General features: G+C 39.1%; 3 protein-coding genes across 6 annotated transcripts; 2 read left to right on the top strand and 1 right to left on the bottom strand.

The window, feature by feature from the left end:
- Positions 1-12,166: 12,166 nt before the first annotated feature.
- On the bottom strand, positions 12,167-29,238 carry STX2 (syntaxin 2). 3 transcript variants are annotated; one of them, XM_086473982.1, is made up of 11 exons: positions 29,189-29,238; positions 22,232-22,303; positions 21,637-21,736; positions 20,121-20,195; positions 19,091-19,164; positions 18,782-18,890; positions 16,977-17,050; positions 16,729-16,866; positions 15,222-15,332; positions 13,735-13,862; positions 12,308-12,339 (listed from the first exon to the last, which is right to left on the bottom strand). In XM_086473982.1, the coding sequence occupies exons 1-10, from the start codon at positions 29,216-29,218 to the stop codon at positions 13,779-13,781; spliced, it is 867 nt and encodes a 288-aa protein (XP_086330108.1). In that variant the 5' UTR covers positions 29,219-29,238; the 3' UTR covers positions 12,308-12,339; positions 13,735-13,778. The 3 variants fall into 3 exon arrangements, 2 of the variants coding, with proteins under 2 accessions (XP_086330109.1, XP_086330108.1); XM_086473983.1 differs by lacking the exon at positions 13,735-13,862 and having other exon boundaries at positions 12,167-12,339; XR_015183922.1 differs by lacking the exon at positions 12,308-12,339 and having other exon boundaries at positions 13,848-13,862; positions 14,235-15,332.
- A 3,906-nt stretch (positions 29,239-33,144) lies between these two features.
- Positions 33,145-38,656, top strand: RAN (RAN, member RAS oncogene family). The gene is made up of 7 exons (XM_086474029.1): positions 33,145-33,235; positions 34,186-34,228; positions 35,816-35,900; positions 35,992-36,117; positions 37,163-37,350; positions 37,936-38,106; positions 38,215-38,656. The coding sequence occupies exons 2-7, from the start codon at positions 34,193-34,195 to the stop codon at positions 38,257-38,259; spliced, it is 651 nt and encodes a 216-aa protein (XP_086330155.1). The 5' UTR covers positions 33,145-33,235; positions 34,186-34,192; the 3' UTR covers positions 38,260-38,656.
- A 17,944-nt stretch (positions 38,657-56,600) lies between these two features.
- Positions 56,601-213,878, top strand: ADGRD1 (adhesion G protein-coupled receptor D1). Of its 2 annotated transcripts, XM_086474247.1 has the most exons (26): positions 56,601-56,726; positions 56,823-56,859; positions 60,999-61,082; positions 64,318-64,413; positions 67,380-67,502; positions 71,663-71,842; positions 73,049-73,303; positions 76,779-76,843; positions 77,584-77,739; positions 81,004-81,063; positions 82,325-82,442; positions 83,351-83,461; positions 85,212-85,287; positions 88,654-88,795; positions 143,561-143,634; positions 145,559-145,682; positions 160,742-160,845; positions 163,646-163,757; positions 170,174-170,327; positions 177,410-177,476; positions 178,493-178,559; positions 187,023-187,114; positions 208,907-209,033; positions 210,248-210,289; positions 212,997-213,089; positions 213,783-213,878. In XM_086474247.1, exons 1-26 carry the CDS (start codon positions 56,658-56,660, stop codon positions 213,876-213,878), a joined length of 2,724 nt encoding a protein of 907 aa, XP_086330373.1. In that variant the 5' UTR covers positions 56,601-56,657. The 2 variants fall into 2 exon arrangements, with proteins under 2 accessions (XP_086330373.1, XP_086330374.1); XM_086474248.1 differs by lacking the exon at positions 64,318-64,413.
- The last annotated feature ends 74,480 nt before the right edge of the window (positions 213,879-288,358 follow it).

Raw genomic sequence — 288,358 nt, 5'->3', positions numbered from 1 at the left:
GTTTCGTTCTGAACTGCAGGCACAGTGACCCAATTTGAGACGAAAAAGCCTAGAAGAGATTTCAGGAAAAATCTCTGTACAGACAGAACATCACGTTTCTCCTCAATTAAGAAAGCGCTCAAGAGTGAAAAAGAGTACGATACGCAGCTCGCAATCAGTTGAGATGCCTTTATATGCTAAGAAGCTAGTATCTAGCTTTTGCTGAAGTGAATTCAGCAACTAGAATAGACTTAGAATATTGTCTATTATTGTCTGTTAGAATAGACAATAGACTGCTTAGTTTCAACAGCATTTTGCAAAAGACTATTTAAAAATCCATCAAAAAGTGATTGAAAGGAAAGTATATCTGCAAACATGCAAAACATACAAAACCCATTGGGTTTTGAATTTCACTGCTCTCTTATTGCAAAAACATATCCAAAATAAAATGGAAAGTGCAGTGGGAAATTGAAAGTTGAGAAAGAAGAAAGGAACAAGGTCTTTTTCTTGAGGAAAAAAAAAATGGCTACACATTCCAGCAATTCAGTACAGAATCAATGATTCAGTTCCAAAAGAAGATTCACTTCTCTTATCTAAAATCATGGGTCAGGCACCAAGCCACTGAGCCATGTACATCCAGTTAGGACCCTTGTATTTAAGTAACAGCTAAAACCCTCATTAAGAGAAGTTATTCTTGCCACGTCTGTACAGAGGAATTCAATCTAAGCTTCCTGCCTCAGCTGAAAAGAGAAAGCAATCAGAAGCATGACTGCTCGTACCGAGTGCCACACAGAGCTTTCTCTGTAATGTATTCCGGGTTGTCCCGCTGGGACTGAAAAGCGGGTGTCTACGGGATGCAAACTAGACAATTCATACTGAAGACACAAGTTTGCTAACGCCTGTATTGCTTGTTTAATGATGGTGTGAATACCCTTACTGGCACTGATCTGCAGTCTGTACTTGTATTACACACTTCAGAAGGGCAAAAGATGTGCTTTCTGTGGTTAGCAGAAGGAAAATGTTTGGAGGGAATTAGGAGACAAATTAGCATTCTGCTTACTGGCACAATAGATTAATGCACAAATTTTTCATCTCAGGAATCAGAGGTTTAAGTCTTCTTCGCATGTAAGCCTGAACCAAGTACCTTTGAAGCTAACAGGAGTATTGCTGTGAATTTCAATAAGAGATACTGTAGAAGTCCTTCCTTCAGCACACAAAGAGTCCAACAGAGAAACTAGATTGAAGCAGCTCATTTGTACACGTACAGGTATTCCAGAAGCTCACTTAGCTGTCTCTTTATTCATAATTACTTGTAGGCTCCCCCACTATTTAAATGCTTTATTTTTAGATTTTATTTCATAGCAACCATATGAAACCCAAGGCTATATTGCTTAATAAGCCATTTGAACTTTTAGCTTCTGACATATTCTAGAATGGTCCTCTGTTATATATTTTAAATATACTCTGGTAAAATTTGAATATACTCCTCCTCATGCTGTCTGCTTGACTCAAAGGAACAGAAGGTAGGTAGGAGACCAGCCGCCCTTTGCAGCATCTCCTGAAGCCAGTGGAAAGATTCCTATAGGAATTCATTTTATTCTAAATAAACAGCCAGCCATACTGGAACAGAACCTCCAAGCCTTCTGACCCTCTCCGAGATTAAGGTTGTTCTTATCGATTTCTAATCATGGAGGACTACATCATCAGCCATTGTAACCTGGCGCAGCATCGCTGCAGTCAGTGAAGCAATGTCGCAGCACGGTGCCGAATGGAGATCTAGCCTGTGACAAAAGATGCATCTCCTCGGGGACTATATACTATTTAGGCATTGCTAATGATGTGATTAAGTAGAATTGTCCATTTTAGCAGCAAGATCACAGATGTTTATGAAAATACTGGTGAAATTTTTATTGGCTACTAAAATGCCAATGATACTCTAAATTACTCAAAGAGAAACTAGTATGGCCCTTTTAAACAAAACAACAACTTACATTTGAAACAAAATGACCACAATTCCTAAAATGAAAATATACTGCGAGTCAAACTTCACCTCCAATAAGATAAACGCTAACAGAAACATTCCTAGACTGATGCATGTACGTTAATGCCATAGTAGTGCTCCTACGAAGCCATAACAGACTTTAATAGGCTCAGCTTTATTTCACCCATAATTTATTTTGTTCCACATGACATCAAAGAAGCCTGAATCTAAAAACCTCTTACTCTAACCTAAGTGAGCAGGTGATTCTTATGTGACAAATGATATCCAGAATGAGGGCCCATATTGGTGCATTACAGACAGCTGTGACATTTTTCTGAACAAAAATGTGCAAAGTAAATATAGAGGAAATTGTATGGCAATACCCTGAATTATTGAAAGGCTAGCTATGCAGAACAAACATAATTAAAGGGTCTCATTATCTTGTAAATAATCATTGTAAATAATGCTTTAGATAATTACTTCATTAGTTCTCAAAACACTGGCTTTTATTCTCCTCTGAGATTCCATCCACTAACTCTACTCTGAATAAATTGCCAAAAGGGAAAATCAAAAGCAGAGCAAGCATGTGAGCTGGAAACACAAGTACTAGTATGTGTACTAGTATGAACTGATCTAAACCCAGGGTGTTTTGAAATATTTTTTGCAAATTTTCAGGAAGTTAAAAGTGGGGGGTTTGGTTGTTTGGGGTTTTTTCAGGTTTGGGTTTTTTTTTTAATGTATGTTTCTCTTCAGATTGCTTTCTGATGCAGTTGGATTCATTTGCCAGCAGCTATATTTATCCATTTAAAGATGGTTGACAGCAGTGTGGATACAACCAAGATCAGTCTACACCATGGATGACTGTCCTTCTTAATTAAACACACATATTGCTATTTTTCTTCCCTTCAAATACCATGAGGTAGATTCAATAATAGAGGAGTCTTTGCCTCTAAAAGCAACAGCCTAAACAAAAGAAAAGCTGAAGACCAAAAGAATTAATTGACAGAAAATCTCAGACCTGCAATTAGATGGCTCAATAGCTGAGAAAGTTTGCATTTGGAAAACTGAAGAGCTTTTTTCCAACAGCATTTTGTGAGTACTGCCAGTAATTAAAGCAATGGCACGAAAAAGAGGTAAATATTTTCCTGGTCAGGTCCCAAGTCAGTCTGTAGCACTGCAGAAGGCTGATGCTTACAAGTTACGGTATTTTAAGAGGCCTTTGCCAAAAGTCCATTAAAGAAATTATGTAGCAAGAGGAAAATGGTAAGTCTGCAGAGCAAGTTAGCAATCATCCAATCCTTTAGAGAGAAGAGGCACGGTGGACAAATCAGCAACATGTGAAACTGAGAAAAGAGAACTAACTTTGTCATTACTGAAATTTTGAAAAGGGACATCAGCAGCAACCACAAACCCTAGAGAGAATCGAGACACGTTTTGCAGAGACGCATACGGGGTTTCTGTTTGTTCGTTCTTTTTTAAAATCAGCTCCTGCTGGTGTTCAAAGAAAGAAGCAAGTTTTAGGGCACTGAAGTTCCTCTTCAAAGAGGCAAATTGGAGATACTGAAGTTAATGGGCATTACATAGACATTATCTGAGGTAGAAAGCTAACATTAGGTAAATATGCATGACTAGACTGATATGTGCTCTGACACAATGCTGTGGTGTATAAAGATGGAAGTAATAAGCGTAAAATAGATTGTATTATGACAAAATTCAGAAGGCTGTCCTGAAGATGTTGCTAGGCATAAATCAATCACCACCAAAAAGACTAGAAAAAAAATGCATCCCAGAAATTGGTTTCCAAACCCTAGAGTAATTGGTAATTATTTTTTTAGGGAAAAAAAAAAAGAAGTGAATAGTATATGGGAAAGGAATCTTACTTCTTTCTCCAGTCTTGTCAAAAGCCAAGTAGCGCGAGTACTGCTAGTTAGGCTCCATGAAAAAAAGATGTACTCAAATCCAATGAAGCATTCTTCTACACTGCCCTCCTTCCCTGCCGTGTCGGCATTTACAAGCAGTTTCCACACGGTGGCATGTTCCGGACGGAGCAGTAACCCTGCAGGAGCCCGTCACCGTGGGAAGCTGCTGAACGTCGCCTTGGGTTCCAGCGGTTTCCAGTTCTCTTCCTTTCCCGCTTGATTACGCTATTGACCACCTAATAAGAGACTATGGTACTGCTGCAGTGAGTGCACACGGCCCCAACGTTGTGGACTTCGGCTTTGTTAAACCATATTCTAATGATTGTTTTAAATCTAAACAACGCTATTTCAGCAGTCAAATCCTCCTGTTCTAACTAACACCCCATCAGCTTCCTTGTTTGTATAGAAAAAGCACTTCAACCAAAGCTGTCTACCTGCAGATGGCTCTTCAAGTGGTACCTTCAGCTGTCAGTACTTCACCGCTTGAAATGTAATACACCAGGACAATTAACCTCTTTTTTGCCCCCTTGCGTTTAGCTAATCACAAAACTTGAATGCTTCAGTCTGGGCTTCAGCTTTGCTTAGATTGACAGCAACAATAAACTAAATTTCTAAGCAAGTCAGACTATCACTGTAATAAAGACGCATGACAAACTGATACTGAATTCAAATTGGTTTGAATTTTTACTCACCTGTGTGCAAATCAGTCCTTAAACACAAGCAACTCATGTCCATACCAAGGGGAGGCACTAACCTACTACAAAATGAGCCAAGTAGAACTAACCTTGGTCAGTATATATATGGATTTTAAACCTTGAAAATGTTTCCTTGCATCCTGCACCTATGTAGATGACTTAATTTGCTTATTTTTTGAAGAGCTGACCTAGGTAGTTCATATTATTAACCTTAATTTAAAAAAAACAACAATGCTGACTAATACTGCCTTAATTGGTTTGTATCTGTTCCTAAACTTTTCATTCAGAACTAATGAAGAAAACCCCAAACAACCCTTGTACCAAGGTCTGAGTTTCTTTGTGTCTGTGGAGGTTTTGTTTGTTTGCTTTTTTAAATAAAATGGCTATAGTAATAAAGTTATATCTTGTTTCAGCAGATGTCAAAGGTCCTACGATATTTGCAGTAAACGTAGAAAATGCATGGTTTTCTCCTTAGGTTTAAGCTCCTCTCCCTCAAAACTTCCCATTGTTCTCACCGATGCAGATCTGCAAGATCTGCCAACTGACCATTCCCTCTCACGGCTGCAGCAGGGGTGTTTCAGCAATGTACCTGTGCCGCTGCCTGTGACACTTTAGGAGAAAAGGTGGTTTGAAAATATGCACAGTAGGCATCAACCCAAGCAGGCCTGCTGTAGTACCCAACACGGTTTCAAGAGTACCATTCTCCAAACTCATCCAAGTCCCTACTCATCCAAGGTTTACCTTTAACTCAGTAAGTCAGAGCATTGAGGCAAGAGACCTGCTTCTGTCAAGGCAGCTGTTGGGAATGAGATTATTTTTTCAGTCTTCAAGCTGATTTTACAGAGGGTAATGCAGCTTAACTTCTCACACTGAATACAGTCCAGGTACCAGATCTTTTCCCTAGACTCAGGTCCAGATTGCTAGCTGTGCTCAAATCAGAAATCCCAGGAAATGGCCTGGAAGAATAAAGTTGGAATCAATTGTGGTTTCTGAAAGCATTTCTAACTAGCTGAAATTTACAGCGTTAAATATATGAGGTTGTGAGGCAGCTCTAAATGAAATGGTTTTGGCCACCTCATTGACAGCAGCACGCAAAGGATTTGCTTTCCACTTTCCTAATACAAAACCGAGCAATAAATTGAAAACAAAACAGGGTTTAGTCACACTTCTAAAGGATAGCACCTTTCATGACCAGCTCCCTGCTGTTTCGGAACAGCGACAGAACACAAGTCAACCTGCCAACTCAGTCAATGCTCTAGCCAACACACAGCATCTACACTGCGGCCAAGTTCCTGGAGGTGTGTGTGAAGAGTACTATTGGAAAACCCTTGTGAAAAGCTCTGCAGAGAGAAATTCTGATTAAGATGATTAAACCAATGACATAAAATTGTTCAGAATATGAAATATGAGGCAAAATAGCATTCTTCCAGACCACTGAATGAATGGGGGTACTAATAGTAAAGGGTTTTGTCATGCTTGAATGCATCATTGAGGGACAATTACAACTAATGAGAGAAAAAACTCCCTCCCGCCTCCCTATGTTCCCACAGGACAGGGCACATCTTACTCCCAAGCTACTTCAGATGCTGGCGTGCAAGGTTGCAGTGGCAGTTTCTCTTCTGTGGGAATCCTTTGTCGCTTTTAAGAGGAACCAAATTCAGACCTCATTTAGAGCACTGGATGTAAGTCATGACTGCAAAGGGGTATACATGGTCCAAAGTTTTAATATTGGAAGAACAAAATGTGCAGGAAATTTAAAGTGTCAATACTAGTTCTTTCAGTTCAACTTTCTTCCTGAATCAGTTCCCACATCTATAAAGTGCAAGCAATGTTTTCCACAATAGGGTTGTGAATTTCAGTAAAGCACTTTGAAACCTGAGGTTTTAAAGATGTCTTCACCAATTTGGACATCCACTACTTAACCATGCTTTAGATCAGAACTAGGCAATCCAACACCACCAGACAGCTCTGAGAAAAAAAAAAAAAAATAAAAAAAGTCACAGCTGTAGCAGAGCTACTCACAAAACTTAGGAAATCTTACAGGTCATTTCCCTTCCTTCAGCTAAAATAATGTTAAAATATAGATGCCTCTTTCAAAAAAAAAAAAAAGTTTATAAAGTTTTACTGTTTAGGAAGATGGCAAAACATAAGACTCATTTTAAATTCCTGACACGAATAGTAAACATATAGCAAGAACTTTTAAGTTTCCTACAAGTATTTCTTTTAACACTCTCTCATGCACCCAGCAAAGGCAAAGGCAGTCTCGTAAACTGGAATGGGCACCCAAGCACCAACACTGTGCTCTGCCACACAGATCCTGTGTGATCTTGGACAAGTCATTCTGGTGCCTTGGACAAACTCGGTCTTAATCTTCCAATTCTACACATGAGCACAACAGCTCTGTAACAGCTCTGCTGAGGTTCTACAGTGACCTACAGATGGGAGCCCAGTAAAGCCTCGAACAGGCTTCCAAATGGTTGCAATTCCTTCACTTCTACTTAGCAATATCTGACTGGACAAAGATGTATTTCAGGCAGCATGAAACCGCTCAGAGTGAAGAAAGCACTGTGGTTATCTTTGTTGTGAAACGTCATAGCCAGCCACACCCTGCACCTTGTCTACAGCTCATATATTTTACTTTCACTCTAAAGTATACCCTTCAAAATAACCATTCATACCCTTCAGTTAACAGAAATTTGTTTCACAAACAGGCCAAGGAAAAAATTCTTCTCAAGGCCAGATTCTCCTCTTAAGAATTTTAGCAAAACATTTTTAACAGACTTCCTGTAGAAAAACAGTTCCATTAATCCATAGAATATTAAGAGATCCTGTTCTACTATATGAACAGCCACGACAGAAAAAGGCGGTTTGTTTTTTTTTAACATAAACTCATGCTTATATTCAAAAAATTTAGTTAATCAAATCAAAGATGTTTCATTTGGTGATGTAGAACAGTACGAGAATCTAGTCTGATCTCACCAATGACACTGCTCTGAGCAGGAGGTTGCCCTAAATGACCTGCAGAGATGGCTTCCAACCTGAGTAATTCTCTGATTCTGACACACAGATGTTCACCATAGGTTCACGTCACAATTCAGGAAAGAAGGAAGCTTAAAGAAGCCATATATTTCTTTAGAACAATCTGTCAATATTATTATAGACAGATGTATGCCTTCTCACCTACAAGCCTCCACATCTCATTTCAGGAATCTTAGATATAATTCCCTTAACAGACATACCCAATGTTAGAAACATTGATATACTACCAAATAACCTCGTCAAATACGTACTGAAGTCGCCTCTCCATCTTCTGTAAGATTACACAAAAGGACTATGAAGTGAGCTGTTACATAAACACCACCTCTGCTGAGTCCATATTCACGGTGACACATTCTCTAAATGGACTCGCACTCTGTTGTCAATTCACTTTCAACTGACAGTAACTGGCATGGGCTGACCCAATAGTCTCAGGTCTTCTCTAAAGCATGGATATAGGAAATACCATTTGGTGTACAAAATAATCCTCGTTTTCTTCCCAGCCCACAGTCTGCTATATATTGTTAGCTACTTGTATCCTAACTTACCCATTTTCTAAGAACTCCTGAGCACCGAAATCCTTCTTTCCCCCTATTAACAGTAAAATGGATTCAAACGCAGCCAATAAAAGCAATCATTTACAACACACAAACACAATGGTTTTGTAATTACTTACCATTTCTATGTGTTCCCCTTCGTGAAAAACTTTATTGCAGAAGTACTTTTGTTCTCCAGAACCTAGTTAAAAGTGCTTATAAAATGCTCTTTTTATTTCAAAATGCTGATTTGTAACTGCTTTACTACTGGCAGAAGGAAGGACTCAGCATGTTTGAAGGGGGAGCCAGAGGAGGCTGCACAGGGCGCTACGTAACTGAGCAGCCAATTACTGTACATGACAGAAAAGCCTGAGCTGATTCACAGGTGCAAGGGCTGACCCAGTGACTGCAGGACGAGGAAGAATGCCACGGTTATTTTCAGAAGTTGCATACAAGCCACATGAACGCATCAAATCAAATTTAACATTGGGTAACCCAAGTCTTTAAACTCCCTTTCACACACACTCCTAAAAAAACCCAAAAAAAACCCCAAAACCCCCATCCAAACGCTTCTCTCAAAACTACACGAAGTACAACTGTCCAAAAGGTTGTGGGTTTTAAATACCATTTTTATACAGAAAAATATCCTTCCTCATAGGCAGCAGTTCCCTTATTTCCCTTTGTCTTCTAAATTTTATTTATCAGGCTTGTATTCATCAAAACTCACACAGTGCTACGCTGAGCAAATCCTCCATTGCCTAGAAATGCCTATTCCGGGTTTTACACTACAGAGCAAGGAGAAGCAGAATAAGGAGAGGTTAATTTTTGAAACCTACTGAAAGAATAGTTCATTCTATGGAGTACATTTATGTTCAGATTTGATGCTTTTTCCACAGGTGGCACAGCACCACTGTAAAAAGCAGCAGAGGTACCTGCACTCGCAGATAATCTGAGTGTTTCAGTTGCATAGGGCCTTGTAAGAACAGCCATTTAACATCTTCCCTATACTAGGATTTTACTTTCTTGGTTTGCCTTATTAATTGCTAAGTTCAACATTCCTATTCTTATAAAATTTTCCCTATACCACAAAGAAATATCAAACCTTAGTTCTGCTAAGGTTCTGCTACTGCTCAATTATTTCAGCCATAAGTTGGCCAGTTTCCCAGTGCTTCGGTATCAACTCCGCGTGCATTTCCTCACTGGTGTTAGGCCGTTACAGAAGCCGTAAGGACAATTTATTTCTGTACGAAGAGAGCACCGACTCAAGTGAAACCTGGCGCATTCTTACGCCTAAGTTTCTCCGAAAACGCCCGCACAGAAAGAAGAGCACCACCAGCCTTTCCCCTCACACGGTACCATACCAACCCTTGTCTTGCATGTGCCAGAGCACTGGCGAGAGGAAAGGCCCACGTGTGTGAGGTATGGAGGAGGAAGACGAGGGAGAAGAGGCACCAGAAGGAGATGAGCACCAGTCCCAGTGCTGCCCAGTGCAAGGGGCACCTGTTCCTCCCCACCTCCCAGGCCTCGCAGCCACCACGGCCGCAGCTCCGAGGAGGCTGCTCGCTCCTGCTCAGCACCGCTGCTGGGACCATGGGAGGAGGGGCAGGGCATTGCCACTCGGGGAACGCCGCTCGCTGCCGCGCCAGCAGAGCTGTCAGAGCGGCAACTTAGACATCAGCACCGGGGGAATGACTGCCGGTACCACCTGCACATCAGAACCCCAAATCCATTCCAGGCTTCTCAGTTCCAAATAGGCAGATAAGAGGAAGTTATTTTAACTGTGTGCTGTGAAAGATGCACTTTTATGAGGAATTTTTGAGAATACATGAATAGCTTTATTCAAATAAGTATTCCCCATATTTTTCAAGTTTAATATTAAAGCAAAATTCCATGGGTACAGTTTAAATTAATGGATCCCATTAATGTCTTCGGAATTATCTCTACACCTACTTTGATGATCTCTAACACCTTTTCGGTAAAAAGTGTCAGGAAATACCCTACCTTTACTCCAAGACCTAGACGCTGGCTGCTTGACATACGTTGTTGCAAAAACATACCAGACTTACTCAAACACTTACTGGAAATATTCACAAAGGTCACAACAACATCATGAATATAAAAACAGCCACACAATACTTGCTCAGATAAATTTATTAGTGCATAGGTTAGAGATTTACTCCCCTCCAATATTAACAGAACAAAGAGGTTCATGTGAAAAACAAGTTTTGTTTTAAAACAAACTCACTGAGGCAGCTACACAAGAAGTAAAAAGTATGGAGTGGCCTATTCCAATTTCTGGTCTTGATGGGCAAATTATTGCATTATAAATAAAAAAAAATCAACACAACAGGATTTTGGGGGTCATTTTAAGTAACCAGCTGTTGAACAGCAGAACTCACCCCCCCCCCAATCTGTGTATCTATATAAATAATATTTACTGATAAAAATCTAGAAAAACTATAGAATAAAAATATATTTTACCTAGAATGAGTATTAAGGCAACCAATCTTTCCTTACTTTGCACGTAAACTTCCTCACACCTATTGGCGTGAGTGTTCTGGACTTAGAGGTAAAGAAATTTGTTCATTAATGAAGCCAAAATTTTTCAAGCGACTTCTTTATGGCTGACTTGCAAAGAGACCAGTAACAGCGTTTTTTTTCTTTTTTAAACATGTTTGACATCTGCATAGCTCCAGCACATTCCCATTTGGACAGCAAAGTAGGAATATTCACACGTACAATATAAATTGTAAACTCTGCTGAATTTCATTAAGTCAACAGACTGAATTATAGTTTACTGAGTAACTTTGATCTCAGACACTCTCAACAAAACATAAGTTTAAGGATTCTAACCTTTTAGGACCGAGTTATTGCAGTTAACATTATAGTTGAGTATTTGGAAACTCTGACAAGTGTAGTTTTAGACTGTTTAAAAAGGCACACATTATACTTTCCTCTAATTCTCTTACAGTGTAAATATATCTACATATCTACATGGACATCCTTAAACAATGAGAAGTCAAAAACTCAAGTTACAAATATTTTACACACAAAATACAAAAATAACCTGTAATATTAAATGCAGTTACTTGGTTACATCTGAAGGCTTTCAAGGCTGGCAAGCTAGCACTACAACAGGTATGTACACACTAAAACACCTCATATATGTTATATCACACAAATTTCATAACAAATCAGTGTCTTAGTTTGTATTATGTTTCAGACCTCCAAGGGAGTTTATCCCTACGTGCTACACTCACACATCAACATTGACAAGCTTCTGAATAAGAAATCTTGACTTGGGAAGTAGTATCATTTTTGTCATATTCACATGAACAGTAAGGCTAAACTGATCCGTCAGCTTCCTTTGCACAAGGATTATTCGTAAAATTATCTGCTCAAGTTCAGTTGCTTCAGAAATGTTGCAACTAACTTTGTATTATAAAGGCAAGGAAGTATTTAAAGCAATTAACCTTAGCCACACTGAAAGAAAAAAAAAACAAAACACAACCTGGAAAGTGTAAAAGACCTTTTTTTTTTTCTTCTCAAGTGTGATGCAATAGGCAGACAGTTAAATAACTAGTTTTTTTCAGGATAAAATATTTCAACACTTGTTGGAGAAAAAATTTCTAAGTATAAAGCTTAGATAGGTTAAGGTGACTAAATAATTAATACACTTAAAGACATGGCTATATCTCAAAAATCTTCACAAGAGTGCTAACAAAAGCAGCACTGGTAAAGTACTAAAATTCATTATTAGAATATTAGCAATAGGAAAAAAAGCCAAACAGTCAAAATTCAATAGTCTCTTAACTCCTTATTTAAACTGTTTGTAACACTGAGATACGAAAAAAATCCTAAGACACTTTAGTTCAAAACAATTGAGAGTAAGTTTCAGTCTTAAAAATGCATAGTTTATGATGAAAATTCATACATATCCTAATACATTCTGATCTTCATTTATGAGTAAACATTAAGAGTGATTTTGTTTTTAACCATTAGGGATAAGTCGTCATCATGGAACAGTGTAAGGCATCATTTATTAAAAAAGGTTTGGTTTCACTAAAGATGTGTTTTGTAGTTTCTGAAGGGTCGTAACTCTTGGAATGTGCTTACTATGATAGTGTTGTTGCGAGGGTAATTCCAAGTATCAGAAGCAATACAGTTACACATATAATTATGAACATCAATTTCTGCAAAAAAAGAGAGAAAAGTTTGAGATTGAAATACCTTGTCAGATACAGAACTGTTTAAATACATGCACAGCCACAGAAAGTAATACCGACATCTAATCCAAGTGTTTGGATTTTCTTTCTTACTGCTGTGATTTTCTATTGTTAGTCTTTCTTTTCTAACATCCATGTAACCATAGTTACCAGATAGAGCTGTCTAACATCTCCGTATTTTGCTTCACAAAATAACTGTTATTACTCATATCCAACTTCCATAAATACCATTATGTATGGAAACAGATGCAACAGTGAACACTTCCTTATCAAGGCCAAGGCTAAGTACAGTAACATTGCTTACTGGACCCTCCTTGGATACCTATTTGTAGCCTGCTCAAACTGTTACAGCTGCACACTTAGTGGAATTCAATAAAATGTCAGTAAAAACATTGTGTAGGTAATAGCTCAGAAGAGCTGCAAGGAAAAAAAAAAAAAGATGGGTTCTATGTAAATGCATCAGTGACACTAGGTCAGGTATTTCTGACTATAAACAATGATACAGTAAATCTTGTTATCTGCCCATATACCAAAGCTGAGAAGAAACTGTAACATCAAAACTAAAAACTTAATATTGAAAGAATGTTAATTCAGTTCAGATAACTGAATTCCTGATCAGCTGTCTGAAACAACATCCCACTCACAGTGCTTCACACATAGTTCAAAGATCCTGCATGTAAGAAGTGCAGTTTCTATTGGACTCAGAAGAGTGAACTGCTATTTTCTACCTAGCCTGGCTAGGTGTTATCTTGACAAGAAATGGTAGATTAGTACAGCAAAAATCTGAAGATCGAAAAAATTTTCAAATTTCTCCTAAAATCCCAGTTGGAACCTTTGCAGACTTCCTTTTACAAATACTTTGTTATTCCCCACTGTTTCATTTAGTAATATTAATACACAGCTTCAAAGTAAGAAATTTCAGGATGCTCTGCAAGGCATTAATAGCCAGCTTCATGGACATCTACTTTTACGAAAGCTCTACCTAAACCCATAGTAAACCCCACTTGATAAAGTTCCAAGTGTAACTAATATTCCACATCTTACTGCACACTGTTTGCTGATGTGAACTTTCAGTAGAAAAAAAATTTCAAAGGACTGGGAGACAATAATTGGACTTTTTGGTCTCCTTTCCTTCCGTGTTTACGAGTTCAGCAGCGATCGCACGCTGCCAATTCCGCAGCTTGCCGCTAGATGTCAGCGTGCGGTACGCGCACGCAGCACGCCGGCAGCACGCAGCGACAGCAGATCCACCCCCGCCTCTCCAGCCTATCCCCCCAATACTCACTGCACAGGTACGAAGGGTTAGAACAATACAAGTTACCAGAACGAAAAAGGAAGAAAATTAGTTGATTAGTTACTTACTGCCACACTGGCAGGAAGTCATGCATGCGGAGGTTATTCAAGCATCACCGAATACCAACAGACAAACCAATAATTAGAGCAATTATGGCAATCAACACCAATGACACAACGATAATTATCCACATTTTCTGTCAAAAAACAAGGCATTATTATTTTCATTTTAAGCACATTAAGACTCGCGTTTATTTTCAATTTTTTAAATAGTCAGGTTTTAGATCCACGCTCACTTTTATTAAAGGCTGCATAATTCTCAAATTGAGATCAATTTATCTGTACACTCTTGTATGCATAAGAATAAACATTTTTAAACAGTGTTTACAGGTAAACTAGTGTGATTAATACCTATATAGTTCCCAAAGATGAGAAAACCACCATTTACAAACAAGTGGACTCCTCTGACACCCCTTAATAATTCTTTTCAAATACAACACGCGTGTTATCTACGTGTAGATATCTGTCTATCTATATAAAGATACGTCATTCCCTCAAATCCAGCTTACCACCCAAAGCCTCACAAAATCGCACAGCATCTCAACAGGGGAAGTTATAATGCCAGAGGAACACTTCATTCACTCTGCAACCATACAGTTAGAAAATACAAAAATAAATTACTCAGCCAAATAATCTATTCTGAAACCAAGCTACTTTCTGATGCAAAGAAAGCTATTGAAACACAAAACAAGTTTCCATGCCAATGGAAAATGCCTGAACATTACTTTGAACTCAATTCCTCCACAAAATTTGTTGTCGTAGTTTGATGCCATACCCTTCCCAGAGGGAAGATCTCCCTAATCTAGTACTTTTACAGGAGTACCAAAGCAGTTACCTGTAAAAAGAATAATTACACATGGACTTCTAAAAAAGTAAGCTTGCTTCAGCAAAACCAGTAATTTTATTTTTCCTGCTAACATGGTGATTTTATAACTACAAATCCAGGTAAATTTACCAGTGATAAAGATCCAAAAACCTTTAAGCTTAGTAAGGGTCTGAATAATTTAAAGTATCATGGTAGTTAATAAGAACCTGTGGATTTATCTATTAGCATAACATATCAACTCTTCTTTTGGGGTTTTTACACTCTGTAATGACAGCTTTTTAACTGGAAAATTGTGAACATAGCCTTAGCTGTGCATGGATTGCTCCTTCATTTCTGTAGTACAAGACATTTCTGTCCTCTACTGGCAATATCAACTTTTAGTATTAACTATTGCAAACTAATTCACACTGGAAATGTTCTGATTTCTTCTGGATTATGGGGGTTTTTTTGTTTGTTTGGAAAATCCCTTGGAAAAATCTTCCTCTGTCATATACTAATTTATAACAACGTTTTCTAACCTAATTTAAAATATCACAACTACAAAAAAGTAAAATGCATATACTAATTCCACCTTGAAGGACTGACTGCAACCACCACAAAAATCTGAAGGTCACTTCATAAGGTGCTAAGTTAACATACTGACTAGCACAATTAGAGAAAGACAGCATACCCTTCGTGCTTTACTTTGATATTTAACTGCCTTTTTTGTCTCTTCTTTTGCATGTTCCACGTAATCTGATGCATTCATCACGTTCTTTTCTATGTTGTTGATCATTTCACCCTTAAAATGAAATTTTGAAGAAAAAATTTTATTATTGGAATCCACGGATCCTTGGTTAATGAGCCCAAGAGAAGAAAGGCTACAGAACATCAACAGTTATTTTAAGCAAGTGACTAATGTACATATTAGCGGCTGACAGCTTTTCTGCTTTGATGGGTAAAGGAAAAGGGACTGAGAAGCAAGGGCTCAAAGTTCTAATCAAACAAGGAACATTCATGGGCAGGACAAGCATATTTCTCCCTTTTACAGGAAAACATGCTGAACACCTGAAAAAGGAACATACCTTTGAATCTGAGGTATGTTTTACCAGCCAAAACTAAAACTGACACACTAAAGAGATCAGAAATCCCTGATGTGCCTGGAAGTGGGAAAGGATATTGACTATTTCTCACACAGTTCAACAGTTATCTAAGAAAACGTCACATGTAGTAGCAACTTCAGAAGTTCCTCATTCAGGGTTTAGAATGTCAATACATAAAAAATTCAATTTAATTGTGATGAATGAAATTTGGTAATGAAATGGAGGACTGGTGAAAAATTACAGTAAGTCTATTACCTGTGTTTCTGTCCATCAGAAGAAATAATCAGCAGCAGTAAACAGCAAAGCATTAAAAAATGATGCACAAATAACTTTTGTTCATTTCTAATTCAAAAGAAAACTGCTACCAATTTGACTTGGCTATATATTTAATATAAAAGCATCACTACTTCTAGAACAAAACCCAGTAAACCCAAGAAAATAGTCCTTATCAGGAAAGTTTATCTTCTGAACATTACTCTTTTCACTGTCCTGTGTAAGTCAAAGAATTTTTAAGAACAGAAGTTAAAAATATTTTTGTTAGATAACTGGAATGTAAAGACTACAAATAGAACAAATTTATGTACAGGTCAGGACTAAGAGATAACTTCCATTACTTGTCAACGCCTTTATGTTCATGTGAGTTATAACAGTAATCATACCTTCGCATTACGTGCAAGTTGCAAACATCCTTGCTAACACCCGTTTTATTCTACCATAGAATTCCTTTACCATGTCTGTGAGAATCCTAAATTCCCAAGACGTTAGCCAATGTTCCAGGAGAGAGTTGTTCTTAAACATGCACAAAATGTTCAAGCATATTACAATATAAGCACGTTGAAGAAAATATTAAGTATGCCAACTGAAAAGAAAGTCTACGCTTAGTTACTCATGGCATATGAGTGCATCTAGACTCTATGTTTGTCTAAACAAAACAAAAAACCTGTAGTGAATAACTTTCATATATTCTAATCACAGTCAAAACCCACTGTAAGTCTGCATTATCTGAATATAACCAATTGCTTCTACATATTTCAAAGAGGAAGACGGGGGAAAAAAAACCCGCTTACGTAAATGTGTTTGAATTGCTTCATTTACCTGAGTCTCAACAAACATTGCCATGTCCATAAACATTTCATGTAGTTCTCGTATGCTAGATTCCAGTTTCATAATATCCTTGTGACGTGACTCAATTTCATTCAGAGCTTGCCTAGTTATTTGAGAGTCTGATATAATCTTTGGGAGATACAAAAAAAGATATGGACATAAATAAGTACATGCTGTCACGCTTCTAAACAGCGGAAGCAGCAGAGCAGGAGAGACATAACTAGACCAGAAATACATACATCAGAAGTGAAAATTGAAGGATTACCACTCTCCAACATTTCTTCCAGTTCCTCATCAGTGGTGGTCTTTCCAGCTAGAAGAAAAACAACAGTACTTCACATAACACATATTTAGCGAACATAGAATTTTACCATACCAGAAGGATAACAATTCAAAGACAATTCTTCTATTGAACATTTTTCAGGATAAAACAATGTAGTCTTTAGCCATTACCAAGTGTCATTTTGCATATGAAAAAACCAGAAAATATCAAGAAATAGTCAGAAAACAGTGTAGATTCAAAGCTATGATGAATAATTCCTGGTTGGTGATTTTTTGTTCGTTTGTTTAGGGGTTTGAGGTTTTTTTTCAGTCAAATTGAAGAGTTTAATCAGAAACATTTACAAAGTACATATAAAGGTTGTGAAGTGCTCTTCAGAAAGAACAACTTGAGATATAACATTCAATATTTACCTGTTCAATCATGCCACATTGCCACCTCATTTACTTGCTCCACACCTCTGTGTGGCCAGTAAAATCTGTACATAAATTCCATTTTATCAGAACAGGATTACATTCATAATCCATGTTCAGAAGACAGTTACCTATAGCCGGCATACCTTCATTTCTACTTTGCAGAATACATTTAACAATTGATGTAGTTTATTACTGTGTGTTTAAGCAAACCGAATCCTATTGATCACACTGGTATGACAAATTCAAGTTTTATGAATCAGGCAACACATTCAGGAGTCATTGCAGTTTTAAAAATTACGTATCAAATCCCTGTTCTTCCCATGTAAAACAATTTTAATAACTGTAATAACTTATATAACTCTGTCCTATCAGATGAAAGTTACAGTTTGAATATTACTTTCTGATGTCAACACCCACGAATGCTGCTTTAAAATTTTTAGTGCTGAGGAAAAGCTGAAGGCTCTACCTGGGTCATAACACTAACTTAAGAGCCATGTCCTGAGGTATTAGGGTCCCTCCCCTCAAACGCACAGGTAAAGAAGAATTTACCTTGCCTGATAAACTTTACTGAAATGCTGAATTGAACTATTAGTATGAGAAGCTAATGACAAATTTGAGAAGCTCATGAAAAGCAAAGTCGTCTTATAATTTGCCAACTTTTCTGTTTGCATTTCCTATTTCAGCAATGTATGTATTTGCTTTTACAGGAGGTATTCAAAACGGCTAATTTTAGGTACAAGATGTTACAGATTTTTTTAGACACCTTCCAATGTAGATGCTGTAGTTCGGAGTAGAGTCAGGTACCTTTCTGTATACTCGTCACAATAATCAATTATTTAATAAGTCAAATGTGAGTCAGTCATCAAATGATTAGAGACATAAAATCAGTGCTGCCATTATATGTCATCCGGATTTAACAAGTGTTCTTACTGACAAAAATAGCATAGCATAAAGAGAGATGTTGTCCTGTTTAGCATGTTAATATTGGAATGGCTTTTTATAACACTTGCTATCTTCAGAACACAGGTTTTCTTAATGTTTTGTTTAAAGTTGCAACATTGGAAATAAATGAAACAAAAGAAAAAAGGTATTTTCTTTAATAATTTTCAACATAAAATAAATCATTCAGTGAGCTTCATCTATTTTCTTTACAGCTGTTCTGAAGAGTAGTACCAAAGAGTTAACGCCATACGATAAAACTGTTTGTTTTCACTCACATGCTTCAAGCAGATGTCCAAGATGTATGATGCTTTGTACCATCTTTAAGTAGTAAGAAACAAGGGAGGTACTAACAACACAATTCATCTTTTTTTTTTTTTTTAAAAAAAAGTGTATTCAGGTCACTTACTTATCTCTAATTGTCTCTGTATCCGACCTTTGCTGCGTTCTCGAAAAAGAGTTTGGGTCTCGTTGTATTCCGTCATGACCTCCACAAACTTGTGAGCTAATACAGAGTGCTGTTTTTTGAGGATTTAAAAATGTGGAACAAAAACATTTACTTTTTTTTGATACAGCAAACACTACTGCACAACAACTGAAAGTGGTATTTACATTCCAACAAAACAGAACATGAAGTTCTGAAACTATTTCAGAAAAATTATTTCATCCTTTGATTTACTAGAATCCTTTTATTTTCTTTAAACGTAAGTGATCATACCTGTGTTTTTCTTATCCTGAGGTCCACTGATGTCCGATTAGCATTTTCACCCTGATTAAAACTTTGTTCAATAGCTAAGAACAATACAAGAATATTATGAGTCAACGTTCAGTATGATTATTTAATATCGTAGCTCAGTTACTTTGTAAATACTATTAATAATTACTTTTTTTCATGTACAAGCTCCCCATAGATATGTTTAACATTTCAGGGGGAGAAGGGGGCTGGCAGTTATAGATGTGTATGTAGTATTTAAAATAATTTTGGTAACTGGTACAGATCTTAAAATACAGTAACTACTTCAATACTCTTTCAGAGTCGCACTACCGTCCATTACTCTGAAAAATTTCAAAAAGTATAACAAAGTGGGCTGCTCTTACAGTTTAAACAATAAGCACGATACCCTAGTGTTTATGGAAGGACAGAAGCATTCAGTCATTGTAATGCAGTAACATTAGAACACTTAATAAATTTCAAAACCTATGCTAAGCAATTAAGGCATACTCAGAGGGGAAAGCTTCAGCGAAATTAGCTAGTCTGAAGTTAAAATACAGTAGGTTCTTTAGAGCAATTCCCTATGTATGCATTCATGCCATGGAGACGGTCTTTTGGCAGTTAAAGCCATCTTCCTCCAAAACATCGTGACCAAACAACAGCATTTCAGTTGCAGAATACATTTCTACACAGGAATTACTTTGCATTGTAATTTTCTAGGTTATTTCTGAGAGCAAGCAAGCTCCTTGTCCTGTTCCACAAACCAGACTGTGCTGAGACCTGGTATTTATCAGCAGTGAAGCATGCAGAGGAGGAATAAAGCAGCGGACGATACTGTTACTGACATGCACTGTACTTTAGTTGGTTTCTCTCTCTCTCTTTTTTGATTTTTTTTTTTAAAAAGTTGTACAATTTATGCACACGTAACACAGCTTTTAAAGTTTAGAAGTTCAGCTGCAATGCACTAACTTTGTAACACAGCTACCATCCTGAATCATCACAAGCAACAGTAGTTTTACTTCTCATCACAACTTACCCTTTAACCTGGCTCGAATTTTATTGGCAATCTTCTTTATTTCCTCATTTAATTCTTCAAGTTCTTCCTTTGTCCCTTTAAAAAAGAGATTTTTTTAAGAACTGTTAATGACAGAGTAGTAAGCCAGCAATCTACAACTCTACCTTGCAATCTCATAATTGTATTCAGTTCAACCATGCAGAGATGAAGTTTATTATACTCCTAAGTACTTTAAATACGATTTTTATAACAGCATACTATCAGATTCCTGCTTCTTATGACAAGCCCTTACGCTTGGGAAATGTTATTACCAAACCATCGACTAAACCTAGTGACAAAATATTCCACATTTTTCTTAATGTAACGCTTTCAGGGGAATATTCATTTGGTGATCAAAATGAAAGTTCACTGAAGTCTATCAAGTGAAAATACAGGTTTATCTTCCTTTTTTTAGTTCTGTTGTTTATCACAGGCCATTCCTCTTACCCTTATTAACATAACTATACCACGCACTGCCTATATTTTTGAAGAATACTACACAGTCTTGGCTAGTTCTCTGTTATTCTGTTTACTGAAGACACTAAATTCACAAGAGCACAAAGAACTCACAAGCAATATGGTGTTCCTCCACAAATCAGATGCATTACTGAGCACAATTTTTAGCAAATACAAGCTGATAAATGATGCGACACCACAGATTTTAACCATTCAAATGAATCCTTATTAAACCTGAGATTCATGGACTGTATACTAAAGTTAAGACAAAAAGCAACCTGCAAAATCATTTGTAAGAATACAAAGATATGCCCATCCATAGACAAAGAAAACAGGGGGAAAAGAAAAACTAACACCCAAAGTTTAGTTTTCATCAGCAAGAAGGTAACTGCTAAGCTGACATTACAACATTCCACAAAAATATCTCAGCATCTTTTCTTCCCTTTTCTTTAAATCCTGCCCACAAACCCAGGCAAGCCTTGAATTAAGAAGTGTTGAGAACAGAGAAGGTTCCACATTTCTGGGCGAGTTCCCTAAACTTTCAAGTTCCCTGTTCAGAAAGGACATGTTCACTTTCAGCGTTGGCTTACAGACTCTAAAAATAGGGCTGGAACTGTTACTACCCCTGAAGCAGGTGGCCGTAGCGTTAGTGCTAGACAGGACCTTGCCCCTACCAAGGAACAGAGAGAAGACGATGGCTTTACCAGATGAGCTTCAGTTGACAGCTTCGACATTTTCACAAATTAAAATAAATGCAAGTAGCCTCCACGTTTCTGAAGACACAATCAACTTCAAGATTAAACTGAGTTTTGGTCTAGCAAAGGTTTGGAGGACGCAACAAGTATTTTGAAAATGTATTTCTTCAAATGAGACTTTAAAAAGGTAAAAATAAGCAAATGAAAATATTAATTCAATATTAAATATGGAAATATTTAAATAAATAAATAGTTACATTTTGCATTCTCAACACCTGCAACGAACAAAAATTTATTTCAGAGTATCTAGCTACACATATCTGAAATCCAAAAAAAGGGATACTCACTTCCTTCAGGATTTGGTGCTGACAGGATAATGCTGTGCTGCTTCTTCACTTCTTCCACATTTTGTGCTATTTTTGCTATATTATTTCTAAGTTCCTCAACCTAGAGGAAGAGAAATATGGCAATGAAATCACCTGAATTTAGGGCAAAAATTTTTTAAAAAATAAATGTCTTTGGTAATAAAAATCATAAAGCATTTAATTGCAATATTTGTAAGTATCTGACAGAAATCCCAGCAGAAATGTTGACATTTAAACAGCTTGCACTATTTTTTTTTTAAGAAAAAATGGTATTCTTAATAGCAAATATATTTTATATGACCAAAGACTTAAGTGCCATTATTCTTAATATAAAAGATTTTAAAATTCTGTAAGCAAATTTCTCGTCAACAGGGAGTTAAAAAACATTCCGTGAAGTAAAGACAGGAAATAGCCTGACACAAACAAGCAAAAGTGTTACCAATATTTGATTTTGCATACCATTACAAAGCATCCTGGAGGGTGTGCATGTAGATCAATTGTTAAACCTAATTACAGAAATTAAAAGGCACAGAGAGAAAACTAAGTCTTTAATAGATGGCGAAACCTATAACCTTACCTGTTGGAAGAAGTCATCCATAAAGTGGTCTTTTTCAACAATAACTGTCTCCCCATCTTCATTTCCTTTACACTGTAAAACATAACAAAACAAGTCTATGAAATAAAACTCAGGATACTGTTCTGAAACAACTACGACTTCTTCCGCACTGCTACTGTAAACACAATTTTGTCAACAGTCTGTAAGTCAAAAAAGTTCTCCTTTCCTCAGGACCATAATCTAAAAAGAAATCTGCAGAGAGGTCATAGAAAGTCACCTGACCACCACGAAGTTGTGAATGCCAAGGCACGTACTCCTCTGCAGACAACTTCAGGAAGAACCAGCCTGTAAGTGATGTCAGTTTTCATTACCTGTCATAAAAATTATTAAAATACAATTTGGCATATAAGCGTTCTCTCACAGCATAAAGATATTTCCACAGTGAGTCCCACATGAACTGAAAATAACATTCGGTTTGCACAGACAGTAACTCGAACCCTCTCCAAGAAATACTAAGAGGCGTGCTGATGACTGCCTTGACATGTAATAAGCTAAACACCTAATGAAAGCTAGAATAAAAAGCTATCAACATCTGCTTACTAGTTTTGCCCTCGGGTGTTTTCAAGGCTGCCATTCCACACCGATTTAGACATAATTATGCTACACTAAACTATACATGCATTATGTAACTGACAAACCCTTAGAACAGCAGCCAAGGAGGCAGAAACTCAAGTTGACGGGCTCTCACAGATCTCCAGGGCACACAGCCCAATACATCCCCTGACCCAACATTCACTTCCCTAACCCTTGAGTCAGCCCAGCAGAATAGATGGATCGCGACAGTAAATGAGATTCTCTTTTCCTTCGATAGAATTTGAGAATTAACATGCATCATATAAAGGCAGGGTTACATCTTCCATGCTCTCTAGTTCCCTCTGTAGAGCACAGACTGTTTGAACTGCATTGAATTAAAAATAGAACAAAATATTCTTCTACGATATAGTCAATGGGTTACCTGTTAGAAAAAACCCCATAAGACAGGTATCATCAAGGGATTTTCATGTCCAACACTCCTTTTTTCTTACAAGACCCTCTGCCTTTGATCTTCTAACATCCACTTTCTGCTCCTAAACCCTGACCCTATTACCCAATAAGCCCTTTGTTTCTGGTTTTATTAAACTAGGTGAGATGTGTATTATTTGCATGATAATCCTGCAATTTAATCCAATGTCAAACACTGCTATTATCTAATAGAGAAGGTTATACTCAACAAAGATCAATCAAGGTCAGGTTGGACAGGGCTCTGAGGAACCTGATGTAGCTAAAGATGTCCCTGCTCACTACAGGGGGGTCAGACTGGATGGCCTTTAAAGGTACCTTCCAGCCCAAACTATTCCACGATCCTAAGATTCTAAGATCTCTGCACCAAAATCTAAGAGTGCCCCAAATCTTCAAGGAAAGTTACTATACTTTGTGAGAGTTCCTTTCCTGCCAATTCAGAGAGCGTATAAAGCCCTACAACAGTACATCTGTCAGAAATAATCCAGTTTCTATGCTCAGGGGAAACCATAATGCCCCGACTGAAATACAGGAATTTAAATGTTAATGCTCTCCCGGATCACTCAGCGCTGTGTGTCATTAAAGACTTTTTATAGTTACTCATTTTGGGGAGATGATTGCTAGAACTCAATATTAAAGAATCTGTCGTTAGGGACTGCAATCAATTAACAGTCTTGCTTAATACAAATAAGCCCAAATGAAGTCACCCAACTTTCACCCATTCCAGAGAATGCAGCCCTACAAAGCTACCAGTTTTAAGTTAATATTTAAGAACAAGCTACACTTCAAAGACATTTAATTTCATTATCTATGTAAAAGAACATCTTCTGCTCTTATTTACTGAGTAAAGAATAACTTTTCTGCTCGTTTAGAATCACACGATATATTTAGCTAATTGAACTAAAACCAATGAAAATACTATCAGCTAAGAGATTCAGCATGTCAGCCTTTAGATTGGTCAGAAAATCTTAGTATAACGTTAAACACTTGAGTGAATCTTAAACGAAAGACAAAATTGTTACTCAGAAGTCCCGTTTGTGGAGCTGGGCTGGAAGGAAGCCCTGGTGATTACCCACCCTGAAGTCAGTTCCACCCTCATTTCACTTTCACATTTGGTTGCAATGACACCACTGACAGATCAGTTTGCTGAAGGATTTATGGACAGCCTACTCTGAACATCAGCACTTGAGACATCTGATGACTCATCAACCTCTGTTTTCTATGTTCTTAAATCACCGCTCACCTAAAACACAGCTTATTCGCCAACTCTCTTCAACTTAAGTGATGTATCTTCTTTTGACAAGCACACAAATCTACCAAGAATTCACTTTTATGGTCGAACTTAGCCGAAACATATTGTTTCTCCAAGACCTTACCTCCCCAGTATAAGTAGTAGCACAAAAAAAAACTGATAAAAAGTTTCACGACACCGCCAAGAGCAATCTAACAAAATCCGTCTGCAGCTCATACTTTGAACTTGGGACTAAAGGTCTGCGCCACAGAATCTCATAAACATTCATAGACTTATAAAATATATCAAGTTCCCTCAGAAGTTGGTTCATATGACACAATCCAGATATTCAGACAATATAATTTCTCAGCTCCAAGTAGGAGCTACCCTGACGGTTTATGAAACTTCTGACATTTCCCATAGCTTACAGAATTGCAGGAATATGTCTAGCTTGAGATATCTCACCAAATTAATTACTGACCTTTGAAAGTGAGAACAGCTTTTGACCTAAAAACATAACTATTACTTGCCCTTGAAATCCCATTCAAGGTTAGTTATTTCTCAGTCCAGATCGCATGTATTCCTCCAGCAGGCTGCAAAGATAACTGACCACCATTATCCTCACAAATCAGACCCAAGGAGCAGGTCACAGAGTGTTACAGTTTCTCCACACAGCACCAGGGTTTCCAGAAATTCTTTTCTATCAGAGTGGCCAGGAAGGGCCTACAGAGGGCCAAGGAGATCTGTCAGGCAGCTTTGACAGGTCAATCATTAACATGCATTTAGCAGCACTATTGTACAACCAGGAAGAAATCATACAGTAACCAGCCACAAGAAATTATTTTATGCTGTTACGACACGGAAACATACAGCTCATCTTCAGAAACTCCACGCTTTAACACAGACTAATGTAAGAAGTTAAACTCAGAGGGGAAAAAAAAAAAAAAAAAAAAAGAACTCAGCAACTCAGCAATGTTTCCCTCCTTCTGAAAAGGTTCCTTTTGCATTTTGTTTTCCATACCACCCAATGCTACCAATTTTAGCTTTTGCGACTTTGCAGTTCTTCACTCACTCCTAAACAGTTTTGGGGGCACTAAGTGAATGCCCATGAAATAGCTTACAAAAAAATCAGTGCAGTTCTGTTCAAGTTACAGGTCCTTGGTTTGTTTCTATTTTTTTTTTTTAAAAAAAAAAGCTACAATCAAATATAAATGTACTTTTCAAAGGTTGTGTCTCAGTAACACTCAAGAGTAAAGAAATACAAAAAGCATGTATTTAACATGATTCACCAATCAAGCAAGAAAAATGGATTTCAATAGGTAGCTCTGCGTCCATTTCAGCATCTAACAAGATGGTAATTTTTGAGCCATATGAACAATGCACCCCAAACCTGAGATCTAAGACATCACGCCTATGCAGAGGTTTACATCTTACCTCTTTCTTAAAGGAGTTAACAACAATAACAAAAAAGTCTGAATGACTGTTATTAACAGACCTTTAAAAGGACATCTGGTTTTAACACCTGACACTAGCTACATGTGCTGAAAACAGACCCTACAGCTCTTTTTAAGCCATTTTAAGATGGACTTGTATCCATGAACCATTGAATGCTGGGAGAATATTTTACACAGTCATTGCTAGGTACTTGCCCTGTTTGTTTTGTTGGGTTTTTTTCTTCTTCCCTCAATATCCTACTATCCACCACTGCTGAAAACAGTGCACTGGATCAGAGAGAACCTTTTATTCTTCTTTTAATCTTACACTCATTTGTGCTCAAAATTAACTAAAATCAGTCTGGGATTTGATCAATTGTCCAATTAATTGTATTAAAGGGCAATTCAAACAGCTGACAAGTTCATTTTGGCCTGCTTCAAATAATTCAGAAGTGACATTAAAATAATCCTCTAAAAGTAGACAAATACAATCATGGTTACTGTCTCCTGAAGCAGTGTGTATTTTACAAGACTCTTCCCAGCTAGAAAGTAAGAAGAAGCAACATTATCTGAAGACTATATAATTTGCATGTCTTCAACAATTTCTTTCTCCAGCAACTATTTCAGCACTGTTGAACTGCCTAAATACAGTGTATTACCAAAAGTATCAAGTTATGATTACTTTATGTTAATGGGCCACAAACATTGATATGTAACATTTCTCCCTCTTCTTTATAAGGATAAAGGGAAATCTAGGAACACACAAATGAAGAGATGTAAACTTAAATTAACCTATCTGCTACAGGGAATACTGTGTTTAGTCACAATGGGTCAGTGTAGACTGGCTGAAGTACTCAGATTTCTTAAACTACTTGTGGACCACATTGGGTCTTTGGGGGAAACGGGGTGGACGGAACTTACATGTAAGATACAACCAAAGTAAAACACAATGATATTCTTATATTAAGGGAAAGAGGCAAAGCAGTTTCTGAAGATTTTGCAGGCCCAGGCCTGCTTAAAAGCCACAACATATATACTCCACTCTTCACTTACCCATTTAGCCAAATAAAACTCAATGGAACTAGGACACAATAGGACGAGAGGAAATAGCCTCAAGTTGTACCAGGGGAGGTTTAGATGGGATATCAGAAGAAATTTCTTTACTGAAAGAGTGGTCAAGCATTGGAACAGGCTGCCCAGGGGAGTGGTGGAGTCACCAGCCCTGGAGGTGTTCAAAAAACATGTAGATGTGGCACTTCGGGACATGGTTTAGTGGGCACGGTGGTGTTGGGTTGACATTTGGACTTAATAATCCTAAAGGTCTTTTTCAACCTTAATGATTCTATGATTCTAACCACACTAGTCAAACTGAAACACTCTGGAAAATAGGCAAACACATGTTAATACACTATTTCTTCAGATTATTTATTCCTTTTCAAAGCAATCTTATCCACGTATGACCAGGTATCACCGTTCAAAGCCTTTATATGAATAAAGGAAAAATCACAAAAACATGGATATTTCAGATGAAGATGTAAGATGGAAGTTGTTACTTCCATGAGTTCCCTGAGGAAATCAAGTTTTACAAAAGCCATCTCCCTTGGGTATGCAGCTTTTCAAAACTTCACGTCACCCACACACTTTGAAGGGATAAAGTGTAGACTGGATCTTCAATAACTTCTGCCTTCATTTGATGTTTAAATATTTTCTTCTAGTTAGAAGAAAACTTCAATTTTAAGTCTCCAAGCTATTTGTCAATTCTACAGGCAGTGAAAATCATGTTAATGAATATACGAAGCACTTCAGCAATACTAACCACTATGTTTAAAACAGCAGCTTGCTGCAATAATGTTTCAGTTAGAGAATTAGCTTGCTGCAGTATAGTAATGTTTCAGATGCCAAATATTAAAGCCGGCTTAACCTCCCGCTATGTACAGCTGCTTTTAAAACTTTTAACAATATATATTGGGGGGGAGGGGGGCATGTGTTTTAGGGGTTTTAATTAAAAAAAAAACACCCAAAACATACAAGAGGCCACTGCTGCTTCCACTCAGTCAGAATGAAGTCTAAGTGTCTAGGACTATAAATTAAAAAGCAAATTCAGACCACCATTTGCTGCCTCCGCTTTCTGGGAAGTGTACACCATCACCGAAATTCAGCATGTATTCCTACAACCTGGACATGCTTAGAAATAGGAAAAGAGAAGAAGTATACCTGAAAAAAAATTACACATTTCTTTGGCACGACTCCAAAACATCTTTCCTGGTAAAGATATTGCAATCTAATAATGCAAAAACTTTTCAGATGCCAATTCATCCTTTTGGAGAGGAAGACAAAGAGACTGGCAATTCTGTCACTCAGAGATAGAGCTTCCAAAATGTATTTTGTGTTCCACAAGACACAAACTTAATTTTAAAATGAATGAGCCCCAAACTTGTATGCAGCTCAACGCAGGCCAGCTTCCACTCATATGTGGAGTCTTAGAACTATCACAGGAACTCCTGTGTGTTCTCCATTTCCACTTATTTTCACGGAAAAAAAAAAAAAAAAAGTCAAATATCCTTTTATTTCAATCAAGCCATATCCTGTTGAAGACAGACACGATGGTACCTCCCTTCAACTCTCCTTTTTTTTTTTTGGATACTGTTTTCAAAGCACAAATAAGGGAAAGGAAAAGAGCATATAAACATTACCAGCTACCATTTTATAAACACACGGAAAATAATATCTGCAGACAGCTTTACTGACGCACTACTGGTTAAACACTTCCCGAGCGGATAAATCTACCCCACGGGCAGCTGGAAAACAAAATTACGATGCAGTTTATCGGTCATTCAAAACGTAACGTTTGAAACGCGCTGGAGGTCAGGAGGAAGCGAGGGTGATCTCTAAAAACCGGAGAAGCCTGAACTTGGCTGCCTGATGCCCAGGCCCCGGCGCGCCTCCCCGGCTCTCGGGAGGAAGCCGCCCCCCGCCCCGAGGGGGAGCGGGAAAGGAGCGTGCGGCAGCCGGGGCCCTCCCTGCCCCCAGGGACGCGGCACAGGCGGTGCCTCGGCGGATCCCGCAACGGAACATCAACCCTCCCGCCGCTGCCCGTTGCCCCAGGGCGGCCCGCACGGCCCTCACACACGCACATACCCGCCCCCCCCCCCGCACTCCGCCGCCTTTGTCCCCTCCCGCCCCGCTCCTCGCCTCAGCCCGCCGCTCCGCTTCCCCGGGAGCCTCCCCGCTCTCCGCACTCGCCCCGCCGCTCACCTCTGCCAGGTCGGCCAGCCGGTCCTTCATCCCCGCGGCGGCTCAGCGACTCCCCGAGGCTTCCCCGGCTGCTCCCCGCCGGTTGCTGAGAGCCCCCCGCGCCGGGCCCGCCGTCGCCGGGGCCGCCTCCCTCCCCGCTCCCTCCCGCTCGGCCGGGCGCAGCGGACGGGCCGCGCCACCTCCCCGCTCTCCTTCCGCGGCGCCGGGGGCAGCGGCCACGCCCACACCCCTCGCCCTAAGTCACGGCAACCCCTGGCCGCGCCGCGCATGCGGAGAAAGGGGCGGGGACGAGGATGCGTCGCCGCTCCCCGGCGGCGGGGCGCGGAGCGGGAGGGCGCGGCAACCATCCCCTTGGGGAAAAAACGCCTCGCGTTGTTTGGCGTGACGACAAGGCGAGGCGGGCTGCTCGGGCGGGCGCAGCTGCGCCGGCCCTGAGGTAATTGCCGGGCTGCGCCGGGGCCGCTCCGCTCACCGGGGGCGGGGGTGAGCGAGCGGCCGGGCCCGGCTGAGGTGTGCGGAGCAGCGTGCGGGAGCGGTCGGAAGGTTCGGAAGGTGCGGCTGGGCAGTGCTGGCGGAGAAGCGTTGGAGAACAGAGAGGCGCTCGGTGCGGGAGAAGGGAGGCGGCTGAGCGGGACCGCGGGCCCTGTGGGGGAACGCCCGTCCCGAGGAGGCAGCGCTGCGAGGCGTGTCCCGACCAGCGATGAGAATACACGCAGTATTGGGAGACTACCATGAGAGAAAGAGCAGTAAACAGTTGAATTGTCTTGAACTCTCTTCTGGTGCGTGATGTGGGTAGGCTGCAGTCGGGCTCCGTGTAACTTATACTCATGTTCAGTCCAAAAGGTGCAGGGGCCTCGTCCTCCCTGCGCTGAGGCTTCTGCTCAGCACAGGCCACGGGCACGTCCCTTCGCCGTTTCAGGGTGCTCGGCCGTGGCCTGCAGTCCGCTGTACCCACAGAGCGGCTAAGCGTGACCCCTGTCACGGCTGGAGATGGAGAGCAAGCTGCGCAGTCCCATTGCATGGAGCAGAAGATGACCCATTGACTTAGGTTAAGTCTTCAACTAAAACATGTTGACACACGTTGCCCGTTAGGGATGTCACCAAAACTTTGCCAAAGTCCTAAATCTGTACAATCACAGGTATGTCTGAAAGGCCTGGGAGTTTCTAGGAAATAAAGCATGCAGGTATTATGGAAGGCAGAAAATCCTCAGTGGGATTGTTCTTGGCTGCTTGCTAAAAAGTACTACTTCAGACTATAGGCAGTTACCTCTAATTACTAGTATCTCAGCTCTATCATATATAGACTTTATCTTCTAGACTACATGTTCAGCGACTGTCAATTCTAAAAATGTTACTTTTGGATACTGAGCATAATAATCCAATGCGTAATTTTCTTCACTTGTTTAAAGAATTTTATTCCAGTGCTGGATCAGGAGTTTAAAAATCCTGAATTAGTACTGTAAGCTGCTTTCATGACGGTGCTGAATTTTTGTTTTCTGAAAAAATTTAGATCTACAGCTGCCCTTCATCATTGACCTACTAAATCCTTATCTTCCAAGAGTGTAGCCTCTTAACAAAACCTAGTCACATGTCTGTCTTGGTGAAAAAAAATGAATAAAGTTTGTCTTTTGAATACTTATTTCAATTGGATTTTGCTTTCATATGACCCCTTTTACCTATCCGTGCTGAGAGTGACTAATTTCCTCTTCAGCCTTTCCAGTGTGGTTTCCTGTGTCGCCACAGTGTGCAGCCCTCGGTGCTGCTGGAGCTCCTATTCCAGAGACATTTCCGCAACCATTGCTTGCCCTGGGAAGATTATGTTCTTCTTCGTTCCTTGCCTGCGTATCTTGTTGTCTTCGTTTACAGTTTACAAAATGATTTTTTGTAATAATATCGCCGTTACATTCAAATAGGCTGTCGAGCTCTGTGACTGCTTATCTCCAGGATGAGGTCTCGTACCATTCCTCATTTGTGTCTTCGGACACCGAGGGCTGCCTTCTGCCTCCTGCGTTCCTCTGCAGCAGTGAGGTGCCGACTCTGTTCACAGAGTCAAGATATAGGAAATGTCAAGGTCTTTTAAAAGTAATTATTCTGCTGATTACCTAGCGATATGGTAGGGACTCTAATCTTTTAGATAGTGATCTAACGCTGCAGATGAGTGCTTGGAAGTGGTTTGTTGCCTTTGCTGAATGGGTTTATCTAGAGCAGATGTGTTGTGGATCCTCTGAACTGCACACTTACATGTGATGATAAAACAGATGATAAAAACTAGATGCCACCTAGTTACTTATCTTTGTAACAACAAAATAAATACTTACCAAGAGCTCCAATGCTATGATAGGGGACTTTTTAATTAAATATCTGTTTTAATTATTCCAAATTAAAGCATCAAATAGTATTACCATTTTGTTTGCAGGAAAAAAAAATAGCTTACTAATACATTTTAACAATACTGAGAAGCTTCTAAAGTACACTGACTGTTCTGTACAGTTACAGATTGCTTTTCCCACCCCAGAAGTGTTTATATTCTTAAAAACTGACACTAATGTGGCTTTAGGGGCTCCTATTTATAAGCACATGCCTATTTGTCAAGAAGAGAGGTGGAATTCACAAGGGTTTTATAAAGATAGCATTGTGCTGAGAAATATTTGAGTTACATGTCCTGAAAAATACCCTTCCTGACACCTAGAGGTGATCAGCAAAAATGCTAAAAACCCCACAAACAAAACTCCTCCAAAAAAGGGAAGGCAAATTTAACAAGCCAGTGATTTTTCCAACAAAGAAAATCTTGTGCAACGTTTGGATTGGCATAACACTATCAAATAAGCAAAAATTACAGCACAGTGCAGCACTCTTGTAAAACTTTTCTGTATATGTTGCATCTATGCCTGTAGAAAACAAGAAATAAACTCTGTTTGCATATATCACCTGCCATGAAATACTTTCTATGTTAATTCAATCTAGAGACATTTTTTAAAAAATATTTATTTATTTTACATTATGGAGTGCACCAGCAAACATTGTGCAGACCACATAAAAGTTATGTTATACTGAAGTAAAAAAACAAAAAAACAAAAAACCAAAACAACAGAGACCTTGGAAATCAGTGTGAACTCGTGAACTTGGCATTTATGCACACTTGTGTTCTTTGAAACTCTGTTTTTTAACAACTTTGTTCCACTGAAGTTTGGACCTGTTTGCTTAGAGAACTATTATAGACCCAGGGCTTAGAAAACAACTTTTATTTTCATGAAGGCACTCTCTAGTGAATGCAGATCAGTTTGTATGCAGAACGACAAATAACGGTCCCGTGGTACATTTAGGAAAGTCCCTTTGAACGCAGGCATTGCTGCCTGAAAGCTGTTCGATTAAATTCTCCTGCTGCTTTTAAAGACCACTTTATTAAACCGTGCCGGAGGCAGTTTAATAGGTTTTCTAAGTAACCACATGCCATTTTTAAACTCTGTCTGCAGAAAAAGCGCAGTCACCTGACTAAAACGCTTTCTGATGGGATTTCAATGATTGAACAGGGAGGCGGCCGAGTTCCCCCGCAGCTCTGCCGCAGCCCTCGCTAGCAAACGTCGGCCTTTCCAGCAGAAGCTGCTACTCAAAACCCGGGGCTGGCCCCGTCCCCTCTCCAGCAGCCGGCGGCCGCGCAGGGTGGCGCCGGGCGGAAGGCCCTCCGGCGGGCCGGAACTGCGGCCGGCGGCGGGGCCTGCGCGCCCGCCTGCCCACGCCACAGAGGAACCGCTCCCTTTCCCCCGACGGGCTGGGTCTCGCCGGGCCGCGGAGGGGCAGGGCCGAGCCGCCCGCCCCGCTCGGGCCCGGAGGACGAGCCGCGGCGGCGGAGCCCAGGCCCTTCCCGCCCGAGCAGCGTCCGAGCAGCCGCGCGCTCGGCTCCCGCCCGCCGCTCGCCACGTGACGGCCGGCCCCTCCCCCTCCCTGTGGCCGCGCGGCGTCGCTCTCCGGGTATTTGAACCGCGTTTCCGCCATCTTCGCAGCGCCCAGTCACTGAGGGGAGCGACGCGGAGAGAAGCCTCGGGAGAGGTAACGGGGTCGGGACGTCCTCCTCCGCCTCCTAGGAGCGGGTGGGGGGCGGCGTGTCGGCGCTTTAACGAACGTGAGCGGTGGGGACGGCGGTCACGGCTCGCTGCCGCCTGGGAGCGGCGGTAGGCGGTGGGTTGGGTGGCAGTGAGGCTGGGCCTGGGCGAGGGTGGCAGCTGCCGTGCCTGACTCGTGTGGCGGCCTTTCTCCCCGCGGCCCTCGGAATGGGGGAGGTGGAAGGGTAGGAGCTGCGCTCGGTTCCTTCCCGGGCAAAAGAGCGGGCGAAGTCTCGGAGGAAGGAGCAGAGCGGGGCCGCCAACGGCCCGGGGCCGCGGGGGGAGGGGAGGTGGCGCGCGCTGCTCAGTCATGGTGGCTCATGGCGGGGAAAGCTCTTTAGGCCCCTCGGGGGAGGCTGAGGCCCGGCCGGGGGAAGACTCCGCTTGGGCTCCCCGGAGGACTCGCTCCGGGCTCTCCCGGTCAGAAGGTGGATTCTCGTGAGGGATGGGGTGCTGGTTCCGAGCGAGTTAGGGGGGACTTTCTGTGGAGCGAAGCTGGGGCCGGCCTTGGCTGAGGTGCCCTTCGGAGGCCGCGCCTCAGTCGCTCCTTTTTTGAGCCCGAAAGCCAAAGGGGTGCGGCGGCAGCCTACCGTTACGGGCCGTCGGGGGTGGGCGGGGAGGTGCCGCCGCCATTACTGCGCGCACTCCCGCCGCATGCGGGGAGACGTGGAGGCGCTTCCTGCCCCATGAATGGGCCCGGGACCACGCGGGCCGCGGTGCTGGGGGTGGGCGGTGGCGTGGGCCGAACCTCGGCCTCTTCGGCGGCGGTGCTGGCTGGCCCGCAGAGCACGCGCCCCGGGAGGCGATTTGGGGACCGAAAACGGCGCCCGGCCCTTCCGGCCGGGCCTTGAATCAGCTCGCCTGTTGTGAGCTCACATGCTTCCATTTCCCCTGCAGACCCAGCATGGCTGCCCAAGGAGAGCCCCAAGTGCAGTTTAAGGTAAGGGAGTGGTTTAGGCTTTGGGGCTTTGTTGGTTTTGGTTTTATTTTTTTCTCTCTTCAATAGAAAAGTAGCACGAGCGACTCTCGAGTATCAGCGTGGGTGGTACGTTTGGTTTTGAAGTGCTGGTCTTTAATGGTGTAGTTAGTTTATTCTAGTATTGCATATAGCTGGTAGGGGGCCATATAGAAAATATATTTTATAACCGAAGATATATCGAAAATACTAATAGGGAGCTACATAGGAAAAGCTAAAACTATTAAAACTTGCTTCCCAGAACTAACATGCATGCAAGTAAGCAATTAGTCACTAACCCCTGCAAATTGCTTGAAAAAGAAGCTGATAAGGGAAACAGAAAAGACAGAAACAAAGACATAAAGACATAATTCATGGCTCAAAGGCAGAAGGATATAAGAGCTAACGAAGGCTAGCTAACATCCATCTTTAAACAATAACAAAAAGGAGATAGCCAGATGTGCACACAAGGACAGACCAGGCTGAAACCAGTCTGGTATTGCAAGCTCAGCCAAATTAGAGATTCCAGGGGAGAGGTGAGGAGTACACAGCGAGGAAGACCTATGGCCTTCGTCCCTGAAGACCCCTGCCCACGACCACCGCAAGCGTACCAAGGAGGAGCCTGAGGTGGCGAGGAAGGAACTGCCTTTTCGGGGATAGATCATGAATATGTATAGGCGTTTCTGGAATAAGTGTTGTTTTAGCTGTATAAATACTGGACAAGCAGCCATGGTGGGTATGCACATTTGTGGTGGAGCGATCCCCCGTGCATCTGCGCGCAATAAACGTACCTACTGTATAACCTTTCAGGTTGTAAAGTCTTTTCCACACGTCATAGCTTCTACAAAAAAATTCTGTTGCACTGTGTCAATCTGATGCTATTTGTAGTTTATGTCATAAATTCTAGTGATACTTTGCCTATGGAATGATTTTTAAATTTCAGATGGGAAGTTCACAGCAAAAAGTGCTTAGAGTGAATTAGAATAGTCTGTTGTGTATTAATTGTTTAGGGAAGAAAACTTGAAATGTTTCAGAACGGAATTTTCTGGTGTTTTGTGGGTGGTTTATTTTATGCTCTCTCAACAGCGAGAACTCCTTAAGACTGTCTCATGAAAGGTTTTTACTTGTGTTTCTTACAATACTTGTCTAGAGTATTCCAGTTGTTAGTAGCATGGTGGCTTGGGGTGGGGGTGGGGTTTTTTTAATTGTAAGATTATGGTGGGTTTCACCAATTTGGGTGCATAAGTGAGTTGTTCTCAAGTATGATCACATTCAGGTTGAAAACGCCAACTCTTAACTCAGTCACTTGTAGTTTAGTAGAACCGTATTCACAGTGCCATTGTAGTTTTCGGCTACAGGAACTAGATCAGTTTGACTTAGAGTTATAGCATGATAGGCTCAACAAATTGGGTCCCAGTGCAGCGACTCATTTCATGGGGAGTTCAGTCTTTTATGTACAGCATCTTGTAGGACTAAGGTTTTTGTAGTAGCAATTAGTATTTACACTAAAATGATGAATAAAGCTCTCTATAAGTGTATTGCTCTGACTTTTTTGCCTTTATCTTTCAACAGCTTGTCCTGGTAGGCGATGGTGGCACTGGCAAAACAACATTTGTAAAACGTCATTTGACTGGTGAATTTGAAAAGAAGTATGTAGGTATGTTTGAAGAAACGTTAGATCTGCTGTGTTACAATTGGAAGTGCAGTTCATGACTTGCTAAATGTGCTGCTTTTTCTTATTACTGTAGCAACTCTGGGTGTTGAAGTTCATCCTCTGGTGTTCCATACTAACAGAGGCCCTATTAAATTTAATGTATGGGACACAGCTGGCCAAGAGAAATTTGGTGGCCTGCGAGATGGCTATTACATCCAAGGTAAGCTGCGTGCATATGTGGGGAAATTCTGTTGTTCTTACAGTTCAGTCCTTCCTTCTGTTCTTGTCCAGTCTGAAAATTGTCAGCGTAGCTTGCAGCGATGAGCTGGTTTCGGGATCTTTAGACTCTTCATGCAGGTATGACAATTTCCTTTGCTCAGCAACTTGTGCTGGTGTAGGAATTGTCTAAGATGGTGTTTCAGTATGCTATTGCAGCGTTGGTATTAATGAAGAGTGATGGTGCACCTTAAATGACAAGATGGTGCTGATGAAATTCCGTGGTTAGGAGGTGGAAGTATGTGCTTCAGTTAGTACAAGCTTCTGTCTGTATTAACATAGGGTGCTGAGGCAAGGACTTGGAACACAGAAACTGTAAGATTTTAGGTATGATGATGAAGCTGTACATCTCCACGCCAGTCTAGTTGTCTTTCTAAAGAAGTACTGATAGTGTCCCTTACTTCTGCTTGGCCAGGCTGTGTTCTGTGTGTACTGCAGTCACCAGCACATCTTAAATTTTGCAGGGGGTTATTAGTTTGATGTTGTTGCTTTCCCTGAAAAGTATCAGGATCGAGTCAAGCCACTTTGTTCTTTGAAAAACTGTTCTGGACAAGGGCACCCTGAAATGTGGACTCCAAGCTCTCAACTGACCTGAAGGCCTCAATAGGATGTCTGAGATCAGTGACATAGGTGTTAACTAGTTTCTGTTAAACATTTGTGTAAATCAGGGTTAACTTTGGTAATCTTTGTATGTGCTCATACCATGCAACCCCGTGTTACTCAGTGGGACAGTTGCACTGATAAAACACTAAACTGCTGTTTGAGATTGGGCACTAAAGATGAGATGATGTGGTTGTGGGCCAAGTTTTGTGGACTCATTCACTGAACTTGTTAACAGAATGTGGAGACTCAGAACTGTGAAGTTGAGAGGGAAAAGTTAATGCAGTTGCTTACCCCTAATGTGGGTTTTCTATGGGTACTAACTACTTCTCCCATCTTACAAGCAAGCGCTTACTCTTCTGATGTAACTCTTGGCTATTTTCTTGCAGCTCAGTGTGCCATTATAATGTTTGATGTAACATCAAGAGTTACTTACAAGAATGTACCTAATTGGCACAGAGATCTGGTACGAGTATGTGAAAATATCCCTATAGTGTTGTGTGGCAACAAAGTGGATATTAAGGACAGAAAAGTCAAGGCGAAATCCATTGTCTTCCACAGGAAGAAGAACCTCCAGGTACGTTGGCATGAGTTTGTAGGAGTCAAACTTGCTGGGTCTGACTGTAGTTGGGTTCTGAGCAGTAATTGAGTGCTCTTGCCTCTGTCACTGCAGGCTGTAATACTTCAGCTTTACATCCTGTTGGCTGTTTGAAGCGAACCTCAGGGGAGCGGGAAGTGATGATGATGATGATCATCAGTGGTCCAGAGCAGAAGCTATGATAAATTCTTAAAGCGCTTGTATGCGTTTGGCTTTCACTGATGAGAATCTCATCAGATGACACAGAACTGAGACTAAAGTAGATCAAGTCACAGCAAAAAGATAGATGCACTATTGTCTCCTGAAAGTCCCCTCTTTGATTAGATTTGGTACCTTACTTTTTGGTCATCAATTCCTGCCTATTTGCCTGAAATGCTGTGTTTCTAGACATGTACATCATAACTGTTTCTGAGAGCATAAACAGAATTCATGCAGCCAAAAAGAATATGAAGGTAAAAGTTGAGCTGATTATTAGAGCATGTTAATCTCGGTACGCCCTAAATAGCAGTTAGAGGTGTCTATTTTTTTTTTTTGAAAAAAGTGTAATGTGTACTTTTTTTCCAGTATTACGACATTTCAGCTAAGAGTAACTACAACTTTGAGAAGCCTTTCCTCTGGCTTGCTAGAAAGCTAATTGGAGATCCTAACTTGGAGTTTGTTGCCATGCCTGCTCTTGCACCACCTGAAGTTGTTATGGATCCAGCACTGGCAGCACAGTATGAGCAAGACTTACAGGTGAGTGAGAAAGGGCACGAAGGTGAAATGATTGTCTGACGCCTAGTGTTTGGACTCTTGGGGCACGTGATTGAAGAACAGTTTTTAAGTGTTACTTCTTTGTTCCAGATTGCTCAAACCACTGCACTGCCAGATGAAGATGATGACCTGTGAGGGATGAAGCTGGAGCCCAGCGTCAGAAGTCTAGTTTTATAGGCAACTGTCCTGTGATGTCAGTGGTGCAGCGTGTTTGCCACTTTATTATCTAGCTGAGCAGAACATGTGCTTAATCTTTGGGATGCTGAAAGAGATGAATGGGCTTCGGAGTGAATGTGGCAGTTTTAAAAAAAAAAAAGAAAAAAACCACAAAACAAAATGAAAAAAAAAAAACCAAAACAAAAAACTTCATATTTTGGACCTGCATATTTAGCTGTTTTTTGGACTGCAATTACTTCCCCTTTTGAGTTTCAAATATAAGACTGCTGCAGTCACATCAGAGTGTTAAGTGGTAAATCTTGTTTCTGTCATTCCCATTCTTTTTTGTTTAGGTAATAAAGTTGTATTTCAAGTATCTCTAAGCAAGTGAACTTTCGTGCATTGTTAGGAGAACTCTCCAAAGTGTCTTCTGCTCTTCAGTTGAGGCTAATACTTGGTTGTCTACTGCATTTCTCATTCTCTGTTCTCCTTTTCCCTCCTGCTTCTCATGTTACGCTCCTCTTGCTAAATCAGAGCTAACAGTTAACCTTCCCTTGGTTTCCTGAGGCATATAGTTAAAGCACCTGAGGAAAGCTGAACTAACTGCCAGGTACAGCTGAGGCAGTGAACACTTGACTGGTAAGTGTGACTGGAGCAGCATTCCCATGCAAATGGGAGTGCACGTGGTCTGCAGGGTGTCTTGTGTGTGCTGCCGTTAGCTACAGTCTCTCAATGCTCTGACTCTTACTACGTTCTACAATACGCCTTCACACAGCTCTGTTTTTAGTAGCCAGAAACAAATGGCATCTAGGTCTGTTAGGTGACTTAAAAGCTGTATCTTTGCATGGAACATCATTCAGTAGAGCTATAGCTGATTAAACAAACTCTAAGCATTTTAAAATTCACTAACTAGAAAACAGCTGTGATTTGAGCTAAAAAGTTCTTGGCTACAAAACAGCATATTAACTACGACCACATCTATATAAATATCTAGACTTTACTGTAACTGCACCAAGTTCTTAATTTGAAACTAGCTTATTACAGCACAAATGGTGGAAAATGTCAACTTTAACACTATCTTGTAGAGGTTAATCTTGGTCAATATTAGTACTGCTAGTAAACAAGTTTAAGGTACCATTTTTCAGTAGTGTTTGAGTACATGAAGCCTTGGAACTCTTCAGTTTTGTATTTTTGGTTTCTTAATAAAGTGGAGCATTTCATTTATTCCTTTTAATTTGCATGTTTTTGTACATAACTCCTACTTGAATATTTAACTATTCAACTGCTCTCGTACATGGTAGCAAAAAGCGGATATGATTATTACTTCTGCGATACTGTTGTAAAGGAATAATTTTTAAGTTAGTGCAAGCTGGAGTTCTGTGGGTTTTGGTGTTTTGTTTTTTAGCTAGTGAGAAGCTGAATTGTATTTAGGACCTGAAACTCAATGGAAATGAGGAATGTCATACAATTGGTTCGTGAAAAGACAAACTCCCACTTAACATTACATTGAATCTTCTTGCTGCACCATCTTGCTTTAACTTCACCTTGTAGGTTCTTGCCTGTAGCGTTTACTAATTTACCTGTGCCTATCTTGGTTAATACTGCTGGCTTGGCTGTCTGCTGCTGCTCTACTAGGTGTGGTTGCTTTTTTTGTCTTCAAGCCGTCTCACTTCTGAAAATGCAGTGCTTTAAACAAAAAAAAAAAAACAACCCAAACCAACAACAAAAAACCCCCAAACAAACCACACATGGATTTAGAAAACTTCAGTAGTTCTGCAGTATTAATATGCCTTAAAAAGAAAAACCGGCAGCACTGAAGTTATATTTGTGTAGTTTCAGAGTGTGTGTATAGTGTCGTCATCTTTACAAGTTGCCTGCTGCACACAGGTACTAGCCTTAGTGTGGATTTATACAAACAGCTGAAAAGACTTGCCAAAAGTGAAAGAGCTGTGTAAAGACTAGTCCAATTGCTGTGAGCTTTGCTTTGTGATCTTCGGTGTTACTCCCGAGTCCACAAAAACTCATCTCAAAGTGGGCAGTAATGCAGTCAAGGGATCTCCAACTTGAAATGTTTTGGGAGTGGAATTAAGTCCACTTGTTGCAGTGTCGTACTTGGTTTGTCATACTTAGTCCCTGTTAATTGTTGATTATAAACAATGCAGGTAGCCTTAATGTCTGTGTTGTGATTGCGCAGGGACGGACTGCATACCAACCAATATGGCTTTGAGCAAAAGCCATTTATTGAATGTTTGGCTGCATCTTACGTGCTGTTTTATTTCCGTACATGTCATCATGCATTTTCAGATTGGCAATCCTGCTTTATCCACCCGCCCAGCATGCAGTTACCTTACTTATATCATTGGTTACAAGTTCTATGTGGCAGTGTCTGTTAGTACCTACTATTCACCCCTTATTTCCTTTATGTCCATGTTAGGCATGCCCTCTCTCTGCTAGTCTCCTACAATTCCCCCTTTCCTTTGTAAAGCAAATACAGAAGCTATAGGATGCTTGAGCGTTTCTCCTACACAGATTAAAATCACAGATATTAATTATAATATCAAAAGTACAACGATTAATAAAACAAGCCCTTGCCCTAGTAACCCTTTAAGCCAACCCGGAAGGTTTATTCCCCATTTGCCCCATATTTCGTCCCACCATGTTGATTGTCCGCTGTTTCACAGATATACACTTGGAACTGTTCCCGGTCGCTTCGCCCGTCTTTGGCCAGATCCCTCGCGGGGTTACGGAACCGCGCATCGGGACTCCACAGTCGCTTTGCAGCAGCACTGCGTCTCACTCACTCACACATTCAAGTACAGATAACCGGTGTTCACGCTACCGCGCAAGGAGCTCCTTTGCACCATTCACACAAAGGACGTAAGGGGACACTCGCAGCTATAGCATTGAGCAGACTAAAATCCGGTGTTATACATGTATCAGACAAGTTCCAATTCCCATAGTCAAATACCAATGTCAGTGGTCAAAATACACGTTAACATCAAGGCCGAGCCAGTGCACAGTGCGAGCACTGAGCAAACTACAGAACCAGACCAGAGTACGTTCCAGATCAAGTGCTATGCGCTGTCTTGCCACGTGTATGGTGTCCATCATAGGATGTCTCCTACGTTTTATGGACGCCTTCCAGAGGGTGTACCTGAACCAGAACCAGAAGGAATACCTTTTTCCGTAGATGGTCCTTGTCTGCCCCTGCAGCGAGCCGGATGAGTCAGGGAGTCCCTTCGAGAAAGAGTCCCGGGGCGCGCCTAGGGAGTCCCGGTCCTCAGCGGCTCCTGCGGCCGGACAGAGACTGTCGCATCTGGGTTGTCAGCTGAATCTGAGAAAACTCAGCAACAACCAAGTGTCGCTAAGCAGGTATTCTTTATTGCGGCACCGGGCAGCACGGGGGATAGCCCCTTCTCTACGTGCGCCAACCAGACAAGTACGCCTGGGATTAATCTGATCCCCCCTGTTTAACGGTTGTATATGGTGGCCGTGGTTTTCCCATTTGTGGGACTTGCTTTATCGCGGCCGTGGCCAGAGCTTGTGGCTTTTGCAAAATGGCAGGGTTGAGTTGTGCCTGTATCTGGGGGTCAGCAAACGGACCCTTTCCTAACAGCATAATCCTTTGTGGCCGCAAACAAGGGGTCGTTTGGATTGCAGTCAAGGTTTCGTAATATTGCAAGATCAACTCGAGACTCCCAACCTGCCTGCCGCAACAACCGTTGCGTAGGGGTTAAGAGCATTTCAGTCAGCTTAATACAGTCAAAGGGTGTCAACAACTGGCCCAAAAATATAGAATCAACTATGGCTTGTACGTATGGATTTTGCAAACCCCACTGTTGAATTGACTTTTGTGCCTCACGAACGAGTTTCCAATCCAATGGAGCCCACTGCTGATGTTGAGGGCGAGCGGGATCCGGCAGGATCACCAGGAAAGCATTAGGAACAAATTGGCTCTCAATTATGGCTTCTCTTATTGTCCCTTGCCATCTCTGAGCAGGATCATGGTTCAGGAGGGCCACTCCTGCTTTCCGTTCCCCCCTCCAACCCTCTGGCTGCTCTTTCCCAGGCGGATCAGTTAAGCGGTGCATTCCTGAAAGCTTAGTTGTTTCTAAATCTAAGGGTCTGCTTGTCGCTCCCCCTGCACCTCCTGCTCCCTCCACACCTCCTGCTCCCCCTGCCAATTGTTGCACAATCCGCATTATATGCTTTAGTTGTTCCCTCTGCCATAATAACTCCTTATGTAGCTCATGGTTAGTAGGAGAAGCAGAAGAAGACGATTCAGGCTCCTCTCGTATGGGTTGTGTCTTAAACTCCTCAGGCTCTGTTTCCATCGGTGCATTCTCCAGGGGGGAGTCATCTGGCGGCGGTGTGGACAGTAAAGGTGGTGCAGTAGGAATTACTCTGTAGTCCTCCCCCCCGAAAAATCGTCGGGCATCCACAGGATACGCTCGCAACTCGTTAGGAGCCTTGGCTTCCGGGGTCAAAGCCTGCTGCGCCAAAAGCACTACTCGTTTTTCTGTTTTAATATCCTCCAAAACGGTCTTAATCTGTCTCCAGATGGGAGCGAGATTAGCTGCTTCCTTCGAGCCAGCGCTGACCGAGTCCCACAAGTCCCGACCCATATCGGCCCATATTCCGGATTCAAAGACGGTGTTTGGGGTTTTGAAAAATCCCCGTCTTTGTCCCCAGTGCAACAATTTAGTTACTGTCCTGACTTCCCCTTCCTAAAAGAGGTACGTGGTTGGATTGAAGCCTGTTGTTCTTCTGGCCTGGGTGGGTAGTACTGGTCAGTTCTTTTGGCCTGGGTGGGTAGTACTGGTCACTTCCTCTGGCCTGAGTTTCGGCAACGGTTGCCTGGGCCCTCTTGAACTGAAAAGCTAAATCTGCTGCTGCTTTGATCGGTTTGTTTTCACGTGGGTGCAGTAATTTATAGGCTGGTTTTGTGTGTGTGTCGCATTTTTTGCGCTGAGCTGAAAAGTTTGCCTTTAAGAATCTTCTTTTTCCTATGGCAAGCTGCTCTATGAGCCTCCCATGAGGGAGTCTTTCTTGTGTGAGTTCTGTAACCCTGCTGATCATCTCTGCAAGTGATCAAAATCGGGAAACATTTTCAGCTGAGGACTTGCATTGGGAGAGTATGAATGACTGTGCTGTCCTAAGCCAGTAGCTCTTTCAGACAACACCCAGGTCGTAACACTGGAAACGGCTGTCCTGATTCTGTTTGCATTGCCTCTGGTTTGTTGGGAACTGTCCTCGTGGTGCAAGCTATTGCCTTTCCAGCAAAGAGGGCAAAAAAGAACGGATTACTCTTCCTGATTTAGAGCTCACTCAGCTGCCAGACAAATGATGTAAAGTTAAACTTGGAAGAATTTCGTGCTTGAAAGGAAGGCTTCATATGATAACCTGTTAGTGGGACTTACTAATAAGCAAACCACAGGGTCTTTATGTACGTCTGGTTGTGGGATAATTGTAGGAATGTTCAAACACTGGGCATGTTATTTACACTGAAGCTCTAGCACAGAGCCCAGATCTTCTCAGGGTACAGATTTGAGTGTACAAGGCAAATACTTTTGAGTTGTGTGGGTAATTCTGTTCTAGTTCACAAAGTGAACAGATTGTTCAATGAGTGAATGACAGTTCCCCAAAAATCCAGTGTTCTACAAGCTGCATCACTGGAATGGCCCAGTGTTCCTATTAGGGCACTAGTTCAGTATAGGAATAGGTGGTTTGATTTTTCATTGTGTTCTGGGTAGTCATAGTTGATGTCTGGCTTGCTGTGATCCTGGAATTCTGTGATTAAAGGAATTGATTCCTACATTTCTACTACTTGTTGGGGGGGGGGGAGGGTATTGAAAATATGAGGATGAATTTCCCCAAATAATGTTATAAGCAATTTCCTATTTTATATAACAGCAAAAGTTTAAATGTGTGATGTACTGTCTCTGAAGTCATGGTTTTAATATTCTTAATGCAAGCATTCAAAATTGAATTTTGTCAATATAGTTCCAGGTTACTAGAGGCAATGAGCTTGGTTTACTCAGAGTTGCCTGTTTCCATGTTGACACTATTAATAAGGACTGAAGGGCAGCTAAAACAAAAGGGCAGCTAAACCAAAAACTCTGTCAGTGAAGTAGGCAGTCATAAACAGGAACCTCATAAGGTGGTTGTGATCAATCACATCTAAGCAGAAAACTAACCGGTGTCCTTCCTGTTCCGATGGCTGACACAGTCACTGATTGTACCCTGAAGCATCAGGATCTTTCCTGTTACAGCTATTTGTCTGCTGTACGAAGAGTTAAGCTAAAGATGGCAAATCAAGGGACTAATATAAAAGGTTCTTGTTTGCTTTGAACTCGTTCAGGTAAGAGGTCACATGAGCCGGTACCACAGTCTGGTTTCCCAATTGTAATACTAATCCCCATTGCTGCTACTTCATAAACTTCTCACTGCACAAAGCCGGTGGTAACTTGCTGATGACTTTTCTGCGTCTTGGTGACTTTCAGAAATAGTGCCGGAGGGAAGCAGTGTGTGTTTGGCTTGTGCTGAGAATATAAAAGAAAGTTAACTTTCCCGTCAGGCTTCTTTGATGGATTACCCTATCAAAAAACTGTTAAAACTTCCAGATCTCAGGTTGGGTTTGCAGGGCAAGTATTTAAGGGAAAGAGCTTAAGCCAAAGAGGTTTGTTCCATTTATAAATAAAAAAGTGGGTCATAATAAACAAGAAATCTGTCTGCACTTTTTTTTTGGACATTATTCGTTGCCTTTTCATTCTGGATCTAGTATTCTCATTTCTTATTTGCGTGTGGATGTTTTGTTTTACTTGAGTACCTGAACTGATGTCTAGTTATAAAACCTATTTCAAACTATAGCGGATGAGTACAGTAATTCTTCAAAAACTGTGTATAAAAGAGCTGTTTGAGATACATCCTCTACCAGCCAGAATTGCAGATGTTGTTGCCAGGAACGTGAGGCTTAAACAAGATGAGAGGGTGGCTCTTGGCTCAGCAGCCGAACGAGTCTGATGTAGCTTAAAAAGATTTCTTTGTCAAGGAGATCGAATTCTCCTTAACGATTATTTTTGGTTATTTGCATTCATTTCTCTCGCTAGCGAGTGGACTGTAGCATCTGAGAAGAGACGGTGATTCCCGGCCGGAATGAAGCGCGGGAGACGGGCCGAGGGCGGCCTCTGTGGTACCGGCTGCAGCCGCGCGGGGGCGCCCGGCGCCTGCCCAGCCGCGGGGCTCGGGTGCGGCTGCGCGGGGGAAAGGGACGGGCTGGGGCTGCGCGCGAGCCGCGCGCGCGGGGAGGGGCGGGGCGGGCGCGCGCTGGCGCTGCGGGCCGGGGCGGGCGGCTGGGTGGCTGGGTGCGTGTGCGGTGAGAGATGCGGGTTGATAAAACTTTAAACCAGAGCCTGTAAGGGCTGCTTTTTGTACAGTATTTGTTGCGAAATGAGATAAATATAATGAGACTTTTAGTAGGGATATTTTTTCTTTAAGTTAAATGCACTGAGGCTGTGAAATAGACCATGACAGAGAATTACAGGAGGATTCTGTTAGTATCGCAAAGCCTGCGCGCTGCCATCAGGGACTTTCTCTTTTTTTTTTTCCTCACTCCAGCTTATTTAGGTTAAAAAAAAAAATTAAAAATCAGAGCTCACTGTATGGAACCAGTCCACGACTTGATAAGTGACATTGAATTAAAGTATAACTTTACCTGGAAAAAAAAGAAAAAAATCTGTGTTGAGTGCTGGTGACCTAACCTTGAGGCAAAACAAAAATCTGGTGAGGGATATGCAGCAGCCGAATCTAGCGCTGTACTGTGCCATGTAATTCATGGTTTGATCTTGTAATCGAGTTACAGTATGAATAGCAAAATGAACAGAAAGCTCCAAGGATTGTTGTCCTGAGTATCACAGTTCCCGTTTTGCTGTAAAGAGACTGTAAATAAGGGAGAAAGATGTTCCTCCACTCAGGCTTTCAGCCTTCAAATTAGGATGGCTGGAAGAGCTGCTCTGTGACAGTTTTCTCTGGTTACACTAGAGAACACCATATTTAAAAAGTTCCTAAAATGCACTCTGCATATTTCATAGGTGATAAACTGCATCTATGCTGTCCAGCTGAGGTCCATGGTTCAGCGTGGGGAATGAGCAATTGGCTCACTCTACCCAGGCGAATTCCTAGCTGACCTGGCACTCGTGGAACTAATGGCAGCTATTGCAGAGAAGCAGCCTGGGCCGTGTGGCCCGAAACCAAAGTGCCGGCTTCGGAAGCGTAGCCTAGACTGTTGGTAAGATAAAGCAGCAAGCGAAATGTTGCATTAGGCAGCGAGACGACCCCTCTGTTGTAAAGGGCTGGACCTGTGAGAAGGAACGTGGCAGAACTCGAAAGCAGGAAGAAGAAAGCACGCACACAAGTTGGGCCACCAGAAAAGGAATGGAGAACAGATGAAGAAAGATGTAAATTATGACTAGAGGACAAAATGCTCATATGCTACTAATGTGATAATGATTAATGCAACATTCTGAAGCATAACTAACTAGTAGCGATTGTACTTAATGGAAGTCTGCTATTGGGTATCAAACCAAATAGAAGAAAGCAGGAGGGGGAAAGAAAGATGCAGATCTGAGAGGGAGGGGAAGTGCCAAAACTCTCCTGGCAACTGAGAACTCCACCACAGAGAATTTAAAATAAGACCAGCTTGGTATCCAACAAATTGCAAGAACTCCCTGTACATCCATGAGAGAGGGTGACCATGCCACCCGTGCTTTGCTGGAACACACTGTGCTGACAGGATACCATAGCAAAAAGCTTTAAAGAGAAGAAATGGACCTAACAGCAAATAACTCCGTTTGTTCCGTCACTAGTTTTCGTTGTTCACAGGTCAGCTGACTTTGCTGGAACTTGTGCGATTTAAATGGAAGCTGCCTGAGAAAATCTGCCTTAACACCCTGCAACTTGAAGATTACTTGTCAGGTAGAGTGTTTTGCCGCTTTCTTGTAGATGAGTAACTTGGATTTTTCCAGAGCAGGTGTTACTTTGGTAAACAGCAGGGACCTTTAGTAACGTGTAAAGAATAAATATGATTTCGGGGTGTAACAGGTTCTGTGTTGCAGTTTGAAGGACTTAACACCCTGGGGCAAGCCTTTTTCTATTGCCTGTTTTATTACTGCTTTCAGTTATTTCACTACTTTTCCAAGTGCTCTTCAAGTGCTTTGGTTGCAGGCTTTTAAATGAGTAGGTGCTGTCTTTTGATATGTGTGTATACAGTGCCTTTTACAACTAAGACCATTTCCTGACCTGGAAGCTTCAGTACAACATGTAAAACAATACTTTTATTTTTTGTGTAAATATTATATGTCAGCCTTGTGGAATATATACAAATGAAAACATATAGGTATAAAACCTTTTCTTCTGCCTTTGTAAAACTGATAGAAGAAAATAATACTGTATGTTTGGATTAATTACGCTTACAGAGTTTATTTGTATTCTGGTTGCTGTTGACCTCTGCTGAGTGGATACTTGCTACTAGTGGTTTACTGCTAGCAGAGGACTAGTGCTTTCACTCCCTCTGAGCAACAGGTAACTTCTAAATACATGGCATATATTACTGGCTATTTTAAAATCTGACACGTTAAGTTTTGTAATGCCATTTTCACAGATACTTGCTTGACTACAAAACTGTTTTTCTTACTTATTTCTACAGATGTGCATGCTGATGTAGAAGGTATTCTATGACTCTGTCTCCTGCTCTTCACCCCAGCTGACTTTGCATGTGCTGAAAAAGGCTTAGAGCCCAAGAGAAAGACGGGAAACAATCTCTTGAAAAATCAGTATTTCTAACTAATTAAAAAGGATCTGAAGAATGTCACATCAGTCATCTTGAGCTGCAAGTGACATCTGAAAATGACAGTTATTTAAGGAGCCTGTGAAAAGCACTGAGAGACTGACAAATCCTCCAGAAAAAGAAAAATGATCTTTTTGATCTCCGTATCGTATCAATTTTTATAGTCAAAATCACATTTTGAATGCTTGATTTTATTTTAGTTTGCTTTCTTGCAGTATGCATTAAGAACAGTGGCAGATACACACGGGATTTATTTATCTTTTGTTTATTGTTTTGAAAATATGTTTTTAGCCAGTTCCATGATTCCAGGGTGTGTCTTGTGATTTTAGGATCTTTGGGATGGCTGCTGCAGCCAACAGATGTAAGTGATTTTTCTAGTCAGATAATTAAACATTACAGCAGAGTAAGGAACAAACCAATAGGAGTCACAGCGGTCAAGAGAGCACGTGGAAGAGAATCTATGCTAGGGTTTGGTTTGTGTATGGACCCTCTTCGATCAAAGGAGAGAGAAAACTCCAAGACTCAGTACCTGAAATTGTGGGGCTTAGTCTGGATCTTGATTCTGGAATTCAGTTTTCATGCTTTTAATTCATGGGTTGTGTTTCAGATTTGATGACTCTTCAGGCCTTAGTAAAAGCACAGGTTTGGAAGCTACTGCCATCATTTTAGCCAGGTGTCTGATTTCTGTCTCCACCCTCTCATGGCTTTTGCCACTTAGATCTAATGTAAGAAACTACAAAAGACAGGAACTGTGTTACTCCCCATGGAACGAAAAGTGTTTAATATGTACGACCATAATAGGCTCAGATGCTCTTACTAAGAAGTAATTTGCAGATTGGCTTCTGGGTGTATTCTCCATGTGTGCTGGTAAACTTGTTTCACAAAGCAGTTTGGTGAAACTTTTGTGGAGTTGCTCTTACTCAGAAGAGCAAGGCAGAATGAAGTCTGTAAGAGAAAAATGGGCACAAATTCCAAAGGCGAAACTTTATCATGGTGGAATACTTCTGTAACTAAGAAAATCTTACTACCTGAATGATACCCAAAAGTGTGCAGTTACAGGCAGTGGCTTTTTAGCAACTAAGATTTGGCTTAATCACATAAAGAAGAGTTTGTATAATGTTTTATTTATGCAATTATTCAATTTTATGTAAGCTTGATATTAAGGCTCAGATAATCAAAGATTTGATTAAGTTAAACCTTTGGAATCTGCACAAAAACCTAAGCCATTTTGCAAAAATCAAATGTTTTCAATGTATAGCGTAAGATGTTCAAGGCAGCACCAGCATACAAAAGAAGTCTAATGAACAGGATGATACAGTAAATAGACAATAAAAGAGTAATCTGGTGACTATTAATTAGTAAGTAAGATGTCATCCCATGAAAACTTAAATGTATGATATATTGTATGACGTTATTCGCCTGCTTACTTGGTCTTTGAATCATCAGGCTCTGAATGTGTTCAGAAGTCTATAAATTAAATCAGTTTAACATGACACATATAGCATGGTAAAAGTATTTTGATCTGATTAGGCCTAAATTTTATGGCCAAAAAGCTGAATTTTGTTTTCTGGCATTGACCAGCAACTTCTCATTTTCTTAATTAGAAAAATATTTTTCCATGATAGCGTTAGCCTAGTTGAATTAACTCCAGGATTTTTGTTTGCTTTTTCTTCGGTCTGAACTGTTCAGTTTGTCCTTTTCAGTGTAATCAACTCAAAGAAAATGTCATGCAATATTTTTGAGTGTGATCTGAATAATTTTGCCAAAATATCTTTTACTGCTTGATGTGTCCTGGGGATCAGAGTCGTGTAACGGCCACTGCCACCCTTTGATTGTCTTTTGTTAGATGGCATTGTGCAAATAAGAACGGTAATGCCTGAAATTCTACCTATGGATGTTTTTTTACAGCTTTTGTGGTTCTTTGCTGATCTGTGAAGCATTTGAGTTGCTCATCAGCAGCGATCTTTGTGCAGGTGGATTCCTACCACAGTCGGGGGCCCAGTTAAGAGCTCATGAAGTAGCTTGTTACATCACGTCTGGTAGCTGCTCCTTCAGTGTTACGTTTGTGCTATTGGAGGTCACAACTTTGAGAAGCTGCACTTTATCAAGAGTCATCCTACTGTTAATCACAGTAATATAGAGGCTAATAAAAATATGCATGTATTTATGACTTTCTCATGCTAGTAAAACTTCCATGTCCCTCCCATACCATGCGTTCTTCCAAAGGCAGTACTAGCTTGTATAGCCTGTACAAAATCTTTATATATAAGCCTTTCCCATAACGTCTGGAAAGTCTTGTTTGTTTTTTTTTTTAATTAAAATTGTCCTTTATAATGCCTCAAGGGTTTTTGTTTGGGTATTATTTGCCATGTATTGGAAACTCAAATTTATTATATTTCAGGATTTGCATTGAAAATCTTAGTGTTGATACTAGCCAGAGTTAATATTGTTTGATGAGGAGGAAAACAATAGAGAAGGAGAATATACAAATACATCAATGATCTTGGAAGTCACAGAATCATGGCAAAATTCAGTTGGAATGGACCAAAAGAACTAATTTAGCTCATCCTTATGCTGCAAGGTAAGAGTGACTGTTTTCATCCAATAATAGAGACTGCACAGCCCTTTGTCCTTCACTGCTGCAACATTCTACACCAACACCAAGCCTTTCTGCCTCTTACACCTCTGCAATGAGTGTGAAAGAGAGATATGATTCTTTTCACGTGTTCTTTTCACAAGAGCAAATCCCTCTGTACTTCCTGGTTTGTCACTTTTGATTCCCATTCTGCTGGTGACCCCTGCCTAGACATGCTGAATATTTTTTTTCCTCCCAAGAAAGACCTGCTTAGCAATCTGTTTCTTTGTCTGCATTTATGTAGTGAGTTATTTGTGTGTAACTACAGAACGTGCATTCATTCCTTCATGTTTATTTTGACAGTTGTTGCACCCAGAAGACACTATTATTTGTCTAGGCAGTGTATGAACCTTAGAAATGATGGCTCTTTCCAGGGAACTTCAAGGCCTATGAATTAATTCTTGATTCAAAAAAAAAAAAAAACCCAAACCAGAAAAAAACCACCACCCCCACCCCCACATCTTTCTAATAGATGACTTTAAAAAGGTAGATATGAGGTGAAATTGAATTTTGTGTTAGTTCTGAATGCCGAAATAAGCATTTGAGTTTTGTAGCTCAGTGATGTATTGAGTTTTGCACAAGCAGCAGAAGTGAGAGCTGTGGCAGCCTTTGGGATACTGTAGGAAGCAAAACTGGTTGGATCCTTGGCTGTAATAGATCGTGTTTGCTGGCTTGTGTCACCCACAATATTTTTGTTTCTGCTGCTATAAGGTCCACAGCTGCACTTTTGTTGTTATGAAAATGTATCCTTAATGACAGCTATACAGCCCTCTTTTTCTAATAAAAATGCACTTTCACACATGACTTTTTTCTTTCAAAGTTTCAATGTGAAGAGAAGCAACAAATGCTCCTGGCCAGTTTTTGCACTCCTAGAGAAAACTTACAAACCTAAAAAAGCCTTCTGTTAAATTTGCTAGCTGTTTGGTTTGGAAAGTGCTGAAAGAAAAGGGACGAAATGTTTAATTTTTTTTTTTTTTCTTTTTTAATCTTCTAAGACAATGGGTACAATGAACTCAAATAATTGTTCACTAGCAGGCATCCACGGTTCAGTGATTGTTTACCACTTAAAAGAATGTTACAAGGGTTGTAGAAAATGCTGTCTATGGGGAACTTAGTACGGTAACATGAGATGATGACGTATCCGTGAAAATAAACACTAACAAGCAGTTTTCAAAATAAGGATGAAAAAACCCCTCAGTTGTATATTTTTCTTAGAATTGCAGAGTCTTGAGTTATGAAAGCACAGGAGACTATGGATGTTTTCAGTTTAAATAAAACTTACAGACTAGATTTTCACTGGAATAGCTGTGACATGCATTATGTAAGGAATAACAATGAAAAGAGGTGTGAGTTGTTAAATGCTGGAGAACGGACACCACGTAATTCTTCCAGCACACAGGAAAAGTGCTCTGGTGTGTTACCACGGTTGTATGTGCACACATCCCATGAGGAAAAGAGAGAAACCTTAAGAAAGCAGGACTTGGCCTTTCCTGCCTCATCCCTATCCAATACATCGATACAGATTAATAGAACAATGACACTACTTAATAATTGTTGCTTTTTTTTAAGCAACAGGTGGCAATTTAGGCAACAATCTTCTGTCTGTGAGATTTGTATTTTCCTGCCTTTCTGTAGAACCAAGGGGGCTACAGTGTTGTATTTTTAAAGTGAATCTTCCATGGTTACTTTGCCAATTAGTATTGTCTATCATCGTGATGTTATTGTAATACACCAAGGAAGAATGCAGGGAAGGAAACATTCTTCAATTTCTTTGAAGGCGATGCAGCTAGCAAATAATTATTTATTTATTTATTTATTTTTTTAATGCATGAAGATGTTATGAATTTGTTTTGGGCAGCCTGGAACAACAGCTACCTTTAGATGGTGTTAAATCCTACCTGGAGAAAATTGTCCTGTTGAGGAAGAAGCTGGCAGAATTGCCCTGGATGTTTTCTGTAGCAAAGGACATCTGAATTAGTTTACAAAACTGTGGGTTTTGTCATGTAAATGAATTAAACAAAACCAGTTCTACAACTACTTACCTTGGATGTCCATAACAAGCAGAAAAGTTAGCACTAAAATTGCAAATTTAAGTGAATGGGTGTTGATATATCAGCTGTAACCACCCTGTTAGTAATTTCTGTTACTGACAGAGAAACTATTTACTGACAGAGAAACTGTTTGACCTGGGAGTCATTTTAATCCAGAATGCTTATTGGTGTATTAATAGAGTCTGTGATATTAGAGAAGTCTTACAAAATCTAGATGTTAGATTTATTCTAAGATGTTTGTTAAAACATTTCAATCCTAATTATGCACCAGCTTTCTTGTGGGGAGTTAATGATTCCAATGAAAACAAAGGAAGAAAAACTGTATTACAGATTGTTTGTCTTCTGCAATGTAAAACATTCTTTAGAGGATTATTCTCTCTGCTTGTATTTACATAGTTAGCAATAAAGACTTTTAACTTCTGGTTATTTTTCCTTTCCTGGTAAATGTCAGCTACTGCATTTGCTAATTTTCTGTTTCGATAATACGATCATCCCAAATGAGCATGAGGTGAAACAAAGTTAAGTTTTATTATTGCATGATAGGTCACACTTGCAGTCATTGTTGCAGCTGACATCAACATGTAATGATTGATCTTTCTTCTTTGTTAAACCTTTGTATTTTAAAAGCCCCGCCCCACCCCACAAAAAAAAAAAAAAAAAAAAAAAAAAAAAAAAAAAAAAAAAAAGGAGGGTGGAATCAGGGGTGGGGGGGAAGAGAAACCTGGGGCGTATCATTTCCCAGTGCTGTTCGAAGCCCTCTGACTGTTGCTACAGATCATCAGGTTTTCTGTTCTCTTTAGGAAACTCATTCTGCCTGTCAGCAAACATCTGAGCTGCAGAGCAGCCTCTCCCTGGCCTTTCTGCTGCTCTCTGCTTAAATGGGGCAGAAAATCTAGAGGCCTTTCACGGCCCCCCCCAGTACTGTAACACAGGGGTCATGGCTTTCTCCTTCCTTGCTCCCTGTAGCAGGGCCCCAGGGCAGCAGGGTGGGAGAGCTGTGCTGGGGAGAAGCCCCTCCAGTGGGCTTAGCAGGGGCTGCCCTGTTACCCAGCCCATGCAGACCTTTGTGCTCTTATTGACATGCTAGCACTTTAAATAAACATAATTTAATCTGCAGGTTCTTCAGGAGCAATCCACTGTAAATGTTTGTCTTCCGAGTGCTGGATCAGTTACCCTGGTTCGCACACAGGATGCCCAGTGCTGCCTCTGCCCTGCGGCCGGAGCAGTGTGACTTTTCAGATCAGGTTTCCAGAGGATCACAGGAATAAATCCAGAATTTGTTTCTGCAAATAATCTCCAATGTCTGCTTGCAATTTGCTGTTTCCACAAAAATTTTTGGCAGTGAACATGTTTGCTTGGATTCTCACAATTGTTTTGGTAAGCATATTCTTTCCCTTGACAGGCCCCTTTTGGCAAATATTTCAAATTCCTGACTTTCTCGTTTTATATTTTAGCTTTTTTGACGATTTTTAGCTGCAGCTCTCCACTGTTTGTAAGGGTGGCTCTACTTGTCAGTATGTGATGCAGATTTCCTAGGGTTTACACAGGGCTTCTTCCTTCAGGATATAGAGGAGTTTGTGGCTAACAGTAATAAGGGAAGGGGTCTAAAAAACCTAGAGGGAAATAAGCAAAAGTCAGACTGGTTATAACTAAGTGGCAAGCTAGGTTTTTGTAGGAACTGAAATTCAAAATTTTCAAAATTATTTTGTTGTAGGTCCTAAATCAGGATTACAAACAAAATACACATTTTATTTCAACACTGAACTTTTGTAATATTAAACTTTGGTAGCATTGAAGCATTCATGTAGCATGAATGTCTTCAGGTTTCCAAAATGAATTTTGATCTCTTCAGTCCTTGGACTCTGGAGTCCCATCTACTTGCCAGTCATCTGCATAGAGCTGCATACCACCAGAAGCTTTGGAAGTTCAGTACACATCTGGGGAGCCAGCTGGGTAAATCAGGGCCACAGCTACTACCAAACTTGCTGGGCTTCCAGCTGTATAGTCTCTATATAAAGCATCAGTGGAGAACTGTTTCATCCTAAAAGTTTTTATCAACTGTGGCCGAGTTTGGTGTGAAAGTTGTGATTGAGAAGTAGGCAAGGGATGATATACTGGAAGAACAGAGGTAAGAAAAGGAACGAGGCAAACGTAGGCTGATAAGGTACCTGAAGAGATGGGGCCAAGAGTCATGAAATGGGTGAGTGGGGAGGGAAGGATAACTAAAAATCAGATTAGTCACAGCACGGCAGTGTCACGCATGGAAACAGGAACACACAATCACTATTTATATAGATCAGTATCTTGTGTGTCCATTGATTTTTAGGCAGAGAATGTTTTGCTGCACGAGTACACCTGGGGCTGAAAATAAGATCTAATCTGTCGACATAAATTTCGGCAAAAGGTAAATAAAGTAATTTGAATTTTGCTGAGCTATTAGCATGGTCTGATTCTGATTTTTAGTTTCTAATCTTGCCCACATCATCTTTAGATAGCTTGTGTGAGGGTAAAGAAGGGCTTGATGTGGAAATGCAGAGGAGAGATGAACATGGATGGAAAGCCTATCAAATTTTGTTTAAAATATTACTCTTTCAGATTATTTCACTGAAAATAAAAAAGAACTTGTAGGGAACTGAAAACGAGATTTTACCACAGAGGAGCAGATTAAATTAAGAACCAGTTCTAGCTGTTGTTTTTCTTTTACATGTAAAATAATGGATAATATTTGTGACATAGTTCAGAGTGTAGTTGAGAGGCTCTTCTAAAAATAATTAAATGTATTTTTTTTTTGTTAAAAAAAAGGGAAGTGGTACCTACAGAAGTATTTTCCTAGTTCTTTTACTAATTTTGTTGTGCAGCTTTGAGTAAATCAGTGAAATGGCTAATGCCTCAGTTTCCCCTTCTCAATAGAGGCATAGTAAAATTAATCCCTCAGAGTGCCCCATGATTTAAATCAGTACTTTTTTAAAAGTCGTGCTCCTTTAGTCAGAAATACTATCTGTTATTTTAATAAATAGACCTTAGCTTTCCTTCAAAAATTTCTGTCCAAAACCTGTTTTACTTTTCTTAATTATGAATTACGAGCACTTGTCCTGGCTTGGATTCTTCTTTAAGTGTGCAGATTGCTAAGAGCAGTAATCTCTTTTATCTGTTTGCTGAAGCACATTGACTTGTTTCCACTTGTTCCTAGCTGGCTGGTGTTAGGACCCAGAAAAGAGACAGCAGCAACGTGATATAAATAGAGTACCAGAATGGGACAAAGTTTGAGAAGAAAGCATGACATCACTCAGACTTGCTCTCCACCCAAAAAGATCTGGGATGGAGGTGCAAACGTGAGCTGGACAAGCGAGGAGTTAGCAACTCTTTTCAGCTCAGTTCCTGAGGAAATAGTGAGAGTTATATGCCCTATGCGCTATAAGGAAGTACATTTTCTTGCTAGCAAAACTAAAACTGGCTTTAGATCTCTGACAACGTGAATGTAATTGAAAGGAAAAGAAAACCATAGGAAGAAAGTTGAAAACAAGATCTTTTCTTTTTGGCACTGATTGTAACAGAAATATTTGACTTCTTTCCATGGAACAGTACAACTTTCGGATTTGATGCACATTTCTTTTAATTTTCCTACAGTTGTGGTAATTTATTTATAGTTAAATGAAGAGATCAAAGTGTGAAGCAAACGAATACTACTTAAAGGGTCTGGAAGGATATTTTGCCATCATTGAAGGAACAGACTTTTTGAACCTGCATGGAAAATGTCCCTTTTAATACAAAAAATAGCAAAGGAAAACTTATGATTGAAATCTTACAGGAATTTGATTTCAGTTGTACTTTTAACCTTAAATAGACCATGGAGAATTTATTATCTCTGCTCTGTTGTCATTATTCTTTGCTGATTTTATTTCAGAACAAGTATCAGGTAATGTTCTGAATATGGTCAGTGTTGAGATATATTTGGATTCCTCTTAGCACATTTTGCCTCACTATGTCTCATTATGTAATGTTTTATGTGCAGGTGTATGGAAACTATTCCCAGCTACCTAAACACCCAGGTAAGGAATGTTCTATTTACATTTTATGACAATGTGCTTTGAATATTTATTTGCTTTTTCAGTGTGTTTTTCATTTTCTTAGTGGCTCTGCAGAAACTGTGATCTACGTTTAAGTGTCAGCTATGTATTAAAAATGTAATAAAGTCAAAAATATCAGGCTGTCCCAGTCATTTTAAATTCAGTAACCTACCTACTAAATATTCTGCAAAGAAATATATTTGGAGAAAAATGGCTTGTATTTGATATGTAGAAAAATCCTATATACACTGTTTGTTTCTTATTGCTTTCTTGGGCGTGAATTTCTGAATCAGACCTCTTCATAGAGTATTTTCTTTTTTTTTTTTTCCCCTCCATGTCTTAGTGTTCAGTATTTTCAGTTCAATGATTTATAGGTAGATATGCCTGCTTGTATACTTTGCAGTACTTTGGCCTGGCTTCAAGTCATCTACGCTCCTCCCAGCCTTCATGCTTAAGTTTAAATCCGTTAGAGAGCATATTGAGGATCTCTCATCTGTTTTCAATGTAGAAAAAACTTACTCAAAGCTTATTTGGGGTCTGTGTGTGTAGCTGCAGAATTCTTCTATTTATATAAATAGTTTAACCTCAAGCCTCATGGTGGTGTACAAGTACAATTTTACTGCTTTGCCAATTCATGTGTTGCTTTGTGCTTTTAAGTTTCAGCCTTATGTAATTATTTTCAAATAAAATACAGAGCAATGTGGAAAAGCCGTGTTTGCTATTGCAGTAGCTTCAGCCCAATTAGTTTCTTTTGTTCTGCCTTCTCTCAAAAACAAAGAAATGCAGTCTCATTTCCTATACATGAGGATCACTGGCTTCTAGCTGATGGAACAATAAGGGAGGAAAAAAAGCCTCCTGCAATAAGGGGGCAAGTTACACAACATTTATTGTGTAGTGCAGTCTGTGTGTGTGTAAGCATAACTGTGAGAGATGCTTTCTGGATTTGAACTAGGCTGTAAACAAGTCCTATGATTTTATTCTAGACACAGTGTAGTTACAGATTGAAAGGCTATTGCAAGTACAAGTTGAAATCAAGGCAACAGGTATTTGTTTTCAGCGGTCTTCTCAGGGCTGATTGGCTGGAGGTGGGGTAACAGCATGGCTTTATATAGTTGAGAACTGGAAGCTGGGAAAGTCACTGACATGCTGCGTAGCTCTAGACAATTTGCTTTGCTGTATATCTATTTCCCTTCCCATTTTTTTGCCCTTGTTCTCCCCAGCTTTCAAATGTGAACTCCTTAGAATATAACTTCTCCTTATGAGTTTGATGCCAATCATTGCAGTGCCTCTGTTGTGAAGCTGCTGTTGCTACTACTAAAATACTTGTGCCATGTTTTGATGCAGTTTTTTGGCATCAAGTAATTTTCTCCTGGGATTTTTCTTTTCTCTTTTTCTCTCTCTCTTTTTTTTTTTTTTTTTTTTCTTCTACCAGCTCTCTTAACTTTAATCCTCTTTCTTTCCCTGATACAAAAGGGAGATGTTAATGGGAGCAAGAGATATTTGCATATAAGCACACTGTGAAACAGCAGCGTGTTCTGTGCTCTGCAATATGGAACCGGTAGTTTGATCAAAGTCAAATAAAGGTGCATTAGCACAGGTAGCCTATGTGGATGCTCTTAATACCACTGAAATTTATAACTTTAATTTCTTTTGCAGAAGCCAGAGTACATTTTTTTTAAGACAGAACTAAGCACATAGCCAGATTTAGCTCATGTAAATGCGAAAAACCTTGTGCCTATATCCCATTTCCTCAGTGTGCTCTGCCACACTCGGCTTAATTGAGTTTGGGTTGTCTGGAATTTTCAGATTGGGTTTTGCGTGTGCTTATTCTGTGTCATTAGCCATTAGCAGTTGTGTCTTTTCCTGTATCTTCCACATATTCAGAGGAAATGTATAGCCATAGAATCTCATCCATTTCTCTAAAGACATCCCCGTCTATTTGTGCTCATGCTCCCTCTCTGTGGGAAAACATCTGACAACTGTAAACATTTCTAGTTAGTTAGGCCAATAAGGGATCCTGGTTGTTTGTGAGTTAGATATCCTTTATTCATGTCTAGAATAAAATCATAGGACTTGTTTACAGCCTAGTTCAAATCCAGACAGCATCTCTCACAGTTATGCTTACACACACACAGACTGCACTACAGTTGAGGTTGGGAGCAAGTCTAAGTAGTTCATGTATCCTGACAAGATGCAGCACTTCTTTTGTTCTGTGCTCTCGGATCTACAATTGGTTCTTGTGATGTTTTAGCAATTTCATCAGCTTTGCATTCTTATTAAAAACGTCTTAGGTCCTCCCTGTGTCACAGCTCTGAAACTATACCATGAGGATGGAAGACATTCAACTGATTTCCACTTTGTGGGCTAGGCAAATTAAGGAGGCAAATAAAATTGTTGCACCTTCATATCCACGACAAAGAAATCCTGTTTGTATCCAGGATGTTAAAATGATAGAATAATTATCAAATAGACAAGCTGTTTTGATCTCAAGACTGAAGAAAGCTGTGGGATAGACTGTGAATGTGAAAGGACACTGCTTGTGATTTGTTTTAATTTGCCCATGAGTGTGGGGAGCTTTTGTATGGCGTATGAGAACTGACATGGTTTTTAACAAACTTATCTCTAGCAGCTGCACACCTCAAGTTCTTCAAAGACTACTTGGGCATAAAAAATGATTGTAGGGTGAAGAACTACAGATATGGTGTAATATAAATATATGCTCTCCCTGTCACTGTTGTCCGTTGTGTCATTTCCCCCCTCACACCCCCCAAAGAAAAGATTAACTCAAACTAATAGGATGATATGCCATGATGGTGAACTGAACAGTTTCTCATTTACAGTCACAGTAAAATTTCTACATATCTGTATCAAACTTCTGAAACTTTCTTAGATATGGGAGTTTATAAATTTATTTCTGGTTAAATTAATTATTTTGAGAATAAAGGATTTCTTGATGCTAACGAGGTAATAAGAAGTTACAATTCATGTTTTCTTTCATTATTAGTGCTCTACCCTTAAAATAGAATTGTTATCTTAAGACCAAATTTGATTGTTCTGGGCAGCCTGCTTCTGGTCAGGTTTGAGTAGTCACATTCCCTGAAATCTGTTCAAGCTCATCAATTAGACTGTGCAGATAAATCTGCTGATGGAAACCATCGGATGTTTTGCTTTTGTCAGCTTGTCCACCTGTTGCTAAGGAAGACATTCAGGAAAATAGAATGTTCTCATCAGCCACAAGGAGTTGTTCTGATTTAGGTGTAGCAGAGAAGGTTCTGAAGCATTAGCTATACGGGGAGGAGTGAACTCTTTTCCATATGTTGCTAAATATTCTGGAACCCCTGCTCTTGAGGAACATCAAATTCCTTCTGTTAAAGGAAGTTCTGCTATATAACTGTTAGGATGAGAGTTATCTGGAGAAATCAGGAAGGCTAGACTGCAGCAACAACTGTGCAGGCACCTATCTCTCATCCACTTTGCAGCTCCTTCACCACTGAATAGCTCTTTAATATGTCTGACTAGAGTCTCTCCGTAGAAGACCAAAGGTGAAAAAATGCTTGGATTAATATAATCTAAAGGTGTTGCACTGGTTTTCCAGTGGGTCTTGGAGAGGGGGTAAGATTCCTGAGAACTCCCTAGCATCTTCTCCTACTCCCTTGAACTGCAGAGAGGTGAGCTACCTATGGAGGAGGCAGGAGCAGAAGTACTATGCTACAGAGGCTAAACATTCCCTTGTGCATTCCCCTCCCGGTCCTTTGTACTATGCACCGTGTGTTTAAAATCTTGATAAAATCTTGAAATTACTCTTGAATGACTCTTCAGCTCTTAGTTCAGTGAATGCTGGCTGATACACTAGCAGAGATTTTTATTTTAATTGCACTTAAAATGTGTAACAATCAGTTGAGTTTAAAACCCAAGTTTTCTGCAGCGATCAGTCAGATATATGGTTTTAATCTGCTCTGCCGTTTTGATTTGTGATGTCACTTATGTGCTGTACTTGATTTACGTAAAATATCTTGTTTTACTTAACCTATTGACCTCGTTTATTTTCTCTTCTGCGAAGACTTGTTACACTCCTTGTTGGTCCTTACTTTAATAAGCTTTTCATCTGTGTTTCTTGAAAGGGTTCAAAGTTCTCGCATCAGCTTCCCATTATTGGCCATTGGAAGATGTGGATGGAATTCATGAGTTTCTGGATACGAATGGAGGTAGACAAAGGATTTTTTGGCAATGGCAATAACATAAGTATTTGTGGCAGTCTGTAAGTAGAAAAGGAGCAGGAGAAATGAAAGGGGTTAACTTTTATACCACAGCAGTCAAGAATTTTTTTCAGTTGTTTTTGCAGTGCTCTGATGTCCAAATGATATTGTATTTGTGAACTGATTTTTATAGAGTACTCAGAGGTTTTATGAGCTGTCTATGCATTGTTAAGGTTATAAAGAGAAAAGGTTTATGATCCAAAGAGTCATTGAAATCACATTGTTATTAGTTGGTTTGGTACATGCATAACATGCACTAATACACTCAGTGACCGAGATCTCTGGCAGTGAAGATGCTTGCTTCTTTTTCCTTTTTGTAAGGAGTTAAATGCCCAAATTCTTCACGTGCTTTTGAAATTGCATGTAATATCTATAGAAAGAGAAGTATAAGCTCTTATCTGAATATTTCTCACTCCTTTTTATCCAGTTTTGGGTGTTTCCTGAAAAGCAGTATTGCAGCATTAGTTCAAATTCTTTTTCCAATCGAGCAAAATCAAGAGAGGTTTGGTGAGGCAAAACTCTCACTGATCTGAAAGAGTCAGTTTCCAGGACTGCAAGATCCCAGAGGGAATGGTATTTACAGGCAGTCAGGTTGGATTCAGCAGTTTTCTAGTTCTGATGTTTCTCATCAGGACCAAAAAGGGTGGTGGGGCCTTCCTGGGGATGTGCAGGTGAGGTGATTAATGGAGCCTCAACCAAACCGCTATATCCCATTGCAGCATTATGGGCTTGCAGGGCCATTCCTTTTAGATGAAATTTTCGGCTATGCTCTGCCTCCTTCTGAGACTCAAACGTCCCTTAGTAATTTTCACACGAACTGTTTTTTTTCTCTTCTGCTGGGCTGATGTATATTCCCCAGTATTTCTCACACTACTGCTGACCACCTTGGCAGTTGAGCTAAACAGTTCTGTACTAGTGCGAGGGGTAGCTGCTATGTTACTAGTGGTGACTGTAATATCTTTGCCCAGAAAAATCACTGCAGAAGATTAAATCAGGAGTTAGAGACCTTTACAACCTTGCATGAAAAAATGGTAGAAGTGCAAAGTTATTGCTATTTATTACACAAGAATGACAAAATCAATCTTTGTTCCTAGATGGGGAAAAAGATCCAATAAATATCTAAAACCTTTTATTCCAGAGGTGCTCAAGTATTTTAAGCTTAAACTTTGACCCATCTTTCTGCAAAGCTTCTTAAAGGAATGAAATTGGCTGACCAGAAATAAATCTGGGCAATATTCTCCTCCTGTTAGAGGCTGATGGCAGCATTCCTATTGACTTCAATAGTATCACAATTTGGCTTACAAAAAGTTACCGTATGAGTTTTCTAACAGTGTGTTAAAGTAATTTTCTAACACTGGACTTCAAGTCAGTTCAAGAAGAGTAAAGCGCTCCATATCTACCACTGTTTTGGTATTCGTGTTACAATGAAGTTGTTTTGAAAGTCCTTGAGAGCAATATCTGAAATACAGCTCTTGGGAAAATGACAACTGATGTTAGGTTGTTTTTCAAATTATGTTAAATTACATTATTTCAGCAAAATTCAGAAATCTTTTCGGTAGTATCTTGGAAGAGATAAAGCAGAACATATAAAGTTCCTGATCCTACAAATCTTCACTTACAGGGATGGGGCCGGCTCACATGAGCAATCCCCTTTGACTCTTATTATGACATTGTGCTAAATAACTTTATAAATGGGCCAGCTGCATGACTTTGCTGAAAAAAGTTTGGAGGACTTTGTCTCACTATTATTTGCAGAGGATGCCAGTAGCCAAAATTCTTTTTCTCTGCAGTGCAATTTTGACAATGTTGAATTCTTTCCTTAATGTTGTAGTGGATAGTTCAAATTCTTCTCAGTTGCTTATATTGTGTCTTATAATACACAGATATTATTTCAACTGCCTCCAGTAGAGGTTTCATTTATCTATCTGATATGTGATATACAAGAAAAGTTTTCTTTGCTGTTGTAATCTAAAGCAGGTGACAATTTGCTTGTTTTTGATACCATTCTGATTACACAACTCTTCTGTTTATTGCTAGTCTTTCTTGTTTTTCCACTCATCGTATCATGCAATTATTTTCATTCCATGTTTCTCCTCTTATATCCTTGAAGCATCATAATCTGTCCGTCATGTTAATCCATTTTATTTGTTGAAGTCATTGTGTGTGAAGCCAGATTTATATCTCTCAATGCATTTGTGTTGTGAGAGCGTGTCAGCAAATTACTTTTTTTGGTTATCTCAGCAGTAGAAGAAACTGAAGGGAAACAATCAAAATATAGCAAATAAAAAAGATGTGGCCATGATAGGTTCTTCATCTGACCCCTGTTTTCCCTGCATTTTTCTCTTGAGGTTTTTGTGTGCTTTTTTTTAATAGCATTTGCCTTTCACTTCTGTGAGCTGAGTTGGTCTAAATCCCAAATCAATGTGTCTCTATTTGCTTTCATGAGCTTTCCATCAAGCTCTATTTGCCTGCCCAGGGTAAATAATCACAGTGCGCAAGATACTGTTCAATTATCAAAACAAGAAAAAAAAAGATAATAAAATTTTATTGTCAGATATAAAGAAGTTGCATTTTTTCTTATGTTCAGATGAAATGTCTTGTATTTTAATTTGTACCTCTTATCTGTTCACTGCTTACAGCTGAGGAGAGGCTGGCACTATCTTTACACCTCCCTTTGCGTGTTTATACACATTGATAAGATCCCTGAGCCCTCTCTTCTCCAAGCTGAGCACCCCCAGCATTCTCAGCCTTTTGCTGGACTTGCTCCAGTATGTCCATGTCTCTCCTGTACTGGGGAGCCCAGAACTGGACTTGAGTTTCACATAGCTTTTGCACCAGTATAATGATTTTTATTACAATTACAGAGTTCCTTACCAGCACGATTACATTTCAGAGCCCTTCACTGCAGTTGTATATTCTTTTTATATTTTTTTCTTCTCAGTTACTGTAGGGAAAAAAAACCACCTTGTTTTAGTGATACTGCACTTACTTAGGTAGGTAAAGAATGTTACATTCACATGCATACAAGTCCTTGGGAGAAGTGGTTGTATGATAATTTTAAAGGCCACTGACCAACATCTGTGATTTGTGCTATGTTGAGAGATATGAATTGGTCAATTCATTACTGATTGTGTTTATTCATTGTTTTGCTTATTTGCTTATTTTCTTTTGTTGTTCCACCCAGCTCTAAGAATCCACAACTTCACTGTGCTTCCTTCCCATAACTCTACCTTTGTATATACCAATGACTCTGCCTACTCTAACTTCTCTGCAACTGTAGGTGAGGATTTACATATTTTTTGTTCTGCATTTGTCAAGCTTGGATGGTTCTTTTAACGTTGGCTTCAAAGTTAACACTGAGTTTTGGTTCAAGTGGTCACATGGTAAAGGTCTATTTATACTTGCATTGACATATACTATTGAAAAAGCACTCCTGCAACGATACCTGAATTACTCTGAAATACTGGGAGAAGCGTCTCCATGCGAAGCAACCCATTGCAAGAGGGGCCCCAGTGGTCCTCCAAAACCTCAAATATTTGTATTAAGCTTAAAAGAAACAGAGATGACATTTCAGAGGCACATATAAGAACAAAAAGGTTTGGTTTTTTTCTTGTCCTTCAAGGTTAAGATGAAAAAGAAGCCATTTGTTTTTCACCATTTCAGAGTAATTTTTAAAAGACACGTTAAGAAAGACAAATGCAAGAAAATTTGCAAAGCCTGAAGGTAATATCTTGTCGATCATGACATCTTTGATTAACATTTAAAAAAGAAAAGAAAAGGCAAGCAAAAATCTGCATATATATATATATATATATATATATGTCCTCTTAATGATTTTTTTTTTTTAACTTCAACACACCAGAAAATAAACGGAAGAACAGACAATGACAACTCTCTAGGCAGAAGCCTGACAGATTGGAAACTGGTTATATCTACACCAACATAAGCTTAAAATAATTTCATTTAAGTCACTAGGTTTTTATGCTTATGTACGTGCAATTGAAATATGACCTCTTGTCCACTTTACAATCAGGTATTAACTCACATTTAGTTGTTGAAAAGTCTGACTTAAGGAGAAGGATGGAAATGGTAGAACTGTCATTTGGGCAGCTCAGCTACTAGGAGGTTTATATTAGAATACTAAAACTGCTATTTTTCTACTCTTTAACAGTAAAAGTATGCTGGCAAATGTGAACTCTATTAATAATGAACTTCAAATGACCCTAATTCCTTTCAGTCCATTCTTATCTGCTTTATAGGCCATTTGCATAGTTCTCACATAATAAGATACATTTAATATGAACATTAAAAAGAGTGACATCAATGGCAAAGGAAATGCTATGGAAACAAAAATGCATTACCGTATGGGATTTATTCTGGCTAGATTAACGTAGAATTTAAGTAACTCAAGAAGAACTTGGAAATGTTTGCTTCACTCCATAATACATGCTCAAATTTTAAAGAGAACTTTAAACTGTCAGAGGCAGAACTTGATGACTTCTTCCTCCAAGGGAGGGGAAGATGCCCCAAACCAGCATTATTTGGGTTGAGATTTCAAATTAACTAAGAAAACATTTGAACATACATTCACTGAGGTCTATGCCATGCTTTTGCTGTTTCCTTGGGTGGTGTTATCCTACAGATGGCCAGCACTGTGACTGCTGTCCTCGTGCCTGATGGTTGGCCAGACGTTTGAAATGAGATGCCCTTTTGCCAATGTCCGCATTGCATAAAGGGATGCACCATCTTGAAGCAGTGACAACAGTATTTGTGATTGTCACTTGAGATAGATGGTCTGTCGCTAACACTGACTGTGCATCTTTGGCTTGATTTGTGTTGTGCTCTGCTGTGCAAAAGGCTTCTGTTAAGTCAGGTAGATATACAGTGATAAATACAGAAAAAAGTCCCTTACATTCCCACCCTTCATGCATTTTAGACCATTTGTGTGCCTTCCTCATTTCCCCTAATGATCTCATTAAATTTTCAAACATCAAGCAAGCACTTAGCCAGCAATTTCTGCACCTCAGAGCAGAAAACAACTGTATTCTCATTGCTGGTGTTTCCCTTGGAGCAACACTTCTCCTAAAGTTTTGTTCCAAAGAAATTATAGAGAAGGGTCTTAAACTCAAGGTCTGAATCTTCACGATCCTTGCAGAAGTGCCGTCACAAACAATGTTAATAACGTTAAAGTCCAAACTGAACAGTTATGTTCTGTCTGCTCGGAGGTAGGTGATAGAATATTCTGTGTTCTGTGGAGTGCAGGCTTTTTAACATAGCACAGTTTTTTGATTGTGATTTCCTGTTGTCTTAATTGCTAAAATTAGTCTCTCTTTTTATCTTGGGACAAATGAGATGAACTTCCCATCATCATCTATCAGCTGGACTCTCAGACCTTCGTGAGGTTTTCTATAGTACACGAGTGTCATTGTTTTTTAGTATAAGAAGACTCATGTGCTTTAGCTAGTAGGACATGAACAAACAGTGCTTTTCTTTAGGAGGGAACACAAGAAAATCACAGTAAAATCACAAGACAATTAGCTGTTATCATTGTTAGACAAAGAAATAACCTTTCCAAATGACAATCATGCCCTATCAAAGGGTGTCTGAAAACGATATATATTTCTGCCTTTTGAATATAATTTGTCAAGTATATTTCATGGAATTATTTTTTTTAATGAAAAGTGGCTTTTGATCACAAATTTTCCCTTTCAAAACGTAAAAAACCCCACCCTATTCTGTTTCATTTTTGATTGAGTAGAGAATTTCTTCACTAACTGAGCTTAACAGTAAGACAGAAATACCTCTGTGGTGTGCCTGGTATTCAGAACTCTGGAAAGTGTAAGGTTTATTCAGATTACTTTGATATAAAAATTTTTGGGTGTATGGGTTCTGTCAAGTAGTCTTAGTTAATCAGGAATCTGAGTGATGGATATGAGTATAATTTCTACGAACTTGAAATGAATGAGTTATCTGTATGGTTCTTAAAAAAAAAAAAAAAAAAACCAAACCCAAAAAAACCTAAAGAAAACCCCAAACCAACAAAAAAACCAACCAACAAACAACCAGCAAATACCCACCGAACTCAAACAAAAACTAAAAGAAAAACAGCAACAACAAAAAACCCAACAAAAGAAAACCTGTAGTTAGGACAAGATAAATATATGAGGTGGATGAATTTGTTAAAATCATGTTTCCAGAAAGTTTTGATTTATATAAATGTTAAACTGTATTTTATTTTTCCTTCAGACATTGTAGAAGGAATGGTGAACAAAGGAATTTATGTCACTGAAAAGAGAGGAGTTACCCTTCTCTTCTTTGGAAACTACCGAAATTCTTGCATTAGTAATCCAGAAGTTTGTGGACCTGAAGGTTAGTAAATTCATTAGTTACTATTTACTTTTCTTTTGCTGTCAGATATGTAATTCAATAATCATTGTTCCCTTCCTTGTTGGAATGGACTCTCCAAAATTCTAGATTGACACTTTTCTTTACTGACTTTTAAAACAATTGAGTGTTGATTGCTGAAAATTTAGTCTTTTCTAACTGCAATTGAAATTAGGACCGATCACCAACTGCTCAGAACAATGATCTACAGTATAATTAATTCAAACAAAACCAGAAATAAGCGTACAGTGCCCAAAATCTTGTCTGTGGCACCAAGATTAATTCCTACAAGAACTTCAGTTTGATGACAAAGAAGTTGTCCTACAATTTTCAAATATTTCTCTTTCCTTTCTTCTTGGGCTAGGGTCACAAAATGACAGGTGGAAATTGGTTTGACATGTTGATTACAGAAGATGATTAAAACTGTATATGACTGTGAAACCAAACATACAAGTGGTCACCAGCATAAAACGTTCACTAGAGATTTAAAATTCAGTAGAAATGGAAAGATTAATGGAAAACGGTGGCTGCAGCAGTCCCTAAGCTTAAGCAGTATTGTTAACATTGAATTTCCTTGTTTTTATTGATTTAGGCTGTTCTTCAAATGGGTAGCATTACTTGAAATAAGATATTTTTTTTTTTGAGCTGCTAAAGCAAGAGCTGTGTATGAACTTTTTAAGAAAATAGGAGAAACTCGAGAGAGCAGATAGTACACCGCTAATACCTGTATTCAGTATTAGAAAAAGTCCTACTGTAGGTATGTTTTCTGATACATGCTGTATCTTTTCATACTTTTTTTTTCATACCACTGGGAAATAAAAATCATCAGCAAGTCATATTATTTCTACAGCTATAGTGAAACATAATAATCAGAATAAATTATATTTATAGTACCAGATCACTCCCATTACCTCACAAAAAATATCAAGAAAAACATAAACCACTGAAATGTTTCACAGATAAAATGTGAAGAGAAGAAGTCACATAAACAATAAATACTAAATCACTGTAGCAGGTACAAAAAAAAAAGAGGAAAAAAGCCAACACCCCTCTATCTAAAGAGAGTGTCTTTACTTTTGACCAATTCAAATAATACCTGTGACAATGATAAGATGGAACTTTATTCAAGCCTACTATTGCTTAAAAATCACTTTTTTGTTTGTTGGTTGCATTTGTGTGAAACTGGTGTTAAGTACACTTCAGCAGGGAATGCTTTCTGAAATGATCTTGGGATGTTTTCAGATGAAATATTACAACCTATGAAACAAAAATCCCAGTATTTTTTCTGAGGCTAAATTTAATAAAACTTCGGAACCCTTATTTTTGACTTGAGAAAAAACAGTTCTTCTTGTTTTTAAATGTTGAAACATTCTTCCCCTGCCTGCCTTCTTTCTCAAGTAATTTTTAAACAATGGTTTTCTGTAAGCAGTTCTGGACTTATTAAAGTAGCATTTTTCAGTCAAAAGAAACATTTGTGAAAGATGCAAGAGAATGTTCTCTTAATCATTAGTTTGAGCACACTAGGAGAATTTTGATTTAGTCAACATATGTGAAGTTGAAATTAGGAAAAAAATGTAAAAAGCAGGTGTGTGCACAACATAGCATTTCATAACGCTGTGTGTTTTTTATGTGCCTTATTTCTTATTTTCAATTTCGGCATTTTGTGAACCAAAATGCACATAAAGAGGACTTAGATCCACAGTTTTCTCGTGACTGCAGGGTGATCAGTAGCTACAGGGTAGTCCAATAGGACAGACAGTCAAAGATGGGAGAAATCAGCTCCACTGAAGACATGCTGTATAACTTAGTTTCTCTGTCTAGATCATTTAAACTTTGTCTCTCAGCCTGTAAAGAAGGACTAACAGCCCTTCCATTCCTCTCAGAAGTGTGGTGAAGTGCTGGAAAAAGATTGCGAGACACAGAGAGAGGAATCACTTTGATAGCAGTAATAGATTAACATGGTCAGCCTTGGTGGCCCTTTCACTAGGGTGGTGAAAGATGGTGTGCAGATACAGGGGAAACACATGGCTTTCTGGAGAGAGGGTTGGATCAGTGTTTCAACCTGTTACTGGTGTGGAGAAGAAGCTGAAATATGAACTCAGGCTTATTTGCTGATAAAGGTGTTGCAGCAAGCTTACAACAGACCTCTGTTTCTTCAGTTGGGAGTTCACAGCATTTATAGCTTGAAACCCATATCCACCAAGATCTAGCAAACTGAGGTAGGTGATGTTCATACACTGATTGATTTCTAGGAGGCAAATGATGATTGATTAGCATTTCCATGGTGGTTATTTTATCATTTATAGAGCATTTAGGGAATGGTATGTAGATCATGTAAACTGACGTGTGCTGTCACGATGATAAACAGATCAGTTAGACAGGAAGATACTACGTAGGTAAATGATTTATTCTGCAATAATATATTTTTTATCTTTTCTGCTAAGTTAATGTGACAAAAAAAGAAAGTGAAATATAAAGAATTATGTCCCAGACGTACTAGGAGGGAATGTCTCTGATGATTGTAGTGAGCAGTCTGAGGCTTTTCCATCTTTAATCTCAAAATTATGAAACATCTAAAAAGAAAAAAATCTATGGTTTTAACAAGATATGTACATAATAGTTTGAGGGCTTCATTAACTTGTGCTGGGCTATCTGGTAGCAAATTGGCAAAGTTCATACTGCTTGGGGGGCCTGCAGAACTGCTAACTATAAAATCATCCAGACAGATATTTTGACTACATGTCAAAAGAGCACAGTCAGCAGGTTAAGGCAAGTGATTATTCCCCTCTGTTCAGTGCTCATGAGAGCATATCTGAAGTACTATGTCCCATTTTTGTCCCATGATACAAAAGAGATGCTGACAAGCCAGAGTGAGTCCAGCAGATTGTCACTATGACATGGGAGGTGAGGCTGAGGCTTTTCCTTATGCCATGAAGAAATGAGAATGCTAAGGGCTGTCTCTGACTACCTGGTGGGTGCTTATAGAAACAGATGGAGCTAAACAATCTTTGGAGATGCACAACAAAAATGTGACAGGCCACACGGGCACACTGTAGCACAGGAAATGCTGATTAGATTTAAGGAGAAAAGTTTCTTGTCAATGTGGGTGGCCAAGCTTTGCACAGAGAGACTGTGGAATCTGCATCCATGGTGACATTAAAATCTCAGCTGAGCCCTGAGCAACCAGATCTAGCTCCAAAATTTGCCCTGCTTTGAGCAAGAAGTTCGTTGCCAACATAATTCATTATGATTCTTTGTGGCATAACCTCTTCCACTTCCTTACTTATGTGCAGTCTGAAGAGCTCTTCAATTTTACAATAGAATAGTAAAATTTACTGTGAATTGAACAGGATTATTTGTGGACAAAGTTAATGATACCTGCATTTTGGGAAGAATTATTTGGTTTTTGTGGAGGTGGGGACATCAGAAGTTTGATTGTGGCTCTGCATATGTTGTTATCCCTTTCTTTTGAATTGGTTCTTTGCTTTCAGCAATTACTGGAGCACCGAAGTGTGAAAACACAGGTGATAACATGCTTAGAAGAATTGAAGTGTAATTAGCAATGAATGCTACTCAATAAGCATGGGCATACTGGCAGCCAGTTAGTGTATCAGTAGCTTGGAAGCAGTCAATGTACTATTTCCAGCTTTGGCTTTTGGTGAACATCAAATGAAGATGTAGATGCTGGTGGAGGATATGGAGATGTAAGAGCAACTTGTGTTTTGAAATAAGCAAAGAACACAGGAAGAAAAGGGAATCATCACAGGAGGGTAAGAAGAATAAGGAGACCGGAGAGATAAGGCAAAGGGAATGGAAGCATGAATATATAAGAAAAAAAGACTTCTGGTTACTTTTAGTGCTCAAAGAACTTTTAGTTTTAGCTGATAGAAGCTACTGAGGAAGTAACAGTTACTACTATATCCTGGATATGCACATGTGATGTGAAACTAAGGAAGAGATGTTTATTTGGTTTAAACTGTTAGAGCATTGTTGATTTTAAAAATGCTGTCTTTGTTTATGCTAGCAGACGATCTGTCCTGAAAAGCATTCCCACTCTCTGTATTCTACAGTATTGGAAATTTTTAATTGCACTTGTTTGTTTGGGGTTTTTTTTGTTAAAATCTCCTCTCATTTGTTTTCATCAGGAGTAACATTTTCCTTTTTCTGGAAGACTCAAGACCGGCAGGCTAAGTTTCTCCCTGCCTCTGGTGGACAAGTAGTTTCCAATGGCTTCAAAATCTGTTCAAACGAAGGGGAAGGCTCAGTGGAACTTTACTCCCGTGGGAATGCAATGATGAAGTGGAAAGCAAGCTTTAGCCCTCCAGGTAAAGTTTATAATATTTTTTAATTATTTTTTTGGTTATATTTTACTTTATTCTTGCAGAGAGATGTAGTGGTAAGACAGTGACTTCAGGAAAGAGAAGTAGATATATAAAATAGCTACAGAGCTCTGTGTGTAAGAATTCTTTTGATGTGGGGAAAGATAAAATACAAATGGAAAAAACAGTGATATTGTATTATAGAACATTTGACATTCAGTTACACTCCTTGGACCCAACTTTCACTTGCTTCTGAAGTGGAATTCTTATTGGCCTCAATAGATTAATGAGTGCTTAGACAGACATATGAGTGAAGAATGCAGGTTAAATCCTGACAGTTCTCAGTATGTTCTAAAACTGGATACCTGTTCTGCCCTCTACTGCTTCCTGAATTGAGACTTTATTTTGTAACTCTCCAACTGGATGTTTAGTGCTTTGGTCATTTTGTTATCTGTTGACTGTCAAGTTTTGTATGCCACAGCGTAGTATTAATAAACATTTTGGTATATCACGTATCTTACCACTTCTATCTAAACTGTTTATTGTTGGGGAGTGGTATTATCTAGTGACTGGAACAAATTCTGGTCTTCTAGTAATGCCAGTGACAACCATTAAATCTTTTCTTGCCTTAATTTGACTACCTGTACATTGGTAAAATAGGACTTTCTCACCTCGTTAGTAGCGGAGTTTTATAAAGCTTAATAAATTAGTTTAGAAATCTTATTTTAAACGAAAAGCTGCTAAACGGTTAGAATAATCCACATTTGTGGATTATCTAATCCAAGTGAAAATTAATATTACGTTTTCAGCCTCTCGGATATATCAAAGAAACTGTGGCAACTTTTAATTGGTCTATTTATTCTATTGTTCTCCTGTTCTTGCAGTCTTTATGCAGTTCTTGCTGAACTGAGTTTTGAGACAGCATTGAAGAGACCTCATGTCTTGGCCAATAATACTTAGCAAGTGTAATTTATGAAACTGCAGTGAGCCCAAGTAAGAGTTCAGACAAAAGCTAACGGGCATTCTGCCAAAGTATGGTCTTCCCCGTGGGGGTAAAGATTAATATACATGACATCAGCATTCCATAACTCACTCTTAGCACTTCCTATACAGCCCTATAGCATTGCACAAGTCAGCAAAAGTGTACTGAACAGGAAAGACTCTAAATGGAATTGATTCATGGATTTTGCTGTGACTTTTAATGTTTTGCAGGTCCTTATTGGACTCATATTCTTTTTACTTGGAAATCAAGAGAAGGACTGAAAGTCTATGTCAATGGAACTCTAAACACAACTGATCCAGATGGGAAAGTTTTCTATGATTATGGAGACCCCAATGCGAATCTACTGACTGGGACAGAGGGGGCTCAAACTAAGTGCTATGTGAATGGGGCATTTGATGAATTCGTTATATGGGAAAGGGCACTCACCCCCAATGAAATTGAGCAGTACTTTACAGCTGCTGTTGGTGAGTATATGCCCTGTTGTCATAATTCATCCATAAAGATGCTAACTTAAAAATGGTTACTGTGTAGGATTTGTGTTCGTTTTACACCTTTCAGCTATTGAATGTAATTTTTAGAGGCAGAAAAAGTCTGGTATGACCGTCACCAAAACTCTCAGCTGTCTTTGGGTGTGCAGTCTTTTCATCCTGGGTTCTAGCTCCCTAAAAATATAAAAAAAATTACCAAGACCTGAAGTATCTAGCCATTTTTAGATCCCCTAGGATCAAGAGAAAAGGAGCAATAATTAAACTTGAGGTAGAACAGTGTTAACAAAGACTGACTCCAGATTTCTAACTTGCATTCTGGTTGTTGTGTAGCTTAGAGCCAAGTCACTCAGTGTGTTTCAGCAGATGTGGATAATAATGGTTATCTCTCCAGTTCCTGGAAAGATAAGACTTATTAACTCATATATGCTTGTGAACTGAAAAGAAAGATATCGGCTGAAATGTAATATGAAAAGCAAAAAAAGACTTAGAAGAGTGGCCAGCAAACCCTGACAGTCGTTCTATGGGTCTTTATAATAAAATTTTCACTACAAGAAAGGCTGTTGCTATTAAGTGCTTGTGTGTGAATAGCAATTAGAAAACATCCATCTTGGGAATAAAGCTATGGGGCATCTGTAAGATTCGACTTTGCTGGCTGTTTCCCTGCTTTCATTTATTTTTACTAGGTTACCGAGAGCTAAAACAGTTACACCCATAACTCTTGTGCTTTTAAACACATGGGAACCATTTTCACAGCAGAAACTCTGAATAACACAGAACTTCTGACATGTGCCTGGAAAAGAGAATGAATGTGTTTGACTTCCAGGTTTGATTATAGCAGTCAAATATATACAAAATATATTTTATCAAAAAGAAAATATAAACTAGTTTATGTAGAATCGAAGTCACTGAAAAAAAAAACCCTCCATCTGGTATGTAGTGAAGCATTCTATTTTCTTTCCCGCACAAATAATTGTGCTCAACTTTTTTAAAACCTTTTTCTTTAAAAAAGTGACTCCTATGAAAGTCTTCCAAAATTCTGATTGAGAGAGATTTGATACAGGAAACAGTTTTAAAATCTTTTTTAAAAAAAAAATTAACTATAATGTTTTGGTCATGTTGGAAAAAAAATGCTTCTGCATTTGGCTGTTGTATCTTTCGCAACAATCTAGGCTTACTATAACACTATCCTACTCAAAGTGACCATAAATCACATTCTTTGATTTAGTGTAACTCAAGAAGAATGCTATGTTGCTAAGCTCAAGAGCAGTAGATTTTCAAATTGACCTGATCCATCTCTATGTGTGCCCTGTTTCACTGTCAGAGAAGTATGGCTTATATAAATACAAAGAGAACGCCTTTTTTTTTTTTTTTTTAACCCCTTGAATTCCTGTGAACTCGCAGCAACCATCTCCTGAAGCCCTCCACTCTAACAAACACTCAAGGCATCATGGAAATCTCTTTCCATGAATGCAAATCCTGTTCAGGACTTAAGTTTCTATTTCTTTCCTCTATACTTCAGTTTGCAAAGAGTATTCCTGGGGCTCAGTGTACCTAGTTAGTGGCCATTAATGCTTGTAGCTAGCTTTTGATACACTGCAAAAGAGTTTGGCTCTAGCATTCTGCTGAAGTTTACGTTTTGAGAGTCGTACAGAATTTTGCCTGTATCCTACCTTTCAATCCCTGCTGATTTTTAGACGATGGTATAGCAAACTCCTTCATTTATACATTGAGATGTTCATGCTGTGAGTTTGTGGAAATTTGCATGACATTAGGTCTGTGGTTTTTTTTCTTAAACCCCTAGTTCATGGGTTTTCAGGGTCATCTGGAACAATCACTTTTCTGTAAAAAATAAATTTCTAGCCTCTTAATTGAAAGTGAATCTTGATATGTATTTTCTAGGGGCTAAGGAATTAAACTATAAAGGGATGCCAGGTATATATATATTTTTGTAAGTGTGAAGAATTTCAAACCAATATTTTAAAGCACTCCGGTGATTTGGAGCACTTGAGAAATGTGGAGCGTTGAATTTTTTGCTTTTTCCTTCAAAGCAGTGGACCAATCAGATTTTATAAAATTTCCAATGTGATGGATGAAGTTAGAACATTCTCAGAGATTACACTACTAATCAACATAGTAAACAAAAGTTATCCTTGGTATCTATTTATTGACTTTGGAGGACTTAAAAAAGGGTCGAAGTTGGGCTAATGTGGTTTGACATAAGAAACTTAATAGAATGAATAATCATGTTCTTTCTGGATCTGTGGGAAAATTGTGTCCTATATATGCAACTACTGTTTAATTGCACTGAAATACCACACTCCTGGCAAATAAAAATTGTTTGTAAGACATAGATTAGAAGAAAATCTTATTTCTCTAACACAAATGACCAATAAATCCCTTTTCACAGAAAGGAATCAATATTTTTAAAATGGAGCAACTGGAAAGCATCCAAAATCAAGTTTATTCTTTCTGTCTTGACAAATCATTTTATGACATGCTCATGTGATAATTTTCGATGGATGTAGTGCTAGTGGGTGACATTTATTAGCAAAGCCTGTCTGATTAATAGCAACCTCACTATTGCTTGAAATCAACTTACAAACATATAATAGAGACATTATATATAATATGCTCAAACTACTAATGAAGGTTGTGTTTTGACTCCTTGACCCCTGCTATTTGTTTTATGCAACACTGGCATGCCCCAAAAGATTTAGTACACCACCATTTCTACTAATGTTCTTTTATTTGAGGGTGCCTTAGTTTTGCTGCAAGCAACAAAAGTATTTCCATTGGCTTTGAATATTTCTGAGATTTTTTTTTTTAATGTGGAAAAGTCTTTCTGAACTTGCTTTGATGGGTGTGAGTTTATTTGGCACTTAAGCAATTTAGACTCAAGATATAAGCAAACATTAGCGTTTGGAGATCATAGCTGAGACTGGAGTCTCATTTTTTCCAGTGTCTGTATGTTCCCTGCCTCGGTTTATCACATATACAGAAATACAGCAAGGTCGTGTATGAAATTCAGAAGTGCCTACAGATTATTATTTATTTCTGATAAGGCATAGGATTGTTTTTTTAAATTTTCCCTGAATACTTTGCATAAATGTTAGGAGAAGAGCTAGAGAAGGAAGACAGATGCCAATGTTTTAATTATTCAGTTGTCCTTTTTTAATTGAGATATAATACTTGAAATTGCCTGTTTGCAAACAAAGGTTTTTGAATTTAAGACTCAGACTAAGTTGCAAGGCTCATCTATATAACACGACAAAATAAAATTGATGAGAGAATCAGTAAATGAAATGCTTTAAACAAGCCTCTGTAGCTACGGTACTGCAAATAAATAAATGCACAGAACAGCAAATACGTTCCTTTCAGTTAGAGCTGATTCAACCTGCAGTGGGAAAATCAGATTTGCTAACATTCTTATTTGTCTACGTATTTTCCCCAGGTGTGCAAGTTTTGCTTTCTTCAACGCTTCCATGGTCTGTGATGACAACCACTACAAAACCTGTGGTAGGACAGTCCTCATAACTCTTTTCTATATTGTCAGAATGTGTATGTATTCGAGAGTTACAGACCATTATCATTTCATGATTCTCATTAATGGCACTGATTTTAGTACCCCAGTTATAAACACTATCAGATATGCATAGGGAGAATTTTTAGCCACTATGGGAAGATGGGAGTACTACAGAACTCAATGTAGGACAGGAAAAGGGAATTCACTGTCAAAAAAAAATATTTTCTATATTAAAAAAGAAAAGGGAAAAAACGTAGAAACTTCTGAAGTATTTCAATGAGCTTTGAAGATACAGAACATTCAAAAACATTTTGCTAATTTTTCCTCCTGCTTCCTTCAAAAATAGGAAAAAAATTCCCACCAGAATAATAACATTATTTTTCATCTATTTAGTAAACATGTAAGGAAAAAGATTAGAATAAAGTTTAATTCTTCATATGCAGAACAAATACACCCTACATGCAATTAGCTGTTGCAGTGTATTTTTACTTTCTTACTATTTGTAGTGTCAAGGTTGTACTACTTCTTGTTCACAGAGGCTTTCAGGAAACCTGTGTATGCTGTGTGTCATAGCTATCTCTCTATGTGTTTGCTTTCCTTTTCCCTTGGCTTATGTAGCCTTCTGTGTGTAAACGCAGCAGTCTGCTATGCCTCGAACTCCCTTTGGGCTAAAACAATAAATAATGACTGCTGTACGTCATAATTTCTGATGAATTGTAGCTTTCTCCTGTAGCTCTCTACAAACGCCTATCATCCCATCATAACTAATCTGTCCGAGGAGAGAGGGAACTTCCGCTCCCCCAACACTATGCTGGGCTACCTGGAGAACGTGTCCTTCAGCTTGCCGAATAGATCCTTGTCAGAAAATACTGCTCTAAGTCTGGCAGAGGTAAGTGTCTTTCACATCCATGTGTGGAGCTAGATGACCCTGAAATTTCTGCAGAAGCTCGAGTATCAAATGCAGCTTTGAAAGTTTTTGGCTGATTGCAGAAACACATATGGAAAAGCAGTAGCTATTTTATGGAGCAGCAGAAGGTGAGCTTCAATCAGAGAAAACAGTTTGAAGATCTCATTAGTTCTTGGGGATATTATTTAATGCATAAATTATAAATACATTGAACCATGACCACACATCAAAAATTATTATTTAATTGAGCAGGAAAGAGAGGAGGAGAAAATAATTTGTTAATTTTTTTCAGCTGCAAGTGTATCCAATGAAGAATATGTTATTCTGGAAAAAATTTCAGCGTTACTCTGCACGGCCCAGCTGATCCAAAATGCAGCAGAGTTTGACAGTTGCCTGTCAGGTGCAGGACATAAAGACACTGTTATCAGAGTACTGACAGCAGCAAAATGGAGGCATGCGTGAGCTAACAGCAAGCTCACTTGGATGCAGGGAGCGCTCTAGTTGTGCCTGTACCAGTCTGACCCGGGGTAACTGCCCATGTATAGACTTGTAACTTATTGTCTTTGAGGTTCACACCTGCACTAGGGGGTTAAAAAATTATCAATTGCTCTTGAGTAAGTCCAGAGGAGGGTCATGAAGATGCTCAGGGAGCTGGAGCACCTCCTGTATGAGGATGGGCTGAGAGAGTTGGGGTTGTTCAGCCTGGAGAAGAGAAGCTCCAGAGAGACCTTAGAGCGGCCTTCAGTGCTGAAAGGGGGCTACAGGAAAGGTGGGGAGGGACGGAGGGACTCTTGACCAGGGGGGGGAGTGATAGGACGAGGGGTAAGGGTTGCAAACTGAACGAGGGGAGATTCAGATTAGATATTAGGAAGAAATTCTTTCCTGTGAGGGTGGTGAGACACTGGCACAGGTTGCCCAGAGAAGCTGTGGCTGCCCCCTCCCTGGCAGTGTTCAAGGCCAGGTTGGATGGGGCTTGGAGCAACCTGGTGTAGTGGAAGGTGTCCCTGCCCACGGCACGGTGGTTGGAAATGGGTGGTGTTGAAGGTCCCTTCCAACCCAAACCATTCTATGATTTTATGATCCTACTGCTGCCTGTCCAACCTTTTGTTATCATTTATTGCTCCTGTAGTAACCAGAGGGCAAGTTGTGCCTTTCCTTTGGCTTCTCTTTTGCAAAGTCATGCATTATTGCTGGACTCTGAGGGCAAACAGGCTGCTCTACCAGCTCTGCACTGGAGGTGGAAAGCTGTGGGAGAGGACCTGTTTGTGGTGATGTCCTTAGCTTTTGTGAGCTGATTGCTTTATCTTCCAATGGGTTCCAATCACACGCAGGACTCCTGTGCAGACATCACAAATCTCCACTGAAACTGGCTCATGGAAAGATCATGTCCAAAGCTTAACTGAGTAATTTATTTTTGTTTAAGCAAATACACAAAGGGGAAAAAAAAAAAAAGGCATTTTCTGCAGTCTGAGCTGAGGACAAGGGGTCATGTTCTGCTAACATAAAGTTAGCCTTCTGTAAAATGATGGGCATCTAATTCCCTGATTTCAGCAGGCTAGAAAGCTATTATTACAGTAATCAGCTCTGGCCTCACTGGTGATTGTTCCTTTAAGCCTGCGGGTAATACCAGGGTGACAAGGATTATTTACTCAGACAAACAATATAAATAAATGCTTCTGAAAACTACATGGACAGCAATTGAGAGTTTGTGTTAAAAGCTTAGCATTTGCAAACTGTAAAGCTTGGATTTCATGGATCATAGTTTAATATGTAGCAAAAACCCTTCAAAAAAGTGCTAATATATTGTTTCCTTTGTTTTGCTGAAAATTTTGTGGGGGCTCTATATTGAAAATGGAACATCATCCTGTCAGATATGGTACCTGTTTCCCACATCATTCCAGTTGCCATTTGGTTGCTCATTCATGCTATCTGATGCTGCTTTGTGTGCTATGAAAGTGATTTGCAGACAGAAATGTGGGACACGATTATCTTTAGCAAAGCTATTTTGGGAAGTAAACACAAGAGAGTCCTGATCATACATACAGAGTCTGTCATTTGTCTGATTGATGGTTAGGCTTTGTGTTGTCTGGAGCTAATTCCCTGAAAGACAGGTGCTGAGCATGCATGCTGTTTTCTGTAAAGTGATCTCTGTCCTGATTGTGCTGCGAGGCATATGACAAGAACATTTGATTTAAGTGATATGCAATAAACTTTCTGATTACTGGCACACATTTATAATGCATTGCTTTTGACAAATCTGACTTGTGTTTTCTGTTATAATGCTGCTCTGCTCAGTAGCTCCAGCAGTCCTGCTTTCCCTCCCTTTCCACTGGCCTAACACATCCTCTTTGGAGTAATTCTGCAGTGACGCTGTAACCTGAAAAGAAATACTCACTGAACACTTTGGGCAATTTCAGCTGGGTCCTGGGTTCAGAATAACTTCTGTGCATTCCAGGTGAAATTACACACTGACTGTTTGAGGGACTGCAAGGTTTATGTTGCCCAAAATTAGCTCATACAGCAAAGCTCCGGTACTGCCCTGTGTATTATGGCTTGTAAAATTATGCTAAGAAAAACCTTGCAGCTTTCTTCTATGTTTCTCAGTGGAACTCTTCTGCATTCAGTTGGTGCTTTTAAGATATTTTGACAGAGAAGTTTAAGGAAGAGATGTAGGTTTTTTCTTTTAATTTTCTGTGCTCCCCTTTCTCCTCCATCTATTTGTCTTCGTCAGCAAGACTCCTCAGGACAGAGATTGTACCGTGTTGAGCACATGAACACTGCCCAGTGTGACAGATCTTGACCTCAAAAACAACATTTAAGTGCAAAAGTTGAGCAGATAATAAACTGTACAAGTGATGGGACCCAGATATTTGTCTAGTGCTCTTGAAATATCTAGTCATCTAAGACTAAAAGAGGTATTAATGTCATATAAGTTTTGATAAAATGGGAGAATAAGTTCACTTTAGTCTTAATTCCAGTGTTGTCACCTCAGCTGTAGTATGATAATTGCACTTTGGGAGTTTCACAGTGGTGTTACTTTTAGTAAACAAACTGTTTAAAATGTCACCATACACAACATGACAAGAGTACTGGCAGGTAGAAATTAATCTGTAACTTGAATGTAAACGAGCTTGTCATCTTAAAATAAACCTAAGAAAATCCTAGCAGAGATCTGCCTTGGATCCTTACTAGGAGATGTAGCTGACCAATAAATAATCAAATAATATAGTTTGTTTTATCTTCTAGGCATTTTTAAAAGCTATTGAAGACTTTCTGTTATTGCCGAGCTGGATTGATATACCAGAGGTAAGACACATGGGCTTAGGTTTGTAGGTTACTTTGGTTGTATAATTTCAGATGGATAGAAATGAAACTGCTTGCTTCTGTTATTCTTGTTAAGACTTTTTGGCAGTATGATTTACTTATTTTCTCATATGACACTTTCATATTTGCAGTAAAAATCCACAGACAAAACAATTACTTTTTTTTTTTTTTTTTTTTCATAAAGTGTTTTTGAGGTATAAATAAGGGAACTTTACTTGCTTCTGTTTCCACACATTTTTGGGATGAAGGAAACAAAATTGTATTTATAAAATAACAGATATTGTCACTAAAGTAAGTGTTTAATCACTCCTTTTTTTAGCCCGGAACTTTGATATTTAAAAGGTTGTATTTGTTTTGTAGATTGATGTGTTTCATGTGAAATATGCCATAGTGCTTACCTCCTCAGTGAATTGAAGCTGTGAGAGAGATTAAACCTAACATAGGGAAAAGCAACTTGTATTAATGTTCTTTTTCTTCTGATCTGCCTTTTAGAGTGCAGAGAAGTACTTGCAGGAGGAACCCAGGAATTTCCTGAGATTTTTGTTTGAATCTTAAGGGAGCACAGATTTCAGAGCAGTGAGCTTTTAAACTGAGAGAATGAGAGGCTAACGTCAATTAAGGTCTCACTGAAGTGTAAACTGCTTTTAAGACAAAAGGATGTCTAATTGGTTAAGTTCTTAACCAAAAATTCTTGATCATCTCTCATGTAAATAGATTTCAGAAAAAATAGATTTCTTCTTCATTGAAACAGGCATTCACTCTGAGATTATATGGCTCAAGTTTCAACTTGGAACATTATTTTCCAGGGGACATATAAACACTTTGAAAATAGCTTTATACTGGGGACCATTTTAATAAATAGGAAAGAAACTCCAAATTGTAGTGTCTCAGTTTATGTTCCAATAAAGATCTGATACTAGTCCTTATATATTGTCAGAATAATCTGCTTTCTTGGCCTTATTCTGGTGAATCCTGCATATAATTGACTGTCAAATGCTGGTGGGAGCAGAGAGTAATTTGGAGACATTCTATAGCATAGTATTTTATGAGGTCAGGTTCTGGGTGGCATCTATTTGTGTAACGTTTTATCCACTATACGTGGAAAAGGTTGTGGAGAAAGTCACATTTCACTTTGAATGGTTGAATGATGAGTCACACGGGAATTTAACATGGCACCTTGGCATTTTGCGCTATGAACTGCAATTTCTTTTGTTGTATAGCCTTCTCTTTCTTCTTTCCCCAGACCGCTCACATATTTGGAAGTTTAATTCAAACTATTGACACTGTGATGGCTCATATGTCGCACAATTTGGACGAAAACTCGTTACCTTTAACCGTTGAGGCCATGTCACCTGTGGCAGGTAGGATTTAGGAGAAATGTTGTCTCTGGACTGTCTGGATATCCTAAATGCTTCTGTGCTTGCAGCCCCTCCTTTGCCAACATGAAGGAGGAAATCAAAACAGCTAATTTTCTCTTTTGAGTAAAAACTGTTTCAGTTGTAGAAAGAGGACTGTGCAGTTAGTCCAGAGGTAATCAGCTCTGACTGTACTTGAACTTACTTGAGGTTATTTGGGGAAGGGTTTAGAATGTGAATTTTGTGAAATTACTCTATTAATGCTATACTATACTAATAGGCAGTTAAAGGGCCTAGAGCTCTTCTGTAGCACTCTGAAGTTGCAGATGTCTGGATGCTACAAAACCTTAATTTTTGCAAGGTTTTTGCAAGCTATTGCAAATAACAGTAGTTTTGACCTTTCAGGAGAATTTTATTTTACTGCTGTTTAGCATCCTAGCACCCTAATTTAATCTGTGCCTTTGGATGCTGCAGGTAATTTAACTGTTCTGGAATTTTGCCCTGCCTTGTTGAGACCTGTGTGAGGGGGCAAAGAACCTGAGCAGTCACCAGTACCTTTAATCACTGCACGTACTCTCCTAGACACTGGCATTCTCAAATGGAGCAGTGGAGGTCTGAAATGATGCCTTCAAATGTCAGTGGAAGAGCTGTTTTGCTTGCCCTGGGAAGCCCAATATTTGAGCGTGGGTGAAGTGATCCATGGTGTATTAACAGTGCACGTACCACCTTCTCTGTCATAAAAGAGTCAGATATAAAAGGCAATTTTATACTCGGGGAATTTACTGTATTTTCTGCAAACATCTGGGGTTTTAAATTCAAGACTTGTGATAGCTATTAGGGAAGTCTGCAACCTACTTGACTATTTAACTAGAGGCTATTGATTTTATCATGTTTTTATTTGGGTTATCACACAGATTACAGCTTTGTCAAAATGCATCCTCAGACTCTGAATTTGTCCCACTATCGATTTCCATCTCGAGGACAGAGTTACATTTCCATTCCCAGTGAAGCTTTTCATGAAAAAGGTAAGGAAAAAATGTAAGGGAGGAGCAGATTCATGTAAACAGGGTATCCAAAAACGATTTTGCTTGAAGGCAGGTTTTGGTTCACTTTATTTTTCCAAGTAAGTGATTTGGTCACTGTGCATCATACTGGCTCTAAAGAAGCAGCAGTTGTCCTGTCATACTAACAAATGATTAATGTGGTAGAATTTTCATATTACTTGAATTAATCGTGAATAATACAGCTAGGCCACAGAAACTGAAGCCATTTAATTTTCACGTCTTTTTACATCACAGAAGCTATAATTTCATAAATTATTTTTAATCATCTGAACTGGTTATTTTAAAGAAATTCCAGGATGTCAGATCAGGTATTCCTTATCCCTTTATGCACAATCACTCTTAAAATGTTGTATGAAATTAAAGCATAGAGTGACAGGTTTAAACAACAGCAGCTGCAAAAACAGAATGAAGATGTAAAGTACAGTCAAGGCAAAGAGGCAGAACTCAGAAATCCATAACGAGGCTAAAATTTTAATAATCTCAAAAGCAAGGTATGGTAAAAAAGTGAAGCTTTAGTCAAGACTCTAAAATAACAATGTTTGAAGTTAATTATCTGTGTTTTAATTGGTGATTGGAGGAACCTGTTTTACAAAAATGTCTACCTGCATCCTCAGATCTTTGAAAATCTGACCTTTGTGCCCTAAATTCCAGCCCGCAGAATTTACACAGCCAGAGACCTTTCTGCAGTCCCCTCTGTTGAAGGAAGGTTGGTCCCTGTTTATAAAGTGCAAAGCTAGCTGCAGATAACCTGCAGTGAGAAATGCTCTAATAATTACTGAACTGTCTACCTGATTTGTGGCGACAGCTTTGTTTCTCTGCACTGGCAGGGGGCTCTGGCTGGAGACTTCACTGCAAGTGCTCTGAGGCTTGATTAACTATAATTGCAAACCAACTCATAATGCCAAAAATAAAGTGAGAGGACTTTTTTCCCTTTCGCCCTTATAAAGTCTCTTACTATGAAGATTTTTTTTTTTTTTCTTCAGAACATTATCATGCTTGGTATCCTGAAATGATCCGGCCCATTAAAAGTTTAACTCTTTTTTTTTTCCAGCTCAAGCTCACTTCTGAGTAACTTCAGCTTCAGGCTACACTTCTACACAGTCCAATGAGCCAACCTAAAAATTTATTATTCTGCCTTAAACAGTTGACACTATAAATACTTGGAACCTAGCAAAAGGGGTAGTAAAAGACATCTGTGTGGCTGACACTTAGAAAATACGCATCTGTCTCTTCATTCAGATGCTGGAGAACCCAATAAATACTTGGAATGCAGGTAGCAAATAGACAACCAAAGTGGAAACTGGTCGCCTGTGTTTGAGTTTCATAAACTGCCAGTTAATGTAGGTGGTGGTGAAGTAGGCTTGAGAATACCGTGGCTGCCATCAAGACATGACTGGTATGTTTTGCGACCCTTTCTAGTGCTGTGTGTGGGATTTTTAATTGACAACTTTAACAACTTATTTTGGAAGTACAGTTGCGCAGGACCTGCAGGCATCCTTCTATTTTACTTTTCCTGTCTGTCTCCTGTGCCATACTAAAAGATGTTCATATTTTTTTGCTTAAAAGAATAATCAGAAATCTGCTAAAGTAACTATATTAAAGCCTACAGAAGTTGAGGCTCCTAATTATCATGGAGTTTCAGGTCTAGAAGAGAAGTGTCTCTTGCTCATGACTGTTGATCTGAGGAATAACCTCTCTTCCCTTTTCACAGCTTGGATTACCATTGTTGGCCTGCTTTACCATAACATGCATTCTTTCTTTCATAATATCAACCCTATGGATACCAAGTAAGTATCTTAGACCTCTCGTGCTGTAACAGCTTGTTTATTACCTTAGTGATATACCTTTATAACAGTCACGTTATTATCACCAGTAAATAAATTACGAGCTGTAATCCTGATTCTGCAATATTGAGGACATGGAGTCATTAACTAGAGAGAGATTAAAGCTTACATTAGACGTTTTATTTCATGTTGTAGTAAAATAGATTCCCGTAGCGACATGTTTGTCTTTCTTTCTCTTCTCTTTCCATTCATCAGATCTGGTATTAGAATTTCATAATTTTAATCTGTTTTATAAAAGAAGATTACATTTTTTCTCCTGACACATAAAAAGATAAAGCTTTCACTTAAGTGAAACAAGTAAGAAAACATAACATCCATCTTTAGATAAAATCTGAATCCTAATCCTAGAAACCTGTAAAGTAATTTTATAACAGGCGACCGGGCAATGCTTTAAAGACCTTTTGTTTTATATGCTGCATCAATGAAATCATTAGCAGATAAGATAAAGTAAATGCAGAGCTGCATACCTCTTGGCAATATAGTTCCCCAGGGAATTTTGCAAGGCCATTTGTGTAAATCATTACACTTTCCTTTTAAGCCAGTTCCTTTGTGTTTCCATTTGATCTTCACTAGGGTATGTAGATTAGTTCACACTTTCTCTCAGTCTTTTCTGACCTGTGACTTTTCAATGTGTGGTTTATAGCAGCAGAAGGAAAGATGCAGCATCTCAGCTGCCGTGGATGTCAAGGATTGCCTTCCTTTCTTTACATACAGTTACACGGAAGGTCATGATCATGGGAACTCGTTTGTGAATCCTGGCTTATGACCAGACTGATCACACTGAGATAATCACAGAGCTATTACTAAACAGCATTTTTAAATCAAGTAGCAAGCTGTACTGCTGTTTACCCTGGTCTATCAAAGAAAAGGGTGCTTAGCAGGGGGCTGTGAAGGAACCATGTTATTAGTATGCAGTATTTCTTACAGAAGTGAAGGAATAAAGGCCATAATTTGACAGCTTATGTTTTTCGAACAGGAGGATCAGTGCAATTTATTAAGATAATAAGTTATAATCTCAGCTTCTCGAAGAGAAAGAGAAAATTAATATGGTTTTGACTTAGGTAAAAGTTTAGCAAACACAATATGATTAAAGAGGCGGTATTCTAATGTGTTGTCATAGAATCTACAGCTCCTGGGGCTCTTTTTTAGCAAAATAAAACAATTATGTCATCTTTCTGTACATTCTCTGAATTTTGTGGAATAGGACAACCTGGAGACCCATCTCTGTTCCACCGAATCGTATGCATTTTTTAGCACTCATTTTTGAGAAGGATCTGTCCCTGCTGCAAGGTTAAAGAGAAACACAAAGACACTGGAGAAGAAACACCTTCTAGATTTCTATAATTAATCCAAAGTACTTGAACTGGTTGCAATATGTAACACGCTACAGAATCGCATCTCTCAAATTCAAGATGCAGATCTGTCCAAAACAGCATATAAAAACCTAGTAATACAGGGAATGCTAGCGTAGCAATTTTCCTCTGTGGAATCAAACCCCAGGTATTCAAAAAATGTTTTGGAAATAAGTATGCACTTCTCTGCTTGGTTTTCTTTTTTGTGCTATACTATTATAACTTTTTTGCTTACATTTCAGTAGAATAACAACATTTTTCCAGAGTAGTTTGTTTTAAAGGCTTTCTTTTATGTTCCTTCTAGCAATGGGCTACTTCAACATCTGTAATGAAGCCTGTCTGTTTTCTTCTTAAGGGCGATTTTTTTTTTCTTTCGTGATAGAAAGCTAAAACCAAAACTGTTGGAGCTTTTGTGCTGTACAGACACACGACTTCTATTTTCAGACTACATAAATAGCAGTTTCTATGGGGAGTCAATTTGATTCTTTAAAGTAAAAAACATCAAAACAAAAAAGGTTTTGAACCCAGTTCTGCCTCCTGCTCATATTCAGTTATGTAAATCTGTAATAATCCCACTGAAGGTGACCGGATGACAGGCTCACTGCCATCAAACATCTAGGGCCATGGTGAAGAAAGGCTTGTGTATGCAAGCACGAAACACAGAAATAGTTTCTTGCTTGGGCTGAAGATTTTTCACACTTTCTCTAGATCCCTAAGGTTAAAACGACAGAGAATGGGTGTGGAAAATATGTCCATCCTGTTAATCTGTGTAGAGGACATCTCAAATGTTGGATAGTGGTCTTAAACATTATGAGTCCTTCTCTAAACTTCAATTTTCTTATCAAAGTAGCATGATGAAAAAATTAAATTCACGTGCTGGTTACTAGGAGCAGAAGTAACATCTGATACTGTTTTTTTGTTTTGTTTTGTTTTTTCTTGTGGTCAGAACTCAGGACTGGTGCTTGGGGTTGTGCTAAGTGAGTTCTGTTTTGTTTGACTTTGTTGGGGAACTGAATGAAGCCATTTTAATGTCTGACATGACTTTTGTTTTTCCTGAAAGAAAAATAAGAAATCATTGCAAACAGGTAGCAAATATAAATAAGGTGGTTTTTTAAATGTGCTTTGCAAACTGGTTCTTTCCAGTGGTGTGCTATCTTTGGAAACCTATGCTGATGGTTAATTTGCCGTGGCTCGTATTTCTCATAGTAAATACCATTCACTCACAGACCGTTTCACTCCTGCACAGTTTGTTACTGATAGTGTAAAAAATTTTACCCTACAGCCAAATGGATCTTAGTTACTCCTAAATGTGTGAAAATGCCAAAGTCATAAGTTTCAGTTGAAAGCAGAAATAAAAGGATTCTTATGTACTGCAAAATTACTTCAGCCTAGAGAAAAAGTGTCACCTGGACTAATCAGATGTTTAGTCAGGTTCAGCTCTGTGTTGTGACCTGACTTCCTCTCTAACAGACCTAACTGGACATAATCAATTTTTCAAATTGCTTGTAAATATATTCCTATGTATATGTTTATATGCATGATATATAATATATGTCTTATGCACTAATATGTATGTTTAATTAAACAGCCTGAAACCCCCGCAGGTTTCCTTTTCTCTTAGATTGTTTTACCTAGTCAGGTTATTTTTAGATACCTTAACTTGTAGGATTCTCTCTAACTATCTAAAGTGTTTTCAGCAAGGCTTGTAAATCTTTGCAAAAGAGGAGCAGAATAAAGGAATGCTTACAATATCAAGTCTCCTAACGTCTAAAGTGCTCCCCTGTACTTCGTAGCTTCTAGTCCTGTAGGATCTTTTGGGGCCAAATCTTGCTCCCCTACAGAAGTTCATTGACGTGAATGGAAAAATGGTGTCCTGTGTTCTGTCACTGTGGGTGTTGTGGATGAACTAAAACCCCCTTGTTGTTCTACATCCTTAATACATTTTTTTCCTTCCAAGGATTGCTGAAGCTGCTGCCTACAAAGGTTATATGATCTCAGCAACCAGTTATCTTATCTCTATCAAAGTGGAACCTCTACCCAAGTTGTCCCACAATCTGTCAGGATCTCCTCTTATTACCATCCAGCTCACCCACAAATTGGTAAGTGAAATGGAAACTGCCAGTTGAGGCTATTGTCATGGCTGTTTAAAACTTCGGTGTCTGCGACAACTTCTTTGTATTTCTCTTGTAATTTTTGACGTCATTTTTAGTAGCAATTCAGATGGCAGTTGTGACTATGGAATTATGTTTTTCCAACTGTTACACTTCAGTGACTGATGTTTCCATCACTGCAAAATGCTGATTAGTGCACATGTTGAAAAAGGTGAAGTGACAAGTATAGCTTTAGGCCTTTCCGTAGGTATTGTTCCATGGATGGATTTCTGCAATTTACAGTAGGATGGTATGAATTACTGCTTTCTCATTAGAGCTGTCAAAAACAAGAATTCTTTTGTAGTTTTTGCTTTTGGTCTCAATCCACACTGAGATAGCTGAGGTGTTTTGAACATTCTTATGAACAAACCCAGAGAAGGAACTCCTCCAAGGGCAGACACAAGTATGATGAGCAGAGCATCTCCTGGGGTAGGAGTGGAGCAGGTTCAAATCCCTGTTCTAGTATGAACTGCCCTTTCCAGAGGGCAAAACATTCTGAATCTGAGAAACAAGAGAAAAGAAATATGAGAATCTGAGAAAACTTGAAGACAAGTTTTACTCAAACTGATCACTTTTCGCAAGATATTTCAATGTCACCAAATTATCATATTCCAACAAGAAACTGGAAGTGTAGCTGGTTTTGTTTGCTCTCAGAGAAAAAGGTGTCTCTTTGTCTTGTCAGTGGAATGGAGAATAGTTGAGTTCAAACTCTGGCATCAGGCATGCAGCATCTATGACTTACTTACAGCATTGAATGGAAATGGAAAATAAAGATTTTAATTCTTAAATGTTTCCTAGCAAACATCTCTTAGAATGTTATACCTAAACTATCCTATCCTTTTGTAATCTCTTAATATTTTATCATATTTCTCTTTCAACGGCTGTTTTCAAGTCAGTTTATCTTCTTGTTGAGCTTCTGATAAAAATGGAGTAGGCTACAGAAAACAAATACATGAAAACCCCCTGGGGCATAGAAATGGAAAGTGTTGTTTTACTGACAATTTTTCAGTCTAAGGACTCTCCTGAATGTCCCTAGTGGCCTCTTAGAGGCAGGCACTTGCAAAGTGAAGACTTTGTGTTTTGTGCAGATCATTAATAAAATGTACTTTGCTTTGTTTATTCAGGGACCTCCTCCTGCTTTAGTGTGATGATTTATTAGCAGGCTGTTAAACAAACCTGTGTTTGTTTTTCTTAATGCCTGTTGACTTTCACTGTGAAGATCACAGGGATCTTGGTATAGAGATAGAAATCTTACATTTATCATCTGTCTCTTTCTCTGTTTTAATCAGCAGAATCTATGAGAACATGGTATGAACATGTCTGTGGAATGTATCCTGTGTATAACAGTTACGGGTTGGGAGTTTCAGACTGTACCCAGAGCAGTGTGTGCTTTATGTTGTGCATTAGGGGAGTGGCTGTTTTCTCTCACAGAGCTCTTACTGCTAATTGGCAATGCATTCACAGGCAGCCATCTATTATCTACCATGATATTTCTACAGCTACTTCCATTTTGGGGAATATTCAGGTTTTATTAATTGTGCTAACACATGTTCAAGTGTGACTTGGTTTTGGTTTGTGGTGGGGTTTTCTGTGTGTCTGTGGTTTGGTGGGGTGGTTTTTATATTATTTTTTATTTTATTTTATTTTTTAAAATCCTTGCAGCAGATGGGGAAACTTATCTCATTGTGTTATCAACACTGAAAAAGTAGCTCAGTGCTGTCTGAAATCAGTCCTTAAATACCTGTCAATACATTTGTATTTGAAGTTCTGAGAATCTGAGTTATGAGGGGGGAGGTATTTCATACTGTGTAGTGAGCATGATCTTAAATCTGTTCAATAAACTCTATTGAGATAACAACTGTGCTAGATTTTGCTCTTCGGCATACACCCTTGAAAGGAGGTGGATAAAGCACAGAAGGTGCACCCCTCTGAAAGACGGGGAATTCTTCACCCACTTACTCCTTCCAGTCATAATCTGCTGCTGGCTTTTACATCATATTAACAGGAACCGTCCTGTTACTTTGACAAGAAGTTTAAAAGGTGCAATGAAGTTTTGCTCCATAAGTACAGTTAGAAAATCCATAATCTTGTTGCATTGCAACCCCTGAACAATTTGTGGACTTGAAGTAGAAACTTGTCCTGCGCTGGACTAAATATCCATTTATCTGGTGTTTTTGAAATCAAAACTAAATGCAACTGTGTGAGATATTTTCTGTGCTTGTTCCAGAACCTGATTTCAGAGTTCTCTGGTGATGAAGCACTTTGTATATCTCCTAACTTGGCTTTTAAAATTCCAAATCAGGTGTAAAAAAATCCAAATGCTAAAAACTTTCAAAACATTCTGAAATCATCAAATGTGTCAGATTTTCTGTTTCAACATCATAAAATACTTTATTTAAATTGTTGTTTGGCGTATTTATTTTATATTGTTTTCCCAGTGGAAGAGTGTAAACTAGTGTCAGAATACGTTTTTAAAAGGAGAACTAGGCTTAGAAGTTTGTAAAGAGAATTAATAAAGCTATAGTATGAGATCTGGGCAATAGGAATAAATCTAGTTTTCTGCTCTTCCTTTCTTGTATTTTTTTTTCCTGTTGGTGTAAATTTGCTAAAAACACCCCTATTAATCAGTGAGCAACTGAAGCAACACAAATGCCTCTGAGTATTTCATGTATGCGTCATGGTTTGACCCCAGCCAGCAACTAAGCATCACCCAGCTGCTTGCTTTCTCCTGGTGGTGAGATGGGGGAGAGAATGGGGGGAGGGGGGGCAGGGGGGTAAAACTCATGGGTTGAGATGAAGACAGTTTATAGGTAAGAAAAGGAAGAAAACAATAATAATTGTAATAATAATAATATTAAAATAATTAAAATATACAAAACAAGTGATGCACAATGCAGCTGCTCACCACTTGCCAACCAATGCCTCCAGCCAGTTCCTGAGCAGCAGCCCCTGGACAGCTTTCTCTGCAGTTTATATACTGGGCATGATGTTGTATGGTGTGGAATATCCCTCTGGCCAGTTTGGGTCAGCTATCCTGGCTGTGTCCCCTCCCAGCTTCTTGTGCCTCTCCAGCCTTCTCGCTGGCAGGGCAGGGGATGGTGAAAAGTCCTTGACTAAGTGTAAACACAACTTAGCAACAACTAAAAACATCAGTGTGTTATCAACATTATTCTCATGCTAAATCCAAAACACGGCACTGTACCAGCTACTAGGAAGAAAATTAACTCTGTCCCAGCTGAAGCCAGGACAATGTGGTTTCCAAATATTAGCAGGTATGTTTAATGTTAAGGAATGGATTAATAGATTATAGCTCCTAGTTATGCATGAGTATGGCAACAGTGGGCTAAATCTGTTCTCTTACACTGCTGTGTCTCCAATGAATTGCATGGTATAATTTTAAACAATATAAATTTAGACAATATACTTGGGAATTTACTTAAGAAAATGAAGTGAATTTACAGGAGTAAATTCAAGTGAATTTGCTTAAGCAGATTAGGAAATGACTGTATGTCTCTGAAAGCTTTCATATAACAGCACAGGTCCTTTCTGTCATACTAGACACTCTCTGAAGTGATTTCATTCAGTTGAGTATGATTGTTCATGAAATAACGGTAGAATTTAAAATATAAAAGAAATTCTGGCTACAAGATCACTGTGTTAATGTACTTTAAAATGAAGCGTAAAAGTCAAGTTATTCATGCAAGTTTATGATTGAATATAATGATTAAACCAAGAGCATGAATTCTGACTTAGAAACCTGTTTAATCTGTTAAAATAATAATGGGAGAAATATTTGAAGTGGATACCAATCTCATTCTTATAGTTGCTTGCTCTGCATAATATTCTCAGTTTAACAGAGGAAAGTGTAATAGGAAAAAGTAAAAAATAACAAGTCCAAACAAATGATTTTTCTCTATTAAAATTTAAGTGTGAGTCTGACTTTTTTCAGTTCATCTGATTCAGCTATAGCTACTCCAATGGAGTTTACTGGATTTCACAAGTATAAAAGTACAAGGAGTGAAAAGAGAATATGGTTTCTTGTACTGATTGTAGTGATGCTTGGCCCAGCTTAATAGAATTTTAATTCTAGTGTGTATAGGAAAAATGCCAGTCATTGAGCAACAGAAAACAAATGGGAGTAAAATAAAACAAGACTTTTTTAGGAAATAATTACAAAGAGAATGTCTGTGAACTGAATATCACCTCTTGAATCAAAACTTCACAGAATATTTATCATTCCAGAGCCTAACTCACTGCTAGTGAAACCTTCTCTTAGGCAAGGATTCTCTGGGTTTCTCTGAAATTGTCTGCGTTTTTTATTGAGCTTTTAGGAGCTTGTGGGATGATTAAATTTCTTTTTTTTTGAAACGTGAGGCAATACAAGCTGATGGTAATAGCCAATCAATTAGGTAAGAATGCAGGGAATGACATGTAAACGCTTCCTTTTCTAGAGAGCACCAAGGGGCAGTGGGCAGAGGGCACAGCAGAGATGGGTGCCCAGCATGGGGACAGGCTGGAGGCTCAGCTGGTGCTGTGGAGCACAGAAGCTGAGAAGCCACCTCATGGTTAATGCATACACTGTTAATTTCATGGCACAAGGACGAGGGAGACTAGACTCTCCATCAGTGAGGTTATAAGAGGATATCAGTAATTACAGCCATTAGGCCTTGGTGTTCAGGCTTGCAGCTGGATTCTCATGGGTCCAATATTTCTGGTTGACGTTCTTTCTACCAACAGAGCAGGCAGAAAATTTTCTGGTCAAGCTTCCATTAGTGGAAAATGATTTTCTGACTTAAAATAGGAATTCTCATGTATCAGGATGAATAAGTCATCCCATTTTTTTCACAGGATAAAAATACTTGTTTAATTCTTCTTATGAGGTAAAGACTCCCTGTGGATAGGATAGGCATGTACATTTTACTACCGATAGTACTATTTTTATTTTAACTGTTACTGTTCTAACAGCAGTTTGTTTTGTTGCACAATCCCTGAAACTGTTTTTTCTGTTACTTGTTCTTTTTTTTTTATCTTATGAATATATTAACAGCTTTTGAAACATCATTTTGCAAGAAGACTTCATCAAGGATTTAAAATTAACTTCTTTTCATAACAACATAAAGTGATTAAGTGCTTTGTTCTTTCTGCCATTCTGAGGAATGTTCATCTGCTCTTTCTATTCACAGTGTCTGCTTTTGTAACACAATGGCATAGCTGTAGGTCATTTTCCTTCTCTGTAGATATAAGAAAACTTTTCCTGTGATATTTGGGTAGCGTTGAGGGCCTTTTTGCTTGAGACTTTTTACATATTGAAGAATTACATTCATGGATCTTTTTAATGACTGTCCCTTCCTTCCCACTCTTTAGGGCACAAGCCAAAAATGAGAGAGAACCTCATCTGAGAACCTCAGTAGTACTTGGTGACACTGTAGACTCAGATCTGCTGTTGTCACTCTGTTAAGCTGTTTTATTAATAGTGGGATTTTAAATCTCATTAAATATTTTATACTGTTGATTCAATGTTTGTTGTAATACAGTCTTGCCAGTCAACATACACCTGTGCAAAGAATGGGAAGAGCTTGCTCTGTGTGTACAGATGGCTTGCTTTCTATAGCTCACCTGAAAGGCTATCAAAGGCTGTAATGCAAGAAAATTATGGCCATTGACAGCCAGTGTTGCCTGTAATTGCGGCATATTCACTTTGAACATACATTTTTCTCTAAACTTATCAGCTCCCTTGGTATACCTGCTGATTGGGTGAGATTGTAGTATGCGATGGTGTCTGTTCTAGAGATTGGAACACTTCCAGCCCATCAAGGAGTTTCAGAGTGAGAATAAAGGAAACAGTAAGAGGATCAACAGTGGTAAATGTTGCTCCTCTCTAGCCAATGTGTATTATGGCTGGAAATGTGACTGCATGGTACTTAGAGGAGCCCTTGAGGAACTTGAACTGAAAGAACAGGCTATGTTCCTACTGGATAGCTACTCCCATCAAACTCACTGTTACAGCTTAGCGTATGCATTCGTAATTTTAATAGCAAGTCCAAAGACAAAACCAGTAAAGGTACAGTTAAGCTAGATCCATGCTCCTTAGTGAAACTACCCTGAGGCATATAATTTCAGTTCTAATATTGAATGGACATAAAGAATTTGAATATGGGCTTATATTAAGGTGTTAAACTTTGCAAAATGTCCAGAATTTCTTTGGAAAAGTTTTAGAATACATTCCCAACATCTTGGTCAAAGAACGTGAACAAAACTTCAGATGTTGGACATACAATGGCTTCAGACAGACGTTGCTGTCCGTAACTGTAAAGATGTCAAGTTACATTAACAAAGTGTTTTTTGAACTATTTCTTTACAATAGGTTGAGGTATTTATTCTAATATAAACATTTCTCTTTATCAACAAAATTTTATCTAAACTAAGCCCTCTAAGAGACAAAAGTTGATACACTAAGTTACAATAGTCAGTTGCTATTCAGGAGCATTTCAGAGGAGAACAGAGATTTTTTTGACTGATTTTAAAATGATGATGATCTTTTCTTCAGCAACTTGGATGAACTATTGTCCCTAGCAAAAAATAAAAAATAAAAAAATAACAGAAATCAGCTAACACCTTCAGTGTGTGTGGGATGATGTGAAGACTGATAATAGTTTGCAGGTGAAGCAGGCTTAATCTCGACTTGTCCAGATGTTTCTTAATGAAGCAGCAGTACATTTTGTAAAATGATTATCCTCAAAAAAATTCTGTTTCTATCAAGATGTTTTCATAGCAGTGGCAACTAGAGAAGAATTTTAGGAAGAAATTCTTTACTGTGATTGTGGTGAGACACTGGAACAGGTTGCCCAGAGCAGCTGTGGCTGCCCCCTCTCTGGCAGTGCTCAAGGCCAGGTTGGATGGGGCTTGGAGCAACCTGGTGTAGTGGAAAGTGTCCCTGCCCATGGCAGGGGGGTTGGAACTGGATGGTCTTGAAGGTCCTTTCCAACCCAAACAATTCTATGACTCTAAGAGCTAATGTTTCGCTTATATGACCCAAGAAATTACAGCATAGGGTAGAAATTTAGAAGAGATGAAAGTCAAGGCTGAGATGCATACACAACATGCTCTGGCAAGTGTCAAAAGAGGGAGAAATGGTGTAAAACTGCACCAATATTTTGGAAAAGCCATATGGCTGTGTAGCATAGACCTTTATCTTTGACCACATTGAAGTCACTTTTTGACACTGGCTTGGGAACAAAGCAACTATAAATTCTTGTCTTTCCTGACAAGGCAGCTGACCATCTTTCCGCACACAGAAATACCGGCTTGGTGTAAATCTAGGCATATTTCGTACAGAGAAGTTAAGAGACTGACTAAGGTGATGAGACAACAGGGGAGTATTCATACACTGGATGATGCACCAGAGCACACTGTGCTCACTTCTCTGTTCATCCCTTAGTGTTGACTGGCACCATAGAGAAAACTGCCTTACTACTAGAAGAAAACTTTTTGTACAGTAGTTTCAAACATTTTGAGGCCTCTGCAGTTCTCTCCAGGGCTTTATTTTCCCTTTCCTTTTTGCAGAAGGGGAGCATGTGCAGCTGCAGTTTTGGGGAATTATAAACTCCTGACTTTACATCCTCTGTGAGAGAGCCTCACATGAAGATTAAAGATAAATTGGGAATTCTTGTAGCTGGTTTTCCCCCAAATATATTTAATGCAAATACCATTTTAAAGATTTGATTGATTCTGGGGGGAAAAAAAAAAGTGCTTTACTAAGATACTGCTGAGTTCAGACTAATTTAGTGTCATTCCACCTCATTCCTTCACCATGTGGTTCTTTTTAACAAATGTGTTTGGGGAGTTGTCTGCCTCACCATGAAGTGTTAATGTTTCCTACCGTATTATTACACTGAATTGTTCAAACAGCTGCTTCTCTTGTTTTTTGACCAACTCTTCTCTTGATTGTTTCTCTGCTTCTGCTCTTTTACTTTCTGCAATGAATGTTTCCCATTAGAACTCCACAGTGACCTGCTTCCTCTATGCTCCTTGCTAGAGCATTTCGTCAATGAACCTTTATCAGCTTTTCCTATCAATCCCAGCTCATATTCCGTTACAAGACTTTCTTGAATCTCCTGAGCCAGGAGTCATATGGGAGTATCAGCATTAATTATTAGAAGTGTAGTCTGCATGTCTGGGAAGTGCTTTCTTGGGGTACTCCTTTGGAGATAGTAAAGTGCAGGGAAAAGATAGACCTCCTCTTCTCTTAATGATGCTCCTGTTATAAAAGAGTGCTGGTAGTCCTCTTGCAGTTCAGGGAGATTGAGACAAAGTTATGGAACATTTTCATTGAGATTTTAATGGGGCCATGGGACTTTTGCCTCTAAAAGTTACCTGAACGTCATCCTTCTCTCTGTTGCCTTTTGCCTGACCAGTGGTGTGCCGTATCCCAAGGTTTGTTTAACATCATTACTGATAGGAAAATAAAATGAGAGAAGAACTAATTCCCATTTGTACACAAATATTAGTGCTACCATGAGAGAGACAAATCAATGAGAAGTCAATTTATTTTTATGGCAAGCTAAGTGTTGGCTAATTCATATATTGATCGAGGAAAAACAATGACTTTTGCCCACATCTGCAGAAAAAAGGTATAATTTTTCACTGGATGGACTTTGCCAGAAAAACTTGAATTAAATACAATTAAAACTGTGACTTAAAATTGTACCACAATTAAGCAAAACAGAAAAAGAAAAAGCTTGTCATTCAAAAATCAATGCGAAGTTTGGCACTTTGTTATGCAAGTTAAATCCTTGCTGTGAAGAATACAGAAAATCCATTGAGTTCAAATGAGAAATGAACACAGTTGCAGCTAATTTTCTTGCTCCTGGGCAACCTTAAAATACCAGTAGTCATTATGATGATATACAGCATCTCTTAACAATACAGCAATAGTTCTGTATTGTTAATGTTATTAACAGAAACATCCTAGGACTTATTTTCTCATAGGAATTCATTCTAAAAGCCTAGAAAGGTGCTGTAACAAAAAATATAGATTTTCATTAAGTACATTGAAGATTGCCTGTTGTAAGAATCGAGATTGCATTGTAATAAGCTGTAATTCATAGAAGGTTTCATTTCCATGTCAGAACAGACTTAAGCCTTTGGAGGCACAATACTTTCCCTGTGGTGTCACTCATTTGTCATGAACCAAGTCCCCAGTATTTCTTTTTAAATGAGTCCTTTGCCTTTGAGGTGGGTATTGCAACAGGAAGGGAGAGCATCATGAAGTGACTGAATGTTTTTGCAAGTGTGCAAGCAAAGTTTGCTTTCAATTTTAAGTTTAGTTGCTGACTTTGGGTATGTGGGTAATTTTATATGCCAGCTTCCAGTTAGTATCTATAAAATTACCTCTTGCCTAAAGAAAATAACCACTGGTGAGTGGAACCGAGTGTTATCAATCTACAGTAAGAAGCACCTGCTTTTTCTCTTTCAAATTTCTGCTTGCAAATGACAGTGCATCAGCAGTTGGAGGTCAGTCAATACCAAGCAATAAACTTTGAAAAAACTTGCTGACTTATAAACCCAGAACTGAATTCCACAGTTATCCTATTTTACAGAACTGTGGCGTCTTGTGCTACTTTGCTCTCTGCCTTTGACTGAACATTTGTCACAGGAGGAGAAGAGAAAATTACAGCGTTTATATTTGACATGACCAAATCTGGTCCAGTGATGTAGCACTCTGTCCCAGCTATGAACACAATTTCTACATTCAATTTAGTTCCTCTTGTTTATGTTCCTCATCACTGACCGCATCCTCAAAGCATCCTTGCGTGTGGTGATGGCTTATTTGCAGGAGTTCCAGCTGGTTGTGCTACATTTAATGAACTGTCAGGATTTCTGCTATAAAACATTGTAGTTCTTTGCACAACGTTAATGCAGATATATACATGCTTAAATGTTACGAAAAAAAGTTACTGCAGAGGTGAAGTAGCCAACATTCAGGTGTTGATAACTTTGATGTTTAAAATTATAAACAGAAAAGTAACACACCACCAGTCCTTAATCCCTGCTGTAAGCACGGATCCTGTAAAATGTCTCTTGATGAGGTCAAGTTGTTTTGAAATGGCAGAAGTAAACTGTAGCATTTGAAATTGCAAAAAGCTGGATTTAGATTCAAAATGCCTAAATTATCTTTCTTTTCTTTTCTTTTTTTTTTTTTTAAAAAAAGTCAGAAATAGTTTTTCTGATTAAAAATTTCAAATTCACTAGAGTCAGACACTTGGAGAGAGTATATTTTCAAAACTGTTTTGTGAACAGATATATTAAATATAAAGGGTAAAATTCTGATTTTAATTATAGTCCGTGGTAGAACTGCTGACTCCCACGTGGCAAAGCTTTCAGTCCTCAGTCTAACGGTGATCTAATGTTGCTTTCAGACTGGTACAGCTCTATTCTTCATTATTCATAACAATTTGAAAAGAAAACAGAATTAAGTCCAAAGACTAAAAATGAAGATTCGTTTCAGATAGTTTGTCTGTTGATTGTATTGGCAGCCAGGGTTTTTTAGTGAGTAGAAGTCTAATGCTAATGCATTGCTATCTCCCAATTAGTTAAATCCTGACTAATCCATGTAAAGGCAAAAAGAGGAAGGACTTTCCAGATCCTCTGGACTCATTGACTTAACTCTAGGCAGGTTCAACTCAGTTTGTCTTCGAGATCAGTGTGATTAGGTTCCAGATAAGTTACTGTGGTGGAGGAAAGTTTAAGAAAGATGTTCTTGTCTGTTTTCCTTGGTTTATTAGTTTGATCCTTCACATTTCAGCTGTGTCACGTTGTACATTGTTCCAGTACTTCATACTGGAATTCTTACACGCAGTGACATGCTCTTAAGATCTAGATTTTCCTAAGATTAAACCTTATTATTTTTACTGTGTTCTCACATATGGCAAGAATTAAATTAGAGTAGACAATGTACCTACATGTTGAGAATTGCTTTTAAGCCAATTTTCTGTCTCTAATATCTTACGTGTGTCCCTCAGGGACAGCATTGCCTTGATACCACTTGTTGCACAGGACAAGTCCTAGTGGTTAAATGAGCCTATATTTATGAGGAATACAGCAAAAGCCTTCTGTACAAATGGTTTCTCAAAATGCAAATTTCAGCATGTATATTAAGCAAGTAACAAGTTAGAAAGTTCACTACAAAATTTCTCACTATTTTTTTCAGCTGACGTGCCATCTGCAACTACATTTATTTAATCTAATTTCTTTTTTATTGCTTTCAGTATTACGGGATCTGAAAAACCTGTTGTACATTCTCCTTGAGATACTTGAGTGTAACAGTTACTAGGTTATGTTGCACCAGTGGTGACGTCAAAGCGTTAGCACTAAGTATTGAGGGAGCTAGGATACTTTTTTTATTAATTGTGTGTAGTTTGAACTCTTTGCTCATGCTCTTTTGCCTTTTAGATTGTGGATTGACATTTCTCGCTTGCCAATCCAAGACGTCACATGCATGTGTTCAGGTTCCTAGACTTCTGTCATGTCTGCCCATGTCTTTGTGAAACCTCTTAAGCTTGCAGGAATGATTTATGTGGCATGAATGACCAATATTTAAATGCATATAAACAAATGATGTTTTCACTCAAAAAAATGGTAACTGTACTAAATCTACTTTTGTCTTCCTGACTTACGTTCTGCTGCCTTGGTAACATATGCAAAAATGTACTGAAAATGATAAGGTAATGAAAGGCTAGCTGTTGCGAAGATGGAACATATTTTGAAATAAATAGGGTCTTCTGCATATACTCTGGTTTAGAACATTGCTGTGGAAAGGCCATAAGCTATTTTTTTTAATCCCTTGAATCATGTTTTGATGGGGGGGTGTGTGTGTCCATCCAAAAGAGTCCAAGATCTAGAAGGATATACATGATAACAGGAAATTCATTCATTTGGGTGTACTTCTAAATCATAGGATATTTAAGGTTTTTAAACATGAAGCTCCTGTATGTTGGCTTGCAGTTAAGAGGGAACTATTGAAAGTTGCAAATTGGCACGTTACAGACATTAGACATTAACGATGAATGCAAGGGAGTTTAGTATGTTTTTGTGGAACTGAAAAAGCTTAGTTTGTGATAACGAGGGTTGAAAAGGGTCTCCAACTTTGATATTCTTGTGATAAAGGAGCAGTGAGCAGTTTCCAAATGGAATGGATTTATAGTCAGGAAGAGGAGGATTTGAAAACTCTACATGTCCACTTAATGCAAATTGATATTTTTTTCTCCTTTAAATACTCACAATTTCTGCAGGAAAATGCTGTGAATATTACCTTGGACTACTGAATGGGAAAACTAGTAATTATGACCCACATTCAGAGTGGAGTCCCCACAACCATAATAGAAAAGCAGGGAAGGCTGAGGGGAGATACCAGTCACGCAGTCGAATAGAGGCTGGCCATGAGCAGCAATAGTACAGAAATAATTGCACAGATTCTGGAATGAATTCTACCCTTATTATTACACTCCTGCGCCGTTGCATTTAACCAGCAATGGAAGAACAAGGTACCTGCTCAGCAGTGGTGACCTGCCTTTGCCTTTCCAAAAAAAGTGCTGTTTCTTCTAAAGCAAAACCAAAGTCACCTGATCCATCATTGTGGCTGTGACCGTACTTATTACAAGGCAGTGTTACAGCTAAGTATAGGCCGTGTTACAGTAACATCACCAATCTAAAACAACACTTGTATTTAGTTCACACAACATAAATAAAAACTTTGGCTTAGAAAATAGTGTTAATTTTAGCTCAGAAATGGCAGAGGAGTCATACTTTAGAGAAATCTGTGGATGGTAAATCTCTGGGTTTGTCTGTTTCCCTCCCTACTTCTTGTTACAGTGGGCATTTCAACTCAACTCCCTCTGCTTAGCAACAGAGTTGATAGATAATGATATTAACAGTTAGTAACAGAAACTTGGAGTTGTTTTTCTAGCAGGAAATGTGCAGCTGCTAAGGAGGGATTGAGGGATTTCCCTTTTTTTTTTTTCCTTGTTTTTTTTTTTTTTAAAAAAAAGGAGTAGAATCCTTCCCAATTTAGGAGGCTAACAGGCTAACACAAGCTGGGTAAGCAACAAGAATCATTCTGTCGGGACAGGGCCAGCCAAGAAGAACTGCATTTCAGTGACTCACGCTGGAGCTAGCTCTGCATACCTTCCTCCTCTGCAGTGTCTTGCAATAAACTTCAGTAATTTGGATCTGTTCAAGCTATCATTTAGTGACTAACATACACTTTGAAGGGGAAAGCGCACTCTAGGTGGAGGCAGGGCTTATATGATAACATTTTCGGTAAGACAACAAGAACATCACAGTCTAGGAGAAAGAGCGAAGAATGTAGCAACAGGTTTTACAGGGATTACTTGTGTGATCTGAATCAAGAACATTTCCAAGTGCTTTGCTGATGTTGCTATTAGTGCTAAACAAGGAGAGACAGAAGATGTGAAAATCATAAATCAGACAAGTCCCATGAACAAATAAAATGAAATAGAAATTTGACTAATTTGCATAAATGAAAGTTGGGGAATTTTAAAGTTCTAATTCAGAATATTGACCTGTTCTTTTAAAAAAAATAATTCCTTACATTCTCCTTTTTAAATTTCTTTCTTTTTCCCAGGTTTGTAATTTTCTAAGCACTTTTTTCTTTGATAATTATTTTCCTCAGATTATTGGATTTTGATGGTTTGCTTTTATTTGATCTTCTACAGTTGAGCCCAGAGATAGTCGAGGCACATAACTAATGCAGGGGGCTACAGAATATAGATCAGTTTGGAAATCCTTTTGAAGATAAGTGTAGACAGTAATGTCTCAGAGGCACAGATATTTTTAGTAGAAAGCTATTGGTTGATTTCACAGAAAGAAATAAGTATGCTTACTTTCCAGTATTAGTTAAAATAAATTCTCAGGTTTAGCTAGAGCAAGCCTAATCTGGTAAATTGGTAATTTTGGTTTACCATATCTGTATCCGTATATCTATATCTGTCATAATTTAGTCATGTTCTAGCCTGCTATTTATACATTTATATGTATGTTTAAAGTTACTATTAAACTCCATGTTGCTGAAAAATATGCAAAAGTTGGAGTGCTGTGCCAGATAATGTGGGGCTTTAAACCTGAGTAATTTGGTAGAACAAAGATACAATGCTTCCATCCTACAATTAAACCGCTCCTTGTATTTATATTATATATTGTGCACTGTAGGAAGAACTTCTGGGGTTAGGCTGATGAAATGTACTCTGACAGATCTTGTAAGGATTTAGGGTGGAATTAATCCCTAGATGCAGTTTATCATCTAGTGAAAAATGTTTAGTCGCTAGCTTTTAGTCCAATGCAAGTGATTAACTTAATTATTTTGCATCCATGCTAACCAAAGAGCTGTGAAATGAATTAATTTTGTATAGTATGACTAAAACTTTGTTCGGTGTGATGATGTAATAACTGGTGATATTGCTGAAAATTTGGAGGTTCTGCTGTGAGTTAACTCAGGACTCCCACTCTGTATAAATAGGAGGAAGGGGAGAGGTGGTGTAATGCAGCAGAGTGCCTTTTCTCCATTTGTTGGAAATTGTTATGACATGCATTAATGGTTGGTACAATAAGCCTCTGTAAGATCTAATATTTTTGCAATGCACCCATGCACAGTGGACACTTCGATTTCGTAGTCTCTCCATGGCTATAAGGTAGAGAACGTATGAACTGAATGCTCAAGGAGATTTCTAATTAATAATGTTACAAGGGAAAAAACATCCTGTGGCACTTAAGAAATGGATTGGTCCATGTTAGACTGTGCATATTATGCTGCTCTTTGGCAAAAATTTTTACAATAGACTATTTATTAGCCTAAAGATATTTTTAAAAAATTCAATAGTGATAATTTCAGGAGCACTGCTGTCTGTATGTTTCAGTCGTTGTCTCTGTCTGCTGTGATAATTGATACCAAATAGAGCTTGAATAGCCAGCGAAAGAATAAATTTGGACAAGGCACCAGACACACCAGGGAATTTGTTTTTTCTGGGTGATGTTTGTAATTATCCAGGTACCCTGGTGAAATCTTATTGGTTCCCACTTCTTATCAGGGATGGCAATTCTACCCTTAACAAATTGTGGAATTTCAGATTTGGGAGAAAGCTGCTTTTTTTGTGTGTGTGTGTGTGTGTGTTTTCTCCCTTCAACCTAAAAATATTTTTTCTTGATTTTTGCATATGTCAGACAAATGATAACTCTTCTTTTAGGAGTATTACTTAAAGGTCCTCAGAACTGGATCGATTTTTCTTTGTCAAGAAAGTCAGCCATGCAACGTGATGCCATTAATTATGTACTCCAGCTAATTAAAAAGCTAGAACAGTATTTTGAATTTTTATTCTAATCTTGGATTTTTCAGTTTCACTTTCTATGTAATGGTTGTGTTGTGATTCATACAAAACTTTTCCCCTAGATTTATATCAGTGTTGAGGTCCTGATTTCTATTGATTTCAATACAGGAAACTGTTGTGACGGTATAATGAACTATCGTCCAGGTTGTTTGTTCTTGCTTAAACTGGGGAGAAAATATGTAGAAACTGGCTAAACACTTAGTGGGACCAGGTTCTCATACACAGTCAAACAACAGGAGTTCACAGAAGTCAGTAAAATGATGCCAGTTTGTACTAACTGAGGGCATCTCCTTCAGGAAAGGCATTCTCAGACTCGTGGCCCCCAGAGTGTTATTGTACAGTCGTCGTACTTCCAAAAACTGCTACAATTTGCAAAAAAGCAACTAATACAAACCTGTTGAACACTACCTGTAAGAATGTGTCTCAGACCAGTATTTCAGACTGGCATATGAAAGCTTTGAAACTTAAAACTAACTCTTAAACTGAAGTTGTTTGATAAATGGCAGAGCATGCTTAGAGTGGAGGTGAAAATGTTCTTTCTCTTGATCCTGTGAATGCAGTGTTGAGTCCTCTGAAACCATCACTAAGGAGCTGTGACAGCTTCACACATTTCTCCTTTGCAAAGCAGTTGGGCTTTATGTAAATTCCTTCAAGGAGCAGAAATATTTACATTGAAAATCTGCCAAGAGATAGACAAAGTGTTAGTGGGGGTAAAAGAGGTATGGGCGAAGGAAGAAAATCACCCAGGGAATAATTTAATATAGCAGGAGAAAATTGAGCACAAACACTATTTCTGTTTCTGAGAAGCATTACTTTGCTCTTGGGAACAGTTGCCAGTGTGAGACAAATAGGCATAAACACCGCATCCTCTGTGGGACTGAGTTGTCTTGCGAAATGGCTGAGTGCTGTCAACTCATTCACTTCAGAGTTCGGCACGTAATAAGGTTAGGTTAACTTTTAATCTTTCGGGTCAAAGCTTTTACTAAGTGAGGTTCAGTTAGATGCTGAAGGCCCATTTATTGCTGCATTCATAGCCAAACTGGTGGGAACCATGGAGGCGGGTGCCCATGCAGGCTGCATTCACGCGCAGCTGCGGGAGGGTGCCTCTCGATGCAGCCGTCCGCTTGGCGTGTGCACGTTTCTGCACATCATTGTCGGAGCAAGCGTGCACAGCTGCGGCACCAAGCACAGATCTGTGTCTGACAATGAAATTCCCATCTTGAAATCCTAGCTAGAGGTATGTAATTTGTCTAACAGGGAATTTTCTACCTTATTTTCTTTTGTAGATTTCTCTTCAGCATTGAAAGGTACAGGAATGAAAAAGCATGGGAATGACCGGTTGGGAGGGGTGAAATGGGATGCTGTGTGCAAGTCATTCAGTATAAGAGTCCCACACAATCCCTTGAAGGCAGCAGAGAGGGAAGAAGCTCCATATAAATGTGTTATTTTGCCCGAATATTTCAAGAAACACGTAACTTCATAATTGTCTAACCACCTTGGAGTATGTGATGTCACTTTAAATCATGTATTTCTCAGCTAACCAAACAAACATCAAACCCAAGTATATCCTGTGAATATCAAACCTGATGGAATGATAGGAATATTTTCAGTAAAATTTGTAGAAAGAATTTCAGGGCTATAGTGCGTTATTGTGGTAATGTCTGTACCCAAGGGAATAAAAGCACAACTTCAGTATTTAGTATATTTCTTTGTTGTGTATTTCTGTTCTTCTGGCATAGTCTGCATACTGTTGATTAGCTTTTTATGTCCCTCAACTTGAGTATTTTGTATATCCCAGAACTAGTTTTACATATTTTAACTCATTTTTTGACTTTTTCTTGAGGAATGTTAGAGCTCAGTAAATATTATTAAAAATAAAAAGCCATAAATATCTTCCACTTAAGAAAGAAAATTAAAATTAAAGTTTGCTTCCTGCAACTATCAACTAGCCAGCAGAAAAAAAAATGTACTGGCAAGAATATTTAGCAAAGCAGCAATTTTTAAGTGGTTACTGAAGACGGTTCCTGGAAGGCACACTTCAAAAAGCCAAACTTTTAACTGTAGCTTTTGACCTAAAATTGTACTGCTTCAGTGAAGAAAGAAAGAATAATCCATGACTTTGGGGATCATCAAAGGTGCTGGTGTTTTGACTTTTACATGTTGTTGAAATGCCCAGAACAGAGGTATATTCTGAAAACCTATACAGTAAAAAATCCCAGAAAAAAAAGCAAAATCCTGAGTATAAAAAGGAAAAGTTACTGGGTAACTTGCTTGTTGCCTCTTTGAAATTCTATGAAACACACCAGATTGGTTCTCTTATTATGCCTTAAGATCAATGGTGATGGCTGACCAAGCCACGATTCTCTTATGCTGTTTGGACCTTACACTGCCAGCCTGCAACATCCTGTCTTAGTGGGAAGAGTCCTTTGGTGTTAGAAAGGTATTAGTTACATAATAATGATCCTAACCAATATACAAGTATATTTTAAAGCAGAGGTACAATGTATTATTGAAAGACAACTTTTCTAGTAGCCACATTTATCTAAACTAGATCTAACATCTTCAAGTTAGAGTAAGTAGAAATGCTGAATTTGCGTTTCTTGCAAGCTGTGACATCTTTTTCCTAGGTATCTACTATTTCTTGATGTTTTATACATATTTGCCTGACTCTGTCTTCACTAATGACATGTCAAAACCTCCAGAGATTTACTGGATTAAATATAGTGATCAGTTGTATAAAGGCAATTAATCAATACAATGACTCTGGTACCAGTGCTACTTCAAAAAGAGCTGCTTTTTGCTTACGCTTGCTGGCTGCACACATTTCATCCCTGTCTTTGCTGGTGTGCAAGTCTCATAGAACATATTTTTAATGCTTGATATCTGGGGTTCCATGTCTTTATCACTGTATTTTCTTTCAGATTATCAGGGAATTTTATTTTCATGCCATAACGTTTTGCATTGACTTTTGCAGCGTGCATCTTAATGCTGCCAAAGAGTTAGTTAGCTTCTGAATTGTAGAATGTTAAGCCAAAATGTTAGTGTATTTGCTGCTCTTCACACTACACGAAGAGCAGACAAAACTCTTATTGGACCTTCCAAGGGTTGAGAGATAGGAAGATCAGTCCAATGACTGGGACGTGGACTTTCACTGACTGCTATTCCGGTGGGTCCTTATAGCAATTCAGAAAATGCAGAGGGCCAGATCTGTAAAAATATTTGGATATCTCGTTACCCTCTGAATGAAGCTTGCACCCTGTTTGCATTCGAAGACCTGGGTCAGGGTGTGTTTAAGTAATGCTTTTGTATTTTAACAATACAACTGACATATCCATATTTGCTCAACAGCCCAGACTATCTGTGCAGTCAAGAAGAGGTGTTCTTCTGGGATATGATCAATCTCACGCCAAAGTATTTGTTTAAAATGTATTGGCTGAATTACTCCTATTTATCTCCACTGATAGGAATGGAACCTGGAGTGATAAACACCTAGGTTTGCTCATCTAAAGCTCACCCTATGTGTCTTAGTTCACTGCAAAATTATGCAGATCAGCACTCAGGGAAGTTCCTGCTGTGGCAATACAGTGAAGGGAGCAATAGAGATGCGTTAAGCAATTAGAGGCACTATTTGTGCTCAGTGTAAAGGCTGTACAGATGAAATATGGAGATTTATAATTGTAATGATTGAATTTTGGATTACTTGCTCAGGAAAACTTGACCCATTTTGTGTTTTCAGTAGTGTGTAATATTTAAGCCTAATGAATGCATTTGGAAAGATAGAGGGGAAAAAAATTAAAAGGGAAAGGTACTGAGACTATGAAAGTCCTTTATTTTTCCTCACATTCTTTCTTGCATGACTGAACCAGATTTTATATGTTTTCATGACACCACAAATGTGACATTTCAGCCCAGAGCTACAGACCCCTGAAAATAAAAATGTGTCTTGGAACCGCTGATGGACCATTGACAAGGCTGGAGCTTCCAAACTAATGGGAAATGATGACAACCCCTGCATGCAGATTAACTGTTTCAGTCTGAGCTGAAGTCTCTCTCATTTGTCTGACAGTATTCTTCATACAACTTTGCCTCATAGCACTGGATTTCTGAACAGGAGATAAAGATGTACTGTCTAGCTGTAGTTTGTGCTAAGTTACAGGATCCAAAATTCAGTATTACTTCAGTTACCCAACTCCTGATGAAGGCATCAGGGCTTAGATGCTGCTTTTTCCCCCCAAGGTAAAGGACTGGGTAGGAACCAGATGGAGCTTATACTCTCAGCTGGATTCCCCTTTTGCACTGGGTGAGCCCAGGCTGGTGCAGATTGCATTTGTGTTAGTTTAGCCGTGCACGGCATGTGCCTGCCCGCACCCCTCGGCTCCCTGCGAAGGGGCAAGAAACTGCCCTGTGCCAGGTGCCACCTCCTCATGCTGCTGCTGGTGTGTAACAGCTTGCTTGGGAGACGGCTCAAGCACGTTTGGTTTAGGAATACAAAGGATAGTATATAGAGATCAGTATTTTGTATTTTGCACACAATATCTTCTTCTGTCACAGCACATCTGACAGCTTCAGGAAAACATAGGCTGAAAATAAAGTTAAATTTCAGAGCGCTTGAAAAAAAGCTATTTGTGCAACTGAAATATACAGTCTGATGAGAATCCAAGCGTCATATTTTAAGAACTAAGTATAATTAAGTGTATTCAAGTATACTCTATCTAATTTACTCCAGCTAACTGCAGCTTTAGTAACTATTGATGAAAAACGATGTTACTGTCGCTTTCATTGACAGCAAGACAAATGTGATCAAAATATTGTCTGCTGCTGCAGTTGTGTGGTGATCAGTATATGAGGCAAGAGCTTTCTGCTCTGCCCCTTTCTGCCTTCTGGTTTGGATTCATCCCTCTTGAGGAGGAATACACCAGGTGATGCTAGGGATGAAGGCTGCAAAGGGAAACAGTTGTCCACGCAGCTCTTTCAGAGCAGAGAGACTGTTCTGGCTGCCATCCTAGCTGGCCCGTAGCTGACATGCAGATCAGTCATTTGTACCACAGTGATAATACGTTGTAGTGCCAGTAACTTTTTATAACACTCATAAAATTCCTTATTCCTGTGGGGAAACAATGTGGGCAGTAAAACGATCACTTTCAGATGTCAGTGTGGACTTTTACATCGACATGTTGCCAACTATATATTAAGGGGACTAGATTTTCTAGGCACCAAGTCAAGGAGAAGTAGTTTAGGGAGATGGAAGGAGAAGGAATGTACACCCCACCTGGGATATCATACGAGCCTTCAGGTAAGCCAGCGTCACCTCCTCTTTCTCACATCTACCACCTACTCCTCTGTTATAACGTGAAAGACAGATACTAAATGACTGTACCAAAAGGCCATCACAACCTGCTGTGTTATTTCATTTAAAGTTACTTTGGTCTATAATTTAATCCTTGCCCTACATTCCTTTGGTATAATCTGTGTAAGTATTTTCCAGGGTTCATTCTGTCCTGCTCATGCCAGCTACAAAAACTCCAGACTTTAAGAAAATGTTGGCAATGAGGCAGTACCTTCCAACCCGGCTGTGCCTGGTGGTGCCAGGCCAGGCTGGGGAAGGAATGCACTTGATGGAGAGCACCAGGCAATGGAGATGATTTTTCTCCGAAAATATTATCACTGGGGATGTGTGTCAAATAAACCAAACACAGCTCAAATATCACATCTGCTTAACTGTTCCAATTCTGTGTGGGTCAACTAGTAATAATTGCCTTCAGGGAAACTGGCACAGCTAACCCTTTAGTACCCTGTTTGTTTTCTGTTTTCTTTAAAAAATCCTTTTGTTTCCTAGTGTAACAGAGTAAAAGCTATTTGTGAAAACCTCGGGTTTCTTGCAGTGAGGTTGCAGATGCACAGGAGTCTGCCTGCTCTTAAGATTCCATGGTCAGCCAGTCCTTTGAAATTTGCTCTTATGCTTTCATTTTTATGATATTTATAAGGTGTTTGTAAGCTTTTTTCTAACATTCTGCTAAGTAATTTCCTGTCTTTTCACCTGAAAAAATAAACAATTACAATATTACTGCAATAACAGATGTGCATATTCCTACAATTAAAAATTGCAAAATAACAAACAATTTTAGCCTGAAAGCCCACAACTACCTTTATTTGATGTCTCCTCTATAACTAGTACCTTGAAGAGTTATGGTCTTGATTCTAAGATCCAAACAATAACTTAATTCCTTCTACTGTGTTTGATCAAAGGTGGTGGGTGGGCTGTGATTGACTTCAGAGGATCAGATTTAAGCTGTTTGGATACACAGTTTTTAAAACTAATGTAAATAAGATCCGTGGAAGAGAATTGCCATCTATCTATAAAATATATTAAAGATTATGGAATTAAGATGGGGCTTTTGCAGTGTCATTTCAGTAGACCAATACTCAAATAGTGCAGCTAGTGTTCCTGTTTTGTTCTTATACGTATCAATTCCTCACAGTTAATGTAGTTACAGATTGCACAGATGTCCTTAGTAGTATAATGGCTCCTCTCTGTAAATGACATTTGAAACAGCAGAGTGTCCTTGTGAAAAATCTTGCAATATACTGTGCTTTGGTTTTAATTAAACTTTGAGTAACCTTTATCTTCTAAAAATCATGAATAAGTTATACATGATGTTTAATTTGAAATAAAAATAGCATAATTTTATCATCATCTGTTTAAAGATACATGTACATAACTTTTTTTATGGGGGCACAATCTAAGTTGGTAGTTTGGATCTTTTTTCAGACAAAATTTCTACATAACATAACGACTACCAGACACCAGTTAGCATGCTTGCTTAATTCAAGTTAAGGGCAGAAATAGATTGAGGAGTACAGCTCTGGACTGGCTTTATTTTCATTCGTAGGTCTAATATTCCTAGAAAACCATTATGTCGGAATCTCTAAGCAACGAAGAACATGACAAAGCAGACAAAAACATGATTTATTAATGTCTTCATATTCCAGTACTACTGGCATTGAATTTCTTTTAGACAGCAAAAGCAAATTAAAAAAACTAATGTATTTTTTCTACAGTTGTTATAGAATGCAACTGATCTCAGGAAACATCATAAGGCTGTTGAGTTTATTGAACATATTCATCATGAATGGCCATTGTGCTGTGGCAGTCACTCAAAAGTAAATTAAAACCAGAACTTCTGAAAGCAGTGCGTTGCCTAAAATACAGCATGGACAGAAACAAGATGCTTTTTAAAAAGCAATGATTATCACAAAAGGAATAACATAGGAATATACCTAAACATGTCAAAAATTTCCTGAAGTTGGGAGTACTGTATTTAACATTTGTGGAAACATCCACAATTACAGCAGAGGTGGAAATTGGTCTGAAAATTGGATTGGGGGGGTATTTTCAGCCCAACTTTAGAACAACTGTGTAAAGAGACCATTTAACTGTGAACCATTTTCCATGTTAACAGCAGAACTGTGTAAGAGACCCAGTGGATCTTAATCCTGTAAGTCCTTGTGTAAGGTAGAGGAAGATTTTCTCTGGTTGTGTGTGGCCAAAACACTGGCCTAAGGTCTTTGTTCTGTAGCAATGTTCTGTAAAATGTGAAGCCTCTTCTCATCAGACCTGACAGCTGTTGCATGTGAAGAAACAAGGGCCTTGTAAAGTCTGTCTTAGGAAAAAAAATGAAATGCAGATGCTAAACCAGAAAAATACCTTTAAAGTTATATCAGTTGCAAAAGAAAGAGAGAAACTCCCTTCCAGGAATGTTCTGTCTTTGTGACGGGTGGTAGCATGCACTGCATGCTGTCAAAATACGTTCTTGGAGGAGGAGGTGTAAACACGGAGTGGTGAGTCAGCCCTGAATCTGATGGTCCGAATCTGTGCTCCCTCCAGCTAGAGGTGGAGGCAGGCAGCCATGCTCTGGTGCCACTTAAGAAATACCTCAGCTATTGTTTGGCATTTGCCATTTTGCTACAGTATTTTAGGAGACTAAGGTCAGCTCCAACTCTTTTCTTCTTTTAGCTGCTCTAAAAATGGGAGTATTTACCTAGTTTTGAGAAAAGATCAGTTCAGATATTGTTTTCTGAAGGGATATCCATTAGTGGTTGTGCTCACCTTACATGGACATACTACAATTCTAATGTGAATATGTATTTCCCCAGATTTATTGTGACCTAAAATAGCTTGGTGAAAGCTTTTCTCTTTTTGTCTCCTCTTGGCCTGACCTGATATGGACTTTGGCAGTGGAGGGGGGTGCATGAGAATTAGGTCTTTCTAATTAGTTCTGCAGAGACCTAGGTTGCTTGGGATGAATTTATAAAACAAAGCACTTTTCACTGTGTTGTAATCCTGCCTTTTTTACGGGTTTCTTGGACCACCCGCTGTGGCTAGAGAGTTAGATTCTTAGATGGTGTACTGGAACTGCAGTCAGATTGGGCTAAAACATCTGGAAAACAAAGGCCCCTGGATAATAATTGAATTTTAAATAATTACCCATTCCATATTGTTCTTTGTTTTTCCACCCGTTTGAACTGTAGTGAGAGATCATCTCAAAGGTACAAAGGATTTTAAGATTTCCAGTGGTTCAGATATTGCTGGATGTTTCCAGGATGCTTAGTCTCAGGAGGCTTTTGGTTGAATGTGGGATAGCAACAAAAATTGTAAGGGATTTTTTTTTTATTGGTTTAAGGAGAAGAGGAGAGGCAAGTACTTAAATATAAAGCTGTGAAAATAAGAGGGAGCATGCAGCCTGGATTATGGTGTGGAAGCATTAGTCATAAGTACTGCAGTTCTTATTTAGTCTCTTAGGGTATATGAATCTCTTGACTTTCCAAATGGGCACTAAAACATCTGTTGCTTCTTTGTTTATCATCTGTATTGTTCATCCTTTAGGTCGGAAAGAAAAACAATGAGGGCAATTTTTCTCAGCCTGTTTTCAGTCTGGCTGATTTCTGCCTTTTCCAGCCCTGGCATTGAGAGAAACTTCTCAACCTTCCTTGAGAAGGAAACCCGAAGAAGTATGACTCTGGGATGTCCTGACTGGCAGTAACTTTAATGTCTAACACTCAGGCATCCACTTCACTTTTTGTAAAATTGTCACTGGTCCTACTCTAGGCTCTTGATTTTATTGCTTGGGGTTTTTTAATCCAGGTGCCAAAGCACTGGCAGATTTGTGTAATATAGGGATATATCCACACCACTCTGGTTCACCTGCAGATGGGAGGTCATGGATCATCTTTCCTCTTACTTTAGGCCAAAACCCTTGAATCTAACTAGCTGTGGCAGAAATTCACAAACTACCAGTCTCTGCTTCCACTTAGGTAAGAAGAGGTATTTAGGCGAGGAGGGCTTATGCCCATCTCCTGAATGTGCCATCACGGAGGCTGTGGGACCAAGCTCCAGGAACTGGAGAAACCAATTTTGTGATGAAGGTGTTAGGGGCCCCAGTGCAAGGAAAGAATTGGAAATATTTGCAAATAAAGATGTCAGTTGTTCACTCAGTCATCTATTTGCTTGTGGCAGAACAGAATGCAATCTGTTTCGTACATTAAAATGCCTGTTCCCAAGGCACCTCACTCATTTGTTTATAAGACAGAGCACATCTGCGGAGCTCCACTGGCCCCCGGATAGCATGATTTCATCAGCAGTGGTGGAGGAAGGCCAAATGGGTGCTCTTGTTTTGCAGTCAGCCTACGAATTTCCTCTTGTGGATCAGTGAATTCAGCTCTCCCAAGTAAGGTATAGGGTAGCTCTTTAATGTTTCTCATGAAATCTTTCTCATTTGACACAACCAGCCACTTTCAATGCATCTGCACCTGCTGTTTAGAGCACAACAGCAAATGCACTTCAAACAAAAAGACAAGAAATTACTCAGAAGAGCAACAGCCTGTCATGTACAAAGTATATTTGCTTCTTTACATCTCTCCATGCACTAAAACATTTTTGAGGGGATTGTTCCTGTCATTACAAATTATAAATAATTTCAGGGTATTTCTTAGGAACACTTCTTTAGACAAATGGGTTGTTTGCTCATACTAAAGTAATTTGCTATATCTGGAATACATATATGCTATTGAGAGTAAGCGTTTCCATAAAAACCTCTGCATCACAATTTTGAAGGAGATTGATGGTATATTTTGTCTTTCATGAGTTTTACCTCAGTGTACTAACAACTTAACTATTTGTTACTTCTATTTTCCTTGTTGTCATATGTGGACATAGTGATAAACAAGGACAAAAAAAATCCACAATACCCAATTCACTACTGTCTGCAGGATTCATTTGCCTTTGCAAAGAAGGGGTGCAAAACATAGTACCCTCTTGCTCCATCTGTTTTTTACATGTGTAAACAAGGGCATGTAGAGTAAGATTTTTAGAAGCATTCCATATTAGTCTGACTCTTAGTATTTGGCCTGTTATGACAAACATAAAAAATACCTCTTCTTGGTGCAAGGTAGAGAATTTGGACCACGTCTCTGCCCCAGACAATGTAAGGCTTCTTCTTCCATTCCTCCCTTTGGAAAAAGTAAGCTGGAGAAATATCCGAGAGCGGTGAATAGTATAGTCCAGGTAACCAGTACTTCTGTCTCTGTGCCACCTTACCCTCAGCGAAGTTAATGCAGAGTTAGCACACAGGATTATTATGGGGGAGAGACGTGCATTCCCTTTATACTTGCTTACCTCTGAGTCCACAATTTATAGTACAAACTCTATAGCAAGTCAGCGGAATGAATGTGTGGCATCAGTTAACACGAACTGATTCTTTTCTAAGAAATTGGATTGCGCTTTAATTCTTCCTTAATGAGTATCCAAAAATGTTAGTGACCCTGGTCAAAGTCCAACTCTGACTAAAGTGTGAAATTAGCTGAATCACAGACTATTTCCAATAACTTCTAGAGCACGGGAAAAGATGTACTTGGTTCTCAGAAATGTTTGGGCCAGCACCACGCTGCCACAATAACACTTGTGCAGGCAAGCCTGCCTATGTCAATGCAAAAACAGTCTGTGTCATTCAGGGACCTGGGTTTCCTTGACTGACAAACTTTTTTGCTGGTATAAATGACATCCTTATGTACTGGGAAGTTCTTCTCGTGTCAGTGTGTCGGCAAAACCTTTCCAGTGTGAATGAAGTTGTTATCCCCAAATTTGTGTTTGCTGCATTGCTGTCTATGCCCTGAAGCCCAGGGGGTGAAATACTTCACAAAACAATTTATCTCCCTGAATTCTGTTCTCTGTTTCAGTTCAGGCTGAACTACGATCCCTTACTTGGGTTGCTCAGTTTAGGAGAAAGTTTATACTAAAAGGAGCTGCCCTTTTTTCTGCCCCCCACCGCCCCACTTTTGAAAAGAGGAGTAGTGGACTTGCAGCTGCACCGTTATAACAGGCTCCAAAGGTCTTTGTTACTGTACCCTCTCTTTAGTAACAGTAGTGGTATTTGTGGGATGAGAGGGTGATTTTTGGAGCCAGATGGTGCTGCATCGTCCTGTGCTACCTTGTGCAGGAGGGACGAGGAGCGCGCTCTGCCCAAGTCACAGCAAAGCAGCACAGGGCTTGTTGGTGTCAGTGTGCTTAGGGCAAACTGCCCAGGACTCCTGAGACAGTTCAGAGGATGAGGCAGAATCAGCCGTGCTCTATGCTGAGGAAATGTTTTCCTTAACTAATAGTTTATCCACTAAACTCATAAATTTGGATGGTCTGAATTAGGTCTCATTTGTGCTGAAAGTATTGAATAGCTCAGGCTGAGTATCTATAAACCTGTGTAGTATTTTTAAAATAGAAACATTTTATTTCAGTATTTAAACATGAAATATATATATATATATTTTTATATATATATATATATTGCTTTTTGCCTTTAGAAATCAAATGCAGACAAACCTCCCTGAAGGGCAAAGTTTTCATGGTGTGTTCTGTATTGTGATATCCAACTTTATAAAGATTAAATTTAGTAAGCATCTTTTCACATTACCTTTGAGTATTCTTTGTGGGTCTCTGACATTTCAGATCTGTTTTTTCTTCCATTTTCTTGGAATTACAACAGGTTTAACTGAAAGCTATATGGAAACAAACAGTTTAGTCAAGTGCTTCCATAGAAATTTTATTCACCTTCTTCTTGTCAACCCTGAGATAGCATGTTCATGAATTTTGGTATATATGTTTGAAATGACAAAATTAGTCTGCGTCCTTTGTCTTGCTGCTTTATATATAAAATCAATGATTTCTGATTTTCTTAATAGGTTTCTGAAAATCAAACTTCAATTTCTGTACTGCATACCAGGATCTAGTCTGTATCAACAATGGCAAATGTATAGCATAACTTGATTCTTGAAGTAGAAGGCAGAACATTGAAACAGTATCTATATAGGTAAATAGTGAGAAGATAAATACTGAAAATCTGTTCATAAGTCTGTGTAGGACAGACACCAAATCTACAGTTTAAATTGTTTATCTTACCGGAATGTTTGCTCAGAACAATGCTAACCCTCTTTTGTCTGACATATACATTTGACACCTGATTTCATACTATCAAGAGATTCCACACTTAGAATTAAAACTAATGAACTGAGCAGTTACTCTCTTATAGTCCTCATTGGACATAGCAGGCCATTACAAAGTGAGAGGGATACAGGGGCAATTCCATTGTGGCGAGAATTCTTCAGGAACATTTAAGTAAGCAAGATAATTCAAGACAAATGAGGGGGCATTGTGACCAATCTCTACTGTCAAGAAACGACTAGGTTGATTAACTACAAGATGAATCGACCTATTCAATGCCATCTGTATGAAACTACAAGACAGATAGGACTGAAAGAATAATAGAATGGAAAATAAAACCCAGTAAGGTGCAGCAACTGTACAAGGCCAAAACTTTGTGAAAAGATACATAATAAAGAGCATTTTATGTGGAGGTCAGCAGCTGAATATATTTCTACTGATCAGGGCTCATATTTCTGTCTGGAGTTTGAAGGTGTCAGCAACTTCAATCGTACTCACCTTTCTGTACCCTCTTAAACAGGCTGAAACCTGTATGTGTGCCTTCCTTTAGAGGCAAATTGGATATTTAATGTCATCCCAGAACTGAAAAGCAAGTCTAAGGTGTTTTAAAGCACCAAAATGAAAGCTTAAAGATTTGCTGTTTACTAAATGCTTAAAGAAAAGGGTGAAGATAAAGTGGTTATTTGAGGAGTAAAATAATTTAGGATTTTTTGAAAAGAACTGGCTGTCAGAGCCAGCAGATGACATAAACCAGGCAGGTTGAAAGCTGGGAAGAAACTAGTCACTATATAAGGTGTACAAACAGCAGGCTATTGTAAAAGGTGATCACTAGATCAGGTAAAGGTGTGTGGAGCATACCCTTATAAGGCTGTTTTAGAAACGAAAAGCTGGTGAGAAATCTCATGTAAAAGATACAGTGGGCCTCATTCTTCCTAGGGATAAATCCAGGTTCTTTTAAGGTATTATCCTGTCGTTGGTTTTATCCATCCTCTGTAGCTTATTGGAGATGGATTCATAAACTACTTTGAAACATCATTTAAAAGAAGAGCAAAGAATAGTTACTGAGAACATTCTGTGGCGCACCAACCTTTTCCTTTTCTGCCTGCATCATCTGTCCCTGAGGTGCCCTGCTATTCCTCCAGCAGAATTGCTTTGCATCTCCTTCAGTTAATAGCCAACTTTGTTTCAATGGCATAGCATAATATTACTTTTAAACAGTATTTCCTTATTGTCATCAATGCTTGTTTTAGCAGAAATTAATCATGCCAACTGTTATTTTGCAGACAATCAAGAGTTTTTAACTTTGATGCAGTTCCCTCTTTGAGATTTTTACTCATATCTAGGAGGAGTAAATGGCTGACCTGGGGTTTGTTAGCAGAGCATCAGCTATTGCTACTATCCCCTGACAATTTTTGTTGTTAATGGTTGTTCATGTAATTTGAGGTGGTGTTCTCTCTGTCTGGAGGATCATCAGCCATATTTATCCACATAAAGGAAAGAACCAAACTAACCTATTTAATCATTCTCTTTCACCCCTTTCCACTTTGTCCAAGGCTTCAGCACAAATTGTGCATAGGCAGTTGTATAATCATAATGTACCCATGTTTGTCAAGCAGGTTTTCTGTCTTTCTGCCCCTGAGTTCCTCAAGGGTCATTAGAAATATTTTGGCAAGCCCCATCTCCTAATATCCCAAACATTTGGTTTATCGGTGAATAATTTGCAAACCTAAGCACAACAGAAGCATTTAACCTATGCTTAAAATAGTCAGGTTTTGAGGGCCTTTTGCAGTTTTTTGTTGATGGGCTGGGATTTTCTTGGGGGAAAGCGTTGCACACCTTGCAAGAGATTCTTGGATCTGTTCTTTACTGTAAGAGAATTAAGCCTTGTGCTTTGCTGTTATGGTGACTTCTGACTCCACTGACCCAGTTCGATGAGAACTAGGCAGTGGCCTTTTTGAGAATGTTTTGAAAACCCTACACAAGGTGATTCTGAAATGTTCTGACCGCAACGAACTACCTGAACAGTGCTCCAAGGACCAGTGAAGAGCCTTGAGAATCAAGAATAAAAGGCTTTTCTGCTCTCAGCATTTCAGATTAGGCAAGTCTTTCTTTTCTCTCTCTCTGAAGTACACATGCTCTGAGTGTGCCTTCATTTCTGCTGCAGTGGCTCGCTCCTTGGAGATGGTATTCTCCTTGATGCAATAACTCAATTGGACATCAGTGAGTTTTGCATAAAAACTTATGTAGGACAAGTCTTCTGGGCTTCAGTCAGTCAAAACTATGTGATTTATTAATATGAGGAAGTAGTGCAGGAATTAACTGCAACAGCGTAAATATTTTGTATCACCTTATTCTCTTTTTATTTAATATAATGCCTTATGATGCTGGATTTGGCTTCAGAGGTGTTTGAAGTGCAGATGAGATGGATGAATCTTGCTTCCAAAGAAGAAATGGAGTGGATTGTACTCAGATGTGTGTGTGGGGCTGATTAGTGTACAGCTTCTCAGTACCTGCTCTTTGGAAGGGAGGGGCAGTATCCATCTCCCTAGCCTTCTTCCTTGGCCTCTGTTGGGCAGTTCCCCATCAGGAAGGGACGGGAATTCTGCTGTCTAGACATGTGGCAGCTATTTCCAGCACCAGCAATATCAGGGGAAAAAACCTTTTTTCCTGAATATTGATATTTTGTGACTTAAATCTGTTAGAGCGCATAATTTCTCATATACTGTTACTGTCTTTTTTTCTTTTCTTTAAGTCCTTCCAAGATCCTCCAAACCTCAGCTTGCCCCGTTGTTCCCTTGTTGCTGCTTTTTTTAAGAACGTGTATGTCCCATGCTAAGACTGCATTTGGGAGACTGAACTTCAGTTACTTGCACAACCATCTCATCTCAGACACAGCGGCTAATTTAGTCTTGGTCTTCCTGCTTCAGCTCGTCATCCCTAGTATGAGTGTGTGTGTGTATATATATAACTAGATGAGATCCCTGGTTTATCTTATAAGGATGAAATTAAATAGTAGTCCCAAAATGAAGAGGATTTTTTTAACAGCTAGGTAAGGTCTTTTCTAATAAGATGGTGTAATTAAATAGCAACTAGACTGTTGAATTCACATTGCACAATATTAGAAAATAAAGATCATGAGGGAGAACAAAACCCCCACACCCTGGTCTTAATTTATTTTAAACAGCAAAACAAATGAAACCCAATTAAGCTCATAAGTCATGGTGTGAACAGAGTCCAGAAAAATGTCAGTTCCAATAAATATGACAAATAAAAGTATTGGCATAAACTCCAAGGTTTTATATCATTGGAACCACAATAAGGCCTTCTTTAGCTGATCTTGAGACATGACTCAAAATGTGAAGAATGAAAAGATAAATACAAATAAAGGGATTTTTTTTTTCCCTCAATGCCGAAAGGGTTATTTTTAATACAGTAAACATTTTCATTTTAAGTTAATGCTAGCCAGTGCAATTGGAAGAACTTCTCAGTGGGTTAGCACAACCAGCTGAAGTATTCAAGATAATCTGTACTGAACTGTCATGGAGATGGATAAAATAGATTATTATACTAATCAGATTATAATAACCCAAAGCATGGTTCACAGTCTTCATAATCAGCTCTTGGTAATGAGTCCTGCAGTACTGTTCCTTAGATATAACATTTCTGGAGAGAGAGAATTTATTGTTCAGAATATAAACTCTACACTCGTATTTTTTTATTGCAATCTAGGCTATAATAGCAGAATGATTGATGCACCAAGCAGTGGGGGCCAACTCAGAAAGTTTGTGACTAAGTCTTTTCTGAGAGACGTTTAATATGAGTGAAATACAATCCACGCAGATAAGTGCATCAAGGAATTACTTGTCCTCTACTGAATTGCTTCAACTTGCAGACCCAACAGTTGTTCTTTCCAAAGGATATCACCTTTCTGTGTGGATGTGGCCTTGCCGTTACGAGCTGCTGTACTGGCATCCTGACACCAGTGACCGAAAACCAGCCATGGGCTTGGCTCTGTGCTTTTCCCTGTGTGTAGCTCCATGAACATCAGCAGAATATTTCTAAGGTCTGGGACTCGGACCTCAAAGGCTGAAAGACCATTCCAGAAAAGAACAGCAGCATGTATGTGGAACTACACTCATTTCAATGAGTTTTTGACCTGAAGTACCTGAGATATTTTTCATCCTTTAATTAACTAGCATCAGTGTTCAAATAACAAATAGCGCCCATGAAAGAATACATTTATAGTCATTCAAGTGTTCTCCACCAGAATAATTGGCCTACAATCAGGCTGTAATTTGCCCTTCAAATAGATTGAATGGTCTAGATTGATTTAAAAAATGGAGCTCCTTCCATTTTAGAAAATAATAGATGTTCATTTCAAATTCCCATTTTTAAATATAATTAATCATGAAATGTTATTCAGCTAATCTGAAATAGCTTCTGACAAAAACAAAAGGACTTGGCACATAGCTCTAAGCTTATAGTAGTGGGTGTTAGAGGTGCATATGTGAAAGTTAATCAAAGTCTCTGTGGCCTTATTTACAATGAGATTTGTCTTGTCTTTGACTGTTTCAAACTATATTGAATTATTGTATGCAGAAACCTAGCAACAAGGTAAATTGCTCAAAGTGTCCACATCAGGCTGCCACCTTCATTTTCTGATACCTATAACCTCCCTTATCTAAATCCCCTTACTCCTCCTCTGGTGACTGGTAATTGATAGAAGCATCTGAGGAAAATCCCTAAGCAAGAAGGGTCTACAGTATTTTACAGTTGCCTTGGGGTCAAGATTCTTAGTGAGTGTAAACTGCTATCAAATATGCTGAATTCAGAAGAATTTGTCTTTCTTACAGTGAGTTGAGAACATGGACCTTATTTTGTGTTGCCTTGCACTTTGTGTAACAGTGAGCATTGATGCAATTCTGTTCCTGTTTGGCAGCATTTGAGCCTGGCCTTGCACACATAAAAATGACTAGACATTTTTGTGTCTTTGCAAGATTTGGTTCATTTTTAGTTCTGTATATCCTGATTTTTTTTAATCTGCCCAATCTTAATGTTTATTAAATCTTAACACTATACAAGACCTCTGCTCAATACCAATCTGCTTAAAACGAAGTATCTAATTTAAGAAAATCATCATATTGTAGTGATCCAGAACACTGAACGGGAAAAAAGCTGACATACAAATGGCTCTTATAAAAAGCTAGGAAAGGTACAAGAAAAAGATTTGTAGAGAAAAACCTAAAGCAAACAAAAGATATGGCCAGCAAGTTAAATTATAAAGTTAAAGTTTAAACCTAGCTGTTCTAGAAAACCTTGAAGGTTTTGTGGAATAAGGCAACTTCTTCGGTCCTGAAAGACTGACTATATGAACATATGAAACTTGAATAAAATTAATAAAAAGGAAAACTATGCAAACCTTTGCTCAAACTCTGAACCAAAGAGTTCCTAAGTTTTAAAGAGATTCAGACAGATATTGCTAACTTAAAAGTACAGTGTGAGACTATGCACTTCTTGATTTGTGTTTGAACTGGACATAAATGCTTTGAAAATAGCTTTTCATGTGGCATTTCTGGTTTGTGGCTAACCAGGCATTAGGGCGAATCTCATGCAACTCATTCCCATGAAACTGAAAAAGATGCAGTTTGTGGGCCAAGTTTCAGATATGCTAAAAGTAAACCATGCAGTTTTGGAGCAGTGTCCCAGATTTCTGAGCTTTCTAAAGTTAAAATAAGAAAAAAGACTGGAAATGATCTGGTTTTGGTAGAGTTCATCTTTCTGCCAATGGCCTGCTGTTTGTTATTTTCCTATCTTATGCCCATTCCAATTTTAAATAGGCCTTGTGATATAGTTGGATCAAGCTGAGCCGTCAGAAAATCTGTCTTCACCCTAAGCAGCTGTTAGGGGTCTGCTTGTGATTCAAAATCTGACACCTGGAAGTTCTGGTTCTGTGGGGGAAATTCAAAAGCCTCATATCTTTCCAACTAAGCATATAACTTCTCACAGTCTCTTTGGTTTGTTCTAACTCTTGGAAACAAAGGCATGGATGATCTTCTGTCAAGCTTATTCAGTATTTAATTATTTCTATTCTTTTTACCCACAGTTTTCTAGAGTGTTGCTCACTTAATGTATAAATTGCTTTCAGTCATAATTACCATCCTGAATATGTAAATCTGCTTTCTGTAAGGATAAATATTAAGATTAATCTATTTACATAAGCAGCTTATTTTCATATGTTTACTCCATCCCTTTACTGCCTTTAAAATCCTTATATATCGTCCCTCAATTAGGGCTGCTGTGATACCCTTGATCATTACGCTAGTGAACTGCAGTTGTACAGAGTGAATGATTGTAATTGCAAAAGGAGAGTGAAAAGATATTTTTATACTGACTAAGCATTTGATATCTAAAATCAATTTCTGCATCTGATATAATCTGCAGCTGTAACTTTGAGGAAATGGTTTAAACATAGTTGGTCGCTTAAATGAAATAAGAGGAAGTATGATGAACTATCATAGAACCGTGGAATGGTTTGGGTTGGAAGGGACCTTCAAAACCATCCAGTTCCAACCCCCCTGCCATGGGCAGGGACATCTTCCACTACACCAGGTTGCTCCAAGCCCCATCCAACCTGGCCTTGAGCACTGCCAGGGAGGGGGCAGCCACAGCTTCTCTGGGCAACCTGTGCCAGTGCCTCACCACCCTCACAGGGAAGAATTTCTTCCTAATGTCTAATCTGAATCTCCCCTCTTTCAGATTGAAACCCTTACCCCTCGTCCTATCGCTACCCTCTCTGATCAAGAGTCCCTCCCCACCTTTCCTGTAGCCCCCTTTAAGCACTGGAAGGTCACCGTAAGGTCTCCCTGGAGCTTCTCTTCTCCAGGCTGAACAACCCCAACTCTCTCAGCCTGTCCTCACAGGGCAGGTGCTCCAGCCCCCTGAGCATCTTCATGACCCTCCTCTGGACCTGCTCAAGCAGATCCATGTTTGTCTTATGCTGGGGGGCCCCGAGCTGGACCCAGTACTGCAGGTGGGGTCTCACCAGAGGAGAGTGGAGGGCAGGATCCCCTCCCTCAACCTGCTGGCCACGCTGCTTTTGGTGCAGCCCAGGATGTGACTGGCCTTCTGGGCTGTGAGCGCACATTGCTGGCTCATATTCAGTTTGTGATCCACCAGCACCCACAAGTCCTTCTCTGCAGGGCTGCTCCCGATCCACTCATCACCCAGCCTCTGTTTGTGCTTGGGATTGCCCCGACCCAATTATCTCAAAAAGGGAAATATTCCATAATTTTTCAGTGCCTCAGTTTTCCTATCTGTGAAATGGACACAATGATTTTTCAAGCTTTTTTATTCTTAGCTATTCTTCTATATTTAGTTATTTGGCTTTTCAGAGCTGACACTCTGTGTGTGCTCAGTGCTTGGCGTATTGGCACTTAATACAGCTAAAGACTTGGAACAGAGATTTTAGGATATATTGCTGCTGCACCACTGGTTGAAATTGATTGGTAGACAATTTATCATAATGTTTTTGAGAAGTCTTCCTGTTTAAATACACATATTTAACAAAAAACGAACAGCTTCCCACCCCCCACCTTCAAAATAAGATCCAAGGAAGCCACATTCTGGTCCCACTGAAGTCAATGGCAAAGTTCCCACTGACTTCAAAGAGATCAGGAGTTGGCTGTTTATGTATATATATTATTTTTTCAAGAAAAGCAAGTGAAGCTAACTGAAAACAACTCGGGCAGCTTACACAGTTGCTGGTTCCCATATGCCACAAATATTTTACTGTTTGGTTTGTGTCCGTTTCTCATCATAAAATTGAATTAGACATTTATTATTCAGCTTGCTAGTAGGATCTTTGGAGAAGAAGGAGGACCTTTGGAGAAGAAACTGTTATGCAAAATAAATTGCTGAGTTCTGTCTAAAATTATTTTCTTAGTGATTTACTGTTTTTATCTAGACTTCTTGTACCATGTCTTGTGACAGGAAATAGCATACACCAAAGAAGCAGCCTCAGTTTTCCTCAAGTGGCTATGTGCTTAGTTTCTGTGATTCAAATAGGATTCACATATGTTTTACTTTATTATTATTATATTTATTGCCACTTTGGTCTCTTGGAGAAACTTCAGGAGAAAATTTATTCTTCTGTTGAAGTCAACACCTCAACAGAAAGATGTAACTGAAACGGGAAAAATCATTGCACTTCTACTAGTTTCTGCTGGAAAAAATTACCTTCTTTTTCTCTTTCCCAGCTATTATTTACCCAGATAAAGAGCCTGTATATTTGTATAGTGGACTTGTTCCTTCCTCAGCTCTCTGGAAGGAAATCTCAAGTACTAGAGTTTCAGAGTTATCAGCTGTGCACTGTGGTCTGTGACTCTCAGGCTGCTCGGATCGTGAAGACCTACGGGAAATCTTTTTTCTTCAACACGTGAATCTCTGGACATGTGATCTTACTGTGTGCCTGTGCTCATTCTTAACAATTAGAACAGTTCACAGGGAAGGCATTAGTGACCAGGTGAGCTGCCCAAATTAAGTCGTTTAGTTTAACTCAATTTTACCGGAAATAAAGTCCTGGCCAGAAACAGAACCAGGGGTGGAACCTTTTTCCAATCTAGAAGTTTACAATACTTGTAATTTTAGTCCTTTTTTACTGCTGCAGATGAGATTGTTTGACTTATAGTTTAAGAGATGCCTTGGGAGAAAAAGCACTATATATAAATGAAAGATATTATTATTACTATTACAGGCTTCTACATAACTTTTATAGTTCATAGGCTGTCAGCGTTTTCTTTAGAAACCCTGTATTTTAGGTGTCTACAGTTTGGCCTTGAAGTTGTGCTCAGAGTTAAACACTGAAATACTAGAAAAGCTCAAAGCAAAGTTGTTCCCCTCCTCTCGCCTTTTCTTATAAAATGGAAACAAGCTCTTTAGAAACCTTTACTTCACAAAGACTCAGATAAATTAATGACACTTTTAGCTTCAGGCTTTGTCATGCTCTAAAACTAAAAAGAACCCCGACAACAAGAACAAAAAAATCACACAACCAACCACAAACAAACTCCCAAAGGATTGTTTCTTTTTTATTTTAATGAAAATCTCTGGAAGTCATCACCTTAATGGGACCAATCTTGTTTACATGAATTTGATGAGTCTAAGACTCTTGCCACCAAAATCAGGGAATGAACTCCCTACACTGGAAAAGAGAGAAAGCTTGGGTAAAGCAGTAGAATAACAGTTAGGGGAAATGTGCACAAAGAAAAATGACAGTTATGTCCTTAGAAATGCAGGTGATAAAAATGCCTACAGGCTTTTTTGCCGACATGCTATGGGGAAACATACTGAGCAGTTATGTTGTCAGGCTTCGGACTGCGATAATGTATACCTCTGAGATACCAAGCTGTGTCTTCTGGGCAAGGATTTAGTATGATTGAATTTAATAATTCTCTGTATTACATATAGGCTGAAAAACAAGAGAATGTGACCCAGAAGAGAAATATCAAAATGTTTTGAAAAGGTCATAGTATTTTTGTTCAAAATTAGGGGACAATTTTTTTATTACTCAATGATTCCTTGGGGGAAATGCTATGAAAAATTACAACATTTCAATATTTTAGTTTTTAGAATTTAATGTAATTTTCATTTTTCCAGTCCCACATTACACCAAAAATGGATAAGCTGAACAACATTAAAACAACCCCCACCACATCCAAACAACATCTAGAGAGGAATATTTGTTTCATGTAAAATTTCAGGAAAAGTAAGAAACAATGCTTCATGAATCTTTGAGTTTTCTGTACAATGGATAAAATTGGAAATGGGTAATTTCACACCACAAAACATTTTCATGGACAGGCATACATGTGATTTTCTTCTTCTTTGCTGCATGTGTATGAGAAAGCTATCTGAATCTCCCCAGTAAGTAATTTTATATTTTATCAGGCATCTAACTGGGCTGAGCACAGACTGTTTGTGCACTCAACATTCATAGTTGTGGCTCTTTTTTGGATGTAATCCTTTTTACTATCAGATAAACTGAAGTCTAATTTAATCTAATCACAGAGAGTTTGTTCTGTGAACAGAATGTATTTTCTGAGACTCTCTCTCCTGTGTTCATCCACGTGTTTGTGTAATTTCCAACCACAGTCAAAATACTGCTGGCATTGTCCACAGAATGTATTTTAGTTTGCAGTTGTGTGCTGTGCCCAAACATATTATCTGTTTCAGCTTGAGAACGGAGTAAAAAGAAACACTATAGATACATTAAGTTAGAATCAGATGCCAATAGTTCCGTTTGAATAGTATTCACCCTGTTTCAGCACAACATGGAAGTATTCTCTCAAAGAAATTTTTGTGACCTCAAGGGCTGTGGGGAAACAATAATTTTCTTTTGTTTTCATCAAATGGCCCTCTAAGAAATGTTTAAAGCCCCAACCAACCAACAAGATAAAATAAGGAAAGAAAATTATAAGTGTTATAATCGAAATGAATAGAAAAAAAATTACTTTTGATTGTGCACATGTTAGTTTTCTGAGAATATTTTAAACCTTGCCTCAGCCGTCAGCTTGCCAGCAAACTGCTTTATATAGCTTGTGTCAGAGGAGCTGTGTTAGTAATTGATGCTAGGGAACTGGAGACTGCCATGTCAGAGTTTCATGATTGCTATGTTTGTTGGCCTGTGTGCATTATTAACAGTTGGATAGCAGTCCCCTGGTGTAACATACATTAAAGGCTGCTTGTGTTAATTACTAGGAAGAAGTATGCAAAAGTAGGTATTTGAGATGTCATTTTTTGTCAGCTGAAGTTGACGAATCCAAGTCTATCGAGTGCTGTAACCTATAATATTCATGTACCACATAGCTGTATGCTGCAATTTGCACAATGTCTGTAGCCATCTATTTCAGCCAGTAATTCTATGACGTGGGCTATGTCACTATGTATACTTTAATTTTCTTTAGTTTTTTTAATATTTTACCACATTCCCACTGAGGCAGAGGGATTGTCAGGCGCCCAGTGAAAAGAACAGAGGGGAGCCCTGTGTTCCAGTTCTTCATCGTGTGGCTGATAAAAGCTTGCAATCTAGCTGCAATCTCGTTTATATACAATACTTCAAGGATGAGAGTAGATTACTGCTGTCTGGACTGCCCAAGGCTGAAATTAGTTTCATTGTTCCTTCTATTAAATTAAAAAATAATGTGATTGTTGTCACGATTTCAGTCCTTAAGGGCAGAAAGAAAGAGGAGCCAAAAGCAGTGCAAGTGGCATGTGGATTTAGGGAGAAACAGTATTATAATAGCCTTGATTCTTCAAGTGTAAGACAGGCGTCTGCAATACAGATTACATCTAATGGCCCTCAATAGTGCATCACATATCTACTCAGTACACCTCTCTGTTTACATTTTGCCCTCAGATATCTTCATGTGTAATTTGTCTTTTGTATTTTTGTCTTCTCAAGCAAGCTCTTGTGATAGTTATGTTGCACCCTGTAATTACTGACAGCAAACAAGAAGATCCTTACTGTGGTGCAGACCAAAGGACGTGCATAGTTTTGATGCTTCAGTAGCTCCTTCCTTTCTTTGGGAGACTCAAGTGAGAATGATATTCATGTCTTTGTGTGATGCAGGAGCAATCCCTATGTTTCTCTTCTGTGCTGTGCAATGCCTAAGCTCAGTGCAGATGGTTGAAATATACTCCAGCAAAACTGCAAATTCCTCTTCACAGAGAAGATTTTACTTCTGGGAAGAGGATACAGCTGGAACCCATGGAAGAGATTAAAGAGTGGGAAGGGCCATTGCATACAGCGATTGCATTTCTGTCCTGAACATTTTCTTGTACAAGTTGCTCCTTTCAATACAGCGGCTCACATTCATAAGAATTAGGGCAACCTGTATCTGAGTCAACCAAGATCAAAATACTAGAAAATAGTGCAACCTAGGAAAACAAAAAGAAAAAGGGAAAGTAAAACTTTGAAGCAGGCCCCACCTTGTGCTGTAAAGAGCTCTAGTGCTGGAAAGCTCTTGCTGAGTTGGCAGTACTTTCCAGTAATGAAGTCTGGTGGAATCTGAAGTCTCTGAGGGTGTTAATGAGAAATTTTGCTGGCCCTATAATGGAGACAATAATCCAAAACTCCTTTAAATCCAAAGAAAGACTGTAACTGGCTTAAATGGGTTTGGGATCGAGCCATGAATTCTGTAATGATGCTCATTTCAGAGGCAGATTGGGTTGGACATACAGACACTTGTTGATTTATGTTACATCTCAGTCTCTGTTACAGCTGCGCTCACTTTAGAGCTGCTTATAGGTCCAACACAACATAAAGAGACTAAGCATGATGATGACAGGTCTGTTTATAGAATTACATTAAAACTCCTTGCTTAAAAAGTCGTACTGAACATCCTTAATGACCAGATTGCTAAAAGCTGCTTTCACAGGTAGCAGACGTTAAAGGTTAGATATTCCTGAAACACACTGACCCACCTGAGACATTGGATGTGGCCTTTTGACTTTTGTGCTCTTCCTGCTCAATGTGAGGCTCAATGTGGAAAAAACTAAGAGAGTTTGCCAAGGCAAACAATGAGAAGTAGGAATAAAACTCCAAAAAATGTCTGGTTGGATCAATATTTTGCTAGTGGGAAATAAGCAGAAACGAATCACTACTATGTAAAAAAGAAATAAGAGACCTGGTGGTGTTACTGAAGTCCTGCTACAAGTGCTTAGAAGATTTCCTGAATTACTTGTTGCCCTCCACTGTGTGCACTGATTGCATCTCAAAATGTACCTAACGTGTACTGTGTAGCACTAGAGGTAGCTGACCATTGTGCAACACAGTTTGAAGAGGCACCAGTGATAATCCAGTTGGTAAATAATGTGTCAGAAGGGGTTTTGCTACTTTTGAAAGTTGTGTTTTCTTTCATTCTTTTAATGTGAAGTACTCTTAGACAGATTATAAACTCATTGTACACACGGCTGAGTCCAAGAAGAAGAAAGGGATGTGTTTTCCCATCCTTCTTCCCATTTTTCTGTCCCCTTCTCTTCTGCTTTCTGATTGCGTGTAGCATGAGGAGACCGTAATGAAAGACCGCTCTTAAACTAGAAGCTTGCGTTTAAATTATATTCCTTTTCTTTGTATTGAGGCTCAAGGCTGTTTCACTCTGGTGCTTTAAACTTCTGATTTATTAGTGGGCTATCCCCTAGGGTGATCATGGTCCCCACTAGGTAAATTGCAGCCTTATGATGCAGTTTTATGAGAGTGCTTGTGTGATGTTCCCATTAACTGCAGCAAAGCCTTTTGTGTGCAGGGCAGTCCAAGAATTTCCAGTGATAGCATTGATGCCCCTGATAACTTACTGTGCTGAAGAGAATCTAAATACATCTCCAGAGAAGGTTGTTTTTCCCTTCTCCTACTCTCCATTTTTAGAAATACTTGATTTTGAATTACTTACCACAAGTGTTTGTGAAAGAGCCTCTCATCTATGTAAGAAATGACTTCGCATTTTTTTAATGAACCACTTTTTAAGTATTCCTAAATAAGCAGTAGATGATATGGACATGGGATAGATAAGCATAACGTGTCGGTTTTGGTTATGAGGATACTAAATGTTCTTAAGTTATAAGTGATGGTTGGAAGGAATCTCTTGACTTATTTGGACTGTGTATCACTGTGACAGGTTAACCATCATCTGTTTATTAAAAAATACATTTATTTTTAAGGCTGTCAGCCACTCATTAAAGTATTTATAAACTATAAAAAGGAGGTCTTAATTGGAAGTGTTGCCCCATTGGAAATCTTCCCATGAACACGAGCAAGAATGTTTCCAAAAATAACGTGTTTAGCAAAAGAAAGAAATGTCCATACTCCATGGCATAAAGCATCCCGAATTAGCACTCAGATGACACTGAAATAGTTGCTGTAATGTTCTGAGACACTGTGTTCCTAAAACTGGACTGTCTTTCTTTTTAATAACTCTTAATCGCAGTGGAACAGGAATATTGTGCCTTGTATGTACTGAAGTCACTAGGAGTTTCCCTGCTAGGTTCAGTGGGGACAGAACGGGTGCCTCTGAGCCCTGTAAAGCTACTGTCATGCAGCATTTTACTGAAGGCTTTTGATTTTTGGTTTGTAATTTTTTTGAAGATCTATAAAATTATCCTAGCAAATTAAATTGTGCGGTCAGCCATTTCTGTTTACATATGATTATAGTTTTATTAGATCTGAAAGCATTTCCCCTATTTATGCAATATATTTTACTTAAAGAAAAAAACAAGAAAAGAAAAGATGCCAATTGATTTACAGGGTGCCTGTGTCACAGTAACTTACCAGAATGTGGCACTCTGGTACATTGCTTAACCACTGTCCACTGCATCTTGTCAAGTTGCTTAAAAATCCAGGTTATCACAGACTGACATTTCGCTGAAGTGCAAGAAAGAGAAAGGAAAGAGGTGAAGCAGCATTTCCATTGGAGGGAGAACGTAAGATTTCTCATTCTTTGCCCATTTTAAATTGTTGTACTAAGTAATGACAAGCGAGTTTGGAGATTTTGCAAAGCTCTAATGACCATAGCTGCATTCCTCAAACCATTAGATCAGTTTCCAGAGGGACCCGTTGCTGATTTCAGGAATCACATGGAAAAACTGAGCTCCAGACACACAGCGCAAACTGGGAGCCGAGTAATTATGGAGGTATTCAAATTTATGGCAGAAGATGCCTTTATGTGGCCCTGTAAGATATTCCCAGATGAATCAGCCAGCAGGCAGTAATACCTTAGCGGGCTGCTTTTCCTCTTCCTGAGCTTGATGCACTGCACTTTGGGTTTGCTTTGCCTGCTTTTTTGTGCAGCTGCACACAACTCTTTTTGTAAAATGTTTGTGTAAGCTTTGAGCTGAGGAAAAAGAGGAAAAGCTGGTGTCATTTGCCAAATGGTGAAAGACTGAAAGGTTGAATGTACCCCTACTTTAAAACTTTCGTCATGGTTATCCTAAAAAACCCAAAGTTAGAGCTCCAGCGTCTCAGGAGAGCTGCATTTGTCGTGCTTCTGAAGACGCAGCCTTGAAGTTGCCTTTGTATTGTTTCTGCGGTCCCACGGGCTCCCTGCCTGGTGGAGCAGTGTGTCCCGGGCTCTCCAGCCCCTCTGCCAGCCCTGGCTGCCCTGTGCCCCACGGGTCACTGGAGGAGGGCGGCTGGCTGTGCCAGCACTGCAGCCTCCTGGCACTGTCCTTGTGCAGCACCACAGTCACAGCAGAGCCAGGGGCCCTGGCTTACATTACAATTGGCTATTTTTCTGTCACTGTGGTATCAGCAACAATATCTCTATCTGCATTATGTCTAGAGACATACACAAAGCTCCACTAACCTCTATTCTCCCATCTGAAAAATGAACTCAATGGCTTCGTCTCGTTTTACTCAACTTTGTAGCTGAAGTTAATGGCCCAGGCCTAATTCCAGACTGGTTCCCCATTAGTTGGATGCAGCTGATACACAAATCAAATAGTTCTGGCACTCTGACACTTCCTGTGAATGAAAAATGACAGGAAACTAAGTAGTAGTGTGAATTTCATCCCCATTCATGCAACAGACTAAAAGACAACTCATATTTGGCAAATGTACAGGAATGGGAGAAAAGATTCAAATCAGAAGAAGAAAAATGTAAATGTTCTTAAGAGAGGTTTTTTCCCACAATGAAAAGGGGAAAACAAATAAAAAAGTAATGGAAACACATGAGCTTAATCCTAGAAAGATCTAGTCAGGACAGTATAATATCTTAATGGGATGTTAAGATCTAAGGAATAGAGAGTCTTGCAAGAGCAGGCATTACGTCTCTTTGCTGCTCTAAAAGTATTACAGAAGAGTTTATTTGTCTCAAGATGAGCATTAATTTTAGACCCAATCGGGTGCAGATCTGGGTGGCATCTGAACAGAGCAGTTCTGCTCCTGTCCTTGTCTCCCTCGCCAGGAGTTCCTTGTCTCATTTACTGATTGTACTGCTTAAGACAGCAGCTGTAGCTTATTAATGTCATAGAAAACTGGCATTTTTTTGTTGGGGTTAGTTTTCTTTTTTTTCAGATCTTTTTCACTCTGTGTCTATATGTTTGCCAGGACTGGAACAAGTGAAGCAGTGGGCATGTATCTCCCCACCCCGAGTTTGAGAAGAGAGAAGTCGGGGAAGAAATCCCCCAAGTTCACTGTGTACCTAAGGAGGTATTCAGGTGATTCACAGCTGTTATCAGAAAATGCCACAGTATTAGGCTGGGTGTGAACACAAGCTTCTACACTGGTCTCTGCAGACTTTAGCTGGATTCCCACTGTGCAAAGCATAACAAGATATAGGAGTCATATTTTAGTCCGAGACATTACAGACTAAATAGGTAGGATAATGAATGTAAAACAAAACAGGAAAGAACCTGTGAAAAGTCACATGGGGAAAGTGACTATAGGAATAAAACCAAGTATCCCGAATCCAAGTGATTTTTTGATTATACAGAATAAACATTCTGTTATCTCACCTAGTGGGCCTGAATATCTTGGCCTTAAGCAAGCATAAGGTTTTTTTCTAATATTTTCCAGCCTGGTTAAAACAGTCTTATCGCAGAAGGACTGTGTGCTGTATCTTTCTGAAAGCCTTTGTCATGAGATGTAGCATTGCAACTGAAATGTTTATTCTACTCTGTCATTATTTATACTGCATTGCTTCCATTGACTGCCTGTCCCACCCGCTCCCCGGAGATTAGCAGAGTCAGAGAAAGGATAAATTATGATTAGCAGCTAGTCAAGGGATGTAAGAGCTGAAAGGGTCAATATAAAACAAAGGCTGCCACATATAATTCACAAAGAATGTGAGGCATTGCTTTTCAGAGGCAACATTCGCATAGCCAGGACTTTAATGAGAATGGAAAATGCTAACATATAAATCCAGTCCTAGAAAAAAATATTAGCAACAAACGTACCGAGTGGTAAATATTTTTGCCGTTAAGCCTGGTACTCTGTTTCTGACATGAATAGTTAAAACTCCTCCTAAAGCTTTCATTAAATCATGTCTTCAAAACACTCTTTAAAACATGGTCCTTTATTTGGAAAGAAATGTTACCAAAGATGACTCTACAAATGTATGATGACAAACCAACTGAATAGCTTACAAAATCTTGTTTTTCTCAAAGTGTGCACTGCAGACCTGATCAAACTCTCGCTGAAGCTGATGAAGGGGCTTCTGACACCTGAAGAAGCTGGTATTTTCCTTCAGAATAGAGTTTTATTAATATTAGCATATGTCTGTCATAAACCAGAGTCCCATTAAGTTACCTGTTGTGCACACAAAACCCAAAAGGATTTCTGTGCCTGTGCCTTGAAGGCCTCGCTCCTTGGGTGCTCACTTAGCCCTTGCTGCTTTGCTGTCACCTCTATTCCTCCTCGCCAAGGGTTGCTAAAGCCCTTGCTTATGCAGCTGTGTACATGGAAGACAGGACTGTGCTTCAGCTGGAGCCCTGGGTAAAGCCTCACTGGTTTAACTGGGCTCCCAAAGGAGGCTCAGGGATCCTTCCCCAGGATCAGCAGCCCTCACCCCCTTATCATATTCCTATTCCCACACTGCCTTCTGTCTTTGTCCTGCTTCATGGGTGTCTTTTGGCTATATCAGACCTCTTGCATTCCCAGAAGCTAATTTTGTCCTTGGAGGGCACTGAAGTCTTTATAAAGATAAATGTATTATTCCCAATTATTCTATAAACAGTCCATTATTCCTGTCATCATCACGCAGAGCACATGAAATTTTAATGTTTCAGTGCTCCAGGCTGTTCAAGTCCTTGTGTTTTTTAAAAATAAGGACGCACACTTTGTTTTGTCTTTGTGCAAGAAAATTAGGACACCTGTGTGCGTTTTCTTTTTGTCTGCTTAGAAAAGGTAATGCATATTAATTCTTCACTTGGAAATCTATCTTGGGATAACTACTATGTGCTCGTTGTGTGAAAAATTGCCTAAATAGTCTTTAAAGCCTCTTCCATAATAAATATGAGTGAATATTGATTGATTATTCTTATGACTTTCAGTCTTGTAGGAAAAAAAGACTTTTCCTAATTCAGACTTCATTTGTGTTTTGGCAAAGAAGTATGTAAAACTGAAACCAAAGAGTGCCAGTGAGACTTGCCATTGCTGTTGGGTTTTGTAGCTTAGTGGTTTTGAATTTGTTGCAACTTCTTACTGTTGTTGGTGCTTGTTATTTGTAGGTGCTGAACCTCTATTTTACAGGGTTTTAGTTTCAGCTGAGCTCTGTGAAATCTAGTTCTTAAAAATACAGGTATATTTTGTTTGAATATGGGTGACTGTACTGCGGAAATTAGAGCAAACACTCTTAGGCACTGACTGCCTGTCTGTCCCGCTGCCCTCTGTGGGCCATGTGGCACAACTGGGGAAGTGCCCAACTCTGTTCCAGCTGGTACTGAGTTGTCCCAATTTGTTGTTTCTGATCTAAATTCTCTCTGCCCCAGTAACATGTGGATTGTGAATCACAACTGCATTGTAAATGCTAAATCTGAGTGTCCTAAATGGTTCTCATCTGATGCAAGTGTTTCTCTTCTTAAAAAAAAAAAAAAAAAAAAAAGCCATCAGGAGGAAACATCCAAGCACTGTTTTGGAAAATCAGAATTGTGGAAATATTACCTAATAGGAAAAGTATCTTAAAACTGATTCTACTCTGTGCATCCCTTTAAGGGATTATGCTTTATGCCTGCCTTCTGGTCCCTGTCACAGCTCTTGTCATTACAGAGACGCCGTTTCCTGTTACAGAGCTCTGCGTTGGGCCTGGATAGTTGTATGGTAAAGGGAAATATTTCTGCCTATGTCAAAATACTATAGGTGAATGGGGAAAAAAAAATTTGTTTACCTCTTTTGTTATCGTTCTGATGAATTAGAAAATGTGTCCATTTTTAATAGCCTTTTCAATGTCAATCAGAACAGTTGTTTTCCTTTAGCAGTGCCTGCACATGGGTTAAGAAAAATAGATTAAGAAAGAGTGTATAGAAGGAACATCTGCTTCTCATTTTAGAAAAGCAATACACTTTTAATATAATAATGCAGAGTAGCAGAAAAAGGCATAGCAAAAGGAAACAAAAAACCTTAACAAAAGACACCGTTATCTATTTCACTAAGCAGTTTTGTAAAGTGACCACAAAATCTACTTTATTGTGCTGATTGTAAGGAGGTTGGGGAAAAGCTGAAACTATGTTTCATTCATCTATCCAAAAAGACCTGTAAGCTCCTAGCAGAACATGTGACTAGAATTTTGTAAGTCTAGTGGGTGGTTTGCACAGATAACTTTGCAAGTATTTGACTTTATTTGCATTAAAAATAGTGTTTTCAGGGAGCCTAAAAGTGCAGAAACAGCATAAAGCAGCGCAGTCTTGGACCAGAGGAATGAACACGACAACCAGTTGCTTTAATAGCCATCCTTGGCAAGTAGTATCTCACAAAATTACTTCCTGGAAGAACCAGGCCAAATGCCCAGGTTTGGAGTAGTTTTGAGCTTTTAGCTTTACTTCATCCATGCTCAAAGGTTACTTTCAGCTTGGCCCGTCTAACTCGGATGTGTTAAAAAAAGACCAGAGCATAAAAGAAGTGAGATCTTGGTGAGGGGAGAACAGCCCCATGGGATTTTGTGTTTATGGCCTCTGAGCAATCTCCACTTCAGTTAGGTCTACCAACGAAAACAATGATAGATTTCCTTTTATTTATTTATTTGCCACTATAACAACTTCTTCTTGAGCCCTGACAATCAAGCTGGGTTTCTTCTTCTGTCTGTTGTGAAGTTCTGGTAGCTCTGAGTGTGTGTGGGATGGGAGGGGAGATGGCAAAAGCAGAAAGGCTGCTCTGCAGGGCATTGCATTACATTAAAACAAAATAAGGTCTTTTAAGCAATGATTAACTGCATCACCACAGATATCATAAGTGAAACAACCTGCATTTTAAATTACCTGATTTAAATTAGCTCTCTTCGGAGCCAGACTGCATTCATTAATTGTGGAGAGGCAACATCTAGTTGGAGGTTATGCCCTGAGTCAGTTGGAGGCAATGGGGACATCCCAACAAGTCTGATGGCCCTGGCTCTGCGTAACTAATTCTGTCAATAGTATACAGGAAAGAAACTAGCTCTCGCTTGCTCTCGTATTTGAATTGACTTGCTAAAACTCAAAGAGGTGAGAAAACAAGTCCCAGGTGTTTCAGTATCAGCGACTTAACTTCTCAGTCCCGAGTCCATCCTCAGATGTCTAAATGATGTGCAGGTTTAGAGGGCTACGTACATATGTATTTTTTTCTTACTTATGGATAGAACTGTTTAACTGTAAGGACATATCAAAACCATCTGATTGCTATATTGCTAATTACTTAAATGAGACTATTTCTAGAGCACGAATATTAATATTTTCACTGTGTCATTCTTTGGAACAAAACTGTGCTTTAAGGGACATGAGAAATCATTTTGTCATTTAAGCATTAAAGCAGCTTTTCATACAGATCATCAGTCCAATCCTGTTTGTTAGTGGTCACATAAGGAAAGGCTGCCACGCTGAGCTTCATTTCTCACTGACTGGCATTTAAAATTTTTAAGCATCAAATATTTACTGATGTAGCTTGGTTGCTGTCCAAATGAAATTTCAAAGGCCCTTATCCTGCAGTTTCTATTTGTGCATGCCTTCCACTGAAGTCAGCTCCGTACACCTCTAATGAAAATGAACCTTCTTTCTGTGGCTATTTTTTGACCTTTCCATGCTTTCCATTTATTACCATGAATTATAACAATATTGTGAGTATTATTAATCTATGTTGCAGTCAATGGGAGTTTGGCACGATTTTAAATAGTTTTGGCTTCCAAACGGAAAGAATTTGGCACACAACTAATTGTCACTGCCCAGTGTTTACAAATACATCCAAAACACTCATCATGCCCATAGGCACCCAGGCCAAAGAGAAAGAAAAAGGGAAGAAATATATTGTTACATATTTGAGATCCTTGAAATTGAGGAATGTATGAAAACATCATCCATAGAGGATACGTGGCTTAGCGAAGCTGAGCAAGGTGCTTTGTGCTCAGAAATTCCCGAGTCTAGCCCTCAGCTGACCCACTGATATTTTGCTGTGTTAACTGCCTGAGGGATATATGTAAATGTAACTTCTATGATAAGGTGGGAATTTTTTAGCTGTAAAATTAGAGAAAAGCCATTTGGGAGCTGTGTATGTGTGTTTAGCAAGACTATCATTTTAACTCAAAGGTTGCAGTGAGTTTCCATTGCCAAAATTGCAGCTTTGCTCTAGCAGTTTGAAAAGACTGACTTTTATGCTATTTAGCACCCAAAACTACACAGAAAAGCTATTACTTTTGTAACACTGTCATGACGTTGCACCTAGAGTACATTCAGTACTCACTGCCCCAGCTTTCCTAGGCCATGAAGCCTACCTGTGCTATGAGATAACTTGATATGGATCAAAGAGACAAGCTGAAGAAAGATGAGCACCAAGTAATAGTTTCAGTTTCTGTAGATCATAAGCAACTGTTTTACAGATGCACAGGGCCTGACAGCCCACACTGAGGTCTGCAAGCGGTCAGATATTGTCTTGGCAGCTGTTGGATGAAGCCCCTTGTTTGATGCCATGAGAAAGCTGGGATCCTGTTAAGAGGATGGCATTTTTATTTCAAGGGATATGGACTTGCTAGTCTAAGAAAAATAGCGAGATCTTCTGATGTTGTACACATTCAGAAGTAATCAAATTTTTTTGCTATGTTCAATAATTAAAAAAAAAAGTACCAGGACAATTTCCTCATCCGTTCCCTCCTCCTTTTCTTTCTCTCTTTATAAAAATGCTATCTAGTAGAGCAGCCAAGATATTTTTCAGTCTGTTGCTCATGGATTTTTTCATTACTTTTTTAGTTCTCACACTGCTTGCCCAATACAGCAGCTGTTAAATGGAGAACTCTGAGAACCGGGGAAGGCTGTTGGTGTAGCATTTGATTAACAGTATTTTTGCAGGAAATTGACATATCAACTATTTTTAACCTCAGGCAGGATCAAACCCAATCCATATTCAGTTACATTTGACAACACTTTCAAATTTCTGTTGCCTTTATTTCTGATATTTCACTATTTTTTTTCCTTTACGTTGTTGTCTGTCACAGTCTTTCACCCTGTGTGATATCATGGGATTTTTTTTTTAACTATATGGTTGTTCCATTAAGATATACATTCGGCAAGCTTTCATGTTGACCCTGGGAGCCTACAGTGTTCGGCTTGTTGCTTCAGTAAGTTTATGTTGGCATAGCTCTGTTGACAAAAATGGAACAACTAAAGGTCTGGCTTTTATGCATAACACACTATAATTCCCTATTCATAAGCTGAATTATTTTTTGTACAATTTGTAACATTTTTGTTGTTATATATGATAGGTACACTTAATGTGAATCAAACAGACTGTAAATTAAAATAGTTGGGTGATCTAAGCCCAAGGTCTGTTGCAATGCAATTTTCTCACAGCTTGGAATAAAACAGCCAATATAGCCTATAGAAATAGGTGGTTGTTCTTTCTTTCTCTTTCTTTCTGTCTATCTTTTTCCAGACAAATGTACCTTAAATTTTTAGTTTTCTAGGCAATTAGGAGAAGTAGATCATATAAGGTGGAAAGGAAAGTCAATAATCCATGAGGCCCTGGATAGGTCACGCTGACAGTCAGGATGTCACTGCGAGGACAGGAAATCCTTAAGTTAGAAGCATTACTTTAGACTTAATTTAATCCATAAACCAGAATCAAAGGTGCTTTTAATTCATACACCTGTAAGAATATTTCAGTGGGGCTCTGAATTGCACAAAAGACACAAGCATGCTGACAAAAAGCTTGTTTGTCTTAGTGCCTTTTCTTGCCACCTTCAAAATAATCAATGGTATTCTTGGAGGTGGAGAAGGCGAGGCTTCAAAACGTCTGAATTAGGCAAAATGCTGTATTTTGTAATCAGAGACAAGTGAACTGCAAATTGAACATAATAGGGTAAATTATCAACTGCTTTGGACAAGAGGAAGTCCAACACATTGGGCTTGGAGCTACTGAGTTTACAACAATGGCAGACCTGACCCACAGATTTGTCCTTCTTCACATTGGAGAAAAATGCATATTGAATTAGAAGGTGTACACCCTCCCTTGGTGGCCACCGCTATGTAGCTAAATATTTGCTCTTTAAATTCAAGGGTGGAGAGGAGAAACAAGCTAATCTCATAAAGGTTCACCCCACCCTCTGCTTGGCTTCTTTTCCTTGGCAAGCCTTCCCAGCAGCAGCTGGCTGACTGTTTTTCTTCTGCAATTGTGTTCATGACATTTCCTGCAACTAGGTTTTCCTGAAGGAAACCAGCAGTCCTTTCAGGCCCCCACTCCCCTTTTTCGGCCTCTTCACTCACCAACTATGGCCTTGTGCCTAGTTCCCAGCAATGTAAGTACCGTATCCCCATCACACATCCACGCATATCCTCTGTGTGATCTCAACACATACAATGAGCTTCTGTGGTTTGCTTGTAAGTCTGACTAATTTACCGAGAGTCAGTGGTTAGTGTAAGGGATGCTGAATAGCCATGGTACAGAGACAGTCCTTCCTCAAGATACCTGCTCCACCAGACATAGAGTTTACACTGTTTTTCAGTGGCAAGATGTTGCTTTCCTCTTTTAATATAGTTCTTTTTTTGAAGAATCTGCATGTACCCCGCTCCATACAGAAAGACCGATATAAAGAACCTAGATTAGGGAGAACGGATACACAGATCCTGGATTACTTAGCATGCTGGTACTTTCCCTCTCCACACTACTGAAAGCTGCATAAACTGTCCTTTCACAGGCTTTTATAAACACTCAAGTGACTTAATCTTTTAGTGTAAAAGCCAACTTGTATATTAAGCTTTCTGTTATCAATGTCATTAAATCAATATCCTCAGTGCTACAGGATCCAAGTCACATATAAGATGTCACACACAGTTTAACTTAAGAAGTGCAGTATTGAGGTACAGTCAGTTCGTTTTTCAAGGATTACAGAGTACTTTGAAGTAGAGCTGTTGAAGATCAGAGAGGGTTTATTCCTCATTGTAGCTAGTTTCTTATGTGTTGGGAGGCTTTCCACTCTAATGACAGTTTTGTTGCAGGACTTCAGTGGAGTCTGAGAAGATGAGTATTTTATACAATTATCATAAATGGCACTGACAAGCCTTGTGAGGCCTATGTGGTGAGTGTTAAAACATGGGACATTCTTTAAAAGAAGTAAACAGGCAAATTGGTACAGCCCCTTCTTGTGTATGCATTATTTTTCCATGTGGGTACACACATGATTCTGGACAGCTCGGAAACTGTATAGCCTCCCTTGGTGTGTAGTTCTTTGTCTGATGGGTGGCATCTGTGTTTAAAGATGGAGAAAACCAATATTTTATCCCTTGCCAGAGATACTTAATTGAGGGTAAAACATACATCTGGGATTTATTTGTGTAAAAAGATACACAACTGAAGTACTATGTCTTCTTCCAACCTGACCCTGCGGTGCTCTTTCCATTTAGTGTATTAAGAATCAAGATTTATCTAGAGATATCTTACAAATCAGAAATGACAGTTATTGTGTGATCTTAGCTGTTATTACAACAGATACTTGTCTCTCTCTCTTTTTTTTTTTTTTCAGCCACTGTTTGTCTGTCATAGAAGTGAAGTAATTTGTAACACAAATTGAGTATAGATTCTTTCGATTGCTGACTTTAGGAAAGCTATAGACATGATGGACATAACATCATACAGCATAATGGGCAAATGTTATGCTACCTGCCCTTGTTGCTGGTAGAACAGAATGAACTCTGCCAACAAAACTCGAAATTAACTGAAGTTGCAGAAGGCACTTTTGCAGCCATGGATTATGGATCATTAGTCTTGTGCAGTTTCTGAACTAGTGTTCTTCAAGAATACTCTGAGCAGCAAGAGGTGGGCTTAAGGGAAGGAAACAGTTTCTGAAAGACACTTCATATTTCACAGGTGGTTTGTGATTTGGAAGGTGTGCAGGACCCCTGCCGTTGTTAAAGGTGAGGCTTATGGTGGGGCATTTTCCAGGAATTTTCCAGGAAGTTCAGAATTGGTGGATCTAGCAGAGGACACATCAGTTTGATCCTGGAGCCTTGCATGGGGTCTTCGCAGGGCGGTGAGAGATGGGGAAGGGCTTTCACAGATGAGGAAGGACTCCTCTGTATTAATTAACGGTGTATACTTGGTTTTACTGCATATCTGTCACCACAGCTGGAAAGAAAGTGGCGTGAGCAGATTGGCGGTTATATCAGTGAGATATTTCCTGGCGATGAGGGGCATGAATCTTTTCCCATTATCACTTCACAGTGTGGCACACTTGTGAGAGTGTGAGGTTTAACTGTTTGCTTTGCTCCCCTTGTGGAAAAAGGATGTCACCAGAGTCAAAGGGGGAAACAGGGCCCCTCAGCAGAAAAGTGTCAGTCTTTCCTCTTCACAAAGCTCTGCTTATGTGAGTCCCTGACCTGCCATCTCAGCTGTTTCTATGATGAAGTCTTACGGAAAACAGAGTGAGTCAAGGAACTAGAAACTTTGTCTGGGGATGTTGCCCAAGCAGATAAGAAAATTCCATTTATGTTATCCAGAGATGTGAGTTAAGAAGTAAATGACCTTATCTACAGCACAGCTACTTGAAGTATGTGGAAATCCAGTATGAAGTTGGGAATGTCTTGGGCTAGGCAGAAATACTTTATTACCACTAGTAAGGAGGGAACCGTGCTACCTTGTGCCTGACACTTGTTGTTGGCCTTGTGGAAGAGGAGAAGGAAAACTGCATCAGGGACTTGTACTTGCTTGAGTTTCAGCATGATGAGGCGGTGGATTTTCTTTCCTTCTTTCTCTGAAACAAGGGAAGAAGTACTTGGTTATAGTTAGGCATGAGAGCAGAATTGTGTTGCAATAACCCAAGGGCTGTTAACTCACCAGTGCCTTTTTTATGTTGAAGACTCTTGTAATTAAAAGATCACCTTAAGTTAGGGTCTAACACAATGTGGACTTTGAGGATTTATGTATTAGAAAGGGTTGAACAGATCCTGGAAATCCTCTAGTTTGCATATTTTGTCTATAACAAACTATTACGTCACTCCAATATGATTTTAATTATTTTGTCATGAAACTGGTGTAACAGAGTTGAGAATGGGGTCTCAAATCTTCCTGAATGGATGAGATTGAGTTAGTGGCTAAATCTGTTTACGGAAGATAGAAATTATGTCATTATAATGCTAAGGTGTGTTAAAATAAAATCTTGAATTATGGTGTTGTGCTTTCAGTTTGATTGTATGTTTTAATATATTCACTATTGTGGAAAGTAAATGTCTGTGAGTTGGTCATTGTAATGCACATATTTCAGTGTTATTAATCCTAAAATGTGAGATTTTTATTACCCAATGCAAACAAAACAGAATGAAGCCAAATATATGCTGAAGAGTAACATCCCAATCCTGCAAAAATGAACACATATATTTGTGCCTATATGCAATAAATAATTCTAGTTTGCTATTTAGTTAAATGGGACACAGATTTCTAACTCAGTGACTTGACTTTAATCCCAGTGTGTAAAATTAAGACTGAATACCAGCCTTTGCATGTTTGTAGTTTACGTTAAAGCTACGAAGACTAACAAAATTTGCTTTCAGTTATGGTATGTTAATCTAGAATAACTCTACTGAAGTTATTATAGCAACGAGAATTTAAAGTAGTTGAATAGTGGAATTTAGTTCTTTTTAAACATTCCTTCAGGGTTTGTATTTTCTTTCTTGCAGACTCCCATACAATACAGCCAAGCACTAAATAAGAGTAACAGAGTTCATCTTTACTGTGCATTTCTGGACTATAGGTATGTTATGTAATTTCAAATTCTTTAACTTGGTTTAATTAAAGTACACGTAGTTTGTGATGTTATATACTACCTATATTTTTCTTGTTCTCTTTCATTCATGGAAATAGTTAATGAAATGGAGACACGGTTTTACAAAAAGCACAATCTGATAGTGGTTTCTTACCGTAAATAGGAGATTTGTTATTCACAGACCCTGTGTTAGATAATTGAGAGACTGAAAAACTTTGGAGTCAAAACTGCAGACTGATACAAATCGTGCTTATCTTGGTTTATGAGTATGTCCACTTGGGCAGATGCTTGGATGTTTTAAGATGGCAAACCTCCAGCAGAGCCATTGTTTTCACTGGATATGTGCCTGTGTCACAACATCATGTGAGATCACTATTTCAGAGCTGTGAATTTTGGTCAATGCATGGAATGGAGAAACATTATGCCCCTGAATGCAAATTAGAATAAAAGGGAAATAAATGTCACCTTAAATTTCACTCAGAAAATAGGATCTATGGAAAAGCAGTTGCTCTCTTTTTTTTAGCTCTGAATATATTTAATCACTTTTTGATTTCCAGACGTGCTGCTCTTACTGAATTAATTGAGAAAGAACACAAATAGTGAATTTTGAATTTCGTGGGGATTAACAGTTTTTGAGCCGTAATGGTATGAGCCTAATTGATGAAGCAATGACCGGCAATGCTGTGATCCCTCCTATCCAGCATGCAAATGGAAGGTCACTCTAATTGTTTTATTGAAGTTTTGTTTCAAGTATGTTGAACTGTCCCAGCTGTTGGCAGTTACTTGTTGTTATGGTTACTTGCAAATTACGATAAATTAGAACCAGATTTTACTGAAGCGAATTAATATGGTCGAGGCATTGTTCCTGTACTGTTTTCCATCGGGGCTTGGGCCCTTGGGGCTTTGACTCAGGATAGAAACTGAAATATGAAATCTGTCCTTCCAAATGGGTTTTATTGGTCTTATTCCCTAGTGCATGGTAGTTAAAGATAAGCATTTGGTTTCTGACCTATGACAGACTCTCTTTGAGAACTCAACAAGGTCCCAAATGGCAGAGGAAGAGTGAGGTAATACCTATCTTTAAAATAAGCACCAAGAAAAATACAGATCATGCAGTCTAGCTTCAGGACCCAGAATAATATCAAAAGTAATAAATGGTTAAGAAGCAGACAGTTTGTGTGGGTGACCTATGGTGCTTGAGCCCACGGAGGCCTCCGAGATGTGTGGCTGTGGCTTCTATGTCCCCAGTCTACCACAGGGCTGTGATAGCACGGGGGTTTCTGGGTTTCCCTGGCTCAAGGAAGAAGCAAACTCTCCTGAGGGTCACTTTCCTGTGCAGCCCTGGGACCAGGCCACACAGCCAGCCCAGCCATATCCTCAGTGGAGCAGGAGCTGCTCTTGCTATCCCTGAGGATGGAGCGACAAAACCCAACTGACACGGACGGGCCATTAGAAATCATACTCAGTCAGTCTGAATTACTTACTTTGACAGGATGACTGGGACAGTGGATAAGGGAGGGGCAGCAGATATGATACACTGACCTTTTTGACTTTTGCAAGATTATTGACTTGTCTGTTGTTATAGTTCTCAGAATATAGAAATTTGGGTCTAGGTGAAATGGAATAGATGGGTTGCGCAACATAAAGAAAATATGTAGCTATTGTTCATCGGTTATAAATCTGGGAAGAAATCTCTAGAGACTTTTATGTGGGGGTTTGATCTGGGCCCTGTTACAGTCAGTATTTTCATTAACTATTTTCATGATGGAATTGTGAAGGCAGTGTTTGTGGGTGCTCGAGCCTGAGGTGGCTTTCAAACCTTGTTATCTCCTGTACAGTTCAATGCATGTCAAATTAACCTGATAAGATGTGTTTTGATAGAGATTGTGTTCCATTTTTGTGTGCTTTGCAGCAATGGAACTGGTGTTTGGTCTAATGAAGGTTGTGTGCGTGAGAGTGGGGACCTCAACTACTCAGTGTGTCTTTGTAACCACCTCACTAACTTCGCCATTCTGATGCAAGTGGTGCCTCTGAAGGTGAGACTAAGCAAAGGAGTAAATCTGTCTGTTAAAAATGAAGCATAAATACACCAGTTGCATCTTCACACCACATCAGTAAGTGATTAGAACTGGGCTTATTTTTGCCCAGCTCAGATTTATCCCACATCTTGCTTTCTGGAGTAACTATATTTATTTTTAAAAACTTTTGGGAACTGAAGTGGAGCATGAAATGAAACACATCTGTGGTAGGTGGAAATTCTCTTTGCTCTGCTTTATTCTCACCCTTTTGGCACGATTTCCTAAAGTACTAGGCAGGAAAAGCACTAGAGGACATTGTACAGATGACCCTGGCTTTTAGATTCGTTTTCAAGACAGAGACAGCTGAGATGTGGCTGTTTAAGGGTTTTGGTAACTAGACTTGTGGAATATGAACAGCCAAGTTTGAACTCCGTGTGAGGCAAGCTCTGCTGCAAGCTGGCCCCTGCCATTGTCTCTGCCAGCTTTCCAAGTGCCTCCTTGCTGCTCTTTCTTCACCTCTTTGCCAAGCAGGGGCTAGTGTAGAAGGAGGATGAGAAGAAAAAAGATGTTTTAGAGTGAACCCCTTATGTATAGTTTTCTCTATGCTCAGTTCCTTTGTCCAGTTATCAAGCAAGCCTCTTTTCAGCTGGAATATGACACTTCCTTGTTTACCCTGGACCTTGTGCTTGCTATAGGTCTCATTGCTGGTTTCACATGAAGCTTTGATGGCAAAAACATTGCTCTCCTCACTAGAGACATTCTTCTCTTTGTGTTACCTTGCAATGCCTTGAGATTTCCTCAGAGACAGAGCAGAGTGTCTGCTCCTTGCAGGTGAAGTGCTGATTTGTGCCTTTTGAAGATCTCCCACTGCAAAACTCAGCACCAGGCAAGCTCAACCCCATCCTGGATTGCATCAGACAAACAGACATACTGCCATGAGCATGAGAAAAATTTTTTATCTGCTTTATTTGGGTGTGCTACTGTCAGGGAGGATCCAGTGGAGGTGGTGTTGAAGCCCTACTCAGACAACCCTCCATTAATAAATAATGAACATGTAATAGAAATATTTACAAGCCACACATTTAAAGAAATGTATACTGATTGTCTGTCAAATTTATACTCTCTGGCACATTCTCAGCTTTCTACAGATACTATCCTAATAATACAAATTAACAGACTGAAGAAGAGCTTCACTAGGACAGTAGGAGTCCTACTGTTACATTTATCACTGTGTGCTGCTTATAAGCGTGGTGTCTGCTGTGGTACAGCTAGAGGGGTTTTGTCAGCTCTGTTGGCGTGGATTCATTGACTATATGGCCATGTCTTAGGCTCCTCTTAGTTGATTTGAATGATGGGTTTCCTCTTCTTTTAGACAGTAGCTTTGCCGAGACAGCTACTGCTGCAGGATGGGCTACACGTGCTCATGAGGGCAGCACAGAGGTTCCTGCAGACAGATACAAAAGTGAGCTTGCAGCGTAAGGGAACTCTAATCAGGGTTATACCACTGAGCAGCTCTGAAGTCTTTTTGAGGGATGAATCATCCCAGACTGCTATTAGGAGTTACCGATTCAGTAACACTGTTAGCACAACTACTCGTGCAGTAATCCTGGTTAGACAGTGTAATGCCATCGAAGTCAGGGTCACAGTTTAGAACAAGATGGTCTCTATTCAAAGAGCTTATTTAATACCCTCATCCCTTTATATTAGTCTAACCGCTTGAAGATGAGTGTGTCTTGTTCAGGTCACCCAGGTTTTTTCCTAACCATTATTATCTCTATTACTTGTAAAGCACCTAATGATCCCAGCTGGTTTCCAAGTATTATTTTTCTAGGAACTCTTTGTACTCACAATAAAATGCGGCTTTGCCTGAAGAGCTTCACATCTTGTGAGACAAAAGTATAATGGGAGAAATGTGCTATTATGAACCCTGTTTTAAAATTATGAACCCTGTTTTAAAAAGCAGTATACAGGGATTTAGCCAGGATTAAACAGGGTGTCCACCAATTAAATGCTGGTGAAAGATTAGTCAGTTTTCCCCTGGGGAATAGTTCTGAGAGGTCTAACTTTCAAAAAAACAGATTTGAGATTGTCATGATTAATGAGATGCTGCAATATTAGTAATTGGAGATCAAGGATCTTTTATATCAAAGTCTTTGGAATCAAGCTTTCTTAAAGAGGTCTGAAAAGCATAATGAGGAAAGGCCAGACGTGAATGGACTATTCAGTTCCTCACAGTAATTTAATTGTTCTATTTTCAGTATTTTCTCCCTTAACTTTTGTTCTAATGCATTTGCACCTGCCAAAGTTTGCATGGCATATTTTCACTTGCCTTTTTTTTTTCTTCTTGTCTTTATGATAATTTAGAAAACAAAATGTGCTGCTGAGATATTACCTGGATGTGTGAGACACACAGACCTAGTTACCTTGATGCATAAAGACATTCCCTGTGTGACATAATACTGTAAAAATCTGTACAAAATAGTGGTTGGGGGATTTTTTAATGAAACTTAATTCCCATCATTTTCTGTTGTATTTTGACTACTTCCACCTAAAATCTCATTTCTGAACAGAAAAAAGAAGGGAATGTATAAATTCGTGGCAGGAAAAGTGAAATGCTGAAAGGTGATAGCAGTATTTCCAGTACAGAGTTCATATATTCCTAGTGCAAATCTATGAGAATTTGCAATGCTTGCTGCAGCTTTCAGTGGAAGACTGTGTAGGTTAGGTAGAAAATATGCGTTCATTTCTAACCTCTCAAAAGTTACCTAAAACCAATTTTTGCATGCACCTCAGTTGGCAGAATTTATAAATGCATTGTAGCACAGAGAAATCCGGGTTCACTGGTCTGCAGAGCAATGAACCTGGGCTATGCCTTGACATGGCTGCTTTGCCCTGCTCTCCCATCTCCTGCACAAGCTTGATGTTACAGTGAGGTAGCAACAAGAGTGGGCCCATGTGGGGTTTCAGGTAATATTGCCGCTAACAAGACAATGAAAGACCTCATCCCTTCAATATTCTTTAATTCCAGATCTTCTCGTTTGGCTATTTTGTAGTGCCTTTCTCGAAGTTCATCAGAAGACCTCATCCCAAACCTTTGACAAAGATATACCCTTTAAATTGACTGTTTAGGATTATCTTGTGGTAGTAAATTTTTTAACTAATGAAAAAAATTGATCTCTTCATTATGTAACTGGCATGAAGTTAAGATTTGAGCAAAGACAAGCTGCCTGGCTTTTGAGCTGTACAGGCAGATTATGCTCAGTTGCAAATTCCTAAAACATTTGCTAAGTATTTGCTGCACATGTCTAAGCAATAGAGCCTACTGAATCAACTAGACAGTTGGAAACTTCTCCCAGGCGTCCTTGGAACCCTGTTAAGTAAATGTTAAAATGCTGTGGATTTTAAACACATATACGTGTTTATTCATCATGTTCTGAATGAGCCAAGGTTCAAAGGGCCCATATAAGTCACCCGTTGGAATACTAGATTGTCAGTGCTCTAAGAAATTGTTGCAATGGTGTTATATTCGATGTTGAACTTTTGTATTTTTCTTTTCATAAATGGTGTTAACAGATAATATGAGACAAGAAAAAGAGAGGGTGGGAATATGCAATTGCCCACATTTGAACAGTTATATTTATATAGCTATTATATATCTGTGGCTGTATAAATAGAACTGGGTGAAATTTTTCCACATGAATAGTATTTTTGACAGAATGTTTATTTTTTGTCTAGATTCTGTTTCTTACAAAAAGCGGTCTACTATTCATGAAATATGTAAATAAATTATTGGAAATGGATTGCCTGAAAGCTGAAGAGTTTTTCATCAAAGGCTGTATTTTGGTACAAAAAAGTGACTTCATTCTTCATGGGAATTCAACTTTGTGTGCTTTATACTTCCATTCTCCTATGGAAAGTATCATTTCCCTTTCTCTCCGTTGTACGGATAAATGCAGCTTTCACAGTAGCACAAACAGGTAGACATCCTCTCCAAGGGCACCGTAACAGCCTTTAACCAGTCAGGAGAACAGTAAAACCAGGTACGAATAGTTCCACCAGCCCTTGCAGAAAGGCAGGCAGATGCACATAAAAGAAAAGGAGGGAGGATATCAACAATCATAAAGAGGTGTAATACAGACCAGTATGTATGCCACAGCTTCAGATCTGGGAGAACATCCCTAGGAAGAACACTCTTGATGTGGAAATCCATGAACTCTTGAGACCAGTTCAGTGCAATAAGTGTTCTGACTCTCTCAGCTCCTCTTCACAAGATTGATTTTCTTTTTGCTTAAAAAAAAACCCAAAACAAAACATAAGTTTTCCATTAATGAGACATTGCAGTTTTTTGAAGTTTGCTGTTCACAGCCGAGAGTACGGCATACCCTCTGAGTTCAGAAAAAGCCAAGATGTCTCTGAGCAACAAATACTGAAAGTAAGTGGCCATTCTCAGAAGTGACTGCCACATAAATACTTGTAGTGAGCATTTCTAATGACCAGAGAGCTGAGCTTGTATGTTAAATATATGTCAAGTATGGTTACCTTTTCTTCTGAGCTGTGCTAAATTCGAGCAAGAATCCCATCGCTTAACTCCATTTCTTTGTCCCTTCACATGGTTAAGTCTAGATTTTTCCACTTGCAGAACATTAGTATGATCCAGACCTTGTCATCTTTGACACACTGTGAACCTGCTACAGTGCCTCCCTTCCTGCTAGTACTGGTCCATCTTGTTTTCACACCTTCACCAATATCCAGCAGATCTCTCTCTATATTTACACAGTTTGTGCATCTGTTGTGGGCATAAAAGCCTTTATATATTCTCAAGCTTCTTTAGAACTGCAATTTTATTGTAAGGTACAGAACTGTGTTAATAATTTATGCACCTGGCATAGGGAGGAATTACAATGTCTCACATGGATTTAATTTTGTTTCAGAGAGACATTCATAAGAACAAGATTGTAGGATATCTTGCATCTGACGGTGCTTTCTTTTGAATGCTTGAAGTATTGTGAGATGAGAAATGCTGACAAATTGTTAGAAGTTTATGGAGCAGACTGTCAGGTGGGTCTAATTTCCAGGGAGCATAGAAATGCAAGAAAGTTCTTAGGAACAAGCTGCAAGTTCTTGATTTTCTTCTTGATCTTCACTCAAAACAGGTTAGATTAATTCAGTCACTATTCTACTGTATGCCAGCTGGAAGTAATCTCCAGTGACTGAAATCTGCTGAGATGAAAAAGCATTTTTATTTCAATATTTCAGAGAAAGAAATTGAAAGAGAGAGATCACAAAGAAAAATTTTAAATTCTGGAATTTTAACTTAAATGTGCCAAAATGAACCTCCACTCTGATATCTCTGATATCTATACAGCAGTGTGTGAAGAAAAAGAACTTTGAATGATGTGAATTAGCTAAAATGGAGCTCAGATTACAAGTGTAGTTGAACACTACTCTAGATTTTTTATTAGTTTCAGCAAGAGCTTGAATGCACTAAAGTCACAGTGATTGTGAAAGAAAGGTACAAACAATACTGCTGATTAGCTTGAGATCCATGTATGCAGTTTAGCTGCTTTCAGTGATGCAGGGCATTAGCCGTTGTAACAAGTTTATTTCAGGAATGAAATAACCATCTTGGAAAAACTTACAACCATGTGGTGCTCAGATGTCAGCCTGGCACTGACCTGTTAGCCTGTTGATGAATTGGCCCGCGTGGAATGCCGAAATTATTTGTGTCTTTATCACTCTGCTGTTATGTCTGTATCATGGCTGACCCAAATTCATGCTTGCTTGCTGAGATTCATTTATCATGTTGGTTTTAACTTGAGAAATTATAGCATTTATTTGAAGCTTTGGAAATTAGTGACCATCAACTGGTTTAAATGAATAAGTAAGTCAATTGAAGGTACAATGCAACCAAAGATGAGCAGACTATTCCTGAAGGAACATGTCCAACCCTTGATTGCCTTTGTGATGTTGCATGGATGTAATTAAGGTCAGCACATGATCAGAATTTGGAAACGGTTGAGAAGTCTTTTCACAATTCTGATCAAGTTCGTAAGACTGAGAATTTTACAGTTGCGTCTACCCAACGCAATGTGTCAGTGGGACGATCAGAGTAGTTGTGCAGATATTAAGTAATTCCTGTAGCCTCCTCTGGGAAACTTATTGCTCTGATCAAGCTTCTATTTTTGATGGAGGGAACTGAGGTAGAGTGAAAAAGTCCCTCATAGCAAATGATTGCTAAAGCTGCACTCCTGGTGGTTTGTGTCTGTCCTTCTCCTTCCCTGATCCACAGAACAGTGTTCCAGCTTTTGCTTCACCTGGTGCAGTCAGGCCAAACCTATATTGCCAGCTGCCCTGCAATGTTATGGTTAGGAAGACAACGGTGCATTAATATAGCTGTGGTAGGAAAAATAAATAACCCATTTACTTTGACGTGTTTACACCGGTTTATGTTTGCTATTTTTGGAGAAAGTCCAAGTAGAGGGCACCTAGGGTGATGCACTCCCTGTGGTGGTTTTCTTGTCGTACTGTAGTACGACAGTCCTCCGCAGTGCTGCAGGCTTGAACCTGCGTAGGAAGAGCAGAGGATGGGAGGTGAGATGTTCCCTCAAGTAGGCATCCTCTGCTGGCACAGATCCTGGGGAGGTTTCAATGTGCAATGCCACCTTCTGCACCCAGCGGTACCTCCCTCTGGAGGGGAAATGGCTGGTGGCGAGGTCCTGTTCCTGGGATGGGAGACAGCTGAAATGGGGAGGAGAGATGTGAACACAGTCAGACGGAGTGATGTCAGAAGGTGCTTCCTAGACAGCAGGAATCGAACCCAACAGGGAGTAAGATGCGTTTCAAAAGCACTCCAAAGAAAATTCAGATGCTGTTATTTTATTTTGGGCAGCTTTACTTCCTCTCATCAGTCAGTGGAGCCCTATGCTCCTGCCAGGAAACATGCCAGCCATCTGGCAGTTTTTATTTTTATAGTGATCCAACAACTACAAAGCATGCCAGGCTATTTGTACCATCTGCCACATAAATGTCATTTCAGCAAAAGGATGGTGGACACCTGGGGACCCAGAGTTCAAAAATCCTTTTAAAGAGGAAATCTTTGTCTCCCACAGCAAAACAGAATTTGAGGTTTGGGTCCCCCTCCCCTATGTGACCAATGCAGGACACAACTGTAATATTTAGGGCTCCTAGACCATTCTCTTATTTTTTTTTCTTCCTGTTTTTTCCTCTATCTGTCTTTTCCAACTGTGAGGATATAAAAATGACTACTATAAAGTTCACATGTGGATGGACATTTCCAGAAAAGGAATAATGTCGTACAATCTGTGGTAGAAATTGTTTAGGTTTTTAAACACCTTTTGTGCATTTCTAAAGCTAGAAATGTCTTTGGTTTTTATACCTTTTGTAGCTCTTGTTCCATAATTCAGAAGGGAGGATCAATCAATACGGTTCAAGCTGCCCACCGATGGGCTCGAAAGCACAGAAGCATTTATAGAGGGGAAAACATTTAAAAATGTCTGATCTTGCAGCTGGACCTATAGAGACAACCCATAACATATTTAGGGAGCCCAGGATCTTGAAAAGGCTTGGATTTTTGGCTGTAGGTTCTATTTACGAAGGGAAAGACATCCCAAATTTCTTCTTTGGGGCAGTATGTATTTTTTCATTTTATTTTTCACTGTTACAGCTGAGTTTGACAGCAAGTTTTGACAATGTATGGTTGACTGCAAACAAAGCGCATCTATTTGTGTTTATAAAGGCTGTTTTGAAAATGTCCTAATGTTGTGAAATGCTTTAAAAATATGGGGGATAGGTGTGTAATTTATAAGTTTGGAGCATTGGTTTCCTAAATCTAACATTGCAGTTATTAATCAAACATTGCACTCCAGGGGCATTAAAAAAGTCTGAAATTGTAACCTTTTTTCTTAAATTTTTCAGCCAGCTGAGGTTCAGATTATATACTCTAAAAGGACAATGAAATGGAAATAATGTGGCATTTTCTGATTTCTGCTGTTTTGTAATTTTAATATAATTACTTTTCTCAGCATGCTTTTCATTGCTGGGAACATAAAAAGAATAATGCTTTAGTCCAGTAATTTTTCTTTTGTGTTGCATATTTAAAAATTGGATAGGCATCGTGATTTTTTTGGTCCTTGTTTATTACCATTGACAGTTTATTTAACTGAAGAGATCTCTACAGACAGTTTAGACAGCCCTTACCCATCAGATGAACAAAGATAAATCAGCCAATGTGTTTATTCTAGCATTGCTCTGTAAACTTCCCTTGCTCTTTCTCACTCTCTCCACTTCCCCTTCCACTTTATTGCAGTGAATGTTGTCCCCATGGAGGAACACATCTCGCTGATGTGTTCGCAGTACGGTTGTGCATCATACTTCTTTTGTCCTTGCTATGCTTATGCTCATCTTTCCTGAAAATTGAGCGCTAGTCTTGATTTTTAACTCGGAGCCGTTGTTCATTCTCATGCTATTCCATTCCTATGCCAGTACAGGTCTGTTAATTTTGATGGGAGGAAATAGGAGACTTTCTCGTTCTGTCCTTAATCCCATACAATTACATGGAAAAAGTTGGACAAATGCTGCAGGATACTAAACCCCTCTAATTCCTTAGAGAATTGTTTGGCAGTTACTGAATTTCACTCAGCAGAGGAGAACAAAACATGATTTTTTAGTTTGGAAAAGCACAAATATTTAAGAGCGCTATAATGGTCAAAAGAACTCTTTTGTTTGAGGAGCATGAAACAGGACTCTATTTTAATCAGAATACTTAACAAAATAGCATAGTCTTCCTTTCTATGGTGAAAAGGAAAGCACTGAGCCGTTTGGCAGCTAGGCTTCTTGCTGACTAAAGGATTTCCCCCTGCAGTATAAAAATGTTGTGATACTGCACCTTTATCCATCATTGTTCTCTGTTGAACGTCTTTAAATTTAGCCATTCTCTTCGCTTGAGTTTGGTCTGTCTCTGTATTGGCCTTTTTATGCCCTTTCTCCCCAAAGCCTAGTGTAGGAGAAATTCAGGGCTGGGTACCTGGAGACTCTTGGCTGGGGTGCAAGCCACAGCTAGCCACAGTCCTGAATCGAAACGGATGTTTCTGAATCAAAGCCCAAGCCGGGGGTAAAGGAGGTAGACAAACCAATTTTCACTGAATTTTGCTCGTAGCTGGGTATTTAATTATCCTCAACTGCTCTGAAAAATCTCAGTCTGGCAAGAGACCATCGTTTCTGTGCCTGCAAGAGCCTCTGGACCCACGCTGCGTTTTATTCTCCTTGTAGCCCACTCTGATGGACTTCAGTTTGGCTGTTAATTGGACAACAGGATGAGTCTGCTCTTGCTGGAACAGAAAGCAGAGAACAGATGTACAGGTCTTCAGTGTATGGGCAAAAGTAGCTCCTTCAGTTTCACAGAGGATAATCTGCTGTAAATACAGCATTTAGCATTTCTTGAGAAACACTGCAAGTCTTAGGCCTGAAAAGAAGGCAGAAAAAACACACTGCTTTGCGTTACACAAACGGAGATATGAGGAAGAACTTCCAAATAGCTGCTTTTCTGATCCCCAAACTTTATTGTAATTTGGTACCGCTTCACAACTTGAGTTCTTCCTCCCTGTTGTGCTTCATTCAGGCTTCATTTGAACTAAAAACTTGCTGTGTGCAATTTGTAATGAGCAGATTACCTACTGTTTGATGACATCTTGCCCAGAACTACTTTAAAAGACGACATGGGTTTTTAAAAATACTAATTAATACCTTGGCAGAGATATTTGGAGAATTCTAAATTTTTCATGTCACAGTGAACAATTTTAAGTAAGCAGCCACCAGGCTGGGCTGGCTGTAGGAAAATGTGCCTTTCATCCTGAAAAGCCCCCTTCGTAGCACCTTATTGCTATCACTAGGAGTTGTGGAGTTAATAGAGAATGGGAATTCAAAAGCAGTTCTGCTGGAAATGGCTGATAAAGATGATTGTGCTGCAAAGCATGACTCTCAGAGGCCTTTTTTTCTCTAAACTTGTGGTATCTGATACATTGTGGCTTGTGAAAAGAAGTCTCTGAATCAAGTCAGACTTTTTTTTTTTCTGTGAGTAGTGATTGTGCCATGCCATTAGGTATGGCCCCACCAAAATCGTTCTTGTAGTCTGAGTAGACTGAGCCTCCTGAACGAAACACAGATGTTAATTTGAAAAAACCCATGATGTTATGTACCTAACAAAGCGCTTGGCAAGCTGCAGGAAAACAGAGATTTGTATTGTTATTATTATTTAATATATAAATAAAGGCCTCACTGGACTGAAATTGAATTTCAGCAGCCTTTCTGGATGCAATTAAAACCATTAGCTTCATCAGCCAAGGCCAGCGTTTTAATGTCTCTGAAACACTCAGGCTGCCAAAGTTAATTATTCATTCTTTTCTTAATTGGATTCAGATTGCATTTTAAAGGTGCAGCTTCAATAGGGTTGGCTGAGCCTTAAATTTTTCACCCTTACCTCTCCTCCCTTCCCTTTCCCCAAGAAATGACTCATAAGTTATTGTTTCAAGCCTTTGCAGGGTGATTTGAGAGTGGGTTTCAGCCCAGGCCAGCAACCGATTGTCTCATGGCAGATCTCAGTCAGTTCGATAAACAGGGTAAAAATCGTACATCGTTGTAAGTAACTTCATGGTAGGAATGCTTCCTTGAGGTGGAAAGCTGACCAAGAGGAACATTAAAATATAACTTGCTCCTATGTTTGGCCTTAGGGCAAAATACAGTTGTCATGTCCTACATCTCCATCAGTAAACAAATAACTTTGGTTTCATAAAATGTATACACTATATGAGTGCATGCAAAACTATCATATTCTATGTTCTACTAGTAAGGAACACTAAAATACAAATGATAGGTATGCTATAGTCCTTAGATTGCGGGGCTCATTTTTAAGGCTGTAAAACAAATTTCGTCTAAGGACTTGTCTTTTTTTGGAAGAAGATTAATTGCTTTTCAGAAAGGATATTTTGAAAGTAGTTTGGACAATGAAATTACTGTGTTTTGTGGCTAAATTGTGAAGTTGTAATTTGGTATATGGACAAACCCTTTCAGCATCAGCTATGACAAACCTTGTTTTAAGTATTTGAATTTGGCCCTTTGTCTGACGTGTTGCCTCTAAAGGTAGACATAGAGGGATATTTTACAGTATGTAAAGAAGAAAATTTTAGATTAGTACTTCCCCAAAATGTCCCTTCCTCTGGAGGAAGCCAAAATTAGCCTCATAGCAAGGCAGAAAATGTGCAGTCAGCTGCCTAAGCGACGACTAATAAGAAGGGAGAGGAGTGCAAATTCCACACAAAAGAAGGGGACACCTGGAAGCGGACAGAGCAGAGAGAGTCCTGTGTTGCCCAGGCAAGTGCTCTGATCTGACCAGTTACTATTTTGTGTTCCTGCAGCCCATCTAGCTTCTTTTATGAAGGAGAACAAGTGTAAGACAATAGAATATAATATTGCAGGTGGGTGTTACTACTGAAATCATCAGATCTCTGCCCATGCTATTAGCGGCACTTGCAAGGTAAAGGATATTACAGCCTAAAATTGTGGAGTATGAATTTTTGATTTGACTGTTTGTCTGTTTTCTAGTGTTCATGATTACTAACACTCGTGACTGCATAAGCTCGTTTCCTAGCTTTTCAGCTTGCTGCGCTGTAAAAGAATGACCAGATAAACTCAAAGAAGCAAAACCTTTTGGAAGAAAAGACTAATTTAATGTAGATTGGGACAAGTATGCGAATCAGGCTCATGGGACTACTTCACAGATTGCTCAATGTTTTATTTGGTACTTTTTAATGCTATTTTCTTTAGTAATAGCATTACAGCCTGATTAGCATTTTTGTGCTGACTACAAGATCATCCCAAATTACTGTCCTATATTCCATGTCATGCACGAAGCCTGAAAATTTTCAAAAAGAGAAGCTGAGGTAAGATGAAATTGGCTCGTATCAGAGCATTGGAATTTGTAGGAAATTACTTCTTAATTGATGACGCACAATGCTTTGACAATCCAGGTATATCTGAAGAACTGCAAGCTTGTTGTCCCTTACAATCTGAATGTAGACACAAAACATCCAGCTGTGCTGCAACAGCTGGGTTGTGAGAAGTTAGTAGAGACCTGATATTTTAAATACAGGCTCTCTTCCGCACCATGTGCCTGTATTTAGAAATTGAAGGTCCATACCCTGGAAATCATTCCAGGCCTTCTTTTCATGCTGTATCCCTTCCCCTGCAATTCATATCACCCACAGAAAGGAGCTCGTTTCACCAACTGGAGCTGCTGTGAACGGGGGCCTCTTTCTTGCACCCCTCTAACCTGACAGTTCAGCTTCCAAACAGCTATCACAGGCTCCACCTTTTCCTTAATAAACAAAAAATTGTTTGAAATTACCTACAGGCTTTCTGTCCCTCACACTAGGCAAGACAAGAATGTAAACTACAGCTGTGTTGGGAATAGTTGTTACCAGACTGATGTGAATATTGATTTAAGAGCGTCATTCTTAAAGCATCATCAGATTTTTGGTTGTGTTTATCAGAGCAAGAGCAATTTTCAGTTCATAGATGTGGGGACCTATGCAGGTTCTTTTAAGTTTGAATTAATCTTCTACATTTTGTTGATAAGTTGGGTTTTTTTTTTCCTTTTCCATTTCTAAGTAATACAGGCTCCACTTGGGAGAACTTGATTCATGTCTTGTCTTGCCATGCAGGGGTTTCTGGAGGAAAACGGAGCTAAAACCCAGAGAAAGACCTTCCTAGAGCCACATCAGTTACGATAGAAATTAGTTAGAAAAATATGTTTGTGTGATTGTTATCTTCTCTTGGATTATTATGGAAAAACCAAAGGCTTTGATTTTTGCCCATTTCCACTAGATGGACCCCCTGTATCTTCGGTACTTGCGTGTGATAGTGAGACATTACCTTTCCTTTGCAGATCCTATCTGCCTTTGCCAATGCAAACGCTGTGATAGACCACTGTAAATCTAAATGAGCACTGAGCAGCTTTGACCTCTGTAGGGAACATTTTCTGTCTGCAGGTGTTGGGAGTGAAAGGAGTGAATGAAAGCCTTGAAATGCTGAGAAATACTGATTTCAGAGTGACTTGAAGTTGGAAAAGCTGCCTCTGCTCCCCTCCTCCCTCTGTAGAACTGCAAGCCACCTGTAGCAAGAGAAAGGGATGTATGTGTATTGGAGCAATCAGGAAATAAGGTCCATGCATTTTGGACATGAATATCCCTGATGAGGAAATCACTTCTAAACTGCCCAATTCACCACACAAGTTACTCCTATTTCAGGAGTAATCTGTGAAGAATGGCTACGCGTGACTTCACTGGGGGATGAGGGACGATAGGAGCCCTTTTGTAGAAATTATATGGGTCTTCTTAGCTGGTGCAGCACACAGAACCCTTTTGTTTCTGTAACTGGTGCTATCCAAGTCAGGGAAAAGAAATGTGTCTTTAGCTGAAAGATAAAAAATACTAAAGAGCCGCATCATATTTCCTAGGAGCTGTAACACCATAGCAACAGTTGTCTTTCAATGCTGCTGCTGCATTGCCTAATAGTTCTCAGATTGTTGAGCGAGCCATCATCTATTCTGCTGTAAAATTTACCGCACGTGAGCTGATGGTGTTGGCAGATAATTACAAGAAAAATGTACATATAAAACACATCGGGTTTGTCTGTATATAAAATGATTTTTTTTCCTCATAACCACATGGCATGTTATTTCTGTCCTTTAAAAGGAATTTTAATGGGAAGTTTATTGGTAGAACTGGTTAGGTTTGATAATCTCTAATGAAATACTTTGTCTGGGGGAGAGTTTTTATTGTGTGTGGAAAATAATAGAAAAGCCCAAACTGTGAGAAAGGATTATTTTTTTATTAGATAGAGTTACTGTAAAAAAATTGGAAAATATATTGTTCCTTTCAGTATTTTTCAGAATAAATAAATATTTTCAATGAGTTTTCAGCTAGGAATTGAATTTATAGTGAACAGACTTTAAAATAAAACCACAGTATTTTAAGCATAAAAACTAAAACTTTTTGATTGACCACTTTTTTTTTTTTTTTTTTTTTTTTTCAAATGTTCACTTTATGAAAGTATCAACTCTATCCAAATTCAAGTCAGGAAAAATATTTGAAAATTCTTCTGAGATGAGAAAACTTTTTCCTGCCCAGCTCTGTTCTACTTATTATATATTAATACTGTCTGGCTCCCTTCATTGGGTGTGGGGTTTTTTGTCATTCTTTTATGAGAACTTGCATGGAAAATTAACACACGTTTTCTGATTAATTTAGGATGAATGGTCAAAACACACTGTCCCCCCCCCCATTGAATCTGTCCAGGTTTTAACATAGATTCTGGTGGCAGGTGCTACGGAGTTACAGATTAAATGTTCATGAGAATTGAATTGCTTCTACAAAAGGTGCCTGTAGATAAAAACAGAGGCTGAGACAAGAGGCTTACACTCTGACTGCTCGTGCTGGGTCTTTTCTGTGGTTTTCCATTCTGTAGATATCAGTCCAGCTCCTTCAACAGGCACTAAAAACATGATACATTAAACAAAACTAGTGGGCTATAAATGGCCTCTGATTTATGGGTCATCTTGGTTTGTCAGTTCTCACTGCTGTGAAGCACTTCTGGTATTTGCACAATGATGTAAATTATTGCAGCGTGAGAGCATTAGCAAAGTGCCCTGCGAGCTGTGAAAGATCCCACTGCTGACATTGTTTGTGCAGACCAACAAACTGCTCTAATTTCAGGCTTAATGATATCACAGCAGCAAAGAAACTAACTTATTCTGAGGAAATTCTGACTTATGAAATAAAAGAGGGAACAAAAATGCCATGGGCATGTGCATGCTCTGGCTGCGTGACTGCGCTTGGAGTTGGCTCTTCATTTCCCGTTAGAAATGGCAGCGAATGATTGTGGGTGTCAGCTTATAGACGGGTGGATGGAGGAGGAAACGCTATGTGCAGGGGGCCTGACCTCTAGTTCTGTAGTATAATAAATCAATTAATAGTTTTTATTTCGTTTTTTTTCTTTGTGTACAGCTAACAAGAGAACACCAGGTGGCCCTCTCCTCCATCACTTACATTGGCTGCGCTCTGTCCATCTTCTGCTTGACGATCACACTGGTCACATTTGCTATATTGTCGTGAGTAATCTTAACTCAACACCTGCTGAGCCACTATCATGCAAGAAGCCAAGCCGTGCATTTCAGGCCACTGGTTAGGACCCCTTCGGGTGCTCAGGATAAAACAAAGGCTATTAATTCTACAACCTTCCCTAATTAGATTCTGCACGTGTATTTGTAACGGTTGGTTATTTCTAAATTACTTCCGTTTCCTGAAAGGGGGTGGTCTTTATATAGCAAGCTATTTCCATACTATGAGGGATTTCTGGATTTTTTTTAAACTCTCCATGTTTTGCTGTAGTTTAGGAACCTTGCAAGCAGGCTGTAGGAGGGCTTGGTCTGGAGCTCGGAGCAAGTACAATATGAACAAGGACTGCAGGATCACCCCCTTTCCCCCCCCTACATCGTACATCTTTGGATTGCTTGCAGTGTACAATGAGTAATTCTTTCTGCTTTTCAACTGTCTTCTCAGTAAGGCAGTGTGTTTGTAAAAGTATGCCCAGAAAGGAAGGCTCGGTCAACATTAACTGCCTCACTTTTGTTTCATACAGCCTGTACACAATTACATTCTATAACCCACATCTATTTTTGAGTACCTTGCTGTTCTGTTAGGCTGCTTTTCTAGCATGTTGCTTTAGCAGGATGAAGAACACTATAGGCAGTGTGAAATTCACTCCATGGCTTATGTTTAAGTCCTCTGGACCTCTGCAGCCTCCTGCGTGTAACACAGCAGCCCCTTTGAGGTCTCCCTGCACTGGGAAGGTTTTTGCCTTGGGGCACTTAGGGTCTTTATGCCTGTTTATATTCCAGTAGTGACAACTGAGTTTGCGGCCCAGCTAGGCTTGATACAAACATTTATAAAAAAAGCTTTCATAGAGTTTTCTGTCTAAATAAAAAATAGAAAACTGGACAGAGAGTGAAGTACCTTGTCTCAGGTTGTGCAGCAGATTGGGAGCACAGTGGGGAATGGGAGTCTTGTCTCCTTTCACACACTAAAGCATGTTCTTCCTATTCAAGAGTTCAATTTTTTATTTCTGTGCCTAAGCATGTGTTTTGGATATCCTGTTAAGAGGCCAGTTTCTAGGAAAAAGTTTTTGCTGAAACCCAGTAAACTGATTACAATATTTGTTTGTTCCAAACTCTGTATTATTTCCAAGTCTCAAGATCTGTGTTGGTCATGCTTGGATTAAGTGTGTAATGTGTGGCAAAATCCGCTTTAAATAAGTCCAACATCTGCCTATCTGGCATTGTGCTGTTGGCATGTTTAGGCTAAGGGTAATGATCTGCTCCATTTTTGTCTGAGTGCAAAACTGGATGTTATAATGTTTAGAAAGGAAAATGGAGCAAAGGGAGATGGTATCGCTGCAGCAGGGCTGAAAACTCCTCAAGAAACTGGAGGCAAACAGAAGTCTTGGAAAGAGCTTAGGCCCAGCTGACTGTCACAGGGTTAAGCACCCCACCTACATACAGGATCATTCAAACTGTCAATTAAAAACAATTGGATTAGGTTTTCACTAGAGAGCAGGGCCTCATTAAACAGCTGAAGTGAAATTTTGCAATGTAGTGTTAGATGACCATGAGGTAAGTGGAGAAGAATCTGGCAAGTTCTTTGCGGCTCTGCATACTGGCACTGACGGCCGCTTCCCCAGGAGGGCAGTCCTGATTGCCTTCTGGGTAATGATTTTCCAGTTTGTGACTACATGAAGTTCCTTATTAGAAAGGCATTGGCACCAGGCAGGGCAACCTGTCTCTTTGAATTATTTTCAGGACACCAATACTTGTTGTCTCCCTCTTCGCTCCCTTCTAATGGAGCACTGGCCCCAACAGTGCTGGAAGAGCAGGGCTGACAGCAAGCCATCGTCTGCGTTGTCCAGTCTGTGTCACCCTGCTGCAGGGGGAACGCACAATGTGTCACCAGCAGTTGCAAAAGCCATCACCATCCAGCATGATACAACAAAAAGATGGGAGTGTGTACTGTCGTGTGGAGGGGGCACTGCCATTCACACAGCCAAACGGTCCAGACCTCCTGAAATGACTGAAGCTGGTGGTAGGGGCTAGCAGGCAGTATGGATTGAAATAGAAAACCTGTTATCAGTAGTACTGTTCCTTTTTTAAAGAGAAGAATATAATTATGCAAAAGACCTGAAATGTTCAGATAAAAATATTTTTGTTTTCTGCTTCCTATTTCTGGATGAGAACAGAAAGACGAGGTCAGAAGACTCCTAGGAAAGCATGTTTTGGTCAGATTTCCAGCTAGTTTTTGCAAAGCCAAGAGAGATATGTTCAAATGATGTTGTAATCAAGGTCAGGTCTCTGTCAAGATAGGCGCTGCCCATCTGTATAAGTAGCTATAGTTCCCGTGCTCAGAAGCTGATAATAGTAAAGTCAAAACTGTAACCAATGTCTTTTCGTGTTCCCTTATCTCTAATGCAGCAAATACCGACAACATAAAACCAGAAACTCAGTGTGGGCTAGATGGTGTAAGACGCAGTATGCTTTTTGTGAGGTGCAGATCCGACTTCCTTGAGAGCGTAGCACCATTCAGGATCAAGCCCTTTCTTAATATTCTGTCACAAGTCATCAGCAGAGCTAATTAATGTGCAAATCAGTCTTTCTGCTTGCCTGCAGGACAGCAGCAGAATATCAAAGAAACCGGTTAGGTACCACTCCATCCTCATGTAAAGAATGCTCAGAGGACATCATGATAACCCCACCAAAACAAATGACCAACAGCCACTCAAAATGCTTGCTGATAAGTCATAAATACATTCGTGCTTCTTGTAGTACTGTTTTATTCATAGATCTTTCTATCTTTTGCCAGGTCTGTGAGCACTATCCGCAACCAGCGCTATCATATCCATGCCAATCTGTCTTTTGCTGTCTTGGTGGCTCAGATCCTGCTTCTCACCAGCTTTCAGTTCAGCCCTGGAACGGTAAATGCTGAAAAGGGTGATTGTGTTCTTTGTGGGGCACCTCCATGGAATCGATGCCATGTGCCACATGGAAGAAAGTGTTTTGCATGTGAGATCTATTTTTTAACATGCCTTAGCTGAAAATGACATCCTACAACACTGGATAAAGCCTTCTGTGTATCCAAATAGCATTATCATAGTATCCAGCCATGTCTGAATGTTTGCAAAACTGAAAGAGATATGCACCATTAAATGGAAAAATCACTATAGCAATGGAATACATTTCAGTTGTGTGTCCGCATGGCTGACTTCTGCCTGACAGGATGCTTCCTCTCATCCATTCTCTGTATTGAAAACTGTAGGAATTCTATACTGGAGAAAATTGTATGCATTTTTTATTTGGGCAAGCTATTTGTTTTTCTGTTAGGTTTTTGGGCTGGATTTCTGTTAGGGATTTGGGGGGAGGTAGTGGTGTTTTTAATTGTCTGTTCTCCACTATGGCACAATTCACTATTTTTTTCCACATTAAAAAGTCATCTTATTCTTGTTGGAAGGTAATGAACTTCCTGATGGAGCTGTGGCAATTTCTTCTGCTTTCTTGGAGAGCAAAACAGAAGGTCTTTGTTTTTTTGCTCATAAAGTTTTATTTGTGTGGTAGAATACACTGTTCTTCCGAACAGCAGATTTATTGATTGTGATCTCTAGTCTGAAAATTTAGGTGAATTTTAAGTATCATTCATGTTTATTTGACCTGAGTAATAATCAATGAGAAAGGTAGAGCAACTATTGCTTAATTAGCCGGAGATAGTAGAAAGCATTAACTCTAAGTATCACTATGTAAGAGTTTATTCTGAGATCCTCAGTATCGTAAAACTTGTATATACTTCTCAGGGCACCTACGGCAACCACTTAAGCAAATGACAAACACCTTCATATTGCTTAAGTGGTACTTAAGCTCTATGCATGTATAGGCTTTTTCTGCCTGATCACATAGATCGGAACTTGACATTACAGATTGATTTTATGGATCTGCTACTGTGGGTGAGAATTCCAGAATGCCAGGATCTAAACCATTAAAACTGGTATCTAAAACACGTGGGTTAGATTAAGATGAATATGCCAAGTTATCAGAATTGCATTCCAGTAAAACCAGTTTCCACTGTTGTGTTTAAAAAAAGCTATTTAGATTAACATAAGGTCTATTGACGGAAAGTCCCACCTGCAAAAAGCAGAAACAAAACCTGATTTTAAAATAATCTTCCAGTGTGCTCTGTTTTTGTAATGGTCAGACCTTGGCTATTTTGGTGATCAGCTGTTGCTCTATATTACTTTTGACAAGCAGTAAGCAGTTTCTATTAATCTTTTATTCTTTTAATTCTCAGTACTAATAAATACGAGGTTTGCACACTCTTCATTTTGCCAATACGACAGCTTCTTAAATTTGTATTTAGCTCACATGGGATCTGTTGAACATCTGCTAAGTTTATAAATAATAAAAATAATGTCTGGTTTTACATAGGCTATTATTACCTGAAAGCACTTTGTAAAATTAAGTTCATACTCTTTTGCTGTTTAACGTTAAGGTAGGTCCTGAATGAACAAGATAACATGAAAGGGAGAAAATGGTAGGGAATGGTTTAGAAAGAATGAAATGGAGACAGTGGAGAGCAGCAGAAGATAAAGCATGAAACTGAAGACAATGGAAATCAGGCATTAAAATAATCCTCTCTGAGTAAGTATAGAGCTGAAACGCTGTGGAGAGGACATAGGCTCGTGTACAATAAAATGTTCACACGGCATAACAGGGTGTCTTTTTCTCAGAGTTTTTCCTTTTTCATCCATTCCAGATATTCAGACAATCTATCTGAGTCACTTCAGATAACGTGTAGAAGCCTCTTTACTCCTTGTCAAGGCCAGCATCACCCCCAGTCCTTTAAAATACTATGAAATACTAGTTATGTTCCTGTTTTTATCTGGATGTAGGTAGAGCCCATGTTCTCCAGAGACCTGTCCCAGCATCCACCTACATTTTAATGTGTCCTGTCCACACACAGACATCTGGCTTGCCTAGCTAAGCAGGTGTGTCTAAGCTTGGGAAACGCCCACATAGACTTAAGTTGCAGTTTAATAGGTGCATATCTTCATTTTTCTTAAACCTGATCAAAGCTTAATTTAGTTAAATTGAAACAGCAGCACACAGAAAGCAAGACCTGTTTTATGCCACTGGCTTGCCAAGGTAAAATACTTCACAGAATCCACGGGTATCTCCTCTGTAACAGCAGTAATTGTAGGGCACAATACTGCAAAGATCTTCAGGTTGAAAAGCATGCTGTACAATCTGCTACACTTTCACTTTTATTGTTTTAACCTCTTGGGATCAGGGGTGTTGTGATTCATCCTTTTATTAGTCTTGTGTCCTTACCTTCTGCATGCTCTGTTCTCACCAGCTTCGACATCACTTTTAATACCTTTAATTGCTGCTTTAATTGGACTGCTAAATGGTAGTTTACAAAAAGAGGGAGGCAGTATTTACACTAGAAGGTGTAAATTTCTTAATCTTCTGCTTCTGCCAAAGATGGATTTATCTAGGGCTAAACAGTTTATAAGTGCCCTTGCTTGAAAGGACAAGGGGAACCAGTTTGCTTGAGGAAATACAGTGCAATAAGGAATGATATTGTCTATGCCAACAGGCCATGAGCTGGCATCGCTTTCTTGCATGACTGCCTTTAGACTCTCCATCCTTTTCCCATCTCCGTCTCTAGGGATATTCAGTTTTTGATTCCAGATACAGCATACAGCAAATGTCCCTGGTAATTTCAGAGGTATTATTTAGTCAGTTACAATTTATACTACAGCAATTTTCCTTTTGTAGAGTAGAAGTAATTTTTAACCACAAAAGTCTATTTCCACGAATAAGACTTTGATCTTTCTAGTGCATCCAAGAACATTTTTTATTTTTAAAAGCTTGTCCCTGATACCTAACATCAGTAGTGCTGAAACAGTAGTCCTAGACGATCGTGGCATATTCCAGGAGGGCAATTATTCCTGAAACCACAATATCTTCTAGAGAAAGAAAATATCTTTGCACACACAATTTTCATGCTATACTGCCAGGTCCCCAAGATATCTTTGCTATCCACATGCCAGTCTAATGACTTCCCTTAGACTTTCAGCAATAGATGGAATTGTTTCTTCAGAGAGGTTTGCAGTCTTAGTTACTTACTCTCGGCTACAGACTAGAGAGCACCATTTTAACAGAATCCCAAAGAGCAGTGTGCATTTAAAAACGATTAACCATCTCCAGGCTACAGAAGCCTTCCAAAGACCTGAGCAAGTTTGTGGGAGAAAGTGAAGTGTTATTTAGACACAGGAAAATGAAAATTGAAGCATAGTGTGTTAGGCAGGACTGTGTTTTCCAGCACAACTGAAAAATTTAATGTGTCTGCTATTTGTAGTTCTGCATCAGTGTATCGAGCTGTTTCTCACTCAGTACTCCTGCATGGTATTCTTCCAAATAGAGAGATGAAATGAGCTACTTTTGTTTATGATATATGTATCTGCAGAAATTCAAGACTGTGTATCAAAGTAGCGTATAGATTGCAGGGAAGGACATTTTCAGCAGGTTCTGTATAATGCAGTAAGATTGCCGCTTAAATTGAAAACATAATTATAAGTTGAATTTAGAAAATATATGCAAATTTACCTATCTGTCTTAAGATAAAGGTAGATAAATAAAATTACTTATTTTCTGAGAGGCCTTTCTGAGAGTCTGCTTTTTTTCTCAACAACTACAACATCCTAGGCCTTGCTACTGGCTGGACTGATTTTTCTGTTTCCACAGACTCACAAGTAGTCAAATGTAAGAGTAACAGTAATGAGATTTGTCTTTTTAGAGGTATTCTACCAAAAGTAGCGTGCATCATATGATACACCTGCTTGGTTTTTATATGTAGTCTTTTCAATGCCTTTTTTAAGAAGGCAATTCTGTCATTTAAGAGTATCTTCAATGTAATAATTAATGCACAAATACAGAATGAGTAACAACTTTGCTATGGATTTTATGTAAATCAGTATTATACAAAATTACATACAGACCAGCCTCCTACTACTTCACTGTGGTTTTTTTTTCTGCTGTTTTGTGATTCATATTGTTTGGCTACTCAAAAATTGGAAAGTATCCATTTGACAGAACTAGCTTGTAAGTCAGCTTTATGTCGCATTTTTATTTCCATGGACTAATCTTCTGGTAGAAATCAAAAGGCATTAAAATGGATTTCATAGCCTTATGATAAAATTAACTGGAAAGGTTTTTACAGTTTTTGTCAATAAGCAAATCTGATTTAGTTATATGCCACCGAACATTGTGAAATACGAAAACACTTACAGATCTCACTTACATGATTTAAAACCGAAGTTATTGCTTTTTAATACGTGTAGTCACACTGGGTTTGCATTAGAACGTCCTTGCACTAGCACAGAACCAGCTGAGTACAAATGAGAAGGGACAGGAAAGCTTCAATTTTCATTATACCATGAAGTCCCAACATTTTAATTTTCATTAGTGTACAAAATCCTGAACCATCAACAAAAAGAATAAAATGCCAGCACAGGGCAACTAAGCTAATGCAACAAAGGAACTATTGATTAACGTCTGAAGGCCACTGTGGGAGCAAATTGGTTCCTACCGGTAATGCTTCCTCAGCACACAGACTCTGCCTGCCTGGATACCTTACTGTGACTTGTCCAGGTGAGGAAGTGAAGGAAAAAAACCCAGAAAGTCTTTCCATTTACATGGACTGCATGTAAGCAACCCCTCTGAAATTCTGTAGGTGTCACAGAAGGGATGTTACAACTACAGAGCACAATGACCATCATCAGTATGCTACAAGATGCAAAACTGAGATATAGCTGGGACTTGTTCCAAGAGCATGTTTAAAATGTGCCTTAACTGAAAGCAAACCAAACAAGGTTATCTTGTGGTAAGATCATTGGCAGTCACATCTGTTCAATTACTGTATGATGAGTGAAACCGCTTGTGGTGAGACATCCTTGAAAAGCAATTAGTGGGAAAAGAGAATGTGCTGTGCAAATACGTGAGGAGTGAGGAGGAAGGAAGGATTAGGTTTTCCAGGTTTTGTAAGGTAAGCTGACAGGAGACTTAGGGAAAAATGTAAAGATCTCTTTGAGGAACAACTTAAGGAAAGCCAGGTCTTGAGCCCAGGCTGCATTTCCTGTAGGTCACAGTGGGCCATAAGCACTGAGGCGGGTATAAACAGAGGATGTTTTTACTTCTTGCTACATTTCCTTAGTCATGGCATTCTCCTCCTGTGGGGCAGTATTTGTTTCACTTCAAAACCTGTTATAGTTTAAATTGAAAATGATAGTCCAGTTTAAACCAGGTGGGCTCACTTTCTAGATGGTATTTTTCTGCTGCTTAAACCTTCGTATTAACTCCTATTTTCAGAATCTTGATAGCACATAGTGAATAAAGGCCTATCAAGGAGTATTCAAATTGTCTGTAAACACCTACAGAGAACACTTTCAGTTTGCCTTAATCACTAGATGTGTTCTTTTCAAATATGGCTTCATATGCAGCTGGTACATCAGACTATGGTAAATTGAGAATTCAAACAGGTGGGCAAATTAGATGCCCACCATAAAGCAATTAGGACTCAAGAGCAAATGATAGCTTGCTATAATTTTTTGAAATGTCTATATTAGTATTGCTGCTGGAGGAGCATATGAGACTTTTACAGAATTTCTAACCAGGCCAGACAGACACTGGAATAAAACGTGATTTAATTCGTGTGTTACCGTATTTTGATATGAAGATCAGCAAAATAGGAAAGCCACATGGCAAAGTGTAACTACGGAGCAGGTACAACATGGCATCTTATTTTAAAATTTCCATGTTTTGCTCAAGGTTAACTGATTCATTGACATTCTACCAGTTCTTCACAGAAAATGAAGCATGAACTATACTGATTTTTCTACCATCACAAAACAGGGAGCAGGGTACAGGACAACGCTTGTATCCCCACTTCTTTGACTCTCCTGCATTTACTACAGGCTCAGCAACAGACTGTCAGCCCTTCAGTTTTGAGTTCTTAAATATTTTTGTAGACTTCGGTAGGAATATTGCTCCTACTGACATAAATAAATAATCAGTTTGGATTTCTGCATCATGTTTGGCAATGTTTTTTGGTTTTTCATTAAAAGGTTAGAGGATTTGTTACTCTGAAGCTATCTGAAAATGCTGTAGAAAAATGGAATTCTCTAGAGCTTTGTTTTTAAGACTGTTTTACTCCAGTGATTTAGCATTTAGCATGTAAATGTATACAGATATCAAAACAGACAAACAAAACAAACAAAAAACCTATATGACTGCACCACAAAGAAGTAATGTAGTAATGTATTAATTTTTGTTCTTAATTTAGGTGCCTTGCAAGATTTTGGCCATTCTCCTTCATTTTTTCTTCCTGAGTGCTTTTGCATGGATGCTGGTGGAAGGATTTCATCTTTACAGTATGGTGATCAAAGTATTTGGGTCAGAAGAGAGCAAGCACTTATACTATTATGGAATTGGATGGGGTAAGCATTTAGTAGCTGCTTGCTTTAAGTCTCCTCACTGTAGGACAAGACTATATTCAGAAGCATATGTAAAATTGTCATCTTATGATCATAGTTTGCCTTACTGAGAGTGGGTCTGTTGGATAAGAAAATGCATAATTTTTCTGACTGTAATCAGACTGTAAAACGTATAGTCCCTAAACCTAATTCCACTGCAGTGAATTCCCCGACCTCACAAGGCTAGATCAGATCCTTAATTACCAAATCAGTAGCAGAAGTGTGGGAGGGAGGTCTCGCTGCACTGGTATGTTCTTTTCTTTGTTCTAACTCACAACATTGGCTTATTTATCTGTATTCTGCTATCCATACATAAAAAATTGGCACAATAGCACAGGAGTATCATGAGACTGCATTAGTTGATGTTTTGTGCCTGAAATCCTTAGATGAAAAAGATGCATGGAACCTCAATGTTATTATTAAGAATAAAAAAGTAGTCCTATGACACAGGAATCTCAAAGATAACAATTCACAGCCTTTTAAAATGCAGTAACGAAAGCATAATCTCTATGCATATTGCGGAGTCAAAAACGAATATTTTGTTCAACACTCTTCACAGCAGATGAGAGCTAGCTTGCTTTCACTGTCCTGGAAGTACAGCAGTGACAAACCTCCACATTTAGAAGAAGGAGAAAACCTCATACACTGAGTCAAGAGGAGAGATGTAAAAGGATAGTGAAGGAATAGCTATGTAGTTACACGTAATTTCAAAATATGTTAAAACATGCATTATCTTTCCCCTCACAAATTAATTCGGAAGCTGAATGAAAACCAATTATACCAATAATACAGACCTACTGCAGTCATAATTGGAATGTTTGATACCTATTACCGCCATGCAGATCTGGGTGATAGTGCTGTTCACTTACGTATATATATATATATATATTCCAACAACTGCCTACTTGTCCTTTTTTTTAACATGGTCTTGTTATTCTGTACATCTTTCCTCTTTTGTTTTAAAATCTCATGTTAGCAGTTCTGTCTAGCGGCCATCTGATACAGTCCTCTGGTGCACATGCTGTCTGCTGGGTTGAGGGGACAAACTGCAGTTTGGATGGTTAGAACTTTTTTCTTTGCTCTCATTTCTTTGCGCCAGGTTCAAGAGTGTCACGTACATGTGTCTTTACACTGGTTGATTTAAGATAGTATTTTTTCTCTTAAGGAATGGACAGTTTGCATGCCAATGATATGCACCTTAAAGCTTTGATTGCTGAAAATATTTGAAAGGTATTTTACTCAGTTTTTAGTGGAGTTGTGTAAAATATTTTTTTTTTCTTTTTTGTTTTCTTTTTTCAAAACCACTACTCAAAACAGGGCAGGTGGAGTAATTAATCTTCTTCATGCACATAGGCCCAAAAGTGAGAGAACCTAGACAGGCTGAGAGTTGAAGACATTGGAGATTTGTAGATTCTTCTAGATTCAGTGCTAACTGTACAGAATCCTGCCGATGTTAGAGAGGTTTCTTGTGGATTTGTTTAATCCAGAGCTCAATTTGGAATGCAAATCCAAGTGGATCAAAACAAAGAAAATGCCCTCATAACCCCTGAGAAATCTTTCTCCTTCATAAATATTATGTGAAAAGCCATAGCAGTTAACAAAATAATTAAGAACTGGCATTTAATTCACTGGAGTATTTGCTTACAACAGATGCTTTGATTAACTCAATTGACAATCAATCATTAATTACCTTATGAAATAAATTAATGATTTATATGTGCCACAATGCACCTGTACTGTTTTTTTCTGGCATTTTGTGTAAGGTTTATTTATTGTAAAATGGCAGTGATCTACAAAGTGATTTAGAAGACACAAGGATAAACATGGCATCTGACTGTGGTATGACTAGCACTAAATATTGCATTTTGCCTCATTTTATTGCAATATGATTACTACCACTCAATTAGTAGTAATCAGCACAATGAGTACATAGCCTATCCGCACATAACCCAGGGGGATGTTTAATGTGGTTACTAAAAAGTCTCTTCGGTTGTGTTTTGGGTAATCTTTGGAGGATAATCCCTCAGGCGCAACACTAGCTTCTTGTCATCAAAGTAGATGTGTGTTGCAAAATACGGGAGGCACCACCAGTAGAAGTTTCTGTATCAGTTCTAGCAATGCTTTTCTTGGCAAGGATTGTGTAGGAAACCTGGTGGCAAGCTCTGTTTCTTAAATGTAGCAAAGGTACTGTCGAATGCAGAGAGTGAAGGACATCATTCATACAACAGTAATACAGATCTCTGTGTAAACATGTCAAAAGCTCTTTTTTAAAAAATATTTTAATTTCAGACAACATGTTCCAATTATTATTCCTACAATGACTTGGAAGAAAAAAATGTTTTCTGAAATCCAGTAAAACTACCATGTCGCTGGTAAAATAGTTTGTATTGCTTTATTTTTCCTATAGCTCCATGTATTTACACTTGAATTAAATGTTGAATTTCCTTAACCATGTCTGACATCTTGTCGTTGCTGCAATTGTGCCTAAACATCGCTGAAGTAATTTAACCGGGCAATTGCATTCCAAGTTGTTTATCTCTCGATAAGTATCAGGGCAACCTTCATTCATTCAACAGCATCACAACTCACTGTCTGGTATGTAACTCTCATGGTCATTCAATTGGTAATAGGTGTTGCTGAACAATGATGTTTGAGAGAGAAAATCCACATTGCAGTATTCACTGCTTAAAAGCTTAAAAGGACACTTGTTTGTCAGTTCCCAACTTTCTCTTTTGTTGGTGTATTGGCACTGAATATGAATAGAAATGTTTAAATAGAGCTCAAGCATCAGTACTGCCTTCAGCAGCAGTGTATGCTTATGTTCTATGGGGTAGAGTTTAGGTTGTTCCTTCATGAACTTGGTGAAAGTACAGGAGAGAGGAGTTATATACATTCCATAAAATTCCTGCATCTAAATAGAAGTCTTGCAAGACTGGGGAAAGAGGCTAAAAAGGTTTTGTCCTGAATTTATTTTGTTTGCCTCATAAAATGAGGGTAAGTTTGCATTGAATGCAACTGTCAAAAGGAAGTAGAGAGCTCTTGTGCCATCCTGAGACCATAATAGTTCTATATTTTCCAGTAGCTAATAAAAATGTCTGGGTTTTTACACTTTGGCTTAGCTAATTATTATACTGACCAAAGATGGTTGAAAGAAGTTGGAGACAAGGATGCCTCATCTCATGTTAGTCATAACAGTTAGTTCATGTCTTCATTCTTTTTTTTTTTAATTGAAGTATGAATGCATCTGACTTTTGCAAACTCATAATTCCTGGAATAATGACAAAACTCAGTCCTGAATTTGAAAACCCAGACCCATCGTTCTTATTTAAGCACAGAAACTAGGCTAGGTACATATGTAGAAGTTTACAAAGTCTATATTAACGAATAATCGAAACTGGAGGCAATGAGAGGAGATGGGGACATGGAACTCTACACTGAGTGTCACTGATCTCCTAATATCTACTGAGATTTCTGAGAGATATTACTCCCATAAAATGAATTCAACAGTAATCAGAGACAGGATACCAAATGTGCAGAGTTGATTGAAGTTGCTGTGTATTCTCTGTAGTCCCAAGGGTGCTAAAATTACCTCAAAGACTGCAGTTGTCAGGAATTCAAAAGAAGAGGAGTTTGAGGAAGGTGATAATATCCTGCCTTTAAAACTACCTTGAGATTGATTAGGGGAAAAAAAATACTTTGTTGCCTTGGTGATTCAGAATAACACATATGGATTATTGTAGCAAAATTTTTCCCACCCACCCATTTGTAGGACGCAGATGATACAGTTTGTGACACCTAAGATTTTGCTGTGGCACTTTGGCTTTTACGTGTTTCCCTGTTTCAGACAATTTCCTCTCCTTTAGAGACTGCCTTAGAATGAAGATTTTGTTCTGAGCTGTCAAAAGACCTAATTTTCTTTATTTGCTGCTGCTTGATGTAGTCACAGACTTCTGCATAGATATGGTGTAACACACAGAAGAAAAAGAAAATCATAGAAGATTAACTTCTACAAAACAAATGGGAGAATGTACTTTTCCCCATGAAGTAAAGTAGATCGTTTCAGTATTGAGAGGAAATATACTTTCATTTGTGTCTAATGCTTCATCTTCCTCCATAAAGGATATGTTTAGCCTTTTAGAATTAATGTCATAGAATTGCTTCAAATTGTCTTCCACAGGGTTTTCATAGCCTGTCTCATCTTTTCTTATGTATAGAAGACACAAAAGCTTTCAAAATACAGCATACAAATTTACAGGCATTTTCTGTTTTATTTATCATTAGTGCTTCAGAAACATAAAGCAAATGGATCAGATGTGAAGCTTAACATTGAATAAGAGGACTTAGCTGACCTTCGGCTTAGGCTTTACCCTAGTGACTATATCTGGGCAGAATTCAGGGAGAATTCTGTCTGAGCAAGGATTGCATTCTTCCTGTGCCAGGTATCCAGCGTTTATGCCTCCTCTGCAGGCTGTATTTTGATGCCGAGTTTGGGAAGTAGCTTTAAATTAGCTGGCTTGGGGACCCAGAGAACTCAAGCTGCAGCAGCACACGACTCCATGTGGGTTGATTTACCCCATTTGAATGTGCTGCCGTATTGCTCCAGGACTACAGGGACACAGATGACACCAGTGCCATAGATCAGCTACCAGAAAGGTGTACTAGAACATTTTCATCTGATACTGTGCTCTGGAAAGCATGGTCTACAGCATCATAAATTTAGCGATTTGGAGTAGGGTTGGTGAGCATATTTGTAGCATCTACTAACTGAGAAATCATTCAGATACAGCAAAAAAACGTGAATATAATTCTTTCATGGATGATCACCAGTGCCACCACGCCATTAACATTACCTATTATGGGTGTAGACTAAACTTCACAGCTCTTATTTAGTTATTACTGACAAAAGGTTAAGCAAATACACTTACTTTTGTATATAATACATAATCCATATGAATTCTTCAGTCCAGATCAAACCTTATGATCCCCTTAGGCCAAATATATATTTTTTTAGTTTCTGTGGAATTTATTGAACGGTTGTTTCTTGAAGGAAAAATACTCCAGTTTCACTGTAACAAAACCTTGACTCTGCCTTCATTGCTGTTATCCATTTAATATCTTGTTAATGCAAAGAAAGGCAAACACTAGACCGTAGGCTGCAGACCATTTTATTCGTACTGACTTAACAGCTCTTTTTATGCAGATGACTGCTCTATGTTTCATCTGCATAAGTTTTATTATCTTCCAAAGGAACTCTGTATTTAATTTTCTTCTTCACTGCCATTTAATATTGATAAAGAGTCATGCTAAATCCTTTGAATACCCAGCGCTTGACTTGGAAAAAAAAAGGCAGACTAGAAGTATAAAGGAGAGTTAGTTGGGTATGGATTTTTTTGCTTCTGTGACAATGTCCCTGTCATGGGAAGACAGCTTGCGTCAGAAGACAAACAGGGCCAACCAACAGTGTCTACTCAGCAACTGAAGATGTGATTGGGAATGTGTAGACATGCTCATGGGACCTTTAGTCCAGGTAGCTCACATGCCTATGGCAGACTGAGTTTCAGCAGATAGGCTTATGTCTGTGCTTAATTGCTCTGTTGAATATAGTTGTTCTTGATTTTGTTCAAATGTATGTAGGAATTTCCTTTCTTAAATAGACAAACGTGATAGTATAATAAAGTCTTGCTTTTGCTTGGGTGTTACACAAATATTACTTCTAAGGATTTCTGATTTAGACAAGCATGGGAGAGCAGAATCAAGTCGTTGGGATATTAAACTCCATCCTGCAGATTTGATTTCAAAGTTTAAAACCTAGACAATGCCTGTAGATACTGCCTCTTAAGTACTGAGTATCTTTCTTATTTATAAATACAAGGTGCTTCTAGCCACAATCATTACAGAACAAAATTACTTCTTCCAAAAATTATAGTTCTGTCATTACCAGAAAATTTTACAGAATTTTATGGGGATGATATTATAAGATTAAGCAGAAATTGCTTGTCAGAGAATTTGGTAAAGCCTTGTGCAGAAAGCCTGAAGAATATAAAAGAAAATTGAAACTTTAAGCTATCATGTATAATACTCTGTCTGGGACCTGATTATTAAATTCCATAAGATCATAAAAACCCAAACCTTCACATTTTATTAAATCATAGAGGAATTAACAGACAATCGTTTAATATTTAAAGTGATGAAGTTTTACTGCACTCAGAACTGTTGGCAAGAAAAACCTTGCTTCCTCTTCAGCTCCTGGCCTGGAAAGCTGTGCTGAAGTGGCACAACAGGGCATTGCAGTGCTGGGGGCCAGAGACACGCAGCTTTCCCTGACAGCAGGACTGTAATGGTCTGTCTTTGTGTGACTCCTGTGTAATCCTGTAAAGCACTCCTCCACCTCCCAGGATGCAGCACACTGGAACTGTCAAAACCCATCTGGAAACACAGTTTACTTGAAACCCAGACATGTTGTGGCGCTGTTACATATTTATGTTAAAATAAGTCTTGGTTGGGCATCTGAGTGGGATCTGAATTTGCTTCTGTCTCTTTCAACCACTTCTCGCTGCTGTGGGTGATGCTCTAGATAACTAAATGTCACCGTTTCTGTCCTCTCATCTGCTAGTCTTGCACCTCTGTGAGAAACTCAACTTTCTTTTCTAGATTGTTCTGAATTCTTGAACGAGGTACACTTACTTGTGGGAAAGTCGTTAAAATACGCCTGATATTGCTTCACAGGATATCACTGCTTGAATAGCAAAAGACAGGAATTAAATAAAGAAAAAACAGGCTGAAAACCATCCATGATTCTCAATAAAATCAGCACTAATTCAGTTTAACTGTTAAACTAGCGCTTTACTGAAAAGCCATTTTGTTTGTCTGACATTAATTGATTAAAACATTGAGTTACACAGCTGCCGGAGGTTGTCAAGTTAGACTTAATTCGAAAATTACTCTGAGCTGTTCTGTTGTCCATACAAAATTTAGCTGAACTTGGAGGGCTTACTGGAAGATGTACTTTTGTTACTAACATTGCCACTGACTTTGCCCTTTTGCAGGCTGCCCACTGGTGATTTGTGTAATTTCTACAACATCGTCCCTAGACAGCTATGGAGAAAGTGGCAAGTGAGTATGAAAACGTCCTCACTCCAGGTGCAATAAGGGTGAAAAGTCTGATGGGGAGAAAAACTTGTAGATCTGTTAACAGGGACACAGTTCTGCAAGATCCTGCTGAGGAGTAGGGGAGATAGATAGCCTGCAAAATCGTGATATTGTATAGGTATATTCTTAGACCTAGAAGCCTCAGGTTTGCTTCTGCTGCTGAGATGATGCACAACCGTCTCCTGAGATGTTCTGCCTATTTTTCTGTTTTGCTGCAGAGGCATAAGGCCTGCCACAGTGAGCTCCCTGCTTACCCCATGCACAGAGTAAAGCACAGGTTGAAACCTTTCTAGCAAGATGAGAATGATCTTTGATTAAAGCTATTTAATCTTTTGGAGAAAAGTGCAGTTAAACACTTGAAGATCTAGAATGGATATTGTTAAAAATTTTGAAAATTAAGTTCCTTTCTAATTTGGAAAAAGACAAGCAAATTTATCTGAAAAAAACCCACTATTTTTTATCTTACTGTAATGTACACAAAAGAGTTGGAGTAAGGTTTATTTGGTGTATGTGGTAAAGAAGTGAAACTTGTCACCGCTGTAAGAAAGACGTGTGAAGCTGACAGCATGTTTCCCGGCCTCTTCCTCACCACCAGCCAGGCAAGGCAGGGAGGGCTTCAATTTGTCTCTTGGTACAATGACAGTGCTCACAGCACTGAAATGACTGCCTGTCATACAGGATACAAGAGCAACAAATAGCAAATAAAACCTTTCTTTTCTTCCCATCTTTCCGCCCCTAATGCTATTTGAGGCAGATAGCTGACACCAACTCTCTGCAAGATACAAATCAAAATGAGATCCTGCCTCAGGTTCCCTGAGTGTGAGGGCAAAAGGAACTTCTTATTGATGCTCTGTCATGTCTCTTGCTTTTAAAATTCATCAGTCTTTTTGCACTCTCTTTAGTCTTTTTTTTAAATTAAGAACATTACTAATTAAATGACCATGTGTTTCATCTAAAATCATTCTGATTTTTCTTGGCAGCTGCTGGCTTTCACTAGAGAATGGAGCAATCTGGGCTTTTGTGGCACCGGCATTGTTTGTAATTCTGGTAGGTAAAACCACGGCTGCTGCTGTTTTCTTGCAGGTCTGTGTCAGCCACACAACAGAACTAGCTGAAGGTCTGTTGTCAGTCCTTGTGCCAGGCTGGTGAAACAACAGACATGAATGATCCAGAATTACTTGTTCCTCCTCCAATTTTTGTGTTGTACACAGTTGTGTATTAGTTTACACCTATTAATTCTCACACTATTCATTTCACTATTCCAAGACAAAAATACAGCCTGAAATACTGCTACAGCCCTCTTCCAGAACAGCCCTGTTGGGACCATTAACAACTGTGTGGAACCAATCTTGGGAGTTTCAATAATTCTCACAAGGATCCCCCAAAAGAATAATATCTGTGATTTGTGTTACATATACACCAGTAAAAGTTGAAAGGCTGATTCCACCCCATTGGTATTTGAAGCTTTTGCTTTTGCAAGTGCCCTCAGCAAAGATGATCATCATCAGAGTTTGCAAGCGGTCAGCAGCTGCAGGAATGGGTTAAAACAGCAGCATGAGCTGCCAACCTTCGGGTGAGCTCTGGGGAAGGTAACAAGCTGCCTCCACACCTACACCTGTCTTGTTACAGTGATAAGGAATTTGTGCTGTTCCTCCCATTTTGAATTCAATGTCAGGTATGGCAGTTTGTCTGGCTGATCGGGGCAGGGCTGTTAGGGCGAGTTTGCCAGGGTTCAGGTGGCTGCCACAAACACCGCTGCCAGCTATAATGAACGTCACCTTTCCAGGGGAGGGTGCAGGTTCATGACTCTGATTCCAATACACAAATGCTCTACAGCAGTTTAATTATGCCCACACATTAAATTACAGTTAGTAGTAGCTTAATCACTATGATTATTTAAGGAATCAGGGGTGTTTGCAGGGCTTAAGTGAGAGATTATTCCTCTTCAGCACCATTTCCAATACTTTAATTGATCAGGTTATGTGTGATTTTTGCTGCAGGTTATAATGTCTGAGTGACAGTATGAACATGGAATAGACTCACCAATTAGTGAAATCAGGTTGTCTTTAAAGTTTTAGCTAGATTTCGAAGACATGAGCCCAAATCTAGACCAGAGTATGCCTGCTATGATGTTTAAGGAGGGTCAGGTAAAATAAGATCCTGACTACTTGTGTGGAGGAGCATCAAAAGGAGCCACTGACTGTACCTTATACTTCCCTAAGAAAGCTAGGTTTTCTGTCAAAAGCACGAAATAACCTCCCCAGATTTCATCACACAGAAAACCCCCACAAAACTTGCTCATAAGCCAAAGGAAGGGAAAAGAGCTATACATATAGAACTGATGTGCACCATTGCATATCTCTATAATGATTTGGCAAGCAGAAGGTGGCTCCTTGGCTGACTTTCTCCATCACAGGCACTTTTACACTGCAGCTGAGTGGACATCCTAGCATTTGCCTGGGAGACAGTGAAATCAGCACCTTTTATAGGCAGCCCAGCCCAAACCAACATCTTCCACCCAAGATACAGCTTCTGAAAAACTAGGCTATATAAACATATATTAAAACCCCAATGAAAATAGTTGCTATATTGATGTGACAGAAATTGTCTCATGTTAGCATGTGATCACATTATTAATGGCAACACTGGAAAGTCCTTGTGCAGTAAGGGCAGAATTTCTTTTCCCTAAGCGAAAGCATGTACGTGTAAATAAGAAATGTTGATCACTGGATTAGTGCTGGCTAAACAGCTCTAGACTTTGTTCCAACAAACGTAATTCCTTGTTGGCCTGTACCTTGAACCTTCTGTACGTGAGTTTATATTCAAAGATACATAGATACTGATGATCGGAGAACAATTAAATAATCTAATATTCAAATGTCTCCTTCTCACCTTAGCACTTGCTTTCTGGCCAGTTCAGCAGGAAAGGAAAAAATGAAATGCAACCCATAGAATCGAATCTTTCCCAGCTGCTGTCCAAAGATGGTATTAATCAAAACATACCAGATAGTGAAACGCTTACTCACCTGAGTGAGCACAGCCTTCAGCAATTTGCATGCGTAGCTGCTGGCCAGTGAAAGTAAGGGTTTAACTGTCTGGCTCTCACTTATGATATATAATATTTGTACAGCTCAAGTTATATTCTTGTAGGGATACAAATACTTTGAGAAAGGGATACAAATACTTCGAGAACGAGTGAGCTCACAAGGTTGATCCACGTAGAGCAATTTGTTAAATACTCTAAACCCAGCTCTGCCCAAAATAGGACAAGCTATCTGACAAATTATTCTCTCTAGGCATTGAATATGCTAGCTGAAAAATGTGTTAGTGCCTATAGGGAAATAACAAAGCTAAACACTATTTTGTGTGTGCATGTATGTCTGTGCTCTTTAAATAACAAATTAGCTACTAGTTCTATGAACTAGTGTTTAGCTCTGAAAATACTTCTTAAAAAGCAATTTTTGACTACTTCCATCAGCAGTTTCTCTCTGCCAAGAAAAGGGATTATGCTGTGAAGAAAACAGGGAGACTGCTCTTTTCAACTCCCACTCTCTCGAGACTAGGCAGACACAGTCTACTTTTGTCCTGCCACAGCCTCACAGGCAATATAGACACCACAGAGCATTAAAACAGAATGATGTGGTGGGAGTGTGACTGGGAAAAAAACCTCACACATACTTTTCTAGGGAGTAATTCACAGAACCTCCCAGCCCCGTATGGATTCCCATACCCAAAGTGCTCTTTCCTTGGGGTTTGAATCAAGGCATGTGATGAAGGAAATAGCTCCTTCTACGTGTAGGTCTTTTGGCTTCTACCTGTATCTCAAGGTTTAAAGATCACTCTCCACTACCCCCCAAATGACAACAGCCAAGCCTCTATAGCATCCTTTTAGGGAAGCTTTGAAAAAAATAATTGTTGCAATTAATTGAAAACCAAACTAATCTCAGCCAAAATTGGCCTGGGACATGTCTTCAGCGGCAAAAGAAAACTTGAAAAAGCACCTGAATTTTTTAAATAAGAGACATTAAAACTTCTGGCAAAAGGCTTTGTTTGTTATCAACCATCTGCTGCCTTGGTGTGTTTCCATAGATATGGCAGAATTAAGGAAATTCTGCGGAAAGCATCTGTGTACATGGAGCAGAGGCTGTGCTGCAGACAGTGATCAATCCATTACAGGGGGGAGATACTGGGCTGTAGTGGCAAGTCCTTTCTATTGTTTTTCCCGTAAGCAGTTACTTTCCTGATGTTTTTTTACAAGTCTTTTGGATAAGCAGCATTTTTACGGAGCTATATGATTTCCATTAGCATATTGCTAACAGTTCTGTGCTGTGGGGACATCAGACAGTAACCAGTATCTTCATAGGGGACTCTGTGGAATTTGGGTCCAGGCTGAGATTGCCATCACTGTCTTCAGTGGGTACTTGCTTATAAATATTCAATATGTAAAAAAAAAATCTCCCTTATACCTGCTGATCATACATCATTTAGTAAGTTCTGTTGCCTCATGGTATTTACTCATGCCTTTTCATACCAGTGCAGAATTAGGATAAATTCCGTATGTTGAACAGCATCTTACTCCACAGATAAGCCCGCTGGTTGAAAAGTAGCAATTTGTGTCCCTTACTAGGCATCATTCATCGTGGGAAAAGGTGACAGAATTGGACCCATAGTGTTTAAAGGCCTTGAGACAGCAGGATTCCCCAGAGCTGTTAAAATCAAGTACTTAAGTGCTGTGGTAGATTAGAGCATAAAGGAACAGACCACAGCTGCTAAGCTTCTCATATTTTCCTATTAGCACACAGTTAGGAGCACTGTTACTTTAAATTTAAAATTAAATTCCTCCATGATTTTAAAATTAAATTTCTTCTTACTTGACCAACAGGAAAGCATAGAACATTTTTTTGAATGAGGGTACAGATTGTAAGAAAGTAAAAATTAAGGAGTAATATTAGGAAAGAGGAGAAGTCAGGGATCTGTTACACCTTGTATTTATTATGTATTTTCTTGTGTATTCCCTTTCCAGCCTCAACATCTTGCTCTGATATTCAGCTCTCACTGGTGTGATACTACGTGCATTAATACGAAGTCATGTACCCAGAAGTCTAAAATAACTCAATTTAGTCTATTCTGTCGGTAGGTGCTCTGGGGTAGCTAAAAGGGGAATCAGACTTTCCAAAATCATTCTCCCAAATTTTAACATCGATCTAATTTAGTCGACTAGCTCTGTGCAGAAACACATAATATCCAGTAATGACTTCTGATGTGGCCTAGTGATGGGCTGCAACTGCAACAACTTGCAGTGCTGGTGTGCTACCGATGATGTCGTGATCAGGATCAAATTAACTCACATCATGAGAGACTGTGTGAAACCTCAGATTGGAAGAGTCAGTTATAACTCCCTGTACCATTGCCCAAAACTGAAGTGGAGCCTAAAATAGTTTGTGGTTTTAGAGGAAAGCTGGTCAATGGATTTAATTAAGACAACATGTTTTATCCATTTTTTATTTTTTTTTTAGTTCCTCTGCGCTGCCAAGCCTTTTCTTGGCTAGGATGCAGCACACCACATCAGAGGGTTTTACACATGGGATTTCTGCACTGTACTAAAGAAGAAACAAAAATCTCATAAGACTTGGAGGAAATCTAGGTGAAACCCCTAAAAAAAACCAAACAAAGTGAGGGAAAGAATTTGTCTCACTGTATCTGGTCTGACAAAATTTTGATGTGAAATGAATTTGAAAGAGGTCCTTTTTACTCATTTAACTCTCTTCCTGATCTGACAATTTTTACTCAGATGAAGTTGTCACTAGAGTGAGCCAGAGCTCCCTGATGTCATTGGGCTCTTTCCATGGGCTCTAGTGGGCTTTGGATCAAGCCTACGATAATGGGAACTGGCAGCTCCTGCTGATTTCGCAGAGACTTGCAAGTGCCTGGGGTTGGACAAGCTGCCTTGAAAGGAGTCCTGTGAGTTAGGAAAAAAGTGCTAATGTTATTAGCTGTTTTTTGGGATTTTTTTAAGTAGAATTGGCCAGTACTTGCAAGCAAAAATATTTTAAGTTCCTATGTAATTTTAAGGCAAAATATCTGCAACTGTCAGGTAACCTGGTAAGAAATAGAAATTATACACTGTTCCCTTATTTAAATCTGTCTTGGTTTGAAAGACAGGTGTCTGCTGAGGAAGGCAGGAGCCTCCCTTGAAAAGGAAAATGCAACCCCCTTCCCTCCAAATTATTATAATTTTGAAATTAAGGGGCCTTCAGGCAAAGATATGGGGAATAGGAATAACAGTTCTTTACTAATATGTGTATATATATATATATATATATATATATATATATATATAACACAAGGCAGAGAAAAAAAAACAGCCCACTGGTTTACACTGACAGAGTCAGGAATACAACCTGACACCCTGTTAGGGGGGCAGTAGCAGTCCGATAAGATGGTGGCTGCAGTCCTCCTGAAGCGATGGGTGTAGTTCTGTGGAAGCAGCAATCAGGTAAAAGGGTCTGGTCTTCCTCCGAAGGTCCAGTGGTAGGTAGGTAGCTCTTGTCCTCTGGAACTCCAGTGGGGGGAAAAGCTCCTCTGGGAATCCAGTGGAAGAAGGCTGCTAGGGTGTTCGAGATCTCAGTTTTTATTTGGCATGGACTGCTTGGCTCCTTCCCCCCGGGCGGAGCATCTCACAATGGGATGGGGAGTCCTGAGGCAGTTCCCTGATGGGCCATCAACAGGAGATAGTCCAGGAGCAGTTATCTATGGGTCAGGCGATAAGGCATTGTTGTGCCCAGTAACAGGAGATAGTCCAGAGGGGGGAGGCAGGGAGCACCGCCCCACCTGGTCTCAACAGCTCCTGAAGATGGTGATAGAATACTTTTTTGGGCACATCTTACACTGTAACCTAGGACAAAATGTTTATTCTTCTAGTTTGAACATTCTGATATAGGTTAAAGCATAACCAGTGTTTCGTCAACTAAGTGTTCTCCTGTTCTAGTCATTGGCAAAGTATTTATATCAGATGCCAAATAAAATCACTGGAGAACAATTCAGTGGCTGTATTTTGGTTTCCCATTATAAGGGCAGTGGAAATACCTCCATGCTTTGCTTACTGAAACATTAAGAAAGGAAGGTATTTGTAGCTAGTCTGTTTATTTAGTCTAGAGGAGATTACTCTAATTTCTCAAAATACCTAAGTAAAAATTTTCAAATGGTTCAGTAAATTTAAATATAGAACTTGAGGACCTGAGTGTAATGGTTCATTGCTAATTTTGCAAGTAACTTGGTTTTTATCAGCAGTGAGATCACAATGTTTCCTTCTCATCTTTTAAACATATTACTAATGCTTACTGGAAAGGATATAGTCACACTGACCGTACTAGAGGAGAAGCTCAAGGCCTTTTCAGATTTTTACTTTAGACCATGCAAAATACCTAGGAAATCAGAAATATAAAGAAATTAAAATTCAGCTAGAAATGCTAAACAGTGTGTGTTTTAGAAAACAATCAAATTTGTCTCCTTTGAGACTGTCTTGCTTGTGCTGTTTTTACGAACAGATCTTAGGGTTCATGTCCAATTTGAGCAAGAGTTTGCAAGATTCTGAGAATTCATTTGTTGGTGCGTATCATTCATAATTTTCATTGACTTTTATAAGGTGTAGGAAATTTAGAATTTGAAGAATGAGATTTCATTTTATTTTATGTTTTTTACTTCATTGGATTTTTGGGGGGCGTATTTTAATATACATTATTTAGACATAATCTTCATATTTTTAAAAATTCAGAAAGCAAAATCTAGGAGTGTCTAGGATGCTGGCAGGAGTGCGCTATTGTCTGCAGTCATCAGAAAAGGGGATCATGGAGCACCTATGCCAGGATGAACTTGACCTGTCAGTGAGACATCCACAAGGGAGTGTCAAAAGGGGAGACTGATATTTTGGATAAAAGACTAAAAAAGCTGCTGAAAGATAATGCATCAGGAATGAAGTTAAGGGTACAGAGAGGCATTTTCTGCATGAAAAGCTGGATTAATGATGATGATAATTTGGTCGACATGTAGCAGAAAATTGGAGAGTTTGGAGGAGAAGAAGAGAGAAAGAGAAGAGAAAGTGTAACTTGTTATCATTTGCTGCTTCAGTCAACATGCACATTTAGCATATAAATGGATTTCTCAAAAAGGCTCGTTACCACCTCAAAGAACTTATAAGAGATATTTACAAGATATGATTTGGTGGGAACTGGGAAAATGATCCCAAGACCATTGAATTTCACCTCTTATTCACCTCTGTAAAGCTGATTGAACAACAAGTGCACTCGTGTTTGAAAAGTTGTCAGGTTCCACAGGGTATTCTTTGGACCATCTAAAAAGCCACAGCAGAAATGAACTACCACAGTTAACACCAGGTGATGATCTGCCCTTAGAAATCTAAAATTAAATAAGTGTCAGAAGATTTGAAAAATACCAAGGAAATCATTATCATCAAACTTAAACATTTTTTGATTCACCCCCTTGGCCTCAGAATTAGAATATTTGTGTCAAAATAGAGTATGGTTGTTGAGTTTTGACTGAGCAACAGCACAGTTTTGAAGTCTTTTCTCTCTTTTTGTTCTGTAGTTCAGGATAGTTTTGTTCTACTCTTGTTCTTAACTTGATGCTAAGTATCAGCTTTGTAGCTGATGTGTAACTTTGGACAGGAAGGGGGAAATAACGTCTTTCACCTTCACAGTCTCTCCTCTCTTCTTCTGTAAGCGCAAGGTCTTTGCACAGCAAGACAGTCTTTGCCACATTTCCTTCAAGTGATAAAGTTTTCCTTCTTTCTTCACCTGTGACTCCAGAGCAAACTCTCTTTTGTTAGACATTTTCAGTGTCAGTCTTTTCAAGATTTCCTGCTTTTCCGGTGGGAGTTCTTTTCATTTTATTGATGTTTTTGCTGGGCCTGAAATCAAAAAGAGCAGGGCTTTTGAAGAGCAGGGTTCAGGCTTAACATATTTTCCTCATTGCTGTTTTAAAATACTCTTCTGCTTAAATTGCAAGCAGACTTTGGTAAGAAACAGGAATAGTAGACTGTGAAGTCTAGCAGGAAAGGCGCTTTCTGAAGTCTGTGCACATGCAGACACAAAAACAAAGAGCATGCAGACGTATGTCTGTGGCCACTGAAGTTCTTGTCTAATTTGTCAGCTGGTAGTAGATTATTAGGGTGTTTATTTCTAAAGTAGTGATCCTGAGCTCTTTAGCTGTTGAAGCAAAGTATCAATCCAGCCTTATCCTAAGCAGGCAAGGACTGTTCCTGAAGGAGAGGAAGCATGAGAAAGAATTACCCACTGTGGGAAGAAGGAAAGCCATTGACAAGGGTCAAACTACACCAGTCCAAAATTGGAAACCTCTTCTGCCAAGTAAACACAACACACAAATTTCCTGTTTTCTGTTGTATTTGTACAATGCACTCCTGGGGCTGTTTGCACCACCGGCACAGTCACTACATACTTTCCTGACCAAGTCTTGTTCCTTTTTCTTCTTCAGGTTAATATCGGTATTCTCATTGCTGTCACAAGAGTTATCTCAAGAATAAGTGCAGACAACTATAAGGTCCACGGAGATGCCAATGCCTTCAAGTAAGTTTTTCTCATTCAAATTATATTACGACAAGATAAATATCTCACACTACCAATGTTATATTTATCATAGAGATGTGTATCGTGGACTTCTCCCAGAACAATGATATCATTCCTCTTTACTAAAAAGCAAATAATGTTAAAGGTAGCATATCATTCTCTTAAATGCAGCCAGTTAGCCTATATTTTATGAAAGCCAAGCGCTGCACAGGTTGAAGCCTGTGGTTCAGCATGAGCTAGAGTCTTTTCCTGATTATTACAGTATCCAGCATTTGCTGATTCATGATTTTCCTTTTTATTAATGGACACATTCCTCTTCCTGCTGTATTCAAAGATAAATCTCACATAGCAGCATTAATCTGTACTGGGGTATTGCGATTATTCAGCTGCTTCAGAGGATAAACCTTGTTTCTAGCCCCAGTTCAGCACAATATTCAGGCATATGCTTATCTTTGACTCTCTCGATACTGCGAAGCACACAGACTTATGCTGGATTTAAGTGTGTGCTTAAATTCAAGCGGGTGCCTTGAGCCTCTTGGGATGATGGCCTTTCTGAGACTGTATGAGTGTATTATCTTTAAAATACGACACTAGCAAGGCTGGAGGGGAAATGTAAAGTAGACTCATTGCTAAATCTGAATACAGACGGACAAATTCTCACTTGTAAAATCTATAAGATTCATATGGGTAGCTAAGAAGATAATTTACTATGCTGAGTTTAAAGTAAGATGCTGAATATTCCATTTTGTATGTTGTATCTTCTAAATACGCTCCAGTCCAAATGTAAAAAGGACACTGTATATAACTCAAGGAATACGTAACTTAGGTGGAAGAAAAATGTGATGATGATTTGTGTTTAATGTTTCTGAGTCACAGGCTATTTGATGATAAGGATTGGGTGCTACTGCTCTGAAATGGTATCATAAAGAATAATTTTTATGCTTTTAAAAATTACATAAGTAATTACATAAGCCATTAAGTTTTAAATATTGGTGACAGTTGCATAATTGAAGTTAGTTTAGTTATTGTATACTTACCCAACAGGAAAAGAAAAACAGTAAATAAGTCTACACAAAAATCTATAAGATAATTACGTTGTATTGTAAATGAAAAGACTTGGAATTAAAATGACTGTTTCGGGTTTGGCTGAGTCCCTGTGACCTTCAGAAATACAAAGGAAATATAGAACCTTAGGAAGCAAATAAGTGTATATTGTCAATGCCAATTCGTATACACTGTTATAATTATGAAGACAAAGGAACAACCTCCATAAGTAGAAGAGGAGCTACACAGATTGCGCTTTGTACTTAGAGATCTCCTTGTATTACAAAGAACGGATTCAATACACACAGTACCTGCACAATAATATATATATTATGTTTTTAAAAGAAAACTCTGTGTGTGTACATATGTAAAGCAATTTATGAATGTTTGGCCTAGGAATAAGATGAAATCCATTTAATCAGGGATATATGTACTTAGTTCAAATATTATCAGCTGTAGATTTGGAATGGTGGAGCTCTGTACTGAAAATGTGACTTCTCCACACACCCCAGCTAAGAGATGCTCCTTGTGCGAAGTGACTTTTAAAATACAGTTTTAGGATTTCACCTAACAAAACTGATGATGGAGAAAAATGGTAGCAATGGGAAGATATATCTGGAAGCATTCAATTGTTAAATTATTGGTTAAGCAGAAATATGCTCTTGATAGAACAGCTTTCCTCATAGAACTAAATTAATTCAATAAAATATAATTGAAAGTAAACAGAACATACAGAATAGCTCTTTTTCTGTAGATGCCATTACAGAAATGGGTCCTCACAAGTAATTTGATATGAGAAGGACATAAATAGCTGTCCAAATAATATCTTAGAGAGTATTTATACCCCAAATCAACATAACTGTGAAACATGATGAATTAGAGTCTCATGTACAGAGGATGCCATAAAGGAAGTAACTGGTCTGTTGGAAAAAAGAGAAATATAACACCTTTGCAACACTGGGTTTGATTTTCTTGTCATCAGAAGTCCTTATATAGGTGAGAAGTTTATATGTCGTGTGGAATCATTCTGTCCATGGTCCTGTTTTCCAAAGAACAAAACAAAAGAGGTTTCTATTCTGACAGCTGCACAGGAAATGTTTTTCATAGTGAAAAAAACCTGCCCCCCCCACTACAGGATCCTAGATGTTGATTAGAGGTTGTTAACATGTGAGAGTGGATAAGCACAGCAAAATGAATAGGTGGCAGAGAGCACAGAGAAATGAGAAAAACACAATAAGCTCTGTAGTTTCTGTCAAGTCGCTGTCAGCAAGGACTACAGTGTAGTTTTTGAATCAACAAGTTCGATTGGGTTAGGGAGGAATCACTGAAGATTGCAGAATTCTTTGTGTAATAGGAGCCTTAAATAGTGGGCCTGTCAGGCATCCATCTGAATAGTGCAGTTCATTTGATTTTAGCTATGGGGGAAACTGCAATATGGTAGAAAGAATTTATCAAGCAGTGCTTAGAAACATAGCTGCATTAAAATGGCACAATGTGATTTTGGTGAGACAAGAAAGCACTTTGTCACCATGTTGCAGTTGTTTGCTGCAGTAAAGTGGTACATAAGGCAGAAATGTTTTTTTTAGGGCTGTGTTCATAGTTTCAGAAAGTCAAAGACAGAAAATAGGAACTGCAGTGCAAAAGGCCATAGAGGGGAAGCCTGCTCAATCCAATAAACTTGAGAGGGGAAAAAAAGAGGGATTTCAGTGCTGTCTTTTCAAACTGGAATGAAATTTAAGTGGAAAGCACAATGAGAAACAGTAAGTTGCTGTCTGCAACAATTTGGACAATAGCATTTAAGCAGCAGGGCTTCAAAGTTTTCAAGTGATAATGAACTGAAAGGCATAGCAAAACTGGCTGGAGAAGGATGAAAGTGCCTGTGGCAGAAGCGTGAGGGTGGTGCCAGTGCCAGCTTGCCTTTCCTTGGTAACTCAGGCCAATATTTCTCTCTGCCTTTAAGCACCTGACTAGGAGGCCTCATACTTGCAGCTGTTGTTGAGTTCAAACACCAACAGCTATTGTTGTCTGAAAATCCCAGGCTCACCTCTTGGCAGGATTTGCTGCCAAAGGAAAAGTTTAATCACGCTGACAAGGGCTGGCTTCCATTTCTGCTGGCAGCCTGGATGGGAGAGCACCTGACCTGGATTCACCTCCCATAACAAGAGCTCGGTAAAGCCGACACCACCACCACCACCTGCATTCCTGATCAATGGAGAAATGGGTGCTTCTACCATGCAGTTGAACGCTTAACAGACAAGATCATCTCATTTGTCTTAAAAGTTCTGATTTCTCCCCCAGTGACTGTGGGGGTAGCCTAGACTGCCCAGCTCGTACCCAGATACCACCTCTGTGCATGCCTTAAGCCACGTGTGGTAACTCACACCTCCTAGGCCATCAACGCATGACTGAGCAGAGATTACCTTAGGAAATTGTCAGAACAAAGATACAGTTAAGAGCCATGATGATATCAGTTAGAAAGGATATTTATTGTCAGAGAAGTGCTAGTACTGGAGTGTATTCTGTTTCCCTAAAGATTAAGTTACTTGGCAACTCAAGTAGATATTACCAACAAGGCTTGTTTCTCTTGGCAACAAACAGCAATATACTGATGTAATTATTTAGAGGAATTTATCCTGATTTTTCATTCGGCAACAGGTCCTCTCAAATACTGACTCAAATGTGACTACAGGATATGTATCAGGGTGAGCCAGTGCTCCACTCTGAAAGCAGCATCCATCAGACTTCATGTTTAAAGGCCAAAATAGAATAGGAAGTTGTGAACAAAATTCCTTTCTTGTCATAAAAGTAATTAATTACTCATCTTCCCCGTTGACATTTTGCCTAGATTAAAGCGCAGTACATTATGGGCCAATTCACCTCTTCTGGTTCAGATGTTGTTTGTCACAATGGAGATATCAGACTACATCTTGCTGAACATTGTATTTTAGTTTCAGAGATACGGGTGTGGGCTTGTCTGTCTGTCTGATTGTTTAAAGTATATAATAACAGCACCCCCAAAATAAAATCTATCATAAACTGAAGAAGCATCATAAAAGGGCAAGTTTATATGATATATAAACTGTAAAATATCGAGTGACAAAATTATTATTATTAATTAATCAGTATATGATCAGAGATGCTAATTAATGCATGATAGACTCCTGTAACAGTCTGAACAGTAAGTATTTGGTCATTGTAGGAATTTTTGTGTGTGTGTGAAAAGTCACTTTTTCAGCGTTTGAAACTTTAATTCTGCAAGAGCAGTTTACTGGTAAGAGCTGAGCAAAGAATTATTCTCAGCTCCTACTTACTACTTGAATTTACTTAAGAGCATGTTTTTTATATTGTTTTCTGAAGCATATTGAATACATATATAAAATATGAGCTGTTTCACTTAGTTGTGATTGATTGCATTTAAACCTTTAATTAGATGATTAGCTATTGATTTTCAGCAAAATAATTCTGTATAATAATACAGATGCTGCTTTGTGAGAATGTTTTACATCCAGGAAACAGATTTTCCACCAAAAAAGCTGATTTGGATGTTTTAGTTTATAGAATGTTGAAACAAATACCTGGAAACATTTAAATGCGTACATACAGTATTTGTTTACATTATCCATTCTTGACTGGGCCCTCTTTTAGGGAAATAATTAATCATATGTTTGAGTTTAAGCATATGAGTAGTCTTTCTAAGCTTCATGTAATTAAAGTGGATTGGTTTAATAGAATTGCTCACGTGCTTGAAAAGGCACATGATTACATTTTTGAGTTATGGACCATTTGAACTGTTTTTCTTACTTACTTCTGCTGCATGTGAAGTCTTAATTCCACTCGGTGCATTCATTAACTCTTATAAGGACTTAAATAGCTTTTTTTTTGCTGCTCCACGCCTTCAAAGTCTCATTGCTGTGTTTACTTGGAATGTTACTTCTCTGTTACAGTGAGAAAAGGTACCTAATGTGACAATGGTTTAGAAATGTGCACATTTCATCACCCACAGGGACAACTTTTCCCTGATTAAGTCTATCACTAGTAGCTGTTTGATTGCATGAGTTACCAGGCTTCTGGATTGCAAAGGTTAAAGTATAATACAATTTTTCAAAGATCTTAGTTTTGCTCTAAGACTAATGTTAATCTTAATAGAGGAAGAAATGCAGAGCACATCTCTATTGCAGGAATAGTAGTTCTAGTCCAGAAAAAAAGGTATCATGCTTAGCCATACCACTGCACTTTCCCAGCTAGTTCACTTGTGCATTGTATTGTCCAGATGAGACAGTTTCATTAACTTTTCTTTAATAAACTGCCAAGTCCAACTCTTACTGAATACTGTCTCACTGCTTGCTCTGAAGCTGTCCAATGAGTTGGAAAAGTCTCTGTCTTTTTTATAAAGTGTACACTTCAGAAGCCAGTGAACCATAAGTGATAGCTATCATAATCATCCTCAGAGAAAGCAATTAGAAAAAAATTAGAAATGTTTCTTAGCTTTTTACCTCATTCTTTCTTTCATTTTACTCATTTCCTTTATCCCACAAAGATCAATCTTTACTCAGTAAAATAAGAAAACAGCCTCTTAGTCCTCTGTTGAGTGAAGGAAAAACATTTTTTCTGTTTAGTTAAATTAATGACTAAAAATTGGAACAAATGGCAGTAGCTGAAGTGCATGGGAGCAAAACAAATCTTCAAGGAAAGCTTAGCAGAGCAAGCAAGTCATGTAAGCTGCTATTTCGTTCCGCATTTTTTAATATAGCATAAACCACTTTGCATGAAACTGAAAACAGAGTACGTAGGTTTAATGCAAATCCATTTCTTCCTTTGGTTATTTGAAAAAAAACCCAACACCTGTACAGCAAGATTTTCCCTTCAATGGATACAAATACAAGAGGGTTGTCCTCCAACAGCTCATGACGCTGCAGACATCTGTATGGTTTAACCGTGTAATTGACCATTCCAAAGCACTTTGCAAAGCCATCTATTACATCCCTGCAGCACACTGAATGCGCTGTGGCAAATTGCTCATCCGTTTAATCAATGATCCGTTCCATGCCATGACTCTGCATCAGTATTTTACGTTGTTTATAAACATACCGCCTGCCTTTCAGCCCAGTCATCTTTTGTCTCAGATGCCAATCTTACAAGTTAGTGCTGATAGCCTTGGTGCTTTTAACATCAGGCATTATTCTGCAAGATATGCGTATTTGCTGCATTTTGTTGTTGTGATTCCATTCCTGTTTCATGTAATTTGGTGTCCAAAGACTTCTCTTTCTAAGGATTATTTGCAGCTGTTCGTTTTCACAGAACATGCTTGTCAATCACGACACTTGCCTGAAGCTCTTCTGAGAGCTCTCCCCCCAAAGGATACACCATAGTCTCCCTCCCTAACCAAATTCCACCCCTTTGTGATACCATTACAGAATTTCCTCCCCCCGCGCCCCAACAGGGATGAGGAGCAAGTTACAGTCTGCAAACTCTTCTGAAAGTCTACAGGGATTCAAAATCCATAGCACTAGAAAATAATTTCTGTCGTTTTCTGGGTGGCAGGTACTACAGTGCAATTGCCCCTGCTTTTGTGTGCTCTGTTGAAAAAGAAAAGAGCTTTTCCCATTTGCTGAAGGAGAACCATCAGCTGGAGCAGCGTGGCGGGCCAAATCTCCTGTCAGCAATTCCTTTTCTTGACAATTTCTAATTGTGTGTAAGGAATCATGTTCATTGAACATGGCTTCAAACAGCATGAGTGATGTACCTCCTGGAAACTCTTGGAAGGAGGAGAGTCGACTGGCAATAAAGGAAATAATTAAAATGAAAGTATTAAGCAATGACAATTAGTGAGCTGAAGCGCTACTGCCAATGATAATGTCTTCAACCTAATTAAATTTTTGGCTCATTGAATATGACAAATACAAATGCAGTTTGGGTATCTCCTTATTAGACTCAGGGTTTTAGACTAAATATACATGTGTTTGAGTGTTGCCAATGAGTATTAATGAGGAAGTGCTAATCTTCATGCCATGCGTAATGACAGTAATGGTAGTGCTTGCTTTACTGCGTATGTTAAGAGTCATAGTACTGCAGAAAGGCTCCAAGCCATGTTGTTGTGATTGTTCAGGTGCATTTCAGGCATATTTTGGGAGGAGTAATGAAAGCTTAAAAGTACGTAAAACATAGCTGCAGAGTGAAGGCTACTCTGCAAAACCACAGAAAAAAGGACAAATAGTAGTAGGCTTAAAGTGATTAAAACCCAAATATCTTCAAGCCTCCAGTAGTGGGAGGGGAACTGCAAAGCAATGGAATTGATCACCTGGAGAGCTGCTGAGCTTTTGTCTTGGATCAGCTTTCAGCAGTGGTTGTACAGATGTCTGTCAGGGCTAATTCTGGTGCCAGGAGTGACAACTGATCCTGCCTTGTGGCTGAGCTGGACAAGATGACATTGTAAGCCCATCCACGGCTCATTTTTTTCTTGGTTGTTGCCTTCAGAGCCAAAATCATTCTTTGTGGGAATTATTTTCCATCTCTCATTTCTCCTTAAACACAATTTACTGCTCCAGGGTGATCAGGGCCTGTTGGTTGTGGGCTCCAGAGGAACAAGCAGCTCTGATTCTCATGTGCCTGTTTCTTTCTTGTGTTAGGAAGGGCAGTAAGACACAAAATATATAGGTACAAAATATACTAGGAAAACTTGATTCTTTAGAGGTGCTAGATTTTCTCAGTATGGAGAAGTAATATTCTTCATTAGAGATGCTTAGGCATGTTTGTTTTCATATCTGAATGTCAGGACAGAATGAGGTTTATTAAAATGTGGTTATTAAAACCTTATGATGAAACCTTGCTCTGAGCACAACAGAATCAGTAATGGAAGGTCAGGGTATGAGAGAAGGGGCCATACAAAGCCACCCTTCAGTATTTCTTATCTTCAGTGTCTAGAAACCTGCGTCGTGGTTATTGATCTATGGTTGAATCAGTTTCTAGATTCCACCCTGTCAGTCCCTGACAGACTCTAAGAGCAGTCACTGCAGGTGAAAGCTGTTCTCTGCAGGGGCTTGAGAGTGCACTACATCGAGATGGGGCCTCCTTAAGTCAAATCAGGATTTATACAGCATTTAATGAGGACAAAACTCTCTGCTGGGCCCATGCCTAAGGTTGGATTACTCCTGATGAGTCTTTTGCAGTGTACAAGGTGCCAGCATGCATGGGAGTTGGGTCAAAGATGTTGTTAGCAATATGATAGTGCGACATATAGGAACAACACAAGTGTGGTGTCATCCAGCCCCCACCAAGTGTCTGAATAATAGCATGTTTTCTTTACTATTGAATTATAACAACAGAAAGTTTCAGCCTTTGAAAATCCACAGTGAAGAACAGCTTTGAAGTTCACCTTATTTTGTTTTAAAAGTTTCCTAATTCTTTTTAGGTTTCAATCTTTTAATATCTGATTTTAAGTCATGAAAATACTGGGAGGAGGAGGACAGTGTTAAGAGTCATAGCTTTATTCCTGGTACCAAAGTAACAATTAAATGCTGGTCATTCATCATGAAATGGTGCAATTCACTGCGAACAGCAATAACTTTGAGAGTTTGCTTGAACTGCTGCATTTACATCCTTGATCCAATTTATAATGCTAGAACTCTTTGTCAGCTTTATGCAGAATAATAAGACAAATATTATAGTTATGCCATTGCATGAAGTAAATCCTTATTTAAACATACACCTTGTGCAGAGCTCTAGGCAACCTTGCAAATCACTACCCAGTCTGACACAGACTCTTAGTTAAGTGTGATTTACACCTTTTCCCGACAATTCTCTCTCAAAACAAAATTAAATAACTGAAAAATAGAGGTAATTACAATAAAGAAAATGTTCTATTTTAGAATTAAATTCCTTTTAAACTTTTAGATACTATCTTCAGGTAAGTAATAAAATGCCATTAACTATAGATTTCTTACAAGTGTTTTGGAAATACAAATTGGAAATTATGCCCAAATGTTTTCAACTGAAAAAGATGTGAGGCAGAAACATACATTTTAGTGAAAGAAATTAAACGAAAAGCACTTTTCTTTTGGAACAATATTAGGAATAATCAAAAAGGCAGTTAAGTCAAATGGTAATTGAAAGCACGAGAACCTCAGGACTAGTGAGATTTTTGAAGTGAGGTGCTGTAATCACCCCATGAAGACCCATGTCCTTTACTGTGTTTATTATCCCCAGTGAGTCTCACATAGCTTCTCCAGCCACCCTCCCAAGTTAATTGCCTTATCTTAATAAAGATATTAAAAATCTAGGGAATAACTGAATACAGTAACAGAACAAAGAAGCCTTGGGTGTTCTCATGTGAGTAGAGATAAGCAATGACTCAGATTACTTGTTCAAAAAAATAAGCAGCAGTAAGGCAGACATAAATATGTATGGAACCACACAAAGGAGCTTGTCCTGAACAAGCTGATTCTGAGCCCACTGCACAGAATAAGAGAATCAGCAAATCCTCAGCTCAGAAATTTAAAAAATAAATGACCACAGAGTCTCTTTTTCATTTTCATACTCTATATGGAACCTCAACCATAACCAACACTCCAGCATCTTACTAAAGCAAAGGGCTTGAGATGGTTCCAAAAAGCCAAAAGAGCCTCAGACACAAGCGCTGGCTTTGGGGCAGCTCCCCAGCAGCCGTCTGCCTCTGTGGCCAGTCTGCACCCCACAAGACAGCTGGCTGGCAGCCTGCAAACCTCCTGCTCATGGAGGCCTCACGAATATTGCAAAGGGATGAGTGAGAAAAGAGGAGGGGACCAGAGTCTGACATGACAGAGCCTGGATGTTGTAACAGGGTTAGTAGGGAAGTACACAGTTTTTTACATATTTTCCATTTGCAAGCAGGTCCTTGGGAGAAGGCAAGTATCAATACAGTTAGTAAAACATTGTGATTTGGACAAATTAGAAAATATTTCTTTTGAACTTTTCGGACTGGTCTTTTCTGCAAGTAATAATGACATTAACTTTGATGAACACAATAAAAACTGTATGTTGCCCGGCTTCTTTAATGCCAGCTTAATAAGAAATGAGGTTCTTCACATTACAGCATTGCACAGCTGAATGCTTTTCTGCAGTTTGTGTTATCCTCCAAAGCAGCAGTCACGAGCCGTTTTTAGGTACCAGACAGCAAGGCAGTGTGATTGTAGTTGTACTTCAGCAATTCTTCTTTTCCCCTTATGTACATTTGAGACAGGTGATCAAGCAAGTATACGGCTATTTATTTGCCACTACTGCAGTTAAAGCTCGTATGAACCATTACACAGAAAATTACTTTTCTTTCTCAGTTTATATGCCTGACCTTGATAGCATTGCTGTTCGCTGGTACCGTTGCCATGGAAATGGGAGAATGATCTTTCTGTTGATATCGCTGCATAATTAAGGGTCACTGGGACTGTTTAGGTCAAGAGATCATTTTCAGAGTTCAGCTCCTCAGAGGGGTGAATGTTATTTCATAGAAATTTTGTGTACGGGCTGATGTGATTGTTACTTTGTCATCTTAATTAAACTATGAGCGCCGCTGACTTCAAGCTAAGAGCCAGAAATATTTGCCAAACCTACAGATTTCCAACAAACCCTGTCTCAGTGAGGCTGCTTTTTCAGGGTGTTCCCAGGCATACAGAACCACCAAGCTATGAAGTTTGTTGCCATTTGTCAGCTGAAGAGTGGTAACTGCCTGTGTAATTGCTCCTGACCATTTCAAATAGTGTATAAACCACCATCACTTACACTGGTAAAAGCCTCTGGGGATGGAAATTTGAGTCTCTCCAGGATGTAGCTAGTTCGGAAGGTTTTTTTCTAATGGCCTCTGTTAAAAAGCTTGACATTTCTACAAGGACAGTTTAAGAAAGGACAAATAGGAGCGTGTCCTCCTCCAGTGGACGTTGAGAGCAGTTTCTTTCTTTCTCCGCAAAATTTTTGACAGGCCGCTTTTTCTAGACTGGCAATCATTTTTGTGACTTGCCGCCAGAGTCTTTCCAGAGGACCTCACTTTTCTTGAAATCTGATACCGAAAGCCCAACATGATGCTCCAGCTCGGACACCACCAGCACAGAACACAAAGTAGGGGCTACTTCATATTTTTAATGTACGATGTTCCTGGTTTGACATCTCAGTGTAAGGGGGGGGGGGGGGGGGGGGAATTGTGATGGGGTTACGTCACTGGCTACAGTTTTGTGTCTTGAAAAAAAACAGTTTTACAAACTGTATTTCATTATCATGATCATTAATTCAATGAAGATAGCTCTATGTTAACACCTAATCCTGTGCTTTGGACAACTCCTGAGATGTTTAGCAATCAAAAAAAGGCCCCATCCAAATTAACCTCACGGTCTGACAAGCCAAAATAGACATAGGCTGCCATCCTGTTCCGACATCCTTTGCCTTTATTTTTACACAGAGATTTTTGAAAGATCTTTCTGCCTATAGTTTCTGACTCTCTGAGCAGGTCTACATTTTTGAGACACCCTTTCTTTTTCCCTGCGTGTCCTTTCTGAACAAGCTGTGCCCTTTTATGTCAGATTCCAATCATGTGAATTCTTCCCTCAAATTTCCTATTATGTAAGGAAAAGTGAACACTATGAGGCCCTTTTCATAACTTCTGTAATTTGACAATCCCTCTTTATTAGCACTGAGTCTGTCACCTTGGTTTACTGCCGGGAAAACAAAGATTTTCACCGCATGATATAATAACTATAAAAAAGATTCATATGTCTGTAAATAGCGCAATAAAACTAATTTTCAATATATTGTTTCAAGATGACTTGCAGAGATTTAGCCAATTAAAAATAGTAAGTGTTTGGCTAATGTAGATTCACGCCTCGTACTGATGATATACCTAGGGATAGTCTACACAGAAAGCTGTCATGGGATGGAAGTCCTACACTGGGAGCTTTGAAAATGGATAAAACGGTGAAGACCGTAGTGGAAGAAATAATTAGGCGCAAAAGTTGGAGAAAAGAATTAGATGACATCTAGCCTGGTCCATCTGGCACCGACAGGCAGGGTCTAGCCTTTTGGGACGTTTTCATTGCCTTGTCCTTGAAAGAGACAGGTAATGAGTTTTCTGGGAATAAGCTGTCATAACAAATTCTTTCTCCTGGGCTGACTCCAACGCAGAGCTAGGCACTAGGTCCCTGTTAGAAGAAAGGGGGAGCCTGAAGGAACATCTGTTTTCACATATGCAGAGCGTCCAGAGCAGCCAAGGTTCAATTATGCTATTAATATGTTGCTCTTATAACTAACTTTATGGTCATATTTGGCAATTAATTGTTTGATATCTTTGTCTGGTCTAGAAACAGAAATAACACCATACCCTTTTTGAAGCCAGGACTAGCTCATGGTTAACTGTACATGGATAAAGCCAAATCCTCCTGAATAGTTTTTGTTGTCTGGTTGTGAGACAAAATTGCATCTCTTTTCTTGGGTGCTCGCTCTGTAAGGTGCAAACTGAAAAAATAAGAGGACTGTTCCACCTTCGGAAACAAACCAACACTTAATAATAGTGTGCTATATAAAAAAGACCTGACCCATTAGAACACTGCAATTAATTTCTTTAAAAAATAAATAAATTAATCCCTCCAGACTTACCAGTCAAACTGGTTTTGTGAGACTATTGAACCCCTGAAGTGGAAATGGGTGATATTTTTTTGTCTTTTTTCCCCCTCTTACTTCCTCTAAAGTAACTCCAGAACCAGTTTTTAAGGAAGAGCCAAACACTGTAAGAAATAAGGAAGTGAATGGTTTGTGTTGAAGAAAAGCATAAATCTTCATTATTGTAAGGATCAAGGCTTGTTCTTTCCCTTTTGCTTTTAAGTTGCTTTCATTTTCCACATAGTTTTCTGAGAACATGATTGTTTTGGCTTACTGCTGGGATCACCAGTACCAATTGCTGGGAAATTTGTTCTGTCACCCATTACTGGAGTGTCCCAAAAAACTTTTTCAGCAGCCACATTTTTTACATGTGACTGCAACAGTCAACCCTTTAGTCCACCTGGATTTTAAAGAAATGCACCATTGATTGTGAATCTGTTATAAATGATTGTGTGCAAAAGGATTGTATCATTTCTCGCCTATGATGGTACTCAGCAGATCTTAAATGATCATCTAACTGGAAATATTTACATTGCATGTTCTTTTAGGGGTTGCTATGGGAAAACAGAAAACATATTCTGTTACACTGGGGCTGTTCCTGAGGTTCAAGTGGTGCTTCAAGAGAAGCGGAGCATGAAAGGAAGCACAAAGCGCCACAGTATTTTGATGGTTAAAGCACAAATATGCAACAAGAATATTCGCTAGCAAAAACTCCGAGTCACATTTTAAAAATCACAGCTTCACTAAGAACAGAGAAGCTTTTGGGTGTCCCTTGGGAATGAATACACGTACAATTTGGTATCCTGTGGTACAAAGCCTCTCAGTGCGTGTTCTATATCTCCTCATCCAAACCCAATTATTAATACTCCTTGGTTGGATGTAGAACATTATTCTACAGTGAGAATAAGCTCTTATTATTTTTTTGATGACCCAATGGCAAAGTTCAGTGGAAAATGAGTTCTAACCTTGGGCTTGGGGATCAAGAAGCAGTGACTACTCTCTTAGCAGCAGTGCAATGAGAGAATTAGTGTCAAAAATGCTGGAGAAAGGAATTTTAGAAAAAGAATCAAAAAATCCCACTGCAAGTTGGGTTCCCCTGGGAAAATTGTAACCGCTGAAAATTCAGCTTACAAGGACATCATGTTTATTTCTTTATATTCTTTTAATAGCTTTTAAAGACAAGGAGAAGGACAAGTGTTAGTTAAGTACTTTCTTTGGGAAGTTTTTTGTCTTTTTTTTTTTTTTTTTGTAGTTTTAGGATCAGGAAGTTATTGGGATGACATTGGACTTGATCTGCAGGAGGCCTTAGCGAGGCATGGATTCCTAAATCCCTGGTTAGATGTTGAAGTCAAAAGTCGATGCTGCTAGCCCGTGGAATTGCCTTCTCAACATTAAAATTCTTAAGGTAGCCCCATTTCTGGTCATGGCCATAGTTTTGTCAGACTTGATGGGGGTTTGAAGGGAGACTTAGATTTCAGTCCCTGTGTCACTAAATATTTAATATAAAATAAGAAATATTAATAAAGCAAGGACTAGGCAGGACTCTTCTCTCTCAGGAGAGTGCCTCACAATGGATCTGTGGAGTACACCTTCTCTTTCTGACCCAGTGAATATTTAATTGTTTAATGTAAGTGGAACAGGTTCAATAGGCATGAGTGAGCACCAAGCAGGGAGTCAAAACGCTCTTCTGGAAAAATGGAACTGCAAATCCCTCAGGCAGAAGAGTGATTTGAGTCCAGACCTCCTATATTCTGGGCAAATGCTGTATCTACTAAAGGCAGCTTCAGCTTTTGGGAAGACTTGTGAGAAATTTCACTGCTTTGGCAGCATCTGCCTTCTTGTGAGGGTTTGTGGTGAGGGCTGGGTATTGTACAGAGAGAAACAGAAAAGGAGTAATGCCAACTTCTTCCCACTCACATGGTAAAAATCAATCTGAATTTAGTTGCTGTTGCAGCCTCAATTTTTTTTTTCCATAGCTACAATACCTTTGACTAGCAGCATCTTCCCTGGATTATAAATGGCCCCCACCAGGAAGCAATGATCTGAAGAGTCTGTAAATATTTTTTATTCGGTTTCACAACATCAGTTTGAAAGGGCAAATACCATTTGGGAAAATGGTACATGGCATCTGCATTTATGTTACGAGTGGTTTTGTCTTGTTTGTTTGTTTGTTTGTTTGTTTTTAATTTATTATATTTGTGCCTAGAAATCACCCAATATTGGGCTAGGAACTGTGTATGTGCTAATTAAAAGACATTCCTTGTGCCATCAGCCTTATTGTCTGTATAGCCAAGAGAAAGCATAGGAGGAGCAAAAGGTGCATGTATATCTGCAGGAGTTCCAACAGCAGGAGCAGCATTTAAATCCATGTCTGTCCTTTCTGAGATGAGAGCTCTGCTCATTAGATCAATATGTCCAGCAAAGTTCAGAGACTAAGTTCAGTTTGAAAAAAACACAGACACCTACTCTCAATGTCACTTGCATCAGTGTATGGAGGAAATTGGTTGCTAAGTTAGAAGAGGTCTTGAGGGATTTGACACTCAAGCCTGCACTTTGGCTACTCCGCTGAGCTGCTTGTACCACCCACAGTGCATTACTCTTCTGAGACTTGGTTGCTTTTTATTGAGGAGTGAAAGGGGATTTTGATCCTGTAGACTTGAAATGATATGAGTGGCTTTGGACCAGCCCTGAAGACTGTTGTCGTGTTTTCATTGATGTTCACTGCCTAGTCCACTAAAAAACCAGGAGTTGTTATCAGTATTCTTCCATTTGTCTGTTTGGTGTTGGTGGCAACTCACCACCTAAATGAAAAACATTTTCATTCATAGTCAGAGTTGCTGCATGTGGTTTCCCAGGAGCTTTCCAGCTTCCAGCTTAGGGGTTAGTGAACACTACTTGTAACAAATGAGAAACCAAAGCTAAATTCAACATTTCCCAGCATTAGTCTGAAATGCTAGTTACAGGGGTTTGGATTTATTTATTTTTATATAAATTACAAAGGACAGTGGCTAGTGAAGAGTTCAAGAAACATGAGAGAAATTTCAGCTAAAAGGCATATTTGTCAGGGTAACGGTTTTGGTGAATTGTGAAGGATTTTTGCTTTTCTTAGGCAGTGTTTCCTTCAGTTATTACATAAGCTTGGATTACGGGTCTGAATTTAGTTCTTACTTCAGTAGGCATCATGACCGAAAAGTGGATGTCAGACGTTTTAAAAGGATTAGTTCTCCATATATAACCAATAAAACTGATTTGTGAATTAGGGGTCCCCTTCACAGAAGTAATAAAGTTTTCTTTCTGCAAGCAGTGAAATGACTTTCTTGTAGCTGTCAGTGTAGTCGTTCTGCATCGATGTAAGATATCGACAGTGTGCTCAGGGCAATAGCAGAAAAGGGCAAAGATTAAATAAGGGAAAGGGAACAATCTCAATTGGGTAGAGCTGTTCCAAATCAACCACAAATGCAATAAAACTATAAGGCTCAATCCTGCTCTTGGAAAAATGTTTCTAGTAACTTTAGGAACAGTGTAATGATTTTATATGATGTTGGTGATGAAAATACATCTCAGAGGTGCTGAAACCTATATTACTTGTACACCGGGACGTCGATACAGCTATGATAACTATCCAACTCAGAAAACTTCCCTTCCTCTATTGATTGATTAGTGCATACTTCAGGATCTCGGCTGGCGTAAAACACTAACAGCCTGTTTCTGACTGAGCAAGATATACAGAAAATATCAAAAACCTGCACTGAAGTGAATGCTGAAACAAAAGCAACCAAAACCAATTGAAGAAATTTGGAGTGAAAGATCTCTGGTGAGCAAGGTTTACTTCTCAGGAATTAGCATCTTTCCTGTAAGAACAGGAGAAGCGAAGAAAACCACTTTTTTACAACAGGAGATTTAAAGAGTGAGTGCATGTTAAATGGACAGCTAGATTAACGATTAATAAATAAGGTTAATTCTGTTCTTGCAAGGGGTGTAGCAGAAAAACTTTCCAAGGATTTTCAAAGGACTCCATCCTCCCTCCCCAACAATGGGATTCATGCACAAGTGCTCAGGTAAGTGGGACTATATATGAACTTATAAGGACCAGCGATGACTGCAGAGCAGCCTCTGCAGATCTGCTGGCAGAGGATGTGGTGCTGTGCAGTACTAATTCACTGCTGCTTGTTATTTGCAATAAATAACCATGCAAATCTGAACGAAACCAAATCATGCCAAAGTGGTTCTTGGTGAGCGGTGCTTCAGAAATCTCTGCAGCCCAGCTGAAGAGATTGTTAGTGTTGGGGCAGAGTGAGCAACAATCCTAACCGTAGACAGAATTGATAGATAGGCTATGTACAGCTAGTAATATCCCAAAGGCTATTCCATATACACTGGATATAAAGATTTAATAAGACTCAACATATTTTTATATTTTCCAGAAGTTGTCTATATTACAAAGCAATAACAGGTACATGCTTTAAATATATATATATATATTGGCAAAAGGAAACAGTAGAAAGGAGAAAAGAAATCTTTTGTGCCAGTTTTGCTTGGTTCCTAATTATTTAATTCCAGGACTGATTATTCAGTGTATATAGAAACAGAGAGACAAACAGCTCACCAAAATTAATGCTATTAGACTGCAGAAGAGTAACAATATCTGAGCTTTTAAGAGTGTATGTGAGGCTGCTAGGCTGCTTCTAATTTCAAAGGCCAGAGCATGAGAAGGGGCACACAGGAGAAGTGTAGAGGGTCTTTTACAAGGCAATCGCCCTTCTGTTTTCTGACGCATTAGGGCACAAGGACAAAGAAAGATTTTAGCAAGATTTATGAACTCCTGGTGGGGCTGGACCTCAATATCTGCAAAGAGAGACCTGCCCCTGCCCCAAAGTATTGCTTCTTCATATCACCAACTTCATAGACAATATAAAGCTCAAGTGATGGTAGTGACTTTTTTTTTACAGTCACTGACAGTTTAAGTCATGCAGTACTCCTCCAAAAACAGCATGAATTTGATTGCACTCTATATCTTAGTGTACTAGAACTAATCTACTAAAATATTCATGTAGCAAAGAAAAATGGGAATAAAAAAAATAAAGTATGTCCAGTGTGTCGGAATTAATGTGCCTAGTGGAACATTAACTTTTGTATTTCTAAGATTTTTTAACCTTGCCACCTTAATGGTGTTCTGACACAGCACTTTACATTTAGTATTTTTCTTTTTTAAAGTTCAAAGACAAAATGAAATAAGGATGGGAAGGGGAGGGGTAAGTGGAAGAAAGTAAAAGAGGACCAAGAACAATAAAGCCAAGTCCTTTGCTTGGTGAGTAAAGCTCATAAACACCTTGAACTGATAATTTCATACATAGGATGAAATTCAGAGCATGCAAGCCTGGTAAGCTATGCACTAAATAGGAAAAAAAAAAAAAAAAAAAAAAGAGATTTAAGTGATACATATGCAGAGCTGACCCTTAGATAGTCTTAAATGAATTTAACCCTCACATGGCTGCTCTTCTACACAGACGTGCATGAAACATCAATACATTTACATTAAAAATCCCACGTCTGTATTTTGTTTTTTTCTTTTAGCCACTTTAGCTGCAGAACTGTTGAACCCTGTGCTTAATAGTAAGCAGTCTTTATTAACACATTATTTTAAAAGATATATAAGGCATTTGTGACATTAATGGCTCCTGAAAATCTAAACTGTAAGAACAATTTTGAAAACATTTAAATTGAGTACCTAACTCTATTTTACTCCTAACTACAAATTACAGATGAAGCTTTTTATGCTCTGACTCAAAAAGAAATAATGAAAACTTATTTTTGGCAACAAATCAACTGGGAAAAATGGTATTCCAAACTGCAAATTTTATAAAAATTGAGATTGTGAGAACAAAAAAGAAAAAGAAAAAAGGGTAGTTTGTTAGAAAGACAGTTTTACAAGTGTAGCTGTGTTGGGCATACTAATCACCTGCTGTATCAGGTTAGAGAGGACATCTAAACCATCAAGGAATCTCAATGTACCTAATCCATCTTCCAGGTGTTCTCGTATCCTCGCCCCCAGTCTGCCCCGAGCGCTGCATCTTTCCGAAGGCACTCGGGCTCTGTAGAATTATACAGGTCTTTCTGCACGAAGTTGATTGCAAAAGGTGGTCTGCTGGCAGCAGTGCAGCACATCTTGTGTTAGAGTTGAGGTGATGAACTTTACTCTTAACGGAGAAAAAAAAAACAAAACCAAAGCATCCTTGATACATGAAAATAAATTTTGTATCAGCTGTTTTATGATTGCACATTTTAAAATGCATTTTTCAATTAAATAAGAGAGCTCAAACTTTAAGGTATTCCTTCATTTTCTGGCTGAACAGACCCATTGCAGCGTTATATTGAATTGTGCAGAGATATTCATGGCCAAGGACATAAAGACATGAATTAATACAGTAATAAAAAAATTAAAAAATTCCAGATTCTTCCCCATCCCAGATTTCCCTGTAAACCTGAAGCCTATCCAGTTCTTCAACACACACATTTAATCAAGGACATAACAAAGCATGTGCTTAGGTCACTGAAATGAACAAGATGTCTTGTCTCTAAGTTTAATTAAAAGATTTCTTCATTGAATTGTGTTGTACAAAATTCTCATTTGGTGTATGTTTGTTGTAATTACAAGTGGTCTGTTGTCATGCAGCTCTATGCACTTCTCTCCTGAACCTGTACTTTAATCTGTATGAGGGGCTAAAAGGCACAAGTAGGATGTTAATCTCCCTAAACCAACTTTCTCTCTGCATAGGTTTCCAGCTTAATAGAAATCTGATAATTTGTGAAAAAACAACGTGGCTTTAGCAAGCATGGACTGACTTTTAGTTTCTCACTACCCCTGTTCCCTTTACTGCCCTCTTGGCTTCTTTATCTATAATTGTACCGTAGACTAAATTCACTGAAGTATTTTAAACACATATTTAATTACAACAGGAGTTAAGTAAGTGTTTACAAGTGCTGTGGTAAGTGGGAATTAGATCTATCTGCCTTGTTGGTTCAGGTCGCTTCTTTGTGCTTTTTGTCTTGTCCTGCCAAAATTATATTCAGCTGTCCAGAAGCAAGAGTTTGTCCTTTAATAGCTGTCACTGAAAATGTGGTGCCTGGGTGTGCAAAGGTTCAACGTCTGCTCCTTCTTGATGGGCAAAATTGCACTGGGCTGTCTAGTTAGTAGTGTCTTGACAGCAAGAACATTTTGCCCTGTGGAATTCATGGGTTTTTTTGAGTGATTACAGAGTGGACAGTCATCATGAATGCTTTTGGGTTGCCCAGTGCTGTGAACTAGATGTATAGCACTTATTGGGAAAAAGTGAGGGATGTGTTATTAACTCCATTATTGGTCAGCTGGCCCTGCTGTATTTTACATCTGCTTTTACTGGTCAGATTGATGTGAAGATGAGCTGTGGAGGTGTTTATTGTTTTAATCAAAAAGCCAGATGGATAGGCTAAGAACAGAAGGACTGCCATCTCAGATTAAACCGGATGGGCTAGGGGTCCATCCAACCCTGTATCTCCAATATGAAGGTCAAGCAGAGTGATTCTTCTCTGAATATGTACTCCCACCTTTTCGCACACACAAGACTGGGGACTTCCTGCACAAGCAACTGCATCTGAATTGTCACATTTAACAACCCACAACAGAACTATCTTCTGTGAATTTATAGTATCCTTTTCAGATGTCCGTAGCATCCTGTGGCAAGGACTTCCATTGTCTTCGTATTTTTTCTGTGATTACACTAGATACACTCTGTAGGGCTGTTACTACGATACTCTTGAAGTCGGTATTACAGGGTATACGCAGACACAAAAGTACAATTGTTTAGATCAATTCGGTAGCATGAATTAGCGATAATGCTCTGAGGGCTTCATAAGGAGAAGACAATTGTATGGGATAAGCAATAATCCTTGTGAGTTGAATTTTTTCACTTGTGCTTGTCTTTCTTGGGTGGGGCTGAGTGTATTCAGTTGCAGAGAGAGATATTAATTTATGTCAAAGCAGAAAGTGGATGCAGGTGTTGCCCACACCTCTCCTACAGGGTCCTGAGTGCTCTGTGAGGTTTGGCTGCTCTTGGTTCCTGTTACAGATGAAGGAAATGAGTCCCTCGTAGAAAGCACATAGTTCTTTGGTGTTTAATGTAGAAGGCTATGAATACACTGAAGAGACCTAACTGCGATCTTACAATTCTGAACACATTGCCTTTGTTTTCCCTGTGGTTCCTTTTGTTTCCTCTTGATATAAAATTTGGTCCACAGAATTCAGCTGCTGCAGATAACTTTCCGTGATCATTTAATTCTCTGATATACTACAATTTCTTTTTGTCTTCCAGTGTAATAAACATCCTGTATGTAACTCATTTAGGCAAAACCAAAAATCCCTCTTATTTTGTCAGTATTACTAGCTTTTTGGCTGTCATACCGCCTTTTGTTGAAATTCTGCCAAGTCCTCCAAGCTAAGCAGAGAGAACATATATCAGTAGGGATCTCCAAAGAACCCAAGCTATTTCAATATTTGCCATACATTTCTCTGAATCAGCTCTGAACAAAGCAGGGTAGTAGCAGAAAAATACTGGGGGTGTTACAGGATTTGCATTTGGCAGAGGTACATCATGTTTCTTCCCATTTGTGGTAATTAAAAATCCCAAGTCACTTTCTGTAAGAGAAATACTGTGTTAACTTAACTGTAGTGCTGAGTAAATGCATTTTGGATGTACTATATAGTGGGTTTAGTTTTTCCATGTGATGCTGCCTTTGTTCTCAAGTTTCTGCCTCTTGTTTTAACTCTTACACTTGACTCGTCACTGATAAAATAATACTTCACTGTAAACCAAAGCTAATGACTGCAGCAGTTATACGACCATCTCTCCATCTCTTCCCCTGCACCCTCAGTTACTGACTCTTCATCTGTATTTATGCCATGTGATACTGGAGTTCTCTTATCCCCATTTTCATAGATGAGGAACGAGTAACTAAGAGATTTGTCAGTTAAAAAAAAATTATGGTGAAGAGAGTCACACACACTGCCTTGCTGCCAGGACATGATTGATAAACTCCCTGGTGTGTGGGCTGAAATTTGTTTAACTCTCTAATCACATTTCCTGTTTTTGTTTTCTCTTTCAGACTAACAGCTAAAGCTGTAGCTGTTCTCTTACCTATCTTGGGAAGCTCATGGATTTTTGGGATTTTGGCTGTCAATGCCCATGCATTAGTATTTCAGTATATATTTGCTGTTTTCAATTCACTACAGGTAAGTACCTGGTGGGAAACTTTATGGCTACTGAACTACTACTGAGATCCAATAAATGGATCATTAGTAATGTTTTCGTGCTTGTGTTTATTGGATTTTTTTCTATGTTCCTTCCTCTGTCTGGCAATTGTGTAGTCTCTGTATAAACAGAACTTTTATCCCACTCCTTAGTGTTTCCAGTAGCAATGATCATATAAATGTGACAGTGAGCTTGAAAATGAAATTCATTCTTCCAGCACCATGTACCACAAGTGAGATTGTTCAGTAGAGATACCAGATCAATTTTTCAGTGTCAGTTTGAGGCTCCACTACTGAGACTAAAAGAAAGTGAACGGAAGTTTGAGGGAAAGGTGTGGCATAAGGAGAAAAGTGGAGCTATCCTATGAGCTGCACATGACTTTTGCATGTTGGCAACTAGACTCTCATCTTCCTAAGACACCAATCCAGAAAAATAGCTCTGTCCAAGAAGGAACATAACCACCTGCTTAGATTTAAGCAGACATTTCACTAGAGGCATAAATCTATAGGTGTGTTATAATTCTTTCCTGAATAATGGTTACAAAGGGGAAGAAAAAATGAATTCCTGTAAATCCTTTTTTGTCTCAGGAACAAATAGTACTATGGTCACAAAAGAGTGTAACAGAGTTCTCCCCATAAGCTGATAAGAAATATTCCAATTTTCATTCAAATTAAAAACCGTAAGTTTGGCTGAATACTCCCCGAAAGGAAATAAAATTATTTTGAGAGAGAAAGGGGATGGGACCTTTTCAATTTCCATTGGACAAAAAGCCCAAAGATAGCAAAATTCTGTTGTAAAAATTTTCCTAATGCTAATATCTTGCTTTTCTAGTGTAATAAATAATAAATTCCGTGTTTCCGAAAGAGCATTTCCCTCTGCCTTTATTTTTGCAAGCACAGGCAAAAAGTTCTCTTGTCACAAAAACAGAATTCCTGCTTCTTTTCAGCCAGATTTCTCCTTTAGCACCCCACAGTTTAGGAAGTGCTGCTTTACAGGAAAAGGTCCAGACAAGCCTCACAGTAACCTAATGCTGCAGGTTCTCTAGTTAACAGGGGTCACAGTCTGGCCTACTCTTGGATATTTATAGAACTCCAAGCTACTCAATATGTACATTACACAATACTGCAAGAAATACATTATTGTATTTCATTCTTCACAGTCAGTCTTCACTCTTCTCCCTTTTATCTGTTTTCAGGGATTTTTCATGTTCCTGTTTCACTGTCTTCTGAATTCAGAGGTATGTAACCACGCAGCATTAACGAATTTGGTGCTACCAAGCTCAAGTAACATCCATGTAAAACAAGAAAAAAATTCTTCTGTTATTGTTGCATGCTATGCCACTGATTCCTTTTTTCTTTCAATTAATACATTACTGCCAGTGACCTTGTGAGTTGCAGCATTTTGACCCATGCATGACATTTATTTTATTTAATATAAGAAAGGGTGGCTTTTTTTTTTTAAAAAAAAAAAAGGATAAGGCAGCTCAACACAAAGAAAAGAAGCACTCCTGAGGGCTGGAGGGACTGAGCAGGGCAAGGGCTGTGCTGCTAAGGGAGGATTCTTAAATGGTGGGAGTCTGGCAGTCCCCTTCGAGGGACCTCTGTATTTGTTACATCTGTAGTTCCAGAGAGGAAAATAATTATTGTCAGCAAAACATACTTTTGGATGTTGCTCACGCCCTTAATGGGAAATCAAACAGAGCAGAACACATTCCAGGTATTTTTCTTGGCAGGAAGTTCAAGTTTTCATTGTAGATCAAAAGGCATCTTTTTGCATTAAGCCTGTCTTAGAGCACTGGGGTAAAGCCAAGGCAAGGCTGGTGTAAATGGGGCTTGGGAGGACCATCTCCTCTGGGCCTGGAGCTTACAGCATCCTCTCCTCCCATGGCAGATAGCACAAAATGGACAGCAGCATGGATTACTGATAATGAAAGTTTCTTGTGAAAACCATTTCCAGCACGCTGACAGGGGGTACGGCTCAGTGAATACCCACATAGCTTTGATCCTCCCACAGCTTTCTGGATGCTGCTAAGTAGCTCTGTCCCATAGCCTGCTGCTTCCTGTGCAACAACAACACTCCAGCTCTTCTGTCTATTATTTATTAATATTTGCCAACCTACTCAGTCTTAGAGCACCAATATGGTCTTTGCTACAATCAGTTTGGAGAGTCAGGACTGACTATGAAATTCTTGATCTTTATTGAGATCATCTAGCTAAGCAGGCAGGTTAAAGGTAAGGAGGAAAAATATTCCTTTATTCTACTCTCCTCCAGGCTTAGAAGGCTTTCTGCCTGCTCTCAAGCTTCAAATGTCTAACAGCAAATATAAATATTTTAATTGCTGCCATTTTTCCAGGAAGCTCATGAGAAATGAAATTCAGAAACTTTTCAGAATTTGTATCCTTGAAAAACAGTTTGTACACAGCTAATGTGAACTGTCATTTTTGGAAAGCAGGTCTTATTGGCTCCATCATGTGCTGTGCATATCCAAAATACTTCTTAATCTAAACTGTGAGAATTCATCCTGAGAATTTCGTTCCTACCATAGAAGTAAAACTCAGATACTATAAAGCCAAATCTGCAGATATTTCCCGAGAGGTTGGATTAAAAAAGAGAGCTTTATTCCCAGTGCACGTGAACAAGAAATACACACACATTACAGAGAAGCACAGGAGAATGGGTCTGCTGGGGACCTGAGCAGCTTCTCCTGCAGCACACTTCTGCCTGTGTCACCCCAGACAGCTCAGTCACTGAAGCCCTTTGACCTCCCTCAGCAATTTGGCTCTCTGCCTCACTAACCTCACTACTGCCACTCCTAAATTGTAGTTTTCATCTTTCTTGCTGCAGCTTGAGCTTCTTATTTCCTGTTTTAGCTACTATACATATACAGAGTAGATAATTCTCTTCCTCTGCACACAAAAGGGAAGACTTACCCTGTTTTAGCCCAGTCTCCTCTTTTGATTAAACATCCTGAGCTTCTCCTAACGCGTGTTCACTTGACCTGTGATCATCCTCACTGCCCTTTTCAGGGCTGTCTCCAGCTTGTCCCTATTTTTCCTGGGATGCTGGACACAGTACTGTAGCTGAGGCCATGCCGGTGAAGAACAGGAAGGAAAGATTACTGTGCGTGTTTTGCAGACTATGCTCCTCCTGTCAAGATGTTCTTTATCACAGCAGTGTAACACTGGTCAATCACATCCAGCCAGTAATCCTTAATAAACCTCACCTACTTGCCTAAAGAATGACTGTCTCACTATCTTTTCTTTATGCAGTTGTTTATTTTCACCTTGGTGCAGAATCTTCCTACATCTATAGGGAATTTCATCCAGCATCTTTAAATAATTTTAGTTTCCAAAAGGCTGGCAGCTGGCTTACGTCCTCATGGCATCTGGGTACCATCAGGGCTGTGTGAGCTCCAGGGAGAGGCTGCCCGAGTGGGGGAGCCTGTGGTCCAGCCTGGGGCTGTACATTTACTTAGAAAATGTGAAACTGTCTAGTGAGCTGCTGAAAATCAGTGTAAGGGCACCTTATGAAATCTTTCAAACCAGGACAGCGAATACTGGGTATGCTTATATGCCCTGTAGTTTGGGGGTTTTGCTTTTATCATTTTTTTTTATTTTTAACAAGATGAATGGTGATACAGTCGTGCCCTTGGACATCTAGGAGGATGGGATAACCCAGATAACATGAAAACATAACCAATGAAATGAGACATAAGTAAGGCTATACAATGCTTTGTATTTAAAGTACTGGTACTTGAAATGTAAAGTTAAATTCTAACATAAGACCATAAATATAAAGAAAAATGTAGGGACAGATAATTTGTTGGGTTTTAGTACAGTGGCATTAATGTGTAAGAAGGATAATGGGGAAGCGATTGTACCTGTGAAAATAAACATAATTTTTTAAAAATAAATCTTCTATCTGGTTTCATTTTTTTCCCAAAGGTCAGAGCTGCCTTTAAGCACAAAACCAAGGTGTGGTCCCTTACCAGTAGTTCAACTCGCAACATCAATGTGAAACCCTTCAATTCAGACATTGTGAGTACTCCTCCTTTCTTCCCCGCCCCCCCCCCCCCCCCCGACCCCTCGTACTTGAAAGTGTTCCACGTGAAATTCTGTTGGAAAGAACAGGACGTAAGGCGGCACATGGGTATTTTTAGTACCTAACCTAATCCATGGTGCAGACAGGTGGAATCAGCAAGTGTTAGGCTGCAGCTACAATACCTGTTTTGAAAGTAAAGGACAAAATTCTGCTTTCTGGTAAACTATCAAATAAAGGTAAACAAAGGTTTATGAACTCTGGAGTATGGTTCAATAAGACTATTCCCACCAATAGTAATGGACTTGTTATTATGCATTCAAGTAGCATTTTGGCAATGTATCTGTCTGATGATGATGGCTTTTTGATAGGGCACTTTTACATTTGAGCTGAGGAATAAACTCAAATATGTCAACATGTGAATATGTTTTTCTACCTCTCCTTAAATTGTCTTGAGGAAAAAGACATTTGTTTTTATAAAGAATCAGACTTCTGAACTGATCGGTATTATTAAGTGATCGCTGCCAATCACCTTAGATCCTGGCAATGACTGTTTAAAAATCCTTTATGGCATATGCTCTCAAGACTGTGACAACACTGTAATGAAAATAGATGCTTTCAAGCTTTTATTTCATCCAGACAAGAGTGGTTTAGCAAAATAAATAAATCTATTTTCAATTTTTTTTTTCCAGATGACTGTGAACAGGCCAGGCACAACCCCCACAAAGCTGAACACCTGGGATAAAAGCACCAATTCAGCCAACCGCATTGATTTATCAGCAGTCTGACAGTAATACCAGCTTCTCAGTGAAAATCAAGCCATACATTCAAGATGTCTGACACAGTGTCCACCCGTTTTTTTCTCACTGTTACTACCAGTAGAAAACTGCTTTTTTAATCACTGCCCAATAAATTGGAAATTGCCATATTGTTTTGTTGAGTAAACAGCCCTTATCTGCTTGCCTTCGAAACTGTAACACATTCTACCACTCGGCTATTAGCAATACCTGCAAAAATAACTAGCACAAATATACACTGGATGGTTTTGTCAACAATGATGAAAATACTAGGTATGCAAAAAGGGCTTACTGCTACCTGAATCATTCCAGCTCCCAGAACTGAGGACAGGCAACATACCTCTGCAAAGATGGATTTTTATGAGCTAAAATGAAATGCTTCCCATTGTGATGTTGTAATGGGGCTATTCTGGTCTTACTGTGCACTCTCTGTTTACGTTTACTACCTTACAGATACAACTGAATACAGAAGTGAAACTTATTCAAAATACATAGTGTGGTGATTAATTTAAATGCTACAAGGAAGCCAGGACTTGAGGGAGAAGCAGGTTCCAGCTACCCAGCTCCCAGCATGGACATGGAAATAGCAAAGCTGATATACACATATGTCTCTATGCACATAAGCAGCATATGTAACATGTAAATCTCCTATACATGTCCTATCAGTATTCTAGATATCCTCGTTTTTACATCGTATCTATAAAAGGCAGAAATGGCTAAGGTGGTCCTATAGCAGTCCATAGCATTTCTATCGCTGATTTGTGCCTGCTGACATATCACAATGCAGAGTAGTTATATTGCTTTGCCTCAAGCTTTTGGATGCAAGCAACAGCTGTCCGTCAAGTGCGCTTCGGAAAGGCACTGTAGCTTTTGGAGATCACAACCTGGCACTGTGACTTTTCTTTCTCCTTTTACTGGTCAAATTGAGACACTGAAAACCAACCACAAAAATGTAACACAATGATATACTGTGAAGACAGCCAGACTACAAATAAGTGTATGTATTGTTACCTACAGACATCTTTTAAATAGGTCTCTGCAGAGTCTTTTGTGGTTTTAAAGTCCACTCGGCACTTAATAGCTTCTGCTTTAGTACTGCTATGAAGTATCTTTAAGGAGGAAAAAATCCTGTAATTTTTCTTTTGACCAGTGTTTTGTAGGTTCTCAGAAGTCGTGTTTGGAGTGCAAGGAGGTGCAATCTCGGCTGCACCAATGAAACCTTTTTCCAGATGGAGCTAAAGCAGACTCTAAGAGCTGGTCAGAACCCCTAAATACGTGCCTTGGTCTAGGATCTACTCAGCCGCCAGGGTCTCCAGAGCACTTTCCAAAGATGAGGCCCCCTTTGCAGAGTGGTTTTGCAGCCGTGTCTCCTTTCCCAAGCTCTTCCTTGTTTGCAGTTGCTGTCTCCCTAACAGACCAGGTATACTAGTTTGCAGGACTCACCAAGGTAATTAGCTTTCCTAACGCCCTGGGCTACCAAAATATTACAAAAGGAGGGAAATATGCAAATCTTCAAATTCATCTTTTGCTAAGAGGTTTTGATTTGTTTGTTTGTTGTTTTTTTTTTTTTTTTTCCTTAATTAAAGGTTTATATCTGCAGCAGCTCAGACCATTTCTGGTCCCGGTGAATCTCACAAGGTATCTGCTATTGATTTCCAAGAGAAAAGGTATTTGCACCCGAATGTGCAGGGTGGAAATTGTTTATTGGATAGTAAATTTGTAAAAAAAAAAAAGTAAATCGATCTTTAGGGAACAGAAAACCTTCATCAATTAGAACTGAATTTAATGAGGTGTTTCATCCAAAAGACATAGAGTTGAAAGTCAGTAAACATCAATGCATTTCACTTTTGACTGATCCAAAACAAGTTTTCTCCATGTTTCCTTCCTGCAGTAAGAAGAAATTATCTCTTTCAGTTTGGACCAGTCTTTTCTGCATTCTCCCCTTCCTGGCCCAGACTTGTTGGGTTGGTCACCAAATTGAAACCTCACAGTACACCCAAGTTTGTCTGTGGCTAGAAATGAAAACATTCTACAGAAATTGTCTTAGTTTCATCAGATATATGCTGGATGTATGCAGCTGGAAGAGAGCAGAATGTGACATACTGCGTATCACACACACACATGCATGAAGTATGTAGGCTTCTAATCTTGTGTTTCCTGTTGCTGACCAACTCAAATTGTTGACAGCTAACTCTAAAAGATGGGTCAGTAAAAGCTAAACAGCTAAATGGCTGTGTCTTTATTCTGGCTTTTGTGTATGGCACTTTCCTAGCCTTTTCTACATCGGACTGTCTTACAGCTGTGCAAATATATGGACTTTTCTTGGCCTGAAAATGATTATTTTTTTCCTCAAAAGACAGAGTAGAAGGACCCCTTGGAATGTATGGAGGAGATCATAACAGAACAGTACTGTGATAACAGAGTTCAGTGTTCGTGTTGTGTGCAGACAACATATTTAAGCATATTTTTTTATACTGGAGCATGTGGGGTTTTTTATTGTGTTTTTTTGTTGTTGTTGTTGGTTTGGTTTTTGTTTGTTTTGGTTTTTTTTTTTTTTTACACTGTGACCATGGGTGTAGATTGAAACCCTCCTTGATCATTTCTCTTCTAATCAGTGTATTATAGCACAAAGAGTTCTTTGAATGAAACAGAGGACATATAAAAACTTTTTTTTTTTTTTAAAAATCTTAATTTTTAAGAGTATTCCCCTCTACACAATTTTCATTGCCTGCATTTCCTCCTGTGCTGATGTGTATTGGTCACATATGTCACTACCCAATGTTCATTTGAAAAAAACATGTGACACACAAATGACAGTAGGAAATGACAGTAGTATAAAGGGCTAAATCTGTTTTTCATCCAGGTATGCCGTATTTTAAAATTGTTCACCAAAAATAAGAAAGGCATGATAATGTTTTTAGTTTTGTACTTTAAAATGTGACATAGATGTGATATATACTGAAGAAGCATTTATTATCCTGTATCTACTGAGATCCACTATGGATAACCTGCATCCCATGCTTTAACTTTCGAACGTTACTTGTGATGAAGCAGTTTATCATCTTGTTTCTGTCACATGAGGTTAGGAGCTACAACACTGTATTTATATTACTAGGTTGGGGATGGGGCTTCTTCTGGTTTTGATAAAGTAATAGAAAAAAACCCTCACAAAGTACAAATGTGTTCCATTGCCATCTAAGTCCATTCTTTTTTTTGATTTAATGTATTTTTGTTGTTACTGAATGCAGCAAATATACTGAATATGAAATGTTCAAATGAATCTTTAAACAATCTCTTCCTGTCCTCAATCTTTCGAAGCCTGAAAATCTTGCAGTTTATTTATGGGCTTGTATATAGCAGCTATTGCAATATTTTTTTTTTCAGGACAGCATCACTTTGTCAATGGTATGAAATCTTAATTGAATGAGATGTGAGTTTTAAAATAGGTAATGTAGCAAGAATGACTTTGCCAGTAAGTGGTAAAATAATTTAGTTTTGTTGTTCCCCCCCCCCGAAATAAATAAGAAATCTTAATTTCCTAAAAGATCTCTGTATTTGTTCAAATGTTTCTTTTGACATGGGTTATAAACAACAACATAGCAATTGTGGCTCCCTATGAGGACTATTGTTGCAATTGAACGAGCAGAGCTTTGCTCATATGAGAAGTCCTACAATATGCGTTAGGTGCGTCTAGGTAACTTGCAGAAATATTTTTGTATCAAAGTTTATACCCACAGAAGGTGCTGAGGAAAGTCATTCGCTCCCCTTTGAGAAAGGAGTCTATTTTCTGAAGCAGCTGCTGCAGATTATTTCTTCTAACCCAACTATTCCAGCAACCTGGTCAAGGTCAGTTCCTAGGTGAAAAAATGACATTTATAGGTATGACAGATTCTGTCTCAGACTTAGAAGGGAAACTTCTCAGTCTACCAGAGCTCTGAATATAACAAGTGTGTGTATTAGCCTGTATATATATATGCACACATATATATATATATATATAAACTCTTAGACACACACACATTTTACATATATAAATACATACACGTACATTTTAAAAATATATATATATACCTTTCAGATGTCTCTTCCTATCACCACACCAGCATGATCTTCTCTAGTTCCTGTGGTTGAGGACAGATAATTTGCTGGATAGAAGAGGGGTACGTGTGCAACAATTAACTTTCCATGGCAGTTTGCACTCTCCTGCAGCCAAGTAACTGTAGCAACTATGAGCCGCCACAACTATCCATGGTTTGGATGCCTGGGAGTGCAGCGTGGTCAGAAAGGATGATGTTTCAGAAATGCCAGGAGTTTTGTCTTTGCTCTGCTGTTACCTTGCTGAGCGACCTTCAGCAAGTGACTTTTCCTGACTATGTGTTTATCCCATCAGTGAAATGAAGATAATGCTACTGCCCTCTTTGTTTAGTGCTTTGAAACTCACAATGGACAAGCAGAGCATTTATTGTTAAATACTAACTCTACACAGCCATTTTTCTTCTTTCAGCTGTTGCTGAGGACAAGAGCACTGTGCAGTGTGGCCCCTAATCTTCGCACTATCCCCCCAGCCACTGCATTACACATTTACACTTTGCTATGTCCTGTTACAATGAGATTTCTCCACTTTACAGTTTTCTAACAGCTGCAGCCATGTCCTTCTCGTGGTGGCCACAGAGTCTACTGTGCCCATGGGATCGTCCTTGCATGTGAAGCAGGGCTGGTGGGTTCACCTGCCACGCACCCTGCATGAGAGCAAAAGCAGGGAGTGACTTTGATGATGCCCCAGAGCCCCACCAAATAGGTGGAATTCCTCTTTACCTTCAGGACAGCCAACTTACCAGCAGAAAGAGATCTTCTGGGATTCAGTATAGCCAGCACAGAAAGCCAGCACAAGGTTCAGGCCTTACTTGAGAGGCTCAGAGACTGAAGCTTTGGCTCTAGGACTAGTTTCGCTCTATAGCAGGGCAACGGGTCATAATGAAATGCATGACAAAAACTGTGATTATTTTTAACTAATGCATACTGTATTAAAACTTTATTATGACTACACTTTTGCCTGAAAATGATAATGTAAATCCAAAAACATTACATCTCAAAAAACAAACATCTCCAAAAGCTTATCATCATAGGATCATAGGGTTGCAAACCTGTAGATGACATATTTTCAAGGTTAAAGCTAGTCCTATTATGATTAATAGGTTGCCAGCTGCCTCCTCTATGTGGCATAGATGTGGGGTGATGATGGGAAGTTAAATAGGAAGGGGATTATGTGATGAAGAATAACTAGAGCAATTATATCCTGAAAAATTAAAGACTGGAATTTAGATGAGAAAGGCGTTTCATCATCTTTCAATACCCATTACAAAGAAACCTTCCTCCCTTTGTAGCCCTCCAAATCATGTAGCAAGGCATACATAAAAGAATGCTTTCTTTCTATTCTGTGAAATGTAGAGGATATTTTTAACATTTATCATTCATGACAGAATAATAAATCAGATATTTTTGGCACTGGCTTACATCATGTTTGCCTTTAAAAAATTTTCATTATATCTCTGTTATGCTTGGATGAGTCAATGTAGTATGTCATGCATAGTTATTGCTATAATTGCCCTTGTTCATGCAATTTTCTTTCTCAGTAATCCCATATGTTCTTGGAATTCGGAGGCCATATTTCATCTTGTCAAGGGTGATTACAATACTAAGTGTACCACTGACATCAGCATCTTCAGCAGGTGCCGATACATGACAGAAATATTGAGTCATAAGGCACTTCTAAGCACTGTTCAGTGCATCTTTACCAAACAGCTTCCTTGACCAATTGCTAATTTGCTAAGGGTAATTCCCAATAGAGCAGTTTCAAGCTGTTTAATTTACCTATACCAAAGGCAACGGAAATTTTCTCTCCCCATGTTATTTTCTGTAAAAGCAGGCTTGATTGGGCATTGCATGTGTTCCTTTAAGCATTCTTCAAGCTAAGCATTTGCTGATACCTAATTATGAACATGGAATAATGCATAAAACAGTTCAAGCCAAAAAATAAAAATAAAAATTGAAGTACAATGAGCAACTCTGTTATTGCAAAAGCCTTAATTTGTGCTTGTAATATTCTAGAGGAAATGCACACTAAAACAAACCCAAATTTTTACCCTCTGAAAGGGGCTCACATTAAACAGCAAAGACAGAATGCTTCTTGGAAAATCTGGGCCTTATATAGTAGGATTTTAACAACTTAAAATTCATATAATTTTGACTATAGCATGTTTCCTTCTGGAATTTTTTTTTTCAGGTTCTGCACAGGTCAACTAAATGTGAGCAAGTCTTCTCACTTAGCCAGTCATGTATCGCTAATTTGTTGTATTTTACCATCTCCACAAGAAAAAAAAAAAAGGGGGGGGGAATATATGGGTATGTGTTCATAGAAGAAAAAAGGGCAAAGCTCAGTCCTCATAACTGACCCATGGGTCTTTCATACGCTCCGTTGATGACTGCGTGGGAGGCTTTAGGATCTGAGGCTTGGCATCTGTGAATATTTGCACAGACAGCTTTATTCAGCGGTAGCAAAGAAGGTAATTATCTATAAAAAAGTATCTGTGGACTTAGTTTCACAACTGGTGAGCTGAATATTGTGCATTTAGATTATATATTATGCATTAGAATCTCAGATGTGTAGTCAATAGGATACGCTGCAAGTTTACATATCAACCCCATGATGTAGGGATATTTTTCAGTTTTATTTGTTTATATGCCTAAAAGACTACTCAATATTGCCTGTTAATAACAGCAAATCAACATACAACATGCAAAAGGTCTCCAAGAATTAGTTCTTAAAAGCCAGACTATTCATTATTTGGTGATATAGATAATTTCTTACACCTCCAAACTAATGGAATACCAAAATTGTGGCTCATTATCACCTGGCAAAAAAATAGTTTAATGTTGAGAAATCTCTAAGCAGCTTGCCTAGGCCTTTACTGCTCATTACTTGTTAGGAACAGTGTGCAATCACAGCCTGAAAAAGAGAAGTTAATTAAAGATGTCAAGACTTCCGTGTAGGGCAAATAGTACACAGAGAAGTATCACCATGCCGAAGATGCACATTGTGTGAAGAAGATAGTTTGAGTAAAATGTTGATAACGTCAGCAACTAATAATTGACTAAATCATCCTAGTGTGAAAGAGCTGTATCTGAAGATCATGCAGAATGAGTTGATTGGTGCTCAGGAAATACTGACAGCCAAATCTCCTTGGAATATTCATCATTTGAATACGGGCATTTTGCACGCACACAAACTTCTACTGAACGGCATAAAGTTACGAACAGAGATACCCATTAGCTTCAGAGCATCTTTGCAGCAAAGTCTGCTGTAGAAAACACTTTGCTGCATTAACTTGCCCCGACCAGCTAGGGAAGATCTGATGTGGGATGCAGCTCCCAGCAACACCGACTGTCCATGCAGCAGCCGCAGATCCTGTAGAAGCGCAGATGTTCCCGCTGACCCCCCCCATGCCTTGAGCCAGCAAGCATGTGGTACAGCACAGCACCACACCGCGTTTCTCACCGAGAGCCCCTGGGCGTTACAGCTGCTATAAGGTCAGCCCAAAACCCCACGAGACTTTCCTGCTGCCAGGCCTGGCTGTGGCTCAGCAGCACCTGAAGCGGGTTCCGCAGCACGCTGCGCTGCCAGGCGTGCGCTCACAGACACGGGGCAAGACAGGTGAGGTCACATGGTGACCCTCCACTTTTGCATCAGCAAATGCTTCATCATTTCCTCATCGAATGTGCACTCCTCATGTGGTTTTATTCACTGTATGAACACGGGACGTATTGTATTTCCTGTATTGCCCTTTTTCTTTCGCTGCTTGTATCCTCTTCAGGAGCAACTCTTCCCTAGTTGTTTTTAAATGTTTTTAGGGATTGCCCCACAATAGATTGAACTTGCATCATTTATGTTTTGCAGGGAAGAGCACAACATTTTGTTCTACAGCACTGCTGCAGAGCCAGGATATATTAAATGCCTTATACCTCCTCTCTACCACAGTGTAATTGCTGCTTCTTTCCATAATACTGTCAAGGAACTTCCTCTCTTTCAAACTCATTAAGGTAAGTGAATAATCATAGGAAAAATTGTGTCAATGCATTTGTTACAGACAAAAAGCCACACCAGTGAAGCAGTGCGGTGTTTGCTATTTTTCCAGTAGGGGAGCAGGAATCACCCAGAGTGCCACAAATCCAGATTTCTGCATTCTGTTCTACAATGTAGCTGGAAAAAAAAAGTGTGAAAGCCACTCTTTGCTTTTCTGACGTGTCTCCATTGTACAAGGCAGTTCTGTCAAAATCAGTTATTATTTACACTTACTGAATTGCCTGCCTCAGATACTCAATACAGGATACCTTTGTGCTGCAAAACAAAATAACTCATGCTGTGCTCTGCCATCTTAAGAGCAGAGCTTATTTGGAACAGAGTAGCCACTTAGGAGGATTTCAGTGGACAGGAAAGGGTAATATTTGCACCATGACCAAGAAAGTCACTTCTATGAGTAATTTATCTTTGAATCCACGGCAGTTGAAATCAAAGGAACTTCTGAAATCAAACTTATTTTCTAGTCTATCAACAGACCAGACCCATGAAAGGAGCAGGCACTACAAAGCCAGGCACTGAAGAACCTCACGTCCAGCACTTGCTGCCTTGAGAAATTACAGCTCCGCTCTGGGGCTCAGACTTGGATGATAGGTGTCTTGCACAGGTGTCTCACAGAAACCCCCACAAAAGCTGGCACACTGAGAGGGACTTGCCTAAGGCAACTGGAAGAAAGCGGGAGGCAAGGAAAACATCCGTAGTCCTGTTCCCTGCAAGCACAGCAGGATTGCACTCAGGCCGAAGCAAGGCTCCCCACCTCGAACGGGGTCCCCAGCCCTGACCAGGCGCCAGGAGCCTGCTCTCCTGCAGCAGTGAAAGTGCTGGGGCATCACTCGCTCACCTGCACACTGCATCCCGCTCTGCTGTCCTCTTCCTTCAGCCACCTAAATCCTTCTGCAGGGCTCGTGTGTGTGTGCAGAGCACACTTTGGGAACTAACAGTCTGTCTTTCCTCTGTAACTCTTACATTAGCCATAACTCATAATGACAAACAACAAAACATTTTGTAGAACAACTTTTAATGACATCTTCCTGTTTAGAAAATGTTTGGTCCTATGAACACCTAACTGTTCTTTCTGCAGGAAAAATACAGTCCATCCTGGATGTGCATCAGTACAATAATTTAACATGGAAAGAAATATCAGATAATTTTCTTCCTACACATCAAAGCTCTTCATTTAATAGAGCTATTTTTCAGATAACAGGCTCAGTAATGGCACTACAGGAACTGCTCATTGGGAAGCTCAAAACAGCTTGTCGTTTCCTTCTGTGTGCTACAATTTGTGAAACATTGTACTTTCCAAGATGAGGAAGTAAGAACTTAGAGATGCAGTGGAAGGAGAAAAAAAACCCAAACCACAAACAAAACCAAAAAACCACCACAACACCACCAGAAAAGTTCCATGCAAAATGAGTAATACAAAGGCAGGCTGTAGCCTTATTCTTTTTTTTGAGCCAAGGGCCATAGACAGCAACCCACTTATTTCTGCGGAAGTGATGTACAAAGTACACACTGCATAAACACATCTTCAAACTCTCCCTGGTTACCAGCATGGAAGGAGCCTGGCCAAAAATATCTGATTTCAGTCAAGAAACATCCCTGCAGGAATGGTGGGACACACAGGATCTGCTGATGGGTCAGAGTGCAAGTTAACCCCCATTCTCAGAGGAACAGAGCTACTTGCCTGGGAGAGGCAGGGCTGATGGGGAGTGCCAAAAGGAGCAATATTTACTCTTCTGCTAAATAAGACATTCCTATAAACCACAACAGAATTGGTCACCTACTGTCATAGCCAAAACCACCGTTACTCCTTCAAGTTATTCCTACCAGAAAACAATAATATTCTCATACACGATACTAAAGTGATACTAAAGCATAATAATACATCACCTGTATAACCAGGACCTCTCTGTTTCTGTCTGAATAAGATGCAAGCACTCTATCATCCATGCTATAACTGTTTCTAAAGCTATTTTTTTTCTACCATTGACACAATTTCAGTCAGATGGAGAGCTTCTACCCACTGTTCACTTTCAGTGAGTTGAAAGTACAAAAAAATTGTAAACTGTGTCTCTTTGTGCCAATAAAGTTGCAATCCATGTTAAACCACCCTTGTTCAAGAAGATTTCAAGAAAGTGAGTGCTGTGAAAGACCTAGTATCTTGAGAGTTGCCTGAGAGCTAAAAAACTGTAGAAAGAAAAGCTAAAAGGTTTAGTGTGTTTCATTCCTCTTCAATGTTCCTCATAGCTACATTAATTACTGTACTTAGGTCTGTACAATTTCTCTGCAGAGCATGAGGGCTGGACTAGAGCTAAGGCCCCTTGTTTTAATTGCACAAATGGACAGCATCCTGGTTTTGAGAAATTTGAAACCTAAATTTCTGATCTGACTACTAGTTTCAAACATCTTTTTAATCCTTACTGCATTTTCAGTTTGAATTGTATTTTTAGCTCATGACATTTTAAAATAAACGTATTTTAAACTCCAAAATTCTAATTACCTCATCGATTTGGCGATTAACATTCTTTTAAGAAAGTCTATCATTACCACTAGGTGCCTCCCACAATGTTTTAAGAACAAGTTTTTTAGTTACTTGTGTAGTAACTCTCCAAACTCCTCTGTTTCACTTATCTGGCATTATCTATTCAAGTGAAGCCAGAGTATATGTCATAAACTATAGGCATTTACCTCCTACATGATCCACAGGTACTGTTGCTTTTGCAGTATTAATTTTGGGACTGGTGTAGGGAAGAGGGTGTGCTACCTCCACTTCTACCTTCTGCTTTTTCTTCCTACAGATGGTGGGCTTTATACAACTAAATTAATTACAAGTTAAATTGTGTTTGTCTAGGATGTGTGAGGCAGCTGGTCTCTGTTTATGGTAATCAAACAGGTTCACAGGTCTTGCTCCCTTCTTCATTCTTTCAAGCTGGTTACTTCCCTTCCCACAAATACCTCAGTTTATTTAACTCCTCGGGCATTTCTTACTTGGTCTTGCCAGCATTTACATCAGATACTGTAAATGACCATTTCTGCAATGCCTACATTTTGCATTTTCCCTTTAATATTTGCATCTGACATTGCTTTGCCTAGCTGAGGTTATGTGATAAAGAGAATTTGAGGCTATCTATAAAGCCCAGGGCTATCTATAAAGGCCAGGTAAGTGGCTTATTTGTAAACACTCATTTACAGAAATCCATACTCGACCGAGAGCTTTCTGAAAACATCCTCTCCATAAGCCCAGACAGCTCTGTGAAGCAGATCTTGAAGTGCTGTGAACTGGCACCAATTAAATCATGGCAGCTTGTACCATCTGAGGGCCTGTCTCCGGCTGACTTCCCCAGCAGCTGGTAACCCCCTCTGCAGCCCTGCGGAGGGCTTTGGTTCAGGTTCTTGCCTCCCCTCTCAGCTTTTTTGGCTCAGGAAGGTTCTGGCTCCCCTGCTTCCTTCTGGGCTGGCTTGGTGTTTCGATAGGCAGCTGCTGGCTGAACACCCCCTCTCAGTGCCAGACTTGCTTTTATGTTTTGAATTTGGCATGTGATGGGTGTTGGTGCATTTTAAGACACCAGTTTCTATGGCAGGTATTTTTCCCATACACACAGAGCAAGGGCACAAACTTACTCACAGCTGGTTTGAATTTATTAAAACTGATTCTCTAAAAATAATTAATATTGCAAAAATCATGCTTTGACCCAGAAGCTTCTGAAGCCCTTTTTAAGCAGGAGCACGGAAAGCTCAGTCACTGCGTCCAGTTCTCTGCTACCCTCAGCACAATGCAACAGGCTCAGGCAAGGGAAGGTGAATAGACTCCCCTAATGAAGGTTATTTTCCCCTTTATCGTTCAAAACCAGCAGAGTACTGAGGGAATGTGGCCTTGTCCAGGCCTTGTTTTACATCCTTGACTCAAGGCAGGCTCTGCTTGGATGCTTGTTGCCACTGCTCTTCAACTTCTCTCTCTGCTATCCCACAGCCTGCAAGGGTGCATCAAAAAAAAGGATCTATCTGAAGCAGAAAACCATTGATCCTGAGATTCATGACATCTGGATTTACCACGTCTCAGATATGCACAGCTGTAGTTCGCTGTATTTTCATCCAAGTCACAGAACACGCTCAGGCACCAGTGAGCACTGTCCCATCCCACTCAGTGGGTTTCGGGGTAGGTGAATCTTTTGTATCCTCCCTTTTAAAAGGGGTTTTCCTCTGCACGGCAGAAACCCTTTACTCAGCAAAGGTAGCAAGTTAATAACCTTCTTCTTCAGGGTTTGTCCATTTGGATAGGGGAGGCTGGGTAGCCACTCCAACTGAAGCCCCCTTTATCGATCACCCCAACTAAAGTTCCTGAAGGGAGGACACTGCTCCACCCTCCTATCTCCGAGGAGGGAGCACCGCTTTACCCTCTTATCTCTGAGGAAGGAGCACTGCTTCACCTTCACAGGGCTTGTTCCCTCCCTGGAGCAGGCTGTACTGCAAAGCAGGCTGATTTTAGGGCTAATACATAAAACTTGCACTGTAAAACAGGTTTATTCAAGGCACATACATAAAAATCTGCAAAACAGGTTGTTTGAGGCAAGAAAAATCAGACTGCCTTTCACAAGCACACAGGGGCTGCTCCCCAAGTCTGCCGCCTTCTAACGGCAGGTCAGTGGTCTCCATGGCAACCCAAAATAGCAGCAGCACTTGAAATTGATCCTCTTACCAATAATTTCATTGGCATTCAAGAGAAACAAAGAGGCCCCTTACAGAAGGTTATGTCAGGGCTCCTCTGACATAAGCTACCAGAGAAGCATCTTTTAATTAGCAACTTGCCCCAGGCCAGCAATACTCCACCTCCTACCTACCTTGGACTTGATTGCCTCCAACTGCTACCAGACACCTCGACTTTCCTGGTCTCACATTAGTTCTTTGTGGGCCTCAGTCAATAAGGAATTAAGTTTCACTTTCTAGGAGCCAAGGTACCATAGTAATAAGCATGACAGGAGTGCCTTAGTGGAGCTCCTGGATGATGAATGCAGTAAAACCCATCACATCTCAGTCAAAAATTCATTCACTTCTCTTTCGCAATTGCGGAGATATCAGGAGATTCAATGACAGAACAGTAAACTGTGTCCTAATCTGTGAAAAGTATTCTCTTGAGCAGTTTTGTGTGCAGTATTTACAGTGCTTTCTTGTTATTCATTATTATTATTATTATAAATACAAATAATGCTGTTGATGACAGTAGTGTTTAGAGGCTAGCAAGAAACAAGGCTGCATAAACACAAAGTAATAGCTGGTCTCCTTGCTGGTAAGTAGGATGGATGTGGAAGGGCAGCACACAAACTCAGTGAACAGTAAACAGCAAAAGCTTCCTTTTGCGGTACAGCTCCTCCTGAGTTTACTTGCTGGTCCTTGTGTTGGCACTATGATTAGTAAAATGTGTTTCTGGAAGTGGCTTCATAACCTATTTTAATTAATCAAAATGTTTATAGAACAGAAGTGTCTAAAGGCCAGAATCAAAACCAGAAGCCCATGGTATTTGTGGCTGTACGTACACTTAAACTTTTAGGGTCATTTTCCAAAAGAGTATATTGTCTAAAGTGATGCTTGCACTGCCACAAAAGATGGAAAAGGTGACGGGAATCCACAGCAACAGCTGAAAGACTTTTCTTCATCCAGCATGTTAATAGTATTATTTAAAAGAAAGCAATTTTTAAGGGGGGGTGGGGTGGTGAAGAATTAATCATTTAGTAAAATATAGTAAAGGAATGAAATAAACCTACTATCTAGTAGCCTCTTTTCAAAACATGACCGAGAAGAATGCCTCCATGTAATGTTTCATTTTGTGTAATTACAAGGCAACTATGAAAACAATTAGAATAGCCTAGTCTTATTTATCTCCTGACAAGACTGAAAATATGCTATTGAACTTTTAATTCAGGAATTACCAGGGAATTGATAACCTGTGAAAGTCCATGACTGAAGTTAAATCACCTGGACCTGGATTTAGTTCTACCCTTGAGTCTGGTTTCTTAACAGATACTCCTGCAGAGAGTTACGGAAGAGAAAACAGAGAAAGTGGAAAGCAATGAAGAAACTATTGCTCTGAAGACCAAAGTGAAGGTTCAGTTCTCCAAAAGGTAGAGGACAGATATTTAATATGTGGACACTCATCTTAAAGTCTGGATTTCCTGCTTAGTATTTGGGGCTCTCTTTTCCCTGCCGTTTTTCTCAGCACCCTGTGTGCAGAGCAGCTCTCTGTGTGGTCCATTTCAGAACCTGCTAGTATCAGTCTTGAAGGAACATTTGAGCATCTTCTTTTGGAAGCCATTCTTAAGCATAACCTTAAGCCGGGAACCCTATGCAAGGACCTGAATCCCTCACTGTATGGTAAGATTCCCAGCTGTATTCAGCACCAACAGAAGACAATGGAAATTTTTGGTACTAACATCAGTAAGCTTTGTATCAGGCCTCAACTCACACTAGTGTCACAGGAAAAAGCCCCTTCTAATCTTTAGTAAAGAAGGGGAAAGACAAGACTTTAAAACAACCAGACATAGCGGTCAGAAAAGAAAAAGGTAAAAGGTTTTTTTTTTCTGCCTTTTTTATAGAGTATGAATAGTTCCCAAACCTATTTTGAAACATCAAAAAATAAAAAAAAAAACAGAAAAAAAAAAAAAAATCCTCACAATTTACCAGCCGTTATATTACTCAGTGTTCCTGGAAAAAGACAGTCCTGGTTTATGATCCAAATTACAGATAAGAGCTTGCAACAAAGCAAATAGAATAAGAAATGTTATTTTATATAAGGAAAGGGAGAGAAAAAGCATGTGTTTGCTATCTTGCTCAGAGCAGCCCAGTTCTCTGTCAGAAAAGGTAACATTTACAATCAGCTTACTTATGAGGAAAAGTAGATAAAAGAGAAAAATAACAGACCAAAGGTGGTTGAGGGGAAGTGTCCTGCACTTGCCATGTGAGCGCACCCAAGATGAATTGCTCCATAATCTTGCCTGGTACCGAGGTCAGACTGACAGGCCAGTAGTTCCCCAAATCCTCCTTCTGGCCCTTCTTGTAGGTGGGCATCACACTGGCAAGCCTCCAGTCTTGTGGGACCTCTCCTGTTAACCAGGACTGCTGATAAGTGATGGAGAGGGGCTTGGCAAATTCGTCCGCCAGCTCCCTCAGTATTCTCGGGTGGATCTCATCCAGCCCCATAGACTTGTGAATATCCAGTTGGCAAAGCAGGTCATTAACTACTGCTTCCTGGATTATGAGGGAATCCTTCTGGTCTCCAGCTCCTGTCCTCCAGCTCAGGGGGCTGATTACTCTGAGGGTAACCAGTCTGACTATTAAAAACTGAGGCAAAGAAGGCATTAAGTACCTCAGCCTTTTCCTCATCCTTGGTGACAATGTTCCCCCTCACATCCAATAAAGGATGGAGATTCTCCCTGGCTCTTTTTTTATTGTTAATGTATTTGTAAAAACACTTCTTATTATCTCTTGCAACAGTGGCCAGACTGAGTTCTAACTGAGCTTTTGCCTTCCTAATGTTCATTCTACATGACCTAAGTAAATCTTTGTACTCTTCTTGAGCAGCATGCCCCTTCTTACAAAGGTGGTAGACTCCTCTCTGTCTCCTAAGTCCCAGCAAAAGCTCCCTGTTCAGCCAGGCCGGTCGTTTCCCCCACCAGTTTGTCTTACGGCATATGGGGACAGCTCCTGTATTTTTAAGACTTCCTTCCTGAAAAATGTCCAGCCTTTGTGGACCCCTTTGCCCTTTAGGACTGTCTCCCAAGGCATTTTCTCAACCAGTGTCCTAAACAGATCAAAGTCTGCCCTTTTGAAGGCCATGGTAACAGTTTTGCTGCCCCTTCTCCTTACTTTGCCAAAAATTTAAAACTCTATCATTTCATGGTCGCTAAGCCCAAGACAGCCTCCGACCACCACATCACCCACCAGTCTCTCTCTGTTAGTAAACAGGAGGGCCAGCGAGGCATCTCCCCTGGTACGCTCACTTACCAGCTGAAATTTTCAGTATTATTACACTGATTCCCTTTTTTTGCTATTACATTTATTCCTGATAACTTGCTACACTTTTCCCAATTTCCAGATTACTGCCAGCTATAACATGATAGGAACATCCCTTCTTAGAATTTACACCCTTAGGATATTTGTTGCTGATGATAACTTTTTCCTTACAGTTAAGAAGAATTAAAGACTTACATCCAGCTGAACATAAATGAATCATATACATCGCTGTCGGAGTCTGTCTAAGGAGTGATTTGTGACTACCCTCTCTCCACTTCTCATTCAGGCAGAAATCATTAGAAAAGCTTTAATCAAAAAAGAGTAATGAACTTGATAGAAGCTGGCCAGACAAACGAGAAAATCACTTGATTTCTGTTAAAAGATGCTGGATTTTTTGAGTTAGAACCTACATTTTTTATTGAGTTAATATAACCTCAGTTGTCTATTTTCTATTTCAGCTGAACTCCTGTTTCCCAACTATAAGTCAAATTGTAAGTCAAATATAAGACTGCTATTCTTTAGAGATCTTTGTATGCACATAAGTAAGTGTCAATATGTATACACACCTTTAAACGTAGATTTGAAGATCTGAGCGATTTTGGCCCTAATATCAGACTTCTATTTTATCTGGAACCTTGCTGCAAACTGCAAATCCAGAAGATCAGTCCTGGTTTTGAAATGTCAGGATGCTTATGAAAGCTGCCAGTACTCAGACGTTTGTGAGTTTTTCAACAAAATGAGTCTTAAGAGGATCAACAACAAAAGAGAAACAACATTAATGAGCACAACACAGCAGGACAGCCTGGGCAGTATTTGTACCAGAATGAGCACCAATTCAGGCCACGTCAGAATCACACTTTTTTATGAATGAACCCAACACCTGAGAAGGAATACCTGTTTCAAGGAGATAAGTCAGGTTGGTGGACTTTATATCCTTGCATGATACCAGCAGTGCTGCTTTTTTGCCTCTGGAGATGCAAGGGCTGTCCTGGAGCTTTGAGTGCACGGATACTGCTCGCATGACATCTGCTTCGAAGCAGTGGAAAGAACCCAACCTAGGAAATTTATGGATTGGGCATGCAATGTAGCATCAAAGGCATCAGTTAAAGTCACTTAGATGGGGGCACAAGCCAAGGAACTCCTAGGAAGGTCCCTCCCTCTGTGGCTAGTTGATACTACACCTTTCAGATAGGTCAGACCTTGAGTAGAAAGGGCAGGTGGCCCAAACTGTGCTGAGAGACAGCAAAGCTTCTGAGATGCCAAATATTATTCAGAAGAGCCTGGCAGAGATGCTATAAAGCTAATTTCACATTTAGTAGGAATGTGGACAGAAACCGGGCATTTATCCCAGAGGTAAATTCCAGTATTTTATCTGAAAATTTACTCTGTTTACTCTTACAGCATTAATGTATCTCAGTGCTATGTGGACCTAAGCGTATTCACTACTTTTATAGTACCCATCTCATCCTGCTGAGCCAGAAGCACTCTCTATCTAGCTTTTGTGTTCTAATTAGGAATTTTACTGATTAATTAAGTATTCAGGAAGGAGCATTTGATATGCGAGTGAGGAATAATTTGGCTGCTGAGAAATGTCATTTAACACACCCTCCCACTGCATTGTTTTCAGGCACGGGAACGTACAAAGATGTAAGCCTTGTTTGCTTCCACCTCATTTCTGCATTAGCAGCATATGCCTGGTGTAATCATTTAAGATCATCATAGAAAGTGAACAGAATTTTGGCAGAGGGGTGCAGAGGAAAACCTGGACGGGCTTTTTAGGCCTAATACCAAAAATTATGTAGTCAATTAGAAAGCTACAAAGGAATGACAGAAGCTGTTCCATCATAAGTCAGTTTTAATAGTCGGACACATGCAAGAAGGGCCCAATGCTACTCTTGTATATATAGCAGCACGGATTTAAAAATTATTTTTCTACGAGCATTTATACAAAATAGGAATCAGATGCATGAGTGATAAATAATGGCTATTTCTAGGGTACCTGAAATCTGCTGTGTTTCTTCCTCTGAAGATAGAAATACAAACAATACAAGCAACCGAATACCATCCCATTTTAGTTGATGAGCCCTCCAATTCGAAGCCTAATAGAGTGAATTATTTGAAAGACTTCCAACCACTTCAGTAGGATTTATGTCATGTCTTATTCTGGAACTGGATGAGACGTTGACATTTATTAACTACTTTGCAGTAACTACCACTCTTCAGACTGTTAAGATCTTGTCACAAGTGTTCACAGTGTGCCATTCACACGTCATTTTTAGTTGCATGAATTGGGTAGAATTGACTAATTGCAAAAATATTGAATACTTACAAAAATGAAATATTTCACTACGATATACATTGTGCCAGCTAGAAAACATTTAGTCACTTGTTGAGTCTGTTTCTTCATTTGATAAAACATGCAATGAACCAGAAACATGTGTATCAGGCTTTGCTTCTGGTAAAAAAATCCAACATTGGAGTAAACCACCCCCACACTTTCATTAATACTTCTTTGGATTTTGGTCAAACACTCAAATGTTCTTGGGAAACAAACACACAAACAGACCCTCTTCAATCAAAGTTTGCTGCTGAATTCAAGTAAATAATGTGATAATCTTCCCATTGCTCAGTGTATATTTGTGTTTCACTAGTCACCAGCAAGGAGTCCAGAGCAAGTCATTATTGTTTAAGACATCAGTTTACAGTACATGTAACTGTATCATTTCAAAAGAGAAAAAAATACAAGGCCTTTAAACAGAAGTGCAATCTCCAAATGGAAATGTAAGAGGAAGAAAAATATTTGCAGAAAGTAAGCACAAATACTGTATCTTCAGGGTATTTCTATTCCATACATGAAAAGAATTCCTTTCTCTATCTCAATATTGTGTTTTCACGTCTCCTGGTGTGAATCTTATTCTTGTTCAGTGCCATGCTGATCCATCCTCTCTCTAATGAATACATTAGGGACATTAACAGACAACCTGGAAATACTGAGGTGAAAAAAACCAATGTTTTGCAGCAAGGTGTACATTCTCTGAAGTGCAACCTCTTCCTCGCACTGCATTTTGCCGTGAATAAAATTCTGCTTCAGGACAAAGACCTTAACTTTCTTAAAAAAAAAGACACAAGTTACACAGCAGTCCATCAGCCTTAAATCATTTACCCTAGTCCAACGAATCTGTCCTGAGAACTATTTAAATCAAATGTTTCCAATAGAAATAAGAAGAGTATGGCTTAAAGGCAGGACTGAAAGTAGTATTAAGAAGGCCACTCCTGCCCCTCTGTTCTCACTGGACTCAGAGTGGAACAAAGGGAACTGAACTGGCATAAAGATAATTTTCTGTAAATGAACCGTACCATTCAATATTTGCTTAAACTCAGACGTAAAATACTTAATTTTGTCTATTTTTTTTCAAATTTAAAAGATATTTTCTATCAAAGTTAGAGTGCCTTGACTTATCTCAGACATGCATGGTCCAAGAAAGTACACATAGACATCATGTTGTCCGAATGCTCGGTGGCATTTACCCTCAGAGAGCAGAAGGGGAATTTGGGCTAATTTCATCCTAAATGGATGAAAATAGTTAAAAGGCATCCCTGCAGGGGGCAATGGGACCTGGTGACCTGGGGATTTGCAGGAGCCATTGCTCACCCTGCCCAGTAGTGCTTGATGGGACTGGACACTATTATTGGCTAAATCAGCTTGCAGAGAGGTTGTGGAAGTCCTTGGTGCTCTTGTTATTGCACTTGCGAGTGAAGATACTGAGGACAGCAGTATAGGGTTCCTTGTGCTAAAACTGGTAGCAGCCATCAGATTGTCTCTAGATCCATACTGAGAGCATCTTCTGCCACATCTATTTATCTAAAAAACATTTTGTGGCAGTACTCGTCTACCCTCATAATTTTTTTATAGCACAGTCCTTTCATTTTGCTCTACCTCAGAGCTGTCCTGGATTATGAATAAAGGAAACTTCCACAACAAGAACAATAATGTTTTTGTGCCTCTCATAAGATCATTTCAAAGCATGATAAAACAATGACTTTATCACTGACCTTGCTAGGAACATCACTGGCCCTGGATAATATCTCCACAAGATCGTTCTCTTGAGATTCTTTTTTTCTGTCTTGCAAAACAGGGTAGTGAAGTGTAAGTTCATGCCTTAGTGGCTTTTGCTAATAACATAGGAATATAGCCCTCCCTACCTCATACTGTCATTGTACAAGAATTTCCTTCATATATCAGTGTTTCCTTAATCAGAACTTGTTAAACAGTATAAATCTTTTTTATTTCCAGGGCAAATTGGGAAAAAAAACCCAACCTGGTCATGCTATCCAAGCAAGATGTTATGAAACAAGTACACTGGAGACTTGCCCAGTCCAGGATATTTCGAAGGAAAAAGTGAAGACCTTACAGCCAAGAGCTCTAAAAACTTTGGAAAAGTGGGTACTTAATGTTACAAAATATAAGTGGAAATGCCTTCTGGAAAATAATTTCCCTTTTGTCTTCTCACAACTGCAGGCCTTGTGATCCCAGTGAAGACAATTCATCCACAGATCACATTTCACCTCTCACAAAATACAAGGATGCAAAACTAATTCTAAAAACAGTAGGAACTGAACCAAACTGCCACGTTTAATGATGTCTGCGGCTTACTATTCTCCCATTACCATTGGTCTTCCTTCTCTTACATTTATTCATTTTATCCCTCTCTAGCAACTTTTAAATTTAGCACATTTTAAAATGCAAATGTGTAATTTTTGCTAGAGCATCAAGTGTTTAGTCCGTATATGTACTATGTGAACATAGTACTCCAAATCCTGATTTCTGCTTAGTGCCTTGCGGCACTGTTGTAATACAATAGTAAAGACAACTGTAATAATGATAGCAGAATAATTACAAAGGGATGTTCAATGTATCTCTAGATATTGTTATTAATAATTCATCCACAGTTTAATAGATCCCTTAATTTCCCCTAAAATCACCAGTGCAGGTCAGGTAGGAAACAAAAGAAAGAGCAAACACTTTCTATTAACGTACATATTTGAGTCAAATTTTTGAGTTTCATCCTTGTAACAGTCTTGTAAAATGCAGTCTTGTCTAACAGGTGAGGACCTTGGAAAATCCAGCTTACTCAAGATCACACACATAAAACAGTAGAGCTGAGATTTGAGCCCAGGTCTCAGGAGAGGCAGGTCTTTTGCTTTCCACGTAGAAGCCCCTCACTCCAAACTACCCTTGTGCTGTGTGACAAGTTCAGCTAAGCAAGTACTGGGCCCCTGCTTATCTGCATGGCTGGCCATGCCACAGCCAGGAACATGCTGCCAAGGCATGCACGCAGGCTTTGGCCATTGAAGTGGATGTGAACATTTCCAAACACAGGGAATTCAGATGTGGAAGAACCTTGAAAGCAGCAAGGTGGTGGTTGTTTGGGGGTTTTTAGCAAAAAAACCCCAAGGTAATAGGTACTTGTGAAAGATTCCTCTATAGTCACAAATGGCAGCTAATGGTTTGCCTTTCCCTTCCTGATCACTCTTAAGGATCTTCCCTCTGACCACACTGTCATTCCTGAAGGTTATGGCACCCATATGTGACATTATGAAAAGATCTAGGAAGGATAAAGTAATTGCATTAACATGTTTAGATTTATTCAGTTCCTTAATCTCCTAATAGGCTTCAAGCAATGGATGGCTTTCAGTTAAAATTTTGATAGAGAAGCTAAATTTCTGATATTTTATTAAAAGGAAACAGAATTGCTGAAAGCTTGCATTAGTTGACAGACACTGTAAAGGAAGGCGTCTACTTACCCACTCAGGCTAGAATTCAATTTACATAAAACTTCAGGATTATTGTAAACAATTATAAATCTGACTCAAGCAGAAAGAGAGAGAGACCTAACCCTTATCCAAACAGTGTCAAACTTGGAGAAAGACTAGAATAATCTCAATGCAATCATTGAACACCAATCACTGATCAATCCTCTAGCATTAAGAACTGATCAAACCCTCTTTAGCTTCAAATTAAGAATGTGATTCTCAAATTTTAATAGGTGACTATGACCTCCAACTAGCCAGGTAGCTCAAAGTCACAAATAGAATACATCGTGGTTACTCTCTTTCTTCCAAGCCCCCACAAAAGGTCTGAGCTGTCCATTGGAAGCAGAGTATCAGACCAGCAGTGGAGTTTCTCCAATTCATTCAACAAGCCCCTGCTTTTCACTTCTATTCTAAACAAAAGAAGGAGGAAAACACTAAAGACTGTATGTTACTCTCCAAAACCAAGTATACTAAGCTGCAACCTAAAGTTAAAAAGTCAAGTGAAGGTCCCTCTCAGTCCTACAAATACCTTTAGACTAAAAGCAGAACTCTGCAAACAGTCAAATGTTATCGAGCAATCTAAAATCTATTTATTATGAGGGCAAAGAGCAAGCAGCTCCCACGCTTCCTGACATTTTGGCTTGAGACGCTTCTCCCAGACAGGCATGAGCAATCAAGTCTATTACGATAACATGAGTTGGAGTACTTGCCGGCTTTGACTCTTCTAACTGCTAAAAGCAGGGCAGTTAGGGTTGGAACACAATGCGTAGGATACAGCGTGATTTGCTCTCGAGCCACAGCAAGCTGCTCAGTGTTGTACTTAAAAAAAAACATTAAGAGCTAGTGCTAGTCTCCTCATGCCTTTTATATAAGACATGAATGGGTGGCGTTATCAGGTGGTGGCGCTGGACCTGTCTCAGGAGCACAGGAGCTCTCACACAGTACAAGAGCATTATATTTTGGCCTGATTATTTTATCTGCAGGTACTTTCCTCCATTATATACACATTTCAACACAATGTACAAGCAGAGAATTATCCCTCATTTACAGAAGGATAAAATTAATTTGATCACTATCTCCATATTTTAATTAGACTCTATTCAATAAACAGAGTAGGCACTTTCTTGATTTTTGCTTAAACTGAATTCAAGCCAAATCAGTTGTGCTGGTTTTGACTGGGGTAGAGTTAGGTTTTTTTGGTAGTAGCTAGTATGGAGCTATGTTTGGGATTTGAGGTGGAAACGGTGTTGAAAACTCCGGGATGTTTTAGTCACTGCTGAACAGCGCTCACACAGAACCGAGGCCTTTTCTGCTCCTCACCCCACTCCACCAGTGAGTGGGCTGGGGGTGCACAAGGAGTTGGGAGGGGACACAGCTGGGACAGCTGACCCCAACTGACCAAAGGGATATTCCACACCATATGACATCATGCTCAGCAGATAAAGCTGGGGGGAAGGGGGAGGAAGCAGGGTACATTTGGAGTGATGGCGTTTTGTCTTCCCAGGTAACAATTACGTGTGACGGAGCCCTGCTTTCCTGTGGATGGCTGAGCACCCAATGGAAGTGGTGAATGAATTCCTTGTTTTGCTTTTTTGGTGTGCGTGGCTTTTGCTTTACTTATTAAACTGTCTTTATCTCAACCCACCAGTTTTCTTACTTTTACCTTCCGATTCTCTCCCCCAACCCACCGTGGGGGAGTGAGCAAGCGGCTGTGGGTTTAGTTGCTGCCTGGGGTTAACCACGACATCTGTGTAGGCATTTTATAACATGCTGCTGAGTATTTAGCTGTATCTTTAGGAAGCCATGTTCAATTTTTTTATGCCATTGCACTAAGCACCACAAGGTCTAAAGGATTTGAACAGCTAAATCCTGCTTTCATAAGTGACTAGGCAGCTGGAAGCCCAAGTAGTAAAAAGCATTGAAGAGGCCTTAAAATCTGAAGCACACAGGCACAGATATTAAAATGTACTTAACCCCTCAAATGCAAATGGGTGTCTAGCAAAACATTTGAAAAGCAACTATAGTCCAACTTCCACTTTCAAAAGATATTTTTGAAGATACATCTGTGTCTTTTTGGCTCCATGCCACTCAATGGTGTGGCTAAGATTCCTAAATCCACTAGAAGCTTTAAAAAAAGTTTCCTTTTTCCTTTCTGTTAAATGCAATTTATAATATTATTTGGCAGGGTGGGGGGGTGGGGGGTGGGTGTCCCTAGCACAACAGCTGTTACTCATTTAAACTTTTAATGCATTATGTATTTACATGGTTGCCTATAGCTATAGCTTGGTAGCAACAAACTTCCATTTACCAGAGATTTTGGTGCAACAGCTATTTTGTATGTTCTTGTATTTGAATTTTAGTATGTAAATAATAATAAAATTGTTTTCAGTATTCTCTTTGCACCCTTGCAAATGGAAAAGAAAACTCATTCAAATTAAAATTATTTTTATTGACCATTGATCTGTATAACCAAAACCTACAGCAACTAATTTCCCAGGTTAAACTAATAAATTAAGATTGCCTCACTAGAATCCTGACTATTGAAAAAAAATAGGTACTAAGGGAAAGAGATTTACTGAGATGAAAGAAATCTCCATTTTAGCTACATTTTCATAGCTCCTTTGGTCAGGATGAGCTGACAGTTACCAAAATCCAAGATAAAGATATATGGTGTTTAGAAATGGCATCTAAGTTATTATTCCAGAGAATGAGCAGAGTAAGTGTGTTATTAATCCTGGGTTCTTAGGCCAACTTAATTGCTGTCAGTAAATCAGCAGTTATTTATGTAGCTTCTTTACAGTGAGTAACTAAAGGATCGAAATTATTTATCACACATTTGCTCTGCAGGGTAAATTCAACAATTATTTTTTGCTAAAATATAGCCTACGAGGGTACATTTACTTGGGGAACTTCTGTTGTCATATAATGCACTAGGGTATATTGTATTCTATGTTCAGGTCAATATTTTGAGTGAGTGTTAGTTAATAACCACCCCCTGTTAATATGATTCATCTCCTCTTTGCATGAACTAGGCAGAACAGATACATGTATAAAGCTGTTGGTATTGAGCACACTGCAAACCAGTAGAGGTAGTTTTCACTATATTAGAAAGAAAATTAAACTTTAATTTGAGAAGTCAGAAAGTGATTTGGATTCATTTGCCAGTTAGAAAATCTTGGCAAACTTTCCAAATTACTACTACGATGCTGACTCTCTTGGCTAAAGTCTGTTGCAGGCGGCCCAAGCGCTCACTTTGCATTCATAGGAGAGCCGAGGTTCAGCATCATGGAGTATCCCCCCAAGAACTTTCGTATACAACAAAAACTGCTTCACAGCTTTTACTGTAGCAGTCACCATCACCTACTTTTGTGGTTGCAACATCTTGTCCAGGGTTGGAGCCAGTTCCTACTGAGATGGGTGGATTTTCTGTCTCTATTTACTTGCCACCAGCAGCAGCCAGAACAAAACTCAAGACTCTGTTAATCTGACAAATTTGCCATATACAGGATTAAATTCATAGGATTTGAACAGTATGAAGAATAAATTATCTGTACTATTCACAAGTTCTCAGGTTAGAGATTTCCGTGCAAGCCAGAGTATCAAAAATAATGTGAAATTTAGCAGGATTCATTACATATATTTTTAAATTTATAGCACTAAAACTAATTTCTACACTTATTAAATTGAGCAGATAAAAGAAATAAGGGAAAGTCCAGACTGGCAAAGGGTGAAGGTGAAGAAAAATGGAATTTTTTGGGGGCAGATGAATTAAATATAAAGACTGTAATGAGAACCTGCAACAATTCAGATTTTTGCTTTTTTGCTATACCAAATTTGTAGCTATTTCATAGAAAAGAAAATCGTAGCAGCAACTTGAATGTCTTCAAATCATTGTCATTGCTGAAGGAGGTTAAAATAGCTGTACTGTTATTGCTTACCCACCTGGATATTCTAAGGCCCAGGAGATATATCATGGAGAAGGTCAGGGTTGTACTACAGGTACGTGTAACAGGATTACTGACCTGATCCCATCTTGAGCTTTTGTTAAAAAAGTAGCATTTTCTAGTTACAAAAGAACAGCTTGGAGACTATACAGACATGAAGTACATCAAAACCCATAATGACACTAAATGGAATGTCAGAATAATATGTAAATTACCAGTAATAAAGACTTTCCAAGTACAGTGAACACCTATGAATCAATGACTGTAGAAAATATAACATACTAGAGGCTTTGAAGATATGGACAAGCCTTCTTATTCTTAGCTCTAAGACTGTGGCAGTGATTTTCAAGAGCTGAGAACAGTCCCTTTAAAAACTCTGTAAGCTTTAAGTCAAAGAGACTCCCTGTCCTTCTTTTCAAACACGCAGTTCATTTGAGTAAAAAGAGGCCAGGAACTCCTGAGGAGAGTCTGCCAGAATCCAGAATTGCTGCAGGAACTAAGGCCTGCCATTTCCTTCAATTTTGCTACTCATTGAGAAGAAAGTATTAGAAAGCATTAGTTATGATCTGCAATCATGGAAGCTATTTTTCCAGCCAAGATTTAGGAAACCAGCAGAATCTTGCAGGAGCCAAGCTGGCATAGCTCTTGGGAAGTCCTCCTGAAGGCCATCACATGGAGGGGGAAGGAAGGGAATCTGCAGAATATCATCTGGATCTGATTAAGGAACTTAGATGTGGCCATAAATGAATAATGACCACTACAGAACATAGTAACTGAGTAATTCTGCTCTGTGCAAAATCTGTTAAACACTTAAACACTATGTACTTTTCATTTACATTTAAATTATACTGGAGTAATTCAGTTCTGAGGCAAACATCCATGAAAGTTCTTGAAAGAGTTTGCAGTACTTCCAAATGCAAGGTAATAATAGTATAGTCTTGCAGAAGTACTACATGTTCCTGGAAATGGCAACCAACTGTGATTTCTTTAGTGATCTAATTGGTATGCCATTGCCTCTACTATTTCATTTTGCTCAGTATGAGCATAACCAGATGCTGGGTTTTCAGAACAGAAGAACGATGCTTTAGATGTGTGAAAGTGAAAGGTTGGAAACATGATAAAACAAATTCCCCCAGGAACTGGTGAAAGCTCAGACCAGAGAAATTAAAGTTAAATGACACATGTAAAATTGTTGTCCTTGACATAGCGTACAAGCCTCAGGAACCAGACTACAGCCCAGTCAAAACTGACTTGAATTTAAGATTCATTACAAACTGGAAACTCAAAAGGGTTTAAAATTGGAAAAAAAAAATCTTGCTTATGTTCAAGGCAACACAGTCCATTTTCACACGAAGTAAAGCTCCTGAATGGCTATATATTGAGAATAATGTGGAAAAAATTGTAGTGTCACACAGAAAGCCTCACAAACACCTCCAAAGATCGAGCCTACTCACAGAAATATATTTGGTACTAGCTGGGAGTAAAGCAGGAATTGAACCCCTATTGTCTGTATCCTGCTATGAAGAGCAACACGTCCGTGCTTCCAAGATAGATTACCTCAGTTAACTACTAGCATGGTTCCCAGACTCACCAGAGGTCACCAACAGATGTCATAGACTTCTGGAAGTTTCCTACTTCAATTTTTGTTCCAATGCTTACATGTGCATTTACTTCATGGTTTCATTAGCTCAAAGAAACAAAGATCCTTCCAAAGTAAGTATATAACATCAATGTCTATCTGCAATTCTGTGTAGGAGCTATAATTCGAGGGCTGCATGGCCAGGAAGGACACATTGCTTCTCTGTCATTAGCTGGCTCTGAACAAAACTCTTGCCTTTCAGCTACCAGGAAGCAAGAGAAATTACTTTGTGAACATGTGTAGCACCCAGTCCGTATTTCACACATATTCACCTCCAGGACTGTAGCTAAATTCACAGTCATAGCTAAACACAGGAAGCAGAGCAAGAGGGAAGAGGAAAATTTATACAATTACACATTATTTTAATGAGCGTCTCTGGCTGTAAACCTTATCAAAATAATTATAAATACTGGTGAATATGCACAGCCGAAAATAGAATGATCAAAAGCAAAGAATGATGTCATATCCTACCTGCTGCTGAGAGCAAAGAGCTGCAGACAGACTGGCTGCAGTGATCACTGGTTCTGCTTTTACCTTATAACTCAAGGTCTTAAGCTGCACTGAAGCATCTCACATTGATCCAGGCTATGCAGTTAACTAATTTAACTGACATTTTATTGTAATTTCTTTGCTACAAGATCAGCCCCTATTGTTTCTCTGTGCCATCTGCAAGTACAAAATGCTACCTGGTCTTAATTTTAATTATTATGACAAGCCCATGCTTAATATAAATTCTGGCAAAATTTCAGATCTTTACAGGAGGCAAGAACAACAGTTATGGCCAAGTTAAATCCCACTTAAACTTCCTAAAGTTTTGAATTGGATTTGACTGGGGCACAGACAGTCTGCAGAACACCCTCTGTTCAGAACAGATATACATTTCATGGGATTCTACGCTGCTGCCCAAACATTTCCTATCTTAAAAAAATCCATCAGTTTTCATAGGTAAGGTATATGTTCTCACAACATAAACTTTAAAAAAGTCAGTTCTAGAATAGGCATAAAAATTCTGTCTGCTCAGTTTCTCTGTAATCTCACACAACACAGGACAAATACATCATGAGGATGCAGGTAAAGTGGCAGAACACTGACCTGAGTATTAACTGGCTGCTGGTAATCCTTGCAATGTAATCACAAGTGAGACCTGCTGCAGATCAGCTGCTAAGGCATCCATTTTACAGCATAGTGTTGGTGGGCTTCTGTTGTGTTTTTGTACAGATTTTCTAATGGGAATTTGTAGTCATCCAAGATGAGGGGCTGGTTCGTTGACTGTCGTGACCCTCGAAGGTTGGAGCAGCTCATCTTTCAAGCCCCGTGTCCCTCATGTAGCATTGGTACTCCTCAGCTTCAATTATAGCATATACACCCAGAGGAGATCTCCTGGTGCCGTGACTGTCCCCAGCAGCTGTCCTTGCAAACCAATGTGTTTCTTACAAGATAATTTATTTAATGACTTTCTTCTATTTTTTGCTTCTTCCCACCCCAGTGAGCCAGTGAACTGAACTTGTTCACAAAGAAAGCAGTGTTTTGTGGATTATCTGTAAAGTTATATGGACAGGCTAGTATTGGTGTAACTGGATTATTTTGAATATTAGCCCATTCCTATTCAGCGTAAGCAAACCCAGAGATTGCCTCTTCACAGGGAACTAAGCAGATAACAAGCCCTCTGAACTGTCTGAGCTCTGCCCAGCTGAATGCACATCAAAGCTTCTCCAGTGTAACTTTCTCACCAGCTTGTAGGTAAGTCATGAACACACAGAGAAGTCATAGCCGTGCTAATTCTTCGGTGAACTTCTCTCCTGCTTCTGGACTTACCTACGAGGGAACATGCATTCCCTAAGACAAATCTAGAGGTTTTATGAAAATTTTTATTCAAGTCACATAAGGCAGGACGATCTGAGCAAGAAATAAAATCTGATGGCGGATGAAGGCTTCCAATATGCTAGACCATGTAAATTGCTTAAACTACTACGATTAGCAAATAAACCTATACACAATTCAAAGCATACTTTCAGACAGTCGCCAAGGGCTATAATCACATACCGAGTTATTCAGTAAGTGTCAGTCTGATCTGTTCAGAGCTTTCTACAAAGAACGCTATCATGTTATCTAAGCCATATTCTTTATTTATCAGTCCTAAAGCTTTTTTTCTTCCAAATCTAATTCTTACAGTTATAAGGCTTCCCCTTTGTCTCTCCATCTGCAATTATAGTGTAATAAAATGTTTTTTATTTGATCAATATCAAGAAACACGCTTTTCTATGTACTGCAAAACAGGAAAAAAATGTTATTCCCAGCTGTATTATTCCCAAATGCAAAGCACCAAACCCATTCATTTTGTGTCTCTGATTTTATGATAAGCTAAATGGATGTATTTCTTAGTTTAAAAACATAACTAATCTATTTGCGTGTGTACCTGTGTAACCAAATGTACGTTTTAGCTTAAATAATCAGGAAGTCATCGCATTTCCAGGCATGTCAGGGAAGAGCTTGTGAACAGAGAAGTACAAGCCTTACCCACAAAAGCCCTGAAAAAGTCAGTAGGATAAAAAGCTCACACAATACGTAACCATCACTGCAGGTTATCGCTAAATTGTCTGGAAGTCAATTGCATAATACTGTCACAGTATAGAGAATTAAACTGGTTTGAGCCCAGCCTGCATTCCTGATGGAGGCAGTTGTCTGTACTTTTTCAATGAGAACACTTAACATAGGGTATCATATTGACATGTATAAAGAAGCTGTTTAACCTTGGCTTATGACTTTCATATGTAATCTAAAGAGCAGAATTGTTTCTGATCACATTTCAGGCAGTTGATGCAATCATCAGTATTTCTTCCTTACAAAGTCTCAACAAAAAAAAAAAAAAAAAAGAAAAAAGAAACCTTATGATATCTCACAGGACACCATCATTTGGTTCATACTTGGCTTCCACACGAAGAAGCGATAAAAGGTTCATCTAAATGACATTTTCTGATCGGATGTTACTGATGGCATTTTGATGGAGGAGAAGCAAAGGCTATAGAGATATGCACAGGACAGAGAAGATGCATAGCTGGATGTTGCATGAAGGAAGGGGCTTACTAGAATCGTGGACGTGTATTTGGCAGCAAAGCTGACTCTCTGCAAGCTGATACAGTGATGAAAAGCATGATACTGAACACTCAGCATGCATTATAATTTAGGAAACAAAATTTTACTTCTACAGGTCGTCTGACAAGGAAAAAAGAAGCTAGTCATCTCTAAAATATGAGCTTTGTCCAAGACAAATCAGCTGGGGAAATAAAAGCAACCAAAGTCAATTTTCTGTTGGACAAAAATACAATGTGTTTATGTTTCAAATCTGGCAATTTTGTTCTCCAGCCTTCAATTATCCATAATCCTCCCCCCACCCTTCAAGATAAATGGAAGCTTTTGATTTTACAAAGACTTATTTTTGTACTCAGTTTCCAGTCAAGAAAGGCACCTGTAGCCCTGACAAACATCTCCAGGCCTCACTAATCAGTGCTTTTGTTTTCTTTACAGCAAATTTAATACTAAGGTCGAAGGGGGAGTCACGGAGACTGATGACCTCCATTTAATGACAAATAGGAACAACATCAGGAATATCAGCAGTGGCTGCTCCTCACTGATTAAACAACATGCTCTAAGCCCAGCTGAGACAGCTCATTTGTAAGGGTGAGAGGTGAATTCAACTTTCATGTCCATTTAGTCTTTGATATGTCTACCCAGCCTAAAAGCACAGGCTCCAATTAGTGACGTCAATCATCTATCCCACTACAATTATTTCACAGCTACCCCCTCACTTTTGATAAACTACAGAACAGTCATAGCTGGTAGCAAATAGATTGTCCTTTTCACAAATGGAGTATGACTTCAAAATAGTATTTGTTGTAGGCAAGAAGTATTTTTGACAGACATATCTGATAAAAGATCTTGGGGGAAAAAAAAAGGTTTAATGTTGAGAATACAGCGCTGAACATATTAATTAAAATGGGATTTGATGGATATTATCATTATATATGAAACAAAGGTGCATAACGAGAAATGATAAGAATAGAGTGAACGCTAACTGATAAAGCTGAAAGACTGCTGTAATAATGGGCTAAAACAAGTATAGATAGCTGATCCCAAAAGACTGGGTGGCTTTTCTTTATCAATATGGTTTTGAACAATTTTGGAAAGAATAGCACTGAAGATTTAAAAAAAACCCAATCCTACATATTCCTCAGGTGTTTTTTTGTTAAAACCTGTCCCATAATTTGGACCACAGGCATTTGTGTTTATCAATGCCACTTCAAATAATATTTTTAAATTATATTTACGATTAAGTGTCTTTGTATCTATTCCCTTTTCCTCCCTTTCTTTTGCTCCAACTATCTGGAGCACGTCTTATCCAATGAGAAATATCTTTTATATTCACTGATAAATTCTATATAATTTTATCACTCTTTAATACTATTTCCACTAAGTTAAAAATTTGCAAGACAAAGCTCTTAGTTCACACTCTAATCTGATTTGCAGCAGAGGAAACCCTGAACAATTTACGTCACACCAAAACTTACTTCAATCTAAAAATATGTTATTCAGTAAAAATGTTTTGTTTTGTTTTGTTTTTTTTTTTTTACTTGGGAATCAGTACACAGTAAGCAAAGCAATTATTCCACAGCCCTTCCTATCTGAACACAAAAATACGCAAAGCGCACAGTAAGAGAGCCCCTACTGGAAGTTAATGAGTTTACTTGTTACTGTAAATTCATGCCATCACATTTTTTTCTTGACCAGCCAGGAGAAACACTTCAGGATACAGGCTTATAATACAGTGCCCTAGTGTGTGTTACTGAAAACCTGAAATCACAACTGTGCAGATTATCTGAAGTAAGCACAACATGTTTTTGAAAAGCGGGGGGACATGTTCTCCCTGGATCTTCTAGTATATTTCAAAATGCTCCTCTGAGCTCTTTGGTCTTGAGACAAGTGGTTAGACTGGCTGAGACAATATGCCTCTCCTCCCCCTTCCCAGTTTCACCTGCATGCAGGGATGTGTCTGCCTGTACATTCCTCTCAGGGACAAAGTTCCTCTGCTCAATGAAGGGGTTAGCACCTCTTCCTTCTTTTTCCACTCAAACTAAAGTGCCTTATCTCCTGGGTTTTTATTGATCTTATTTTTCAAATAATGCAGCCACACGTTAAATATTTTGAAATAATCTAAATGCAGACCCCTTTGGCTTTCTTTTTCTACTTCTTTGATAACTACAAATATTAATACAGTGCCCTTTACTCTCTCTTATAAGCTCCTAGAGTATAATACCAAACTCTAACGAAAATCTGAAAAACAGTTGTCAGGCCTCAAAAAAAGGAAACCTTGCTGGACCTTGGCTGAAAGTCTGGCATCAGGCTGCTGCAAGATACTATGGGGAATGCCAGACGATGTCCCTCCTGCCTACTCAGACTTAACCTTCAGGTCTCCTGCACAGTGTTGAATCTGTGCTCCTCCCTTAATGACAGAAGAGCTCATAATTGTGTTAGAAAGCGAGGGCTGAGAAAGCCCATTGTAAAGCACAAACCACCATTCACTGCTGCACATCATCTCTTGGTAACTAATGCAAATGAGTCCCCAAAGATGTATTTACTGAACCAGACAGCTGTACAGGAAAAGAAATGGCAGCTTATAGCTTCTGCCTGTAGGTGATGGTAAAAATGAGTTGCTTTTCATAGTTATAGCAGTGCAGATTTAAAATAGAGTAGAAGAAAAATTGTTCTTCACTAAGGATTAAAACCAGAGATTTTAAACTCTTTCCCACGATGATGCTTGGCAATAAGCCAGACTGACCAGAAGTGGTACCTAATTCATCTATAATGCTAGCCTGTATCAATGGCATTTCTTTAAAACAGAGAGGGTCGTCAAAATGTAGTTCATCAATTCAATGTAATTAAAACATAGCAAAATATTATAACACACTATGCACAAAGGGGTTAGGCCTGTATGCCTGTAACACAGCTCTTTGGCAGCATAAACGGCACACAGCAGAGTGTCACACAACCCTGTGTTATAAGACCTAGTGAACCTCAAAGTAAGCTCGTTGCTTGAGCCATTTTCCATCCCCAAAACAAAGCGTGAGGAGGTACGTGGGGAAGAAAGCCTTTGTTTGTTGTTTATCCATCTCTACTTGCTCTATATCAGAGCACTTCAGCTTAGTGGACTAAATTCTTGGTGCATCACTTTCTGTGTTGCAGCTTCACTGCCTGGTGTAGATAAGATACAGCTGTCAGCCCACTTACGTGTACTAAGTTGCATGTGTACTAAGTTGCTAAGGGTGGAAAAGTCATGTCTTGCTGGAAATAAACTTGACAACATTACACTTAGTGAAATGTATAAGGACTGAAAAGTAGAGAGTTGCGTATGTCATTGCTTTAACGCAAATATAATGATCATAAATTATTTTAATTTATCTTTCAAAAGTGTTTTTTATCTTCTTGGCCTCCAAAGTGTTTTATGAGCAGTGATTGTGATTCTGATTTTATGACTAATGCTTAGCTTTTAGCAGGTTTCATCTCACCTGAAATGGGTACAGTCATTTAGGACATGGTTAATTTTCACTGAGGCTGACGCCTTGCTGGGTTAGACTGAATGCCTTGAGTGCTTGATCTCGTTTGGCTGCTGCTAAGATGTCGAACATAATAAATAGGATGTGGGAAAAGAATGGAGACTGGATGATGCACAGAACTGGCTAATGCTCTGCAAGTATTTCTCAGCTGAGGTTTCACTGGACTTTTTCTTTATGAATTTTCTACAAAAATTCCCACTTCTCTGAGCCTATTCTTTGCAGGAACCTGGCAAGATTAATAGCTTAATGCATGGCCCCTAACATGTCTGTGTCAAACAGTTTAGAAAGCTTCTAGACTTGTACATTTTAGAAGAACAAATAAACCACCTAACCAGTACACAATGTCTGAGCTAATTTGGAGAGAAAAATGCAAAAACTATTATTTGACATAAGTATTTAATGTCCTTAACATATCAGTGCCAGCATTCAACATTTATTTGTTTTTTTTTGTTTGTTTTTTTTTTTCCCTCTTCAAATCTTGGCTCCAGCAAATGCTAGAAACCAGCTGTGGATCACGATTACATCAAATTATTTTACTGAGTAAACATTGGGTCAATCCATTTTCCAAACATGTCAACAGAAAATTTTCACATTTATTTTAGAGAGTACCAGGCTAATTCTAAAGCAATTACAGTCATGACAATGATAGTTCAACTGTATCTCATATTTTTCTTTATATTTTTAGCAGAAGATTGACTGAAAAAGTCGGTAAAATCCCCAAGGCAACTTCAAATACTCCTCTTCTGACCTTATTTTGCCAAACTGGATTAAAAACAGAAAGCAAACTGTTACTAATTTCCGTACTGGTTTTTGTTCTTGTCGTGTACTAGATTAAAGACAAAAGGAAGTTGATGCTTTAGCAGTCATAAATCCTAGCTCACTTCATCAACAAGTGCTTCAAAGTCTAGCAGCTGATTTGAGCATAGATTCAGAATGAGTGATAAAGGCTGTGTGTCATTTGTATTTTGACAACAGCTTTGTCTATGGATTTTTGATGTATGTTATGGAGATTCATTCTCTGAACTACCTCTGTAACTAGTCTTTCTCTTCTTTTCCCCAGCTGTTTCTATTCTAGATCTATTACAATTCTCCTCACTTCACTAGCAGGGGAAACCTGGGCTTTTAAGCTATAGGATGGTAATTTTGGAAGTCCCAGTCTCTGAACACAGCAGGTGGTAAATAATTTTTGAGTGCGTGGGTGAGAAGTATTGCTCATGAAAACTACGGGGGAGCCCTCAGGAAACCTGAAGATGTTTTTGAACAGGAGGTTTTGCCGATGGACGTCTCCAAGACAGATGTCCCAGTCTGGCACACTGAACTATACAGATGGCAGGCAGAGCCCCCAGGTGGAAGGAATTGTTTCTTTGCTGATGCACTGCTGGACATAGAATTGTGCACCTATCTGTAATGTAAGTAATGGCTTCTTAAAACAGGCAAAGGAAACCAGATCTACTTGCCGTAGGAGTAATTTGTATGCATTATAAAGAAAAAAAAAACACATTTAAAATATAATTTCAGCAATTCTCTAGCTCTTGCCTTGAGGGAAGAAAATTCTAAGATTTACATGTAATTTTCCCTTCTTTTGAGGAATACTTCATCTTGGTTTCAAAATTATTTGCAGCCCACATTAATCTGGTGGGCTCTCAGTTTTATTACTAAAATGTAGTTACACTAGGAATAGCCAGGACATTGCATTTTGTATGTTCCAGCAGAAAGAAATGGATGTGAAATTTCCATAACGTTCATTTCCCATATTTTCAGTTTTCTGATTCAGCTTTATAGGCATTTAATTTTGACTGCTGTTTAATCAGTTTAACTAGTACTACATCTTCAGCATAGGAAAAAGGAAGGAAAAAGCCTAGGTAATTGCAAACATAGATAAAATAAATTGTTACATGTATTCCGTCCTTGTACATTCAAAACACCTTTCTTGCTATAGCTCAGTACTTCGCAAGTAGAGTGTATACTTGCTAAGAAATGTAGAGGGTTTAGTCACAGAGTATTGCATTTTCGTATCTTTTTTTTTCCCCAAGAATTAATCTAATAATATATTTGGATTATGATTGAGTAGGAATTTAAACTGCAAAAGGGATCCCCGTACAAGCCCGTGACAACACTCCTGTTTGGGACTATGACTGCTTTATTCTTCCTGATCTGAGTGCATCTCTGAAACAGGGCATGGAAGCACACACCTGAATTTAACTATCTGCCATGCAGAAATCAGAATCTGAATTTGTAGCTTAGCGTTCGTTATGTCAGCCTCACAAGGACCACTGAGGTGTGCCAGGAGAGTCACACACCAGCAGTGCTCCTCTATTGCCACTGACTACTTAGATGACTAGTTCAGATGCAAACACCTACGTTGTCACACATTTATAATTAGGTATATAATTAGGGGACATGAAGCCTACCAGGGAGCCTGTAGATGAAATTATTCGGGAGCAGTTGTCTCTTGATGAAAAATGCTAAAGGCAGACAAGCCCTGAGATCTGGGAATAATCAGAGAAGGGATTGCCCTCATGCAAAATGTGCTCCTGAGTTTTATCTTATTATATTTACACTCATATGACACTCTGGGAGTTTCAAGGTACATCCTTGCACCTGCAGTACCATAAAACCATCCTTTGATGTAAATACAGAAAATGCTAATGCCTCTTATGATTTACATGACTGCAAAACAGTCTGGAAAAAATGCCTGGAACAAGGATCATCTTTCTGTAATGTGTTGGAACTGGCCTTTCCTAAATTAATTGTGGGGAGAATTGGAGAATTATTCAAATAATTCCTTTCTAAATGAGGTGTTCCAGCTTTTAATTTTTTATTTTAAAAAGTACAGGAAAATTTCTCACCTTTATCCATTTGGGACTAAACTCTTTATTATTTCTTTAGAGTTATTTAGAATATAGCTGGTTTTACGCAAAATCCCTTTCTTGCTATGTTGGCCATTTAAGAGGATCAGAAAAAAGCAACAAATAATTTTCTCCCAGTTCAATGCTCTTTTAAACGGCCAGAAAAGAGTTTCAGTGCAAACTACAGTCAGATCTATTGCTCGTATCCAGCAGCACATCACTAAAGAAGACATAGCTAAGATTAAAAATAATAATCATAAAAATCCTCTACGGAAAAGAAACCATCAAAAGTTGTTATTCAGTGGCTGGCACAGAAAATGCATTCCCTACCTCAGTAATGAGTCATTTGAGCAACTTAAAATGAAAAGCGTATAGAAGGGATATTGAAAAAAAATTAGAATTTAGAATCCAAAACTACATAAAGATGATGATTACAGGCAGGTAAATACTTCAGCAGATTACTGAAAAAGATGGGTTTAATATCAATCTTATTTTCAAAGCAGAGAAGTTAAAAGTACATCTGGCAATCTGCTGGTGTTATCAGTATAAAAAAATCATGCTATATGACAGACAGGGGATTCAAAACAAACTTTCTTTTTTTTAGATAAAGAGCATCTGAACAATTATAACTCAGAGTGTGAAAACGTGGACTGGCAGAAAGGTGAAAACTCGGGTCTCCATGAAAAACATATCTATATGCAGGCTTCATTTCACACAGTTTTAGAAATTAAGATTAAGACGTGGGATGCAGGGTCATAGCATCCTGGGTGCTTTGAAGCAATATACTGAATTACATTGTAGGTCGGATTCCTCCAGAGACAAGAGATAAAGTCATCTTCAAAAACCAGAAAGGACATACGAGAAATAAAGGCTAAAGAAATCACATTAACTAGGCAAAAAGATTTATAGGTAAAGAGAACAGACTATTGGAGAATATTAATGTGTACATGCAGCAGCCTACATGACAGCGCCAGGGGAGGGAAAGCAGTGCTAATAGCTAATTGAAACTAGATGTAGATACAAGTGTGCCCTATGTGTTCTGCAAATTGCAGAAGGTGTACCCAGAAGATCCCGATCTAACCCACCAGGGAGTTACGGGATGTCACTAAATTCCAAACCCAAACCCAGGTCCAGACCTCCAACGTCACAAGCTTCCTTCTCATGGCTCTGCGTCCAGAACAATTCTTATGCTGAAGAAAATAAGAAAAGATAACCGATCATAAGAAAACGAATCAAGATGATGAGAATAACCAATAACTAAGAGAACAAAGCTGCCCTTTTGAGACTGCAGAACATTTAAATTCAGAGAAGAGAAGGATTCCCAGTTGGTGAAATATCAAGGGAAATCGCTTCGTCTGTAGAAAAAAGAGGATGAACAATGTGTCAGACAATGGCTTTTCTAAAGGTACAACTATAATTAGATCAGAAAGCAGTACGGTATATGATATGACAGCTTTCCTAACATCTACGACAGATTCATTTAAATATGGTTGTTGATGTGACGCTGCAACACGACAGCACCCACCCAGTGCAGACTCGTGCGATGAGCCATCCTCCCTGGCACTCTGGTGGGAAGGGGGGTGACTGAAGCGTTTGCTCAGTGCAGGCAGAGTCCTTTTTGCCACAAGCCAAGGTGCTCCAGTGTAGGCAACCATGGGACACTGCAAGAAGTCTTTGCAGGATGCCACAAGAAGGAATGGTGGCTTCCTCCAGCCATCACATAAGGAGAGGGACAAGAGAAAATGACCAAGAAAGGCAGTGGGCCTCCACATTTTGAAGCCTTCTGTCTCAGAGTGATAACGTTAGGAAAGATCTGACTTATCCTATCTCAAGATAGTGGGCTCAATAAAAGAGTAGTAGAGTGAAATCCTATAGCCTGATTTAACAGTGGTTCAGGCCACATGATGTCCTTCAGGGAGGGAATAGTAAGTTCAGCACAAATGTGGTAATGGCAGAGAAAGACTCGTACGTAGTGGGTTTAGCCATGAGAACTGAAGCTGGGAACACACTACTTAATGATCTCATGCAGGAAAGATATAAAATGGGAAGAGACAACAAAGATCAATCTGCCATGGGCTTTTTGTGTAATTATATTAGATGGGTCAGAAAGATCTGTAAAAGGCAGTTCATTTGTCTCAGACAGAATCAAGAAAGGTTGATTTACAAATGAGAAATAGTGAGACAGAAAGATTTCTGTTTTTTTTTAATCAGTTTCCAATTTTTGCAAGGCAATTTTTGAATGAACAATTTTCTGTGGTCAAGTAGATAATTTCATGGGATTAGGGACAAATTAACAAATCTCTGGGTACCTAAAGGTGAACATACATGTGTAGCTGTGGTTGCAGAAGCTCCCAAGCAAGTCAGGTAGACAGAATGTCAATGAGGAGTTAGAAATCTGCTGACACGCACTGGCACTTGGCAAATGTCAGTGAGTGCCTAGCTGAGCCTTCAGGTGCTTAATACTCTGCAAATCTGACCCCTGACAACTACTGGCTACTAAAGCCAATGATGAGCCAGAAGGAGAGGAAAGCCAAAAATATTATATCCTACAACTCATATCACATCGTTTGAATTTCACCCACAGGTCTGGATGCTTTACATTATTTTGAGCTATGCCAGATGTACAATTGCTCTGTGTAGCAGTAATACACTGAAATAGTCCAGCAGTGCAGCTAAATCTGGATAATTCTATAAAACTCACAGTGGTAAAGTGAGTAGTACGATGCCCCTGAAAGGTTTTCAGTAATATAGACCAAAGCAATTCAACATCTGGAACAGCACATATGCTTTTGCAACAAACAAGTGAAGTCTTGGTGGAAAACCAGATAACAATGGCAGCCATGCAACAGAAAAGAGCATCTGTCCATTTGTACATATACTGTTAATATTCAACATGAATCTGTTTAAATACAGGTACGTTGTAATAGTTCCCTGCTAGACCTCTGGCCAAAAATCAGCAAAAACTGTGATTGTTTGTATTTTAACTAATAAACCATAACCTCAGAGATATCCTTATATGCATTAAGATTCTATTATATCTGTCCAGAATATATAAATCTATCTATGACATACAGCAGTAATTTATAGCAAAACTGGGGTAAAGGGTGGCAAACATCCTTAAATAACAATTTCTGTAGAAGTGCTTTAATCAACCTAAAAATCCATGCACTTGAGATATCCTTGAGGAATTTAATGTGCTTCTTGTACTAATGATATTTTTTCTGTAAAGTTAATGTAGTAATTTTCACATCATTTTAATGTGTTGGTACTGTTCGTTAAAGCAAAGATTAAGCTGCCAGATGATAGCGTGCTATTAAGTCTAAAAAAAAAAAAAATGAAGAAAAGAAATTAACTATTTTGACACTAACTAGGCATAATTAATGGCCGTCTGAGGTGGATTTCCAAATACTAGTACACAGCTTGTTGACAGTAAAATGAGAAATTGCATGAGAACAAATGTATCAAACTGCATCTGCAACTCTTCAGAGGTTCATATAAAATACACGTAAAAAATATGTGATGGAAATTTCGTAGTATCATAGAATACCAGGGTTAAAGGGACCTCAGGGATCATCTGGTCCAACCTTTCTTGGCAAAAGCACTGTCTAGACAAGATGGCCCAGCACCCTGTCCAGCTGAATCTTAAAAGTGTCCAATGTTGTGCAATCTACCACTTCCCTGAGGGGATTATTTTTATTATTATTATTAATCACCAGTGGCTGATTGCTTTCATTGTGAAAATTTCCCTCTTGGGAAATTTGAACTTCCAGCTCTTGTGATTGCACCATGATCTATGTATATATATCAACTGATCGATCAACCAACTACTAAGGGCTGCTAAGCAACAGAGAGAAGGAAACAACGATATTTATAGGTAACCTTTGCCCATATGAGGAAAGAATAGGGTGAAACTTATTTCAAAAGATTTTATGGTGTCCTTATAAAAAGGAATGATGCCTACAGCAATGCCTAATGGACATTTTTCTCAGCTACTATGTTTAGAGGAAAAAAAAATGTGATATGATTATTCTGCAGCCAGAAGTAAATGTCAAGAGAACCCATTGGGGGGTGGTTGGATGTGGCAGTGCCAGTACGTACTGGAGAGAGAGACGCCCTTCTGATTTTGTTTTAGGCCTGAAGCATTTGTGATAGCAAAGACTGATTGCTCCTTCGTTATTTTTAGCGCAGTAGACAAATGTAGATACATAGATCATGTAAGCAGTTAGTCAGTGCTATGATTTATAATGCAGCCAGGTGTTAATCACACATTGAAACAGAAATACAAAACAAAATTAACTGATACCAATTCCATTGGTTTTTTTGCTGCTTATATTTTACAAATATAGGTAAAAATGACAACAGTGAACGTTTCTGTGACTAGCTAGCTGTCAGTAGCTAATGAGAAGAAGACAGGGTTCAGGCCCCTTACTATCAAATGTATCAACAGTAAATTACTGTATCTGTCAAGATGACAGACAATCAGCAATTCTATTACACACATGGATGATTTTCTTGTAGGAATTCATTTAAGTAGAGCATTTCTTTATTTCAAGTTTTGATACTGAATGTGTACACAGGGGCAAAGAGCCAATGACAGAATGCAAATAATGAGCCTGTATCTTAGAGCATGGTGCATTCATAGGGGAAATTGTGCAAGATACTTGAAGCCAATGGCTTTACTCATCTGCTTAAAAATAAATGTATGGGCCTTGGATCTGCATTTTGTATCGGCTACTCAATTCCAGCAAAAATATGCGGCTCTTTAGTTGCCAAACTGTATCAGCTTGTGTGGCTGGAGTAATGAACACCACAGATATTGTTAATGTATCTAGGCTTTTCAGCTCCACTTCCATGACATACAATTTTAATATTTCTTTGAAGGACTAAATTCCTCTTACACCTTTTTTTAACAGCAAAATAGACCACCTCAGACCTATTAATCCTTCTGATTATTCTCATTGTCAGGTTTGTAGATCTTTACCTTTTTGTAGGAGTGCCACATGAAAGAATAAACTTAATAATAGAGAACATCAATAAACACCCTTGCATGCCTGGCTTTTTTAGCTTCTCTAATCCACTTTGTTCCCTGTTTTAAGCAAGACACCACAGAAGACTCACTCAGCAGAAACCATTCAATTTAGTATCGTATAAGTTGTCTATGGAATCTTCTCCAAAGGGAGCTTCTGCCTCCCTTAATGGAAGTCATTTTTTCTCATTGTAGGAATTATTTGAAGAGCTCAATCAAAGAAAAGGGCCTCTGCGACACGTCCTGACCCTCTGCTACCCCAGACTCCATTTCAGCGAGGTGCCTGGAGCACATACATGGCTTTAATCACACACTAGTCCACACAATAAGCAATGAAAGGCTCACATCTTAATGCTTCACTGGCCTCAGTGACTTAAGAAACTTTTAGATTTGAAAGAAAAATCTTAGAAACCACCTTCAGACCGCAAGTGTTTTCAAAGGTTTCTGCACCCTCCTAAAAGCACCTTGATTTGAACGACTTTAAATGAAACACCGTGATTGCACATTGTTGATTATCCCAGCTGCTGGTGGTATTTAATCTAGAAACCAGTGTTTAGTCTGGAAACCAGAGCCTTACCCTTGTCCCTCTTTGAAAGCCACTATTTTCCACCTTCCCTGTGACAGCTCACAGCTCTCACTGCTGCTCTCTCTCTAAGAGAAGCTCTAACCTGATTTTAAAGCTAATCAGAGGATGAACTTGAAAGGAAGTGAAGAATAAATCACATTAAACTGGGAAGCAGCCAACATCTTTTCTGAAAACCAAAGGTGAAATCTCAGCCCCACTGAAGCTCCTAGCAAAACTCGCCTTGGTTTCAACAGGATTAAACTCAGCATTAGTGTAAGTCCTTCGTGGCCTATCACTTTTTTTGCCATATGGAATGAGACTTGAAGCTGCATGAAGAGAAGCTCCGGCACACACCTAGAGAGACCTGTTTTCCCAGCATACAGTATTATGGACCGTTTCTCTAAGGATCCTTGGCTTTATTGGTGATTAGTTTGAAAATGTGCTTACAGAACTCGAAAATAGGCCTCCTGATCTTCATTTCTCATTGAATTTAATTTCTCCACAAAGTATTCTTAATGGTTCACAGAAGTGCTCCTCCCTGAAATGTCATAGGAGAGGAATAAATGCACTGCTTCCTGGACAGCAAGGGATTGGGGGGGGTGGGGGGGGGCAGGGAAGAGGGAAAAAAAAAGATGAAAAGAAAGAAAAATAAATTTAAAAAAAGAAAAAAAAGAAAAAAGAAAAAAAAGAAAATAGAAGAAAAAAGAAATCTACACCTTCCCCTTCCATTAAAATAGTAATCAGTAAATGTTTCCATGTCTTCCAGTTATAAATTTCATTCAATGGGTCACTAAATTAAAACCATGATAACTAAAATCTACTTTATGTGCAAAAAGATGAGATAAAAGAAAGTACAAAGCTCTCTGATACATCATGTTTGTTACTCATCCAGAGAAAACAGATTTCCAAACCACCTATTGTACCTTATGTGAATAGCAACTCGCTTTCTTTTATGTAATTGAGACATGGCTTTAGCGTTATGAAGACTACCTACTCTTTACCAGAGGGACTTGGCTCATTATTAGAAGTATTCAAGCTAGTAATACTAATGAATTCAAACCTGCCTGGCACTGTCACTGTCCCAAGGTATTTAACAACATGCTACAGGTGTTTTGTGAATTGCTGGAAGAACCCCTTTTGTCTGTATGCACAATATAATGAAGAGATGGGGGTTTTCTTATTGATTTTTGGAAAAAGAATTTTTAATGAAAATAAAGCTCTCCTTCTAACCTTTCACAACCTCAATATCTTCCCCTCTCTAGGACAGAGAAAATGCTGAATTGATTCAGAAAGGAAGATATTCTTATAGGGAAAGAGACACTTTTACCTGTCTTCTAGTACCAATTATTCATATCCAGCTGATTGTTATAGCTTTGGTTTCAAGATAATGGATTATTACTAAATGATTTATACAGAAGCACAGTTAAAAATGAATACTTATTCTAAATTAAATTGAACAAGAAGGATAGGCCTGTATGTTAGCACTACAGGGGATCTGAATTCACTTCCCCACTCCCACATACTGATCTGTGCAAGACATTAAACTGTTCTGCATCTCACTTTGCTGCAGTACAGGAAGGGTAACAAATACTTTTTTCCCCAGCTAGTTTTTGCTTCTAACATAAGAATTCTAAATGTTTTGGGATGGTGATACACATATACAGTTCTTAGCAGAGCTGGCCCCAGTTTTTGAAAAAATCTTGCCATCATAATGTGATAAGTAATAACATCATATAATAAACTTGTACCCACTTGGAGAGACCAGAAATACCTTACCAGAAATAAGTTTAGATACGGGTTCTGCAGCAATGGAATTCCCTTTGGAAACAATGAGAAAATAGTATTGTGGCTATTGTTGCTGATAAGCCTTTTTGCCATAAGACAAATGAAAACATGTACGAGCTTAGACCCCAGAAATCTCCATTGTATTCCCTGAGCCATTAAGTCTCGATATTAAGAGCTGATCCGCAGAACATGGAAGCACTATGCCTGTATTAATGGTTGATTGTTAAAAATTGATGTTTTAATCAGTGTGCAATACAGCTGAATTCCAGTAAAGTATTTGGTTTGCATAATTTTATCTGGATCAGCTGAAAGCCTGAAGATCACTAATGAGGAGATTCTTCCACAGAAAAAATGCTTTCCTCTGCCATCAGTAGATGGGAATAGGAAGCTGTGGTAATACTGACTTACACAGATACTTATTAATCTTTTACTAGAAACATGACAAACCGAAGTTTTATTTGCATTAAAATTAAGTATTATTAACACCATATAAAGTTTAATTTAAAAAAAAAAAAATTACCAGTAGCCTCCTCTGAAAACAGCAAAGAAAATCCCACTCAACACTGAAGGAATGAGACGAGAGTTGAATGAAAAAAAGTGTTGGTAATTTTGGAGTATGTAACTTCTGGAGTGAGTATTTAATGAATGCACATTACTTGAAAGCCGGTGGAAAAAGCGGAACTTTGATCAGCTGGGCACATTGCTCTGTATAATTATGAGTCAGAATCCATCTCCTCCTGTTCAGAATAATCATATTATTGAAAAATATCATCTTGTGTAAAGTGTGTTAGGGTCTTTTCCCAATACGTAACTCATAGTCACAGGTGAAATCTCCAAATTAATTTCTTTGCAAATTTGCCATATCCTTTCACCAGAAGACTAATAGTTCTGTTGGTCTCCCAAGGAATCACACTTCCGTGTAGTCACAGGGTCCCTGGTCCCTTCAAGCATGCAGACAGACCCATATTTAATCACATTAGTAACCCCATACAATTCAGCATATGCAGAAGTCTCTGTAGAGTTGGGGGTTTAACATTTTACTCTAGTTATTCACATAATCTCAAAACAAAAATAGCATCAGACAAAAACATACCTCTTCAGGTAAAGGGTTTTTTTTAATGCTCTTGTTTTAAATGACACTTCTATTTCTTGTCCTCTCTGTATTTACCAAATAATTTTATTTAATTCTTACACATCACAAAAGCCTTTGGTTCTATATCAAACTTTGCCATTGACTCTGTGAGTTCTTATGCATGAAGTTCTTTATAAATGGAGTTTTTTATCTGGGATATGGAAATAGATTACTCAAGGTTAGCTCATCTTTTGCTGTAAAAATAAATATACCAGCCACACTGAGTAGAAAACAATTCTGCTATTATTTGCAGAGCTGGATTTTTATACAAATATGTCGATGACCCAGGCAAATTTGCCCATGTTCTTTTTCATTGTTAATTTTTATCCATAAATGTGGTTAAAAGTTTAGCTTCCTTTGAAATATAGTTTGAGCTCTATGTTTAACATGTCTTTATGAGTTTGACACGAAGGTAAACACAAGAATAGATAGATTTACATTGTGGACTTTGAATCAGGGCTTAAAAGAAACTAGATGACTTGATAATCATCCTTGTAATATGAATCAAAAAAAATCAGTGATAAAAATACAGTCAGTTCAGAGAGCGACATCCCAGTTAAACCATTAAAAACTTTCATCTTTTCATCCTCCCAAAGATCAACTTCTCAACTTCTGAACCCCCTCAATGACCTAAAAACTTGATCCTTCAAGCAGTTTCTGGTCTTTGCCAGTGGACAATTTGAATCTTCTTTGATTTGAGGTCCATCTGCTCATATACTGAGTGAAACTCAAATGGTAGTATATAAATAAGTGCCATTACAACATATAACAGAAAAGTAGAAAAGAGCCAAAATTTCATTAACATTTCTCTGTAGCTTTATATGTAGTTTTAGCAGCTAAGTGACCCTACTGTAATTCTTTTTCAATTTTTATAAAACTATATATATATGGTGGGCCTTGTCTCTACCTCCATATGAATGTGTAGATGAGTTACAATTGCATACTACCTTTGAAAGACATTTTTTATGTAGTGTAACTCAAACCGTACAATGTTTTGCTCTCCTAGAGAAGACTGGGCCTCACACAGGAGACAAGATACTCCCATTGATATCAATTTAGCCAACATATGCCTTTAAATGTTGAGGCCCCAGGTGCGATTGCCATGGCCAGTGATTTCCACCGTCATATAGTGCTGTACATAGCTCAAGCTTAAAAAACTGAGTCTCATAGGAAAACACTTGGAAAAAACCCACCAAAACTGGCAGAAGGGAAATTGCAGTCACCATCTATAGTTGCCAGTCTGATACAAGCCGTACTCTAGACAAGATGGGGCTTGTCACTGAACAACTGGCAATAGCAATAACTGTAATTTTCAGATGAATGGGGTAAGACAAGATTAATGTTTATCTGAAAATTGGGAAGCAAATAGCATTAGCTCAGTCTATCCTACTGTAATATTTGCATTTTCTCATGTTTTTGTGCATTGGTTTTCTCCAAGGAAATATAAAGTCTGCTGCAGATGTTAAGGCAATGAGAGGCTGAGACAAGATAATATTGGAAAGAAGAGTATCTTACCACCTGTCCACTGTGTGCTTTTTTTCCTATGCACCCTGCAGAAGCAGAGGCTGGTTTTGGAGCACAGGTAGTTTGATCCTGAAAGGGTCAGAGTTCTAATTCAAAGTTATCTTTGTCTATGGAAAAAATAGCAGATGCTCTGCTAAGTGATAGAAGGATCCTGGAGAGCATATTCAGAGCAGGAGCCACAAATATAGTTTACCTAGGATGACATTCACTCAGTACTGAGACGGCAGCCAAACCAACGTAGTTCCAAACTCCACAACTTGAATGGAGAAAAACAACCAGTGTGGCTTCTGCTGTCCAGGAAACATTGGCTTAATTTTCTCCCTCATGCAGCATATGCACCATTTTTTTAGCTATAAATGACAACCTCTTGATTACTCTTCTTATGCTACTGCATGGCACTACTATGGGTAAACCCATTCAGAGTAGGGTTACTCTGGCTAATCAGTAATAAACCATTTTTGTCATGAAACTTGTTTATCTTAAAAATTTGCCCTTCATTATCCTTTTTTTTCTCCAGCAAAGTCAATAGCTCTGATTTTCTAAAAGATGAAAACCAAGTGTCTATTATGACTGAGAAATGATGACACTTCTACTACGTGACGTTATGTTATTTCTATAATTGTCTGCCCACTATTATTGAACTCTTTCATTTGCATTGTGAAACTCTAGAAATGGCTTTCCAAACTAAGAAAAATGTCTGTGTCCTAATCATACACTATGCCTTGGTATGCACTATAAATGATGAGTAATGATCAGCAGCCAGCCCCCACTCCATTCTCTTGCAGCCTTTCAGGTTCAGTCAAGTTCTAACTATAAGATCACACAAGATGAGGAAGGCCTGTAGTTGCTAAAATAGTGTAAACTTAATCTCAGTCTTTCTCATGACAGTTTTCTAAAGCAGTTCAAGAGACAATGATGGCCTTAATCTTAGACGTCTTTTAAATATTCTGGGATGAGTGAGAGAGCTCCTGTCGCTTTTGTAGCACCTTGTTCATGAGAGATATACTGCACTGGTACCAGTCCAGCAAAGCCTTTAAGCATATATCTGCTTTTAAGCGCTGTGTAGATTTAAAGTAGGTATCTTGCATGAGGCTGGAGAGCAGGATGGAAACACAAAAAACCAACCAAAAAACAAAAAGAAAAAAAAAAAAAAAAAGAGACTCACTCTGTGAGATCAGGCACTGGTCTTCCTCTCTTCCTTGCTGTGTATCTCTAACTATGTAGTAAAAAAAAAAAAAAAAAAAAAGATTAATTTCTAGCAAAAACTATTTGCATGGGTAGTAAATGATGAATTGTGGCAGCACGTTGTTGTAAGGCTACAGACCAGAGCTTACGTTCATAAACACTACAGTGCAATCACCAAAAAAGCAAGGACAGGAATGGCACAAACGTATATTCAGAGACCCACATCATCTATTAGGTAGAAGTGGGCCCATGTAGGAAGTAGATCTCCCTGACACAAAAGAGGGCAATATAAAGTCAGAGAAATGCTGTCATTACCATAGAAACAGCAGAATAGCAATTATGTGAAATACCATAGACAGGGGAAAAAAAAACCCACAACCTAGTTATTTTACTTATTTTCATGTGGATTCTCATATCGTATGCCATACTTTCTTTAGCTCTAGATATTACACAGATCGTCTGAATCTTTCCCTTTCCCCTACCAATTCAATGACAGAATTCATCAGCTGCTGTCTCTTGAGTCACAAAGGGAAAGATGATAGAGAATAAAAAAGGGGAGGGAAAGAAAGGAAAACTTCATACACAAGTGGGAGGAAAGAATGGGAGACAAGTGAACAAGGATGGGAAACCTCCTGTACCACATGTACTTCTGGGGAGAAGACCTGGAAGTAAAGAACTCTCCGGTCTTCCACCTGCATCTACTAGAACAGATGGTTTGTGGTACCCACGCAGCACTACTTTTCTCACTGTTTGCCTCACAGACAGGCCTTGTTTTCAAAGTCTCTGATCTAGTCTGAGCAGTTTCAAAATTCATTTTTGTTCACAAGGTGAATTCTCTGTGCAGTTCAGTTGGAGGATGCTGTATGCGCAGGCTGTGCTCTGGCTGGCAGTCCACACAGGATGGGCTGATCCAGACCGATCTGCGCTTACCTAGTCCGAACCCATAATACCTATGTGGTATTTTCTAAGCTGACTAATTGTCTAACTCATCACTGGACATCATCTGCTTCAGCCTCCTGAAGCATCTTTACCTGCTCCATTTCTGTTGTTTTTTCACAGCACTGGGATGAGGAAGGAGCCTCAAAAATCTCTCTTCATCTTGCCAGATGGCCTCAAGCTAAGTAGTGCTGGGGGCACTGAGTGTGAGCTCAGCTATCTATAAAAATCAGATTTGTGACAATCTCTTAGAGAAACAGGCAGCAAAGCAGGCTGGATAGACAGGATTTCAGTGAATGCAAAAAACAAATTTTGAGGACAGTCTGCAAGACAGAAATCAGCACATCCAGAAGGATCAGAAAGATGACGATATAACGATGCTGATTGCTGTGGGTAGTCCCAGTTCAGCAGTATGTTCTTTCAAACATCGGAGTAAGAATTAAAGAGAGCAAATCATAGCAAGAAATGAAGTAGAAGGACAAGGAGGAGAGCCTGGGCCTGATCTTCTCACAACACAACGACAGTATCTTGGAAAATCTCCTAAATCTCCTGAAATTAAGAGTAATCACTGGTTATCATGAACAGTGCCAGGATTGCACTGACTTCTGCAGGGATTATTATCTAGAATACTTTCTTAAATAAGGAATAATACAGCAAAGGGTATTGTACCTATGCAGCAAGAGCTGCTGTCAAAAAAGAAAAAAGAAAAAAAAGAAGGAAAAAAAAAACAAACAGAAGAAGAAAAAAAAAAAACAAAAAGCAATCCAAAGGGAAAAAAAAAAACACATCAAAAAAACCCCAAAGCAACTGGGGTGGGGGGGGGAAACAACAACACCAAAGAAAAAAAGAAAAAAAAAAAACAACAAAGAGAAAAGAAAAAAATAAAAGGAGAAAAAAAAACTACAAAGAGACAGTTTCCAAAAAAGTAGGAGTCAAAAATGCTCCATTTTGCTTGTCTATTTTTTCATCTTTTCCTTGCTTTGTATCTCTATGTATTTAAAAAAAAAAAAAAAAAAAAAAAAGACTCATTTCTAGCAAAGAGTATTTGTATGAGTAGTAAATGATGCATTGTGGTGGCACATCTTTCTGTAAGGCTATAGAACAGAACTTGTGCTCATAAACATTACAGTGCAATGCCCAAAAATGCAAGGACAGGAATGGCACAAACATATATTCTCTTTTATTCGGTGCTTTTTCCCATGTTGACATTAGCATTAACATATTCTTGGAGGCAGCATATATATTATTGGTTATCAATCAAGATTTTTTGGGAGGGTACATGTGTAGACAAAAAATAATGTGCTACTGCACAGCTTTTCAAAGCCCTTTTGCGAATAGGTGCAGTGGTACAGAGCTGGAGAGTGTCCACAAGAGATTCCTAATGTCACCAGAAAAAGTAATATATTGCTTGTCCCACAATTAGCCCTTTGGCAGTATGACCTCCACGGGCTGATCTGCTCCCTGCAGTGTATGCAGAGAGGTTTCATACTCTGCACAGTACATGCTTTGACTTATGCTAAACCTAGGACAAGGCTATTAAATTTTGACAATATGAATTCCATGTAACTAATAAAACGTAAGCAGTTGAGTTTGCTTCATTCTAGACGCATTCTTTACTTATTTTAAGATTTGTATTAGCTTTCTATTTTTCCCAGGTTTGCTAGATTGATTGCATTGGATCTGGCCTTTCACCAAGACCAAGTTGGGTTAAAACTATGCAGAATAGTGGTAAAAACGATGCACTGTACTGAATCACACAGATAGCTGGATAGAGCACCTGGATGCCAAAATGTAATCCCCCATTATGGCTCTCTTGGCCAACATTTTACATCAGTTTTGACAGAATGAGGACACGGAGACATGAAATCCGCATTAGCAGGCTGCATTGCACACCCATGCTCATAAGCATCCCTCTAGGAAAAAAAAAAAAATTACCTGTGATGATTACGTATTATCTTTCTGGACTGACATTAGGGGGCAAGTTATGGCCACACACACCATCAATGACTTAAAATTGTTGAGGATGACAGTTTTCTGTAGTAAAGTCAAGTGGATTTATACTGGAATAAAATAGCTATGAAACAGTCTAATAAAGTGATTTTTGCAATAGCAAAGACCTCAACTTAGCTTCAACACTTATTTAACTGGAAAGAGCCTTTTATAGCTAAGTAGATTCCAACACATCATCAAAATTGCTGATAACTGCTAGTTTGAGCATGAAAAATCATCTCTGTTATAATTCCATAAATCAGTATATCTTATTGTACTAGAAACAGGATTGCAGTCACTATTAATGGAATGAGAGGAATTGCACTTTCTAGGTGGAAGTAAAGCTGAGAATGAAATACCCTAACCATCAACATCTCCAAACAGCAATGGAGCATCACAGAGAGAAAGAAAAATTATAAAAAGATATATTACTGTCCCACTGGATTCATTACTGTCATTCAACCAACTATCCAGCAGGTTGACCTACATCTATTACTGTCCTTCCTGGTTAGAGAATAAAGACTTCCAAGCCTTGGAAAAACAACACATGAAGTCTGCATTCACTTCAAGTGGAAAATATTATAAACCCTAACCTGTTTAAAACATTCAAACCATTATTATCCATTTTCATCATTCTTTCCTTATTCTGTTCTATTTTTCTTGCCAGAACAAAACATGTTATGTAAGTTTTTATACCTATTTTGCATGTTCCTTCAAACACACTTCTATTAATTGGTTTCCCTCTGCCTCCCAAATTTAGCTTATGCCACTTTTCATTTTTTTTAGCCCAAAACCTTTTGCAGTTTGCTGTTTTTCTGTTTTCAAATTAGTTCTTATTTGACATTGCCAGATCATCTGTTTGGCTAGCAATAATAACGTTTTTAAACAACAACAAGGAAAATCGTCTCTCCCCAGGGAGCAGTGAGGGGCAGAGAAGGAAATGCTGCAGCATTTGCAATGCCCAAGCAGAAGGTTCTGTGCAGCTGCAGTTAGGCTCTGCCTCCTCAGACATCCTTTCGAGTCAGTACCAGTCACACAACATTATTAGCTCTTTCCAATCGCAATAATTGTTTTCAGCCCTTTGGGGTGAGCACCAAACGATCTTAAAAAAAAAACCAAACCATACATTAATTAACAGTAAGGCCTGAGTGGACACAGCTGAGGAGGAAGGAAAGAATCACTGACACCCTTATAAATGTTTAGAGTTCAGTCTGTCTTACGTAACTCAAAAAATTGAAAACTTCACTCTGAAATTATATAAACTTATAAAAAAGAAATATCTTGTGATTCACGACTGGACTGCTTCTGCCAGAAGCCAGGGGTCCCAAGAAATCTCTTAGGAAATTTATGCCTTGGGCTGACACTGTCAACATGTTCTTTCTCAAATACCCATCACATTTCTGTAAGGCATGGGGTCAGATGGGTGACTTCAAAGAACATAAAATATTTTGGGTCTACCTCTTTGCACGGGAGTTTGAGACTATACTACTAAGAGACAATAGGATTTATGACATCTTCCAGCTTTGGGAGTAAGGCAAGTAACTTTTTTCCATATCGCAAGAAAGGGGAGACAAGACATGAAGTCCCTGAATGTTTTCACATCTTCATAGCGCAAAGCCTTACAACAGATTGAGTTGGAGAGACAGAGGTATACCTCACTGATATTTCTGGGACTAATGGAGATAATCCATCCTGAGTCAGCCTGAATCCTCATTTGGATTTGAGAGTCTCACTTTCAGCAGAGTCCTTATGCAAACACAACATTATGTTCAGTGAAGTGTTACCATGGTCAGCATGAAGGTCTTGCCCTGACCAATCGTCTGCTGATAAGCAGCTACCATACAAGCAATGACATACAAGCAGTGGCACACAACCCAACATTTCCACTCTGCTTTCTTCATTCATTTCTGCTATGCTTTGTGGGGAAGAACAACGTGCCTCAGGCAATATTTGTTTCCCAGTCTGTTGTAGGAAAAAGAGTTATCTCCTCATAAGGGGGAAGACACAAGTCACTATCTGGACCTTTAACTCCTTATGAGGCACTAGGCAGGCTGCTCTTCCCAGTGGAATTAAGACTTGTGGTAGCCTCTACATGCCTAGTCCAGGTTTACAGTATCATTCAAGACAGATGTGAGAATTTGTTTATAAATGGAAAATATTTGGGCATTAAGATTTGAATACAAGCCTACACTAACCCTGCAGTTAAGATATCCTGTAATTGTTTTGCTGAACTGAGGCCTCAACAAAACGTTGTCCTTTTTCTTTCCTAATCATACTTGAATCTTCTCAAAAGGATTTGTGATCATTCCCATAGCATCGCTAAAACGTCCTATCTTTTTTCACAAATATGTAGGTGTTTCTACCGGGTTTCACCATCTGTCCATTCATAAATATTCTAACTATTAATTATTGTCTTTGCTTGGACATTTTCTTTTTTACAGTCTTTACTGATTTCAGTACTTACCATATCCCCTGCTACAGAGGAGAACAGAGAGAAATAAAAATACAGTAGACTGGGAAAAAAAGGCTTAATTTTTTATGCTATCATATTTCTGCTAACTTCTGAAAAACAAATCATAGCGCTTGGTAACACGTCACCAGCTCTCTGTGTCACGCAACAAGAGTAGAATGAGGTTTTTAGATGATGGAAGGATTAAACAAGATTGCTTTGTCATTAGGGGTGATTGCTATCTGTGATAATCACTTTGCAGAGGCTTTATTCTGTGATCACAGCAAATTTTCCAGAACTTGCCAGCCCTCCTCAAAGTGCATGAGATGAGCATCTTTCCCAGTGTGAAATCAGGGCTGATCCTGTTGTTTCTCTGCGTCAGTTACCACTGCAGCACATTCTCCATCTCTTTATTTATTTTTTTTTTTTTTCCCAAGGAAATACGTTTCCTCTTGCTGGGAATTCACATTAACAAACCCTTTGGTTTTGCTCAGTCCCTCCCTTTGCATTTCCCCAGGGTTGCATGTGAGATTGGGCACCGCAAGGAAAGGCCATCCAAGTGAGTTGTGTTCCCTTTGTGGGGAAGCACACGCTCTGCTGTCATGGTCTCTGTATTACTGAGAGAAAGACACAAAGTTTATTGCTACTACTCCTCTGCCTTTTCAAGCCTTTATTTTCTAAGGTATTCCATACTTGGTGACTTGGTCTCACATTTATATAACAGAAGATCTAATAAAAAACTATTCAACCAAGAATATAGAGCGTTTTAACTACTGTTTTGTAGAAAAACACTGCAGAGGAGGTAGCAGTGCTCCCACTGTGTAACCCTACTTCATCAAACCAGTATTAAATAATGTCTTCAATACTAAACTCCCTGACTTGCTGGCACCTTTAGTTATTGAATGCTGGGCAGCCTTTTTTAACATCTTTCATCTCTGTACAAACATTTTTTTCATCTTCACTATTCTCAAGTACCTTTCTCGAGATGATCCCTTCCATCCCTCCCTATTTTTCATTTGATTTCTTCTGTCACTTGTTTGACAGCAAAGCTACCAATATATAAAAGTTGTTGCTCTTTAAAATGAAAGTACACTATGAGAGATTTTAGTTCCTCTTTATTTGAATATCTTAATTCACAAAAAACAGCCTTATTATTTTATGAGATTCAAAATTCTTTGTAGCCTCCAAAACATCCAGTAAAAGTTTATCTCCTTAAACAGCTGTAAAAATGACATGGAATTTCTATTCATATCTCTTACAATGCCACATTGAGAAAGAATACTCAATTAAACTTGATCAAGTTCTTTATCTCTGACAATATTACAATAAATAATATAAAAACAACAACCAGTGATAAATAAATATTTGCAAAATACGAGATATTTATCTGTGGATTTTACAAAACTCTTGATGATGGAGAGGAAAACGAGCAGAAAAAAAATTAAATGATACATCAAAAACCATTTCCTAAAATCAAGACCTCTTAATGGGAGAAATCAGGACTCCAAGCTGCTGTATACAGTTTTTCAGCCAGGTATCTCAAAGCACTTAAGAAACGATGCTAATGGTCTCTCCTCATAAAGGATTACATACAGGGCAGAGGAGCAGAGCGACTTGCCGTAAGTTTGAGGCCAGATTGGTTTCTCATCCAAATATACATATTTCAATAACAAGACCACAAGTAAAACCTGAGCTCCTTCAAGGCTACTTAAGGAGACCATGACCCATGGATAAATGCCTCATTTTATTTCTATCAGCATTATCTTCTGTGAGACACAGAAAGAATACCAATTCACTTAAACCTGACCTGGACAAATGAAAGACCAGTTGAATAAACCCAGTCCTTCTCCTGTATGTACGAAATGCAAAGAAATAGATAAAGTGGAAAAATACTGGAAGGACCCTGAGCCATCCTTCAGCTTTTCTGTAATGCATATTCAGCTGTATATCCAACAAATTGTGCCTTCTGACACTTTGAGAAGAGCTGAAATGAGAAAACGGGTGGTTCTGACTGGCAAAGACAGTTCAAAGCTGAAAGTGTTGGCTTCTCTACTGATTTTACCTAAAATGCTAACCTTGTCTAGGAAGAACCAGCTAAGATCTGTGTAAACATGGACATCTTCCCAGAGTAAAGAACAAAATTTCTAATTCATTCACAGAAAGGAACATATATTTGGGCAGGAAATCATTAGGAATAATTAATTTCTATGAACACGCATTGTAATTTGTCTAATTTGGCTTCATAACATTAGCCACTGCAAAGTAGCACTCAAAACAAATTAAAATGTTCAACTGCAGCTGCAACAGTAATTTTTGGAAAGTACATTAAAATGCTCACAAGGTCAAGGGAACCAGAGACACCTGAATGAGAAAGTGGAGCTTTAAAGTACTCAGGAGGTTGAGGAAATTGCATACGCATATCCATACACACACAAGTATTACCTCAAGATGCTTAGGGACTCGATTTTTCTAAACAGCAACTTCAGTTGCCATTACAAGTAGTACTGAAGTCACAGCAAATTCAAAAGCAATTTTGATTTTCTTTTCTCAAGTGACACCATGTAGCTCTGGGATAAATTACTTTCAGATGCTTTAAACATAATTTAATACATACCACTTACAATAAGGAAAACATTATTGTTTATGAATGTTTTATAATGATATTATGGAAAAATCCATCTTTGCTCAGATATAGCAAAAAAAGAAAGACTGAAAAAATCTTTGGAACGATAATACTTGCCAGGTTACTCCCACTAGGTCAGGAGATTGCAATAACCATTTTTATTTATACCCAGCAGTACAGTTAGGAAAAATGACATCAACTTAAAGTACCTTTAACGACTCCAAAAATTATTCTAATTGTTTTATTACAATATTAATAATTAAAATTTACTTCCAAAAATGGATGAAACATAATTTGCGTATCTACTGAACCCTGCAGGAACTGGAGTATAGAAAGAACCAATATGCAAAGAAATTAGACTTAACAAATTTTGTAGCGCTTTATTCACCTCAGTGGAGATACTAATAGCACAGATTAGTAATTTAGGTTGATTTAAATTTATTTCTGGACAACACGATGAAATGGCAGAGGAGGGCAGACATAGCACAAGGGAAAGGGTTGTGACCTGTGCTACCAGCCTGGCTGGGCTCCGAGAGCAGAGAAAGAACAAGGTGATTTATTTGTGTGTGTGCTAAACAGGTGGCCCTGGACTAGAGGAGTCCGGGATCTGTCCCACCAGCATCCCAGTGGGTCCCCAGGGCAAACGTGCTGCTGTGGGCAGAAGTGTCTGGAGGCTCGAACAGGAGCCTGAGGGCTGCGGCTGTGGAAGGACTCTGCCTCAGCTCCTCTTCAGGGCAGGGTTTGTATGGTTTAAGCCCAACCGTCCCGTACTTGCATTCCTAAATTGTCACCTGACTGAAAATCTCTCTCTAAAGGCAGTATTACCCCTCTACTCAAAATAACAAAAGCATTGGATCTCAAAAGAAAAATCTCATTTTTGAAAGCTTTACTAGAGTAGAAAGGACCATCTTCAAACAAGATTAAGATTTTAAACATTTTTCTGTGAAAGCAAATTCTCACCTCGTTGGGAGAGAAGATGCAGCAAAACACAAGTTTGCCCTGAGAGGCAGCACTGCCCCAGGGCAGCTCTGGTGATGATCTGAGGAATAATCATGAGGTATTTGCTTCCTTTCTTTGAGGAAGACTCTGCCATGGGCCTCCTGCTCTGCCCTTGCCCTAAGACAGGTAGAGGGGCTTCATTCAGTTCCTCCCCTCTCACTCCCCAGGCAGGCAAAAAGCAGGCAGAGAAGCCAAGGAAACAAGGGGGGAAGATAAGACGTTGGGTCATATTGCTTCCCAGAACAGCAGCCTTGTTTATCCTAACGGAGAGCAGCAGCAGCAGCGCCAAGGAGGATAACGGCATAAAGCAGCGCCATTTATCCTCCCCTCCTTACAGGACAATGCAGGAAATTCATTTGATTAAAGAGGCAGCTCTGTACTTTATTGCTCTTGATTTCTTTCTTATTCATGAATCTCTGGATAGATTCAACCCACTTTCCAATATCATCAGAACAACCCCAGGAGCATTTGAGAGCTAAAGCAGTAGTGTGATGGAGCGGAGATATAGCTTTAGCAGCCACAGCAATGTGCTGATAGAGACGGAGTATAGACATGCCCTTTAAAGCCTGAAGGGAGGAGAAGCACTGATGTGTCTGTTTATGAAATTAGTAGGTCCAAAAAGCATAGCATGCTGAGACATCAGGCTATCAGCGGGAGCCCTGCTGGCAACCCACTTAGAGAAAAACAACAAAGCTATGACAGCGGATTGGATTGAGGAGTTGGGGTTTTTTTTTTTGCTTTGTTTTTTTGAAGAAGTATATAGAGAAGTCAGCAACCTATATCAATGATTGCTTCCTCCAGGTCTAAAAATAACACACAACCCAATATGTCTATGGTCAGTCAACAGCTCAGGCCAAATACCCCACAGATGTAAGTGACCCATGGGGACAATGTAGGACCTGACTGTAAACTTCTTGGTGGCAATGGGCAGACAGATGGCTACACAGATATGCAATAACCTAATACTTAGTTCTCCAGTAGACTAGGCTAAAGTTGTGACATTCATATACACCTTATGGGACCTGCTGAGGTCTTTCTTTTTGAAAATAATTGATCAGTTTATTAATAGATTTTTTTTTTTTCCATAGTAATTACCAGAATTTAGGGTGACTGTTTCATGGCAAAAAATAAAATGAGTACACATTTCTGGTCACCAGATGTCACTGTCTTGTCATTCCAACATAGCCAAAAAAATATAAATCTATCAGCAGAAAACAAAACCAGACAGACAAACAAGAGGTAGGAGAAAACCTGGAATATGAAGAGACAGACTCCCTGTTAGTCAGCAGAACTTGAAGAACAAGATGTCATGGTTTACTTTATAGCAGCTTTGTCAACTCTGCTATAATCACTGATTTATCACATTAATGTCCTGTGTTAATCAACAAACCACATTAGTTCCCACCCCCTCACTGGTAAACGTCCCTTATTACCTTACAGTTATAGAAACTTAGGATGATCAGTGACTCTGGTATGAGCATGCTTCCAATGAAACCAAACTGGTCTTTATGGTCAAGATTACAGTAGCCCATTCAACTGGCTTTCTGAGTAGCTTCTTCCACTGCCCATCTTTTAAGAAAATTTTGCAAATATGTTTATCTAGGGTTAAAGGTCTCCCTAAGTGACCCTAATATTGAAGGAATTTCAGTGGCTCTTCTTCAAATAACACATCCTCATTAAAAATACTTTGCAACTTGCACATTGCTTTATTCCCAGCTTCTGTAGGGAGGAATAGATATACTATCACCTTGTCCCAGAACAAGCTGTCGTTCTCATCACAGGTGGCTTTGGGCAAGGGTAAAGTTTTCTGGGGTTTTAAACACTACTGTCCTCCATGAGAGGAATGCTTTACTGGTATAGTCAAATCCCTGGGAATGTGTCTTTGAGCTCTTATATATTCTTTGCACCATTTTGGAAAGTGTTTATATGATTTGAAAGGCACAGGGCACAGTGTAAGTGAGACTATTAAACCAAACCCAGTAGACTAGAAAGGCGAGTGGATATCTATCCGTAGTGGCTCTTATATTAAACAACATGGTCAAATTCACGCTGATGATCTTTAAAATATCTACTCGGGCAGCAGATTCTTTGGGGAAAGGAAATGGCCCTTTGCATATTTGAGAGCAGCACGCATCTCAACCCTTTCTCACCTACCCCACAAATTAAACGATTCATTTTATTTGAGCTAAGAATATGACTTCTACAAAACTCTTTTTCCAGGTAGGGTGTCTCTTTATGCTAAGTGACTTAGCAACACAGAGTAAAGATGGTCACTGATGAATACCTTGGATTCTGAACACAAAAGGCAGAAGGAAAGGAGTTTTCATCTTTTTAAAAGAAGGAAAAAAATATAGCATAGAAAGACTAGTGGTAATGTTTCCAAAAGAGGTCATCAGTTCACAATTCTTTCAAAGCACCTGTTCTTTTGCAATTTCACTAATATCATATTACAACTCTTCAGTAAAACTAACAAGTTTTAATGGGAATTCTAAGTCCAGTAATATGCCATCTCCTTTTAATATAATCCTTTACATTTGCAAATCTCGGAATGATTTAAAGCAAAGTCAAAGATTTAACATAATTTAAAAATGCGGATTGAGACTTCTGACTGGTTTGCCTACCATGACCTAGAAGACCAAGGACAGGGCTGGGGATTGAATTCAGTTTTTGTGAATCCCTCTCCAATGTTCTGCTCAGGCCAGCATTACTGACTAATAATATCAGTTGACAGATACCTGTATATATATATACCTAATTAACTCTGAGACAGGTGGATAGGAATATTGCTTAGCCTTTCAGTATGAGCTTGGGTACCCTGCGCTTGCCTTTTTTTTTCTTCCTCTCCTTCCAGTTTACTCTACGCCTCCATTCCAAAGAAAAAATTGATACATTTTTATACAGTGCTGATGTCGCTTAAACTGGATTTGTATAATGTTACCAGTACAAATTTTGGACTTGATCATAGATTGTCAAGACAAAAAAGAAAAAAATCTTCTGCTTATTATTTAAAATTTGCCTGAATAAGAATTACAGCACCAAGACTACTCTGGAGTTGGGTATTATAATTTTTAGCATAGCTAAAGACTGTTAACATTGGTCCTGGAAGTTTTCTTTGTGGTACCTGTGTGAAACATTTGCTGACACTAATAAACTGTTGCAAGTCTTCTTGCTAAGGACAGGCAATAGTCAAGTACATTTATAAAGATACTCTACGTGTTACTACAATTCAGAGAAAACATGATTGACTCAGTGTAGAAGACTTTAAAAAGCTGAGAAGAAGCTTAGATTGTATATTAATCTGAGTTCTTATTCTGGAACAAAGTAAAAGCTTTCTGGCTTGTAACTGTTACAGAAATGCATGCAATTATTACTCTTTTTTTTTTTTTTTTTTTTTTCCTGACAGTTTTACCTCCATTAAAGCTCTGGAAAAAACATCAATATTTGCCAAATGGAAAAGGCTGAAATGCTAGAGAAAAATGTATCGAGCTATTTGACAAATTACAAGTGGAGAAAAGCCACTAAGCTTTTCTGATTATAATTTTGCTTTCAGATATCATGGTAACACCTAGAAATTTCAATCAAGTTACCACCCTAGCAGGATAGGCATTGTCCAATAATACAGCAAGCAAGAGCTCCCATTCCAAAGAGATCAACATATTAGTATCACCCAATTTAGAAGATGCAGTAATGACATTGACCGTGAAATTTGCCCTTAATGCAGCCAAGACCTATGCATTGGTCTCCAAGGGAATAAATTCTGTGCTAGTATTGAGTTACACATTCTCTATTGAATGCATTTGCAAATTATGGATATTCATGGTGTTTCACTAAAGGTAATTTCAGATGACCTATCTTGTTTTCAGGCAAAAATCAAATGAAGCAAAGTTTATTTAAACAAACTCATTGAGGCTGAAAACCTTATTTCCTTGTAGGATCACTCAGAAAAATCCAGTATCCATGGAGTCCTTAAAGTGGTCTTGCATGGTCCAGCACAAGCTTCATTGAAATCTAACTGAAAGCAATTGGACTGAATTAGATGACACAGAATCTTGACTAAAGAGTTAAAATGGCTAGAAAAGGGAGTAGCTGAGAAATGTATGTGATGATAGAAATGCCCCATTACCCTGTCACTTGGAATCACAAGGAGAACAACAAAAAAATTAAGTGGCAAATGCTTTAGATTATGTGGAATCTGATCAGTGGGGTTTTTTAAAGGGCTTAGTCTCACCACTGTCAGTGGGGATAGATGTGTCCTCATTGGGGATTAATGGGGACAGATGTGTCGTGTTGACACACACACACACACACACACACACCCTCTGCCCAAAAAAAAAAAAAAAAAGAAAAAAAGTACCAAAACCTCTAGAAACCCCTGCAGTAGTAGATGCATCACTGTATCCTTCCCCGGTCTGTGGGTACAGGGAAAGCACTTCATCCCTTTGTGGAATGAGCATGATGTCAGCCTCAGGTCTAAGGCTTTTCAGAGACCTACATAAAGACTCTTCAGCATCAACGTCTCCTACTCTCTTTGAAATTTCAGGCACCCAAAGTTGTTCATGAGAGTATGGGGATTAAATGGATTGGAGTAGAGAGGAAATCATGGCAGCAACCTCAGTTCAGCATAGGATAGTCCTTACTTCAGCAGGACTTTAGAACTTGCTTAAAGGCTTTGCTATCCTGGGGAAAAAGTAAAACACAAGGCAGAAGCGGTAGTTCTACATCAAAAAGTCAAATTCTCTTCTGTCACATGCACTGTGGCCATGGGTCCTCTCCATTGGGTTACTGAGTTTGATCTTAAGAAAAGTAGGGCTCTTTTCCCTTGTTCTGATGGAATGGCTGCTGCTGCACCTCATTGCTCTGGTGGATGGTAACTTGGTTCTTAACTGCCAGTCTGAAAGTATTAATGTATTGTATGTATCCATTTATTCTTGTATTACTATTATACTTCTCTCTCCCTCCATTTTTATTTATATACAGCAATGATGTCCCCATTCAGACGTTGTTCTATGAGAATGAATGAGACAACCCCTAGTTTCCTCCTGTATGATCAACTTCCCATTCTTCTAATTATATTAGTAATCTTTTGCTCCTTTTCTGATTTTAGCCCATCTTTCTTGAACATAAATGAATAGAATTGCAAAGATATGACAAAGGAGGCCATATCAACGCTTTGTTCAGTACCTTAAAACTCCCAGCTCCTTTTAAAGCAGGAACGTGGAAATTAGTACTTGCAGGAGGATCCAGATGTGGAAATTTAATCCCATGTACACCCTGTTTTCACTTTAACTCTGCTTCTCTCAAAAGAAACTCCCCCATTATTGAAAAGTAAAATGTACAAGGAAGGGGAGGGGAAGCATGTGAATTCTGTTGTCATTTAAAAGTACTTCTGAAGAACATGGGCTAAAATGTCATAACATTTTCTTTAAGACCATTAAACATTCTAAGAATTCAATCAACATAGTCATTGCAATTACGTAATTAAAACTCAGAACTAAATAGCGTAATTGCTGTTTTATGGCCATCATTACATAATGAGTGGTTTTATAGCAATCTCAGCTAACTCTGGATTCGAGTAATTTCAAAAAGTTGTTGACTTCCACAGTACCACTCATGATTTGATCCAGAATACCTCAAAAAAGAGGAGCTTGCTAAAAGTGTTGTTTGTGATTTCTTCTTTTAAAAGATTTGAAAAGCAGTTCCTTTTGAAAGAGTTTAAAAACCCAGAAAGTGTAAAGCGTTTTTTTTTTTTTTTTAGGCATAAACAGCCAGCTTTGAGATGATAAAATAATATAAATGTTCAGCTCAAAGTGATATTTAGTGAAGACTATAAGCCCCAGAAAATAACAATTTATGGGCAATATATAACTTAACTTAAAATTGGCAGCTCAATCATGGAGTCTTTGCCTCCCACACACCAGATTACGTGTCGTGCATCTCAAGATATGAAGTATAAAAGACACAGCCTAAGGAAAAGAAGGCAAAAAAAAAAAACCAAAACACACCAAAAAAGACCCCAAACCCTCTGTGTGTTTATTGTGCCTCTCAAATATTGGTTCAGCTTGAGAGGCTTTCTGTCCTGCAGTTATCGCTTCCAGCTACCAATGAGATGCTCTGCAACTCAGAGTCTTTCCTTCTAATTTTCTCCTGTCCCTGTGCTACACCCACCAAGCACTGCAGAGGTGATGGAATGCTGGAGATAGTGTATGCCAGGTCTACCTCATTCCTGTTTTGTGAGTTGCTATGGGGCCTGTTAATCGCTGCAGTCTTAGGTCTGTTTTGCTTAAGAATAATATAAAGAGCTCCGAGATGAATGGTAGCAATCAAGCAATGCATACAAATCCTTACAACAGCATTTCTGGGCATCACAACAGAAAGCAAAACAGGCAACCAAGTGCCACGTTTTATTAGACCCCATACAATCACAATTACATAGATACCACCATGTTATACAGCAATCAGTCTGCAATTGTTGCTTGCATAGATGAACTGGAGCCAACAAAACAAATTATTGTAAGCACACAAAACACCAAGCACAAGATCTCATTGCAGGCTACAAGTCTGAGAAAGTCGTTAAGTTTTGGAGGGGTTAGCTTCCACAGTTTTTTATCAGTCCCCAGCCTAGGTGGGGTAAAGCTGGCTAAGATATGTCTACATAAGCTTAAGTTAGACCTTTAACTGATGAGCATTTTTGGATCACCTTTTTCACTATCACTTTCCAAAAAAGCATTAGGTAAGGTTGCATGAAAATCTCATCTGTTCTTGTTTCATATACTACAGAATATTCTGATGTGTTTGGTTTCTCTTTGTCAAGGAAAACAAAATTACAGGCATGTCAACCAAAAAAAAGTGTACATTACAGAATAGGTTACTAATGGAAGCTGAAAGCTGGACTCTCGAAGAATATTTATAAGGTAAGGATGCTCATTGGAGTACAGGGTTTGCATGAATGATTCAAAATATTTCTGAAATTTGTTGATAACATAATAATGATAACTAGAAAAAAACATTCCCTATACATACTCTAGTGAGGTAATACTAATAAGTAGTGTTACACTTGGGCAGTAATGGCAAACCAATATTCTCTGGGTCAGCTAAAGCAAATTCCAGTTTATAGTGTGCAGGTACTGGGAAACAGGGGAGTTAGCTCCTTAAACCACCTTTGTGCCTAGAAGGTTACATGTATTCTGTTCTTCAATAAACCACAAAAGCTTCCTCTAAATACATTATCAGTGTCACTAAAGGAAAGTTTGCCCTGCAGCAGTGGTGGTAAATGCTTATTTATGACTGTAAGCTAAAGGTACTATCATCTTCAGAGCATGAGACCTTCACAGTTAAAACAAGCTGATTAAGGTTAACGAGTCAATTAATTTTGCACCTCATATCACAATTAGTGGGTAACATTCTGCCCTTTTTGTCCTAGGGAAGTATATAAGAACAAAGCTATTTGCGTTAGAAAAAGTTACCATCATCCCTGCATCTCTCAAACCTTGAATGAAATCGAAGACAACAAGATGTTTAGACAGTTGTTTTCTCACCAGTGTTACAACATAGAATTATTTTTTTCCCAAGGTATCATCAAGACTTAAGACGTGTATAATATATGAAGTACTTAATGAACTGATAAAGTCATGTTCATGGTTGCCACTACCAGTGTGCAATGAACATTTTCATTGTATTGGCATCTATAAAATTCGCCCAGTCCTCAGCCTGCATTTGCTAATATAACTAGTTTAAAAATATCAATATCAAAAGATTACGTTCTACAGGACTAACTGAATCAATACAACAGTTTAGATTTGATTCTTATTGAATAAACATTCAATTTCATGTGTAAGGGAAGCCTTAAGTTCTTGCTGCATTCCCTCTTTTATTACCTAAAGTCACCATATTTGATGGATATTCATTCATGAATGAACTTTTAGCCCTTTGGCAAAGAATAAGATTAATTTGTACATGCCTTTTGTAGTCAAAAGCATCGTTTATTTGCAACTCTGATTTTGAAACGCACCCAGAAAAGAGGTATTAGCAGTTCTTCTAGCTAAAACGTGATTCCAACCTGTTGAACGACATCATGCAAATGACATCAGGAGGTTTCATGTTCAGCCCTAAATGGAGTTCTAGTCTAATTGTTATAGGTAATTAATTTGCCTAATCTCATTGCCAGTAGCATATATTAAATCTGGGCTCTCATATTTAAACTTGGCTTTCACTGTCTCACCCTTTATAGGCAGTTGCCTCTTGTCTGCAAGTTATTTTAAAGGGATATTAAAAGAGTAAAGCTTTAGATTCATATTTAAAAGACAATCCTGCTGATGTAAAGATGTAACCTTTACATTTCATCCTATGTTTGGTCAAACTGTGCATCAGCCTTCAGAACAAACTAGTTTTCCCCATGCTAATGCTGATTACCTACCAAGGCACTTGCCAAACATAATTATTCATCAATTAACAACTATTACTTCCTTAAGAAGCTTCTTTTTCTTACCCTCTAAGTCTGATATGGAGGCTGTCTGGTTTCTGTGCCTTCGACTCTCCTTCTGCATTTATAGTGCATTTCCCCCTTTTCACAGTTAGATTTACATCACACAATGCACAATATAGGAGTTCTTTGTTCCTTTTCAAAAGAAAGATGGAGGGCAGGAGAAATGGTAACAACTCAAAGTCAATACACTTCTTGGAAAGCCCCCGAGTTCTTCAGTTATCTGATTGATTACACATTTTGGTTTGTCCATTCTAGTTGCATTATAAGTTATTCACTACACCAAGTTCATAGCCACTGAGAGCAAGACGGAGCTCAGATGTCCCTACTCCAGCCCACAAGACCAGGCTGAGTTTTGCAGCTAAAGACAGCATAGAGATAAGGCAAAAACTCAAGTATCATATTCCCCATTTGAACTCCTGACCAAGTGGCTTTTCTCAACTATGATCGTTATGAAAACAGATTTAAAATAAAAACCCCACAGATACTGCATTTTAACCCAAACATGATGCAGTTCAAGTTCAATGTCTGAGTTTGGCTGCAAAGAGATGCAGTAGAAAATAGCAATGAAGACTAACTGTTGTTCATAACCCAAGCGCTTAATACACAGGGAGCAGCTGTAAAGATCTGCATGCAGCATGTTTTCCTATTCCCTTTCTGGACTGTGAACAGTGTCTTAATTTATGCTAAAACAATCTGGCTGGAACCATTCATTCGTCTCACTTCTCAGGTCCATAAACATCCACCCCTCCTCTGGATTTGATATTCTGCTTTTTGTTTTCTTTCCTGTCTGCGCATGAGGTAGAAATAAAGACTTTTGCATAGTAAGCAGCAAGAGATTTCTGCAGGAAAGTTATCATTCAATGTCTTTATGTGCTCCTATTCAAATGTGAACACATTTGGTGTATCTTTCCACAAATCTTCCTACCTTTTCCAGCATTTAATAGCTTACTTTTGAAGCAGAGGTACTCTACATAGTGGGAGCCAAAAAGTACATTAGTGAATTCATCTAAGAAAAGCATGCTGTTAAATAATATGTAGACTAATTAATGTAAATGCAATGGTGAGAACATGCTGACATTGTTGAAGTTAATGATCCACCTGCATTATCACTTCCATCATCGTAATGTTGAGGAAACCAAAGAACTTTGCTTTCTGCATCCTGGCATAGCATTTTCACTAGGCATCTTGCAGAGACAGTTAAACAGTCTTTCTATACTTTACTAGAGACCACTGTGTGATTTTATTATGTAATTTGGGACAACAGTTTGGCTTTACCTACAGCCTTGAGCAAAATGTGACACAAAGGTTGTGTTATGCCAGAAATAATTTCCAAAGCTCTGTGATTCTGACACAACTCCCAGAGTCCCAGTTCTCCGTCCCAATTTTCCTATTGCTCCCTTCTTTCTTTGTTGGCATGGCTGACCTGCACTGCTGGTTTTAGTAAATTTTAACATCCTATCTGATGAGTCAGGGGTAGTAGCTACCTCACTGAGAGGGTGAAGCCACCACCTGACCCATTTCTGTGCCTCATCCCCTCTCAAGTGTGCAGTATCTATTTGCTAGGAAAGAGTTTTTAAGAAATGCAGAGCTTCGACCAAGGTCAATGGGGTCTAGATGGCACTTATGCTGTCGTACAATACAAAACTACCACCTCTTACTATTTCATTCTATTGCAGCAAATAATCCCAGTGTGGCTGCTCAAATGTTCAAAACACAAGTACATGACAAAAATGGCCTCCTTTATCACGGAGTAAAATTCAGACTGCATTTTAATCATGTACAATTCCGATAATTTCAGTGAAGTGTTTTTTTACAGGGGTGAAGGTGGCGGTGTATGGCAGATGTTTCCCGATATAAACATCTGACTTTCAAAAGCATCAAGGTGTCTTCAGTTGAAAATAAGAGATGCTGATGGCATCTGATGGGACTTTCAAATGTAGGCATTGAAATCAATAGGAAGTCAATACATAAAAATCTGAAAAACCTAACAGACACTTAACATTTGGAGTCTAAACTCCTAAAGATCTTTGATAATTATCCTATGACAACCTGCGTCCCTTTGACTCTCAATTAAATTTGGTTCAGAAGTGCAAAACTTTCAAAAAAGGAGCCTGACACACAAAAAGCCTTTGGAGCAATGAAGCGCAGTGAAGAGACACCAAGTCACTAAACAAGTTGCCAGCTCTGGTAGTGACGCAGCAGATTAGCTACCTTTGCTCAGCACTGTGCCTAAACTGATAAACTGAGAAGAAACAACTATTAGTTTAGACACAACACCACACGGACTTCCAGTAATAATCTGGGACAGCCACTATCTCGAACAGGCGGTGTATGCACCATGACGACACAGCAGCCTGAGGTGTGCTACCTTTAGCATCTCTGTTCTCTCTTCTGCTACTGCACAACACAAACTGCCCATAGACCCTTTTGAAGTGTTTGTCCTTTTTCTTTCTATGTTATGCCATAATTCTCTCACCAGTCCCTTCTTGATTTGTGAACAGCAGGGCAAGGATCTTTACCAGCAAGCTTGTTATGAGAAAAAGTGTTGCTACTTTAACTTCAGCACCTGTAGCCTTGTTTTATAATTATACTTTAAGATAAAGAAAACTGAAAAAAGATTAGAAGTCCTAGAAATGTGACAAATCAAGCATAAAACCTAGTACATTTTGGAGGCTGGAAGAAATACCAAGCGAAACAAGTATTTAATGCACAACATTATGAAGAAAGACAGCCTGTTTGCAAGAGTGACCTAGAGTGTGCAAAAACAAGATATCTACATTTTGCGTAAGAATATTCTATAGTCAAAACGTCACTGATAGTTCTGATGTGATGGACAGGGTAGAGGGGAATGCACAGGCCCTATATTGGCTCTTTTTCAGTAACAGCAGAGGAAATAAAGCACACGTTGTGCCTGTTAGGCAAAATAAGCAAATGTGTTTCAAAGCTTTCCAAGGAGCTGTTCTGTTGAATAAATACTTGTCATTTATGTATAATTACTTTTTGACTGAAATTACTCATCAGACAAGGTACAAGATCTGATACACAGGCACTTCTAGACCTTTTGTGCATATGTGTGGCAACGAAGGAGGCTTTTGAAAAAATCAAAAATTTGCATCAGCAGCACACAATGCTCTCAAAGAAAATGAATACAAGAATACAGTGCTCTAGATGGCCTAAAGAACAGAACAGCCAGTGATGAGACTTTGGTTCATTTCAGCAGGAGTATTTTTGTCACTAATTTTCATGGTTCAGAATGAAGGGCAGCGCTTCACAAGCAGTACAAAACTGCAAAGAAAATAATACAACATCATGCCGTCTGTTCACATTTCACAAGTCAGAAATCACTACCATCTTATTTAAGCAGGGCTAGGATTTGTCTACAACCCTGATTCACAAATGCATTTAGCCACCAAAGGACTTTTTTCACTGTGAAAATTAAGCTCATGTGTTCTGGCCCTTGTCTTGAGCACTGCTGGCATATATTCCTCTTCTACTCAAGTATGATTCATTTTACAATTTTAAAATTTCCTTCCAGCTACAAGTCCTGCAAAGGGATGGGTACTTAACAAGAATAAAAAATGGTAATCACAGCTGGCCATCTTGCCTAAAGCCACTCAGTCACATTTCTTTGAAATCACTGCAACATGGATTGAATTGGCTAAGTAAGAGATGTGGCAAGGCCCCAGGCAGGCAGACTGACCTGTTCCTCTCCATGGCTTTTTCTATGACTAGACAATTACTGTGAAGATTATACTCTAGAGAGAGATTTTCTAGAGATCTTAGCTCCCCTCTAAATTCCAAGATAAATGTACCAATTCTAAAAAAGTGCCCAGTGATGGAAAAATACCAAATACAAGATAAAACACTACAATAAAAACACATTCTAGGTGAAAATGGAATAGTCAAACTGTTCTTTTTCTCTTTTTCCCTTCCTGTTACTTGTATTTTCATTGACAAAGTGTGGCAGTCAAATAGACACAGGTCTATTTGTGAGTGACCTTCATGACAGCCCTTCTTTTATTGTTGAAAAACTGTCAGAAATGGAGGGATCAAGAGTACACCTTATACAATGCAATCTAACCTTTCAAAAGAGCGCATTCGGTTTCAGTAAAACAGCAACTTCAACGTTTCTGGTAAAAAACCCCACCAATATTTGAAAATGTTGTGTCGTGTCCACTTCTCATGAGCTGGATGGAATTTCCAGCCATGCCTATTTCACAGGGGGCATCACACCCAGGAACTCTAATGATACATCACAGTAATTCAGTAAAAGAAGAGAATTTCATATGACCTGAAATATAAAGCCCAGCTGCTGGAGGCGTTTGGAAATGCACAGCATTCAGGATGTTGTATCTGCAGATGGGATTTATATTTATGCATCTTTTCATCTGAAAGGTTAAAAAGAAAAAAAGAAAAAACTTTTTATCTGCTAGACAACTCAGCTACACATATGCATTATGTATATGAACAGATGATAAATGGTAAATATATTTACCCTAGGGAATTACTCTACATAACAAAGCAAACACAGGCTTTAGTCTTCATTTCATGTAACTCACAAAGACAGAGAAAAACCACAGAATTTCTCTAGATCATATCCAAAAAAAAGGAAAAAAAAAAAGGAGGAAAGAAGCTGGTACATGTCAAACACTTTTACAGATATAGGTAATTTTCTACACAGTGCTCAGTTACCATAGTGATGGGCATGAATCAGATTAGATAATTTCTCTACTCAAGAAAACTTTCTACTGCAGCCACTGGCAGTTTTTCCAGTTGATCTGCAGTGTTAAGTCCGCGTTTATTATTTTTTCCTCTGCAGAACAAATCGTATGAAAGATTAAATGGCAACGTGTGCACATGATAACGTTATCTAAGGGAAAGACAAGGAGGCAGTTGAGACATTGGTTACAGACCAAAAGCTCACTCTAACCAAAAGAAAAACACTTAATCTTTGATATTTCAACTGAGCACTGTTAAAAAAACAACACAAAACAAAACAAAAACCACCCCACCCCACAAAAAAAAAAAAAACAACAAACAAAAACAAAACACCAGAGAAAACCTACATGGGGGAAAAAACCCAACAAAGGCAGAGAATTAAGAGAGTGGATGAAATTCCTTTGATATATCAGTATGATGAGACAACTGCAAATCTTGGTAACGGACATCCTCGGTGCCTTTGTTAGAGCAGCAGCTGCAGCTTCACTATGTCTATACAGCATGGGATCAAGGGGGACTCAGCTCAGTGTATCCTGAGCAGAAACTGTCCTTCAGATGAGAAGCAGAAGGAAAAGGCTGCCAGAGCATGCAGGGAACAAACTTCAGCGACCTCTTGTTCTGAAATGTGCCCCTCAACAATATGCATAAATCCTTTCTTTTCCCTGTGAAAGATGCTATGGCAGTGCAACATAACGGGGCAGGGCTACATGGGTTACGGGGGTGGAAGAAGCTTGGGGCCTGCGTTGACTCTGCTCCCTTGTCTGGATATGCTGTTGAATGTAAGGAATTCCTTCTGTCAGCATGGTAGCTAACATGTCCTCAGCCTACTCAAACCATAAGCTAAAATATATTTGCTTAAATTTCAGTTATGCTACTCTAAAGAAATAGAAGGACTTGATCAAAATTGTACAAAGTAGGAGGAGCTATATGCTGCTCTGAGGCCAATGTCTACATCATTTCAACACTGTAAGCTTCATGTTAAATGCTTGAGCCATCCGTCCAACTTCTCAGTTCACATAGTTACCTACAGAAACCTGAACAATTGTGGATCTTACTGAAATGACATCTCAATTCTTACCTACCAAACCATCTTCCTTTTCTGAAGGCCACTGACAAGTCTTTCCAGAGAGATGAACAGAGAATTCAGAAGACCAGAAAGATCCTATTTAAATTTGAAGCCTACAATGAAAGTTACAAAACGATAGTTCCAGTTTATTCCAGAAACAAAGGCTCATCATAGCTTTGCTGCTCTTAGTGGAGTGCATGTGCAACGAACCTTTGGTTGACTACACAGCAGCTAATTGGAGGACACTGACATCCTCCAGTATTATGGTATTTCTCCAGGGATTTTAAGCTGACCCTTTCTTGCCTCTTCTGATCTCTTAATAGCTACCATCACTACAGCCCTGGCAGAAGTGCCACTGTGTAATGCTTCTAGCACTCAATAGCCTTTGGAAGTGCATTCCCATGGTAACGCTTCAAACCCTGATGGCTACATCGTTTCAGCACAGTAAGTTTAATATCAGATGCTTGAGCCATCTGTCCAGCTCCTCAATTAACATAGTTAGCTACTGAAACTTGAGCAATTACGGATATTATTGAGATCGCATTGCAATCAAGGAACAAATCCTCAACACAAAAGCAGGACAGAGGAAACCCTAAAGCAATACTGAAACAGAGCTAGTATGAGTGAAAAGAGAAGGAAGGACACTTCATCCAGAATTAAATGCAAATTAGAACTTAATCTGGCCCATAATTTCTGTCTTGAGTCCTCATTTTGACTGTGGAGCAGTTGGAATCCTATTCTCATTAGTGTAAATGACTGTGTGGTGCAAGGAAACAGAAAACCAAGCTCAGCACTTGTCTCCTATAAATAAACTTAAGAGGAACATCCCAGGACTGAGATGGAAACAGAGTAGCCTAAGGCTAGGCCATGAGAAGGAAGACGTCCTTCTCTGCTAGGTTTGGATCTGAGCTAAGTACTTTGCAGTCACCTGAATCTATTAAAAACCTGGTAGGTAGAAGTATACTGACCACAGTCAAATCCTGAAAATTGGATCACATTCTATGGATGATCCCTTATGAGTGAGTGGTCTGTGGATATGGGGTACAAGTCATTGGGTTAAAGCAGGTTAACAGTGGCCCTGAAGGGACAGCAGGCGGTTTCCCTACATACAGGCTCTCTCAGGGAGAGCCAAAGCAGTGCCACATGCTATGCGAGGGGCAGCAGGCCCAGAGGTAGTGACCTGCAGGGAACCTGACACAGAAAATGCAGGAAAGGACCTTGTGTGAAGGAGTAGTGTTGAGATGGCAGCGGCCGGGCACACGTGGCTTAGATGCTGCCTGCGGTGCCAGTGCCCGGCAGCAGTTGTGCTGCTGTTTCACTTGAGGGCCAGGGAAAGGGTCTCATCTCACATGCCTACAGATGGGTAAATTCAGAAATCTTCAACTAGTTACCTACAACATCGTAATAGTCCTTGGAGAGACATAGGCATTTATAAAGCATGGCTTCTACGGCACTTTGGACATTTACGTAGAATAAGACAAATCATTCCCTATTTCTCTCCATGGACTATAAAAGTACTCTGTATGCCCAGCTCAACTAGAGATGTCTATACTGCAGATGTCTAAATTAAGGCAGCAGAGTCCTGCCTTGGAGTGCTCTGATAATTGCAGCATGAGGAAGAACTGTTTTCTTAGTTTACAGGGATCCACTGTTGATAGCCATCCATCACAGTACTGAGGAAACAAATGATGTTTCCAACTACAGCTGCAAGGTCTGCCCTGCTAAGTCCTTGCTAAAGCAGCTACAAGAAGGTGCTCAAGGTTTTGCCTGTCAGAAACAGCAGCCTGTTCTCACACCTGAGCTCAACACAGCCTTCTTTCTTTGCAGTGAAAAAAAGTCTGTTCCCTGCGATTAAAAAAAAACCTGCATGAAACTTAAAAGAAAGATATCGAACAAAAAAAGTATATGTCAAGAGACATGGTCACAGGTGTCAGCAAAAGAAAGGCAAGGCACAAATGAAGATACTTGTAGCAATTCATCCCCTCACAGCAAGCACGCCTGCACAGCATTTCCTCTTTCAGTTCCTGCTGGTTTTGATATTTGTTGCTGTTAGCCCCAGGTGTTTCAGGTAGTGTTTCTATCGCTTGGATCGAATCTGTTAAGGGAAGCAGTGATGCCCAGTTAGTCTTCCCATACAGCTTTTTGTTTTGCAGTCTCACATTCCCAGAGCCTGCACACCTGTGAGTGAAGAAGAGTTCGTTTTTCACAAGAGCCGAAAGGTACCCCCTCTATCAGCAGCCACGTCCCAGGCTTGTCACCCAGGTCACCTCTCAGTCTGCTGCACAAATAGCCTCTCCTGTCCCCACTGGTCCCTCTGCCTATCTTGTAGCTTGCTACCTCCCCCCCACTTGAAGAAACGAGCCCATAAATCACAAATATCACTTGGGCTTAAAGGAATTGTCCATGAGCAGTCCTTTCCACAGAAACTCAGAGCTTTGCCAGCCTTTGGTAAGCTCTCAGCAGTCAGACATCAGTGCCTTCAACAGCAGGCAACTTGCCTCCCTTCTTGCTTTTCCCCACTGTCAGGCTGAGTTCCCATCCAGGGGGCAGAGGGATGATTACAAAAAGGCTGACTCTGACCCTGATCTTCTTGCTTGGCTGGATCTGCCCTAGATGTTTATTTGTAGGTGTTACTCTACTTCCTTAAGAAGAGCATACCATGGAGCAAATCCTGTTTCTCCTTAGAGGGTTTACAGAGGATTTTGATAGCATGCTAAAGTTACCTTTTGTTCCTTGCAGTGTCATGATGCTCTCTACTTCTGTGTTTTGACTGCAGACTATTAAGTCTGGTCCTTCTTACAAGAGACATTTTTTCTAACTAGAGCCATTCAGAGCACAACATTAATTTTCTCCTCATTTTGTATAAATATATTGATTTGACCACTTATGGTCACACAAACTTATGATGTGTTTTGCTGCTGCTACATTCAAGTACTGGAAATAATATTGCCATGTAATGCAAGGCTATTAACTGCAGCCAAATATCTACTAGCCAGTGA

The sequence above is a fragment of the Leptosomus discolor genome, chromosome 16 (genome assembly GCF_034619465.1).
Source record: "Leptosomus discolor isolate bLepDis1 chromosome 16, bLepDis1.hap2, whole genome shotgun sequence".
Lineage (NCBI taxonomy): Eukaryota > Metazoa > Chordata > Aves > Leptosomiformes > Leptosomidae > Leptosomus > Leptosomus discolor.
This window is presented reverse-complemented; position numbering and strand designations above follow the sequence as displayed.

What these genes read in the sequence shown, in the direction of transcription:
- STX2 (XM_086473982.1), bottom strand. Translation starts at nt 29,218, where the DNA reads ATGAAGGACCGGCTGGCCGACCTGGCAGAG. An exon ending in AATTCGAGCCAGGTTAAAGG is followed by an intron (nt 19,165 to 20,120) that starts GTAAGTTGTGAT and finishes TATTGTTCTTAG; the next exon opens with CTATTGAACAAAGTTTTAAT. An exon ending in CAATGTTTGTTGAGACTCAG is followed by an intron (nt 15,333 to 16,728) that starts GTAAATGAAGCA and finishes TTTCATTTTAAG; the next exon opens with GGTGAAATGATCAACAACAT.
- RAN (XM_086474029.1), top strand. Translation starts at nt 34,193, where the DNA reads ATGGCTGCCCAAGGAGAGCCCCAAGTGCAGTTTAAG. An exon ending in AGATGGCTATTACATCCAAG is followed by an intron (nt 36,118 to 37,162) that starts GTAAGCTGCGTG and finishes ATTTTCTTGCAG; the next exon opens with CTCAGTGTGCCATTATAATG. An exon ending in AGTATGAGCAAGACTTACAG is followed by an intron (nt 38,107 to 38,214) that starts GTGAGTGAGAAA and finishes TCTTTGTTCCAG; the next exon opens with ATTGCTCAAACCACTGCACT.
- ADGRD1 (XM_086474247.1), top strand. Translation starts at nt 56,658, where the DNA reads ATGGAGAATTTATTATCTCTGCTCTGTTGTCATTATTCTTTGCTGATT. An exon ending in ATCAACCCTATGGATACCAA is followed by an intron (nt 85,288 to 88,653) that starts GTAAGTATCTTA and finishes TTTCCTTCCAAG; the next exon opens with GATTGCTGAAGCTGCTGCCT. An exon ending in GTCACATTTGCTATATTGTC is followed by an intron (nt 160,846 to 163,645) that starts GTGAGTAATCTT and finishes ATCTTTTGCCAG; the next exon opens with GTCTGTGAGCACTATCCGCA.